At 37.3% G+C, this 288358-nt stretch overlaps 18 protein-coding genes, 2 non-coding genes and 1 pseudogene across 21 annotated transcripts; 10 read left to right on the plus strand and 11 right to left on the minus strand.

Annotated features, from left to right (window-relative positions):
- Positions 1–6785: 6785 nt before the first annotated feature.
- On the plus strand, positions 6786–16527 carry LOC146163752 (chymotrypsin-like elastase family member 2A). The gene is made up of 13 exons (XM_083382932.1): positions 6786–7311; positions 7591–7647; positions 8896–9014; positions 9912–10001; positions 10208–10340; positions 10684–10794; positions 10971–11032; positions 11843–12014; positions 12764–12869; positions 13100–13245; positions 13899–14050; positions 15507–15651; positions 16087–16527. The coding sequence occupies exons 1-13, from the start codon at positions 7263–7265 to the stop codon at positions 16179–16181; spliced, it is 1437 nt and encodes a 478-aa protein (XP_083239058.1). The 5' UTR covers positions 6786–7262; the 3' UTR covers positions 16182–16527.
- A 1083-nt stretch (positions 16528–17610) lies between these two features.
- LOC146163753 (insulin-like growth factor-binding protein-related protein 1) lies at positions 17611–34980 on the minus strand. The gene is made up of 7 exons (XM_083382933.1): positions 34635–34980; positions 32809–32979; positions 31850–32058; positions 19487–19647; positions 18947–19091; positions 18658–18798; positions 17611–18316 (listed from the first exon to the last, which is right to left on the minus strand). The coding sequence occupies exons 1-7, from the start codon at positions 34841–34843 to the stop codon at positions 18087–18089; spliced, it is 1266 nt and encodes a 421-aa protein (XP_083239059.1). The 5' UTR covers positions 34844–34980; the 3' UTR covers positions 17611–18086.
- Positions 27494–28453, minus strand: LOC146163754 (uncharacterized; annotated as a pseudogene).
- Positions 34981–39470: 4490 nt separating the features above from the next.
- Positions 39471–48551, plus strand: LOC146163755 (uncharacterized). The gene is made up of 3 exons (XM_083382004.1): positions 39471–39570; positions 46381–46666; positions 47282–48551. Exons 1-3 carry the CDS (start codon positions 39487–39489, stop codon positions 47773–47775), a joined length of 864 nt encoding a protein of 287 aa, XP_083238130.1. The 5' UTR covers positions 39471–39486; the 3' UTR covers positions 47776–48551.
- Positions 48552–53043: 4492 nt separating this feature from the next.
- On the plus strand, positions 53044–56226 carry LOC146163756 (protein rolling stone-like). Its single transcript, XM_083380585.1, has 4 exons — positions 53044–53094; positions 53825–54077; positions 54910–55250; positions 56128–56226. Exons 1-4 carry the CDS (start codon positions 53044–53046, stop codon positions 56224–56226), a joined length of 744 nt encoding a protein of 247 aa, XP_083236711.1.
- Positions 56227–64597: 8371 nt separating this feature from the next.
- On the plus strand, positions 64598–67437 carry LOC146163757 (uncharacterized). Its single transcript, XM_083382356.1, has 3 exons — positions 64598–64756; positions 65323–65581; positions 65937–67437. Exons 1-3 carry the CDS (start codon positions 64661–64663, stop codon positions 66437–66439), a joined length of 858 nt encoding a protein of 285 aa, XP_083238482.1. The 5' UTR covers positions 64598–64660; the 3' UTR covers positions 66440–67437.
- Positions 67438–72262: 4825 nt separating this feature from the next.
- On the plus strand, positions 72263–74976 carry LOC146163758 (uncharacterized). The gene is made up of 3 exons (XM_083380586.1): positions 72263–72336; positions 73408–73627; positions 74420–74976. Exons 1-3 carry the CDS (start codon positions 72265–72267, stop codon positions 74974–74976), a joined length of 849 nt encoding a protein of 282 aa, XP_083236712.1. The 5' UTR covers positions 72263–72264.
- Positions 74977–75026: 50 nt separating this feature from the next.
- LOC146163759 (uncharacterized) lies at positions 75027–103185 on the minus strand. Its single transcript, XM_083380587.1, has 22 exons — positions 103015–103185; positions 102145–102296; positions 100801–101075; positions 100199–100307; positions 99020–99136; positions 97403–97526; positions 96767–96941; positions 96410–96504; positions 95194–95461; positions 94536–94701; positions 93994–94071; positions 90613–90816; positions 89463–89594; positions 89134–89240; positions 88199–88391; positions 87121–87288; positions 82234–84220; positions 81614–81818; positions 80137–81340; positions 79611–79760; positions 77057–78955; positions 75027–75945 (listed from the first exon to the last, which is right to left on the minus strand). Exons 1-22 carry the CDS (start codon positions 103094–103096, stop codon positions 75640–75642), a joined length of 8196 nt encoding a protein of 2731 aa, XP_083236713.1. The 5' UTR covers positions 103097–103185; the 3' UTR covers positions 75027–75639.
- A 1554-nt stretch (positions 103186–104739) lies between these two features.
- On the plus strand, positions 104740–121543 carry LOC146163760 (anoctamin-7-like). Its single transcript, XM_083381068.1, has 21 exons — positions 104740–104847; positions 104967–105060; positions 105974–106143; positions 106303–106410; positions 106807–106943; positions 107134–107246; positions 107447–107541; positions 107983–108118; positions 108657–108747; positions 109647–109804; positions 110740–110960; positions 111157–111255; positions 111459–111561; positions 111672–111783; positions 112189–112341; positions 113246–113379; positions 114726–114931; positions 115429–115549; positions 116233–116339; positions 117189–117320; positions 119265–121543. Exons 1-21 carry the CDS (start codon positions 104740–104742, stop codon positions 120054–120056), a joined length of 3390 nt encoding a protein of 1129 aa, XP_083237194.1. The 3' UTR covers positions 120057–121543.
- A 197-nt stretch (positions 121544–121740) lies between these two features.
- Positions 121741–138337, minus strand: LOC146163761 (cilia- and flagella-associated protein 337-like). The gene is made up of 23 exons (XM_083381452.1): positions 138325–138337; positions 137995–138139; positions 137097–137191; positions 136679–136799; positions 136059–136243; positions 135551–135680; positions 134973–135112; positions 134604–134749; positions 133910–134077; positions 133347–133495; positions 132584–132696; positions 132084–132204; positions 131485–131626; positions 131196–131290; positions 130443–130617; positions 129732–129905; positions 128616–128849; positions 127778–127904; positions 126579–126786; positions 125796–125967; positions 124518–124742; positions 123949–124070; positions 121741–123169 (listed from the first exon to the last, which is right to left on the minus strand). The coding sequence occupies exons 2-23, from the start codon at positions 138133–138135 to the stop codon at positions 122981–122983; spliced, it is 3372 nt and encodes a 1123-aa protein (XP_083237578.1). The 5' UTR covers positions 138136–138139; positions 138325–138337; the 3' UTR covers positions 121741–122980.
- Positions 138338–140442: 2105 nt separating this feature from the next.
- LOC146163762 (uncharacterized) lies at positions 140443–141652 on the plus strand. Its single transcript, XM_083381202.1, has 3 exons — positions 140443–140617; positions 140841–140912; positions 141393–141652. Exons 1-3 carry the CDS (start codon positions 140482–140484, stop codon positions 141539–141541), a joined length of 357 nt encoding a protein of 118 aa, XP_083237328.1. The 5' UTR covers positions 140443–140481; the 3' UTR covers positions 141542–141652.
- Positions 141653–144682: 3030 nt separating this feature from the next.
- LOC146163763 (DDRGK domain-containing protein 1-like) lies at positions 144683–149045 on the plus strand. Its single transcript, XM_083381201.1, has 6 exons — positions 144683–144789; positions 145201–145315; positions 145952–146186; positions 147046–147207; positions 148104–148209; positions 148314–149045. The coding sequence occupies exons 1-6, from the start codon at positions 144705–144707 to the stop codon at positions 148484–148486; spliced, it is 876 nt and encodes a 291-aa protein (XP_083237327.1). The 5' UTR covers positions 144683–144704; the 3' UTR covers positions 148487–149045.
- On the minus strand, positions 148860–159581 carry LOC146163764 (ubiquitin thioesterase zranb1-B-like). Its single transcript, XM_083381200.1, has 11 exons — positions 158025–159581; positions 157652–157832; positions 157249–157439; positions 156998–157151; positions 156564–156635; positions 156237–156438; positions 154758–154872; positions 152869–152998; positions 152255–152367; positions 151660–151773; positions 148860–150898 (listed from the first exon to the last, which is right to left on the minus strand). The coding sequence occupies exons 1-11, from the start codon at positions 158913–158915 to the stop codon at positions 150692–150694; spliced, it is 2370 nt and encodes a 789-aa protein (XP_083237326.1). The 5' UTR covers positions 158916–159581; the 3' UTR covers positions 148860–150691.
- Positions 159582–162750: 3169 nt separating this feature from the next.
- Positions 162751–162821, minus strand: Trnag-gcc (transfer RNA glycine (anticodon GCC)). Its single transcript has one exon. It is a non-coding gene; the product is annotated as a tRNA-Gly (tRNA).
- Positions 162822–162828: 7 nt separating this feature from the next.
- On the minus strand, positions 162829–162900 carry Trnae-uuc (transfer RNA glutamic acid (anticodon UUC)). The gene has a single exon. It is a non-coding gene; the product is annotated as a tRNA-Glu (tRNA).
- A 607-nt stretch (positions 162901–163507) lies between these two features.
- Positions 163508–167766, plus strand: LOC146163767 (E3 ubiquitin-protein transferase MAEA-like). Of its 2 annotated transcripts, XM_083382941.1 has the most exons (9): positions 163508–163614; positions 163761–163946; positions 164111–164179; positions 164386–164520; positions 164776–164975; positions 165225–165282; positions 165582–165766; positions 166323–166512; positions 167019–167766. In XM_083382941.1, exons 1-9 carry the CDS (start codon positions 163516–163518, stop codon positions 167112–167114), a joined length of 1218 nt encoding a protein of 405 aa, XP_083239067.1. In that variant the 5' UTR covers positions 163508–163515; the 3' UTR covers positions 167115–167766. The 2 variants fall into 2 exon arrangements, with proteins under 2 accessions (XP_083239067.1, XP_083239068.1); XM_083382942.1 differs by lacking the exons at positions 164111–164179; positions 164386–164520.
- Positions 167767–167786: 20 nt separating this feature from the next.
- On the minus strand, positions 167787–181794 carry LOC146163768 (transcription elongation regulator 1-like). Its single transcript, XM_083382943.1, has 20 exons — positions 181531–181794; positions 180303–180548; positions 179651–179804; positions 179509–179583; positions 179360–179434; positions 178268–178453; positions 177567–177634; positions 176808–176935; positions 176248–176396; positions 176101–176167; positions 175671–175791; positions 175498–175587; positions 175287–175405; positions 174445–174595; positions 173267–173431; positions 172051–172224; positions 171482–171582; positions 170728–170890; positions 170421–170521; positions 167787–169025 (listed from the first exon to the last, which is right to left on the minus strand). Exons 1-20 carry the CDS (start codon positions 181723–181725, stop codon positions 168824–168826), a joined length of 2730 nt encoding a protein of 909 aa, XP_083239069.1. The 5' UTR covers positions 181726–181794; the 3' UTR covers positions 167787–168823.
- A 17322-nt stretch (positions 181795–199116) lies between these two features.
- LOC146163769 (beta-1 adrenergic receptor-like) lies at positions 199117–204196 on the minus strand. Its single transcript, XM_083382701.1, has 4 exons — positions 203201–204196; positions 202581–202765; positions 202039–202192; positions 199117–200469 (listed from the first exon to the last, which is right to left on the minus strand). Exons 1-4 carry the CDS (start codon positions 203988–203990, stop codon positions 200120–200122), a joined length of 1479 nt encoding a protein of 492 aa, XP_083238827.1. The 5' UTR covers positions 203991–204196; the 3' UTR covers positions 199117–200119.
- Positions 204197–229810: 25614 nt separating this feature from the next.
- Positions 229811–233828, minus strand: LOC146163770 (actin, muscle-type). The gene is made up of 6 exons (XM_083381274.1): positions 233712–233828; positions 232120–232270; positions 231520–231844; positions 231049–231210; positions 230492–230683; positions 229811–230285 (listed from the first exon to the last, which is right to left on the minus strand). The coding sequence occupies exons 2-6, from the start codon at positions 232249–232251 to the stop codon at positions 229960–229962; spliced, it is 1137 nt and encodes a 378-aa protein (XP_083237400.1). The 5' UTR covers positions 232252–232270; positions 233712–233828; the 3' UTR covers positions 229811–229959.
- A 4571-nt stretch (positions 233829–238399) lies between these two features.
- Positions 238400–266401, minus strand: LOC146163771 (short transient receptor potential channel 4-like). The gene is made up of 18 exons (XM_083381599.1): positions 266264–266401; positions 258225–258384; positions 257456–257638; positions 256395–256941; positions 255852–255978; positions 254331–254406; positions 252822–253006; positions 252325–252431; positions 251509–251604; positions 250791–251008; positions 250006–250195; positions 249446–249610; positions 243878–244004; positions 243167–243288; positions 242580–242789; positions 241940–242197; positions 241086–241216; positions 238400–240652 (listed from the first exon to the last, which is right to left on the minus strand). The coding sequence occupies exons 2-18, from the start codon at positions 258362–258364 to the stop codon at positions 240508–240510; spliced, it is 3027 nt and encodes a 1008-aa protein (XP_083237725.1). The 5' UTR covers positions 258365–258384; positions 266264–266401; the 3' UTR covers positions 238400–240507.
- Positions 266402–281327: 14926 nt separating this feature from the next.
- LOC146163772 (beta-centractin-like) lies at positions 281328–287082 on the plus strand. Its single transcript, XM_083383083.1, has 10 exons — positions 281328–281470; positions 282438–282502; positions 282610–282724; positions 283123–283334; positions 283844–283978; positions 284104–284185; positions 284326–284418; positions 284786–284960; positions 285359–285461; positions 285854–287082. The coding sequence occupies exons 1-10, from the start codon at positions 281423–281425 to the stop codon at positions 285954–285956; spliced, it is 1131 nt and encodes a 376-aa protein (XP_083239209.1). The 5' UTR covers positions 281328–281422; the 3' UTR covers positions 285957–287082.
- The last annotated feature ends 1276 nt before the right edge of the window (positions 287083–288358 follow it).

A 288358-nucleotide genomic window follows, 5' to 3' on the forward strand; every position in this document is an offset into this window, starting at 1 on the left:
GCCAAAAACGTTTGCCGCTGTCTCAACGACTGTTAGAATTGAATGTCTTTGCGATTCATCTAGCTCCGGAACCGGTTTTGAAATACAGTGGAACACTATTGGTAATAATTAAAAATTGGGTGATAATTCTAAAGCTAAAATCGATAAATTATGTCAAATAAGGCTAATAATATTAATCATAATTTATTTAGAGCAGTGTTTTTCAAACTTTAAAAAAAAATTTTTACGCAACGGTCCCCCCAATTTTTTTAAAATTGCTCACGGTCCTTATAAAAAATAAACATATAAAAACAAAATAACACATTGTTTTTAATGGCATCAAAATGGAACGGGTGCACTTGCTTCCTTGCTATCAGCTCGGCTATATTACCCTTAACGCAGGGGTGTTCAAATGATTTCTGCCATGATCCAACACAGCCAAACTGGACAACATGATGATCCACCACATAATAACAGTAAACATATTGGACACGCTTTAATTTTTATGGTGCTTTATTTATGTAAACGCGATAACTAATATTTAATCTCGTGTAGTGTTTGTTAACCTTTCTAAGTCAGGGCGCGATTTTTTTTAGGTATACCTGCATTTCTTTTAAATTTCTTTCAAGTTTTTATTACATTGTCAGAAATACAAAATGTTAAAAAATATATATGTCCAATATTTTTGAATAAGTTTTCCATTAACGGTAACGAAGCGCTGATCTAGTTCAAAAGACCGCATCAAAACGTAAACAAGCCGGGCGTAGAGAGATGATTCGCGCGAAGCTGGAAATTTTTTCGCACTTACGTATTTAAAATAGTCAAAAAGTATTTGAAATTGGCTCGAGTTTGTGGTATCGGATCGGCACAGATACCAACCTAGTATCGGACCAGTACCGATACTATCACTTAGTATCGGTTATCGGCTCCGGTCTGATATTTTAGGATATTCCTAGTCGACATAAGACAAAAACTCTTCTTGTTTAGGATAACCGCATAGTGGGCGGCAACGAGGCTGCTGTGGACTCATGGTCCTGGCAAGTTTCGATCTCCAACACACTTGGTGGAAACCCCAGTTGCGGAGGAACAGTCATCGGCAAAGAGTGGATACTAAGTGCTGCACATTGCCTGCAATCGTTTGTGTAAGTTAAGAAGCGTTTTTTTGTTTGCCTAAAAAGACGGTGTTTTTTTTATCAATATTGTTCTGCATGTTTTTACGAAATAGCTTGCCATATTGCCGTGTATATTTAATTGTTAAGGATTTAAAGTGGAGTAGATCACCATGTAAAAAACGCAACCTATTAACCCGTTCTTAAGATGGTTTATATCAATTGACTTAAGAAAAATCTTCGAGAAACACATGTGGCCCCAACTGTTCAAAATTATTTATTTCATTACAGAGCAAGTGGAACATTTATATCAGCAGGGAGAAATTCGCTCAACGAAGTCGCTCCACAAACTTCAATTGCCCACGAGATTCACATTTACGAGTCCTACACTAGGTAAAATATTTTATTGTTTTGCTTATGTCTTTTATTGAGGTCTTTCGGTTCAATTTTGGTCTTATAATATGTTAACTTTGTTGAATAAAAATACAAAAATTAAGAAGTAAAAAGGTATATTTTATGTTTTATCTAAGATTTAAAGTAGTACTATCACCACGAACTAAAATGATGTCCGGGAATATAAAACACCTTGCGCAAAACAATTGCTATATACGCCGCGAACAAGAGTCCAAAAACGTGCATTTATTAAAGAAGAGGTTAAATAGTAAAAAATATGGGTTATGAGCTCGTGTCCAATTTGTATTAGAGATCGCCAGCTCGATTATTTACATTGGTGGGTCGGATCCGGCATGTGGGCTTTAGGTTGCCGACCCCAGAATAATGCCAAACAATCGTTTCATTTTATGCCTTTGCTTTTTAGCTTTGAACTCGGCTTCGATATTGCATTGGTAAGGCTGGCGACACCACTGGTGTTTAACGAACAAGTTCGCCCCATATGTCTCCCAACATCTGCATCACAAATCGACGGAATTGCATTTGGAGTTGCCACTGGGTGGGGAAGTTTAAGTAAGTGATTCAGAATCCAAAATTTGTCGAACAGCTGCTAACAAGTATGACAGCTATAGAGTAGGACCCGTCTGAAAGGGCTTTGTTATAATGTCTGCCCACTTTGAAGCGCCGAAAAAGAAGGCCACAACATTTTTTAAACATTATAGGGAGAGCAATGTTATATACTGAATAAGGATATTTCCAGGACATCTGAAAATTAAAAACGCGACTAAGGGGAAAATAAAACAAGCACTAAGGGGGGAAAATAAAACAAGCATGTTGATGACAAGGGATGTATCAATTTTTGTTGCAAAATTTTTAAGCATTAAAAACCTTTTAAACAATTTAGAGCAATCCGGACCGACGCCTACCAAACTTTACCAAGTTCGACTCCCGATCCTTACCAATACTGATTGCGCGGCGACGTTGCAAAATGCCACCATTCTTTCGTCACAAGTGTGCGCCGGTGACGTAACAAACGGAGGAATCGATACTTGCCGGGTAGAATTTATTTTTTAATAACTGAAATGGCAGCGTGTCTTTTAGTGCAGACCAGGTAAGAGGTAATGCTTATAAAGCAAAGTGATAAAGATAAAGAAAAAAGATTTGTTAATATTAATCTCGCTTTACAGTACTATAAATTTAGTGATACTTCATACGAGGATCAGTAACCATATCACAAATGTCCGTCGTCCTTGTACAAAAATATCCATGAATTTTAGTTGGCTACCCTTGCTTTTTGACAACGAGTTGTTTATTGTCCTCTCGTAAAGTTGTTTTAAGCCGTACTTAGCGACAAAATGTAGGCAATCACAATTAAGCAACTATAGCATTGAAATTTTAAAAGGTGTACTAAACCTTACAGATATCGCTACTAATTAACAAAGCTTCTGATTTCAAACAGCAAATGACTCAGGATGTCAGGATGATGCTAATAAATTAAAAAAACGTATCAATTCACGAAGCATACCGAAGATAAGGAATCAATATGCTACTTCTAGGCTAGCTTCGAATTAGCAGTTAATCTGAACTAGGAAAGTAGACAGAATATTACAGAATATTTCTGTCCCGTCAACTGATGTGGATATTTTGATTGAAAGCTCATTAACCCCTAAAACGCCTACTGGGGAAATTTACCCCACGTTAAGAAAGGCAGATATAGACCATGGGGCGTAATATATCCCTTTTCTTTGATACATTTTTTAACGAAATTGCTTACAAAGGGCGACTCCGGAGGACCACTCGCTGTTCTTGATGATGAAAGTTCTTGGACACAGGTTGGCATCACATCGTACGGTTACGGGTGCGCCGGTGTCAGAGCTCCCGGAATCTACACAAGGGTTTCTTCCTATACAGGTGGGATCAACGGTAAGTGCAGACTTGGCGAACACAACACCTCGTTTTAGGGTGTTGACAGTTTTTCACAAATCTTTGTTTTTACTAGCAGTGGTAAACGCCAGAACAAACTGTCCAATGACTAGAAAGTTTTAAACAGGTTAATACAAATAAGTTAAGAAATTCGTTTTTGCGCAGCGCAGCTTTTTAAAGTTGATAGCAGTGCTGTAAACAAGTCTTTTCAAGCTGACTAAAGTCCCAGTCAAGTCATTCGTAAAATAACTTAAGTCCAAGTCAAGTCAGTTGTAAAATTACTCTGGTCCTGGTCAAGTCTTTTTTAATAAATCACAAGTCAAGCCCTAGTCATAAAAAGTATACGTTAAACTGCTAAAATTGGTAAACTAGCTCGATTACGGGCAATAAAAAAACTAAACTATAACAAAAAACGCAACATATAGCAAGGAAATTGCTTTATGTAGAAAAATTGGGATATATAGTGAAAACTTTTTATTTTAACCCAAGTCAGTTGTCCGAAAGACTTAAGTCAAGTCAAGTAATTTGCCCAAAAGACTTAAGTCAAGTCATTTGAAAACAGTGACTTAAGTACACTTAAGTCAAGTCAATGACTTTAGTCATTATAACACTGGTTAATAGATAAACCAATGTGTATCAAGTAAACTGAAGTATGTGAAATTGTGTTTCTCAGGAATAATGTCGGAAGCCACCACAACAACCTCAAGCAGTGCTCGGCCTTCCGCATCAGCGACACCCTCTACCAGGGAATGGTCGGCTTCTGGCTGGCGGTGCGCATCGGACGCATCTTTTTTTTAATTTTATCGCGCCCACATATAGGAATATCGTTACATTGTTTTCTGTATTTAAAAGTATAGGATACCTTATTGCGCCTCGTCGGCAAACTTCAAATGATAACCTTTAATGAAAATAAATTAGGCAGACAATTCACAAAAAAAAATTTTTCGTCATGTTTGTTTTTACTTTTATGACGACACTTGACATCAGGAAAGCGACTTATTAAATGTTGCATGATAGATGTCCTCAGGTTAATCATGTTGAAAGTTTTGCCTTATTTATATGTATATACATGATTAACCTTTATATATATATATATTGAATTCGTCAGCTTGTTGCGAATGATTTATGTACTTTTAAACAATATTTAGACACTTAATAAAATGTAAAGTGGCTGTGAGGCTGGAGATGGATATTTTTTGGATTGCAGGATTTTCGATAATTATAAATCGGGACCTTTGGCTGATGCCAAGTGGCTGGATCGGTACACGTTCGATACGAGGGTGGGATCGGTTCCGATAACTAATTAACTTAGGCCACTATTCTTGACCCTGAGCAGTAATTATACCTTTAAAGCTAAATTTATCAAAGAAGTAGTAGGGTTACCAACTGGTGGCAACCCCTAATCCTGATAACCTGAAAAAAGAAATACCTAGAGTTTTTAAAGTTTTATCGACAGTCTTTTATTTAAGCAAAGTAATGACGTGATTTCTTATCGGATCGAACACGATACTGTTTACCCAAAATATCGCGTATTGGTATCGAAATGAAATGTCAAGTATCGAACATCCCTAGTTCTAAGTGCTTGTCTTTCGATTCAATTTGAATAATAACTTTTAAACTTCTGTAACTTTTCATTATAAGAAGCCCAAAATGTCTTCACTGGTTTTCGATTATCGAAAAGGCGCCCCAACAAATTATACTAAGGTCCACTTTAATTTTCGGTCACTTACTAAGAAATAAGATAATATTTTTAAATTAAACTGTGTTGTTGGGTACTTTGAACCCGAAAAAATTATTTCCTAAGTTTGCTCATTTTCCAATAATTTATTAAATAATTTGGAAAATTCCTTCTTTAATGTAGTCATTTACTAATGATTTATTAACTTAGGCTCATGCAATCTTTCGTGGGTTGCTCGCTGCAGGCCTATCACTCGAATTGGCTTAAGTGTGCTTGTTCATCAGTAAGACGTTGTTTAATATTGTTACGATTAATTTTGGATAATTTTTGCTTAACGAAGTAACGAGTTTATAAAACATCAATGTGTTTCCTTGCACTAATACCGATACTGCTGAGCACCAAAACTGTTGCATTTCATCCACATATAATATGTACTGTATAGTTTAAATGCCAACACCAGTTCTCATACAGTTGTTTACTTAAGTCATGTGTGAAGCCATAATACGTACAAGTTTCACATCACGTCATGGCGCTCACCGGGAGCGGTAAAGTCCCAATAGGATCATACGTTACAAATATTATCCAAACAAGCAACAACCTTTATATGCGGATTATCGCATCGTTGGGTTTCATGTGTTTCTCTTCATAACCAAATTTGATTCGTTAAGCAAATAATGTTCCGTTACCTGGGACACGCTCATTGGTTTTCAAAACCAATTTATTTTTTAGGTGCTCTTTTTTAGTATTCTATAAGCACCGACTTACAACAATTTAAGTAATGGGTTGAAATGTCTTATAACAAAACATGAACGTGCTTCAAAATGGTTTATTGTAGTTCTATCTTTTAACATCATCGTTGAAGTTGATTTAAAAGCAGTCAGCCCTTTGTTAATCGTTTGACGTTCGTCTAACAATTATTATTAGCGATTTTGTGAGTGTAGAGCAAACACTGTCACTGTTCCACACCCTTATATTCAATTGTAGCCTGACTTGTTAAGGAAACAATGGCGCGGTGTTTTGTTCAGCCCGGTCAGAGCGTTGAGCGTCAATGTAGGGGGCAAACTTTAATGCCAATGAAAGATGTTGCTGTTAAAGGGTGTACTGGAACTCTTGTTTAATTTAGACTGGTAGCGTTTTAAGTTTTACTGATGTTTGTGGTTCAGTCGAATAAACGGCTTACGCAACACCGGTCAGACATTTCAGTTGTAGTTTTTCACTTTTTATGTCAGACTAAATTAGAAGGACATCGCTTCGAATTAAGGCTGAAATTGTTGTTTTACAAGAACAGCAGTAATAAATGGTTGTTGTCAGGATTTAACAAACGGTTTAGCAAAGATTGGTAACAATACGTCTTTGCCCGGCGACTACTTATTCACGAATATGATGCATGTTAATTTCACCATTTATCCCTGGTTTAAATTTGATCATTACTCTGCAATCATTGTTTTAGAAATTCCCTGTAGTAACGTTTCTTAGCATTTAAAAAAACTGCCAATTTTGTTTAAAAAAGGCGTTTAACTTAACCCAGACTTAGCAGTGTTTACCGCGCAACGCTCGTTCTTATTTTCTTAGCACTAGCAACCGAGACAACGCCTTTTGAAAAATATGTAACCTAACGCTGTCGATCCTTTGAAACCAATGCTGTGGATCTAGCTTACGCATTGTTCGCTGTTGGTACCTGTTAACAGAAATACCAGAGGTTTGGAAAAGACTACTGACTGATGGTCAGCCTACAAAATAAAAATGCTCTTCCTATAATAAGTGTACAGTCAACTATATCTGACTTAATGGTTGAATTGCGTGCACTTTACTAACGGTGTGGTGGTGTGGTGTCATATATAGACTTTTATTTAGGAGTTGCCGAATAAACATAATGTATCATTTAGGAAAAAATGTTAATCTCAAGAGAGGCAAAATTAATTAAAATATGCTTTTTGTCTGAAATTGCTTGTTTTTTATAGGTCCTATGTTCCCATATCTTTAAAGTACTGTATGTTCAATACGTTAAACCAAAAGAAAAGAAGACATATGTGTTTATTATTCATGTTCTTTTACTTTTGTTCGCGCTGACAACCTTTCATGGCGTACGGGTTAAGAAGCGCTGTAATTGATTTATTGTACAATACTGTAGGTGACTCGTGCGGAATTAACTTTTTTTTAACCCAGGAGATTTGAATAGGATAATGCTGAGTTTAATTTTATGCATTGGACTTCAAATTTTGGCCACCTACGGTAAGTAGAATATGCAATAAGGTGAACCTAATTTTATGTCAAAAGAGCTCATTGGACGCCGTATTGACCATCTTGTGGGTCTCAGAACGAACTTCTTATTTATTTGTTGAATTTATGGAAATAATACAACCACTGCCACAAAACGACTACACGCCCAACAAAAAAATAAAATTTAGACTGACGTTGACATTTTAGAATAAAGCTAAATTATTTTTTGTTAAACGATACCTGATGAGTGATGACAATATAATCTTGTCATTCATGTTTTTGACTTTTCAGATATCTTTGCATCCGGTCAAACCACGGAAACAACGAGTAATTCAACATTACTTAACAGTAAGATTGTGTGTTTTCCGACTCTGCGATAAAGTCACTGTTTTAAACAATTTAAGGAGCAAACTCTTCGTTCAGTGGTCTGCCATTTTTTTGTATTTAGACATATCGCAGGAATTGAATTATAATGTTTAGTCAAAGACCGTCTACTTTTAAGAACATGTTTAACCAAAACGAAATTTAGACGTCAAGTTTAGTGGAATTTACAGTTTAACATCAACTTTTTAACAACTCATTTGATAACTTTCCTGGCGAAATATGTGAGCTATTGATGTATTATTGTGAATTTAAAAGATATTTCGTAAATATCTGACAATTTTGTGAAACAAATTTATTTTTTATTGGTATTATTAATAATTTTACGCTGGTAGTGGCTATAACAGAGGCAGGCCTATGGCATTTGAAAGAAGCCAAGCTAGGGAGAATAGAAAATAAGGATACAAAATAAATTTCGGCAGGATAGCAAAACATGCAGTGTAGCATATATGGCCAACCTTTTAAATTCGCCACTTTCTAAATCCAGTTAAATTATTGTTGTTATAATATTAAGCCTCATTTTATGTGAAAACCACCCGTTGTATCGCTTTTAGTAACGTGCCTACATTTGGTAACTGATATCATTCCAGTAACGCAGAAAAAATATACAACCGACAATAGTGTCGGGTAACGCCAACGATTGGCTATTGTCGGACATCGCTAACATTCAACAGGATTTTTTACTACTTATCTGGAATCGAAGTTTAAAGTCAAGCGTTCTAAAATGAAATGTATTTGCCTATGCAGTTTAGAATTTTAAGTATGGTTATTGCACACTTACCTTTAAAAGTGTGAAAATGGCATTATTGCAATTTCCCCACTGTTCCTAAAATTAGGTTTTTACCGATCATAAGTTTTTGCAACAACTGTTTTTACACGCTTTGTTTTAACTACACCAGGGCAACATACGTCAGCGTATAGTTTACTTTTTAAATATGAATGACAACGAAAAAGGTAATACGATAGCAGCACAATGGTGAGAATACAAAACACGAAAAAAAGAAATAAGTCTATAGGCCTATCTCCTTTCTTTTCAATCAAATCGTTGGAGGCAGCAAAACTATTGTTATCTGCAGCTATCATTTTAAACCGCTGAGAAAAACTTGTTTACTGGCTTCTAACCTAACTTGTTTAAACAAAACAATATTCCAGCTCTTATCAAGTTATGTTTTCCACATTCACTTATAAAGTTGAATTAATGCATTTTTGTTTTAGCTTGTGGGGCAAACATTATATCTACTTCTGCGTCAGGAAACGTATCTACACCAGGTTATCCCAGCAGCTATGCATCCAATTTAAATTGCAACTGGACGATACAAACGACATCAGATAAGGTATTTTATTTCGCATACAGATCGAATTTAGAAAAACATCAACGTCGGAATTAAACGCAGTTCCAATAAAACCAAAATAGGACTAGTATATTATTGCGAGAATAAGATTTATTCGGAATAAGACTTATACCCGCGACTAAAGACCCAAAGTGCCAGAAAAGATTTTAAACAGCTTAACTTTATCACTAACTATCCCAATAGTTTTAACCTTAATTCTAATCCCATCCATTATTCACTCTAGAACAGTGGTTCTCAACCCTTTTTCTTTCGTGGCCCATTTACGTTGCAAAAAAATTCTGTGGCCCAATAAATTTGTATGAAAGAAAAACTGTAAAATAGGTTTAGAACAAAACACAGCAGAAAATATTTCTAAACAAATTATTTATTCAACCGTGCATTAGTGAGATACTTGCTAAACAATAAATTTACATTCCTTTTTAATTCCTCCCCAAGCCATTATTCCTGTAAAGTTAAATATAGTGAAACAAATGTAACTGAATCTAGTTTTTTTAATTGGTCTGGCCCACCTCAAATGTTTTTATGGCCCACCAGTGAGCCATGGCCCACTGGTTGAGAACCGCTGTTTTAAAGATATTAGGCCTACTGCTTATTCGGTTTTGTTATGTCGTTGGTCTTAATGCTATGGTATTATAGAGAACTCTGCGTCAGAATTGTTGCCTTAGAAATTTAATCATGAGATCCCGTGCACATTTTTTACGGAGCTTTCAGAAATCCAAATGGGGTTTCCAGCACTTTATCAGTCACTGGATAGGCCTGATGTTATGTTGGTGTTTAATATTGGACCTACAATTAATCATGATAATGATGTGTCTTTAGATTTTGCCTATTTCCCCGAACAAGTATAGCGATGGGTTACATTTTCCTTATTTTATACAGGTGTTTCTAATAACATTCTTGGGATTTAACATCGAAAGCCACACAACATGCGAATATGACTATGTGCAAATCTTTGACGGAACAGAGCAGGTGTGGATTTTTTTACTTTTTTAAACTTTGGTTTATTATTCCGACATACATATATATATATAATATATATAAACAAACAGGCAGCGATCATAAAACTTGTCTTGACTTGGCTGTATACTTGATTTTTGGCAACCGCACCTATAAACTTAGTTGTAATAGTTTGTTACAAATACATAGAATCAAACTGGTTACATTTATGTTTTTAGTACACAGGAAAGAAATTTTGCGGCATCCAGAAACCGCGCAACTTTGCAGCTCTATCAACTTCTGTTTTAATTAACTTTGTTAGCGATACATCTACGGGATATTCTGGGATTCTTATCCAGTGGACCACAGTCGGTAAATTACGTAGGCTAATAGTTAATTCATCGTTTAATAATTATAAGCCGGGCCAGAAGGAAAGCGTCCAAAGCACAATTAAAAAACATATGAGATTATATTTCGTATCCATATTTCTACCGTAACTGTTGTAACTAAATTGGATTTAGTAGAATTTAATGAAAGTTTAAATTACGTGGGTCAGCATGGGCACCGGGTGACTTCAGCATTTTGCCCTGTTTTTCCTTTCTTATTATGGCGGCATCATAATTTCGTGCATGCGTCGTACAATTACAATAGGAGACTTTTCAATGAATATAGCCGCGATGCAGGAAAAATAAAATTAGAAAATGTGTTTTTGTAGATCGCTGCACTAGCAATGAGTACACATGCTGGGATGGAACTTGCATACCGTTAAGTCAAAAATGCGACGGCACCAAACATTGCTCGGACGACAGCGACGAAATTGAATGCGGTAATTAAACGTGTTTCTTGGTTCTGTCAATATTACGATAGTTATAATTTAAATTAGGTCCTTCGTATTAGTGATTTATTCTTGTTTTTCTCAGAGCAGCCAGTGATGTTATTAAAAAAATACATTTTCAATGCCACCTACCAGAAACTACCTAAATGCTTGTTTCTTTTTATTAGTCCAAACATCTACCACAAGCGATCAGTGCGGCAAAGTTCAAGTTGCGCCACAGTTTTCTTGGGTAAGTGAGTAAGCTCATAAGTTTTTATCTTCTTGTTGGTTGCAAAACTCTTGTTGAAAGAGAATACGAACCAAAGCAAAGCGAAAGTAAAATAACGGCAATAAAAAGTAGACAACCTTTTACGCAACGTATAAAGTATGTAGACTATACCATACCTTCGGAACCGCAAAGGTAAGTCACATGCCAAATGGATATATTTTGTCGGGCTTTGTATAGGCCTGACATTAGGAAATAAGGAGTGTGCGGTACAATGTTAAGCAAGGGTGTGTAACCTTGATATTCACTCGTCAAAATGTATTTCTTATCGACCATTTCCTTATGGATTCATCTCAAGTAAAGTACTGGAAACCCAAAGTAAATTTTGTGAACCCGACTTTGGAAAAAAAGCTGCTGTTTAAAACCTTATACTAAAGCGCCAACATATTTAAACAGGTTTAGTTTTTTTCGGCAGTTTTGCAGATAAAATGCTTGACAGATTACCTGTACGACTAACACAGTTTGTTTAATGTTCCATAAAGCTATGCGTTTTAGAGCAGGTCTGAACAACATAAGGCCCACAACCTTTAAATGCGGCCCGCCTGAGTCCCACAATGGAATAACAATTTTTCGAATTTTTCGGATAATCGACTATGTTTTAAATTCGGCCCATGTGTCATTCTGAGTTGTGCACGCCTGCTTTAGCGTATTCGTGTTGCAGGCTTGAAACTTAACCCTGGCCCGTTCGACATATGTTCGCTGCGATTTAAAGCACCAAGTCAAATCAAAGACCCTTGCGTGTTTCTTTAAAAGCTTTTAATTTGGTGCGCGTAGGATCCACGAATCGTCGGCGGTAACCAGGCGATCGCCAACTCTTGGCCCTGGCAGGCGGCCCTTATCAAACCTTCAACCGGGACTTTATTTTGCGGAGGCGCCATCATTAAAGAAAGGTGGATTCTGACCGCTGCTCACTGCATTGACAGCGTATCAACGACCGGCATTTTCAGGTTACTACAAATCTTAAAATTGTAACGTTCTAACCTAACAGTGTTTGTAGCGGTAAGCCGGAAACACACAATAAGAACTAAAAGGAGCTATACCTAAAGCATAAAAATCTACAAAACCATAGTATTAAGACCAACGACATAATAAAGCCAAATACGCAGTAATATCCAGTACAGAATAAGATCGAAATCGTATGAATAAGACATGAATCTGTCAGAATACGTCCTAAATTCGTAGGAATAATACCTAAATGGCCAAAATAACGCCTAAAACTGCAGGTGGAGGGTATGGGACGGTCGGGAGCCGTCGGTCTGACATCGTTCGTTTTGGTGTTGACGTTAGGACGCCTTAGTTTGACTGGCGCCGTTAGGGCGCCACTGTGTCAGCACAGGATTTTTATTGTCGGCCCTGTTTGCATGGGGTCATTGGTTGATTTTATTCCGAACTGCGTTTTATTACGACGTCGATGTGGTTCTTATTTCGGTTTTATGGGTGGAGTTCGGTAAGCCGTTTTTAAATTCATTTGTTCTCTTTTTAAAGCTGCTGATATTATATGAAATCATTATCTTGAATATTACATAGAATAAAGTAAATTCCGTCGAATATTGCCGAGGAAAACAAATAATACTATAGAAATCGAAATAAGTTAATAAAAGATACTTCATAAAGCTCACTAGCTTTTGTTTAGTTTTTCTGGATATCGAGGTTTGCTCACCGATTAAAAATTACGTTTTATCTTTACGTTTCACTGTAGTACATTGGATTTGACTGTTGAAGTTGGAAAGCATTCATCTACAAATCCTGGAGAACAATCCATTGTAGCCGACCAAGTCATAATTCATTCTTCTTACACAACGTAAGTTTTACTCAGCCGGTTATACCTAAAAATCGCATTTGTTTGTTTTATTTTGATTACCTTGTCGGTTGTTAGCTATATGTAAACATTTTAATTTTACACTTATTAAAGTTCATGATTGTGTTTTCAATTGAGAACTTGTTCGATCAAAAAATTATTTGAGTGAGACCGAATGAACAAGAGGGTTCGGTTGTTTTTTGCATCATTTTTTTAATACGTTCTTTTCGCAGAGTTTCCAAGGGTTTTGATATTGGTGTAGTAAAGCTAACGACAAGTATTAGTTACGGCACCAACGTCCGTCCCATTTGCATACCCACGGTCAATGATGGAGCCGATTCCAGTCAACAAGGAATAGCCACAGGATGGGGTTATCTGGGTGAGTTGGAAATCGATATTTTTAAACACTACATCAACTAACCATGCATTAATACACTTCGGTTTCTTCGTTTAATGATTATGGCCGCTATTACAAAGGCCGTCTACCAATAAAAGGTGTATTGAACCACTTGTTTGCCGCGAACATCTTGGATCAAAGGCGTAAAAATTGAAGTTTGATTTATTTACCTTTTTCGGCAATCTTTTTTAAACCACTATAGTTGTTTTTCAAAATCGCCGCGTTTTTGTTTTCTTAAAGTTTTATTTAACATTTAATCTATTACAATTCAATAATTTTCAATGTTATTGATGGCATAACTACAAAACGTATTTTGTAAAAACCAAACCACCTTGGAAGTTACCCAAGCATTGAATACTGTAATGCGCAGACAAAGGAAACACGTAAAATTATTCAACTTTAATAATAATAAATAGATGTAAACTCAACATTTAAGCTTATTGAAATATACTATGTTGGATACCAGGTAATGTAAACCGTGTTCACTGCCTTTTAGTAAACATAATTGCCGAGTCCTTTATAATACAACCAACACGCCATAATAAAGTGTAGGACAGATATCATTTTCTTATGTGCCCCAGTCTAGAGGTTGTGGTTCCGAAAGGTTTCATAACGTTTTGTTCCTTACTGCACAGCTTCGGACGGCGCCCAGCCCGATTACCTAAACCAGGTCCGACTTCCGATCCTGACAAACACGGAATGCGCAGCGGCGATCCCCGCCGTCACCATTTTGTCGTCGCAATTATGCGCCGGCAGCATCGCCTATGGTGGCGTGGACACATGCCAGGTGAAATGTCGATATTGGGTTAATCCGTATAGGCCTAGTTGTTTGTAACTGCCAGTGTTGTAAAAGAGTTTTTTGAAAATGACTTAAGACCCAGTCACGTTACTCGTAAAATAACTTAAGTCCAAGTCAAGTCTTTTTCAATAAATGACAAGTCAACTCCCAGTCTAAGTCATCGGTTGCCAAAGTCAAGTCCCAGTCAGTTAATAGTTAGCAAGACCCCTTCAAGTCGCACCCTTATCACAAAAATAAAACTCTGAATTATGAAAACTGGCAAACTCCTCCGATTATGAGCAATTCCTCAAGTAAAACACATAGACGCAACATATAGCAAGCAAATTGCAGTGTTGTAAACAAGTCATTTTGAAATAACTTAAGTCCCAGTCAAGTCATTCGTAAAATAACTTAAGTCCAAGTTAAGTATTTTTGAATAAATAACAAGTGAAGTCCCATTCCAAGTCATCGGTTGCCCAAGTCAAGTCCCAGTCAAGTCATAATTAGAGCAAGTCAACTTCAAGTCCAGCCCTTGTCAAAAAAAATAAAACTTTAAATTATGAAAACCAGCAAACTCCTCCGATTATTATGAACAACTCAAGTAAAAAATAACATAAAAGCAGCATATTACAAGCAAATTCTTTTATGTTCAAAGATTGGGATAAATAACGCAATTTTATAAATAATTGCTTAATTAAAACAAATTATTTTAACCCAAGTCATTTATCCAAATGACTTAAGTCAAGTCAAGTCATTTGCCCAAAAGACTTAAGTCAAGTCAAGTCATTCTGCTCAAAAGACTTAAGTCAAGTCAAGTCATTTAAAAACAGTGACTTAAGTGCACTTAAGTCAAGTCATTGACTTAAGTCATTACAACACTGGCAAATTGTTTTATTTGCAAAGATTAGGATAAATAACGCAATTTTATAAATAATTGCCTAATGAGAACAATTTATTTTAACCCAAGTCATTTGTCCAAATGACTTAAGTCAAGTAATTTTGCCAAAAGTCATTTGAAAACCGACGCACTTAGTTCAAGTCATTGGAAACCAATTTTTAATTAAATTGTTTCTTTCTTACGCTGGATGGTTTAGCCAGTTTTGACGATGTAGGTTTTACGATATTTTCAGTAGAACCAAAAAGCGACGCCGCATCGTAACCTCACGTCTACAACTCCTCACTTTAAACGTAAATGCATTTAGACAAAAAATGCCTTTCTGGGATAAATAATATGAAAACAAACTCTCAAAGCTTAAAATATTTATAGGGAGGTATTTTATGTTTTTAATTCTTGCGGTAACCCTAATGGGAATATTTTGGCCCATCAAGGCACTTGAAAACTATATTTTTTACCTCGTTACAGAGTTTTAAGGGTATTAGCAAAACGCGCGAACATTGGCTCTGGCTATCTACAACAGGTCTGTTAGCGTAATTTATCTTAAAACCAATATGCAAAAATGTTTAGGGCGATTCCGGCGGACCTTTAGTTGTTCTTGTTGGTGAAACAACGTGGTACATACTTGGAATTACGTCATATGGTTCGGGTTGTGCATCACCGAATAGCCCAGGTGTCTACACACGAGTCTCGTCGTATAACTCTTGGATTGAAAGTAGGTTGACAAAAATTGATTTAAAGCGGCTTCGATATTGCAAGTAAAGTTATTTACAAGACTTCTCTAGTATTACAGATAGTGTACAAAAAGAGTCAAAGGGTTTGACACTTAATTTATTTTTTTAATCTAATTAAGGATTTCCGAACCTTGACATTTTTTTCCAATATCAACTTTTTTAAAAAAAGTATCGTAATCCTAAAAAAAAAAAACGACTTCTCTTTCTATGCTCAAATAAGCGAAATGAAAAATTAAAACCTTCAAAGCTAATTTGTCCGTGTTATCAACACAAAACTGGCTTTTTGATGAATTAACCTTTTAATGTAAATATCTTAGCGTTAGATCGCAAACCATGACTGATATTCTTTCTATCCGATATAACCGGACATCCTCAAATTTAAATGTAATTTTTACTTACCTTTAATTTCTTTTCAGCCGCCACATCGAACGCATCTACCACTCGCAAAGCGGTGTGTTTTTGGTTGGCAGAAGTTTTGCTGTTCCTAGCATTGTTTAGTTTCAGTCTCTAATATATTTGTCCGTTAAAGAAATTTGTGAAATGCGTGACTTGTGCCTATTAAAAAATGTTTTTGAGCAAGCAACGCTTTTTTTTGTATTGTGGTCCACGGGTTTACCTTCAACTCCACTTGTTGTACGACTGTGTTTATTATTCGATACTTTTACAACTATTGTGACTTTTATCGGATGTCTATGCATGTATACATAGTGTTTTGTGAACATCTCTTTCATTTTTATTGATTCTTTTGTAATACGAAAAGTTCAGTTCATGTCTTAAGCATATGCACTGTGATGTTAGTAAATATATATATAACATAATGTAATACCGTGATGCAAATAAATCTAAATTAATCATTACTGTTTTTTTATTACTGTGTCGGGATGGCGAGAGCATAAAACTATTTCTTATTGACTTTAAATTATTGTGAAATCGCGTTAAGTTTTATCTAATTTAAATAGATAAAACGTTGTTTGATATCTTTCTCGGAGAAAATGTATTTATCGTTCCAACTTGAACTGAATTTACATTATATTATATTCCGCTTTACAGAAATATTTTTATTATAGGCCTATACTTGTTAACTGTGTAGCCAAAAGATCATGAGTATCGTAGACTTATCTTATGTATGTCGCCTTTTAAACCAGATAAATACTCTTTTTTTATCAGATACACAATCAAATGGTTTAAAGTTTTATTTTAAATTCATGAGAGAAAGGTCATTAATTGACCAAAAAAAATATTATTTTTACTAAAATAAAGTACTTTTTCGTATTTTTATTATACCCCCTGTTAGTCTTTAAATGATCATAATTATGTTGTACAGTTGTAGTTTATATATATGACAATATTTTACAGAATAATTATTTTTGTTATGAATGGCCGATATATTTGGATTCTTGTATATTAAATTTTAAATCACTAGGCGTAAGTGCACTTAAGTCACTGCTTTAACAGACTTTACTACGTTTTACGCAAAATAACTTGGTTTGACTTTAGTAAATTGGATAAATGGCCTGACACTTTAAGCCATTTACGCAAATACCTTGACTGAAATATAAGTGCTTTAATTGACTACATTTTAGCAGATATTGTCTCTCATTTGCGTTTTAAATGTTTGCCAAGCAATTTTTTTCTCAGAATGGAACGTATCCACCGATTTTCTAAGTATAATTTTATTTTGTAAGATAATAACGTGTGTTGAAATTGACTTGTTTCGTAATGATTAAAGTTTGACTTGCTATTTTTATGAAAATGACTTGACTGGCACATTATTAATTTCAAATCGACTTTACAGAACTGTACATTTGTACCAAGTTTTTAACAAAGAGTGTGTCACCTTGCTAATCAGCCAGTTTCATGGCTGGTTGGCTGCATTTCTGTTCTGTCTTGTAAAAAACGTCAATACATAATTAACCCTTAAACAAATAAACAAGTTTAGCTGCTTGGAATATTTTTATTCTTATAATATTAGGCAGAAACGAACTATGCTGAAGGCAAACTGCAATTGTAAGTGCAACAAAGCCGGCAAAAAAACAATATCAACATCAGTGACATGTAGCTCATTGGTTTTTGGCGCAATGCTCAGTTAAAATAGTTTTTGTATTGCAGTAAATACGCATTAAGCATAAAATAAAGCGAACGTAAAGCCATAAATGCGATATTGCTGATACACTCCTACATTTTTGCTCGACCGGCCGTGTTTGGAAACGTTTAAAGTTAATGAAAAAAAATATTTTAAAAACATTGTCTTGGTGATACAAAAATGGTTTTAGATGACCTTAGAAACTCCATTGATGTCGTGTCAAATTTTTCAAAAAAATTTAATCTTTCCATATTTTAAATAAAATTTATTGTTTGCTTGTTTAAAGGCTATACTGCGGCTACACGTCAATCGTTGTGCGAATTCTGTATATTCTTATAATATTTCCCTGCCCGAACCACCTTCCGTTAAATCATCGTCGTCGAAAAAGATATCTTTGAATCCTTTCGGTTTGATCATGTCTTTGAGTGCACGAACAAACACGTCATCCACGTTTTCGGTCGGTTCAACCTGGTCATGTATGTCCAGGTGAGGGTCGATGGCGTTTTTATCGCTGGAGTGAGAGTTCTGCGACTGGTAAACGACGCTTTCATCACCCTGGCCATCTAAACAACACATCGATAGAGCAAGTTTAAACAAGGTAAAAGCAGCACAACCACCGTTATTTTATGAAACTTTATGAAGGTTTGAAACACAAAACACGTTTTTTTAGTCATTTCAATAAAAATATTAAAAACACTGTTGATGACACGAGGTGATGCCGAAACGTCTGTAAACTGTAAAATGTCGACTGTATCGAATATTATGGCTTTAATATTTTTATTGAAATTTGTGAACGTGCACCATTACAAAAACGAACAAATAAGGCGAATAAAGCAAAATTAGTGAATTAACATTTTTTTTTAATTTTTAATGCCCGAGTTTGTATAAGTTCGAACAAATTTACCGTAGAGGGTGTGCGATCTCAGGTATGCAGCATCTTGCGACTTCGGTTTCGCTGCGTTTTCTTTTCTCAGATTTTCACCAGCAGAGAAATCGTAATTTCTCTTACGATACACGTAATAGCTGTTTCCCAAATCGTTTTCGCCTGGAGGAAGAAAACATTTAATGTCGCACGCTGCTTATTTAGGATAAGTTAAGAAAATATTAAAAAAAAATTCCGAGGACCACATTTGTTATATCACTATGTAAAGTTTTCAGTCTGTTAAGTTAGTTGTAGTTATAAAATATTTTACCTGGTATCACCTCTAGGCTTGCTGAAGCGCTTGCAACACCGTACATGTTTTTCGCTATGCATTGATACGAGCCTGCGTGGACCGGTAAGACTCCCCCAATCTCGAGCCAGCTGGTTACCTGATACTTAAGGGGTCCACTGCGTATCTACAAACAATTTAAACATGTAAAACCTAGAAGATTAAACTCTCTGTCAATCAAATGCAACTTTTCTAAGAAATCACTTTAACAGCAAGATTTTTTGCTGCTCTAAACCCCGACAGACGTTTAAAGGTATTATTTAAATACCGGCACCTTCTCGCTTTGCATTTGAGTAGGATAAATCTCTTAGATCCTAATGTAAAATATATTACGTTAAATAAAATGTACGTCGTCGTTGCAAAGCAACTTTAGCATGGTTGATGAATAAAGCAAAACTCCGATCAACTGTATATTCATCAGAGGTATTACATATTACAAAACAAAAGATACAAATGATTGTATAGAATGAATTTTCGTACCTATATGTAGTTTATGTATATATATATATACAACATCCTCACCTGTATCGTTATGTCGTCGCTGATGCCCGGTTTAAAGACGCTTTCCCCGTTTACGAGCCACTCGAACCAAGCCAGTGGGTAGCCAGACACGGAGCAACTATACACGGCCGTGGTTCCCATTTCTGCTGTTTGATTCATGGGAGGGATCTCCACTGCTGGCGCTGCAGAGCAAAAAAATGACATAAGCTTAAGGTCACTGATGGTTACATTGCTTTCTTGAAACCTAACATTGCGCTTGAACCTAAATTCTTGCTTATTGTGATAGGTCGTTGTTTGGACCTATTCGCTGCCCAACATTAGCTTTAGCAATCGGATCCATAATATTTCCCTAAAATATCACATTTAACAGTATCAGTACAGTATAAGACCGAAGCACGGTCATTTTCTGGCCTGAAATTTTGTCCACTATCTTTAAAGTGCCCTTTTGTAAGTAGTTGGTCGAAAACTCACGAAAAAAAAATTGGCCCAGGGTTGTTCGTAGGGTAAATGCACATTTTTTTATCTGCTGTGCATCGAAGTGTAACCCTGTGGCCTAATTGGTCATCGGCAGCTTCATTCGGGTAGGCCGCGAGTCTAACCCGTGTTTACCAATTTGTAGTGATGCAGGTCGGTCGCACGAAAAGTGATTTTCTTCTAAACCTCGATGTTTATCGATACATTACTGTGTCCTAACGACAAAAAAGTGAAGGGCGTTGTTTGCTCTTATACCTGAAATTGCGTTATTTGTGGCTAAACAATGTTGTTTGTGGCCGAGTCCGAAAATTTAAACTATGCTCAGCGGTTTGCCGTGAAAAGGAAAATGCGCAATATTGTTTACCTCGTAGCAAAGTGTTCTCAACCTATGCACCCGATCCGTCAGAAATAAGTGCAGTTCTAAGTAAAAAGTTCTACGACAATTAGGGCAGCACCCTAACCCAAATAATGTGCGTTGATTTAGTAATTAGGCTACATGAACGCTTTAGGTCCCAATACCTCAATTTGTGACGTAACAATCTTTTCACCTTGGACGAGAAACTATCTTATGCCCATCGATTTTGGGCTTTTTCCCCAGCGTTAAAATAATTATTACGTTAACGTAAATTATTTCAGTTAGGGTTCGGGTTAGCGTTTGGGTTAAGGTGGGTCAAGTGTTATTAATTCCATCTAACACTTTTTGTAATCTTTTGTGAATGTTCAACGAATATTTTCAATTTATCTACACCGGGAGTTTACCCCATGGGCCAAATTAGTGCATTGCCACGACCTCAAAGTCTAAAAGTCGGACTTTTCTGCGCTTGTATGCCCTAATTATCGTAGACCTTTTTGCTTAGAAATGAACTAATTTCTGACGGATCGGGTGACCGACCAAAATATGGCGAACTAAAATTGGGTCGCCGTTTGATCTGGTTGGGTCCCTGTATTCGAACTTGTTTATGCTAATGTATAATGCTATGTTCGCTTACAAGAAGTTCAGCGAAGAGAATTGGGTTATCAAAGCTTTGTTGTTATACTTAGGCTCCGCCGTCGGGGTTGAGAAGCACCATCGTGGAATAAAGGGCACACAAATGTAAAACTGAGTAGATTTTTTTCAAAATGTAATTTTTTAAACATTCCTCAGTACCCTTGTTATCTTAAATCTGAATATCTTATAAAAAATGTTTTAAAGGGGTGTGTAAACCTTCAGCGTGGGATTCGCCGCAGAATCTTCACTCACGCGTTTTAGCGATCGTGGAGGTTCCGCCGCGTTGGGAACGCGTCTCCGCTTTGACACGCGCCCCAAGCTCGGAATGTAAATAATCCGCCGGCTAAACTGTGTAAACTGGGGCGTCTCACGCGTTTGCACGCACCCAAGGATGCCAGTCGACAGCTGTTCAGTACCTCGCCGCACGCCATGTGACGAACGGGATTCAGATTTGCTCTAACCAAAATATCGCATCTGAGCGTATTAATCTAGCATCCTTGCTGCATAACCTGTAAGTGTAAAAGGTAAAGGAATAATCAAAATCGCTGTTGGCAAATGCCGACGGAAAATAAACGGAAAAGCTTGTCAATAAAAAGATATTATCAATACAAGCCACGTGACAAAATCCGCCCGGTACATTATTTTCTGAATTGCAGCAACAGCCAAATTATTTCTTCTAAAATATTTTTGACAAATACATTTTTAGTTCAAAAATTTAGCCTATCGAACGACCACCGTTAATTTCAGAAGTGAAAACTTATTTGTTGCGCTATATGCATCTAATATACCGAAGCATGTTTTTCTGTGATTTTTTATGTCATCGCATCTGACCGTAAGACCGTAACGGCTTCAACCGTGCCACAGATACACAAGGAAATATATAGCGTGTCTGGAATCACATACGGTTCGAGTCATACTGACCAACCAACGATAAGTGGCATGTGATAATGAGTCAGTTAGGACTAGCTCCAACACAAATATTAAACCTGTCCGTTAAGGTTGGTTCACACTATAGACGCGACTGGCGTTAACGTAAACGTTTTTTTAAAGTTAACGTAAACGTTTTTTAAAATTTGCTCTAACTGAAATATCGCACCTGATCGTATTAGACCGTAACGGCCACAGCCGTACCACGGATACACAAGGAAATATAGCGCATCTGGAATGAGATGCATTATGCGCCGTATGATTAAAGTATACAGCGTCGCTAAAACACAAACATCACGTCTGTCCCCAAAAGCTTGAACAATACCACCGATACACAAGCCCCTCTGTATTCCATAACTTTTGGCCGCTAAGTTAAACGCCAATTATTTCGGCCGAAGGTCTTACTCCAAAGTTGTGCAATGTACGCTAGAAGGTGTTGGAATATCACGGGTCGGCAACTTTCCACTCCAGATGACACTGGCGCTTTTGCAAGTTTTCCTGCCAGAGATGGTTAGCTGTAATAAACTGGGAGTCTCATGAATCTGAAATGACAAACCTTAGAAGTAAAATAAATTCGATTTCGGTACACCTGATGATAGGACAGTGTATACACTTTTGGAGGACGAACCGAAATCATTCTCTGTTTGAATACAACCAGAGAACCCTTAAAAGTGCTTGTCCGACGTGGCTTCCTGTCAAATCCAGGTTTAGATAAGTCTTCCCGAGGATATTTATTTAACAAAGTACAAAAAGATCCTTCAAAGATACAAAAGTTAAAATGGTATATGCGCAGTAGGCGGAAGTGGCCAGTGACGCGTATGTTCTTTTGAGTACGGCGTGTTTCTTTCGAAGTTTTTGTTTCCGGCATGTTATGAAAATGCGATTAAGGCACGTTCCTCGATCGCTCGTATGCAAACATCGCAGTTTGCCGAGGCCGGTTGTAAAGCGGCGTTCGCTCTGTGAAGGTTCGTCGAAGTCAATATTGGTGCGCACCTGATGCCACAGCGCGCGCGTTCAAAGCAAAGGGTTTTGCGCCCTCGATCATGTAAACCGCCTTACGTTGTGTAATGTACCCAAGACAAACACTCGTCGGACCCAAACCACAAAACACGAGGTCAAAACCCGGCGATTCACTTTTTGCACGAAAGCAATGTAAGCAGGTTGAAACCATTACAAATGAAAAAGCATTACACGTGGAAAGGATTACAATGTAAGCATTACAAATCGTTTTTTGGCAAAGGTCGCGTGCGCCTTTACGGACAGTCGGACATGCACGAAATGAGTCACGATGGCTTGCAAGATTTTCTCACAATGCCTACCCAGATCGAATGACGGTATAAGTGCTCGACGAGCGAAATGAAGCGCCCGTGAGCGGCGGCAAACTTTTACCCGTTTATGATCAGATTACGCCGCAACCCGTAACCGCCAGACCGTGGCCAGAGTCTGTCCGATGATCGACCGAGCGTAAAAGAAACATGGCGGCTTTGCCCTGAGCCGTTTTACCTGTTTGTCTTTTTATCGCCGCGCCGATTACGATCGGAACAGGGTAAATGTGGCGCGGGTCAAAGTTTGCGATCCAAAATTGGCCGCGCCCATGTGATAAGAGATCGACATGCAGAAAGGCCGCTGGTTCTTGTACGAAAAATCTCTCAGATATGTTTAACGTAATGCTGGGAATCTTTGCCCACCAAACGAAATGGAAGACAAAAACACGAACACTTAAAGCGACTTTGGCGAAAGCGACCGGCGCAGGACAATTGGAAATAGGTCGTAAAAACTGCTTTAACAAATAAAATGTAACGTATATGTTGCTAATGATGCATAATTCAAGTCTTTCAAAACACCTCCTCAGAAGCAAAAGGTTGTAGGCATTGTGTGGTGTAACTTTAGTAATATAATCAAAACAAAGGCCAAAAGCTCGGCTCTTCTATTTCCCACCGACTGAAAACGTTCACACGCAGGGTGATTTCTAGTATTAATTTAGCATCCGTATTGTATAACCTGTATAGGAATAATTGAAAACGCTTTAGGGAAATGACGACGGAATTTAAACGGAAAAGCTTGTTATTGAAAAGATATTAACAAAACACGCCACGTGACAAAATCCGTCCGATAAGTTATCTTCTGAATTGCAGTAAAAGTCGAATTATTCCTTCTATAAAACAACTGTTACAGATATATTTTTGTAGTTCAACAGTTTAGCCTGACGGACGACCAGTCGACCACCATTCATTTGAGAAATGAAAACTTTTTTGTTGCGCTGTACGAATCCAATACTGAAGTATGTACTTCTGGGATTTTTCCGGAAGTGTTCGAAGGTTTTTGAAATAAAACAGACAAACGTGAACACATACGTAAGCCTACAAAGCAACGATATCTTGAGCAGAATAATCTGCAATGCCATAGTATTAAGACCAACAGCATAATATCCACGACAGAAGAAGATCTAAAATCGTCTAAACTAAAGATGTCCGATAATATCACATTTTTACTTCGAAAGGTAAATTTATCAAAAAACGTCACTAACAATGGGATGTAACTTAACTTCTTAAAGCTGAACAAATGTTATCCAATAACACAGGTAAAAATGAATTATCTTTAACTTTTTAATTCCATCTGTTTGCTTATTAACGACGTCCTTTGGTATCCGATCCGATCGCGATACTTTTTGTCAAAAATATCGGGTATCAGTATCGGAATAAAATGTGATTCATCGGGCATCCTTGTCCTAATAAGATCTAAACCTGTCGGAATAAGTCCTATACGTTCATTGGAATAAATAACGCCTGAAACTCTAGGGAGGAGGTATCGGACGATCGGGGGCCATGGGTCCGGCATCGGCCGTTTTGGTGTCATCGTTTTGGCGTCCTAGTTTAAACGCCGCCGTTGTAGGATCGCAGTTTTGGCACCGGATGTTTTGCCTCTATTTGAGATTAGTTTTGGGTAATGGTTGGGTTAGAAGTTGGTTTAGGGTTAAAATTATTGGGGGAGTTAGTAATGAATTAAGGGGTGGGTTTGTGGTTAGGTAAAAGGTTCTATAGACCATATTCTGGCCCTTTAGGGCTTATTCCGGCGTGTTTATGACTTATTCCTTTTTAGACGTTAGACGTTAGTAGGACTATTACTATTAGTCCTGTATTGGTTTTATGAAAAGTGTATGTTTATATATTTTGTTTTTCCAGACAATCAACGAGCTAATTTGTGAATGTTTCACCCTATAAAGAACAAACGCTATTATCGATAAACATAGTTCGGGTCACTCAACCGCTATAGGACATCTCACGAAACAAATCGGAAAAAGGTCCCATCAAAGGTGGAAAATTGTAACAAACATCTATATACAAATAAAATAAATAAATCATTGATCATGTTTTCTGCTTTGGAATATAGTCACAAATTTATCAGGCGGTGTCAACAACGATACTGACTAAACAATACCTCTTTTAGAATCTTAAACTTGTAACCATAAATTCGAATATTTTAAACTTTATTATTCTTACAAGCGTATCTAAAGCAAATCCCCTGCCAATTTCGTTGATATGACAAAAGTGGCCCATTGCAATTTAACATTGTATTTCGGGTTACATGTATTCAATTTACCGTTGCGCAGTAAACCGATACATCTACGATTTGTTGCAGGTGAAAGTGGTCTGTAGGTTTGTTTCGATTCGTTTCGGATAAAGGAAAATAAAAACGTTTCATCTGACCTTTTACATGTTTCTAGATAACTAAGTAAACGTGCTGAAGTTCAGGGTAAAAATGTGAATGTAATGTTGAGCTGGCTTTCTCGGGTATGGATATGGAAACACCAATTTGCGGTAAGTTCATGTCCTCAGCTTAAAACAGATTTCCTGAATTTTACAGCGTGTAATAAAACGTAAAATATCTGCCTGAACGAAAAGCAGTTGGTTCTGCTCGCAAAAGAGTGTGTGAGAATGTTGTTGTGGAACAACCCATGGCAAGCAAATATTGCGCTTCTCTCAATGTAACACCGTAACCGAAGTGTTACATGTAAGACAAATTAAGACGCGTAAATTAACCAAAACTATCCCGGCGACCAGGACAATTCACAAAGTTTCCCAAGTTGGTAATTTATTTTGACCGACGAAAGATTAAGCTTCGTTCGCAAATACGCGATTAGCAGCTATATTAAGAGTTCTGAAGGCCCTACCCGAAACTTAATTTTTTTGAAATCCACTTGACCAAAAACTAACAACTAATCCAGTAAAAAAAATGCCTCTTTTAACTTCTCAACGTAAAACACCTTTATTGTAAAATGATACCCGTCCAGACAGTCTAATTGAATTTGCGGTGTCAGTTTTAAGAGGTAAAGTGGTAATGATGCCTCATGAGGTAAATGCCAAATAAACATTTGTTGAACGAAACGCACCTTTAAATAAATGCTAATAATATCGTTCAGTAATCAAACGGTATTTTCGTAAAAACCTTAAAGCGATGCATAATATCCACAGAAGACCAACTGAGGTGGTTTCACATCATAACCTAGATCAGTGGTTCTCAACCTTTTTGTACCCGTGACCCCTTTTTGATGCTTTCAAATATTCGCGGACCCCTTACATTTTTCTGGTGATCACCGAAGTAAGTCTTAAAACGCGTGATTGTGGTTTTGAAAATGCTAGACCAGGGGTCCGCAACCCAAAATGTTACAACGACTGTGAATCAGGCGGGCGTAAAACGTGTTTAATTACATTTAAGGCGGCAGTAAAGGCACAAAGCGCAAATAAATGCGTTTGTTTGGCTCAAAATTCGAATCCATACGTAGTCATTCATATTACCAATGAATAGTATAATGAAACAACCTTAAGACCCCCCGATAACTTTGAATAGTTAATCTAGTTGTGTGTTTGTTAACCTTTGTAGGTCGTAAGAATTTCTGGGCGAGCGAAGCGAGCGCGATTTTTTTTTGTTATACAGGGCATTTCTTTAAAATTAAAATTTTTTGCAAGTTTTTATTTAGACAAAAAAGGTTAAAAAACATATGTCCAATATTTTTGAATACGTTTTCCGTTTGTCCGCGACGCAATTCACGGCGCAATGGTAAAGAAGCGCTGATATAAAAAAAATTGATTTTTGCTCTTAGTTAAAATCATAGACACCTTAAACAGAAGGACTGGTATCTTCTATGCTCGGTATATGGAACTTGGGTCCCAAGTTGGAACTTGGGTCCCACCATAATTTGTGTCAAATACATGGTAGAACCTTCATTCTGGTGTCTCTTTGGGGGTTTTGAAGGGTGAGGAATTACTTTTTCATACTTTAACCTTCTACCAGGTCATATCAAGGTCATTTAAAGGTCAAATCACATAAAAATAGCGCAAAATCACTCAAAATATTGCATATTTTCTCACTTAAACAACTGAAACACACAGTATTACCCTGTGACTGAATTAAAATCTATACATGGACAGTTTAGCCTGGATAGTTCAACAGAAATATATCTTAGACGAACAACTTAGTTATTCTTGAAATAACATAATTACAAGTTAATATTGCTACAATATATATTTAACATTTTTAGGTAAAAATTGCTAGAACAATGTTATTTCAAGGGACTCATCACAATGAAATTTGAAGAAATGAGTAATCAAACTACTTGTTGGCATTCTAAAGATACTCGTTCAGTTTTTAGTAGAGGGTTTTTCTTTTCTTCTCAAACAGCCGAGTTGTCTTTCTTTGTCACTGTTGTCAAGCACAAATTCTTTCAAAAGAATGTCTGATAAAGTAAGACATGAATTACAACATTGGAATATCGATACGAAGCATAGCATGGCTGAGATGAGCTCGGCAGCAATGCAAGTTGCACTTATCAAACGGTTTATAGGCTGAGTGTACGAAATGTACTGTTGAGAGTAAGAGGACTAGGGGTACAGTTAGTCCACCTCTATTTAAGTTTGCGAGAAACTCCGAATTAATCCGATGGTCGTCGTCATTTTCAGTTTCGATACGCAAGATATTAGCTCGATATTTGTGTTCCTAATATGCTTCTGCAGTTTGATTGGTAAGCTTCTGCGTCCGACATCGACCACCTGACCATACACATCGACCACCTGTCACAAGAGGCTATAATGTCACAAGTATCATTAAGTTTCTTGAAACTAGTGCAGTTCTTGGTCCATGATATTAACGACTCTCATCACGCATGTTAATACCGGAATATCGACCTTTCACATTCATCATGTGAAACCAATCAGTGATAAGTTTGACAAAAATGATGGTGTTAATGCCAAGTTTATCCTTTAGAGTTGAAAGAGCAGCAACTGTCTTGTCATTGAAGATCTGGCATACAAAAGGAACGCTTTGTCTCTGCAAAGGTTTTGGGTACACAGCTGTGTATGTGATCTTGGTAAGACGGATGCTGTTTTTCCGGTCTTCATTGTACAGTGCTTCTATGTCCTTCCATCGTGCAATATATGTGTTTCCATCTTTTGTGAAGGAAAGTTCCTTAACATGCACCGTTATCAAGTTAATTCTTATATTTTTAAAAGAATAAACGTAGTCAAAAACGAGGAAAGCATAAGAATTTATAGCGTCAATAAAGACTGTACCAGGGCCATGTAATTTACCATTACCTGCAACATTTGAATTGCATTTATCACCTACACAAGAAATTATACTACCACCAGCATTGTTTTCCGCTACTAGAGCTTCCAGTAGAATTTTCTTGAGTTGATCTGAATTAAGTTTTTTATCAGGGTCGTACCAAAACATCAAAAAAGGGGGTCCTAAATTTCAACTTAGGGAATTCCCCTATCTTCCATCTGACGTTCATGAATAATGACGTCATAAAACAGTGACAGGATGACGTCATAAAATGGTAGTTGCAAGACGTCATAAACCACTAATCAGAAACAGCCAAAGAACGACCAGCAAAAGCGAACCTTTAGACGCAAAGCGAACACGTGCGTCGTCGACAATCCTGCCAGGCGCCAGCTGCGAAATCACAGTGTGCAATCGTTAACTTCAGGCGAAAAAATAAACCAAAACCGTGAAATATGTTTGATTAATTGTGGTAGAAACATACATAATTCGACTATCAGCAGCGTAGTTTCCTAAGTTCCATGAACGGAACTTACAAGCACGCGTTTCGCCACCTGCAAGGGGCAAGAGCCCCAACCCCCTTGGATATGCCCCTCGGGGCAATAGATAATAATGTATAATATTTTTAACCTTCATAATAAATACATATAACACACTTACAAATATTACTAATAATCGCATTTTGAAATTCCAGGAATTCCAGGGGCAAGTGCCCCCCCCCCCTGCCTCTCTGCCTCCCAATTCACAATATATTTGTGTTAGATCACAATGGAAGTGTTACGTCACACTCAACGCGATTTACAACATATTACAATGTGATTTTATCACTTACCAAGATTGTGATTAAGCATGCTTCCCAGCGTTTAAAACGGTATATTTAGACATTTTTGCGGCCCCCTGAAAACCTTTTGCGGACCCCCGGTTGAGAACCACTGACCTAGATGCTTCAGAGAGTGGCCCTGGAAGCATCTGTCACAGTCGAGGTCGTATTTTGGGGAATCGACCAGTTTAAGCGCACACAACCATCACTTTTCACAAAACTTGCTTCTCATGACTCTGGATATGTCGCTAATTAAATAACCGACGCGCTTCTTGCACTTCTACAGCATTGGCGATTACGGTTGCTGCTACGCTGCCTTTACGCTCATTCTACATGTCACGAATTACAGCTCGTCCATTTATTGGGTGGTCGACCGGCAAAACGACCGGACTATGGCCGGTGTGGAATGCGTCGTATGGATGGCTGGGTCTGTCTTAGTGCATTTCGCAGTCTTTGCTTGTTATCGTTTGCGGCATTTCGTCGCGCAAAAAATACGGCGCGAATTTAAAGCGGGGCTGAAAAGGACTGAAGACAGTCTAATGACATTCGTGAATCTAAACGCTTATTTGCCATAATCTAAGACTGGAAAATTTTAGTTGATTTCGTCGACCGCTCTGGTATTCGATTCACGAACCTGGGTATGAAAATATGAACACTCTGATATCAATATGAAGTTGTTTGTACTATAACGTTTACAACAAGTAATGGTTTTATAGGTGTTTATCGATGGCTTCGCTCTGAACCTGTGTAGCTTAGTTGGTAGAGCGACTGTTCCGGTACGGATAAAATCGTGATCACCCCACCACAGGCTAGTTGTTTTTGTACAATAGCCTCTTGTTTGAATTAAAATGGGTTTAATAATTCAGTCAGCCCTTTGAAGGATCCCGGCTTACTACTATATGTGTTACACAAGGTGCCTTCGGAAAGGATTACCGAAATCAGCCTAATCAGGATTTTCGTGCAAGCAAGGCCAGGCTATAGAATCACAAATTATATACATTATGTGTATGAATATTTCGATTGCCGATAAGTGTTTATTTGTTTTACCATGCCGTCGAGTGTTGTTTTTACATAGTGTTCCTTAACTTTGTTAAGTCGCCATGTTTCATTACATTAAGACTTTCTTTTCTTTCTTCTTTTTTCTTTTTTTTAAAGCGATGTGTGCAACTAATAAAATGCAAAACAACAGCAACCTGAGGTCTCCAACTTTCCAGCAGTCGCTCCTTTGCTTAGCGAAAGTTATCCAATGCAGCATCGGCAGCTCTCTGCAGTTCAGCGTTTGCGCAGCGCCCACACATATGACTTCGGGGGGGTTTCCCGCTCTCTACTGGGCGACATGTGTTTAAGCTGGAGAGCTACAGGCGTTGACCGATGGCTGGGCACGTGACAGTTCTTAAGCAGGTCATCTCTGCAAGCTTAACGCACCGCCGGGCGCCTGCGCACAAACCTAAAGCCTTCGTAGATGACGAGAGATAGCGCGAGAGGCGAACGTCGAGGCCCATAAAGCAACGCACGCAATCGCGAAGTACGGAATGCGGTAGAGGAAAATTCCGTAGATTTTGCAGACTGCGAACGATGCGACTGACATGTGACGAAAATCATCCGAAATGGTCCAGCGCTGATTGATTTTGAATTGATAATCACCTCATTTATATAGTCCAGTAATGATTGACCCGCTTCTATTTTATGGGAAAAGTCAAATTCAGTGTGCGATCTAACTTTTGAGTTAAGTACAGATGTCACCGTTAGGTTGTTGTACACCAATAAACCATGGCAAACAACAACTATACTGCGGCGACGTCGTGTTAATGCCCCCTGCCCGTGAGAAATAAGAAACGCCTTGGAAACAAAAGAGTCGCCTATATGTAAAAACCTATTTTTTTAAGTTTATAACCGAAATGCTGTTTTAATCTACAAAACAAGCACAATATTTTCCTACTTTTCAATGTTTGTTCATGGAAATAAAATATTTATAAGTCCAATTCAAAATGCAGTTCAAAATGCACCTGCGTTCGCATTCCGAAACAGGCGCCAAACCAGCAAAAGAGTGTATATAACAATTTCCAAGGCTTGCCATATAACCACGTTTACAAAACAAATATACGGCGGGAAGTGGTGCTGTTCAGCAGTTTTCTTATCTGAAGTTCAATCTAAAACTATGAGGTTTTTCTGGAATAATTATTATCGTACGCATGATTCTCCTATTTAATTTCGTGTATAATTTTAACAATCTTCGGCGTAACTGATATATCACTTTTTGCCAGTTGGACAACAGTGCCATACCGAATGTGATAAACGCATACACTAAGATATCAAATACTTTGTCGGTTCAATATAATATCCACCCCAATAGACTGATAAAAATATGACGACAAACCTCGACATTGAGTCAATATAAGTAATTGCCATTTCTGAAAAAAACTTATTGTCACCTTACTTCGTTATACCAATATGGCAATTATAGGATGTGGTCGGGAAACAAAACCATATACTTAACGAGATTCGCCCACATCGGGTGTAATTACGCCCCGAAAAGATCCGATTTTGTTGCTGCGATGTCACCTTGCGGTAACACGTCGGATAAAATAAGTTAATTATAAGAGAATGGAGGACTAACCAACTAGACAAGGTCCGTCGTGCTGCTTCTGGAGTCCCCGTTTTCGTCCGCTTGCTCTCCTGAATTGGCACGGATTCGAGTAAGTTCGGTCGTCGCTTCCGCATATCACAGTGTTGTCTGCGCACGCGCAGTACGAGTCGGACTCCCCCGACCCGACTTCGTTAGGGGGGACCGGCACGCACTCGAGACCTCGTCCGCACTCTCCGAACCTGTACGAAAAAGGTATAATTTGTGTTTCCTGCGGGAGTTCAAGAAAAAAAGTTCCAAGGCGGACCCCAAAACGTCATAAGGGCAAAATGTGAGTTGGTTGGATACAAATATTATCTCGTGAAGTGTCCCATACGTGAAAACCGGCGGGTATAAACTTACCGAACGACACTTTTCCGCGGGCGAAAAACAGAAGCAATTTTTTTGTCAAACATTTTTTTTTAACTGGAGAAACGGAGAAGAAATACCACACACGTTTTTTTGCGAAACTGGTGATTTTGAAATATAGGTAAGGTAAGCATACAAGACTGAATGCACATTATCCATAATAAAACTGATAAGTTTATCGTATTTGCCTCCAGCAGTTTATTAGGGACAATTGTCAAGTTATGTTATTAACGAAAAAAGTATGCCGTTTTTTTTAATTTCCTTATACCTATAGTATGCCCCAAGCTAAAAAAAGTTTTCGAACCACTGATATTAGGGGACTATAAGGGAACTGAGGTATGTACTTTCACACAGTTGTATACTGTTTGCCATATACCCAATGTATTTTGCCTTAACCTTCACTCTTCCGAATAGTCTCTTTGTGTTAAGTCAATTTCCCTTATTATAATACGACCTGACCGTGGGCACAATACTTGACCATCCCGCTATTGTGCACCTATAGAGTCAGGAGCGCGCAAAATACTCGCGTTTAAACGCAAAACACAGCATATAGCCCGCCAAAGACCCTTGCTTGCATGGTATACCTGAAGGCCTGCTCGGGCATGTCGCACGGCGTGTCCTCCAGGTTGCCGCACACGTAGCAGCAGTCGCAGGCGTCCCTTATCAGTCCGCTGGGGCAGTTGGCGGGCGGCTCCTCGCATTGCTCCGGTTCGCAGTCGCCGCACGACGTTGTCCAGTCGAAGAGCAGCGGATGCCTGCGCGCGAGATTCGTCGATTATTACAAAACGCGGGATTGGGCAGCCATAGCAGGACGCGAAAACACAGGTGATAATGACAAACGGTCGGCATTGACCGCCTTTTTTTCTTGAACTTACCGTTATAGACCTAATATAAATATCGGTGTGTTACTTAACCGCAGTGGTTCTCAACCGGGGTGCCGCGGCGCCTTGGTGTACCATTTGTAATGCTCAAGGGTATACCGATAGGTACTTGACAATTTTTAAGAATCTGATTTTTGCAATTGGTAAGTTTCTTGATACAACTATTTGTGTACGTTTAGAGACCATTGTATTAAATGACATTTTTCTACATGTTTTAAGTTGAATGTGTTGTTCCTTCAGTAAAACACTCAAGAAAAATTCCAGTGGGGGTGCCGTAAATCTATTTATTATTTTTAAGCGGTGCTGTAAGCCATAAAAGGTCGAGAATCAATGATTTAGCTCGTTTATCGTGGGTTGTATTACTAAATAAAATACCTTAATCGTGTTAAAGTTTATATCTAAATTGGAGTATTCCAGTGAGACGTTACAGGAATATCAAAGCCCATACATAAGCAGGTAGCATTTTGAACGTTTGGAATAACTCTGTTTTTTGTATTCAACATCAATTTAAATGCAAAAGTGTGCTAAAACACAAAAGTTTCGAGTACAATAAAATAAATACAAAAACGCAGTTTTGTGAACCCAAACTGAAACTATTACATAATAAATAATGGTAAATAGTATACGTACTTTGTATCTCTCTCTTGTTACTATTCATTAATTCTCACCTTTTTATTATACTGTTTGTATACAAAAGTTAAAACAAACTTCAAGTTCGTTTAAATACTTGCTTATCTATAATTTTGGTTTTAGTTCAGAACTTCGCTAAACCCTTTTTACTTACAAATCGACAATAATTGTAAAAAGAAAGTAGCCTATTGTTCTGTGTGTTTCTCTTAAGCCTTGTGGAAGTACACATGCTTATCACCTTAAATAAATTGGCACTTGCCAGACAGGTGAAACGCCCTGCAATATAAACTGTGGTTTTTCAAGCCGGTGAACACGACCTTCGAATTGCCCATGGCGATATTTGTATATTGGAACGAAGCAAGCATTATTCCATGATGAAATCATATTGCTGCTGGTATAGAAACCGGTCATTTTATCTACCAAACAAACTGGCTCTATTTTATGTTTGTTTTACTCCGTTTGAGGACATTCCTTATAATTGGTTTTAGGTCAGAATCACCGAGTAATAATACAGTGTTAAATTATCCTGTTAAAATCAATTCACTGTAATTGTCGTTATACAACACACCAAGGGTTAATAAATTTCATTTACCGCGGACTTTTATTTTTTTTTGCTTCGCGTTAACCACGGTAGGCAGAAAATTTCAAAAAGGACGTTATAAATTGACGTCACAATACAAAAGACTACATAAATCTGCTGATTTCGGTCAAAAGAGTGAAAGTGGAATGAAGTCAAAATACTCCGTTATATTTGTAATTAAACTGATTTCTATGACAAATTGATTACATCTTAAATATACACTAATAATAATCAATCAAGCCTTTATGGACCCCCTAAAACTAGTTCACGGACCCCAAAGGCGTTCACGTACCCCAGTTTAAGAACCCCCGTAACACACCTTTTAGCTGATTGCTGTCGAACTTGTTTAGGTTGGCCGTCGCTGCTTGTACCGTTTGGCCACGTGTTTCGAATCCGATGCGTTAAGCCCGCAGCCGTGTCTGTGAGCTTTCTGTTGTGTGGTGGGCTGGAGGACGCCCCGGCAATAAATATCGCCAACATGATCAGGAAAATACTTCCAAGCCAGACGAACTGGGAACGTGCTGACATCGCCAAGTCTCCTTTTCAAGTGGCACAGGTGGAACTCGACTATACGTGGACTGCGCGCTGCCTCTCACGTAACGCTTATTTTGCGTGACCGGCACATTTCATGTTCACCGGTTATGGTTGTTAGAATTACCTACGGCTTTCCTATGGTTGGTAACAATAACGAAGGTAAAAGAACATGTTTAGAATATTCCTGACGTTGCGCAAAACACGCCATAACGTTAAATAACTAAATTATAGGCTTCGGTTTAACAAGAAGGGATGATGGTGTATTTATCTTTTCAACATATCTATTTGTCCTTTAATTCCGCCCTCCTCATCTTAAAGCCAATGCTACAACACTAAAAACAATGGTATAATTGCTGTTTAAACGCGCGTAAGCAATTTTTGGAATTCCTATCCGTACTAATTTGTAATGGTTGTTAAAGCTTACCTTTATACAGTTTGCGAATGTTAAATACTTTGATTGTAAAACACGTTTTATTCACAACATGAATTACAAGCGTTAAACAAGCATTTAACTATTCTGTGTAGTATCACGTTGGTAAATTCAGTAAAAGCTAGGTAAATAACTGTTTTCGATATGCAATAACTAAACGCAACACGCCATAATAAAGCTTAAAACCGGCGCTTTATCGATACTTGGTCTATTCTGCCTTTTACGACATGTAAAGAGCCTGGATTAAGCAAGGGCTAGCACCTTTTTAAACTGGGTTCAATAATTGTGTTTAATTTGACACCGACAAAAAATGAAAACAAACAAAACATCTTATAGCTTTCCTGTATATCCTGCAAATATCAACTATAATCGGTATAAAGCATATTCTGCAGTCAACAAGAGTCGAATTGAGAAGCTTCGTCAGTTTAAGAAAGATTCTGCATCGCTGATATTCCACCGGAACAAATTAAAGCCGTTAACGAAGCATACCATGTTCGATTGTTCGTGCCAATCGCCTCTTCGGTTTTGAGCTTTCCGAAAGCTGTGAATGCTTGTACGCCACGGTTTACTCTTGTCTGTCCACAAACAGAAAAACGCTCTCTCGAAAAAAAATTAGTGAAAAAAGTCTTGCCAATGCCAAAGCGAAGTGAAAAAGAGAATTTGAAACAAATGAAGGTTCGATAGTATGCTAAAATTTGCAGTTTCTTAGACAGGTTTGCTTGGCAATATTAATTTGAAAATCCAAATTTTATCATTAATTTATCCTTGTTTACATACAACACAAATCTTTATATTTTAAACGGCCCAAGGGCGAGCCAAGAACTTTTAAGACTAAGTCATGCGAAATTTCCGATTTCTGACAAGCTCCTTGATTACTCCTGGCGGTATTCTTTGTGCAGGAAGGAAAGCCTTGACCTGCAAATGACGTAGGTTACGCGATCCACAAAGGCTTTCGTCCGCTTGCTAGTGTTAAGTTTCACCCAATGTCCTGCCCATCGCAATGAAACAAAGTGCAACAAAAGTGTTTACAAAGCACTGCTGGGCTAATCATATAGCCTGGTGGTCGCCTCCGCCTGATATGTAAAATCTTGTAGTAGTTACGAATGTAAATCCATCAGTAAGTCCTTTGAATTTGTTTGACTTGTCAAGGCTCGCCAAATACCAGTTTTGCACGCACCCTGATGTCGACCAAAGTTTTGTGTTGTGTTTTTGCATTTTTGTAATGTGTATTTTTAGCGCAGCCTCGGGTTTTTAATGTCAGTCTCGTTGGTCCTAGCTGGCGACTTATTAAATATGCACAAGTAGGCTACAGAACACTTGGAAAGCACATATCTGTAATTCCAATGTTTGCTAAAAAGCATATTTGGAGATCTTTAAAAACGTTACTTTTTTAAGGATTTGCTTTTCTACCTCTAGACAAGTCTCGTTTTTAATATTTGCAATCTAAACTAGTAAACTAAAAGATCTGCTATAATTGTCATATGGTACCCGATACAAACAGTCTTTTGTTCGAAGCCGTGTTAAGTGTAGTAAAACAAATCACACTTAGTCACTTAACTTAGCGAGATCGCGACAAGAAAACCTATACTATGTTTCGTATTTAGATAAATGAAACATTAAACATAAACGATTTACATTGTATTTGAGCATTTCCGTTTTGTGTCTAGAAAAATATCTTTATTACTCCTTTTTTACTGCAGCAATTAGTATACACATGAAACGCTACTAAATAACCCAGTTTTCCACGCAGGTGTTGAATTTAGGGTAGTTCACATGGTTTTAAACCTGAATGTGAGCTGTTTTTTCAAAAAAAAATTGAGTATGAAGCGTCTTTTAGTTTTCTGTCATAGTTAGTATAATTAACAGAACGGACAATCTATAAAAGTCATAAAAGATAAAAGGGGCAACAGAACATGCCTAATGAAGCGGCAATGTGAACCTGAAATTATGTATCCATACTAGACAAACTACTTGCGTTAGACAGGTTTAATAGGGCGTTTACCAAGTTTTAAAACTCATTATATAGAGTAAATTTAGCCTGGTACTTGAAAGTTACGCAGCTCTTTATCTTCGGTATAGGCTTAATCCTCTTATATAGCGATTATATTGGTCGCCGATGCGGCATCAAACGTATATTGCCAAATTAGTGCTATAATGCGTAACAGTAGGGGGAATTTGTCAAGAAATATATATGAAACTTGCTTAAATCTAATGCCAAAGCACTGTAAAGTATACAGGTGATTTATATTATTTAAATTGTTACTATACGAGGGTGGGTAACAACACATTATGCTCTTGTGGTCCGTTAACCGTGTGTATCATTGAATGTCGAAACCGACTATTTTTATCCGAATGGAATTGCCGCCAATTCGATTGAGCTAACACAGGAATGCAATGACCGAATACCCTGTAACATTAATACCAACTAATGCTTAGCATCGTTAAAGTAAAGGCGAAAGCCCATATCGATAAGTTTCGTTTAAACACACAGACACGGCACAGGTCACGGGGGCAACCTTGTGAAATTATGCGTTAGATCTTTGCATAAAGACCATACTATATGCCACAGACGTAGGCTCAATAGTCAAACGTTTATCCTTTAAGGACACCTAGCGGTATTATATACAATTTCATCTTCCCGCCTGGCGATTTACTCAGAGTCACAGTTATTGTATTTAGTCACTGCATACAAAAATGTATACAAAAATAAAAAAAATAAAACAGCGGCGTTATGATAATTTCATCATAACGTAACGCACAATCAATTTTCAAAAACAATCAATTTTCAAAACACTTGGGTTCTGGGGCGAACCCTTCGCGCAAATATTAACATGCATTTATTTGGTTGAAGTTGGCAAAAAGTTAAATTAAAACGATCCATTTATTTCCAGTAAAGGCACATATATGAGATTCATATATTGCTTGAAAGAACGGTATAAATAGTCCAATTTACCATAAACATTTCAAAGAGATATCCTGCCATTGTATTAGGCATGGCACATGTGGACTGAATAGATTTCCAAAATCGACAAATCATAGTATTAAACCATTTAAAGTTTGCGAGAATTTGTTTTTTTCGGTGGCCTTTTATAGTTTACGCACCTGGTCAACATTGGTACTTGTCAGTTTAGCAAAGCAAATCTAAATAAATGCAACTTTTAATTACTTTGACGCAAACAACTCATTTGTGTGCGGACACGATTTTATTGCGTAGCAGTTTAACAAGGCACATACATCTTCTCCTTATAACTACAGTAACAAGTTTTATAACGCCACGTTATGACGAGTTTGTGCCATTTAACCAAAACAAAACCTCCGTTTAACCAAACAAATGTCTTGATCAGGTTCGGTTAGACTACCACAGTTTAACAAATTTGAGAACCAAGTTAAAAACCATAGCGTCCCAAAACAAAAATGACAGTACAAAATTATATTTCGCGCAAATCCGTTAGCTGAGATATACATTTGCTGGAAAACAATAGATCAAAAGGTTTGGGTCTGATAGGCAACCAGCTAAAGTTCCTTTTAAAAACACATATGAAACATTTCCTTACGATTGTGACAATGCCAACGGTGTTACTTTATTTCCCGACAACCATTTGTCACCAAAGCAAACATATGGAAAGCTTTGTGTTTAAATTTTGTGAATCATAAAAACAGGAGATCCCTAATAAAAAGGCTTTTGACCTGATAAAGAGACCGAGGTTGGGCTTTGCGTTGCAATGACTGTGACGGCGCTTAGCGCTAAGGAATTTTAGGGCATTCCGCAAATGAAGGACTAGTTGTAAACTGCAAGGGTGGCCTAAATCGTACAGAATAATTTATTTTAAGCAGCGTATAGTATAAAAAAAAACATTTAAAACTTGTATAAAATTTATTGTCGCTGGGGTTAAATAACGTGCACAGTCAGGACACAATGGACAAGCAGAACCGTAACACAAAAAGCTTCTGTTGGGCTACTCGACAACCGTTGGTGTCAAGTTGCATTGAATGGGATACGAAGCGGTGTGAGTGTTACGGCAGCGTTATGACGACGAGGTAACCTTCCACAAGGATATTTGGAAAAGATAAATTACCTGACTGATCAATTCGTGTGCCGCAGTAAATGTATTACAAAGTTTCAGTACGTTTCTAGTTTTTAAAGTGTGCTGGTGACAAGATCTTATCTAAAGTGTATACCTTTTCAGAAAGTCTAATAAATTTCAAAATGGCTAATTGTTGTTCGTCTGAATTTAAGGCGAAATACTTTCTGTACAAAGACTGCGCGCCGTCTAAGTTTTACACCACGCAGGTAAGGTTGTATTCTAACATGCCTTGAAATCGTTTTTCTATTAAATTAAAAAAAAAAACTCTCTAACTTAGACCGATGACTTATCTCTGTAACAACAACAGGTGTGTCGTGCAGCGCTGTAGATTATTGGTGAAGGTGTTTTGTAAATTAATAAACTTTGTGAAGAAATGTGTTTGTTAAAAGTGAAAACAGTATATCGCTCACCGAAAAACATAAAGTATTGTACCCAGTGTGGGTGCTTTTTACATATGTCCAAAATATAGAATCGATGATCTATTTTTTTGTTTTGTGATGTTACTAGTCATGACGTAATTTTTCGACATTTTTTTGTTAAAACATTTTCCGAAGCCCTTTTATTTTTTTCACAACCACTATGCCAGACCGTGCGGGGCTAACACATTGCTATGTTGACATAATATATTTTCTAGTTGAATTCATCTCCTAAAACGCTTCGCTACCTCTGTAACAATGCACCGTTCCCAAACCAGTTGTAACTATCTAAATAAATGTGCGTGTAAGTTCATATTAAATACAGAAATTGAGCTGGTGAATGTTTCTTATACAAGTAGGATGCACTTTTGCATACTTCGCAGTCAAAAGTGCAGAAATGCTAAACCTTATGTGCTTGAGGCCTGCGTAATCCATAAGTATATCATTCAAGTAAAGTTTCTAAAATATATTATACCTTGTAAAAAAAGAGCAACGTTGTTTTACGACAGGGGTGTGCAATCTTATAGTAACAGGGGGTTGCACCGCGGCCAATATTTGTATGCGGATTGAACCACAAGCAAATCACATTTTTATCGTCGACCGAATACACCAGAGTGCGGCTTCGACAGCATATCAAATGTTCCACTATTTTGTGATTCTGTCTGCAGATCATATCTTGGGAAACTAAATTTGTGGTCATTACACTTTAATAATAAATTAAACATAATTTAGTCTGTATTCTTGTCGTGGGCCTGAAAATAAAACATGTCGCCGGTCACACATTTTTGCTCTGCAGGCCACAGGTTGCACATCGCTGCTTTAGACAAACAAACTTTGTTTCACGCTACAACGACTAAGACATGGGTGAATGTGGAAAAGTTCTCTTACCTAAACGATGAAAAATTTTCAGAAATACCGCCACAAAGTTACATCTTAACAGGGTGTTTGAAACAAGCTTATCGAAAACCTGGTGTTATCGTTCAATGTCGAACGCAAATATGCAACCGTATTCTTCGTTTAAATTTTTTTAATTGAAAAGGGAAAAATAACGGCATATAAGCCTTTAAAAATTGTTTATTGCAAGCCTTTAAATATTGTTTTTTTGAAACGATTAGGGTGTTGGCTTAGCTTAAAACTAAATATTACTATAATCCAATTTTTCCCCCAATTTCATGCCCTGTTGGACACTAAACGCTATGTCAGGGGTTCTTAAATTGGGGCACATGTACCCCTTGGGGGTACGTAGACTACTTTTAAGGGGTAAAGGGCCTAATTAAAAGTGTAGTGGATAAATCAAAACAAAATTAATTATACGAGCGTTTAAAATTTTAAATAAAAACAACATTTTTGTTTTTTTTCTCTTAAACGCATTTAGACTTTAACATTTTTCGGATCGAACATAAGTATTTTTGTTTATTGACATTACTCTATGACAGGGCCGGATTAAGGTTTTCATGGACCTGGGGCTGTATGGTAGTCAGAGGCCTATTGTTCTTTTTTCATTTTGTTTATTGTTTCATTCATAGGCGTAGTCAGGGGGGCGCAGGGGTCATGTCCCCCCCAAAATTAATAAATATTTTATTCCTAATAATTTGTTTTGTAGCATTTATGAGCAGTGCCACAACAGTCGATCACAGGCATGTCACACCTTCAATTGTCATGCACTGTTACGTCATAAACGATCTAGTTATTATTACTTTTGCTATACATTAATGCAGTTTTACTACTTTTAGTCAGTTTTTGCTCTTTGAAGTTTGAATGGTTTGTGAGCATTGCGAACACTAAGTTAGCTGCTGCTCGAAACGGTTTGCTAGCATTGTTATTTGTGTTCGTTACGGCAGTTAATACACGGGTAAAAGCTAAACAAAAAAGTTCAAACTTTTTGGCGCCCCTAAAAAATTTTTTCGGCTGGCCACTACCACAATTACCATAAAATAACATTGCTTTATTCACTTATCAAACTGATCAAATTAACGTGTTTTTCCAGCTGTTTGTAACGTCATCGCTGTATATTTTTTCTCCAAAATCTCGTTTTTTATACAAAAGTAGAGCTAAGGAATGCAACCTACTTAGACAAACGCATTTGATTCTTTAGTCTTTTAAGGACTGAAAATAGGCGTTTGCCTAAACAATTAGTCATCATCAGACACAGATACATTCTTAAAACAACAGATAGCCCATTTTCATTAATAAATCTAAACTAGTGTTTCTTAAAGTTTTTTTCATATTTCTCCCCTTAAAGACTCAAACACTGTTAATTCCTCCAAAAAAAATCGCAGAAAGGAATATTGCCAAAATTCCATAGTATATGGATATGATGTGCAAGGTGCGTTTTTATGATTTATCTCAGAGATAACAGTGAACATTACAAAAGTCGAGTACAATTCAAAAACAATTGCAAAAATGCAAAGAAGAATTTTACGGAACGGAATTTACATAACGTATTTACAAAGTGTTATTCATGGTTAATGTGAACCACGAGCTTCTTGTTTAAATAAAAACAATGAAAATTGAAGAGAAAAGCATCTCAGTTTTGCCCGAAGATCTCTGCGTTTGAAAATGTCAAGTGTTCCTTTTTCTTGGTCAAAATATTTGTAATGGCACTAAAACCTCATTTAAATAAATATGTAGTCGAAAATGAAAGAAGTGTTTGCTTTACAACCGTTAATTTGGCATACTTAGCACAAAATTGTGGATTCAACCATATTAGCTGTTTTTTAAACGAATGGATTCGTAAAAGTCGCTGTCCAGCATTTGCTTTGGTATTTTGCAGAATTTAAAATATATACTGGACCTACATTGAACTATTTATTTAGCACTACTAAGACTAAGTCTACAAAAAATTCAACTAAAAGTTTGCTAAAACAAACAAACAGTGTGAAACAGACATCTGGTGCTAGTTAACTTTACTTACTATGATGAAACAAAAGAGATTGTAAACCAAACAGACTATATTATGACGTAGTTTATCACAGTTAATGCAGCATAACATTGTCTTTCATAGTTTTCAAGTCTTATAGTAAGTGGACGTTCCCATTTCAAGTTGTGCAGTTATAGTTATATGTGTTAAATATCAAATAATGAAAAGGTGATCCTTTTTCACCCACTTTTCCTCCCCAATTCCTCACTGAAATAAATTTCCTCCCCAAAATTTCAAATTCCCCACAAAGCGAGCCAAGTGGCTCCCTTTGAGAACCACTGATCTAAACGTTTTAGATATTTTGCTACTTTTGACATGGAAAGGGTGGTATTTTAGCGCTGCAAAAAATGAATCATCCCTTCAGGCATTGATTTTTCCAGTTCATCTGGGTAATACTATAGCAAGGTTTTAGCACCTTCTCTAATGCAGTGTTTCTTAACCTTTTTTACTTGGGGGCGCACCTAGAGACGTATGCAAAACGTGGCGGCGCACCTTACGAGTGAAGCGAGCGCGAAATTTTTGAGGTGTACCGATATTTCTCTCAAATTGCCTGCATTTTTTATTATATGGGTTTTACAGTTGCATATCTTTAAAGGGACTTAACGCATTTGGGACTAAAAACGCTATGTTGTCCATTAAAGTCTTATTCCGATTAATTTTGGACTTATTTCGACATGCTTTCTCCCTTCGCTCGCGGCGCACCTAGCAGCCTTCCATGGCGCACCAGTGCGCCGCGGCGCACCGGTTGAGAAACGCTGCTCTAATGGTTGAGACGTGGTATCTAAAATCAGTCCAACTTTAATATTACCTCACATTCTTACATGTTTTTTGTAATTTATTTGAACGTATAGGCTACTAATCATTGCTATACCTTTTGCTCACACAGCATCGCAATTATTTTTCGAAGCATTCACGAAATTTAGATATTGTGACAATCTGGCTAAGCAAATGTACTGTCTTTAAACAAATTAATGTAGATCGTTGTGATTTTTTTTAGCATATAGCCTAGTCTTCTCATAGTAGATTCATTTTGTGTAATAACAAACACGCACTGACGTCAAAAGCTAGTCGTCTTATAAAAGCCTCAAAATAAGTATGATGGATATTTCTTTAAACCAGGGGTCGACAACCTAAGGTCCGCGGGCCAGATCTTGCCCGACCATGAAAATCATCCGGTCCGCGACCTGATTTTACAAGCTGGACACAAAGTCATCCCCAGTTTAACTAACTATGTTTAAAATACTTGAAAGCCACACGTTTTATAAACCTGTTTTATTACGGCCCGCCGAGAACTTACTGAGTTTGCTGCCTGGCACCAGTGGCGATAACACTAGATTTTAGCTTTACAGTTATTTTACAAAGATATCGTCGGTTGGTCCTATTAAATTGTTAGTGATGGGCCTATTTTTTGTGGTGGGCCTGGGGCTGCAGCCCCCTCAGACCCGCATCAATTCGCCCCTGCTCTATGACGTCAGCTTTCAAATTTAATGCTGACCTTGTCTATGCGCATAAAAACAATTTTAAGTGTCAGCGTTAAAAAGTTAAGAACCACTGCTCTACGTTATCTTGTAAGACTTTCTAAAGCAGTGGTTCCCAACCTGGGGTCCACGAAACCCTTGGGGGTCCGTGAGAAAGCATTTGGGGGTCAGGGGTGGGCCACACGGACCCACGGTTGGTAACCACACCACAAGTATATAAAGTGAGCAACATCACCAACCACTCATGGTAATTATACAAGCTGTGTTCACTTTTAGTATTCGGATTTTACACATCTCGCAAATTATTTAAGGTATCATTTAAACTAGTAATATTTACGCTATTGCAATAAAATTACAAATACGAAAACATCAATATTCTTTACAGTACTTGTAAGAAAACCTATAATCCGCTATGTGCCTTTTTATGACAAAAACGCGGGTGGTGAAAATATTTAATGAGCTTTATTTTAGGAGCAGTATTTCTGTAGAATCGAAGTGCACTACTTTGGCTTGACGCAAAACAGCGACACATAAATGTTTTCAAACCATCAGGCTGCAATGATCAACCGATAAAACTCGCACATACGTAACTTGTTTTTCTGCTGCAGTACAACTTTTTAACATGGAAATTTAGGCTTATACATTTATAAGATGATTTTGCTATCTTAGGCGAAATTTTATCTCCTAATGAAAAAGGTAAAATCGAGCACGTCAGAATGCCATACGCTTCGAATGCCATAAGAGTGCAGAAATGCCGCAGAATCAAAAAGCTGATAAAATCTAAACGAAACGCTGCTTCAGTTTTTGTTTACATATGTTATATTTAGGGCTGCGGAGTCGGAGTCTGACTCGGGACTAGGACTCGTCGGAGCTTTTGGTAGAATGTCTTATGGTGGAATATTTTTCAATCACGTATTGTGGGTGAATGAGTTGTATTTCCTATAATTAATTTGCTGTATATCCACCTTATTTTAGTTACGTGATGGGTTAAAGAGAGGCTAAAGGGTCAAAGACTCCAGGACATAAAGTTCGACTTTTTTTCTGCTGGAGTCGGACTATAGGATGATATTGACCGACTCCGCAGTTTTATGAGTTTCAAAATAAATCAGTGACCGGCAAAATGTGGGGCGCGGCCCAAATGTCGGCCATCTAGCCATTTTTACTGAGTCGCGAGCTGCTTGTTATTATTTCAGTTTATCACGTAGTTGTGGGCCGCACGATGGCCATACACCTATTGTAATGCAATTAAAACGATTTTATCTGTTTATTTTAGCATATTATTACATCTTAAGGCCGCCAAGCCATTCCCTTTAAGTATACGGTTAGCCAAGTCTAACTAGTTTAATGCAATATTTTTCGCATTTCGAGCAAACTTTAACCCATTTTAAACTCATCTGTATTCAACATAAAGGATGCTGCATACTATGGCATGTCGCGCCGCGTGACTCATAAAAGTTCCTAAGGCTATTTTTTTTTATTAATAAAAGTGGCATTATGTCCAGCAATATTCGAGTCACTTTGAGTGCCTCTTGTGTCACGTAACATTTCAATCGACATTTCTCAAATTAAAACAAATAAACGGAATCGATTAAAATGGTTTTCAGATTTGCACACAAGTTTGCTCTAGAACAAATATTGTTTTGTGTTTTATGACGTCACATCATAACATATATTTTTTTTGGCCGTTCAAAGAGCATTTTGGGCCGTCATAAAAAGATTGACCACCGATATTAATAATAATTCATATACCTGGTATTATCTTGCCTTTGTGCAATTTTTATCGGTATCTGTCTTCAGCAACATATCTTCTGCAATAATGAATTGTCTAAAATGCGTAATACCACTTGTAGGCTACCTCCATTGCAATTTATATTTGTTAAGTTTGGACAAACATACAAATATCTCTCATTGCATTTTTTTCCGAGTAAAGGCACAATTCGGACAATATTAAGCGGTTGTCTTCGAGATAGCTCGCCTTGATTCAACTGGACTGCAAGGAAATGATTTACCGTGAGATGTAGATGCCTAGCGGTTACAGCTAAAAACCTATTGATTTTCTAAAATCGGTATACTTATAGAGCATGAACAACATACCGCACTGCTCAACATTAAACTTTTCGTGGAGCAAAAGTCAATGTTTTGTTTACAGATATGCGCTTGAATACATTCATGTCTAAAAACTTTGTTTTTTTATTCATATAGTGGTCAAATTGCGTATGGCATCTTCTACCAGTCCGTATTTTTCTCTGCTGCTATTGGCTCGGGTGGTGGCTAGCTTCAGCCATTACTGGTGGCACGGAATACTGGACCTTTCTCACGAATTGGTCGGCTACGACGACGACCTTTTACTTCAGCTGGTCGCTTGGTGTTTGCATTTATGGCATAGCGACTCGAGATCAGTGGCAAACGACCGGAAACTTCAAGAAATCGACAGTGAATACTGTCACCGACAGCGCTGAAAATGGAAAACCGGTTACGTCTGTTGCAGGTTAGTCCGTACAACGCTCTACGTCATTAAAACTAAACAAACCAAAATATTTATAAGAACATTTATTTTAAGTGTAAAAGGGTTGGATTTTTATTAAACAAAGTCCTTTTCTTATAACCTATACTTGCACGTCAGTCCGTCACAAAGTTCGCACAAGGCGCGAAAAAATGCGTTTCTTTCGTTCAATTCAGAAAACCTTTAATTTAGAACAAGGCGTCAATCATTTAGTTTAGAGCACAGCAACATTTTTCGAATGGCATTTATTAAGGTGATTTTACAATTTATAAGTGTTATAAGGGCCAATGAGTCATAATCGTATGGCTTCAGCAATGAAAAGTCAACATGTTCTTTTATGCAAATTATTTTAATATCCTATGTTGACCAGTTTTTAAATGGCCCTAAATTTCGCGTCATTAACAAACCACGATACGCATGTGGGTATTTCATTCTATACTATTTGTATGCACATACCAACCTGAGGACTCCCGATGAAAGCCCCTAAACCACAGTTGGCAATCGCTATGGCTTAGTTGGAAAAGCCCTGGCTTAGTTGGAGCAGTATTCCACGATAGGGACTTACTATAAATACGGTAATTATTTTCTTTTCGTATTTAGGAGAAGGAGAGCTGAGGTGGTTTCACATCATCAATTGGATTTTCCAGGCTGTCGCTCTTGATGTTGCCATTACAGTCGTCGTCCTGTTCTGGGCACTTTTTACGCCGATTATTAATCCGATAAGCATTCACACTCACGGTATAATCCTTGTTCTTTTGCTCTTTGACTTGTTTATTATTGCTTTTCCCACCCGCCTCTTGCACGTTTACCACGTGGCACTGTATGCACTTGTATACACCGTGTTTCTGCTTATCCTACACGGTGCCCAATATAACTCAGCAGTTTATTCTTTTGTTAATTGGTCAACTAATCCCGGTATAGCAGCCGGAATTGGTGTGGGTCTCGTATTCGTTGGCTCTGTTATTGTGCATTCCATTGTTTTTGGTCTCTACCAACTGAGATTGTTGATTGCAAAGAAAACTGTGTTCAAAAACTCCGAAGCAACTGGCGTTACTTTGGCTATGGAATCAGACAACCCTGCCTTCACACAATAACGTGCATGGGATATTATTCAAGGGGTGTCTATTTAACTGATTTGTACAGTCACTTGAGTGGTTCTTTATTTTTTAAAACAGTTTGCTTTCTAAAAAATTCACATATTTTCATTTCCTTGTTTAAAACGGAGATGAAAATGTTCTTTAAGTGTACTTATAAGCAAATTCAAAATGTTTTTTTTACATTACATAAATGCTTGCCAAGTGAAGCTTTTCGAACACTTCGGTGTTGGCTAAAAGGCAAATTATCAATTTTTAAAGGATTTTTTTGTGTTTTTACATTTTTGTTCATTTCTATTTAAAGCTGATTGCACACTCATTTTCCCTGTAGCAAATTACAATCGTTACAAACCTTTGTAATTATAAAAATTGACATAATAGCAGATTTTGCATCCCCGAAAATTAAATGTCTTGGTGTCACTTCATTTTATATGAATTACCTTATATTAAAATTAACCACTGCTTTGTAGTATTTGCTTTGTATAGAAAACTATATACCTCTCCATATTTCGTGGAGAAATAAGTATTTTCGCCTAACATACGTTATTTTTTTAAATTCACCAACAATAAAATGTCCTTGAATGTTCTTTTGAACAACCCTGTTTAAACTGTTTACTGTTAAAGAACAGTGATATTAAAAGTTAAGTGAATACTAAAATTGTGTTACAGTGTTTTAAATAACTTAATATTTTTTGTGTTCGACACCTTTCCACGTCGGATTATTAGGCACGCCAGACGCTTGCATAAAATAAATACACGTTAGACAAGCGCATAAACTGTTGTTGCACTTTATAAACCATTTGCGTTGGCCATATGCAGGGACGGCTGCACGATTTTCGTTTGTGGATGGGGTGATAACATTTAAAGAATGTCGTCAAAAAATTACGTCATAATGTTGGAAATTCGTCCGATGATGAACAATATAAAGTTATATTAATCTCAGTAAATCTTGCCTCCTTTATATTCAACAAGTCGGTGTCTATGCTTGATGAACGTGGTGCAAATAAACATATATACGTATAGGCTTGCCCTTTTTTAGAAACGTAAATCCGGGACGCATATTGAAAACTGCAAATAAACTTAATGTAGACCTAATACAAAATAATTTAATGCAAATAATTAAGTCAACGGGGTTGCGCTTATTTTATATTTTGTCAGGGGGTATTTTTCAGGGCCGTATTTTTAAGGGTGGTTTGTGTAATTTAAATTGTAACCGAAAGTAATGTTCCGTATTGTGTGTAAAACGGGTAGAGTAAATACTTTCTCACAGTTAAAGTAGTATGCGGCCCTTGTGCAAGCAGTAACAATATTAGGCTGTACATTGGCAAAGGTGCTGTGCCCATAACAAATTCGTATTTCCCGGGCCAAATCATTCTCAAGCATATGTTAAACAAAATGTAAGATTCAATCAAGCTGGCCTCTTAAAACTATTATGGTACTTATTATGTTGTACTCTGCGTCTTTTGCTTGTTATTGCTGATGATTTAAAAAGGTAAAATTTACCATGTTACTAAATAGTGTCACGGATAGCGTAATATCATTTCTTAAGTGCTAAATAGTGTGTAAAGTCGTAAATATTTAACATTTTCTAAGCAAAACTTATAATTTCTCTAATCGTTAATTATTATACAGAATATATGTTGGTCTTCCTTCCCTTGGCTATTTTTGTCTGATTTGATGAAATGGGTTCACCGTAAATGATTCCCCACAAATGGAGTCACATTTTAGCATTTAATCAGATGGCTTGTTATAAATTATCGCATTTATCTGCGTGACTGTGAAACATCTAATTGTTCGTCTTGGCAAACTAAGATTTTACAATTTGTTGAAACAAAATTGCAAATAATTTGTTCTTATTTGAAATGAAACGACTAAATACCCAACGGATAAGCACGTAAAACATCTGTTATGTAACGAAAACCAGTAACATATATTAAATAGAGAACCACTAACAAATGTAAAACCCTGTAGTTGTAGCAGCCAATGTTCGCATTGCGTGGTATTCAAGAAAATACGTAATCCTGGTACCATACTGCGTCCAACGTAAGTAAAATCTCGTTTGAAACTATAAATTGGTAACTATTAAAACCGCCGCATTAAATGCGAAATTTTGCGAACTCTACCTAATTTTGTGCGGTAACAGACATTAAGAAGTTTTTAAACATATAAGTCTTAAGTTGGAAACATTAAAACTGGGTCAAACGTGAAAAAAATCTTTGAAAATAAAAATAAAAAAAAAACGGTGACCGGTTTTAGACGGCGCTCGCTTACCTTCCTCAAAAAAATATCTCCCAGCACCCGCCGGATAATATGAATTTAAACTTCTTTACCCACCACACACAAAAAAGAAACTATCCCCAGCAACCTCAACCCCAGAAAAATATTTCTTAACACCCGCTGGAAAATAATTAATTTATATTAAAAAATTTTTCTTGACAGCCTTACCAACCAAAAATAAAAAGTATTAGGCTACTTAGTTTTGAGAAAGAATTGCTAAATGGCTTACTTAAGAGTTGTTACATTTTTGTGTTTTTTATTTTTGGTAAATCTTAAACGGAAAAATCCGGGACAAATTGCTTAACCGGCCGGGACACCGGGACAAGGCCTTAAAACCGGGACTGTCCCGGCTGACCCGGGACGTTTGGCAAGCCTATGTATATACGTTTGCAAAAACCTTGGCTCTACTTTCAATAGGTATTCGACCAACATATAGGCAACCAAAAAGAAGTAGAGTTGCAACTACGAACGTTACAAAACAGAATTTCGTCTCTTCGCGCAAAACCAAACCAACCTGGTATTTTGAAATCACAGAAAACAGTCCGATCTCTCTTTTCTGTGCGTCCAGAAAATCACCAAGACGGGAAATCCGATTAAAGGAAACTTATATAGTCTAATCAATTCGAATGTAGAAATACTGACCTGTCATGTTCTTTGCTTCGGCATATAATCTTCACTGTATCTGAAAGATCAATGATCATAAATTTCCAAAAATACTTCACCCAGCAAATGTTCAATTGTTAAAAATGTCGTATTACGTAACAAAGGTTGTTTGGTAATGAAAAAAGTCAGGTAAAAATGGGTTGGAGTTCATATCAGATGAACTGCTAGTGTAGACAATTTTAGTTTTATTTCCTATTTGTTTTTGGGTCGTGTTCGTTTTAGAAAGTTTTGAACTAAACCAGAGTACGGCATGTATTAACTTTGAGCATAATGGCTGGAGGATATAGTTTAGTTTTCCCAAACTTTGCAGTGTGGTGGATCTGTCACGCCAAACTTGGTCCGGCCAAAATCGGTCGTAATCAAGTCCGGTCGGACCGATTTTGGCGTTGGAACATTAAAAAAAAACAGGTCTGTAAACTATGCTTAAAGTAAATATACTAAATATTACCGTACAAACGAAAATAAATTATCGAAACACTAATTATAAAGAAACTCTAATCGGCTTTTGGGATATTCTGTTGTTCAGTTCGTTTAAAACTAATAGCGCCCTCTAGTAATTCTGTCAGATATTATGTACAAACTGAAAACGTCTTGGGCCTATTCAATAATGATTAATAATAAAATATAGAACGTTAATTATTATTAGTATTATTGAGTTAGGTTGTTGTCATTACTGCTATCAGTATCATTTTTTTTGCCTTGTGGCCACCAAGGGCCTCTTATTATAATAGTATAAAACAACAACGATAATAACAATCGATATGGGTAGCAATACTAAAATTAATAAAGATCAAAAATCGACAAACGAAGGCCGGACCAGTTTTGGACTAGCCGGACCTGTTTTAGCGGCTGTTCCAACGCCAAAATTGATCCGACCGGATCAGTTTTGGCCCCGGACCAAATTTCGCGTTACAGATCCTTTTAAAGAAGTTGCCTGTGAACTCCCTAACGAAACAGGTTTAACTGTAGGAGCGGATTTTGCTTGAGTAGGGACATATACATTTTGTCACACAAAATTACATCATGACAAGACTTTAAGCAAAAGCCCTTAGGACAGGGGTGGCTAACACGTGGCTCTCGAGCCGCATGCGGCTCTTTACCCAGTTATATGCGGCTCTTACATTCATGTTACACTTATGATCTGGTTTCGATTTCCTTTGGTTTAATTATGGATTATTGTCGGTATCGACTTAGACTATTTGCCATTGTATTTTTAGTAACACTCTTGAAACAAGGTAAAGGCAAAAAGTATGCCCAAATAATACTGATATACGACATTATATCGAGAAATGTGTATTTTTTTAATCAATGCGATGCGTCTCCTTCTAAATTAAAATCTATTTAACGAAATAAATGCAGTGATTTTAGTAGCAAATGCGGCTCTTGGTATCTGATTGGTTGGCCACCCATGCCTTAGGTTTAAGAGATCTACTCAAACTCGTATTAAACATTCATCTGAAAGGTCTTTTTTCGTTAGATAGTTTCAGGTTTAACAAGATTAGTGGTCGGCAAACTTTTATTCACAAATGCTGTGGGTTATGTATTTTGTATATTTAGGCTATAGTAGCCTACATGTAGCCAATGAAACCTGAGTGGCCAATGGAACTTTGCTGCGCCAATAGAAACGTAAACAAACAACTAACAAAACCAAAACCCAATATCCATGCTAACGTTTTGTTAAAAAAAGTCGTTTATTATTAGCATGTTATGAATTGCATGGATTAGCCTACATATACGTAAACCGGTGTTGCATAGAATTTAAAGTTTTTCTTTGAAGTTGAACGAATATTATATTAAAAAAGAATAAAATAAATGCTGTAATCCGTGTCAGTTCACACGGTTAAGGTTCCGGTAAAATTTGTCAGAGCGGATGCTGTTAACGATAAGTCAACGGCTCAAAAGTTTGTATTTAACCAGTAAGGTGTAAGGTCGGATTTTATACTTCTGTGATTGCTCATGGAGGTCTTAGGTTTGTGCCCAAATTTTCCGAATCCAGTTGTAGCTGTTGGTAGAATTTCAAAAGCAGTTCTGGCATCGATTTTTAAAGAGTTTAACTGGAAATACTTCGGCTTCAAAGATATCAAGGAAGAGAGTTTTTACACGTCGAAAGTAACTTTGTAGCTAAAACAACTTAGTTATTGGCCGACTTCGCTTTGTATTTGTCAAACTAAACTGAAATATTTTAATCCTAATATTTCTTTTATGATAAAGGGTTGCCTGCTAACAAGGCAATATTGAGTTAAGTTTTTGTTGTGTCTGGTTACGGATTTTTTTGCGAGGATTGTTGTGGACCAAATACCAAACCTTAGATTTCATGCTATTTCCAATATGTTACATTTCTTGCTGAACCAGCTGCATCCCTTGGTCATAATTCTACCCGTAAACTAAACGAAATCAAGTAAAATACTACTGTCAAATTCATTGCTTTTTAGTGATTGTCTATTTTTTCAAGAAAAAAAAAATTTCACCAAATTCCGAGAGAAGGATCTTTAGACCAGGTTTTCCATTTCAAATATTGACATGTAGGCCTAATTTATTAAAGCAGTGGTCTTCAACCCTAGGTTAGTGTTTCAGGCTTTACTACGGTACCTTATTTAACTTTGATAGTCCACATGGTCTATTCAACTAAAACGCACAGCATATCACTGTGGGTGTCAAAGAGCGTTACATTTAAATGCCAAACATTTTACGTAAAACCTTTCATCGATGCGGGAATACTCGATCACTTAGAATTACTCAATTCTGAGGGAGAATATCTAAGTATATGACCAAATGGCAATAAAATACAACTTTAACGCAAATAACAACGATTTTGTAAGCTTCATTAAAATGATTGCTGCCTTGCCACTGACTGGGATTATACTAATGACATATCGAAAAGCATTTTGTTAGTTAACGTTGCATCACTGATATCTAATGAAGATACCGAAAAGCTGTTGTCATGATACTTAATTGATAATTAGGGGGCGCGAGCCACAGGCGTCTACAACATGGGGGCTTGATAGAAATAAGGTTAAAAACCGTAGTATTATAAACTGTGCTTAAACTATGGGATAATACCTAATATTTTTTTTAAAAAACGTTTTGTTTTACACCTTTAAACTCCCAGGTCTTCAAAGATGTCTGGTTTTTATGGAAGTTCAAGGCCTTTGCATCCTTATACTGGTTCCTGGTTTACTTACTTCCAATACTAAGGTACAACAAACTGAGGTTGGCTTGGATTTACCTCACAAACTGGGGCGCAATTTTATTGCAAATATACCTTCTGTTATCATTTGCCGTTGTCAATTACGGAATGAAGAGAAGGAAAATAAACAGACGCTTTACCATCGACGAAAAACTGGAATTCGATTTTTCGAGAGGTAATTGTTAATTGGGGCAAATAAAAATTCCGCCTTTAATTACTAGCGGAACAAACAAAATTGAAAATTTCGATCAACAGAATTCAAAAGTTATTTTTACACTGTGGCTATGCCTGTTTGATGTGTATAGGATACAACGAAAATCATGCGATCCGCGTGACCTATTTTACACACTGGGCCATTTATTATATTTTTCGACTATTTTAACTATGCGTAAAAGCAATTTTCTACGCTTTGCGCAAATCTTGGTTGTACATCGACGGTAGTATGTAGACTAGGGTTGCCATACGTCAGAATTTTCCCTACCTGTCCGGGAATTCAGTGTTGAAATCTGCGTCCTTTTTGTAAATTAATTTCAACAATAATTTCTCTATTTTAGTTCTTCTTTATGCTCCGGTTCGCCAATTATATTCTGTTCCACATGCGGGCTCCAGGCAAAACAATTGCTGATCACTGTTATCGCGTAATGTGCGAAACATTCTTGTGCGATAGTCTCCCAAAACATTAATTCTGTTTGTCAGGGATTGTGAGTAAAAAATATGGCAACCCTAAGTTAGATCCGTTTTCAATTCCTAAATACACTTGTTTTATGATTTAACAGTCGTTGCAGTTGAAGTAGATGGGTAAACGGCTATATAGGCCTACACATTTAAAATTTAACGGCCCGCAGAATCTTTCTGGGTTTGGTTTTAGCCCGTGACTAGAAAATGGTTGCTTACCCCTGTCCTATATTATAGGTGAAGGTGACAACATTTCAATTTAGTTAATCTATTGGTAAGATTTAGTTACTATGCACACTATTAACACTGTAATTGTGGTTTTGTTGTTGTAGATCTTAAATGGTTTCATAAACTGACAATGATCGTGCAAACAATAACGCGAGGAAGTGCTATTATCATCACCACAATATATTGGAGCCTGTTGGAAGCCACGATATCATTTCACAGCCTTCAAAAACACGTCTTTAATGTGGTGATCCTCGTAGTGGACCTTTTTGTGATTGACACTCCCGTTAGACTGTTGCATTTCATCTACATTTCTGTGTTCGCGCTTATCTATTCACTGTTTTCCTGGTCCTTGCACTATCGCGGTATAAACTCGGCGGTTTACCCCATTGCCAATTGGTCGCTTCAAACGGCCAGAACAACTTTACTTTGCCTGCTTATGTCCACAGTGGGTAGCCTTATTGTACACGCTGCTGTCTTCTTGGCCTTTAAATCCCGACATAGATATTTCGAAAGTCGCTCCTTGACGCACGTTTAGCTAAATTATAAATAAACGTTTATTGACAACTGCAATATGCACTCTGCAGCCTATATACACAAAAACATATCAAAATTTAAGTCAACTTAATCATATGTGTTTCTTTCCAGCTGATCTCTATATTTGTTAAACTTTTTTGGCTGGGTATTAATTGTTAAACTTCTAAATTCGCACTTCTTTCCATGGCATATTAAAATTACCTTTATGGCCTAATACCTAATTAAATAGAATGACTTGCCGCATAATATGCTATCATCTGCCAGCAGATGCACAGATTTGGTTAAAGGCCAAATAAAAAAGATTTGAACCCGTCTTAAAGCCATCCAAATTTAGGATTACTAACATTGCCTTTTGTGTATCTTATATAAAGCTCAATTTCAATCACAATGCCGTTTGTTTGACGTTAGTAACCAAATACCAAATGCTAACGCTCCACTTTGGAGCAGTTTTACGTACCCTTGTGCAAACACTAAACTTTATCGTTTGAAAGGGATTCCCGTAGTTTGCCGCATTGACAAAGTCCGCTCATTCAGCAGCAGTTTTGTACAGAATTGAAAGTTTACAGTGTTTTAGCCTAGATTTGTATAAACATTTCCTGTTTTGTAAAATAAACGTGGAAGCAGGGCGTGATTCATTTGTGCCATAATATATACGAAAATATTAAAACGGTTATTTAAAGTAAGATTTTGACCAGCCAATGCTATTCACTCAATTATATACTTCGTTTAAGTTGATACTTCGTTTAAGTTGAGCGTACTAAAGCTAAACAACTAAGTTTGTGTATTAGTGCCAAAGCAGTCAAATCGACGAAGTAGAGATCAATCATTACGAAAGCAAACGAGAGTCTGCAAATCAGCCCGACATGAACACCATCGAAGTGAGATAAGGTTGTTTAGAGCTGTTTGATTTCTGCCGGACAGCGCAACATTTTTAAGAATTGTTGATTACCTCACAAACTGTTATGGAGTAAGGGATATTACCTAAATATTACTTGTGATTTGTGAAGCGCATTTTTCGAGGGTATGATAGTTACCAGACCTGGGATGAGTTTAGGTGGGCACCCCGTCTTGCCCCAAAAAACTTTATTATAAGCCAACTTTTACAGGGTAAATATGAAATTAAACCATTCGATAATATGTTTTGCCCGTTTTAAGGAAGTATACTTAGCTCAAATAAAGGCGCTATGCATAATATGTTATAGGTTGCGTCGTGTGACAAACCAACTCTATAAAGTGCGATTTTGTGTCAAATTAGATCATATTTTCCATTATAGCGGGTAATATGCGAATGTCTTTGATGAGCCACACATCCTTTTAAATTAAACGAAACATTTATAGGACGAGGCAGTTAGCAGTACAATTACAGACAAATGCATTGAAGCATACAACGACAGGCGTTTCTCGTTGGATTTTCATATGTACACCAATCACTCATAGCCGATTGCTTCCTCTTTGAGTTTAGTATGGCGAAAAGAGTTCATTAACAAACCGAGCGTCATAATAACATACATTATTGCTGAAATAGTATGCGTATAAATGTGAAGCAATCTAAAAGTCGAAGTTCAGTTTTAAGATTCAGCAAATAATTTTGAATAATTTATTGAGGAAAGAGTTTATTGTTTTTAGATATAATCTGTGTATCGTTGCTAGGATAAAGAATCGGTTACTGCTAACGCAATCAGACTTACAACGTCCGATCAAGGCGAAAAGTTAAGCAGGTAACAAAAATGCCTTACAATGGCTGACGTTACTCCCGGTCAGATTTCACCGAAAAACGCGCGACTTGTGCGCTTCAAATCTAACGAAACTTGGCGACGCGGTTGAGTAGTTTTTAGGGTGGCACGCCTTAGTGTTATGCAACGGAGAGCAGTTGGACAGAGGCTCACTTCGCTGGGGGCACGTAGGTTTGGTTTCAAGATAAGTCCGGTGTATTTGCATTACTGCAGGTAAATAGTGATGATAAATTAAGTTGATTTCAGTACATGTTTGGCGGGCAATGCGATTCACTAGCTAGAACAACAACATGTAGCTGTGCTTTGCGGTACTGTTGTCACCACAACTTTATACCGAAGGCTAGGCAGGCTATTTTGATAAGCCTTTGAGAATAGCAAGCATAATGGCATTTTCATTTGTTTAAAAAGTTTGCCTTGATTATGTTTTACTCTTGTTAGTTACGAAATATCGGGTAAATGATGGTTTTTCTTTCAAATAAAAAAATCTAGAACTTGCTGTTTTAAGTTTTGTGTAAGGCGTCTTTAATAAAAGTGTTCATTGCTTCATCTGTGTAGATTTGTTCTCACTTTCTTTATCTCACATATTAACCGGCATCCAACGAATAAGGGGCCGCAAACAGGACATCCTCTAAAATATTCTAAACAGGTTAGGGCAAGTTAAATTAGAATCAAGAACTTGCTGCTAAACCTAACGTTCGCATTAACTACACCTGGGGACCTGGGGTATATGAGAAACTTTAACCTTTAAGAGTGGCATTACTAATTGTTATGGAACCCTGGTGTTTACACGGTTTTAAGTGTTTACACGGTTTAAATAGCTATAGTCAGGGTTCTTTATCAGGATGCAGCCTTGCGGAAAGATGTCACCTATTCTCCCAACAAGGGATGTGACGTAGTTTTGCACAATGTGAGCAAAACTGTGCACGCGAAAATGTGCGCACATTTTAAAATGCCTTTAAAAATTTGTGCACTTTTTTTCAGAATATGCGCACCTTTCAAATGAAAAACACATTTAGAGATAGTTAATGCGGGCACAACTCTAACCCTAACTTACTCCAACTCTCTAACTAACTCTGTTAGAGTTAGTTGGGGTTAGTTTAGAGTTAGATAGAGTTAGATAGAGTTAGTTAGAGTTAGTTAGAGTTAATTAGAGTTAGTTAGAGTTAGTTAGAGTTAGTTAGAGTTAGTTAGAGTTAGGTTTTACTTGTCCATTTAGTCACTCTCTTGACAGTGAGGAACCATAGCAAGATATACTTATAATGTGTAGATGTGTTAATTTGTGTTATTATTTATTACAAAGACATGACGCAGGTAAGGCCGGGTGTAGGATGACTTCGTTTTATGTTGTGCAACAAAATATGTGATAGAGCGTTAGACCCCTAACCCTTTTGACAAGTGTGTAAAGTACAACTCTCTTTTAGTTGTTTCGAGTGGAAGTTTAAAACGTTGTGCGTTGAAAAAAATGTGATGAGACCAACATGTTACAATAAATAGACTATTAAGTAAATCTTGCTTAACTTTGAGGTCCTGCGTATTAGCTTGTTTAAGGGATTTACCCCAAATTAGGGACCCGTGCGTACCATAGGTTTTTATAATCATTGTATTGTACAAATAATTCTATTGAAACACATTTTTTGTTGTGGTGTTTTTTTCTGTCATTTAAATATAAACAAACTATATACATACTATAACGGATGTAATTAAATTATACGCTGGCCGCGTTGACTCGACTTTTTCCGAAATGCAATTTCTACCAAAATAATATAAAAACATCACTTTGATGAATGCTTTTATATAACGTTTTGTCGGTCAAACAAAATAGATGTTATTGTTTTGCGCTTCGCGCTAACTTAAGGCCCGAATTCGGTTATAGACATTTTCACGAGTTAAATCATCAGCGGGACCTTTCTTACGTTGACATGCTTTTTATCACGTTAATAAGAAACGTGTTCGAAAATTCAATTTTCCCCTAACAGACGAAAATCCTTAATCCGCCCTGCTTTTTATGTGGGCCGTGACCTGTGAATAATATTGCAGCCCCAGAAGCTTGTAAACTTGGACCTCTCTGATTTAGGTTATGCATGTACAACCGACCAATAACACGAGAACGAAATACGTTATAACTGAAAAAGCTTTCCAAACTTTTTAGTCTGTCAACCAGTCCCGCTAATTTTTTACCATGTGCGCAGGTGCCCAAAATTTTGCGCACAAGCCGAAAATAAGTGGGCAATGTGCCCAAAATTTTGGATACGCGGGAGACCTTTTTTTTGGGTCTTCACTACTTACCGAACTTGCAAATCCTTAATTTTGAACTTCCGTTTTTTAGTTCTTGCACAATGGGCAGGCGGCGGAGCAATATGCGCGGGAGAGCACGAGAGGCGTCTCAATAATCTTAATTAATTTCTCCCAGAGATAAAAATGACTCTCTTCATTTGGAGAATTGCGCTCGCTTGAGACGCGATTTCGCTTGTAGTTTGTGTGGCGGACTTAGTCAAGCGTAGCGCTGTGTACCACCTAATGGTCGAGGTAATTATAGCGCGTAGTGCAGCGGTTTTAGCAGTAAGCATTTTCAACTTTTAAACAGTTTACGCATTTTTAGTGTTAACTTGAATTAGAAACAAATTTGGCCTTCACGTCTTTCCTGTTAATATTGACATAAATTTAACCTACTCCTTTGGTTGACACAAAACGCAACTTTGCTTTTTCAGGGTAGATTGTAATTTGCATTATACACTGTTTTACCAACAAATGAAAGCATATCGCAGGTAACTGTAATAATTTTGTTAAAAAAAGTTTAAAGCTATTACGACGCGGGATTTTTTATATAAAGCAAGTACTTTCCTAGAACACAAAACATACAGTGCGAAACACAGATACCTTGAGCTATAAATATCTCCAAATTAGGAATAAATAAAGTTGTAAAACGAAAGATTCGCGCGTATCGCAAAAAATTCCAGTTATGAGAACCATGGCCTTGGGTCTAACTCTAACCTCTATGCAAAACTTAGATTCCAGTCAACTGCTCTACCTTGTTTAGACAAACTAAGCCCGAATCCGTCGTAAAAGATTTAAATATGAGTTAAGTGAGTCCATTAGAGACACCGAAAACTAATCAAAATTAGTAGTTCAAAAACTTGCCAATCACAAAACCACGAACCAAATTTTACAGTTATTAAACTACCACCCGATCCGTCAGGAATTAGTGCAGTTCTAAGCAAAGGTATACGGCAATTAGGGCATCCAAAGGATGGAAAAATCTGACTTTTAGACTTTAAAGTCTTGGGCCAATGTACTAATTTGACTTAACAAATCTGCTTAAGAAGAATAAATTTAATAATACCTGCCAGCCTGACCCAAGCGCTAACGAGCACCCTAACCCAAATAATGTGCATTGATTTAGTAATAATATAAACACTTTCGGTCCGAATACATCAATGTGTGACGTAACAATCCTATGGTACCATAGACGAGAAACTATCTTATGCCCACCCGAGTTTGGGCCTTTTCTCGGCGTTTAAATAATTATTAAATTAACGCACATCATTTGAGTTAGGGATTTGGTTATCGTTTGGGTTCGGGTGGGTCAAGTATTATTTAATCTATCTCATAGTTTTTTGTGAATTTTCAGCCAATATTTTGTATTTATATCTGCCGGAAGTTTACCTAAAGATCCAATTAGTGCAAATTGCCGCTACCTCAAGGTTTAAAAGTCAGACTCTCCTGCCTTTGGATGCCCTAATTGTCGTAGACCTTTTTGCATAAAACTTCACTAATTTCTGACAGATCGGCTGAAACTACACATGAGTGTAAGTTCAAAGTAAAGCATAAGACACCGAATATAGGCAGAAATCACACCAGGCGTAACATGTAACCATAAAAGTTACTGCACAAAATATAAAATATTTATAGCAGAACTTGCGACGCCCTGAGAATTTGACGGCGCTCTATTTAGGGGGGGGGGCGCCTTCCCTAGTTAAGAACCACTTTTTTTGCACGTATATCTCAAAGCAAACTAATTAGAACTCTTTTTTTTGGTCGTGCGTAGCTCAAATAAAACTAATTAAGGCCCTTTTTTGGTCCGTACGTAGCTAGGTTAAAACTAATTTGGACACCTTTTTGTCCGTACGAAGCTCGAATAAAACTAATGTGTGCACTTTTTTATCCGTACGTAGCTTGAACAAAACTAATTTAGGCACTTTTTTTCCGTACGTAGCTCGAATAAAACTAATTTGGGCACTTTTTTGTCCGTACGTAGAGCTTAAATAAAACGAATTTGAGCACTTTTTGTTCCGTACGTATAGCTCGAATAAAACTAATTTGGGCACTTTTTTGTTCTGTACGTAGCTCGAATAAAACTAATTTTGGCACTTTTTTTGTCCGTACGTAGCTCGGATAAAACTAATTTGGACACTTTTTTGTGTCGTACGTAGCTCGAATAAAACTAATTTAGGTACTTTTTTGGTCGTACGTAGAAAATTTGGGCACTTTTTTTCACAAAATATAAAATATTTATAGCAGAACTTGCGACGCCCTGAGAATTTGACGGCGCTCTATTTAGGGGGGGGGGGGAGGGGCGCCTTCCCTAGTTAAGAACCACTTTTTTCGCACGTATATCTCAAAGCAAACTAATTAGAACTCTTTTTTGGTCGTGCGTAGCTCAAATAAAACTAATTAAGGCCCTTTTTTGGTCCGTACGTAGCTAGGTTAAAACTAATATGGACACCTTTTTGTCCGTACGAAGCTCGAATAAAACTAATGTGTGCACTTTTTTATCCGTATGTAGCTTAAACAAAACTAATTTAGGCACTTTTTTTCCGTACGTAGCTCGAATAAAACTAATTTGGGCACTTTTTTGTCCGTACGTAGAGCTTAAATAAAACGAATTTGAGCACTTTTTGTTCCGTACGTATAGCTCGAATAAAACTAATTTGGGCACTTTTTTGTTCTGTACGTAGCTCGAATAAAACTAATTTGGGCACTTTTTTTGTCCGTACGTAGCTCGAATAAAACTAATTTGGACACTTTTTTGTGTCGTACGTAGCTCGAATAAAACTAATTTAGGTCCTTTTTTGGTCGTACGTAGAAAATTTGGGCACTTTTTTGTTGCGTACGTAGAGCTTAAATAAAACGGATTTGAGCACTTTTTGTTCCGTACGTAGCTCGGATAAAACTAATTTGGGCACTTTTTCGAAACTTTCGTGAAGCAAAAATGGGGTACATAAGGTATTATATGTAATAATCTTTGCAAAATAGTGATAATGTGGGCTTCAGGAGACGACTGGCGGTCGAATTTAAGTAAAAAAACAACTTTTAATTTTTTTTTGCTTGCGCACTTCCGTGAAAAAAAGTGCGCAAGTGCCCAAAATTTTGCCCAAATGCGCCAAAAAAAATGCGCTTAGCGGGAACCCTGCTGTCAACACTTTAAATTTAGTAAAATTTCTCGCGATCGTTTAGGTTTGTCCTCCAGGTGGCGAATACCCCATATGCAAACGACCAAATGTGGTATTCCATAGATAAAAATAGTGATTTGTTGTCTTATACGCAAGTCTAATTGTTAAGCATTGTCGATACTTATGTACATATATCCATATACAATAATATTAATGCCAAAAGCCAAATCCATACGTTCACCGTCTACGTATTGTTCTGAGTAGAAGTATTTAAGCCCTACTGAACCTTTAAAGCTATATTAGGTCTTTTCATTTTGTTTTACGCTTGATTTTTATGTAGCCCAATTTTGTAACAGCGTAACAGTTATATGGAGGATGATTTATTGCATTCAGATGCAAAATTAACGTGAGGCAGTTCAGTGCAGGGGTTACCAGCTTTTTGCATTGAATAACTAGGCCTATGTGGGTACTGCCGATCGCGGTCCGCATAAATTTAAGGACAGAATATCGCTGGCCAGATATTAAATTTTGTGTTTGATTTATTGTCTTGGCGAATATTAAATGACAAACTTTTTTTTATTGAACTATAGCAGGGGTGGCCAACCACTCAGATACCAAGAACCGCATTAGTCACTTGGTTAACCGCAAAGAGCCACACCTTGCACACATGGAACGAAAAGAACAGCCTATCACTCCATTTCCTACTCACATCCACAAAGCCATCGAAAAAACGCGAAAAGAGAGCCTTTATTTCGTTAAAAAGACAAAATCGTAATTTAGAAGGAGATGCGACGCATTGAATGAAAAAGTACACATTTCTCGATATAATGTGATTATCAATATTATTTGAGCATATTGTTTGCGTTTGACTTGTTTCAAAAGTGTTACTAAAAATATAATAGCCTTAAGGGAAAAATCTAAGCTCTCTAAAATCATATGTACAACACGAAAAAGCCGCATATAACTCGGTAAAGAGCTGCGTGTTGGCCATCCCTGAACTTTAGTGTCGTTTATGAAAATGTCGTTTAGTTTACAAGCTTCAAAGTGTTGTTTAAATAGTGAATTTAACAAACATTTTAACTAGTAAACAACCAAAACCGTTTTACAGCTGCATTAAAGTAATATACTGCGGGCCAAAAGAACTAACCTCGCAGGCCGTAGTTTGGTGGCCTTTGAAATACAGTAGCCTACCTATTGGGTCTCAAATGAAGCAAACTTTAAATTAGTCGTTACCCCGAATCAAGATTCGCACGAAACAAAATGAATTTAAACAATCTAGACATAAGAGTTGGTCGCCCTACAATCTACATCACCACAATTTATAGAAAACATTGGGTCGCCACCTTCATGGTATGAAAGGGGTAATTTTAAATCATAAGTATACATTTGTTCATAATAATCTTACACTTTTTCGACTTAAAAGCGTCCAAAAACAACAGTTTAAGATTGCCGTGTATTGTTTTAAAATTTTCCCTGGCCGATATTGAAATAGGCTAACTGTTCAAGTCGTCTGAAAAAAAAAAGTCGGGCGATTTTAGCAAGTTTCCCAATACTACAGAAAACTGGTGTGACATGAAAAGTCGTGGTAAAATGTTATGCTAATACTGGCAAAGTGCGCACAACCGCAATTGGAGGCACACTTCCAAATACTCCTACGAAACAGAGTGGACATTGAGTGGCACTTACCTCATTGTCATCATAATACCTTTATGATCCTCTTTTCAAAAAATATATATGTATATACCAAGTGAGGTTTTTGTGGTTGTTTCACATGTTGAAGATATCGCAAGTCCAATAAGGCAATTTAGACTTTTCGCTTTAAAGAGTATGGCTTAAAACCGTGTTTTCGTTTTTTCACTATTAACGTAAAAAATATAAGTTTTTTAATTCCAGGAAAAAACAGATTTATAAGCGCGGTAGGTATCCGTTGAAAGTTGAAACAAAATCCGGAAACGTTACCTAATGATAAAAAGGTCCAATTCATTATTTAAACGTAACTTAGTAGATGGTCATTGTGACGAAATAATGGTTTGCACTGTAGTCTGTTTCTACAAAAAAACATTTTGAAAGTATAGTCCTTTAAAACTAGTTTATTGTTTCTTTACGAGCGTATTCGTAATGCTTTTACAGTTCTTTTCAGACGTAACCTATGACAGGAATTTGTATTTTGCTGCCACTTTAAAAAATACACTGCAAAGATGTTTGCTGCGAAAAGTAGTCCAACTAGTGCTGTGCGTGTCTTTAGACGATCTGAAGCATTGAAAGCAACAAAAGAAAGCTTCTTTTTTTCACAGGTAAACTTTTTTATTGTAGTTACCTTATTTGTAGTACGATAACTTACTTCGCTGTAACAGTTGTTTAAACACAAACAGCTACTGTCAGTTGGGTGAAAAACGTGAATTATAAAAACAGTTGTGTTTACTAAAAAAACCTAAGTGATTTGGGTTAGTTTTGTATACAACATATTCGTTTTCTCACATTTAAAAAAACATTGCTAACCGATCTAAGGACTAAATGATTTGACACGATACAGCGAGTAACTGTCAAGCCAAAAGCTAGCAGCAGCCAGCAATGTTGTAATTGTAAACGAAAATAATGTTTTTCGCCATTAGTGTACACTGTACAACCATAGAATACTAATTAATGTTGCAACACTTGTAATCATAGAAAATGTTAAACACACTTTAATTGTTTTCACGCATTTGTGTGCAAACTGTGTATGTAAACCTGAACTTAAATCTCGGCGGTTTATTTGGAGTTGTAACATCATGGCTCACTACACTAAAATTTAAATATATGAAAGCCTTTGTGCAAATTGTTTATGAGGTGCATATATATTTTACAAAGCATTTTTTAACAGTGGAACATTCACCCAGTGATTTTGGGCTGTTTTCGCCTGGCGACTTTTGTGTACTGGTCGATCGTCTTCGTTTTGAGCTACCTCGATGATAAGGAATTTTTCTTTGTCTACCTCTCTCATTTGCAACAGTTGGTCATTTTGTGTTTCTTCGCTTCAGCTTTGTTTTGCTCAGGCCATGGAATTGTGAAAAAGCGTAGACGTGAAAAAGCGCAGGAAAAAACGGTTTACGTCCACGTCGACGAAAAACGCTTATTGGAAGGCAAGTATTTTCTATTGCGTCCACCAAGCGTAAAATTCAGTTTCGAAAGTGTACTAGAAAGCATTAACGTGGTTTGCTTCATACCAGCCAAAATACAATATCTTATTGGCTATCTGTAAGCTATTTTTACTTTTAGACATTTAACTATGAAAGTATTCCGTAGATTTTCGATTTGTACAGAGAAAAGTTATATTGACATGTTGTATAATAATTTTAGAAAACACGATAACATAAACCCTTTAAATTGGTGCTTGTTATAAAGGCGACACTAAAAATTCTAAAATGTTTACTTTGCTGTTGCTAATAGAAGCCTTTCATTTCTACGCTACAACTATAACAATATTTTTTCTTTCAGCCAATCACAGCCTGCGTTGGTTCCACGGCGTCACCTGGGCATTGTATTGCGTCAGTTTGAACACCGCCTTCATTGTGACTCTCCTTTATCCGTTTTTGAGCGACGGGCGCGAAAACGGCCTTTTCAACAGCTACAACTTCTTTAGCGTTAACATTCACCTAGTAAACGTTGTCATTCTGCTGATCGAACTCTCCTTAAACCGAATCCCAATCAACTATTGGCATTTTCTAGCCACAGCTTGCTTTTCTCTACTCTACGCCGTGCTGCTGGTCGCTCTGCATTTTTCAGGTACCCTATCTGCAGTGTATTCAGTGATAGACTACAATAATAAGCCCGCTCAGGCGTGGATCATCACTGCAGCGATGATTTTTGTGGCTCCCGCATTGTGCAGCCTTGTCATTTGCGGGGTGTACATCTGCAAAATAAAGTTATTCGCTTGCGTGAGCAGTCGCTGCACATCCAGCTATGATGAGTCGGACTGCAGCTGCGAAAGTTCTGTATAAGAGCGAATTCATGTTTTTTCTAGTCTTCGGGGAAAAAGTCGACGTTTGTTTTGCTCACGAAAAGACAGTTCGACAAATACGTGGCGTGGTGATTTCATCTCCTTATAATAACTGTGATCTTTGCAGCTTTACTTCTTCATTTACTGGCCTTGCGGTACAATATTACTATTTTTTTTTCGCTTGACTGGTAAAATTGCCATGAACAGCTCATGTATGGCGTTAGTGTGATTTTCAGGCAAATATGTTTATTGGCCCGTGTACCATGGCAATACAGTGCGTTATGCATTCCTGCGTTTTGTTGGGCATATAAATGAAGATAATGACGTATGGTATTAGCATTCGTATCACGTTGTCTGTCATCAAACCAACATTGTAAGACAAATTTAAGTCAAACCGGATTTTGTCATAATTTCCTTTAATATAAATTCAATAATCCTGCATGACATAACTGATATGTGTTTGTGCCATCATTTTTTTTTAATTTTGGGTGATTTTACCCTGAAAAATCGATGTGAAAAATTTATTATTTTATTTATTTATAAATCGATTTTGTACTAATACCAGAAAGATAGCTATAATTATTATTTTTACAAACGCGTAACGCTGTTTTTTATCATTAATAAGAAAAAGTTTGTTTTTGCACCCGTTTCATCTATACAAAAATTTATTACCGAATACGTGAATTTTACCAGATTTATTATTTGTGCTTTTTAAGTAATGGAAAGCCAGTGCAAAACTTTACCGAACTCACTTCTATTATGGTTTTTAGTATAATTTCCAGTCGTATAGTCCACTATTGCAGCTGCGAAGTCGATCGGTTAACGTTTTCACGCAGGTCACCACTGTTTGTATTTATTGCTAAACATGTTATCTTTGCTGCTTGTTATTTTCGTGTTTGTATACGTTTTTTCGTCAGGTTTTTCAACTGTTTCGATGGAGCTGGGTTGTAGCTATCTATGTCAACTAATACCGTTTCCGAAATAAACATTAAGGTTTTATTCATAACACGTGATTTTTACGCCAATAAAACACAAGACATAACATACGGTGATGCAGTTTATAAAGCACACTTATGTTTGTTTACATTCTAAAAAAACAATAATTTATATACAGGCACCACTTTGTGAAACTTGATTAAGCCCTGTTGTCGTCACAGCTGGTATCAGTGTAAGGAGACGGTGATGCGAACACAGTTTTTTTGCACATAGTGCACAAAAATGTGCGCACTTATTTTCAGAATGTGCGTACATTTTAAAATGCGTTTAAAAATATACGCACATTTTAAGTATGTAATGTAGGCACAACTCTAGGTATAACTCTCAACTCCAACGCTAAACTCTAACCCTAACTAGCTCTAACTTAAAAATGTACATTCTGAAAAAAAAAACGCTCACATTTTGGACGGCATTTTAAAACGTGCGCACATTTTGGCTTGCACATTTTTCCGCACATTGTGCAAAACAAAACAACGCCACGTCCCTTGTTGAGCGCAAGGCAACTGGAAGTAAATGAGTAAACTATTTGAAAGTTTTATTATTCTTTACGATAAGTAGCGTGGACCGACCGAAATCAGTAAGTTAAACTCACGACCCCTTACATACTGGGTATGTTGCTCTACCTATTGAGCTCGCAGCTAAGCTATCAATGTAAAAGAACAAAAAAGCCACCGGGGCCCAACGTGAAACAAAATTGCGTATATTTGGTTAACTCTATGCCTCCTAATTTTAACCTTTTTTTAATGGGCCCAATTTTTGTAATTGTATTGTTCCTTGTGGCCCTCAAGTGTTAGAACAACTTTTCTTTATTGTTACAAAGAGCTGGAATACAGTCGACTTGTGTTGTACAGTAGCACCCTCTGGATCCACCCTGCTACTCACATGTTCAGCATTATTTTTGAGTAGAATCGTCCCTTTCCATACAACAGGGGTGGGTAACTGGCCGCAGCATAACAAAAACATGTCTTCCGAAGCATTCTTTAGGGTTAGGCTCGCGGCACTAAATGTAGGTTCACAATAGACACGTCAGGCGTTAACGTAAAACGTATTTTAAAATGCGCTTTCGGTTGCGGAAATTTAAAATGTTTCAACTTTGACGCTTTCAATTAGAAGCGAGGAAATTTGCCGTCAACGCTGGCAACGCGTTATGTGTGAACTGGATGTCGGTAGCGTTCGCGCCAGACGCTAACGCCAGGAGTGTGAACCAACCTTAATACTGTGACGAGTATCGTTTTATGAGTCACTTTGTTGAACATGTTAGTCGCAACGTCAATTTGGTATGATTTTTTTCTGAAAAACTAAATATAAATAATACCACTAATATTATATAGGTCGTCAATCATTTTGCAACTTTTAAGTATACCGCCTTCCAATTTCTATGTACTCTACTGATTTCTTATTGTTATGCACTTTATTCCGGGAGTCTTTGACAGTCTAACCCAGCGGTTCTAAAACTGTGTGTTGACGCCCGGATACCCATTTTTCGGTGCGTTACAAAACTAAAAACGTCCAAAGGGCTTCGAAAAAGTTACATTCTAAGTGACTAACCAAATCAGTCAATCAATTAATAATTTCCAAGCAAATAAGGCCAGGCAAGAAACACACCGGAACCGTCGTTATAATTCGGGGAACAGCCATTGCACCGTTGCTTGCTGTATCCTGTTAGTACAAACAACTTCATATTGAAAAGATTTTTAAGGTACACATATGTGTACAACAACGGTGATCTTGCTCTTCTGAATTCGTTTATTGATTAACAATAATGACTTACATATCCTAGTAAACCGGGAACGGTTGCTTCTCGACTTGCTCCTCTCTGTGTATGTGACCGAGGTCATGATTTCGAACCTAAAAGCAGGCTAATTGTTTCCAAGCTTGCCTTGCATAAAAACCCTTAATTAATGAGCAGATGGTTAGTTGTTCCATTAAAGGCTCACGGTGTACCATGACACGAAAGGCATTATCGTTGATCTGAAAACGGCTTCAGAACGCTAGATACAGTTACTTGTATTACACACTTTTTGTATTTTCTCACTTTATGACATAGTCTGGAGTAGTTAAATTAAGTTTTCTTCTTTATTTCATCATGCAACGATAAACCATACGCCCTCCTCGATTAATATAACTAATCAATACGAGTAGAATTAATTTCAAATAGTCATCCGTTACGGTGAATTTAAATAGTTGAAAAAACATTACATGAACTTTGTTATAGTGCAATTAAAAACTTAACTTGACATCAAATTGAATTATTTTAATAGCAGACATGAACAGATTATATCAATGGTAAAGTCAAGTTTGGCCCGTGGTATTTTCCGGATACGCATACTTCACATGTAGGAACATCCTCTTTTAAAATGCTTGGTCGACTGGTGATCATTCAATGTGCAAAGTTTAACTGTTAATATCTTACCGCTGGCATGAAAATTTGTTTTTAATTTTTTCTTGTGTGGTCCAGTATTTTACATGATAGGAAAATTTTTTCCTTTCTTTATTTAATTATCATACAGGACTGCCCGTTGTTAAGTCGAGGTCTTATGTAATCCTTTCAAACAACAAAATTAACAGAAAAAATGCACAATTTTCGCATGTAGTGAGATCCTGCAAATTTAATTTAAATTAACTCGCGGCTGAGTCAGTGTACATGAAACTGAGATCAACCTACATGAAATCAACTTACATTGGCGAGGCCATGGACTTTGCCAGGCTACAGCAGTTTTAGTTGAGAAAAGATTTCGTAAATTTGTTTTGACGATTTTTTAGACACAACGTAAAACCGTTGTGGAGATCATTTTAGTCACGAAATTATGCAGGACTGTAGGTAAAGCTATCAAAAAACTAATGCAAACGCTAAACAAACAATCCACAATATGTAGCCTGTAGCGACACGTCATCACATTGTTACCACAGAGATTTTTTTTGTATTATCGCCTTTTAATGTTTCGTCATGGAAATTGCTGTTATAAAACCATTGCAGCAAAAGTATTCCGCGAAAGCTTTTTGACACCAATTTTATGCGTCAGAGCTGTATCTGAAGTAACGCGCATCCGTTTTATAAAAAAAACATATGTTTTTAAAGTGCCGTCCGCGCCGTCGTGTAAGCAAAGTTTATGTTTTCGCAGTAACCTGAGATACAAACAATATTGTTGTTATTTGTGCGAAGCCAAAAATGATGTTGCAATCGTATTTCGACGTAGAAACTATATTTTTCGCGTCAGAAATAAGTGTAGAAGAAGGTTTGAGTTAACGCCCTTTGTCACGTGAATTTTTGTTAAATATTGTAAGAATTTTACAAAGTCGGGTGGTTGTTTTCTGAGCTAAGGTTTTATACGAAGCAGAAAAATGAACAATTCAATTTGAATGCAGTATCTACATTGTAGTTGTGAGGTTGATACACCGGGGCACAAAAGACAATTAATGATTCTCACATTAAATCCACTTCCACAAGCCAATGGTATTTTAGTCATATTTGTTTGGTGTGCTTCAAAACAGTGTGCATATTAAAAGTTGTGGCTACGACTTACCAATTCGTCTGGCGCTCATTTGTTTATTTATATATTTTGTAAACTGCTTAAAAACAATTTTACAACAAAAAAGTTTAACTTTTGTAAAAATAATTTTTTTTTGTAAAAAAATAATTTTTTTCTGTTTTTTACCCATGATCGATTGTGGCCGGACAGTTTAAAATAGTTAACAGATTGAGGTCATTAAACTAAGTTTCTTGGTACAACTAGTGAGATCTGGTCCAGGCTAGTCGAGTATCAGGATAAACCGGGGGCATCTCATTTTGTGTGGGACTACTGCAAAAATGACAGGAAGGAAAAAGTTAATGATGATTTTAGTAATCTAACTAATGTTGCCTATATAAATTCCATAACATTTTATATAACAATTAAGACAGCTAGTTGATATAGAGTTTGGATAAATGCATATTGTTTTATTGATTTTTAAGCTATATGCAAAACAAAACAGTGAGTTATCAAGTTTGCAGTATTAAGATATGTGGATTCACCACCAATCCGTATCGAGACATCCTTCTTCAATTTCCCAATCGCACGTTCCACTTGATCGGCAGCCTGTAGCTACAATGCCTATACCAGTAAGAAAACAAACGATACGCTCAAGTGCAGCACTATAAAAAATAAGAAAGCTGCAGCAGATAGTGAAGATTTCTTTGCAGTTGAATTAGAGCACAAAGCCCCATTTTCTCAGACAAACGATATTAATATTTAAATTAATGCCAAATCTAATGCAAAAGCAGTTCAGACTTAAACGGTGGAACCTGTTGAATAAATATTTTCTAGTTACTAGTTGCGCCAACCTCACCTATAATTTTGTTAGCTATACTGCCACACACAGAAACTCTTAGTCGTCATAATTCAACTATAGGAATATACCAGCCGAGTCGATGTTAAGTTGTAGTATCAGTATGCACGTCCGATACTTGGGAGATATCTGTGCCGATCCTATACCAAATAAATGTGGCTACTTCAGCTATTATTTGTGTTCAAACCAACCGTTTTTCACTTAAAACTTAAAAAAAATATTTTGTGTTCAAACCAAGCAACTTACAGTTTTATTCCAGGGGGCATATACACTGAGTTGGGCCGTACAAAATACAATGATTGTCAAAGCGACTGTCGGCTGTGGCGGCTTCTCACGCCAACGCGAAATATGCTCTTTGTCTGAAATTGTTTTGTCGCCGGGATTGCAATGGCAGGATGAATGGCGGAAAGCGCATATTCATTACACGGCCCTAGTTACACACATACGACAGCATTGTAAAAATTATTATACATCTAGTCTCATTTATAGGCGAATAGTATCGTTATGGACACGTGGGACTGCTTCAGATTGAAAAATGTGGCAAATGGGAAAACAGAAGACTTTTATCAATTTCAGGTTTGTCGTTAGTAACGGATATTGTTTATGTCTTCTATTTTTATAGAATATTTGTAATTTACCGTAACAAATTAATAATTTAGCGGTATTCACTCAGTAAATTTATATGTTGTGCTCTTGCTAGCACTGCCTTGTCATACTGATCTGAACCAAAACAAAACTATGCGATTGCGCATGCCGTATGGTATCATGGACTTTTGTACAATGTTGGCGTTAACTGCACCGCGTAAATTTGTACTGAACACCGACCTCCTTGATTGATCAATATACAATACTGCACCATGATTTCATGGTATGAGGACGACTACAAATGTATCGCCTGAATGACCTAACTAAGTCAAACTCAAATTTTGTCCACAAAAATGATCCTGTCATGTTAACTCATTATGCGCAAAACCTAGGTAAATTAGGCCTTTGAAATCACTGATTTGAGGTACGCACGCCAAGTAATTTACTTCAGACATTATAGCACATTTATTTAAGCCGTGGAAAACAACAAATATGTGAAGCTAAAAAAAGCGAGAATCCACTGCTTCAACTCGCAAATAGGTATTTGTGATTGAAATTATTTGCTTGTGCAGAACAATTTCGCATAAAACAAATTGTGTGACAGACTATGGCAAACGCAATACCACACAGAAAATCCACCGCGTTTTTTTAATTCTGACCTATAGGCATAACTTTTATTCGTGTATTTATTTCAGCTTTAATACCACATTTTACGTTGTACTGATTTTTTGAAGGTCAACGAATGTTGATTAGGACTTTTGGCAGTTTTTTAATGACTTAAGTCATCAACTTGATTTAAGTGCACTTAAGTAACTGATTTCAAATGACTTGCCTTGACTTAGGTCTTCCTTAAAATGTGTTACAAGTTTTGCACATTAAACACTTTTAGTTCTGTATATTGCGTTTGTGTTATTTTTTTAGCTAAAATTGTTTGCTAATAATCGGTCGAGTTCGCCAATTTTAATAGTGTAATATTTTACTTTTATGTCATAATAATCCATTTTAACTTTTGTTTATTGCCATGTTTCGAAACGACATATAAGGCTGCTTTTTCTCTTTCAGTGGACAGCTTCGCGAAACGCAATTCTAACCTACCGGATTTTGACGTTTCTTTACTGGCTTGTAATGTTTATCGTAAGCCTCGTCCGATTCGGTCACTTTGGATTCTTTTTTGTATACTTATCCCACATCGGCCAACTTCTTATTCTCCTATTCTACCTGATGGCAATTATTACAGCTCTAGGTGGCTTAAACGTAAAGTCAAAAAAGGCCACAAGTAAAGGTAAGGCAACCAGACAATTCAATGATGGAACATGTCGTGTTAACCTTATCGGTCCATATGGTCTAGTACAGGGTGGTCCAAACCCAGGCCCGACATCATTGTTCGTGGCCCGCGAAGCCATGTTAAATAACTGTAACGCGTATCGTTGTTTAATGTTTAAATAAATATAAGTGACCAACGAACAGCAAGCATTTTTAATAGTTTAAATAATAACATTTTTCGGGTTACCCTATTAAATAAATCGATTTCCGTCGCTCATCAAGTTCCGGTTTAAGGGAAGCGCGGTGAGTCTTTCTAATATGAATATAGCCCAATAGAGAAAAGAGAAAGAACGACCCAATTTAAATTGTTGTTTTTGCCACTTATAAATGAACGTAAAATATAACGGGTTTAACTACATGTGATGTATTTATTCTTCTAGTATAGGTTTGAGTTTTAACAAATGTTTTGTTTGTAAACAAAGTTAAAATGGGGCTATTAACTTTTTTTTGCCAAGATAAACTTGCAATATTTTTTGTCCAAACATTCACGCTTTTAGTGTGTCAAGTGAGAACTGCTTATGCTCGTTCGGCCTTGGCGTAGAACACCACACGTTTTTCAACCTAAAGACGAATATATTTTTGAAAGAAACACTTTACCAATGATCTTACCATGAAAAAGCGTTTCCCGTTTTTCAGTGAAACACATGAAATCCACGTATAAAAGAGTTTATGGTTGAAGTCTGAAATAAGGTTATCCTCTTTAAATAAAAAACTTTGGCATCCGACTATAGTATTTCATTTTTACTTACAGCTCAAACTAACGGGCACGGCACAGAAACAAAACGCCCAATGCGTGGAAAAGATTGGATTACCTTGGTTCTGTTCACGATGGCCTTCGACTGCGCTCTGATGGTAACCGCCGTCTATCCAATGGAAGAAAATTTCGAAGGCTTCGACTTCATCAGTTTCAACAAACATATAATTAACACAGTTTTAATGATGCTGGAGCTGTCTCTGAACCGTTTTCCTGCAAACTTATGGCATTTTCCGTTTGCTACGGTAATGGCCGCTGCTTATGGAGTTGTACTTGCAAGCTTGCATTTTACTGGTGTGAACTCGGCCCTGTACAAATCGTTCGACTTTGCACGAACTCCAATCAGAGCCTGGTTGTTAAGTGGCGCATCGATCTTTATGGCACCTCAGATCGCGCAGTGCGTCATGTGTCTTTGCAACGTCGCTAAGAAGCTTGTTTGGAAGAAGCTACCCGGTGGTAAAACAAGACAAATGGAAGCACAAATACAATTGAAAGAAATCCGGACTGATTTAGAACTGTCGCTCCCTTTAAGTGATACATGTAAAATAAAATAAACGCTGCATTTAAAGACGTTGAATTTATTTCGATAACAGTTTGACAACGATTGTAGCGGGAACAGCAATGCAGAAAGTAAGTAAACGTGAGTAGGTAAAAATGTTAAGGTTTTAGGTCAACGTACATGATAAAGAAATATATGAATTTGGAAGAGTACATCGGTAGGACAGCAATTAGAGAAAATCAAGACATAGCCAACTTTCGGAAACGTTGAATCTCAAAAATGTTGCGACGCATAATTCCCGAAACATGTACAGAACTGATCGCTCTTTTTAGAATTTCTAATATACAAAACTTCTAGTAATACCACAAAACAAATCATAAAAATATAAAGCGAGAAAACGAAGGTACCAACAAACAAAACAGAAATGCACCGTTGAAAAGAACAATATGATTCGAGCAGCACACAGCGAAATAACATGCAGCTAAACAGCAGTAAAGAGCAATCATTCAGCACCGAAAAGCCGTTAATATATTCTGAAATCGTACAAAATACACTGGTTGAATAGAAAACTTGACAAAGGGGTGCAGAAGTGGTAAAAGTTCGACAGCGTGCAGAAAACATACATTTCATTGTAAAACGACGTCGTAAGGAAAATAAGGCGTAAAAATCGTTAGTCAAAAAGCAGTCTTCGTAATGATTTGCCTTTAAACACAAACTCTCAAACGGCAGTCTGTTTGATCTCAGGGTCTTGCTTGCAGCTGGATCCCTCGCTTCGGTAAACCTCGGCGACCACTGGGTACGTTCGCGCGTCGTCGCTATACATCGGGTAACTTCGCGCGTCTTCGGAAATCACGAGTTGCGGGCGATAGCCTTCCGAGCCCGGGTCGCCGCGAAACTGTTCGTAATAGTTGGGATAGGGGCGGTAGTTGAAGGGCGCCACCTCCTGGACAACACGCTGGACGTGATGATGGGTAGAACGGGAATGGCCCTCAGCCAGATTTGGTCTTGCTACATTTGCGATTTCCTATCGAAAAGTAACAAAGGCGTCAGGTTAAACCACCAATAAAAAAATCAAAACGTTGACATGGTAAATTGAAAGGTGTAAAACATAACCTTTTAACCAGTGTTCTTTTAACCAGTGTTCTTTTAACGTTTTCGCGGCGACCGAAAAGCTAAGGATAAGAGCAAAGCTTAAGCGATTTCTCTAAACTCAACTATTTGCAGGCGAAAACAGTGTGCAACAAATAGCATTATTAAAATAATAATTAAATTGTTGTGCTATGTATGCGTATTTCTCTCCGGCAGGTTTCTCCAATTTTAGAGATATTTTGCCCAAACCAATTCCAATTAATCTAACCATGTACACTACTGCAGTTGGTGGCGATCCAACCAAATTAAAGGGGTCAATTAATTTTGGGTCGCGATTCTTAGGTTGAGAAAGACTGGTTTAAACAACAAAAATAAAGTTTAGTGGCAACAGCCAAACTTTCTTCATAGGCGCGCCTCTTGTCCACAATTTTTCAGGAAACAACTCACACAAACACACAGTTAACATCGTCACTCACATAAACATGCAACTTTGTCATTCACATATAAAGATGGGACACGGACGTTAATAAACTTACCACGGGGACAAAATTCACTGAGGTTGAAACGAATTGCTACTGCACTATTTCTGACCATAGCAATAATTCGTTGCATCGTTCATCTTAAATTTAAATGCTGTTGCAATTTTTAATACACTTGGCGAAAGGCATTTCTGTTCTACTGTCATAAATTAAACCAAAAGCGACAATTAAAATAATGAGGTCTTATTAAAACAGTTTCTTGTAACAATACAAAGGTTAAAATAGGCATTAAGTTTACGTATGTCACTGATTCGTACTATTCGTGTGCGGTAATAATAAAAAAATTTATAAAATTATTGGTTATTCTCAGGTTCAAATTTACCACTGTTCTTAAGTTTGATCTATTAAACTTCTATCGAAAATTTTGTGACATATACTAGGGTTTAGATTACATTTCCGTTCAGGTAGTGCACCAGCTATAATTAAAATCAAAGGGGGCTAACGCTCAGTTAAATAGCGTTTAGCGCAAATACAGTATCACCATGCAACAACAGAAGACAACAATACCTCGACGAGCATCGGTCGCGAGTGCTCTTGGCTCTGACCTGGCGAAGCTTTGGCCCTCGGGCCTGATCGGTCTGTTGCGACGCTGACGGAAGCCTGCGAGCCTAGACGGGACTTGGACGAAAGAGAGGCCGTTTTGCTCGATCTGCGACAATCCAAAGAGGCGGACGTGGCGGCCGATGAGCTCGACTCCATGCTGGTTTTCCGGGCGCCAATTGCTTTTACTTTGTACTCGGGGGTCGGGGTTCGATTCCGGGCGTGGGCGGCCGTTCGCGGTTTGGTTGGCGGGCTCTTGCCCACTATGATGCGGTTGCGCGGCGAAGGCGACTTGGGCACATGTTTGGCCGGGTTCATAGAGCGCTCGGTAAGGTAGATGTTCTTCTTGGGCGTCTGCGCCTTGTATGAGTCAACTGGAGCGCCGCCTGCGCTTGCGTTGCTGCTACTGCTTGACAGCGATAGGCTAGAAGCCGGGCTGCTGCTGCTCAAGCTCAAGTTCGAAGTCTGGCGAATCGCGTCGGCGCTTTTCGACTTGGGCGGTTCACCGCGGCTTACCACAGGCGTTTTGGGGTCGCGACGGTTTCTGCTTTTGGTCCACGTGCTCGAGTCGTAGCTTTGTGTGTCGCTGCCGTCCACGCTGCTCCTAGCCGCGCCGCTTTTCTTGGGCGTCGTCGTTGCCATTTGCGACTTCTTTTTCGATTTGGGCGTGGTGGGCTGGAGCGTTTTGGATTCCTCGCTCGGCGATAGAAGCTTCTTTAGACCCTTCCAAACCGTGCTGCCTTTAGCCCCTTCACCTCCTTTCTTCGCAGACTTGCCTTGGACTTTTCTTTGCCGCCCTTGCTGAATCTGTTGCTGCTGCTGTTGTCTGGCTACGCTTTCGAGCAGCGCCGGGCTGGGCTCGTCCTGTATAAAGGTGCCCTGCTTGATGAACACCGGCCGGGCGCCCTGGACGCCATATGCAGTGCTCACTGGTATGGGCACCATTTGCGCAGTCTGCCCGTCGTACTGGGCCAGGACCAGGTCGCCTCGGGCGGCCATTGACACGACGCCGTGCATCACCGAGTTCATGCCCTTTACTGAAGGGTAAAGCTGCGTGACTCCCGAATGTGCGCTGCGCGAACGACTCGGCTTGCGCAAGTCGTGCACGCAATCACGCGCCATCGGCTTGGAGTAGGCCGAGGCGGCGGTCTTTCGGTGCGTCCTTCCGGGCGGACTGTCCACCAGCTTGCCCATGGACGAGGACTGCGGCAGCTGGCGGGCGCGCGACTGGTGGCACTTGACGCACGGGCTCTTGTTGTTTCGGTTGCGCGTCGAGCCGGCAAACTTGCGCGTTTCCGACGACTCGGACGAGTGCGTGTCTCTGGAGTGCGCGGCGCCACGAAGGTTCTCGCGCGGTTTGCCCGTGATCGGGCTGCGGTAAATCTTGCGCCCGCCCTTCACAACCGGCGTCTTCGCGTCGGACGAGCCCTCGCTCTGAGGCTTCTTCTTCTTAACGATCTTGGGCCGCGGGTTCTTGGACTTCATCAGGCTGGCGGCGTCGCCTCCCAACGCCACCGAGCCCTCCGAGTTAAGCGACTCGCTAATGGAAGGTTGGCGTGAGAGACGGTAGTAGCCGTCGCTGGTCTGCGTGTTGTTGGTGGCCGAAGAAACGGTGAAGCCGGTGCTTGGCATGTCGGGAGAGGAAAGGGACACGAGGGACATGGGACTGATCGCGTTCAGTTGGCTCTCTTTGGGCAACTGGGACGGCCCAGGGTGGGCAGAGTCCCACGGGTTGAGCGGGGTTGGGTACTGCTGCTGCTGATGTTGTTGCTGGTTGAACTGGGTGGCGGGGACGGCGTGTTGGTGACCGGTCGGATGTCTGGCGTAGCTTTGTTGCTGTTGTTGCTGGTAGAGGGCGAGCTGACTCTGTGCGAAACAGCGTTGCGGTATTTCAACGAGAACTAAAAAGGTTTTGATGCTATACTTATTTTTGTTACCTTACCAACACTCCCTTTTTTAAGTGATATTACAACTGAAAGGGGGATGAAAAATCGACATTTAGAAGGGGAGTGAATACATTAAAGTCAAGGGAGTTAAACTAAGTTAAAAAGTTGGTTTAAGTAATAATACGTATAAAATTCAGCATGTGGTGACACATAAATCAGCAAATGAACACTAAACATAAAAATGTGAAGTGACCTTCGTATATTTACGTTTTCTAAGGATCAAAAGATGGCCTAATGCCAATGGTCTTTTTAGAACAACATAATTTTTATGGCGTGACAACTGTGGTGTATCATGCAAAATATAACAAGGGAATTTTATAACCACAAATATATGCGGAAAAGTTTACATATCAAAAAGTGGGCAATTTATCGCAAAAACAATTTACAATACAGAAACTAGAATCCTTGTGAAACAGGTCTTTCTTATTGAAAAATACACACAACTGCGATCTAGATCCTCTGAAGGTGCTTTTCGACCAAAGCACGATTGATGGCAGATTCGATTAGTCTGGCTTCCAGTGTACAGATCTCTGCTATAACGAAGTGATAACTTGCGAAAAAAATGTTAAAATTACCGGAGGCAAAGCAGCAGCAGGGTCCCTCCTTGCCACGGGCATGGCGGAAGAAATGCAATCCTTGAGCAGGTTTGCGTCACTGTCCGACTCAATGTCGATCGAGCTCAACGAACTGTTGTTGCCAGATAAGCACAACGGGGTGTCTTCAATCTGACGAGGAAAATATATACTTTATATTCGACGTCAATTAATGAATGCACCACGAACATGGGCAACAGCCGGTTAACTGATAAGAGCGCTTGACGAGGTGGTAATCATTTAAATCGCAATCAGTTTTTTTAAAGAATTAAAAACCGTATGACACGAAAATACAACAACTTAAATTTTAAAAGAAGTAAAATATGATGACTAAGATGCAAAGCTTTGAATATTTAATAGGACACGTATTTTTGTTAAAGCACTTCTGAGCAAATTTGAAGTAAAATTTGAAAATAGTGAAAACAAAATTAAGTGAGTTAAAAAACTTAAAGAATACAGCGGGCCTGGATTTGCACCTTAATGCTCGAATAAAATATGAAATACAAACCTTATAACTTAGAGGTCTATCCCTTGAAGGTGTCCGATCCTCGCCGTAATGTCTCGCAGGGTCTGGCATTGCCTGGCTGTCGTCCCGATCGCTTTGAAGCTGTGTTGATGTTTGTGGCTCTTTGACGACCACTGGCGGCTGGTCTGCTTCGTGTACTTCGACCACTGGGTGACACCCGACCTGGCCAAGAGGCTTGATTTTCGTGCTGCTGTCAATGGTCAGGGCGCTAAAGTTGGTGTGAGCGCCCACCGAACCTTCGACGTGAAACTTCGTTATTTCGTCGCCGTGCGGCAGGGAAGTGACGTAACCGGTCGGTGACGTCACGGTGCTGATTGTCAAGTTCTGAATTTGCCTGTCAAGGTTGTCGAGTATCGTTCGGCTCTCGTCGGTGTTTTCAGGTTGGCGATTGGCGGGGGGCGAGGCTTCAATTACTTTTACGGTCACTGGATCTTCTTTAATCGAATCCTGGATGACATTGAAAGGCTGGTTTGTGGAACTGGCCGAAGCCTGACTTTTATCGGGGCCTTTCGCCGAACGATCCGTTATCTTACGCTGAAGCGCAGAAAAATCAGAACTATCTGGGCCCGAATCGACGGTGAGGTTGCTAAGCGATGTGCATCGCGACATTTCGATCGGCGTTCCCTCCACAGCGTAAACGTTCGGGGCCGATTGCAGGAAAGCCTGTACCTTGGCCTGGTTAGAGACGGCCTGAACTTGAGGGTGAGACGCAACAGCTTGCGGTTCTTGGGAGTCGGGCGTTTGCCTTTCGCTGGAGCGCAAGTGTTTCTTAACGCTGTAACTCTCGTTTAAGGTTTCAACGGTTTTGATCACTTGTCGACCGGGAAGGCTGCGTTCTCGATCGGCAATCTGGTTACTTGCGCTGTCATCCGAAAATCTGGAATCCGCGGGAGCCGAAGCTCTGTTTTCCAGCAGGGTTTCCCGTTCGTCGCCCATCTTATTGGCGATGTATTCCTTCATGCTCAAACCATTTAGACGCTGGTCGGCGGCTGCCAGCTTTTCCTTGACGTTGAACTTTCGCATGGCCGGCAGTGGGACTGGCGCTGGAGTTAGGACAGGCTCGGGTTTGACCGGTGGCGGCTGCGGTTTGGGTTGCACTTTAGGCGCGCTTGATGACTTCTTGGAACTGTGGTATCGGTCCTTGCTACGACTGGAGCCGCTCTTTCCTGATTTTGAACTCCGCGATCTGAAAAAAATATACTTAAAATAGTTCCCTGCGAAAAACCGTTTGCATAACTTTTTTCGTGATGAAAAAAAAAATGACGCAAGACAGCTGAAAAAAATAGCTTCACGAGGGTTGAACGCAACGGTAATCATATAAAAGTGCAACTTGAGCTTTTACTAACCAAAAGCATTCAGCGTAAATGCAAACTTTAATTTTGGAAAAAAAATCACCAATTAAAAACGCTTAAAAAAACACATCCGAATTATTTGTTGGAGCCTATGTTCGTAAACCTACTTGTTGGAATGTTTCCCCAAGCTGATACACTGCTGCAGCATCATCGCACTGGTCTCGTCATCGCTGGACGAGTCATCCAAAGAGTCGAGGTCGTCGTCAAGATCATCCTGGGCGTCCTTTGCGTCGTTGTGGTCCGAAGACAAATCAGACACCGACTTGGAAGCGGCTGCATCCTTTGCTACAACTCCACTTGTACCTGCACCGACTGAGAAAAATAACAAAAATGAAGTAGCAATGAAAGATGCACACGCATATGTGTGTTAAGTGTTAACGACTGTGATCTAGCCCTTCTGAAGCAGCTTTTAGGCCTCGACTCGCCCCCTTTGTGAGCCTGTGTAGCTCAGTAGGTAGAGCGACGGTCCCGGTATGACCGGAGGTCGTGAGTTCGAACTTCACTGCAGGCTAGTTGTTTTTTTTTAGCCTGCGTTGCTTGCAACATTGTTCGAAAGATTCGGCGAGTCTGCAATGGCTTTTGACGCACAGTAACAAGTTATACGGAACATCATTTTTACATTATGTATTTTACATTCATTTTGAAAATTGATGGAAAACTAATAAAAAAAAACCTTCGAACTTTGTAAATGATTTGATTTAATTTGTTAATCAGCTACAATATTCACCCGATGAAGCTTCAGGCTCCTGTTTCTTGACGCCAGACGAGGACAGAGCCGAAAACGAGGCTCCAGTGGCAGAAGAACGGCTCGCGAAAGAGCTTTTTCCCTTGCGCTGGAAACCGTCGTTGTGTTGCTTGAGGGCGCTTATCTCGCTGAAGGCGGTCATGGGCGACAAGGTGCCGTCCTCGTTTGTGAAGAGCTTGATTTCGTCGTTGGTGGGTAGCGAGGTGTAGTAGCCGGCCTGCATAATGGCGCGAGAACCTGCGTCCGCGAGATCTTGCGGAGTCGAAGAGTCCTTCGGGGCGGCGGCGTCGGATGTGAAGGCAGTGGTGGCGGTGGGCTCTTCCTTTTCATCCTGAATCTTCGGTAGGATCTTTAAATTCCCAACAGGCGCCACTTTGTGATCGTCAATTGTTAGTCCGCTAAAGGCAGTCATCTCCGACATGGCCGACTCTTCTGTGTACTTTGTGATCTCGTCAGTGGCGGGAAGCGTCGTTACGTAGCCTGGAATCGGCTTTGGAAGATCGGATCCGGCCCCAGACGCGTTTTGGGCGTTGCTTTTCGGCAAAGTGGGCGTCGGCCGCACAATCTGCCGCGATTGGCTGTTGGCGTTGGGCTCGAGCGCAGCCTTGGCCGTCGATGCTTCGTGGATGTTGGTCAGCGATCTGTTGCGACTCACCGGCATCGACTGGCCGGGGCTGTCCGGGAGGTCACTCGGCGACGCCCAGCCGCTGACCAGACGTGACCCGGGGTCGCTGGCCACTTCGAAGTGCGGCGAGGGCGGGTCGATGTCGCTGAGCGAGGATGCCGGGCTGTTGCGGCTGAAAATGAGCGGCGTCTCCTGGTAAATCGGCGTGTCGCTGAACACGTACTGACCGGGTGTGTCGATGCCCGAGTTGGGCTCGAACTTGTCTTCCTCCTCGTGCGGGTCGGCGTATCGCTGCTCCTTGAACTCGACCGAGGATTTTTGCTGGTTGAGCGTCGGCTGCTCGTGTTCTGGCTCGTTTCCGTCGCCGTTTAAGTTACTAAGTGGGCTGTGCGACGCGAAGCAGATGGGCGTGTCTTCCACGTTGTAGGTCTTCATCCATTCCTGACCGTCGCGGTCGGGCGCTTCCGAGGCGGCGGCGTACATCTGCTGCTCGTAGGAATCGTTTGGAAGGTGGTGGTAGAGCGGCTCCTCGGTGTAAATCGCGCTAAAGTTGGTCGGCGTCTCCTCGGGCTCGTACATATCGTTGTTGTCGTACAGCATTTGCTGTTGGACTGAGAAACCGACTTTAGTCGCCGCGGATGACGTCGGCTGCTGCTTGTTGCCGGTAGCAACGGGCGAGCGTGACGTAGTGGTCACGGTCAGCTGCGCAATGCCCGACGTGGATGGTGCAGCAGAGGGCGAAGACTTTGATTGCTGCGACGAGGACTTGGCAAAGCGTTGTCTCTCGAAAGCGTCTTCGGCCCGCGGAGCCTGGACGGCGGGAGTGCGAGTCAGTTCGTCTGTGAACTTGCTGTAGTCGACCGGCACCTCGTTGTCCTCTTCCAGGTTGTCCAAGCGGCGTAGCTTCTCCTCAAGGTTAACGGGCATCTTGGACGGGCTCAGTAAGCTAATTTCGCCGGACGGGTGTTGGGCTTCAGTTCCGGTGGGCGGACTCCACGCTGGCTCGGGGAGGCTCCCCTGGCCCCAGGTACGCGAAGGCATCATTGAGGATTGCCCGGCAGTGGCACGGGACAGGCTACCAGAATTTGGGGCAGCGTGAGGGTAAAGGTGCCGCGTTATGGCGGGGTCCGAGGTATGAGGCAGAGTGTTTCTCGTCATGGCGTCAAAGCCCTGGTTTTCGAAGGAGAACTTGGTCGAGGGGTTTGGCTGGTTGGCGCCCCAGGCGTGAATCGGGTAACCGGGGCCAGGGCCGTCCTGGAAGGTCAAGATGGCGCCGCTTCCGGATCGGTGGATTGCAGCCGGAGTGACGTTCGACTGCGGTTTCGGGCTTTGGCTTGTACGTTCCTGTAAAATGAGGTAAAAATACGACTTTGTTACGCAGTGCTTGTTAGAATGTTAAAGCTTTTTTATGCCGCACAATAAAAGTCCAGACAAAAGCAAAGGAACGTATTGCAGTGATCGAAAATGTGATTTATTGACGTTATAACCAAAGGTTCGGCAATCTTTTTAGCAATTTAAATTGACTAAAGTTAAAATGCTTTTATAGTTATAAGTGCAGGGCCGGATTAAGGGTACTGCAGGCCTAAGGCTATTTACCAGGGAAGGGCCAAATTTTGCAAACGAAGCTACAAAAAGTAGTAAAAACATATACATGAAAAATTGAAATTACTTACTGCAAAATAACACAAACATAACATAAAATCATGTAATAAATGTAATTAAGTGTCATATACTCATAGTGTAGGGGAGATGGGGGACCCAGTGGGTCACTTTTGATGTTTTTGCACCTGCAGGTTTTATTTGCGTCGTAAAATAGGATTTAGAGGTCGTAACTTGAAGTTTAATCCACCCTTCAACATACCACCGCATTTAACTCAAAATGTAAGAAGAGAAAAGTTGAATAAATGCACCTACTTTCTAATAATTTAACAAATCAGTCATTTTAAATTAAACTAACTTAGTTAGTCATGGCAAAGCTTGTTTTTGGACTCCACCGAGGTATTTTTTGTATTCGACTCTGTTTTGTCACTTCATTCGCCGAGATGATTCCTAGATTTTTATTTTAATAATGCGTTACTATTATTTTGCCAAATACGCACATCCCTACTTGCGAGTAAATCAAAGAACTTGTCAGAAAAATGAGTTACTATAAGTTACAAGAAAGGTCATAATTAAAATCACAAATTTAATTTATCAGGCAAATTTTATAAAACAAAGACACTTGCGTAGTTCGGTTTTGCAAACTACGACCTAGCTATAGAGAGTTATGCCGGTGGTCCCCCAATGACCTCTCTTTTTATATTTTTTCTAGAACGTTAAACAAAATAGGGGGGCCATTTATTTCTAAAAATTTTCAAAGGGGCCACGGCGTAAAAAAGGTTGGGAACCCCTGATTTACACAATTGCTTGATAAAAGCACCTCGAAACGTTTTTGGGATTAAATCAATACCAACTTATTCCGCCCTCCGACTGTGGTTATCCTCTATTAGGGACCCACATAATTGCCCATGGCTCCAATGGCACCTCATCCATTCAGATTTTTATGCAAAAAATCTAGGCTAGAAAAACTTGCGTGGGTTGAGGTTCGAACTCACGTCTTAATTTTTATTTTTTTTATTTTTAATACATGGTGATTATGTAAAGATTCTTAAATTGTTTGCCGCGACATACCAGTGTCCCGGAGATATGCCCACTGTTTTTCTAGTTTAGAAAATAAACTATTTATAAAATCATGGCATACAGCCAAGCATACGAGACTCCAATGTACACTATCCATTTTAGATTTCTAGAAAAAATATAAATTCTATTAGATGACATAATTTTACTTTTTTGCCTTAGAAATCGTTTTATTGTCTCAAATCTTCAAATATCTATTTTAAATGGAAAGAGGAAAAAAGCTCCCGAGTCACTGGTCCCACATCTCCCGTATTACAAAGTAGCCTATATTTAAAATTACATCTTCCTTGCCTTACAGCTAGCATACGTATTATAGGTTGGTTCAAACTTAAAGGGTTACCAGCGTTAACGCCAAGTTTCCTCGTTTCTAACCGAAAGCGTCAAAGTTGAAGTGTTTCAACTTCCGCAACCGAAATTTTAAAAACGGTTTACGTTGACGCCAGACGCGTCTAGTGTGAACCAACCTTATGAATGATGTCATCAAAATTCAAACCTCTAACAACATCACTATATATATGCTTAAAAGGGACTCCAGGCATAAGACCGAAATAAGAATAACATCAACGTCGTAATCTTCTGAATAAGACCAAAATAGGACCAATACCTAATAATCGTAGTACTGTATACTCTAAATTCAAATAAGTCCAAAACCCGTCAGAAATAGACCTAAATGGCCAGAATGAGGTCTAAACAACCATTTACCTAACATCAAACCTCACCCCTAAGTCGCCTACACCACTAACTACCCTAATAAACCCACCAATAACCCCAAACAGGGCCAAAAATCCAATGCAAAAACAGCGGCGCCCTAATGGCGCCGGTCAAACTAGGGCATCCTAAAGTCGACACTAAATCGACACCAAATGCCAGACAATATCACGATGAATTTGGGGCGTATTTTGGCAGATTTAGGTCTTATTTAGACGATTTTGATCTTATTCCGTACTGGGCAGTAATCTGTGTATTTGGCTTTATAGTGTCATTGGTCTTCTATGGGTTGATAGATTTTTCTGCTTTAGTTGTTATTGCTTTTTTAGTTTTATTGTGTGTTCCCCTTAAAAGTGATAGCACAGAACGTAGATAGATTTTAACTCGTTTGCAGCATAAATGAAACGATTATTTATCTACTCACTCACAAGGCACATATTGACTTGACTCGGTCATTCGTTTATTAAGTAAAAACAGTACTGTACCGGTACTGGGTTTGTATCACTATTAGCCGTAGAAAAAACTAATCTTAAAAAATTGAGGGCCGAATTTTTCCAGGGCCTAAGGCTGCAGCCTTATTAGCCTTTTTTAAAGTTTTGGTAACCCAGCGCATAGCTAATGTAACACAAAGCCCGAATCTAAAAGGTTCAAGTAATGCATAAATATTTTAGCTTGTAAACATCCGAACTCACAATTCTAGCTCGTTGAACGACCGAAGGCAACATCAAGACCCTGTGTGTTAAGGTGGATATAACCTTAAACTAAAATAGAAGCAGCCAGACATGTCTTAAAATAGCAATGGGAATACAACAGAAATCTAAAACGCGCGAGGGTGAGCAAAAGAAAATCATTCAATTTGCCTGCAGGCTGTTCCGCTGCGGAGGGAAGTGGCTGTTCTTCTGCTGTTGCTGCTGTTGGTATCCCGAAACTTGGGAGAGGTGTCGCGGTGAGAAGTTGTCGCCCAGGTCTGGTGAGGCCTTTGGTGCTCCGAGCTTCAGCTCCGACTCGAACTGGCGCAGCTTTCGGGCCTGAAATGTCGGTGTGGTTATGTGGTTGGGACGGATTTTACTACTGTCTAGGTCAGTGCTTCCCAACCAGTGGAACGCGAAGCTATTTCAGGTGTGTCGCGAAGCATTTCTAAATGTTATAGCTATCTATTAGATCGGGAAAGTATTGCATTGCCATTACGAAACATTTATATACAACAATACCGCAAATACGTAACAATTAGATGTGTTGTGTCGCATCAACTTTTTCAGTAGGTACGTCAGCACTCAGCAGTAAAGGTGCAGGTTTTATGTACCTTTATTTGTTTGGTTATATCTCATTGTGAGTCGCATAACGAAACTTGCATTAAAATTGGGCCGCGAATTGAAAAAGGTTGGGAAGCACTGGTCTAGGTCAGGATGCAACAACTCAACTCTAACCAAAATCAAGCAACAGATTATTGTCAGAAAAGGGATAATAAATATATGCTTCATATTTTGCGATAAAGGTCTAAACTTCACATCGGCTAATTTTGCATCCTTTCTAAGTATTGCATCGCTTTTGCACCCCAGCAGGGCAAAACGAAAAAAAAATTAACTCAGAATTTAATTTTTAACAATATAAAACAACAAAATTTATACAGGCCTAAAAATGTTATAAAATGATTATGTAAACAAATTACGCTTCTTTTAACTTTAGTATAGCTATTGATAAAAAATTATCAAGAATGTAATTAAGATTTAAAAAAATGTCGTGATTGAAACCTTCAAAGGTTTCGCTTCTTTTAAATTTAGTACAGTTGTAGTATAAACTAGGATATAATTAAGAATTAAAGAAGTTTCATAGTTTCGTGTAGGGATTTCGACAGACAACTGCCGCCCTTTCACCCTCTCCCCAAACACACAAAACACAACAGTCAATAGACACCAAAAAGCGCGCAGAGGCACACACCTGCAGAATAGGTACGTCGCTCTTGCCGTCACCGAACGCGCAGGCGGCCACCACTTTATCGGGCTGGTTCTGGAGCAGGTTGCGAAGTGCGCCGCCGCTTCCCTGCGCTATCACCTTGTGCTTGGATTGGCGTAGCTTGTTCAGGCGGCTTACCGCGCCCAGCTCGCGAAGCAGCTGCTGGTCGGCGCTATCCCTGCCCAAGGAAAATCGCGCGATTTTTAGCTTTTGGAGAATCGTCGGCAAGCACGCTAAGCGGCCGCGACGCCGGGTTAGCGAGAAAATCCGGCGCGACCTAAATCGGCTTGCGGGCGCCGCCAGAAGCACGGTCGTCTCGAAAATATGGAACACCATTGCGTGTATTTTGCCTGATCACATTTTTGTTTACGAAAAATGTGGAGCGTTCGCGACTTAAGTCTATTTTTAGCGAAGCGTTTTGGTGCGGGTAAAAAAAGCGTTTGAGAAATTCGGCTTTGCAAGTCATACATCTGTGTATGTTCGGTTCGATTATACTTAGCTTAACTTCTTCCTTGCGATGCGTTTTTTCCATTTATTTTCCATAAAAAAACGTCACAAAAACGGGGTAATTTTTAACTCCATATGCGCCATTTTTTATAAAAAACATAAGGGGGCATTCAAGTCGAGAATTGCTCATTAATAAGTAGCATCATAATAGCTTTCGGAATTTGCACTCCTGATAAATTAAATTCTTAAATCGGATAACTTCTTGAATCGTTTAAGGTTCGAAATGAACACTCTCTAAGCCCGCGACCAAAAGCAAACCTTCCTTTTTTATCACCTATAGTCCTAAAAACTTTAGATTTCTAACTTAAAATAAATAGAGTAATAGACACATATATTTAAGGGTTACGTCAGTATACGTCACATTTTCCCTTCACGCTCTGCGAAACACGAGCAGGCACGAAACGACTTGGTACCTGGCCGAGAGGTTCCAGAGTGTCGAACATGCATTGCTGACGATGGTGAGGCTTGGTGAGGACAGCAGCTTGATGAGTAGGTGGAGGCAGTTGTGCTGGCGCAGAATCTAAACAAAGCAGCCGTAAGATACCGATCAAGCGTATAGCTGTACTGTACCTGAGATTCGTTCGATTTTAATTTTCTATGCATTTTGTTAGCCCTGTGCATTTTAGTAGAAGTGCTTTACGACTAATTAAATTGTTTTGTATTCTATTTACGGTCTCAAGGTGCACCTTTCGTTAAGTAAACTAAGTCAAAAATGTACCGCACGAAAATGAAAAAAGATCACCTTTCTGTACTCTTCGTTGACAGCGACGACGCTGGAAACGTTCCTCAGCACCCCGCCCCCGCTCTCGACCACACCGAGGTTGTTGGACGGACTGCGGAAGGATAGAGTCGAAACGAAGAAGGCCAACGAGCCCTGAAACATGGAGAGGTTCGGGTAACTGAAGGAAATGGACACAACAGTGCTTATGATAGAAGACGACGTTAGCGACCAACAATAGTAGGCTATTGCCAACAAAGCACGGTGGGCTGTTATTAGGTTAGAAGAGGGGTGTCCAACATGAGGCACGCGTGCCAAATACAAAATGTAACGTAAGCCCCCCAAAAATACAGCTAATTGTTAATAAAGCTAAATTTGTTATACAGCCAATTGTCATTGTTTATTCACAATAAAAAAATCCCAGCAATTACGACAACAAACAATTACTTCTGATATTATAAGATTATACTGTTTTTTATTGTTTAAGTTGGACACCCCAGGGTTAGAAGTATAGTTGCGCGGTTTTAAGGCGAAGCTTTATAGAAATGTGAATTTAAGTTAATTACTGTTAGCATTGGATCATATTTATTCATAAGGTTCTAATTTTTTTGACAGTGTACTGTATTGTGTTGGAAATATAGAATGCTGAGGATTTCCTTACAGAAACACCGGGCCACTGCTGCCGGGACTAGTGTACAAACAAGGCTTGTTTCCACGCTTATTGACCAGTTTTCCACGCTTTGTAACTGAAGGATACGGGGAAATAATGACACGATAAGGAGGAATACTTTCGACAGCAACCGGACGGAAATTATTAACACAGCTCAGTGGGTAATTTAAGCTGAATTAGCTTATTTTCTAGCAATTTCCGAACGGTTTTTAAACGACGCAAGCAAGCACATGACTTCAAAACCGGTTAAGGAAGATTTGGTCACAAGAGTGAGGTAAAATTATGTCAAAAAATCAATAAAAAAACGAAAGTTTTGGGCGTTTTCTCCTCTTTGCCAGGAAAAAAGTTAACACGCCTTTCAAGCCAAAACATTTACAGCGAGGGACTAAAATTCGCCGGCGGCAGTGTGCGACACAACACCGTGAAAAATGGATGAAATTCAAGCTGAAACGCTCACGTATTCCAGATCAACACGGGGCAAGAAATTAGGGGCGCAAGTTATACCTCTATGGCGCAGATCTCGGATCTGTTTTCCGGGCAGTGGCCGGAGAGGTTCCACAGCGCTCCCAGCATGCTCTTGAGCGTTTCCTCCCTCCTGGCGCTCATCACGCTCAGAGTGAGAGCTCTCACTGCTCCTTTCTCGCGCAACAGGTCACGTGACTCCTCGTCGGCCTGCCAGGAGAGGTTGCGCAGAATGCTGGCCATCGCCTGGACGAAAAGAAATGTTCGTAGCATGCAGCGAATGTATTAATTTGATAGTCGACTGAACTTGAAAAAATGGTCACGATGTTTAACACAATAGGAAATCTCTCGTGAGCATGGTACGCGCAAATCCAAATTAAATATAAAAATTTGGCCTAAATATTTTCGGTCAGTATAAAATGGGTATCTTTTTTCCCCATAGTTTTCGTTAGTGGTGGAAATACATAACAATCTCTGTATTGGTGATATTGCATACGACAAAAAACAAAACTTGAAGATTTATCACCTGCGTAGGCTTTTGTTGATAATTCATTATTATCAAAAAATAAGTTTATGCTACACAATAAATGTTTTGAATTTTACAAAACGGTTGTTGAACATCGTTTCAATTTAGCGCCATGAGCTTAAACTTGTCGAATAACAGAAAAAAATGGCATTTCGCTTGTCGCGTCGAATGTCTCGCCGAAAGTGACGTAAGCCCGTCACTGACTTCACAGTGGCGACATAAAATAAATATATTCGCGTCCAAGACTTCCCCCATGGGAACGCCGAGACAAAATTTCCCGGTCACGATTGCCGAATGGATTTTCGTAGCAATAAACGCGGAATGTTCCGAGACAGCAGTTTCGATTTAACTACCATTGTATACCCAAGTGCACATCGAGAAAGTCGGTTGTTTTATAACTAAGTACACGCCTAGATAGTTGAATTTTCCGTTGAAAAAGTATTCTTATTATGCTCTTACAAATTGGTTTCATGTGGTTCTTTTTTTTAGGCGTTGGAGAACATTGATATATGTATTTTTTTTGTACGTTATTTATTGATTGGGAAAGTTAAAAAATAATATAATTGATTATTGTTCATATTACGATATATTCCTTTTTTAACACTCAAGTTGTAGTTGTTTCTCCGTATCACAAGATCAAAAAAGATTAATTCGAATTAGGCTTTTTAGAACTGTAACGACATTCTTTGTTTTTATATAAAGCGAGGGAATTCATCCCGCAGACACAGGGCAAAATTACCGGGATGCACTCCCTTTAATGAAATATTTGGGCGTTCAGGATGAGGGGGCGTTCGGCTTTCTATGCTGGGGTGAGGAGATGGGACAAAACAGGGCGTCATAAAATTATTGGTTGGTGTCACTAGGGTGAAAACTGGGCGCCGAAGCTTCAATAATTTACCGCGAAAGTTTATTTAGCTAAAAAAGAAGACAACCATAAGTGGAAGAATGTTTCATATAGCGAAGGCCAAACTATAACACAAAAGTGTGATCTAGCGACAGCCTTGCAAAGGATAGTTCGATAACAAGATAAGCCCCTAAGTGAGTAAAACGGCAGAAATGGCATGATATCCACAAAAAGCGCGCATTCAAAATAAACGTAGCCCTTGCAACAAAACTATATTGGCAATATTACCAAAATAATAACAATAGCCAATTTGGTGCTGTAGTAGGAGTCTACCGAACCGGCGATGGTCAGACCCTAATAAGACGTCTAGCAGTCCAGATGAAAGACCGCAGGAAGCAACGGCCTAAGCAATAAGCGCCCTACAGGTGTTTTCGTGGCTGCGGCCGGCAATTTGAAGTGGGCTTGTTTGGCCAATTGAAATTGCCACTTGTCGCTTGTCACAAATTAACACGCTCGGCTCGAAGACCCGTGACATGCGTAAGTGGGGCGAATTTTGCCATCGCACATATAGTGAATATCCTGGCGTAAACAAACGGGTCAGCGGCTTTTTTCCACAAAAGAAATAACACCAGAAGCAACGGTCGATTCTAAAGACAAAAAAACCCGAACCAGTGTTACTTCAACGTGACGACATTAACAGCGAGCAATGCTAGTTATTCGCGGCTTGCGCAGTGTCACGTCCGACTCGTTTTTCGACAGCAAAAAAACACGCATCGACTTGGCTAATGTCAAGTGGCAGTTGACACATTTTATCGCGCGCCGACGGATTGTCAACACGGGTTGTCGCTCTGCCAGGCATCAGCAACAGTAGTCACCATAGCAAGGCGCCTAAAACAATGTAAAGGAATTTGTAATTTCAGAAATAGGCCCGAAAGCAGATCGTCTACACATCGTTTGACTGGAAAAAGGCAAGAATTTTCCGGTGTGTGGTCATCATAAGTCCTTGTATACGAAACCCTTGCGACTTGACAAAAGCGTATAGAGTATACAACAGTTGTAGCCAACTTATGTTTGAGTGCGATCGACTGAAAAATATTTTTTAGATACTCGCGATCGACTGGTTCAGTAAGAAAAAAACGCGTTAATCGCATTCCAAGCCAGCTATGTAGGTTAATTGTTACGTCAAAAAACGCTAGTCCAGACAACAGTTGGTCATTTTAAAGTTCCGTTGGTGTGCGCCTACTGTAATGACGTAACACATATTTGACGCGGTCGACCAGGTGAAATGTGGCGATCGACTGGTCGACCGCCATCGACGTGTTGGCTGCCCCTGGATACAGGGAGAAAGAGGTAAAACTTTCTGAAAGCAGAATAACACTAAACGCACAATGGGCCATTAGGTATTTTTTCAAACAGGGAAGACACTATAAAACGGTAAGAAAACAAGATTCCCTTATTGTTGGCCGAAGGCAACTAAACACGCTCGAACTGTACTGAACACTACCGCGTATGTCAACTCACAAATGATGTAAAACAATAAAAAAATCGTTGTATTTTAGCTTGATGTAAAAAAACAGTACCCTCGTGACAAAACTACTTTAACTTCACGACCTGGCGCGCCACAAGTCGAAAAACTCGCGAAGAGTGATTCGGCGTTCAGAAATCGAAAATCCAATTTCGTTCGGGCGTACTTCGGTGTTGTCGCGTCTGCCCGTGTGCGTGCGAGTCAAGCCTGGATCCAAGTGCCGGCGTAAAACCGTAATGACACGCGCCGGGTGGAGAATGAATAATGCAGCAGTCCCTCGGCGTTGCATTGATTTTTTTAATTACGCCAAGAGAAGGGGAAAGATTTAAAAGCTGCTTTCGACTTGTTCCCAGGAGACTCGGTGCTAGCGTTTGGCAGGTTCGAATCGGAGCGTTTTTCGTGTTCAAAAAGGCGTAAATCGCAGGAAAATCGATCGGAAATGTGTTTTGCGACCAATGACTCGCTATTTTGATTACATTTGCAACGCCCTGTTGTGCGTAAAATATTGGTGGTAAAGCGCGAGTTTACCTTTTGTATTTCCTCCGATTTGTTCTTCAGCTGATCGACAACCGTTTCAAGAAAACCAGATTTCTTGACGAGAAGTGCCTAAAAGAAAAACACAACCACACTTTTTTATGTTTCAAAATGCAAAGGTCAACAAACTACGGCCTGCGGGCCACACCCGGCCCGCTAGATATTTCCTTAATGAATATGAAGTACAGTTGAAAACGTTGTCCGGTGCATTTCCCAACTAAACAATGATGGAAATTTAACTCCACGACAATTTATTAAGGCTCACCATAATTTTTGTTGCATAGTTTTTACACTGCCTTCGTTTAACGATGATTAATTTGGTAAAGTTCAACACAAAATTTTATATTTGGCTGCGATTTATAAAATCCTAGAAGTAATCCGGCATTTTATGAAAGTTTGGTGACCGCTGGTTCCAAGCAAAAAACAACAACAAAATAAAACGTTTTTAATTAGAGCCTTTCTTTTCTAGATATACGAGCCTAAAGAAAGCAAATGCTGTAAATCCAGGTGACAGATAAAACAAACATTTGCCAAACCTTATTGTTTTTGTGTCCAAACGAAAGATTGGTAATGGTGAATCCAGCAGGTTTAACGAGGCAGTCGGTACTGTTCTGCTGATATGCGTTTGTTTCCTGGTTAGCTCGGTGATCCAAAATCAGTAGATCGGCCAACGTCGAAATGCCTCCGAGGTAGTTAATTATCCTAAAAGTGACGACATTCACAGGTAAATCGACGAAATTTAGCCACAAAATGCATATAGTCCAGCTTTGGCGTCATACACAAAATTTAAAACAACAGACATTTTTTTTAAACAAATGGTTGCAGAAAGCAAATTTCCTAAACAAATCCCTTTTTTGGATTTTTTTTATTTTGTGTAGGTAGGCTCCAGATATTACGATAAATATAGATAGAAATTGCTTTGGAACTTTGTTTAAACTTGTTTTTAGTTTGCGCACCGCCGCAAAAAGGTGGTCCATTTGCTATTCTAAAGAAATCCTCGACGGCCACAAAATTGTAAAACGCACCAAACAGCAGTGAGGGGCCCGGTGGCTCAAAACATGGCCAAGCATGTTGCAGTGGCCACGCGTTTGTGTATAAGTCCAGCCGTTAGCTGATCATTGCTGCAATGTAACTCATACAAAAAGTCCCGGGTGTGGCCAGTGTAGTGTGCAATCACTTATTCGATCCACTTACGAGCGATCGGCCTGGTTGAAGGAGAGTTGGTTGACCTGCTCGACACAGCGCTGTAGTAGTACGGACACCTGGACGTTGGCCTGGAGAGACTGGACAGCGGCTAGCTCGTTGGCGCCCGACTTGTCGGCCTTGTCGGGCTTATTGCGGTTCACCAGCTCGGCGTGTCGCCTTAGTAACTGGCCCAGCATCTTGCAGTGGCCGCGCACCAGCTCTAAGCTCCGCGCCAACTGCGACTTGCGCACTTCGGCCAGCTGGACGTCGCCTGCTGCTGCGAAAGGAGGGCGAGTTAAAGCAACGGTAAGGGAAAGAAGTTTTTTATTTGTCTGGCGTTTTGTTTATTTTGCTTGAACCGTATGGTTTAGCAATTGCAAAGTTGTTTTAGTATGCCTTCTATTAGTAATAACCGGTAATCCACGGGTGGCGACACGAAAAAAGGTTTATAGTGTGACAGCGTGTGTAAACTTCTCTCAATGGGTAAGTTTTAATGCTCGCTTTTCTATGAGTCCATTAGTAGTTCAGTTGCCCTCGCACCAAACACGAAATCCCATCAAACATCCAAACTGCTAACTATTTTAAACGCAAAATGAGAAACATTCAATGTAATCAAGGCAAATGTAGAAAACTCTAGAGCGCGATAAATTCATACTCGCGACCTCTGCTATAACTGGAGTTTCGCTCTACCAACAGAACAACGTTGTATCAGTTAGTCAGGAGCCAACCCTACGTCACTATTGCCCTCTGTATTCTGTTTATCCCAAACAGGGTAAAGAATCACTGATAAAATCGATGTGACCAATTTGCACTTGCAGTCCGCAACAAGTCAGGTAAACCACAATCAGTGATTTCAAATAATTTTCTGGTCAACTAAAACTACTACAAAGTGTATTGTTGCCGCACACAGAGCCCCTTATAATTTTGTTTGAATTTTATATTACGATAATTTATAATTTATACCACCTCCTTTGAATATTCGATAATTTATACCACCTCCTTTGAATATTACCAAGATGTTACTTGGATATACACAGTAGTTTAGTCTGTGTTCCAAAACCTAAAATAGCCCTACAGTGTTTTCACCTAATTAATAATTTAATTCAATCCCTCGCTGTACAATCCTAGCATAAAAGAATTGACCCGAACAACGCATACACATACTAGGGGCTGTTTTACTTGTTAGGCCATCCTAATAAAATTCAATAAACATCAATTAACTTACTAAGGTTTTCAGGAAGAGATGTTGCAGATCCTGCTCTGTCACGACTCAAAGGTGAACTTGCAGCAATAACGCAAGTTAGAGTGGTCTGTGTGCATCTAAAGAACAAATGAGTTCATTGCCTGACGCTTGATTTAGTACATACATTTGTATGCATGATATAAACAAATATTATTCTCTTGTATTGCTCTTTTTATTTCCAGATATGCAACCAACCCGTTTTTAAGAATTAAGAACGGGAATACCAAAGTATCAAAATGCATTTCTATTATTAAATCTTATCATTTCACCCAGAAGAATCATCTTTCACTCCAATGAGGGTGGATCTACAAAAAAAAAATATGTAAAAAACAAACAAACCTGTCCAACACTCTTGTCCCGCTGGTGAGGTTTAGTGGCACAGATTGCACCGGGGACAGAAGATCTTCTGACAATATACTAAATTGTTCGGTACATTTGCCAGTCTGTACAGCTGCATCAAAGAAACCTCGTCGCTTGGTGGCAACTGCCTCAGATCGCTCGTATGTACCATAATCTATGGTCGGTAGAACAATAACAAAGCATATAACCATCGGATTAGATCAGGGGTTCTTAGACTAGGGTCTATGGACCCCTAAGGGATTCATGAACTAGTTTTAGAGGGTCAAGGAAGGCATATTTGATATCTCAATACATTATTTAAATTGTAATAAATTAAAAAAAAATTGTTAAATTAAAAAAAGTTTGTGCACTGAACGAACGCATTTAGATTCCATTTCAGTTTCACATTTTTTTGAACGTAACAGCATATTTCTGAAGTCTATTTGCATTATCACATTAATTTATGCCGTCATCTATAAAACATTTATGCCGAGCCATTTAAAAAAAGTAAATAAAAAATTATTGCGAGATATTTAGCATTTTTATTTAACATAACATAGGTTATTCAAAATGAAATTTCAATTTGAATTGGGTGATTAGAAGAAACTATATAAAACATTGTTTTATTTTTTTAACCTTTCTGTTTAGGTTCCGAAGTGATTTGTGCAACTTCTATAGGTAGTCTAATTTGACGATCCACCAAAACTGGGTGTTGTTGAAGCAACTCCTGTTCCACCAATCGCAATTGATACACCAATTCCTATAAATATAACAACATAAGTAGATGAAAACATAGCAACCTTTTTAAATACTAATAAAACTAAAACGATAACAAATATACACTTCCAGGTAAAATAACTATGAAAAATTAACAATAGCTATGGGGCTTTTAATATTTAATTTCGTTTGGTAATTCATTTCAAACATTTTATTTTTAGTTTCTATCATTATGTTGATTGTGATGTGACTAACAAATTATGTATGTAAATAAATTTGGTGGTTCAAAATCATTTAGTTTCACACATCTTAAAACACTGCAGCAAAAAGGATAAAACGATGCCAAGTTTTAAGAAACAATTTCTAGCCATTTACACAAATAGTATAACACAATGCAAATTCTGTTAACAATTACGGATTTAGAACTAAATTGGGGCATAGGTTCTATGAATAATGATAGTAACTCAAGTTCTTATACTTGTTTGGTTGGCATGTACCACCAATCCTATAGGTTTTCGGTGAACCTGACAACTGAGCCTAGATCAGATTGATGAGATACCAAAAAATCATGTTTGTAATCTGAAGCACTACACATTCAACCTCGGTGAAAAACGTGACATGAAAGCAATGCACCAAAGCATTGCCTTTCAAGATTGCAATCTAAGATCATATAGGATCTCATCTATATGCTTCCTGCCATTTCTTGCAGATTTACAGTATGGACGGGGTATATATGCATAGCAAAATACGATTTTTTTTGTTATATATCATATGAAATGATGATAAAAGTATACAACAGAAATGTAATAATACTTTTACTTTTTTGTAATCTAAAAATGAACAAAAACTTGTGTTCATTTCACCAACTAATTTTGTATCACAACCACAAGTCATATAAAAATCAAGCACTCACCACCACTACAAATTCAGTGTTCTATGAAATTTTGCTTTGAATATTTAATAAGTAGTATGTATCTACATGTGTTTGTTTTATAAACCATAAAAGCAGGTTAATAGACTTTTAGTTTGGGTTAAAGCTAGCAGCTTACAGTTTTGGTAGAGTCACAGAACAAGATTTGTTGCTCCAACTAGGCGAAAACAGAAGAATGGCTAGAGGGTAATCGTAAGTGTTTTAGCATAAACAAACAATATTGTAGTGACATAACTTGCGGCGCCAGAGACTGTGTTCATCAAAAACAAATTAATTACCACTGGAAAGTAGCAACAGTCAGCACTGGAATGTTTTTCCTTAACTTATACAAAATATAAAAGGTTATCAAACTAATTGTGATTAGACATTATAAATGTAAAGTAAAAGATCATAAAGTAAGTTAAAATGTGTTTAAAAACATAAGTGAATATTTTTATTTGCATTGCATAGTATTAAAAATAATGTGGGCTTTAACAAAAGTCTGCATTTCCATGAAACCAAGGCGTTTGTTTTTGAGAAAAAAACTGAAATATGTGTAGTCTGGAACTCAGCTTATAATTCAACCATTAAGGAGTGATCTGACCAATAAGTCTGTAAGAACCAACCTTTCCTCTTTGATCCATGATTTCTGGCGTGCCCAGGCTTTTCTCCATAGCTTCCTTAATCTCAAATATTTCTTGCTCCAGCTGTTGTTGGGCATTTTCCCCGGCTGGAGAAAATGACTGTAAAGGAAAGGGTGCAATTCAATAATATTTTTCAATGACTTTTACAACAGTGATACACAATTTTCTAGACCAAATGTGAAAATGGTGAAAATGGTATGACCTGGTAAGTTTTAGACCGCTCAGTCAAAACATGTTGTACTACCAGCTTAATAGGGTTGTTGTTTTACTACAAATCCTAATTTTACCAATTCAGAAAAAAACTAATGATTGTACGTATTGAATTTTAAAAATGATTGTAAAATGATTTTGTTTTAATTATTCATAAAAGCAAAACTGAAACTTGAAAAAGAACCTAAAACTTAGTTTTTAAGTTATATATGCAAGGTAAATCATCAGCACAAGCTGCATAACGAATAGTAAGTTTTTCCAGCTAATTCACATACAGGGCGGCAACAGATGTGATATGCTTGGCACTTAATTCCCATAACTGTGGTAAAATAAGCTGCATTCTTTACTAGGCTACGTATGCTGAACACAAACACTGCTCAGCGAAGTTTAACCCACCCAAATCCAGTGGTCTGGTATAATAAACTTTTGACATATTTAGTCTTTTATCAAAAATTGAGAGATGTTATGCAAAAGAAAGAAAAATGATTACAAAAGATGGAAAAAGTAAGTTTTTTTTATGCAGTACGCATTGTTTAGTCGAAGGTATGTAAATATGTATAAACAAAATAACCATAGAAAAACATAAAATAAAAAACACACAGACATTCCATTTCGAAACAATGCAGGTTTCAGTCCAGGAAAAGATTTTCCCTCTGCGGCTGTGTCAACAAACAGCGCACCCCCTACATTCAGTCATGCAAAGCCGTAAAAGTGCACCTGAATAAGCTTGTTATTGTTTGAGCAGGAATGTTTTCAGAAAACTAGGACTTGCACTTGTGAAATACATGGCTTTGACCACACTCTAGCTGGCATAAGAAATACTAACCACGTTTCTTTTAAATTTCTATTTGCTCAACTCACAAATTACATGTTGCAAGTTTTCAGTGAATAGCTACATAGAAATAGAAAAGAAATTAATGGTATGGAAATGTTTTTATGAAAATTTCATACCTTATCGGATTCCTGAAGCTTTTGAAGTTTGTTGTTTAAATCTTCTAACTTTCGCATGTAACAGTCTTTCGCATATTCTTCTCTATGCAGAGAATGTAGCAGACTGTCCCTAAAAACAAGTGATTTTTTTCTCCAAGTAAAAAGTGGTACAAAAGTCATTAGTTAAAGTAAAGTACCTTTATGAGTGTTCCAAATAAAGTATAAAATGCCTTTTAATAAGATGTAATTATCACACAAAATAAAGTGAAAAGTAATTGATTAGTAAACAGTTATGCTTTATTCATAGATTAGAAAATAAAACACTGATTTTATCATTATTGTAGTTAGGGTGGATGGTATTTTGTTAATATGCTAATGAGTTTAAAAGAAAAAAATGTAAATATACAAATTTCTATGGACTGGCAAAATAAAGCTTCAAGCATCACTCTGCAAGCAAAACAACAACGCAAGACTATTTTTAATTAAACAACCCTATGGGAAATATTACATATTCAGAAATCTGTTTATACAGAAAAAAATAATGTAATAAATGATGCTTGGTGTCACACCAAATAAGGTCTTTATAAGATAAGCATAAAATGTTTTGTTTAAAAGAATCCTACCTTTTATTCAGCAGCATTCTTTTCTGAATTTCGAGTGAGACAAAGTTAACTTGGCTGTACGCAGAATAACCCAAGCTTTGAAACTTGTACGAGTTTTGAATGTTGAAAGCTTGAGGCCCGAAAATGTTGCCATGTGCGGGTGCGACAGGAGCAAAAGTAGATGGCATGTTTGCAGCATCCTTGTACGCAGAGGAGTGATGTCTTACTTTAGAGGGTGTGTCTGTTTCCAAACTGCTCGGTGGATTTATTGAATTACCAAGCTTCATTACCATTTCCTGAAGAATAAATGAATCACTGAAGTAAAACTTATTAAACCAATAATTTTATGACAATATAAAATACCATACTGTGGCTATAAATGTTGGAAGGTAAAATCGTTTATTATTAACATTATATTTGCGATATTAGAGTGGAAACAGGCTTAAATATTATACAGCATATTTGCAAAACTACATAAAATGCAATCTTTACGTTTACAAGACAATAAAAAGCCAAGGCTGCTGCTGTCTGGTGAAAAATCAATAACACCTAAATGTAGGTCAGCCAAATAATCACTTCTGTCAAGTGCACCAGACAACAAATCCTTTGTTCAAGCAAACACCTTTAAAACAACTATTACTTCTTTCAAATGCACAGGACTAACCTTAAGCTTTACCATTTACAACTGAATATAGCACACCTAAAACCTAGGCTGCTTTTTCTCGAAAATGCATATAAAATGCCATATGCCATTAAAACCTTCGCCTAAACTGCATTAATTATTTATAATTTTGCTACCGAAGATGCATTTCTTCCCATTGATTATGATAATATTGTTGTGCAAGAAATTAAATAATTTGGGCAGTCAAAAATGCACCATAAAATTGTATATATGTGCTAAACATATGACAACTATTTAGTACATTTAGCTTGCATTAGGTAGCATTTAGCAAAATAATATTCACGCCAAAATATAGATAACTTGGTGATGTTAAATGGTGGTATTTTGTTTGGAAATGCATGAGGCTATATTTTTATCTCAAAAAATTATTATTATTTCAAAAAAAGATAAATCATTTTGGAACAAAGTTAACCATAGCCAACAGTTTATGCCAATAATTACATAAACACCTAAATCCTGTGTTATGCATACAATTGCTTGAAGTACTGGATAGTATTTTTAAATAAACTAGAACATCCTTTGCAACAAAACGATGAGCCGTAAAAACATGTGGTATTTTCAGATAAAATTATTAACCACAAATTATGATATAAAGTATGTAGAAACACAAACAAAAATGTAAGTCTCTGTCAGATAAGAGTTTGTTTTGTGTCAACCATTTCCAATTTTACACTAAACTATACCTTTAGGTTGGAAGCCTCAGATTCCAATCTGCTGATTTGTGAAGTGTTGTTAGACAGTTCATTTTTTAATGTACTGTTCTCCAGCTTAAGGTTTTTCACCTGCTCCAGAAGTTGATCCAACTGGGACGTTTGACCATCTGACCTTATGGTCCCTACAATTATAATACAAAAAGCTTTATAATAAGTTAAAAATCACTTTGTGTTGATACAAACAGTTTACTTTTATATAATTGATCAAGGATTTAACTTTAATAGTTTCCTTTCTAAGCTTTGGTTGATAAAAAGGTTCTATACATACATTGAAAATATATAACTGCAAACCCATTAGGATGTGGTGCACTTTATTTACAAACCTAAGAAAACATTTGGCTTTAGATCATAAGTTTTTATAAAAAAATAATTATGTTCTGGCTAGTTAAATTTCGAGTGGGACAAAGTTAACTTGGCTGTACGCAGAATAACCCAAGCTTTGAAACTTGTACGAGTTTTTAATTATGTTCTGGCTAGTTAAATTTCAATTTACGAAAACACTTATTTAATTTATTTTAAACAATGCGAAAAATATTTATTATAATATTCAAAACCAGCTATTTTTACACTGGAATTCATTTATCACAATTCACAATGCTGTCTACAGCTTTAAAAATATATCACTTAAAAAGAAGATTTTGAGTATAAAAAACATTAAGAATCTCAGTTTGATATTGTGTAGTAAGTACCTAATACACCAGATTGGGCAGTATCAGGGTATAAAATAGCTTCCACCTAATACATTTATTACTAAAGTTGATAAAAATATATTTTTATAGTTTTAAACCAAATAGCCCAATGAAAAGAACCATAATGAATCCTAATCACATATATTGTTACCAGTTCGAGCTTGTGTTGTCCCATTCATGTCAATTCTGCTTGGCATATTTTCTTGGTTTTCTGGTTGAGGAACAACAACCATGGCTCATAATAGTCAAACCAGTTCACTCATTGCAACACTTTTTCAATACAAAACATAAGCTTATATGATACAAATGAAAAAAATAACTTTTAGCAACAATCTCTCTAAAAATAAAATGTCAATCAATTAAGAAATGTTGTCGGAATTATACATTATTACTTATAATTACATGGATTTTTATGAATTATTATTTGTCTTTATTACACCACCACACTGACTAATACATTTATTGATTCATTTGTTAAGTTATCAGTATCCTAAGCTTTTTAAGCTATAGCCTGTTAACAAATGTAGTAATATTAGAGTATTAACCTATATTAAGCTGAACAGCAAGGACGACAGGTAACAGAAAAGTTATTACCGGAGAATCCTTTCAAGAAATCACAACACAAATATATTGGTATGTTCTTTTAGCTGAAGAGCGCACTCTTGCGACAACAAAATTATTTTACATTTGTAGGTGTTTTAAAAACTTTTAAGGTAATATTTTCGCTACATGGTATAGTTGAATAATAAGCAATTGAGCAACAGCAAAAATGAATATTCGATATTAATAAAATTTACTTGGTAAAAAGAAATCATACTAATGGCACTGCATCGTTCTGCTTTGTTGATTTCCTCACGTTGTTTTTGTTTTCCGCTTGAGTAATTTGTACCTCTAGCTATTTTGTCTTGGTAGTAGGTTGTGAAGTGTGCTGCCCGCGTTATGCGAAGTGTGGTATCTGTTTTGTTATGTTTTTCAAATTACATTTGAAGTGTATCGTGTTTTTATCATGCCTTTCTTTAGGAAATTAAGGTGTACCGATAGTTGAAAAACTTGTCGGAATAGGTTTTATGCACACCTGAGGTTTACAAACAACTTAACTTATTTCAAAATTGGGCGCTGTTCTAGAATCCTATCACAACGCGCATTATTTGGGTTAGGTTGCGGGTTAGCTTTTGGGTTAAGGTGGGTCAAGTATTATTATTATTAAATAAAGAATATAATAATACTTGACCCACCCACACCCAAACGCTAACCCGCAACCTAACTCAATTTTGTGCGTTGATTTCATAACTGTGGTAGGATTCTAAACCAGCTCATCAAATTAGTTTCGGCCCTATTCATTTTATTCCGACCATTCCGTAAATTAGTGAGCGTTCCAATCATTCCGACCATTCATCATTCCGTAAATTAGTGTTACCCGATTATTGCAAGCAATTTGTTTTCATACCTAAATTAGGTAATTGCACTCCTTAAAAAATTTAGCACTGCACACCTGATATCTGAGTTAAAATTGCCTTGTTATGCAGACTGACATTATGTAAAACAGAAGAGCTATGTTTAGTTTAGGTAATGGATTGGTTAGGTGTAAATATATTGGGACTAAGGTTTTTGAGTCCACATCTCACCTAGAGCTGGTGCAACAACGGCCGCTCAACAAAGGATTTGGCCCACAGCCCTGTTATCTCTTATCATGACATGGCATGATTTTTAACAAAATATTAAACCTAAGGAAAACTAAACTATAGTGGAGGTCAGCCCTACTGAAAGAAAAAGGTTACAGACCTCTTTTTAGAGCTTTGTATCAAGTTCTAGAAGTACAAAAAAGGTGTTTTATTTTTGAAAATCAATTGATTTGTATATGCAGATATCAATTTAAATGGATGTATTTCATAATCTGAAATCGCGTGTAAAATCTCTAATTAGTTCTACACCTCCAACTACAGAAGAAACTACCCCAATACTAGCAACACAAGATGTAGAAAAGGTAAATACAATTTTTCCTTGAGTGTAAATTCTGTATGAACTTGAAAAAAAAACTAAAACTAAATTCAAAAAGTTTTTTTGCCATTCAGCTTGTGTTTTAAAGCACTTTTTTCTATTTAGGGAAGCGAAAGAAATAAGAATCAAAATGAAGAGATATTTATTGAGCCAAAGATCACACAAGATAATCGTTTTCAAGATGGTATTACGAAAATTGGTAAGATTATGTTATGGAAAAATACATTAGCTCAACCTTAAGTACTGGTATTGCTTTTATTAAGAAATAAGTCAAGTACTGTACAAAAGACTGTATACGAAGGAGGGTTTTGCGAAGGTGGGATCAAATAAGTTATTGAAAATTCAGATAATTTAGCCAAATGCCAAATAACAAATTCTGTTGGCTAAAAATCATTTTAGGTATAAGGTTTCCCTAGACCAAGGATGTCCAACCTGCGGCCCGCCTGATATTTACGTGCGGCCCACCACTTATTATCACTTTCAGTAGCCTTTATAGAAAACAATTGTTCAGACTATCATAAAAACGTATCGAACACATAGTATTTGATAAGGCCTAATCTTGTATTTTTTCTGAGACTATAATCGAGTCTAATATCACATTTCAACATCCATCAAACACTTTGTGCACCCATCAATGCTAAGCAAGATGGGTGTTTTTTTAAATGTGTGTTTTTGCGGACCGTTTTAAGAAAATATATCAGCCAAAACATGTAAACTCAATTTTTCGCGTGTCAATATAATAAAAAAATAAATAAGGTCGCGATAACTTGCATATTGCGCACGAGTTTACTCTAGAGGAGTGGGTGTTTATAAGTTAAGTTGTTTTATGATGTCACGATATGATGTAAATTATGACGTCACCCCTTCAATTTAAGAGGTTTTGCAGCCTATCGAAATTTTTAAAGTGGCTATGCGGCCCATTCTGCTAAAAGGTTGGACATCCCTGACTTAGACAATAAACAGCTTTTTTTAGATATCGCACCTCCACTTTTTTGAAATATTGTGATAAAATGAGTAACATTTTATTAAAAGCATGTAAAATATACATGTCTTGTTTGGATTTAGATTTGTAAAATGTTCTTAGTTGGCATTTAAACCCTTTATTTTTATAGATTTTATATTGGTTTATGAAGAAATTATAAAGAAAAAGAAACTGCATAGAACATTATCCAAAGATGAGCTAGCAGAACGTAAGCGCAAAAACAACCTGGAAGAAATGAAAAATAAATGGAGAATCAAATATTTAAAAAATCTCAGGCGAAAAGGCGTTGTAATAGAAGAAGTAAGTGAAAACCTTAGTTGTTCTTCATTAAACACCATATTAATATTGTAACATTGTTACATTTTAACAACAGGCAACTCCCCACAAATGTGTATTTAAAGCCAAACTATAATCTGAAAAGTAAAACACTTCAATTAATTGTAAATTGTATGTTTGAAGGAACGAAAGGCACAACCTGATAAAACTATACACTTCTATAAACTGAGCTGTCCCTGGCATCTCCTCACATACTATGCAGAGGAATTGAACATAAGAGCTCCACTACAGGTTTGACAATACTACAAGACCTTGTAATTAAACAAAAATGTTTTTATGTGTTTGTTTTCTTTAATTCGGTACAGTGAATAAAGTAAATGTGATATTTTTATGGTATATCATTTATTTATACTAGCACGTTTTAAAGTACAATTTAAATATTAACAACAAATATTTTTTTTTGCAATCTTCAGTAATTTTTTGACAAAGGATACTTCCTAAAATAGTAGTTCGTGTAAAAAGTTAAACCTATTAAAAAGTACTCCAGTTTCATTTGATATTTACAAAGAAGGTGACATAAATCCCTGTCAAGATGTTATATGGATATAATTTTTTTATTTGTAATGTAAACATAATTTACACTACTTATTTTGGTTGTATTTTGTAGTCTTGCTTTCTTTCTCACAGCTTCGCGAGTACAAAAGTCACCACTGGTCAGGCAAAATTCTCAGCAAATTAAGGATGCCAAACTTTATGAAACTTGATGTTCCAAACCGACCCAAGCTCTATTTCACCTGCACTTTCAGAAAATCAAAGCAATCAAAGTAGGTATTCCTGTAAAATGATTTCATTTTATTCCAGTTTGTGCTTCTGATTAATTTCCACACAGAAAAAACGTATGCAAAAAAGTATCTTGATGTCTTATTATATTAAGCAATATTATATTTATTATATTGAGTCTTATTATATTTATTATATTGAGTCAGGATATAATATGTCTTTTCAAATTTCCAGTTTTCTTGGAATTGATGATCCAGAAAATTATTTCTCAGACACAGACAGAAGTCGCATTGTCTATGAAATATTGCAAGGCAATCTGTTTGGCAAGAAAAAGAGGGCAGAACAAGGTGGGGTAACTAAATAGATTCTGTAGGAAATAGATGCTCTATTTGATTAGCCATTAAAGTTTTATACATGATTGGGTCTGAACATGTTGTCACTTTAACATCACAGTATAATACTGCTTACAGTAAATTTAAATTTTACAAGACCTGCAACTTTTTATTGCATACATATATGATTTATATCAGTTTTTATTTTTTAACAGGAATTGATAGACTTTTAAGTGAAGAAGTATTTTCAGCTGCTTTTCCTCTGCATGATGGACCCTATAAAATCCCTAAATCACAGAATGGAGAATTGGTAAAATTTTGGTGTACCAAGTGCAATTATTTTTCTGTGTACATCACATAAATTATAGTTAAAAGTATACCAATTTTGAATTACGGATGACCAATAATATTGGATAGGAGCCGATACTATCTTGTTTTTATGAGCTGAAAATGGGTAACAGCGTTGACAAATAGTATCTTATTGTAAAAAAGTATTTTTTATACCTAAACTGGTTGTTCATAAGCTTATCCAACTTAAAATAGAATTGCAAATAGTTAAATATATAGTTTTAAATAAATTTTAGCTTTAAAATAATACCAATATGGCTATGAACCAAAATTAGGTTACGTTTTACAATAAATCTCTAAATTGTAGAAAGTAATATTTAATATCTCCACTTTTGAGTGTTTGACAGTTCCTAATTCCCTTTGCCATAAACCAATTTAAAATCTCTTTTTTTAAATAATTCAGGATCCCACAACATTAAACAAACGCCAGGTTCTCTATGAATACTGGGCACGGTGGGGAAGGTGGTACAAATACCAGCCGCTGGATCACATAAAAAGTTACTTCGGCGAAAAGATTGGAATCTACTTTGCATGGCTTGGTAAAACTATATATAAATATGTGACAAAAAAAATAGCTTTTTATATTTCTCTTCCAATAATTTTAAAGTAAAAGTAGAAAAAAAAGTCTTTATGTTTTTTGGGTTTATTTTGCACCTACAAAATATGCTTACTGAACCACCTATAAAAATTATTAGTTGTGATTTGGTGAGGTACAGCCTAATTTAAACTGAAACTAATGCCGCAGTGCAGTTTTTAATTTATTATTCAACCGACAGCCTATAAAGAGTTGTTTTGATTTCAACAGGAAGCCAATTAATAAGTCACTTCTTAACTTACAGACACACACTTAAACACATCTGTGCATACAGGTTTTCCCATAATATTAAACATTAAGCTGATCATGGAACAGTTATCCTACAATGTAGAAATTTAATCAGTTTTCATGAAACGGTATATTTCCTTTTGAACCCATTTATATGTATGTTAAGTGCATAGTTAGTCAACGCAACTGTCAAGGGTAGGTTGGCGCTGCTTTGTCATTTCTGACTAATACGCCCATTTCTTTTTTGATGTCAGGTTTTTACACTGCCTGGCTTCTTCCCGTCGCCACAGTTGGTTTAGTTGTATTTCTCGGAGGCCTCATCGGCATGCACACCAATGAAGAGGCGTAAGTTGGTTTTCCAGGAAATTGATATGTTTTGCCTTAGCAAACACAATATACTGTTAATCTGTTGCCCGATTAAAGTACCACAGCAACAGAAGTCTGAGCTAAAAAGATTTTTTTATTATCACCTTTTAATTTATTAATTAAAAGAACAGTAACTAGTAATCACAACTTTAGTATCGGACCCCCAAGATTGTTTATTAATCGCCTTGGTATACAAATACAGAACATATGGACATGTTCAATCGTTTTACAAATTTTACATTTATGGTTGTTGTTGTATATGGGGACTAACTTACCGTACTTTGATGTAGTATTTTCCATCTTTTGACATTGAGGAGAAACACATAGTCTGTTAATAGTATGAAATTACGCTACAACAACATATGTTTGTATATTATGGTTAGCTTATAAGCTAAAGAATAATATTATTCCATCCTGTAATTTAATGCAGGCCTTGCCAAACACACCATTGCTTGAGTAATCTTAGAAAATATTAATATACCTCGCTAAAAGGTGAATTATGGGTATTGGAAGTTTACCATTAAACATTGTGGTATTTATCTGTTGGCAAGCTGCTGTGCAGTTTCCTGAGGATATCCCTGCTGACAAGCAACCCACAACTGATTAATAGCAGACAAACTTCAGAACTATACTTTATATTTAAAGTGTAAACCAGGATTTTTGGAGCTGATAGTTGCTTTTTAGTGCAAACAACTATGTTCTTATCCCATTTAGCATCATGTTTTTCCCAATCAGTAATAATTGCAATAATTACCTGTGTTGACTTAGTGTTTTATTCTTTAACAAAGGGAAACATTTTGTCTTTTTTTAATTGTTGTGTTTAAACTTATCCATTATAATGGGCTGTCAACATTTTGAATTGAATCAAAATTTTGCAGACAGGACATATGCAACAGTGGCAAGAAATATATGATGTGTCCCCTATGCAGTGCATGTTCAGAATGGGCATTGAGCAAATCATGTATCATGACAAAACTTTCCTTTCTTTTTGACAACACTGGGACAGTGTTCTTTGCTACTCTGATGTCCTTCTGGGGTAAGAAAATTGTAGGCCTATAAACCTTCGAAACATTTTTAACTTTTTTATGAAGTATGCAAACCAAACTACTATTGAATGGTGGAAAGAGAATGTAAAATAAATATAGGCCATGGTTAAAGATATTGTGGTTCTCTTTTTGTAAAATTATCACTGTAAATATGGCAGGTATTTTATAGCGATACATTTTTTTTGTTTGTTTTTATTGATTTAAAACATTATAAAAAATTTTTTCAAACAATTTCATAAAATTATTAAGTGGCAGAAAATTGTCTTGTTCTGCCCATTTTGTTGGAGAAAATCTGCTTAAAAGGATGTTACACTTTAACCATAATTACAGTTTTTTTCTGAGAGCCAAATGTTTAGCTGTGTTGGCTTTACCTTTAACCAGAAGGGATAGGGCATCAAACTTCTATCATTTTAATAAATTATGGATGACGCTAGTTAGTTAGCTGTGGGACTTTCTATCCTAATGTGCTGGCCTTTTGCTTACCGATGGTGAAAAGGGGCTAAGCATAATGAATTATTCATGCTGACCTTTCGCAGGAAATATGGTTTTCCCTAATGTCAACTTTCTTTAATGATATTTTGAATAAATTTATAAAATTTCAAGTCACCTTTTTGCGCATACTTACTGCTGCTCTTTGCGGTCGTTAACTTTAAAAACAAAACATTTTTAAATAATACTGCCAATCTAAATAAGAGAAGGTGTACAAAAAAATTATAAAAATTGTTTTAAGTTTTCATAACACATTTATGGTAAATCTCCATACACCACTTGAATTTAGTTCAATAAAATTCTCCTTTGCCTCAAGGTAAAACTTGTTGCAGCAATATTTATATAATACACACTGGTTTATATCGGGTTGTGTTCAAACATGTGACAATGGTAGACTGATGAACAACTAAACTTACAATATCCCACCTCGTTACAGCCGTGTTTTTTCTCGAGTTCTGGAAGCGCAAGAGCGCCAACCTCGCTCACCACTGGGAGGCGATAGGTTTTGAGGAAGAAGAGGAGAAACCCCGCCCCGATTATTGCGCCCGGGCCCCAATGCTGGAGGTTAACCCTATTACAGGCGTTCTTGAGCCCCATTTTCCACCAAAGCAGAGGATAAGACGCATGCTGACAGGATTTGGCATCTTATTGATAATGGTATGCAGGATAAGCACTGGTTTGTCTAATGTTAACAGTCATTTTAACTGTTTTACTTGAACTAGGTTCCATTTTATTGTTGTTACGATCTGGCTTTATTTGTGTATTACCATTTACTGTTTTGGGAAAATACCTAATCGCAGTTTTAGTTTTCTGTGTATGTCTTATAGTGGTATGTGCTCATTCTGTGTTTCAGCTGTTCGTGGTGGTGATTTTTGTTGTTTCGGTCATTCTGTACAAGTGCATAGTTGGAGTTATTATGTTGCACAGTCGGAGCAAGCTACTTCATGGAGAGGTAGTTATATTTAAAATAAGATTATGTTTGTTATAATTATTTGAACCTGTGAATATTTTCTTTTTTAGGCATATACAAATCAGATATTAAATATTATGTTTCTACCATTTGCATTATAGTAATCACTATTGACTAACTAAGGAAAAATATGTATATTTTATGTTGTTTTCAATAACAATTGTCCACCATCTATATTTCTTTAGTCTTCAGTTTTAACATCAATGACGGGAGCGGTGATTAACCTGATTCTGATTATGCTCATGTCAAATGTGTACACCGCGGTTGCAGAATGGCTGACTAAATGGGGTAAGGCCTTACATCATTTCAATTAACCCTATAAAAGAAACACATCATAAGGGTTCTGTAATTAAAATTATTGAATTCTCGGTTTATGCTAAATGGTGACAATGTTGTAGAGATGCATCGCACCCAAACGGGATATGAGAATGCTCTTACCCTAAAAGTCTTCATCTTTCAATTTGTCAACTACTATTCCTCTATTTTTTACATCGCCTTCTTCAAGGGAAAGTAAGTTGACTTAATGTTACCCTACCGATTACGTGTTGCAGTTTCGAATATTTGTCTGGTTATCAATTTTAAAATGTTTTTTGTTTTAATGAAGTAAGACTAATATTAATTGGGTTCAAGTGTGAGAATTGTTGTTTTGTTTCACTAAACATCGCCTGGATATTATGCTCTATATTTGTCCTAGGTCGTACACTCTGTACTCCCAAGATTACGCATCAAACTAAACACAAAAAAGAAAAAAAAACTTCAATAAGCTTTTTTTTTCAATAAAGCAATATCCACGAGTCGCATCGATTTGTTGCATCGCTGGAAAAGAAGCAAATTATTCTATGTCCGTCAACCAATGCTAAACTGTTTTGCCAGAAAATTGCCAATTTAAAAAAAAAACGGTTCGCTCGATTTCAGATTGGTCGGCTATCCTGGCCATTACGACACAATGTTCGGAATTCGCAACGAGTCTTGCGGCAACGGAGGCTGCCTGATCGAGCTCGCCCAGCAGCTTTTCATCATCATGGTGGGCAAGCAAGCCATCAACAACGTACAGGAGCTTGTCATACCGTGAGTACCGGTCGAGTCGGGCGACGTGCTTTGACTCGCGAGCCGTTTTCGCCGCTCGTGATATTCGTATTGCGGCGTGTTTGCTGCTGTGGCCACTGCAACATGCGATGCCAGCGTTTTTTTAGGTGTTTTGAGATACCGAAACGATCATTTAAAAATACCTCCAACGGATTTAATATACCCTGCTTGATACAATAAAGATTGAAAGTTCGTAGTTAAGATATTATAGTTGCAGCTACTCAAAGTTTATTTTATAGTTGTGATTCCATCAAAAAAAACATTTTTATCTGGTTACAAAGCAAAACCTCAAGAAAACCTTTCAATTCTGTCTTGCGGCCGGCCAACTTTTCTTTATACCGATTTTTTCATTTACAAGTGGTATCGCCAACTAAGTGCAGATTTATTTAATTTCGAAATTAACCCGAAAAAGTTGGGCTTGTGCTTAATTGTTTGGCAATCATACTCGCTTTTCAGAAGTATGCTGTTAACCACTAAACTCGCACATTTGTTATTTTTTTACAAGAATTGTAAAACTTTTGTTTATACTGACTTTTAATTTACAAATTGTAACGCAAACTAAATGCAGATTTATTTCATTTCGAAATTTGTCCGACAAAGTGGAGCTTGTATACGCTTGAAAATTATATCAGCGTTTTAGAAGTACACTGTTAACCACAAAACTTCCCACATTGGTCGAAAGAATCAGTAGCCATTAAAAGTAAACTATATTTCGTTTATAACAGTTTAGCCTGGCAAGGAAACAGTCATGTATATAAATGTGTATAATAATCATAAATTATTGATGTAGCTTGAATAATTGGCCAAACAGATAGACGACTGCGTCAGTTCGGCTGCTTTAGGATTTCATCGGAACTAACGAAACAAATGACTTCGCCGTCCACAGAAAACTCTTCCAGTGGTACCAGCAGCGAAAGTTCAAGAAGAAGGAGGACAGAATCACCAGCAAGACTCCCTGGGAGAAGGATTACAACAAACTTTGCGAGTTTCCCGGATTGTTCGAGGAATATCTGGAAATGGGTGAGCAAAGTGTGACTTGAGGTGATTTTTTATTCTCTCGAAAATTCGAAAATTTAGGTGCTAATTGAACGCACCTGACCTTGCCTATTGGGCCCAAGAGCCAAAAATATATAATTGGAGACTTTGGATGTAAATATGGCTGTTCGTTTGATTTAAAACAATGTAGCTGAGGTGGTTCTCATTTTTTTCTTTCTATTGGTTTCTTACAAACCCAAACAGTGTAAAATCCTCCCAGCGAAAATTACGAAACATTCAACGCTTTTTATATATATTACTTACTTCGATGTACCTTGCTGACAGAAAGCAAACCTAATACGCAACAGCCTACAGGCAACAAATTAAAAACATATATATGAAAAACTTCATTATGGCTTTTAACGAAATGCATTTAGAATATAAAACCCTAAAATTATTTTCTGTTTACTTAATGCCTAAATTGTCCTTTAAGACACCAATCAAGATAACTTGTATAGTGCGCATAGTCGATGAAGAAAATAAAACTTGCATTTAACACATTTTTGCAAGCGTTTCGAGCATATTAATTCATCTCCAGGATCCCGGTTTAGTAGGCATATCCTAATGGGGTTGAATACAATTAGTGCACAGTTGGTGCGCTACTCATCCTGAAGTTGCGTTTGTTCTAAAATTGTTTGAAAACCAAATCTTTGGGCGATTGAATCCAAAAAGAACTATAAATATTGATGCTATAAAATATAATCAATTTACATGCTTTTTTTAAATGTATATGTTTGGGAGAACGCGACATTCTACCCATGTTCTTTAAAGAAAAATATATCACATTATATTTTTGCGGAAGTTATCTTTAATTGTTAAAGGGTAACTTGGTATCGAATCGGCACCAATACCATCCTAGTATCGGACGAGTACCGATGCTACAACGTGGCATCGCATCGGGTCTGATCCAATATTATCAGAGATGCATAGCAGAAATTTTGCGCAGAATTGGTTCGCGTGTGCAAACTCTCCGCCCAATTCGTGGCATCCCTTATACTTTAAACTCTCCCCCCGCTTCACGGCGTCACTTACTTCGAGCTTCACCTTTGCGCAGTGCTCCAGTTCGGTTTTATCACTTAGTGGCCGCCCTTCCGCTGGTGCCCCTCTTTGCGCTGCTTAACAACTGGATCGAAATCCGACTGGGCCTACCAATATTATCGAAAACCTATTGCGTTGAAGGGAAGGCTCAGCACATACCAGCAGTAACAGACTGCTTAAAATCTAAGTCATTAAATAACCCACGTTTATTTGGCCACATTTATTCAGTTACGGTCCCACAATTGCTCAGTGTGTGACATCTATAATACCAAATCCGCTTTACCTTCGCCCAGTGCTTCAGTTCGGTTTTATCACCATCTTCGTGGCCGCCTTTCCGCTGGCGCCCTTCTTCGCCCTGCTTAACAACTGGATCGAAATCCGGCTGGACGCCAGCAAGTTGGTGTGCGAGCTACGGCGGCCCGTGGCCCATCGGGCCGAGAACATCGGCATCTGGTACGACATCCTGGACGCCCTTGTGCAGATCGCCGTCATCACTAACGTAAGTGTGAGGATTGCGGCGAACAATTTCTTTCTAACTTTGTGGTTCCTCGTTTTGTGTATCGTGAGCCCAATTTTGCTGCTGTTCAAAACTAAAATTACCTCTTGGAAACTTGGTTTATAACAGGAACTTCTATATCGATACACTTATATCTTACTTATTTAAAATTGATAAGCTGTTTTGTCCCCTATATAAGTATTAAATGCATATATTAATACCGAACTTTTGGTAATTAAATGGTTTAATTCAATTTTATTATAAGTATCTTCAAAACATAAAAAATAATTACGTAAATACAATTTTCCCATTGTAATTTCAAAGTTACTTGTTATGTTTTATTCCGGGTTCAAAAATCGTTAAAATAATCCCAATACAATTGAATATAAACAATTATGTATGATGATACAGGCACGTGTAATATTAGCCACATCAACTCTTTCTCACCACCGTAAAGTATTTTTTCGAATATAGCGCGATCCGCCTATGTTTTTCTGCAGGCCTTTCTTATCGCCTTTACGTCAGAGTTCATTCCCAGGCTTCTCTACCGCTACGTAGAAGGAAAAGGAACCCTCAAGGGCTACGTCAACTTCACCATGGCTTATGCGCCCCACAACTCAGGTGAGCTAAAAGTTATTATCAAACTATTCCGTCCAAAATATTTTTGGAATGGGAATTTAATTCAACAGTATATTGAGCATTGAATAAGTGTGTTGTGTACCATGTTGCAAATGAATAAAGAGTTAATTTGTCGGCACGTTCAAAATTGGCTACCGACCTCCCCATGGGTTTGGGTATTCGTTCTACGCCTTACTTGAACCTTTAGCCATTATGCTTTAAATTTTTGTTAAATTGTTCAGACTTTTGTTAGAATCCTTCGTTAAAACGATTTGTAGATCGTAAAAACGTGTGACGTAACTCTTTTATTACCATTTTCTCTGTTCGTTTAATTTCTAAATAACTGAAAATTATTAATGTTTCAGCCTACTGTTACTATTTTTTTTTGATATGACACCCCTTTAAGAGTTATATGTCACCCCTTTAAGTGGATTTCTCAATATCCATTATCCACTCTATGTTAGTTACGTAAATGGATGAAATACAGACTGTAAAGTCGGAGCCGGACTAGGACTCGAGAAAATAGTCGGATTCGGGACTCGGGAGTCGGAGTCGGGTTAATTTTTTGGTCGAGTCAGACTCGGGTTATTCTTACCAGCCCTGCTTTCAGAGCCGATCTTTTATAAGAATGTTATTTGTTGGCAAGCAATTTAAAATTAATTAATAACACAACTCGTATTTTCAAGGTTTGGGAGATTGCAGATACAAAGGTTATCGGGACCGTGATGGAATACACACGCTCTACTACTACGAGTTGCTCGCCTGTAAGCTGGCGTTCGTTATCGTTTTTGAGGTAAGTAAACTTTTTATTACCGGTGTAGCTGTCAAACGAAAGGCAAAGTTTGAGTTTAACATCTTATTTCCATTTAGCTTATTGTGTGATTATTTTTCAAAAGGCTCACTTTTATAATAAACCATGCTTTGCGTCTTTTATTGACACTCCCATTTAATTTGTAAAAAAAGGGCTCCATTTAACTTGTAAAAAGGCAACTGCTTTTTTTCAACATTTTTATTAATGCATTGGCCATTTACATTGTTATAAATTATGCACACTGCCGGTGCAAAAACAAATTACAAAAAAGGAAGTTTTCTTCATAAAAGCGGCCTTATATACAGACTTGGGCAACTAGATCATTCTAGTTTCCTAATTTAACGAATTAAATCAAACTGATGCTAATTATAATTCTACTAACTTCTAAATTGCGTGTGCGCTCTAATTTTAGTTCTAATCTAATACGGAATTCAGGATAAATTCTACTTTGTCCAACCGAATTTTATGTCTCTCAGTCGCAACAAAGAATTTTAATTAAAGCTCTTTGGTCGGAACTACATTTAGATGATTTTAGGAGTCTGAAAAGGTTGCGCTAAACTATAAAAAAATTATCACACAAATATTACCATTCAAATTCTTACTAGAATAAAGTGCGATATATTAAATTAACTGTAATTCTAGTTCAGATTCCAATTCCAATTCGTTTTTTTCGAATTTCAGCGCGTTTGTCTGCTTATATAGGGAGACAAGTAGTCTTATATATGAGGCCGTTAGTAAAACGTATTACCTAATTCAGTTCTATTGAACTAGGTAATACGACCATTCCTCAGTGTTCTGTGATTTTTACCCTTTGCCTTGTTGCTTCCCCAGCACGTTGTCTTCTTCATCGGTCGCATGATCGACTGGGGTGTTCCTGACGTTCCCGAGAGCTTGCAAATGAAGATAAAACGCGAGCAGTACCTCGCCAAGCAAGCGCTGGCCGACAACCGGGATACGTCCTTGGTAAGTGTGTTGCCCTTGCGACTTGCGTGCTCTTTTGGTGTGCTGTGGCGGCGTGGTTTCTTTTACGTTCTCGTCGTTTTTGGCGCAATGGCATTTTGTTCAGTATGTGATTTTGTTATTTGAACCGAACCTTTTGAATTTTCTTCAGCGACGTTTTTGAAAAAGAGTTTTTTGTTATATGCGCCAGCACGTCTATCTAAGAACCCTGATTTAGATCTGACACAATCGACAAAAAACACGTTTGTTGCCTTTGCGAAAAATGAGCAACAACAGAGTGTACTGATACTGTGACTACAAATAAGCTGACAAACAAAGCAAAAACTAACCAATTTGCGTTTATCAATCAGATGATATTGCGGTTGGATTTTGTTTATCCGTTTTGTGGTTAATTTTTCTCCTACCAAAAGGTGTTTGTTTACGTGTGTATTCAAGGCGGGTATCCATACTGGCGTTTCCCGACCACCTAAAAGTCGAGTACTAAAAACCGTAAGGTAAATATCGTAACGGGTTTAACAATTTGCTTGATATTTTTCCGACGTTAAAACTGGTAAATCAGAAATAACGTAACGAATACTACTCGTATTCCAATAGGTCAAGTTTAAAATTCGCAGGACCAACAAACCTAATATATAGTACATTTATCACACGCATTTTTATTCTTCAAAAAATACTATTAATTATTTTGTTTTGTATCAGATCGGACTTGTACGTTTGCCAAAAAGTCGGTTATAGGTACCGCAATAAAATTCCAGGTGCGGACCTCTTATATGGAATACCAGCTTAACGCATGTAACTGGCGAAGTTTGGTTTACAGCAAATGTGCCATACTTTGTTATCGACTTAAAAGTTGTCACTTAAGAGGGAGACAGGGTACTTTCTGCAATCAGGCGCCTTCACTTTCTCTTTAATTATTAATGTTGATATTAACTGACAGCAAAGATCGTCAAACTTGCAGTTCAATTATTCAGTAAAGAGTTGTTGTAAATAAACCATCTATGAGTAGATTTTTAAACTTGGAATGACAAAAATTCCCTGCCCACGTCGGAAGCCTAGCTACTTTTACCCAGAAGTATTGGTTTTTATTTTAAAACTTCTAGGCACATATGAATAGGCAGATTTTTTTGTTCGGAATATTTCTGTTTCCTTGTAAAAGCGACCGACTTGGCCTTTTGTTTGGTGTAACCTCCCTAATCGACATTTTGTTATAATTAACCAGTTAAGTTCTTGTGCTATAACTTTGCGTGCGCGTGGTGTGGTGTTATCATGATTCAGCATCTGATTAACAAATTCTTTTACCGTGATTTTGCATGCTTCATCACAGCACAAAAATGAACCAGTATCGGAAGCCGAATCCGCCGCTTGATTGATTTCAACTTGTAAATAGAATTTGTATTAGACAAGGTAAGCCTTTATTTATTTGCCGCGGCTTTCTTTTGTTAACCGAATAAAACCAAATGAAACTTCTTTTTCACAACAAAAAAGTGCCGAAGTAGATTTGTTCGTTTTGCACTTGCTGATAACCTTATAATTTAAAAATAACCTAATTATTTATTGATTGTTTGCTTTAATGTTAATTTTTTTTCGTTTTTTTTTCATTGGTTTCTCCATAAAGTCTAGTTTCGGTGGCAAACAAAACTAGCGAAACAATAAAACCTATATTTGAACATGTCACAGTTATACTTTTTTTTATCAAGCGAAACACGACACTGACAATCCGCCGACATGCCCACATGACACTGGTAACCTGCTAATATGACACTGCGCCACATTTCCGTGTGCAATTTTCTTATCCACCCCAACTGGTCCTTAACGCAAATATTCTCACCGCTGATTTACAATACCTCCCCATATTTGCTGCACTTACAGACTACATCGAAGTTGCCAAGTTGCGTTTTATTACGCCGTGTAACGCAATTTGATTTTCTTCTTTCTGCAAACTTTTAGGAAGTTATGAAACTCTACCACCGCTCGCTCTCACAAGAAGATTTCTTCGACAAGCAAAACGGCGCCTCCGGACAGCTGGGGGCGCCCTTGAGCAAACTAAAGCAGAAACTGAACTTTTTCTCCTCAAACGACTTGCACACAATAGAGGAAGAGGAAGGCGCCGAAACCCCGCCTAATATCGACCAACAGAGCGGGGAACCACCGTTACCCACGCCCGTCCCCCAAAACCCCTTCGTCACCGACTCCCAGCATCTTACCGCCTCTGAAGAGTTAAGCGCTTCGCCGAAAAGCGCGCCTTCAAGTCGCACTTCCTCACCGAAGCGCCGTCAAGCCGCCGCTGCCGTGGAAGGCGCCACGCGTTATCCCTTGGCACCGAAAACTCATAACCTTTCGCCGCAAACCGCGAGCAAAGATATTGCTCCGCGTCGCAGCAGCGATCCCAGCAAGATGCCATCTCACACTCGCGACTCTCCAAAGCACCTTTCCTCCGTCACCAAGGTTGGAAGCCCTGAACGGCCGCGAAGTCGGAGCCCGTCGCCTCGAAGACAAATCGCCAAGGTGCTGCGCAAAGTAGCTCACGTCCGGGCTTCACCCACCTCCTCGCCCCAGCTGTCCGATGCGGGGTCCGGCGAAGAGGGGATTACCCACTCACCCAAGGGCTTCCCATCGTCGCCCATACGCCAGCGTCTGCTTAACTCGCCCGACAACTCTTCGGCCGATGAGGAACCGAGCCCGTCTCGGCGACGCCACCTGGCGGCCAGAAGCAAGCCAAGACAGAAGCCGTCGAAGTAGCGAGGAGTCGTGACGTCATTCGTCGTGAATTTTTTGTTACTTAAACACGTAATTAACTTTATAATGAATTTCAAAGCCAGAATGGTCGAGTAGATCGAAATCATCTTGATTAAGACGTTTCGATTCGAACTTGTATCATCTCCAGTTAATATGATGACGTCGATCTACTCGACCTTTTTGGCTTTGCAATTCATTATCAGGCTACATTACAGATCCGTGCATTGTGTACCCAAGTAATTAACTTTCTCCTTCATAAAAGGATAACTTGGCTGTACCGATAGGTTTGTTTTTGCGATGTCCCACTTTTACCGTACTGTGTCAAGTTTGATACTGTATCAAGTAATTCAATTTCTTCAAAATATCTGTCACGTTAACAGCATGATTTGTTTCTAAAATCATTTCGTCGTTCCAATGTAAGCTTTTTGCAAAATCGTTCAGTTCCAAGTGACTATCGCTTCGAGCCAATAAGATTCTATTGCGTTTTATCGACAGTCTGTAATGTTTACTAAAACTCTAACTTTATTATGTGTAAATAAGCTTGCGGCTATTTTCAGTGCATTGTAGTATAACAATTATGAACCGACTTGAAACAATCATCTAAATAGCTGTAAAGGCGAGTCAACATATGTTGCTTTTTACAATTAATTTTTGTTTTAATAGTGTACAGGTTTTAACTAATCAATAACCACTTTGTATAACTGTTTAACCTGTGCAAGAACACCATCGACCATTAGTAGAAAAGATGAAACCGAAAAAAGTTGACATGTGATATTTGAATTGCTTACCTCACTTAAATTCACTGTGTTTAAGTGCAATAACCATTTCAGGAATAAAACAGCACTATGTGCATGTGCAAGCCTCTAATCGTTACAAGGCTAGATTGAATACGTTGTTATACATCTCTAAGCATTAACCAATGTTAACTGATGTTTCTCGACTTTACGTCCTTAGTTTTAGAGGTACTTGTTTAAACCTAAAAAAATAAGAAACTATATTGTATATTCCACGATGTTACCTTTTCAGAAATTTTTCTTAGTGCGCCATATTTCTTATTGTAGAAGCCACAGTGACGCTTATCATCGAAACCTATCCAGCCGCCAACAAATATATTGCGTTTCTTTTTATTTTTGATGTACACAGACGCAATGTTATCAGTATAGCATAAACAGAGATTACCTTTTGTTGCTTCGTTTTTTACCTTTTGTATTCCATCGTTTTTGCAATTCGAATCCAATTTAATTGTGCATTACAATGTATATTTAAATAGCATGATCAAACTTATTTAAATTTCTTAACATTTCACTAAGATTTATTTTATTTATAATGTTTTATCGATCATGTGTTTATAACGAAATGACGATTCTTAGGCATTTATGGTTCTGTTTTTCAATTTACCTTGGTTAGCTGTTACACATTTGTTCGAAACTATTTTTTGTGAGAATATTAAAGGTTCTATAAATAAAGAGATTACGGAGCTGTGGAATATAACTACCTTCAACTTTTTACCGCAGTTCATTAGTAACTAACAAATCAAGTGAGCTGTTTATTTATTAGACAGTGTTTAACTTGCTGAAACAGCCACATGGATCACGGGTTTTTTCATTCTGTCGTTCCAATAAAATTTGCAAGCTGAACCAATACGATTTTTTATTAAACGAAAATACAACTGGAAATAAAGTAAATAAGTAAAACAAGAAATATTGGGTAAAACTCGAAAATATGGTCGCTTTACCTGGAACATGCAATAAGCAAATGTGCCAATAAAAGTCGGATTTCCGTTTTTTAATGAAGGTTGTCTTGAAGAAGTACAAAATATCTACTATAGATTCATACTAAAGTAATTATAATTGAAAACAGCTGTGACAATTAATCCCGCCGATGTTTTTCAAAGGTGGTAAATAAATTCAATTGAGCCTGTATTAAACGCATTGATTTAGTATGTTGGTAAATTAATACTCTCGCGGTAAACGGTGTGTGCGAAATATGAAAGTAGAATAAGCCTAACGGAACACTGTGGACCAGGCCTACGATGGCCCATTGTATAGCCGAATTCACAGTCTCTGGGCTCGCTGGCTTTCTCAGTCTATGACAGGGTTAACTGGGGTCCGTGGACCCCTTGAGGGTTCGTGAACTAGTTTTAGGCCTTAGGGGATTCCATGAAGGCCTAATTAAAATATTAGTGTATTTTTAAGAAGTAATCAATTTTTCAAAGAAAACAGTTTAGTTAAAAATAAAACGGGTTTGCACTGAATGTAGTTACACTCCATTTCACTTTCGCATTTTTTGGGCCGAAATCAGCAGATTTATAAAGTCTATTTGTATTGTGACGTCAATTTATGACGTCCTTTTTAAAATTTTCTTGCCTTCCGTGGTCCACGCAAAGAAAAAAAACAAAATTTTAGGGGTCCGCGGTAAAAAAATGTTTGAGCACCCCTTAGTCTAGGACAGTTATTCTCAATCTTTCATGGCTTACGACACCCCTAAAAAATAGTAAATAGACTTTCAGAACCCGTCTGGAATTTTTGTTGAACGTTTAACTAAAATGTCATGGAACTGAAATCGACTTAAAATATATAGGAAAGTGTCATCTGATATAATGGTCTCTCATCATACACAAATAGTTGTATCAAGAAGCTTACCATTTGAGCAAAAAACAGATTCTAAAAAAATTTCAAATACCTATCGGCCCTTGGGCATAAAAAATGGCACACAAGGGCGCCGCGGCACCCGGTTGAGAACCCCTTAGTTTAGGACAGTGGTTCCCAAACTATGGGCCATGAGTCTACTTTAAGTGGGCCATAGTGCTGTTTGAAAATATTGCAACTACACATTTTGTTTTACTAAAATATATGTTGGCATAAACTGTGCGTACGAGTTGTTTAACTTCAGCAGACTGACAGCACCTTAGTTTGAGAACCACTGGTCTAGGACGTAGTGACCTCGTTGAGGTTCATGTTGCTCCGGAGCCGTTGCATCCCGGAGCGGTTGAGCTGGGTGGATGAGCCCACTCGGCTGCTCATCTTTGATCCCATCGGCACCGAGCCGGGCACGTTCTGGTTGCCAAGGTTACCGCTGCTGGAAGTGTGTGCCTTGAGGATGCCGATCGGCTTGCCCTGTTGAAAGTCGGGTGTTTGTGAAAATATCCGATACTCGTTATTTTGGGGCAATAGATACAGCCGACCAACCCAATGCCAAATGACCGCATGAATATGTTTAAATAGAAAAAATTAATATATTGAAAGCTGCGTCAGATTTTTTCTTTTCAAATACAAAAACAAATTTTTACTCTATGCGTTGGGACACGTAGTTATTTTGATAATTATTTCCTAGTATATAACAAGATGGAAAATGCATTGTCTGAATCGCAAGCAATTACTAGCGGACCCATATTGTGGGGTATCGTAACGGCACTGATACCATCTTAGAAACAGACGAGTGCTTGTACCGTCATTTGGCACAGGTTTTTTTCTCGATCAAATGTTGTCGGACCCCCCTTCATGAGCAAACATATTACAACACGCTTTCAATGTTGATGAGGCATTAAAGAGATCTTGGGCAACACGCACTATGTAGCTAAGAAGCATATTATATTTCTTTCTAAAACCTTCCGTTACAAAACTTCCGTCTGCTTGGCTGAAGGGCGCCATGGTAAGTAAAGGCAAAATAACTATAATGTTTTTTTTAATTGAGTGTAGATGCGGGAAACATAAAATATCTCCCTTGTCTCAACTTCTAAAGGGCCTTTGCGATTACCCGAGTTTTTAAGCTATACTTTTACCGAACAGCTCATACTAGTTATTTTAAAGCGCTTTTAAAACTAGACATACACTAAAATCTAGGACGCTACCAGCGATGTTGACTCAGTATTACGTGTACTGCACAGAGAGCTTACCTTTTTCCACGCTTGTTGAGCAGCACTCTTTAGTTTCTGCGCATGTTCGGTTCGTATTTGAGCCTCGAAGTCTAGCAGCTCTTTGGGAAACAACGTCTTCTCATCAAACGCTGCTTTCAAGGCTTAAAGTAAAACACAAACTCGCATAAAGGTTGAAGAAAGGGAGATGCTTGGTATAACGTTGATAGAACAACACCATAAGACGAACGGTTGCATAGCCTTTCTTTTTTAAGAAAGGTATAAGCTTCGCTACGAATACCGCTTCGATCTGTAATTTTGTTTGCAGGAAATTTTGTGTTTTTTTAAGTTGACTTGGTCATTTGCCGCCGAGAGCAGCTCATATTAACAGCACAGATAATAAAAAAGGGAAAATCAGAACACTAAACTTGTGCGCGAGTTTGCCAAAAATCATCATGTTAATTGCGCCGCAGTTATGTCGAATTCATTGACGTCGAATGCTCTGCCTTTTTATGCTGCAGCGCCCCAAAGCCTATCCATAAAACGTGGCGCATTTTTTCCAATGACACAAAATATAACGTTAACAAACGCCAACAGCAACTACAACTCACTGTGGCGTGCGTCTCTGAGCGTCATCGGTTCCTCTTGCGCCTGGGCCTCCTGCCCGGGCTTTCGCTTGCCGACCTTGGCCGACTTCTCGCCGAAGTACTTGTGCGGGTGCAGCATGAAGTCGGGCTTCCGCATTACCGGCATCACCTCCAGCTCGGTGTAGCCCAGGATACCGTAAGGACCCACCGCCGACTCCTCGATGTAGTCCTTGTAGCCGGGCACTGTACCTGCGTGAAGACATGCGTAGGTTGCTGGGTAATGCAATCCTTAGTTCAGTGCTTCCAATACGGGGTGTCGCGGCATTTTTAATGCTCAGGCTCAATTGGCGAGCCTCTTATAACACTTTATGTACGATAAGAATACAATTAATTAAATTATATTATTCTACGTTGTGTGGAATTAAAGCGTGATGTTCCAGTTCCGTTTATTGTGATAATGGATTACTTAAAAAATTCTTGCTGGGGCACCGCATTCTATTTATTATTTCCGAGGAATCCGCAAGCCACAAAAGGTTGGAAACCACTGCCTCGGTTGTTCGAGATTAGTCGTTCATGTCTAAAGTTAAAGCCGGGTTTCTTTAAGGTAATAAATATTTTAAACCAAAAAAGCGTCAAACTGGTAAGTTCAAAAAGAAAAGTACCGCTTCGTTTATTTATTTTATTAAATTAATATAGTGCTTTATAGGAAAACTGTTTACAACGAACCATACGCTCAGTTTAACAAAATCGTTTAATAAATAACAACATGAGCCACTTTTTAAGGAAGATACATTCACTTTAATTTAAAATAAAAATGGTACATTATCGTCGATTTTTTATTACACGTTAATGTTGAGCTTTATAGAATGCTTATTCACAGCAACTGGTTCCATGGACAAATTTACTTTAGTTTATTTTTTATAGCATTTTTCGGGGGAAATTTGTTTTTGGTTTCTTCGAACAAGTGGTTCTCCTCATGGAAAAAAATATATTTTTTTTTAAATAAAGCCAATATCTGGCCATAATACCTAGATTTTTCGGGGCCATTAAAATTAGTATCACTGTAGCACTAAGTTTACTAAAACTGCATTCGGTTAAATTAAAAATGCCTTTTAAATTTGAACATTTAAGATGGTGCAAATTATTCAAGTGTTTTGAAAAAAAATACTGTACAAAAATTACAGTATGTTTCGCGAATGTTTAAACACAAATTAGGACTATTAGTGTAGTTAGTTTTCTTTCTTTGCGGCTCTGTGTATTTTGCTAATAAAAAACAAAAAAATTGTCACAAAGTTTCCTCACCGGGTTGTTTGCGCTCCCTCTTGTCGGTCCTGCCTTCTTGGTAGGCCTTTCCCAGCACAGTCTGCCTCCAGGTGTGGGCCCGGAACTCGGGATCGAACCCGGGAACCTCGGAATTTTGCCCAGGCGCCGTGCTTGCGCGCGATTCAAGCTCGATATCGTTTATGTCGAAATCCTGGAGTTAAAAATCGTTCGTACGTGTTTGGTTGGCAAAAAATCCCACTAAATTTAACTACAATTTCCAAACTTGCAAGAAACACTTAGTAAACGTTAAAGTAAATGTAAATCGTAAAACGGTGTTCACATAAGGCGACTACTGGACGCATATTTTTTACATTGTGTTTTGTGCAGTTAAAAAAATATTTTATTCTAAAATAATTTCAGTTTCGCGAAAAAAATATTTATTAGTTTCTCAAGAAATCTGCTCGAAATATAATGATATCTGTGGCCTTTGTAATTTAATGTTATGAAACTTTCTTTTCCACTATCAGGTATGAGATTTTACGACAGCAAGTTCAAGATTTTACGCCACCAGGGTTAATCTCTTACGACACGAGGGTTAATATCTTACGACACGAAGGTTAATATTTTACGACCTTAAGGTTAAGATTTGCGCCTGCTCGCCATTGTGGGTGCTGATTGACACCCACTCGCTCGACTGGCGAGTGCCTTAAGCAGAAAAGGCGCTTGTTTTAGACCCTGCGATTTCAACATTTTAGTCAAGTCACATGTATATAGGTATGTAACACCTATGATGTTAATCGCTTTAAATAATGGTCCGCTTACCTTGAAAGGCGATTCTTCGAAGTTATGAGCTTCCTGGTCTTCCTCTTCCTCTTCTGGATGCTCCTTGACGTCGAGCGAGTCCAACCTCCAGTGTTCCTCCTGCCCGAACTCCCCCACCCTGCTTCCTTTCATGTCCCACAGGGACACGCTACAGTCGGAGGAGCCGGTAATTATGAAGAGGCGGTTGTTGCGCTGGCAGACGCAGACACTGAGCGGAGGAAAGAGAGGGTGATATATTGTAAAGCAGGGCTTTTAAAACTGGGGTCCATGGACCCCTAAGGGGTCCGCGAACGAGTTTTAGGGGGTCCGTGAAGGCGTAATTGAAATATTAGTGTATATTCAAGAAGTAATCAATTTTTCAAAGAAAACAGATTAATTAAAAATGAAACGGTTTTTTGCAAAATTAGGAGTCCGCGGTAAAAAAAAGTTCAAGAACCCCTGTTGTAAAGAGAACAAGCTGTGGATCATAATGGTTAAAAGTTATAGTAAGACGTATAGAGAATATCAAAGCCTAGATAGGACATAGGAGTAGGCATCATTCTGAACGCTTCAAATAATTTATACATTTTTTAAATTGATGTTGCAAACTAATAATGAGTTGTCCGAAACGTTTAGAATAAGCTGTTGCGAGATAAGCCTGCTTGACATAAATTAGCACCAATTAATGGTTTCATTGCTAGCCAGTTTTTTGTAAAACTTTAGCTTTGGTCGCAAAAGTTTGTTCGCTTAAACTAATTTTGTAAAGAGCTAACTGCGCAATAAGAGGAAACAAGCACAGAAATTTGAGGATACAATACAAGTATTTACGGATACAATACAAATTATCAAGTAAGTTGGACTGTCAGCGCTAAATTTGTGCAACAAAAAGTCTTAGTTTATAGTCATTAAGTCTCATAAAACACTCAATAAGGTTTACATTCAAACGAGGAGTAGTAGTACGAAATTAACCTGTGCAATTGCCTTCCAACAGGCCTAACGAAACCTGCTTAAATGTAGACTTTGGTTTCAGTAAGAGCACTAAGTTTATTCAAGATATGCCTTGGTTGTCAATATCTATAAAACAAAAAATGGATAGAAATGATTACCCAACAAATAACATATTTTTTATAAATATTAGTTATCTGCTTTAAAACAACAATATCGGGCTTGGGTTTTAGCAAACTGCAGTGGCCCTTTGGTTCTCCAAACCATAAACAAACCTGTTAATAGAGTCGGAGTGGGCTTGCCAGCTGGCCAGCGTTGGAGGTGGCGAGGTTAGAGTGTCGCTCGGCTCCTGACACAAGTAAGACTCGATCAACCAAACCTTCATCGCCCCGTCGCTGTCAGCTGAACGTAAAACGTAACTTGAGCAAATCTAATTTTTTCGAAGCTATATTAATAAGGGTATAGAATCCCTTGCGTAAGTCTTCTGGGATATTTACAACATATTATATATTAACAGTGAATAATGTTTGTAATATTATATATATATATATATGTGTGTGTGTATAATTGTGTATATGACTAGGCATGATCGATATCACGGATACGAGATATTTTGGGCAACATTGAAACGTTAAACGGTATTTTTTCAGGTTATTTGGTCAAAACTTGCTTCAGCGTTAAAAAGCTTATAGTTAACTCCAGTTGAACTTACATTTTTGATTCAGTTCACTTTTATCGCTAGATTAATTTGTTATCAGTTGAGTGCCGATACAGCCCTAGAACATGACAAGTGCTCTGATAGCGCCACTTGGAATCGGGAATCGACTCCGATCCGATATAAATGGACATCCCTATATAAGTAGGGAGTCTAAAAGCGCGCAATTATATCAACGTGGCATCGAGAATCAACTCCGAACCGATATAAATGGACATCCCTATATAAGTAGGGAGTCTAAAAGCGCGCAATTATATCAACGTGGCATCGAGAATCAACTCCGATCCGATATAAATGGACATCCCTGCATATACCACGCAGAAGAAGCGCACAATTCTATACACGTGGGGCGATTTGGCAAGCGACAAACAAGAATTTATCTCGACTAAAGAACTGACCTGTGATAAGATACTTGTCTTCGGGGTCTGTGGTCGCGATTACGTTGCCCGCATGGGGGTGGGCCACAAACTCGGACATGAGCGACGCCCTGGCCGTACTCCAGAAGCGCACCCAGCCCCCGCCCCCGCAAGACACTAGGTCGGCCCCCGGGAAAGCCCCGGCGGGGGCGCATGAGAGGCGATGCTTGAGGAAGATCAGACGAGAGATGACGAAACTGAACTCGAGTTCGCTGGCTGTAAAGTTATGATTAAGGGTTGTTACTGTTGGGCCACGTCACTATGTATGTCTAAAACAGGTTTAAGTTGATGAATATAAATATGCTACCACGAATAATAATTTACATCGATATGGTTTTGATACCAAACCTTTACATCAATTTTAAAGGTTTTTACGTTAAACTAAAACAGTAAACGTTGTTTTTATCAATATGATTCCTTTGGTTCAAAAACCGGCATGGCTTAAATTAAAATTCCTTAGATGAGTACCCCGAAAAAATCGAATGCACGGTGTGGATGACAAAAAGGAGAACATTACCAATAAGAGACGTGCTGCATTAATCTCGCGATGCTCGTATTTGTAGTTCGGTTCTAAAATACTTTATTTGAAGTAAAACGAATAGCGTAAATATTTGAACTATATATTTTTTTTTAATTAAACGACCGACCGATGAAGCTTGAATGGCAATTTTCAAAAACCCGCACACAGGTTTTTAAAGTGAAAAAGCAGCAAACTGCTTTTGACCGCAATCACGGTCATATACCTTTACTTGCGCAGTAAAATTTGCTGCACCTAGCCCAACGCACTTAGGCCTACAGTTAAATTAAAAGCGATAGCACTGTCGCAAAGAAGTTTCGACCGAAACTTTGACAATATAAACGACCTGTGAACTTGCTAAAATTAAACTTAGCCTACTCCAGGGCTCAGGTTAACAAAATGTTAAAGCGTACCTCTAGCCAAGTCCAAAGAAGCAGAATTTTGCTGCCACCTATCAACATCAAACCAAGCTTTGTATTTTGTAAAAGCTGTGACAGTAGTAGGTATGGTAACCTAACGAACGGTAACCTAGCGGCAATTACGAAATTACTGCTCAACAAGCGCAACTAAGCATTTCGTGCCTTGGCTTTCGGTGGTCATCGGTCGCAGCATGGACTGGTCGTCCTTTGGAAGCGACGCGGTCGAACTCATGGTGGTGGGTCGCCTGACCAGCTGCTGACGCGAGCGCTGCTGTAGCTTCTTGGACACGAACTCCGAGTTGATGTTCCACAGTATGATCTCGCCGTCGTAGCTGCCTTTTTGGGTAAAGTTTTACAAACACGTTCGGTTAGTAAATTCGTCAAAGGTCGGTTACGAGAAACCGGAGCTGTAGCATGGAGAAAGAGTATAGTTGGAATTTTTCGCTAAATGAAAGATTTTGGATATGTGAATATGTGAATATGTGAATATTATATGTGACGGAAAGCAGGGGGAAAATTTATTTTTGATTTGCTTTTAGGTGTTTGCCGATTTTAAAATGTACCCTTTTCTTTCATTTTACCTAAAAACCTTCTATACAAAATAAAAATATTATTAAATTGAAAGGAGGATTGTTTAAAACATAATAACAGGTAAAGCTTTGTTTGCTTCTGGGACGAATATTGGTATTTGCCAAATGCGAAAAATGACACTTTTCTTTCCAACATTTTTTTGGTATCTTTAAAATTTAAATAAGGGTATAGACACAACCACATTCGAATGTTCGTTTTTTATATTGTACTGGTTGCGAAAAACATGAAACAGTTTATCTTTTTAGGCTAACCGATTTGAATAACTAAGTAAGGTAAACCAACCGGTAGCGAGCATGGACGGCGGCAGATAGGCTGCGCTCAGTATGTCGTCCTGATGTTCTTTCCCGCCCTTCCAATCAGCTGGCTCCACGTGATACTGCGTCAGGGCACTTTGACGGAAAACTGTCACGTGCTTGTCCCAGCCAATGGTGACGATCGAACGCTTCAGCATTACAACCTTCGTGTAGAATTAGGAGTGACGTACACCAAAGTAAATGTATTTTCTTTTCGGGTTAACATATCTGTGTTTCCTGATTTGACATATCTGCCCCAGTGTTGTAAACAAGTCATTTTGGTCCCAGCCAAAGTCATTTGTAAAATAACTTAAGTCCAAGTCAAGTATTTTCGAAGAAATAACAAGTCAAGTCCCAGTCAATCTTAGAAAAAGTCAACCTCAAGTCAAGTCCTTATCATAAAACTAAAACTTTAAACTATTCAAGCTTGGACTCTTCCGATCAATTATATATGAGCAATAACTCAAGTAGAAAAAACATGAACGCAACATATAGCGCAACATATAAGGCCCAGGAAAATGGTTTAAATGATTATATAACGCAATTCAAGTCTGATAAACAAGTGTTAAAATATATAACACCATTTTTTCATTCTCTAAACATAAATACAAACGTAGTTCAAAAATTTTGTTAATTAGCCTAAGATTAATACAATTCATAAATAAATTGAATTAATAAGGAATTAGTTTATAACACAACATTATTCTATAATATGCAAGAATATACCTACTAACATGTTTACCTGTGATATGTCAGCAGCTGAACCACCGGATACAGTAAGGGTGTGATGACAGTGGCCGTTAAAATCCCACACCTTGATCGTTCCATCCGAACTTCCTAAAAATAAAATCTTTCTGAAACTGCAAAACTTGATATAAAAACGATAAAATGTCAACAAAATACACTGGTGTGTAATACACACCACGCATGTATAATTATTACCAAAATGCTTTTTTTCGGTATGTAGACTAGTTATTTATCTTTTTAATATCATGACATGAAATGTAATTCGAATTTACTGTACAACCAACCTGTGAATAGCCTCGTTCGACTGTGGTCCATCGCTAAAGTTGTGATGTCGGCGGTTTTGTGACAGTCCGTGAACTGCTTCACCTTCTGACCGTTGTCGATCATCCAGACGGTGACTGTACCCGCCTGACATGCGCTAACAACCTAGTCAAGGCAATGAGCGTTGAAAATTTGTTCAAAATCATGTTTCACTATCGATGTACAACAGTTTATTATCTAAAATGCCGATTTACATAAAAAAAAAGCTTTTTTCGGGCTACTTCTGCTTTTTCTTGTATTTGGCCGTTTTCGAAGCCGTAACAACCGTGATATTAGAAATCTATACTCTCGAGGACAATGTCTATAACTGGAGAATTATATAGTCTTTGATTTCGTAAGTTAATGTAGCTCGTGTGAAGCCGCGTTTGAACTATCGATGTACAACAGTATTTGCTAATGCCGATTTACACAAAAAAGTTTTTTTTTCGACTATACCTATTCTGTCCTTGTTTTTGGTCGTTTTGAAGCCGTAAAAACTAGGAAACTATTCTATACGCCAAAGGACAATGCCTAACTGGAAAATAGTCTTTGATTTAAGTTAATGTAGCTTGTTTGATCGCACCTGGTTGTAAAGGCTGTTGTAAATGACGCTGGTAACCGGTCGTTCGTGACTCATCACCCGATCTCGTGACTCGACCTTCATGTCCAGCATCGTCAGCTGGTAGTTGAAGGTCACAAAGAGCCTGACAGGCAAAATAAGTCGTCAGAAAACGAACCGGTAACGGAAAATCCATTATTTTTCGTTTTGCTTATAGTTCGATTGTTGAAGATAAGTTAAGAAGGTTATAGCTTCCAAAGGCAGCTACATGCATCATAAGTAAGCCGAGGAATCTGCTCAGCGATTATAATTCACTTACAGGGGATTTTATTTTTTTACTGTTAATTATAAAATCAGCCTGGGTATTTTTTTTTGTAAATTTTTAGTCTGGTCAGAAGTGATGGTATAACGCAGCCGATGGCTAAGTACTTCTCAAACGTCTGCTAAACACACAGCCCAGTTTACTAGAACTAATTCGAAATTAACTTCATATTTAAGTTGCTGGTACGTCGCTTGTTTCCTACCTATTCCGCACTTCGTCGAAGTAAAGTGTCGTGTGGACTTCGGGACCCTTCGGAAACATTCCCGCTAATCTTTGCAGGCACATTTGCTGTTGAATGTCCCAGATGCGCAAAACCTATGGACGACATAAGTGAAGGTACAAAAAACGACGTTTCGCTTATGTTAAGGAAAGTTTCTTTTGGACAAAGAAAGTCATTTATACTGTACAAATGAACAACTAATTTACTTAGTTAAGTTAAACTTTTACATTTTATATTTATATCGCGTGACATAATAAATATTTCTCTTGCGTTTTAAGTTGTCTCTATGTATTGTGAACTCTGTTGTATCTGTTTTGTCTAAGTTTACGGAGTGGTAAGTTTATGCCATAACGCTAACCATTTTATAAATACTGTCCAATAAACGTAACAATAAAATATCGATTCGATAGCGTAGCCGTATAGACTATAGAGCAGTGGTTCACAACATGTGGGTCGCGACCCTATAGGAATGGTAACGGTAAATTATTCGACCACCGAAGACACTTTTTGCCACATCCCATAACACTCGATGTAACAACATTTCCCCATTTGAACAATTTAGATATACTAAAATCACTTTTTCTTCATTAACATCATTAGTTTTAAAAACCCCAAAAAAAACAATTCTTACTAGGTTTTTTTTCTTATTGTTACTTTTAAAGTAGATTATTCATTGTTACTAATAATGGCACAATTTTTTTCTTTTTGGGATAAAAAATCTTATGAAGTAAATAGACATTAAAACCTTGTCTCTCGAGAAGCTGAGGAGCTGCGACTTATTGTTGTTGACGAGGACTTGCACCACGGCCGCCATGTGCCCGGTCAGGATGCCAACCGGCTTGGAAATGACGTAAGGGTTCCACAGACACACCTGGTGGTTCACGCCGCCGGTCGCTATGACACACCATTTTGTATCACAGTTTAAAATGTTGTAATGTCCGAAGGGCAGCCTACGTTTTAATGTCCGAATGTATTCAAGCAATGCAACGCTGTTAGATAATCAATTTGTAGGTAAAACTTTTTTTTGCCATTTTTAAAACGTCAATTGATTGGCAATTGCGCTTGTGCTTCTAACTACATCCATGTAATCGCATAAATAAAAAGTTTTTGCACATATTTTAGAAACACTTCACAAACGTTTTCAGCATAGTGCTATTTTTTATAGAAATTGTTTGTAAAAACAAGGTGCAGAAAATAGACGGTGATATCAAAACTAATATATCGTCAAATGCACAACGCAAGAATATTAAAGGTTCGTAACGGTTGAAAATGTCAGCTTCACTCAAGACAAACTTAAACGCTATTCACCTATAAGGTTCATGGGCTGATGGTAGTCGAAAGAGTGCACTCCGCTGTTGTGCTTGAACGAAGTGGTCCTCATGACCGTGCTCGCTTTCTCGATAAAACCGATGATAACCGAGTGACTGCTGCCGGTCGAACAACTGATAAAGCATTCCAGGTGTTCCACGTACTTAACTGAAAATAGATCATTCGTAAAAAATGCTATACAAAAAAATCAAATTACATTTACCTATGAAAACAGGTGATATTAAAATCAGGCCGGATATTTTTGTAAACATTTAACTGTTTTCAGCCTTTTTTGCGTATGTTATTAGTGATATATAGCAATAAAAGCAATGTAGCCTATAAAGCCTTGCTATTTAGTCAAGTATACCCGAAAAAAATCCCAACATGAGGACAACAAGTTCACACCATGCAAGACCCATTGTGTAATAAATAGCAAGGTTTAGTAAAACAAACAAAAATCAATTACCACTTTATATTACGTTTAAAAGCGGTATGATTCATAATTTTTTCATAGGATATCACAAACAATCTGTACTTAATCATTTTGTCTCAAGTTTCCCGATTTACCTTGATAGCTAAAATTCATCTCTAGAACTAAATGTCTAAGCCACCATAATGAAAAAAACTCTGCTACCGATTTTAAACAAAAAAACCTTAACATCTAGTAAAAAAATGAGCAAAAAAGGGAAATCACCTTGTCTAACCCAACCGACGTGGGCGGAATGGTAAACAACGCGGCAGTTCGAGTGCTTGGAGTTTTCCTTGAGGAGCTCGGACATTCGAACGTGGACGGTTGTGTTGTTGTTGTTTCCCTGCTTGCCATCGGACGCTTGCGATGGCCTGCGATTCAGCTAAGTTGGAACCGGGTAGTTTGCATCAACGCAATAGGCAAGGTGCATACACCACCACTTTTTATATGTTATCATTGTCATTAATAAAGTTAGGAATGTTTATTTTAGCTAAGAATAGAAATGCTTATTTTTAGAAGAAGATTTTAACCGCTTTGTTGTCATGACATGGTTTGATTGACCAATAGCCATTTATCTACATTTGCATTCCATACCTGTCGAACAGGGCAATTTGCGCAGACGTGAAACATAACGCGTAGACTTGTCCACTGACGTCGCCGAACACCAATATAGATTCGTTAAGATTGTCGAATTTTGTCCAATAATCCATGCAGAGTGGAGTCGATTTCAGGCCCTAAACGAAAATATTTTTTACTTTTTTTGGAAATATTTTGATATTAAAAGCCAAATCCAATAGAAAAAAAACAGACATTGTAAAATTTATTACACGTTTTATATATTACCGATTTAAAGTTTGAGACCTAGGCAGACTTTTAAATTATCTTGGAACTCTCGAAAAAAGGGGGCGCACACGATTGGGCCTGGCGAATTTAAAATCGGGCATGAATTTTTTGTAGTTAAAAAACAAAAACATAATCTCATGACCTGTTGTATATCTCGTGACATGATTTGAAAAGTAAAGTGGAGCCTTATTATTTCATGAAGAGAACTCTTTAGGAAATTTTATGAAAGAAAATTTATGAAAAAAACTATCGTTGATAAGCTTAAAAATGTTGGAATAATTTAACAAGACGTGACCTGTAATGAACAACATTTTATTTTATGCAATTACCTGCAGTTTGTATTGACAGTTAAAATCGAGTTTTGAGCTCAGATCGTAGAATGCAATTTCTTTGCTGGTAAAAGCCACTGCGATCTTGTTAACGTTCGGCAAAAGAACGAAGTCAGTCACCCACAGATCTCTGTATAAAAAAGTAGGTCGCAATGTAATAACAATAAAGTTACACCATGCAATTTCTTTCACAACATTCAAAGGCAAAATTACTGTGAAACTATAAGATTTTGATTAATTTATATTAAATTGATATTTTAATCAACGTTTATTGAATAGAAAACTGCAAATTCTACGCAACATTTTTATGTTAAGAAACCTTTTTTGTGTAAGTTGGAAAACAACAATTAACTATAAATAGAAAATGTGAAGTTGCTTATATGATGAGTCTCATAAACGGTCTGTAAAGGTACACTTATGTCATTAAAACTAGTAAATATTGCAGATAAGTTATGTAGCATAATATAATGAGATAAATCACTTTACTGTAAAACCATTGAGTTCTCACCTGGGCTTCACAGACTCAGTAGATATTTTAATTGATCGCTGCATTTTCATGAACTGGTCCCAGAAAACAATTGATCCTTCCTTGCTGATGCTAATATACTTATTTGTGGCCTTGATCAGTTCGATTCGCTGGATTGTGTCTTTGTGAGGACTTGCTATCACTTTTAACTCTTTCCACTGGGGTACCTATTTAAAACCATAATAAAATAGCTTGATACTCTACAACAACTTGATAAAGACATTACGATACGCACTTATTATCATAAGTTAAGGCCAAACCATCAATTCAGGATGATACGTTGTATATAAAGATAAAAGAAAAGTTTATTACTTAAACCTAAATATTAGATCACAAAATATAGATTTTGCCTTGTTAAATACACAACCATAAGTTCAAACTATAAAAAAACTATTTTGGAACACAGAAAGTACAATAAAGATTAATTTTGTAGTAACCGATAAAAAATTCTTGCGACCTTAATATAAACAAAATGTTTAACCAATACTTTAAAAAAACAAAGGATGGTATTTACACAACCAAAAAATATGTACTTTACTTATGTTTTAGACCAGTGGGCCATACTGCTGAATGACTTTATTACCGCTACAAATAATATATACCTGTGTGGTTTTAACTTTTTCATCTTTCTCATAAAACTCTAGCAGCATAAATTGGATGAACATGTCCCAGTCAACAATACCTTCATTAGTAATGTCTATTTTGTCGAACAGCTCTGTATACCTAAAAATAAAAAATAAATATAATAAAATATTTTTTTTGTATGATGAATGTTGACCTACTTTATCCAATTTTAGAAATTAAATTGGGTAAAACATTACAAAGACATCTAATATGTCAAGCTACCACCAAACTGCTCTTCTCTCCTGGCATTTCTTTGTTTATTCTAATGGGTTTGGGTTATTTAATAGTTAAATTGTAAATTAAAATTAAAATGTAAAAAAGAAACAATTTTACAGTTTTCTATTGATTTTACAGTTCACCATAATTTTTGTAAATGAAAAGAGATTTTGCACTCACTCTTCTTTTGAGCCCTTTTTCACCAGATCAGAAAGTCTGTCGCCAAACTGATTTCTTGTCAGTCTCCTTTGGTGTTCATGATCATCCAAATCTGGCTAAATTAAAAAAAAGCAATTTTATTTCTAAAGGTACCTATTTGCTTACCCAATGGACCATTACCAATACATGGATCAATTGATATCAATCTCGACAAAATACATTTGAAGTTTTTTTTAATTTTATTTGCTTTCACCATTATTTTTTTGATGAAATTAACGCCAGGGTTCTAATTTGGTTGACATTTTATGAAGTCTCCCCCCCCCCTCTTCCTTAGCTTAAAGTCTTGTTATACAGATGTTCTCACACATACATAACTGCATATAAAAATTAAATCTATTTTTATTTAGGTGAGTCGCTTTTAAGTGTCTGAGAAACCAAAAATTCATCATCTTTTTTTTTATTGTTTACAAACGAAACTAGCTGTAAATGAGAATAACAAATTTCATGATGAAAAGTATTTTGTACCCGAACACAATGAATAACCAAATTCCAGCATGATAGCAGCAAACATCGATTGCAGTTAAGCTTCTGAAAATTTTTGCGAAAACCCTTGGTAAAAACATTTTGTTTTATGGAGTCTCCCTCACTTTAATTTACACCTATAACATGAAATATGTATTCTAATAGGAAGCCCAATGAAGGGTGCTAGTGAATTTATTAATACGTTTTAGGTCATTGTTTTTCAAAACAAGAGAAAGCATAACAACAGAACTGAACTAGTAGCTACACATATTACAGAAAAAGATCTATTAGGGACAAAGGTATGTGACATCATTGTCAACTGGTTTTGATTAATCTTAAGAAGTAACTATGTTAAGTTATTTAACAAGCCGTAGTCTTATCCAAAGTAGTCAATTACCAGGAAAGCAGTCATAAATTCCTCCAAGTCCTTCTGAGTAAGTCGCGATTCAAGGCGGTCACTGCTCACACTGGCCAACTTACTTTGCTGACTTCGTGTGCTTGAAGAATCAATGGAACGCTGCTTCCTAGGATTACTCATTTTCCTATTGACAAAACAGAGATGTTTTTTGCTAGAAATAAATAATTGTAAAAAAACTTTCTACAAACAACTACTGTTGAGAATGTTTCAATGCGATATCACAACTTCTGTCGGTGATACTATAGAGATTTTTTATTAAAGTTTAATCAGTTGTACTTAAAAAGAAGTGGAATAAAAACATTTATCTACCTTTTTGTTTCGTCCCGATGATCGTTTCGCGCGAAACTACTTCTAACAAGTGTTTCCATGGACGCGTAGTTATCAATTTATCCTGAAGTATAGAGCTGCATTTCGAAATTAGTATATTGAAAATTTAATACAAAGTTTAATCCGCTAATATAAATTATAAACAGTTGCCATTTAAAAAAATTCATTCGTCATAAAAGTTTTTTCAAGAAATACTTGAAACCCAAATTTTAAAGGGCACAAAATTTCAGTTATAAATTTCAGTTATAAGCAGCCTTTCTTAACCTGGGGTAACTCGTTTTAGGGGGTAAATCCAAGGATATATATTCAAGCTCTGTGTATTCTAGTTTTCTTCACCTAGCCTATGCGAAGTGGCTTCTCTGCATTGCTTACTATCAAATCTAAAGCATGAAACCAACTAAACATGTTGAATGCTTGAATCTAATATTCGTTGTGCATTATCTACTAATTTACCAGACATTAAAACTCGTTGCCAAAAAGCAAGGGCAGCCGTCGCGCTAACTATAACTAACTATAACTGTAATTTGTTACTTTCGTTTTTTTATATATTGGGGGTAAATTTGATATTCATTTTTTGTTCAGAGGGTAAAATATACAAAAAAGGTTAAGATCCCCTGATTTAAAGTAAACAAACTTCGAACACGGTAAAATGTTGAGACAGTACAGTAGAACGTCTAGCACCACCTCGACTGTTTTTCAATTGTTTTTTTTTGTAATTTAATATTATCATTTAATTAGAACAGTGGTTCTCAAACTGGGGTCCGCGAGACAATTTTCTGGGACCGCGAAGCACCTAACAAAAAATCAAAACGACGCTCCTAAAGAAGAAAACCTCTTGTGCCAAAAAAAATTCAGGAAACTTACTTTTCCAAAGCAAGCTGATTAGTTGTTTATCACGTTATTGTACACTTTGAGTTGAATTGTTCATTGTGACGTCATAGTATTGCATTGTTCTAATGAGAGTTACGTTTTTACAGCTTGCTGCGCTGCCACTGTGGGCTGTACGGTCACGGTTTTAAAACTGTTCGTGATTACTAGACTTAAATAAAATGATTCGTTAATTAGAGGTTAACATAACCGAGCTGATAACAAAGAAGCAAGTGCAACCGTCCCATTGATACCATTAAAAATAAATGTTATTTTGTGTATATTTTTTAGGGACCGTGGGCAATTTAAAAAATAGTTTGAGAACCACTGAATTAAAATAATATAACATGATTAAATATGAGGGTGTGTGCGTGTGCGTGCGACCGTGCGTGCAGCCACTGAGAACCTTTTAAACTTATTGTAACACAGTTTGGGAAGCACTGGTGTGCAGCATATTTTATTTTTTACCGACTTTCTAATTGCGAATTTAGACGTCATACATTTAACATTTTAAATTTACTTTAGGCCTACAATGGATTAAGCGAATAATAAAAAAAAACACAATTACAACATTATTATTAGCGACTATGGTGCCGATATAATGCTTCCAATTTAGATCGTTGCTATTATCACTGCATATCCACGGTCCACCCCTTCCGACCCACATTTAGGTTTGTCATCGAAGCAATGAACAGAAAAAGCAAATATTATTCACTCGTAATGCGAAATAGGCAGTCCTTCTAGAATGGAATTGGCGATATTTAATCAAATCCAAATAACACTAAATTAAATAAATCAAAATAGATTTGAGATATATATTATCGGGAAAATAATAAGACGCATATGTATAAGGCTTAAATAATTTAGACATGCGAACCCTTTATAGTGCGTGCGCCATTGTAATAAATCCATTTAACGCCTATCGATAGAGAGCCTGCGACAATAATCTGGCTAGCAGAGGCCGGCAGTTCACTTCCTTTACAGAAATTTCCAGTTGCCGCGTCATTATGCATTTAGCCGTATGGCAAGCGTGCGCTATTCGACACAAGACGCGTAGATTTATTAAAAGCTCAAGACTAAACGTAAGACGCAAGTTTTCTTGTTTAATGTAGACTTAGAACTGAATTAATTAATGAAAATAATCTTGGAAAAACTTTTTGTATGTAAGAATTCGGTATATACACAAAAAAATTATGTGTACCATTTTATTTTTTTAACGTACTATTTAGAGACTTGTGCTTGTGCTGTAAAGTATTTTGTAAATCAAGGAAAATGGACGACGATTTGGATGATGATATGAGATATGATTTCAGTGCGTTGCCAGATAAAAGTTATCTCCACTATGTACTTGGATTTTACACAGCTTTCTTTTTTGCCCTAATCTTTGGAATCGCATGGAAACTTAGGGGTGAGTAAATTTATAACCGTATTTTGACTTTGTATTACTGTTGTTACTTTTTTATGTTTTGTTATGTTCGCCGCAAATCAACAAAAGAAATACGCATTCTTTGTGATTTGTTGTAAACCAGTGGTTCTTAAAATCGATCTTTTACGAAAATACGTAGAATAAATTTACGCTCAGAAAAAGGTAGATATATCGCGGTGTCCTAACTGTTGTTTTCGGTTTTTAGGTTACAACAAAAGAAGACCTAAACTAAGTGAAGTTTTGGATTGGCAGGAAAAGCGTTCAAAAAGGCGACCAGGTTAGTTTGCTCACCAAACCTATACATACATAAATTTAATGACATTGTGATTATGTTTATGTATAAAAATGAGGCGTTTATGGGGCAAATCGATTCAACCTTTCTGTTACAGTTTTTCCTTAATTGTTTTTTTATGTTTATGCGTCTTAAAACGATTCGAGGGGCGACCAGGTAGAAATTAAGCTCTTTTGCCACTCGTTGAGATGCAATAACGGTTTTGCATTTGAACGATTGTACTTAGACAAGCAAGAATTGAGCCAACAGCCCTACAAGAATCATTAAACCGTAATTGGTTGGATGCTAAAATTTCTCCAGTTTAATAGTCGTGATTTTTTTAAGTGATATAATAATTTTATATTTCAGATAGGCTATAGTCAAACATTGCGTTATACATTGCGTTATAAACTTTTAAAAGCTTCAACTAGTCGTTCCATATACACATGTTCAATTAGGTTTTTCCTAAATGATTGTTTGTTTTAGGCGCGAAAATGTCATCTAACACGGAGCGCAATGGAAAAATTTCTACAAAATCCACTGGAGATCCAAATTACAAGAACGCTGGCACAACAATGCAAAGAAAGCCGACAGAAGAACAGCGCAAATCGGAGGCTGCCTCAAGCGACCGATAAAACTAGTTGTTGCTCAAGGAGTTGTTTAAATTTTGCGACAACATGCTGTATGATTGTTTGTATATAGATGCAGTGATAGTGTGTTTTTCATTACAAATAAAATCTGAAAAGGAATTGTGCAAAAATGTTTACTGGTTGTCCGAGAGTGTAGTATATAGAAATGCGAGTTAAAGTTAAAAGCTGGTTTAGCTATTATAAAGCCAGCAACTTCCTTTATAGACCATATGGAACTTTTAGCACATTCGCTGTTATTCAACGCACGTCCTGGCTTGTGCCTTGCGCTATTCTACAGACCACAGTCGCAGTTCAACAATAAGCATACGTTTGATAAAGACAGTTTATTAAAATATAATTAATAGTTATAATCAGCGAAGTTTGGTAACGGTCAGTTATGTTAGGGATTTGCTTATAAAGTAAACTGAGTTTAGCATTTTCAGTGAAAATTCAGTGAAATAGTGGAAATTGACTATATACGTAGTTACGTAAAACTTTGATACCGGTACAACTTTTTGCTTACAATGGCCGACAACGAAGATATCAGATACGATTTCGGTGGAATGCCTGACAAACAAAACATGCAGTATATTTTGTTTTTTTATGCAAGCCTCTTTATTGCTTTCGTTATTGGCCTTGCTTGCTTGCTAAAAGGTGAGCTATCGCTTGTGTTTGCCGTTTTTCAGAATTATTTTGTTTCTAACAACATTGCGATCTTATTTAGCCTAATATAATTTTAAAGTCAGCTAAATCCTTACCAAACAATTTACCTTGCTTCAAGATTATAACCAAGGAGGACAACAAGCACCCGACCAACGCGTGGAATTGAGAGAACGGCGAACAGGTAGAAATCAAATGTTCTATATAATAAGAGGAATACCTCGTGGCGTACTTTTTGCAAAACAACGATATCATAATTGACATCGTCCTAAATCAGGGGTTCTTAAACTGGGGTCCATGAACCCCTTGGGGGTCCGTGAAATAGATTTAGGGGGTCCATGAAGGCCTAATTGAAATATTCGTGGATATTTTAAAAGTTACCATTTTCTCGAAGAAAACAGTTTATTTAATAATAAAACAGTTTTGCACTGTATGTATTTAGACTCCATTTCACTTTCACATTTTTGGACCGGAATCAGCAGATTTATGAAGTATATTTGTATTGTGACGTCAATTTATGACGTTATTTTTGAATTTTTTTCCCCTACCGTGGTCCACGCAAGGCCCCCAAAAATGTTTAGGGGTTCGCGGTAAAAAAAGTTTAGGAACCCCTGTCCTAAATAGATGGCAAGACAATAGGTAACTAAATGTCTTGGTATTATCACTTTATTTTAATTATTGAATAGTGTGTTCCGCAGCACACAGTTTGAGAGTCACTCCATTGACCATTTTAGTTTTATAAATACGCCAGAACATATTATGTAGAACATATAACGGCATATTATGTAGTTTTTCATGATTATTGAAAAGCAACAATTCAACCTCGCGTTAATTTCTCTTTGAATTCTGAAAAAGGCACATCGCGTAAGGCAAAGTTCTGCATTTGGGTGCATTTTTTCCTAACCGAATCACTTTAAAAAATTTAACGAGTTTCCTTGTCACCCCTTAGCGATTCCTCCTATCGTGGAGTAAACAAAATAAAGTGCAACAAACCGTAGAATACTTTGTTTCTCAACGTAGGCTATGGGTCGCGTCCCAAAATTGGGTTGCAGTTTTATTTGGTTAGGTAGCCGACTGTAGTAGTTTTATTTGGTTGGATTTATTAAGATTGGTTCTCAGAAAGATTTCTCCGAAATTTGAGAATATTGCGGAAGCTATACGGCGGCATGGCTCATGAAAATTTGCACTGATTAATGCTTAAGTTATTATGTCTTTCACTTACAAAAAGTTCAGTAGGAGAATTGGGTCGCCAAAGCTTCGCTGCTGTACTTACGCTTTAGTTTTTATGTCGCTGCAAAAAAATGTTGAGGAACACTGTTACAAGCAAACAAGAAACAACGTAGGTAGGGGGATCCCCGGAAAGATACTAAACTCTTATGTAGTTGCAATATAAGATTTCCAAGCAACGACGTTCATTTTTTGTTTTATATAAAAATGGATTTTTGCTTTAACTGTTTTTAGGACGGTTTGTTAGAGTAAAACGAACTGCGCGCCTCGAGGTTTTGTTGCACTGAAGTGTATAATTAGTGTTCTTAGTTACTTATTTAGCATCCTGTAGCTGTACCAGTGACCAGTCCGGTCTGCATTTTATTACATTTTCACGTTTTCACTTATACCAATGTCACAATGTGCAGGGCCAAATTTCAGGTGTGGGGTGTGCATGATGGCTTTATGCACACCTAAGGTTTGGAATCCTACCACAACATAATATAACTTAGTTTTCGAAATTTAGGTGACATTTAATTTGAGAATTCACATGTTCTCACAAATTGATTTGCAGACTGGCTTACCAAGAGTCTGCAGAAAAAGTCAATTTAAAAGCAACCTTTATAAACCATTACTATGAACCAAAAACAAAGTTAGAAAAATTCCATTATACAAACATGTTGACTATCATTTTATTGCTAAAATTGGGCAAGATATAATGCTTAAAACACAACACAATTTAAAATTAAAAGTCAGTTATTTTACATGCATCTGATATATATGGTATAAACAAAGTTATTATTTAATGATTTAAACTACTTTCTGTCCGGGTAAATAGTTCTTTTTTAAATTAAATGAAAGCATTCAAAATACTTTTTAAACAGAAGTGTATCAAAACTTCTAGGTTGGACTTAAAGTGTGTTATATTACTAAAAATATTTTTATAAAGTTTATTTTTTTATAGTTAATCCTGTTTATTATATTTGCCAAACTCTACATGATTGAACAGTTTGGCCTGTTTTCATGCACAACATGTGGAATTTGAGAGAACGACGAACAATTGCACTGTGAGCCGTGGCCATGCATTTAAAAAAAAATTGTCACAAAATTCATTCAGCCAGAAAAAGTTTTATCAAACACGCAACACTAAATACTTTATTTACAGTCGCACAATTTTTTTACATTACAAACTTTTTTTAGTGGTCTGTTTATTTTATGGACCGTTTACATCAAATTTCACTAGAATTCCTATGTTTACATACTGATTTTATTGGTACTTGCAGCATACTTGTAACAAAACAAAATGAATCCTGTAATTTATGCTGTGGCTGCACTAATTGTTGCAGTTGCCTTATACTTTGTAACTGGACAACAAAAAAAGCCAGAAGGTATATTTATTGATGTGAAATTTATTAGTGTTAAATGATGATATTACTTTTGCTTGCACTGTATTTGTTTTACATAATACAATTTTTTAGTATAAAATAAGCTATTGCTGCCAGGAATGAGTTAGCGATACCAAATCGTGCGACTACAAACTCGCACCAACGAGTGATAAAAGCTTGTTTTTTTATATGTGTGGTTCGTTGCAATTTGTCGCTTTATAAGAAATCTGTCTTGCATGATATGTCATTATCCTGATAAAGGCGTCTTGTATAGAACATCGAAACAGTGATTGTTTTTAATAAAACTGCTGTATGGGCAACACTGGATTATACAATTTTAGTATAGTATGGCAACAATCAAAACTGCTGTGCATCAGACTATTTTTCTTAACTATAAGTTCTGTGTTTTTGCAGCTGCAGCAAGAAGGCCGGTTGCAAGAGATCGTGTGAATGATGCTCCACCCCCCGGGACTGCTGCAAGAAGAAGAAGGATGGATTACCGAGCTAGAGTCCAACAAGATGAAATAGCGTATGTTAATTGACTGTATTTCTAGGTATCTTTATATTAGTTAGGGAAGTCTGAATTTGGACATTTTGTTAGGTTAGCAATACTCAATATTTTAGCTGAAAGTGTCACAATCCGAACTGATAGCAAACGGCATCATTACTATGCTCAAACAAGCAAAAAAACTAAAATTAAAATGATTAAAGGTAATTTTTCAGGTTATTTGATCGAAATTTGCTTTAGCGTGAAGAAGTTTTGTTGCCTCCAATTGTTACCCTAATATTTTTTACTGCTTTGTATTGCAAATCATGGTCAAAATTTTTTAAATTTGGTATCAGATAGACACCAATACTACCCTAGTATCGTACAAGTACAGATACCATAACTTGGCATGAAATATTCACTCCGATCCACACTTACAGACATCCCTAGTATTAGGCTTATGTTGAATTTATAATGTGGCCATGCCATGGTACTGTTGGCACTTGTGCTACAGGTTAGTTATTGCTTTCTCATGTGTTGCCTTCTATTTCATACTTCAATCGACTATTACGAAAAGCAATTATATGATTCAAAATGTCAAATTAATCCCTTCAAGCTAAAGGATGTTCTGGTATCTATCAATTGATGTTTGTTGAAAACGTTTTTTTTTTATCTTAGTGAAGATGAAAACCAAAGTGAAAATGACCAGCCTGATAGAAAATCACCAGAAGAGCTAGATCCATCGGGAAAGATGGGAGCAAAAAAATTGCGCAAGATGCAGGAAAAAGAGGAGCGTAGGATTATGAGGGAGGCCGAGCTGCAAGATCGACTGGAAAGGAAAAAAGAGCAAATGGAAAAAGAACAAAAGGCGAAACAGGAGGAAGAGAAAAGACAAATGGAAGAAGAGAAAAGGGTACTACATTTAAAATAGGGTTGTTTAACGTTGCCCATCAAATTTTTTCGCACATTTATACCAGTTATTTCAATCAATATAACTTTCTTAACCTATTTGCAAATAAAAAGGTTTGGATGAGTGTCAACCACCACCAAGAACTATAAGTTTGCAGGATAATGCTACTGTTGTATAAAACAAATATCCTTGTTAAAATTAAAATATTTCACAGTCAAACTTTAAATTTCATTCGGCACACAGCTAACACGGAATACTAGGTATAGAGATGTCACAGTTTTTTCTATGCCTTATTTAACTGCGTTTGAATGTTTCTACCATAAAATCCTTGGGAAAAACTTGCTATATGTGTTCCTGAAGGTTCTGCCAATATCTTCAATGGTTACACAAAATAGATCTCAACACCTTTTAAAAAATACAATGGCATAGCTTGCAACCTACTATTTTAATATACCAAGTATTCTACTTTGTACGTATTGCAAAATAACATTTGTGGATTTGATAGCAGAAAAAAATACATACATATTTATTTATTTTGTATCTGATTTCACCAAAAATTGTATGTTCTGGTCTTAATCTACCTATAGTTAACCCAAAATTGATTTGATTGTAAGTGGGATAATATTGGTTGCTTTTTATCAGTGTTAAAAACAGTTTGTTATAGAAATTTTGTGACTGTTCGCCACAATACTAAGGTGACTAAAACACTTTAAGTTGCAGGCTATTTGCTCTAGCTTTGTAAACCTGTTTAACCAATAAGTCACCTTTAAAATACAATGCTAACAGATAATAAAACCAGAAAATAACTGCATTTTTAAGTGGTCTATAAAGTTATCTGTTTTAAAATACCTTACTTTTTCAGGCTGAAGAAGAAAAAAGGATCAAAGAGGAAAAGGAGCGTCAGGAACATGAAGAGTATTTAAAGTTGAAAGAAATGTTTTCTGTGGACGACGAGGGTCAAGCGGATGTGACGTCCGATGAGCAATCTCATAACTTGCTTCAGGAGTTTGTCACTTACATTAAGGTTTGTCCAGTATTTTACCTGGTTGATATTTAAGTAGGTTAAACAAAAACACAAAACCCCTTTGCTATAATGGATCAGCTTGAAAAGTGTTGAAATAACTTAAAATGTCATGTTTTGTCATTTTTATAAAATGTTATCTGTCGATTTCTAATGCTCACTATCGTCCAAGTCAAGTCATTATTAAATCAAGTTACTTCCAATCCACTAATAAAATGATAAACCATTTAAATGTGTAAACTTTCTAAATTATAAGAATAAAATTCAACTAAAAATAACATGTAGCAATTTAATGTTTTAAGTGCAAAACTTGCGATAAATAGCTTAATTTTATAAAAAAAATGGTAAATGAAAACTCTTATTTGAACCCAAGTGATTAGACTATATGTCCTAGTCAAGTTATTTGAAAACACTGAAGTCAAGTAATTGACTTAGTTTATTACAACCAGGGCTTTGGAGCCGGAGCCCCGGAGCCATGCATTTTTAACGGAGCCGGAGCTCCACATGAAATTTAAATGGAGCTTGAGCTGGAGCCAGTTGTTTAAAAAATAGCTCCAGGTCCGATGAAGTTCATGAGATGATAGGCTTCTAGCCTTCCACTAATAGCTGACTTCACATAATTTAACAACAACTCTTCACAAAATTAGGAATTGTTGCCTCTTTGGCGCACCTTTTTCAACTAACTATTGTGGTTATTCGTTGCAAATAAAGCGTTCAGCCTTAAACCTCAGTTTTTGTCGTAATGGAGCCGGAGCTGGAGCCAGAGCAGTGGTATCAATAAGCTCCAGAGCTGGAGCTAACCTATGATAAAAGAGAGCTCCGGAGCTGGAGCCGGAGCCGTTTAACATTTACGACTGCTCCAAAGCCCTGATTACAACACTGAATATTTTGTGTTCCAGGAGAACAAAGTTGTATTGCTTGAGGATCTGGCTTCCCACTTTGGATTGAGGACTCAACAAGCAATTGATAGAATTCATGATATGCTAAAGGACGAAATACTTACTGGTAATGATTAATGATGTCAAACACCTTTCTTAAACACATGTGATTCTAACTATTATGTTTTCTTTTAATAAGTTTTAATTTGGTGCTTCTGTTCCTTATTTCAGGCGTTGTTGATGACCGTGGGAAGTTTATCTACATTTCACCAGAGGAACTGAAATCTGTTGCCGAATTTGTGGAGCAGCGTGGAAGGTTTTCCATCGCAGAACTGGCTCAGGCCAGCAATTCGCTTATAAACTTAAAACCAGAAACAGCTATTTCCCTCTCTGGGGCTTCCTAACTGTGTTTTGTCATTTGAACTTGTTTACTGGTACATGGTGGCACTGTAAGAAGTGTGTTATGCAGCAAAGTGGTGTATATAGTTGTGTATTCTGCATTTCAATTCCATTGAAAAGTACACTATTAAGCTGCACAAGAGAAAACCTTTGAAAGAATTACTGATTTAAAAAAATTTGGGACCTTACATTTAAAAAAATGGAAGTAATGCTTTTTAAGCTTCTATTGTTTACCATTGTACATTTAGTCATTTTGTTATGTGCAATAAAAATTCATAAATTGTATGTTATAGCAGCTCATAAAGTAACCCACATGTAGGAAAATTAGGTTGAATGCGCTCATAAACTAAACATGAAATGCTTAACGAATACAAGGGTAAGAGCATAGATTTACTTAATTCTGTTTATTTCAAACAGAAAATGTATGTCGACATGTGTGCTTATAAACAACGGTTTAATGCAGTGCTTCCCAACCAGTGGGTCGCAAAGCTTATAAAAATGTTAGTTTTTATTAGATTGGGGAATTATTGCATTATCATTATGTTACATTACTGCAACAATGTAACAAATATTTCACAATTAGATGTGTATATGTCATTGGTCATATCTCAATTGTGGGTATCACAATAAATCTTGCATTAAAAATGGGTTGCAAACTGAAAATGTTTGGGAGCACTGGTTTAATGAACAGAGTTTTTTGCATGAAGGTTGGTCATCTGATATATTTTTTGGGTTTAAAAGTGAAATAAAGTTAGTCGGTTATCAAAAAACGACTTTGTCCATACAAATAAAATAAAAAACAGTTAAAAATTAGAAACAATTTGTCAAAGAAACAGTTGCCTTGTGAGGAATTTTATAGGAGCCCCAACAAGAATGTGTAATAAGCTAAACATTTCAAATAAGTATTTTACCTTAAATTAAAAGTTTCAAAGCAATGTACATATAAGTTTTAAACGAAACTAAATTCTCTTGGTTAAAAATCTGCAAAGACGGCACAAGCAGGCGCCAAAATTTCCAGCTAAAAGTACATACCTATTGGTAATTGGGATATATGAACAGAAAACTTCAGCATTCAATGTCATTAAGTGGTATCTTATTTATTAATCAGTGATAAAGAGCGAAACTGTACCACAATAATGCGAGGTGGCTCACATGTTCAAGAAATTGAAAAGCATTTTAACTAATAAGCACACAGAGAACAACATGGACCATAGCTGATTTGCAAAAAGAAACCTACACTGTTAGTAGTATTACTCTATCAGTAAGAGTTTTGCAGATAAATCAAGACACAATTAGAATATGAGAGATGACATCAAGTACAGAAGTTAATAACCAAAAAACATGTCATGTAAGCAAAATGATTTTCTGTTTCTTAGTTCTGTACTTAGTTTAGACTTCATCACTAGTTGTGCAACTAGAATCATAATTTTCATTTCTAGAGAAATATTAAATAGGACAAGTTTACCAACAACAACTTTGCCAGGATGTCATTACACACAAACTTTATTAAATTTTTATTTGTCTTTAATTGTGTTAATGTAGTCTATGTAATACTGGCTATTTGTTTTATTATAGGAATCTTTCTCAACACATTGATCTTCCAGAGTGGCTGTGGCTACAAGAATGCATTGTTAGGTTAGTCACAGTGTGGGAAGCTACAGAACATCATGTATAGAAGAAACATGCTTGCAAGAAAAAAGAAATTGAGCAGAAGAAAGAGGAAACAGGTTGCCAGGGTTGCATGACAGTTTGCAGCATCTTGAAAAATGTTTTAGAAACAATCCTTTTCAATTTGTGCAAACTTATATTGTGAATTTCGACAAAAGTAGAAAACGGGAGAAACACTCGCACAGCAAACACAACTAGGAAACTCAAATGAAAATCTCTTTAAAGTTAGAATATTTGGAACAGGTTGTTTTTCCATAAAAAACACACCACAACATAATCAGAAAACGAGGACTATGGTTAAGATATGACAATGGAATAACCAAAATGTTTGCTTGGAACAACCCACATGTTTTGTGTGGAATTACAGGCATTTTTTCGCATTTGTTTACAAGCATTCCTTTGATTTAAAATACCTCACAATACTAAGCTGGCGTACACAGCTATACCATTGTGCCTTGCGACTAAAACAAGCACCTAGGGAAACGTTTCTTTCACTGTTAATACCAAGATTATTCCATTGCCAAATAAATAAACAGTAAGATTTATTCGTCATCATCATCCGAGCAACCTTCCTCTCCCAACCTGCGAAAAGAAAGGTGTCGATAGTGATCCAACCAGCTGTCAACCAGTCTTGTGACGGAAGGCGGTCGCTTTCCTGGTCGTTGCACGGCCATTAGGACGCCGCTTTCTGTGACATGGCAATCAAGCCACTCGTGAAGAATTTCTTTACGCTGCTCCTCACTTACAGCCTGGAAAATAAATTCACATCAACCTTTGTTGTACCTCTCAGTTTACAAAGCTTTAATACAAGTATGGTGCTTTTTATAGTTAGTTGAACATGTAACACTCAATTAATCAATTTAAAGTAGGTAAATTATTTTGAAAAATCTGCAAGCTTTGGATAAAACTGGGTAAAATACACAAATTAGAATATTGAATCTTAAGGGGTGAGTCCACAGATCTGGTACTATTTTACAAGTCAGCAGATTTCTAATTTCAACCAATTGTTAGTTGGCTAACATGAAATGTCATGCGCTTAAAAAAAAGCTTGAGGGTAGCCCAGGTCAAACATAAGCAAAACTATTCAGCAAGGTTATGTACAGCATATTATTTCTCTAGAAATAGTTACTCAGTATATTCTCGGCAGTTTTACTTTTTTGACATGGTTATTGGTTATACAATACAATTTTCGCGAAACAATTTGCAGTTATACAGCTTTGTTCAACTTTTACCTATTTTAATTTTATTTTTTATTCCAATATACATATGTTAACAGCAAAAACAAATTATGTTTTGTTACTATAGATTATAATATACTTAACCACAACAAAATAATAACTAAATAAATGACAACGAATTATATATACTTAAATTCTATATTCTGTATTCGTTATCTGTCGAAACCAACCAAATATTTCCGGTTTAAAAATTTGATCAGTATTGACACAAATCATAAATGTTTTTTAAATGCCTTTGTCACAGTAAGAGATAAATAAGTCACTGTGCATACCTCTGTCCTTGTTGTAAAATGAATTGGCAAAATTTTGCCATCACTGTCGACCAGTGGAAGATACTTGACAGTATTGAACGGTTGATAATGGTGGCGAGATGAAGCACAGATGTCCTGCAATGTACAGCACAAAGTAGTTTACTTTGCCCAACATTATTGATTAAATCTATGCTTTTAGCCCCAGGCTGTTCAGTCACTGGCTTGGCCATGTGCATGTTTCAGTTTGGTAAATAGGCAAATCTACATAACATGTATGAAGAGTGTTGTATAATAAAGCAAAATTGCTTATTTTTATTTCCTGAAATATTAGGGATAAATATTCTTTAGACTTTCCTGTTGTAGTCAAAGTCAGTAAATAAAAAGTCCTAGTTATTTAAAAGAGAAATGTATTTTGCCACAAAATAAGGCATTATCAGTCTCTTATTTCAAATACTATTCTATTGACAGGAAAGAAATATTATTTTGCTTCTACTTGAAATCATTCAGTTTGTCATATTAGGGATAACTTATCAATTACGCATTGAGTGATGCTAAGATCTTGTGGATAACTTATCAATTAGAAAACAATAGGTTTGTATAACAGGACAATGCTTACTTTAACAGAATTCTCCATCGTTACAAGAGCAGTAAAATGTCCTCTTGTATAACCCAGAGATATTGGGCTTGTGTAACAAAAAGACTGATCCCACAAAAATGGAAGGTAAACACCTGCAAGAAACCATAATGTTGAAATAGTATATTACAACATTTTGCTAAGTCTTTACTCGAAACTTTTAGAAATAATACATATGCTGTTAGTAGAAATTCAGTTTTCTAATTTTGGATTTGTAAATGACAAAAATGCAGATCTCTGAATGCCAATTTTGTTAGAAAAAGGGATTATGTCAACTACAAAATTGTGAAACAGTCAAAGCATGTCTGTTAAGCTCATTTTGAAGAGCAATACAGTTAAAATTGTAATGACTTAGTAACATTGATTTGTGTTATAATAAAAGATGTACCCACTACATACCAAAGGATTGTCATTATACTTATCTATAGTGACTTTTCAGATTTTTCATACCAAATTGAATACACATGAAAATACTGAAATGGTATGATAATAAGTTTGACAAGAGCTATAACATATATACAAACTTGTTGTACTTATAAACATGCGACAAGCATAGACAACAAACAAATTTTAAAGTGCAATGGTAACAATCTTACCTTGGAACTTAGCAAAGCCAAGTGTTTCACCACGGAAGCTCTTTAAATACTTGATTCCATAAACAATTATGGGACGACGCAAGATATGAGACAATACAAAAATATGGCAATGCTCCAGAGAGGCACCAGGCTAAAAAAAGTTGCATAGGATATTAAAATTCTAGTTATTTAACATATTTTGATAACTACAAAAATAATAAATGATTTTTCGAGGTAACTGGTTAAACTGGTTCAAAAGTTAATTTTTACTACAATATAAAACTGTGCATTTATGATTTTTAGTTAAAGGAAGGTGAGTTGAAACAAAATGTTGTAGTTTTTTTAGAATCTTTCAAGCAATAGAAATACATCCATATGCCTCGCAGATCAATCAAAGTCATTAATACTTGGCTCAAATATAGGCAACTAAAACCACTTTACTAATGTAAACAAAGAAAATGTGGTCATGCCCTTTGGCCATGTTATAGATTATTCATAAACCTTTGGTGAGTAATTTTACACTTGCAAAAGCCTTTAAGCTATTACAACGTGGTAAAACAAAAACAGTGTTTTACATAAAATTTTGGGTAATACGAAAAAATACCACGTAGAACAAAAGCATCTCTCGCAAAACTAACAAATCCCTTTTATCCGGACAAGTTGAATTTTGTAAATAATGCCTAGATTTGTGTAATACAACAACAAAATTAACAAAGCTTTATACTGAAACTGACATGTTGAGATTCTACAAGTAAAAACAAAAAGGCCTTTTAAACATAGTATTTTAAAGGGACATATATATATGAATAAAAAGCATAAAAAACAATTTTGACTCTGTGTGGTCTAATAGTTTTCCATATTCCTCCTTCAATAACAGAAAACACTACAATTCCTCTATTTTTTTTTGCTTTATATATTTTCTCTTTAACATTTACTTTGGTTGAAGAGAAGGTTTGAAAACAATAAATTTTTGGTTCAACAGCATTTTCAAATGATACAACATTTGAAGTACAATATATCTTCTAACAAGTATAGCAAAAAATTAAATGGGTAACAAACTCATTATGTATGTATACTAAGTATACATATTAGAAAAAGTCAATCACTTTGTGTGAGACAAACATCGTACCATACAGTCAGTTCCAGTATAGGGCCAAAACAACCCCAGGTAATCAACAACTTGAAAAATCCCCCTGGGAACACACTTATAGGACTATTTAAAGATCAGCTGGGAGTTGACTTATTGGATTAAATGCTAGCCATGTTATTGTTTTGACTGTGCAATAAACAGTCAAGAACAGAGTTTTTTCAACAACATTTGTTTAGGTTATATATTACAGGCCAAACTCATTAATAATTGATGCCCACTGTCATTAAATGGAAGACACTTTTTTATGTAGGACCTGGTAAGATATATTGTTTGTAGTAAGTTTAAAACTTATATATAATTAAATATTATTATTAAATGTATTGTTACCCAAACTTGCCAGAAAATATTGTACGAATTATAGGGTCTAAGAAAATGCCTTTATCCCAGGTTACAAACAACAACAAAATTAAGTTAAAAAAATTAAGTAAAGGTGCATATTTTATAATTTCTGATGAGCAGATTTATTCCACTAAAATAAAAAAAATGAATCAGTATTGTAAAAAAAAGTACAATAAAAATATATTTTATACACTTGAGGTAACTTATTATTTTTACTAGCGAAATATTTATAGTCTACAAAACTATTACCAATGCTTCTAATACTTTCTTCATAAGCTCATCAAACATTGTTGTGCATATATTATAATATAGCTTTGCTTTCATAGAGATTAATATATTGAAAAAAATGGCTAAAAAAACAAAACTGGCATTTTATACATTAAATTTACAAATTTGAATCATAACAAGTGAGACAACAAACCTGTTGGGCAAGTGAGTGAATGACCGCCCAATCATGTAAACATTGTCGTTCAGTGAGGGAATAGCCAAGGAGGTCTGCTTGATAATGCTCCCATTCACACCAGCGACGAAAAAAACTAAAAAAGAGCACAACATTCTGTTGGATCTGTGCATGTAGAATTGTACATGCAATTAACTAGTTTCAAGTGTGGATAGCATAACATGTTTATATCGAAATAAATCACTTGAAATGTTGTAAAAAATTTCTAGTTTGACCACCTAGTCTACTATTCTTATAGGGATTAAGTCAAAGTACAACAATATCTCAATTAGGTTTACAACTTGAAGAAGAGAAGTTTGTATGAACTTATGTCATGGAATGTGATTACTTAGTTCTTATGCATTTTAGCATAAGCCAATTGTCAGCAAATTTTTTTCTTCGCGACCCAAAAAACTCTTTCAAGAGCTATTGAAGGGCCATTATGTGAAAACACTACAACAACATAGGCGGATCAAGGATTTTTGTCTGGGGGGTATAAAAATCTTAAAACAAATAATCCTAAAAAATCTGTGCGTAACACAAAAATTATAGTTTTATTTCATAGAAAGTAGACATTGTAGCGTTTAAGTCACACAGGGCAACACGCTATAGTAAGCAAAGCGTCTTTGGCTTGAAAATATTTAGTCAAATCTTAAAAAATTTGCACAACGCTAAAATTGTATTTACATAGTTACTTACTAAAAGTATAGTTTTATTAAGGGTGGCATAGTCTGGTGACCTATGATGCAACAATAAACAAAAATAAACAGCTTAGCCACACCATTTTTAAATACAGTACAGTAAACATATGGTACAACAGTACGGCTATCACACGGACCACAACTACATGAAAAAATATTATATTAAACACTAACCAATGCCCCACTAAAAATGACTCAAAGGGCCACAGTTTGCCAGCCACTGTTATACACCCTAGCCCAACTTATCTGTTGTGTTTTGACTCAAACTATCAGCTGACTATTCTCATATATTAGTTCAGCAAACAGGGTTACATTTTTTGATTTACAAGCAATAAGTACAATGCAATGCTAAAAGCTTAATCTGACACAACTGATGGTTTCTATTTCAGACAATTTTAAATTACAATTAGCTGAATTATCAAAGTATGAGTTAAACACACCAAAGAGAAATTATATTACTACAAATCGATGCAAACTTAACTCTGGTGTTACTGTACTTGTATATTGCTGCCTACGAACAGAAAATATCAAATAATATACACCCTAAACCTACAAGATATAGAGAATAAATGGACCTATGGTATGAATTAATTCAAAACAAACTAAATCTTCTCAGGTAAACAGCTATATATTGTCCTAATGGCCCATAAGTACTAAAGGCAAAAGGGGTGAGTTGTAAAATAAAATTTAGCTATGGAAACAAAATATCTGTGTTTTCTTGGCACTATTACTGCACCAATTTTGCATAAAGTATATTCACCTTGTGGCACAGTCCTCCAAACTTTCAGACAAAGCAGAACGAAGAACATTGTCACGGTCGAACACACCCCAAGTTGCTTGCAAGACAGAATCAAGCAAACAGTCACCAGCTGAGCGGTTCCACAGCGAGTAAAGACGGTTGCTGCACTCGCCATAGCGAAGAAGAACCGACGACCAATTTATGGCACCTTCTTCCTCCAGTTCTAATCAAATTATTTTTATTAGGCAAAATTTAAAAAAAAAGTTTAAACAAAAAGTCAGTTCCGAACTAAATTTATCCAGGTATGTAAATTTTAAAAAAGTATTTAGTTTTGCAATCTAAAATTACCTTTCTGCACATCTTGGTCTAAAAGTTCATTAAACAGGAGCTTTTGTATCGATGCAGGTAAATCACATATTTCTGAAAATATGAAACACAATGACTAAATCATGATTCACAAACTTATGTTCACAAAATAAAAACTGTCAACAGCGCACGAGAAAAACACAATAAAGCTATATATAATATTTACACACCTAAAATAGATTTATTTCATATAGATGAGAAACAACTGTTAAAAACAATGTTTGGTAATATACATATATATATAAATAACATAATTTAAACAATCTAAAAATCCCCTTGTTTAAAGACAGTAACCCAACCAGTCTTTCATCTCAGGTTAAAAATATAAAACAACGAAACACTTAAGAAAAACAAAAAAATCATAGAAAAATTACATTACCATACATTCAAACAAATTCATGCAAAATGTAAATTACCGATTGGTAATTGAAAGGTAGTAAATTCGGATAAAAAACGGCAGTGAAGGTCGCCTTTTTTCGTCCTAAGGCTAGCAGCAATCTCACGGCGGATTAATTCTGCAATATCTGGACTCAAGTGAGCTGGGTTGCGCTTAAAAGCTCGGGGAGCGACCTTCATTTAAAACACATACATTATAATACTATTTAGTATAGTGAGTTGTTTACAGAAAATGTATGAAAATCACAGAAGGTTTAAGAAAAATACTTACCTCTGGTGTTAACAAAAGTCTAAGGATGTTGTGCCTTTGGAATCTTATGGCCAAATGTACCAAGGTATGACCAGTGTCAAATGCAGATGGACGGTTAAGACAGTTGATTTCGTCTGCAGTAAGGGTTCGCGCTATATTTCCGCCGTGCATTAAATAGGCATCAACAGCTTCAATATTACCATCTACCACACCTGAAAGTTAGATTACAAATATTACTTTACTTTAAAATTGGTTCTACTACTGTTACTATTTGTATATTTGTCTATGTTTTTTAACTCCAATGTCTATAAATGAGCACGCAACAAATATTTATAAATCTTAAACTGACATTTTAACATACAAATTATTTGGAGAATATATTATATATATTTGTTCTGCAGCATATTTATTTTTTTGGGCTTACCAATGCATGCTTTCAAGAAAAGCCAGTTCGTATTTCTGCTTCTGTTTTTGTAGGTTCTGTTGTCAACAATGTCAATTCTTCCCAAAGAGTACAAATGACCTGAAGAACCACTCCGTGAAAGATTTAGAGGAGAATTTGATTGTTGTTTGCTGCTGCAAGCCACAGTACGGGATGAACATGCCTAAAGTACACATGGATCAATAAAATACAATAAAACAAACTCATTTTATTGATTTATTGTAATTTCTGCAGTTGCCTGAAGTTGATTTTTTTTTTGGTAACATTTAAATATCTGAAAATTACACTTTTATATGTTGAAAACTGTTATAAAACTGCAGACCAATTTTCATTGAATCTTAAGGTTCAATTATACCTGATTATCTAGGTTATTTCTTCTCCTGCGCTGAGAGCGAGATTGTCCATGATTCTCCGAGTCATCTCTCGGTGAATGTGAGCGAGAAGAACTGTTACTTGATGATCCAGACCTTACTGTTGGATCTAAAAAAGTGTCCAACTTCTGCGATTTACTGCTAGATCCTTTTTGTGATAATCCAGAACTCGACTGTAAAGTAGATGTATCTGGCGTGGCACAAGCAGATGTACTGGTGCGCTTTACAGCTGCCTCATCCAAGGGTTTGACAGAAATGGAAGCACATGGAACAGATGTACCTGACAAGTCAGCATTGCTAGCCTCTTGTGAGGTTTTTGCTTCCAGGCGACACACAACACAGAACTTTGACGCAACCCAGTTCTCGTAAGTGCATGCTGAACAAGTCCACTTTTTATTACGCTTGTTATTGTTCAGTGACAAGGAGTTCTGTGGCTTCTCCCCAAGTGTTGTTGACTCACTTTTTTTCGTTTCACATTGCGTACACAAGGCAGTGTTTGCGGCGTTTAAAAATGTGCAAGCTGAGCAGGCCCACTGAACACTCGAATCGCTTTGTTTTTCTTCAGCCACCGTTTGCACTCGATTACCAGAAAGCGTCCCAGATGAGTTTACATTATCGTTATTAGTTTTTGCATCTGGCCTTTTCTGTTCCACTAAAGTGGCAGGTGGGCATATGATCAAACTATTAGAGTTTGTTTGGCTAGAATCATCAGGTGTATTGTAGTTTGTGATTACTAAGTCTGCATCTGAGGTAGCCGGAGGTGGCTGTATAAGTTCAGAATCTTGAGGGTGTTTGCATAGAACACATTTGTTGGAGGCAAAAAAGTTATCATAGGTACATCTTGGACATGACCATTTGTTTTCCTGTTTACTCATGTTTTAAACACTTTTTTGAAACAAAATTTCAGAATTATGATTGGTTGATTTTTATGAAATTTAAATGAGCATTTATGGCAAAAAACAATATACACAATTCTATATTTTTTTTTAATTAAATTGACATAAAAATTGTTTGACTTTATTAGCGTCCTTGGCTCCTTACTCCTAATTATGCTGATAAAAATTGAAATATTTTTTTTATGCAAAAAGACTAAAATTAATTAATAAAAATTATTGTATTTGTTGGGCGATAAAATGGTCATTTTATTTAACAAACATGCAATACCAGAAATAAAATATCACAATGAAATAAACACTCCTAAAAAAAACGATATTAAATCTATAGTTAACAGAAAAATAGGTTTATGATTTCAGTTGAATGTTATCCATTAGTGTAATTTTTTAAAACACTCTGCATTCTGTGACATGCACACATCAGAGATTTTTTTAAATATTTTTTGTGCACACCTGCAGGCCCGTTAAAATTAAGAGCTCCGACAATGCTATTTGATAAACTGTTACTATGAATATAATTATTTTAAAAATGTATTTTCTTTAAGGTAAATCTATAAATCTGTTAGTTTTCAACGTTCTTTACATGGGGCTGAACATTCTGAACAACATTTACAGCACCACACAAACCTAACGAGAAAATATTTAGATTTAGATTTAGATTTAATCCCAATTTCTCGACAAAGCTTCATAACAATGATCTGCGCTGAACAACCTTTCGCAGCACATCTGTCTCCTTGTGTTTAATGTGGTCAGCTGATTCGTTGTTTTGTGACGTAAAACAACACGCTACAGTGAATTCTGTCAACTTTAGCAACAAGAATAAGACAGGATAGAGATCTTATAAAACTAGTCATTTTACGTACTAGGCTGGTACATTTTAAGTTATCATTAGGAAGACAATACTTGTGTCAAAATTTTGTAAAAACCTTCAGTAAGCTTCAGAAATTGTCGTTCGGTATTTTTTTTATCAACATTTAGTTTTCAATTACAACCAACAGCAGTTTAAAGCTATGTGATTAAAGCAATATAATAATGGCATACGCGGGCCGCTGAATTAATCATGCGCAGGCCTGGTTTATCGCAGTAGGTTCAGCTCGAACTTCGTTTTTGCTTTATCTGTGATAAGGACTTAACTTGTATTAAACAGTATTTGTTGTGTACTTTTCAGGGAGTCGAACCGAACCCGAACTGGAATTCCGGTTTGGGAAATTCTAACTGAACCGTAACCGAACCTAAAACGTTTTTTGTGATATTTTAAAGAGTCGAACCGGAACTGAACCGAATATTTCAAAAGGACCTGAACCAACCCGAACCTGTAATGTTTTCAAAAAGTTTGGTTATCTGTTAACCTACGATTTTGGGGGACAAATATTAGCGTACATCCCTTAATTATTTGCTTTTGTTTATCAGAAATTGCCTACGTTGTATATTTGTGTTTAGACCAGGGGTCGACAACCTTTTTCCAGTCGCGGGCCAAAACCAAACTCAGAAAGGTCTCTGCGAGCCGCACAAAGTGTATACTAAGAATTGTGTTATTAAAATGTTTGAACAACTGTAAATCAGGCGGGTCTAGAGTCTATTTTGCACTTAAAAACGTTTTTAATTATATTTAAGGAGGTACTAAAGTGTTGACGCAAAGCGCACAAAAAAGCGTTTGTTTGGTTTGAAATTCGAGTTCACACGTCGTCATCCATGCTACTAATGAAAAGTGTAATGAAACTACTTTGAGGGAAAGCCATAACATTTAAAGTTAATCTAGCTTAGTGTTTGTTAACGTTTTTAAGAGAGGGCACACTTCGCGAGCGAAGCGAGCGCGTTTTTTTTTGGTGTAGCGGCATTTATTTTGGTGTAGCGGCATTTCTCACAAACCGGATGTAGGTCACAAACCGGATGTAAATTTTTGAACTTAAGTACCGTAGTTAAAATGTATGTGAAATTGATTTGTGTCCAATTTGTCAAAGAGGCGGCGGGCCGGATGAATTACATCGGCGGGCCGGATCCGGCCCGCGGGCCGTATGTTGCCGACCCCTGGTTTAGACTGACATGATTTTTTAACAATTGAAAAAATATGTGTGTTACAATTCCCCAGTTCATTATATATTGGAAATTGCGCCAAAATCCCGATAATTGTTTTTGTATTCAGAAGGTGTCCCTAAAAACTTTTTAGCCTCATTTTTGGGGGTTTTCCTTTAACCAGGAACAATAACATTGCAATATAGTTCGCATAGAAAAAGATTATTTGTTTCATTTTGGGCTAAATTAGTTTAGGCTATCTAATCGACTGACTATGAAAAACCTTAACTTGACTTAATCGTCGAACGCTAATTAGCGCTTTCTAGAAAAGTTCGCTATTCAGGGTGCCGCGATAATTAAAGAGCCCTAAATTTAAAACATCCAATACACTTGCTTTTGTACTCCTTTCTTTCAGGTGTGCTGAAAGATAAAAAATGCAAATACTTGCTATAATCCTATAGCAGAAAGTCGCCGCACACTTTAATAGACGCCAAAGCAGAAGTTGGAATTTTACGTAAATGCGGTCGACACAAATATTCAGAATTTACGTCGCTTTTGTGCGAATCAGTCAAAGCAAACCTATGTTGATTAAATATCTAGATTTGCAAGTTACTTAGCACTAAAATAGCTGAAAAAATTATAGGCTACATAATTTTGTGCATTTTGTATAAAAGGCTAAGCCTCGGGAGACCTGGCTGCATTACGCCGAAGTTCTTTGGTGGAAAAAGTTGCCCGAAGCCGATCTAGTAGCGTACTAGGCCTATATACCGCAGAATTTATCGTACGATTTTAGCGCGAATCTTTGGCGATCAAAATTAAGTTATGGATCGTAGACAGAGGGCCTATTACCCAGGTAGCAATAAATCCCCCATCTTCTCATTACATGTCTACATCTATTGCAAACACATAGGCTTTAAGCATTTTATTTTACAAAAATGCACAGCAGTGAGCTGGTTTGGGTTAAAACAGTGAACATGTGGCCCACGGTTAAAATGTGGGTAGGCCTATTTTAGCAATTGTGAGTGGGCCGCGAGCTGTATCCGCGTGGTTGCCGTGCAAAATTTAAATTGTATTTTAAAAAGTGATTTAACTCAGAGTTTTTGTTTTTAATGTTTGTGTGTTATCACAGAGCAGCATCATAGTCACGCCCCACTCCTCCAAAAAATAAATATATTGGTCTACTTTAAGGCAAGTAAAACCATGTAAATGCATTTTTTAGAAGCGCAAAAATTTTGAGGTTAATTGTTTTATGGCGTAACATAGTGACATAATATAAAAAAAATATTCTTTTAAACAGGATCCTGGATGCGCCCCTGCCGTAGAGCTTTCTGGGCTTTCGACAGCTTCGGAAAAAGTATTTTGGGTTACGACAAAATTGAATTTGAGGTATGCAGGTGAGCAATCACCAATCATATTCAGTACCACAACTGATATTCAGAATTCTACCAGAATTTATTTTTAACCTTTAATTGAAGTTTATGTTTGCAATGTAGACTGCAGGCGCTGATCTAGGAATTTTGTTTGGGGAACCATGACAAGCTCTTTTAGTGTGGCCCAGAATTCGCTGCGTTGGATCGCGAATCACGGCTGAAATTCCTATATGAGTTTGGTAATGTTTTGACACCGATAGCACCCTATAGCATCGATCAGACACGTATATCGAAACCACCACTTCACATCAGGTAATTAACGGTTGTGATCCATTTCCAGCTTAAAATAAATTGCCAAAAAAGCCCTGACTAACAAATTTAAACAATTGTTTTTAAATCGTTGAAAAAAAATTGCTTAATACGTAAAAAGGGGATGCATTGGCCGGGAATCGAACCCGGGCCCCCCGCGTGGCAGGCGAGGATTCTACCACTGAACCACCAATGCAAAGACCTTCCTACACCGGGAATCGAACCCGGGCCGCCTGGGTGAAAGCCAGGAATCCTAACCACTAGACCATGTAGGAGGATGCAAATAAACCATCAAAATGTGCTTCAAATATAAGCCAGAATAAAGGCAACATACTTTTCTTTATTTGCAAATAAGGATCGAAATGCGTTTATTGATTTGTATCTGTCAATGCAAATTAGCAGTCGTTTACCCTTGTGCACTCTCTTTTATGGTATCATAACACAGTTTGTTACGTTACACCGATGCATTATGACGTAAATGGAAGTGAATGGATCAGGTCGCGTGCGAGTCAGCTGTTCGACACTAGTTTTTCTATTGCACACTCCGCCTCTTTGCATTTGTCATTTGGTTGATCGGCTGTAGTGTTAGGTTTAGTGATGTTTGTTGGCTGATGCGGTTCAGTTACACTTTTAGGTTGTGTGGGATTGTTCGTATTAACGTAGGGAAAATATTTACCGACAGCGATTTGGTGATATATCTCAGTTTGGAAGCTTATTAACGAACTTTTTTGATCGCACCGCTTTTAAGACAATATTAACTGCATCGCAGAAAATGATCATATTGTTTGATTAGTCATTGCTATTAGTTTTAAATGAAGCTCTTTGAGGTTTAGAGTTAACCTTTTGATATTCGGTCGTTGTAGTGAACCAGCAGTGATGTTTTTTACAGAATGCGCACGCACTTAACACGACTGAGTAAACTAAACATTGCTGACATGTCAACTTCAAGTGGGATGGATTTAAAAGTGCAAGAATATGGGACATTAAAGGTTATTAAATAACACTAACAAATATGTAAACAAAACTCTTATGCTTGAATAACCCTAAAATTACAGCAAATTAGATACTGTGTATGTTTCATAAAGTAAATATTTAGTGGTACATTCTTAATTTTGTAATCTAAATATTATTTAAGGTTCCATATGAAATTTTGAACAAGAGATTTCGCTCAGCACAAAAAAGCTTCGATAGAGAGTTTCATAGTTTGGCTAATGCTTTAAATGAAATTGAAAAGTGCATGGAATCTGGAAATGCAACTAACGGTTCGGTTTGTTATATGCTTGATGGAGTTGTTGAAAAGCTGAAATCCATGAAAAGAAAGGTGATGTATATATTTCAATTCATTTGTGGGCTTGAATACAATTTTGATTTGTAAATATTTCAATCAACTTGTCATTCGATAGTTTCTTAACTATCAATGTTCTCTAAATCAGTCTATCCATTAAGGGTTTAGTTTCTATCATAAATATTTCATATTTGTTTCAGGCTGCTGATGCCATTGAACTTGAGGAAGCAAGTGCAAAATTGTGCAAACGAAGAATTGATCATTTAAAAGTAAGCCCTCTAATTGGGCCTAAATTTAAGATGGCATTTGAAGTGATGAAGCGATTGCATACAATTAAGAAAGGAAAAAGTATCGTATGCTTAAGAAAATTATTTCAACAGACCTAAATTTGGGATTTCAGAATATTTTTGTCAAAAAACATCCAAACTTATTCACAAGTGGTTATCTAACTTTATTTCATCTTATTTAATTACAGGAGCATGATAGTCCAATACCAAGTGTAGTGGAGCAGTGGAAAAAGACGCGCTTTAACCGAATGGTTGTTGACCACTTACTGAGATGTGGTTTTTACGACAGTGCTATAAAACTGGCAAAGGAGTCAGACATTTCTGTGAGTTAAAGCTGGTTTATGTTGATAAACCTTAGTAGCTGCTTTACAAAAACAGTGTTATAAAACTATATTATTATATTTGGGAACTGGTTTCCCTAGGTCAATAGAGTATTACCTTGACTGGTGTTGTAAATTGCAAAACATTTATATATGGCTAAATTCTGTAGATTGTCCATGGCATTGTAACATCTACGATATAACATTCCACTTGTTTACAACACTGATTTAAGCTACAAAAATGTTTTCTGTTTTAAGGACTTAGTAAACACTGATGTGTTTATAACTGCTTGGGAAGTAGAGCAGTCTTTGGACCAGCAGGATTGTGAAAAATGCCTTGCTTGGTGCCATGACAATCGTTCCAGGTTAAGAAAGCTTAAGAGCAGTCTTGAATTCAACCTTCATATGCAACAATTTATTGAGCTAATAAAGGGCAATGCAAGGATGGAAGCAGTCAAGTATGATATACCATTATAACTTAACATAAAATAAAAATAAATTTAATTGAGCAATGAATTATGGATTTAAAAGTGAGGCCAACTGCTTTTAATTTTATCAAATATTTGTGCATATGTTTCAAGTTTTTTAATATGTGAATTTAGTATTAAGGTTAAAAAAATGTTTCCGTTTCCAAACCTTCATTGTTTATTTATTTTTTATCTATATATATATATATATAATAAACATTATATATATTTTGTTTTTAGTCATTCGCGAAAGTTTTTTGCAAGTGCTGACACGGCTCAGCTCAATGAAGTGAAGCAGGTAACAGCGATTTACAACTCCTTTTTTGTGTATTGTATTTGCTTTGTTAAAATATGCTTATGTATCAACGGAAGTGTGCGTACTGCGTAACCACTATTATATTAATACCGCTTGTCGATGGACAAACATCTCTAACGAGTGTTTAAAAGAGGAAACGCGCCTAGCTTAATACAAAGTGCTGTAGAAGCTCTGGTATGTTTGGGTAAACGCTGACGCGCCACAGCGGCAGGAATGTGCGCGATGTTTTGCCTGAAGCTGCCGCGAGCCCTACTTACAACAGACGAACTGCGCAAATTTAGGTCATGGGCCTGCTGGCGTTCCACCCGGACACCCACGTATCGCCTTACAAGAGCCTTTTCTCCGCGCAACGCTGGCAGAATTTGAAGGAACAGTTCCGGTACGAAAACTACAGGCTTTACCAGCTCGGATACGTTTCGGTTTTCAAAGTGACGCTCCAAGCGGGCTTGGCCGGACTCAAGACGCAGTATCCTTTTGTGCGGTTATATTTGTTTGCACTCTTTCGACGGATGCGAAGGTGCCAATAATCACAAAGTGGATTTCGCAAGGGCCAAGCTAGGTTTTTGTTTTCATTTTTACTTGGTTCATGTTTTTTCACATTAAAAAAATCGATCCTTAACGAAGTAAACTACCGATTGAATCAATTAAACGTTTATTTGGCACATTCCTATGTTTTTTTAGCATTTATACTATTTAACGTCAAAAGTAACTAGGCTTGTTTATACGAAGAGGTCAAAATACTAGAGGGTAGAGGGTTTTATTGTAAACCAGGTGAATCTTTAAACACACTAACTTGGGTTAAAAGCGGCGTGCTCTGACAAGTTTTGCTATTGTTTGAATGATACTAAATTTTCGACGTGCACGAAAACGCCATGAAAGAATTTTAACGCATAGAAATAGTCTATTTGACCTAGTTTAAACTTTTGTCTTGTGCTGCTTATTATTTTACTCGTTTTATATAGTCTTTCTGATCTCGCAACGTCAATCGTAAAAACAGTTTCTTTAACAAAACCTCCGTCAAGTCAATGCTACAACGAAGAAACCAAGTCTACAGATTGTCCGGTGTGTTCTCCCATGTTCAACGAGCTCGCTAAGCCTCTGCCCTACGCCCACTGCGCACAGTCGAGGCTCATATGTTCCATTACAGGCAAGCTAATGAACGAATACAACCACCCGATGATGCTTCCTAACGGTTATGTATATGGCGAAAAGGTGTGTTTGTTGTTTTTCCCAATTTATGTTTTTACTATATATACATTTTTACTTAACGTTGACTATCTTAAAGTTTCTGCGGAAAAAAATAGGAGTTGCGGTGCTGGTCTAGAATCCTATCCGATAATATCGGCTGATATTTGGCTTCTACCGATATATCGGTATCGGTAAATGTAGGCTGATAGTACTGTATGTCGATATCGGGTATCGGTTCACAAAATTGTAAAAACTCTGGTATCGGTATCGAACAAAAGAAGTGATATCGGCCGATCTCTAAATGTCAGTCCCCGGACAAAAATGTGGTTGGATTCTAGGCCAGCGCCGAAGTTCCTGCTGTCGTTTAAAGTGTTCTCACTTTATCTGGCATTTTTATTTGCATATTAGTCAGCCGACGATTTCCCACCAGCTTTAGCTTGGTGTAAACTGCCAACCTCGGCTCCAAATTTAGCAATTTTTACTCCCTCGTTTTGTTATAACATTATTACTCATGGTTTATATTTAAACAGGGACTCGCGCTAATCGCCGTCGACGGAAAAGTAACGTGCCCCAAAACAAAAAAGGTTTTCAATCTCAGCGCCGCCGAAAAGCTCTACGTCATGTGATTTCTCAAAGTCGTGACGTCAATCATCCAGTCTTAACACCATGACGTCACTACCCGGTTTCTTACCATGGCGTCACTACCCGGTTTTCCATAGCTTTTCGTGGCCTTGTCACGAAACTTATGGAAAATACGTGCACAGAGGCTCTTCTAGTAAGCCATGCGCGTCTTGTTGGAAAACTTTTTGCCAGTATAACACAGGCGCCGTCAGGCGGTGTATGTTGGTTAGCGAGTGGACTAATCAGCGGAAATTACACTGAACTCAGCCATGTCATGTCTTATTAAAAGGTCGCAATATTTTACGTCATAATGTTTTTGATATGTTGCTTGTTACAGGTTTGGTCGAGTCTCTAATATCCTTCCTAAAATAAAAAGCTATATAAATTTTCAAGGAAACCGTTTGTATTCTTTATCAACAGCATTGCAGATGTGTTTTACGACGTGATATCAGGTTTGGTGGGCCTTTTATTGTATGACAAATTCTTTTGTTCTCGGTGATTTGTTGTACGCTGCTACACACATAAACGAAAGATACTTAAGTTGTACTGAGCAAGGTGCTCCACGTCTGGTATTTCCTTGTGGCCAAAACAGTCACTTATGAAGCCAGAACCACCTTACAATACTGAATTGAATTGGTGCAGCTGTTTTGTTTAAAAAAAGGTTTTTTTTTTTTTTTTATTCGGTAAAAATACCCAACCGTAAATTTTAGATAATAATTGGTGGAAGCGAAGAAAAATCGAATTACGAAATTGGACATGAAAGACGCAAACTATGGAACTTTCTCGCTTATTGCAGACCAACCTGTTTTTCATGAGACCTAATACATTAAACATTAATTTAAATGGGGTTTTCTCTTTTCCAGAAATCACATGTTATAGGTCTAATTTAAGCGCACACAAATGGTAGAGCCACAACTTTAGTGTGACGTAATACAAAAATAGGTGATTACGACGTTCTTAGCACACCTAATTTAATCGCAGATCGTTCGTTAGATATATATCAACGTAAACTACACAAAATATGCAAAGGCTATGTAATGCTCGAAGGCTTAACCGGATGTTTTACTGTGGGCTTTTTTCTACCATTGTCTGTCAGAAACCAGTGAACATCGTGTTGTTAGGCTTGCAGACATTTTCATGCTATTCAACTGCGTCTTGTCGAGTCATACCTTATTATCATCAAACTGCCACTACAGTTTTTTGTAGCTTCTAAGAATAAAGCAATATGGTGGACCTTGCCTGCATGAAATCATAATGACTATTTCACGATGAATGCCAAATAAAATTAAAAACTTTGGTTTGTAAACGTGTGTTAAGCTATACGCTAAAGTGCAAGTGAAAGCATATTTTTTACATGTATTCACAACGTTGAGGCGAACGATTTTATTTCGCGTGTTTACAGTTATTTTTAAAATCTACATCCGTACGCCGACAACATAAAACCACCGGACACAACGAACAACATAAAATCGTGCCGCCGCGTTTTTTTATTACCTTAAACAAAAACGCTTTTACCGCCATCTAACCGCTTAAAAAAATCGCACGAAAAACAATTTGTTTTAATCGCAATCGCTTTGGAGCTTGGAGATAAAACCAAATGCTTTTACTGGCGACGCACAAGCATTTTGCTAATAAACGCACCAAAAGCGAATTGTTATGGCTAAGAGTAAACCGATCAAAAAATCTTCACGATGACGCCATAACGCGGCAGTTTTCACTTGAGGCCCCTCCGGTTGGGTTCAGACGCAGTTGGCGGCGGGGGCGGACCCTTGCGGTAAAGGTCGTCAATGAATGACTTGAGTAAGGTGTCGCGTTCGTCTGGTACGCAGTCGAGCACCAGAAAGCGTTTGTCGTTCTCCAGGACCGCGTTTATCTCCTTTTTGTGCTGCGAGTTAGACCGAATCGCATCCTTGGTCCTTTTGGAAAAACAGCAATATTGTTGTATTAAAGTTATACATTTTTTAACATATAGGCCCGCCACTTTATTTAAATGAACTGTTTTGAACAGCAACTGATACGTACATATACACAATGTGTATTCTGTGATCAGGTCCTTCTGGAGTCGCACTAGCCAACAATAACGGCACGAATTATTATATACTGTAGCAGTGTTGTAAACAAGTCATTTTGAAATGACTTAAGTCCAAGTCAAGTCATTTGAAAATGAACTAAGTCCAGGTCAAGTCTTTTGCAAAAATAACAAGTCAAGTCCCAGTCCAAGTTATCGGTTGCCCAAGTCAAGTCCCAGTCAAGTCATTATGAGAGCAAGTCAATTTCAAGTCATGACATTGACATAAAAGTAAATTGTTAAAGTATTAAAATGGGTAAACTCGTCCGATTATAAGCAACAATTTAACTTAAAAAAACACAAACGCAGTACACGCAATTAAAGTGTTTAATATGCAAAACTTGAGATAAATTTTAATGAAAAACTTTTAATTTACTCCCAAGTTATTGGCCAAAATAACCTAAGTCCAAGTACTATCATTTTGGTCAAAGGACTTAAGTCAAGTCAAGTCATTTGAAAACAGTGACTTAAGTCAAGTCAATGACTTAAGTCATTACAACACTAGTGCACAAAACCAAAATCAGTCAGCCTGATCAAGGCCAGGCTAAAAAAACTCACGACCTCCGGTCATTCCGGGATCGTAGCTTTACCAAATGGGCTACACAGGCTCAGAGTGGAGCACACCGAGGAACAACCATAGCAGCACTGCCTCCTAAATCCTGTAAAATATGACCGGAGGTCGTAAGTTCGAACCTCGCGCAGGCTACGTGTGTTTTCTAGCCGCCCTTACTTGCACTACGAGGCTGACTAATTTTGGTAACCTTTTCAAAGGCATCTTGTGTACTGTTTCAAGCAGATATACCTTCTGCAATCAAAAGATTTTACTTCTGACGCGAGCAACAATCAGACATATTGTAACAACTATCTGAATGCTCCAAAACTATCACACGGTTCTACCTACAACAGTTTTAGTCGCGCACTAGACATAACTTAATATTTGATGGTGATTGTTGTACATTCTGAGAGAAACAAACATAGGATAAAACTAAAATGTTGAACAATACAAAACAGTATCTAGCAAAAATTCTTAATCTTTGATTTGTATTGTCCTAAAATTACACAAGTTCGTTTATCTATTTTAATCAGGAGGTAAATGAATCATAATGCTGGTCCATGTGCCCAATCATAAAATTGGTCCTAAACACCCAAGTACAAATAAGTGCTACTGGCCTTTTTTAAAAAAACGTACATTCACACAACTAGCATGTCATACACTAGTAAAATAGACTATTGGCATGCTTACTTGTGTGTAAGCAGCTTGCATTCGCGAAGCAGATCGCGGAAATCCCCTTTCGCCTCGACAAACTTGTCCTTTAAGAAGTCGTCGAATTCCCGCTCACGTTTCTACGGGGGAAAACATAACACTTAACATTTCCTAAAGATCAAGGACTAAACGGTACATTACTTTAAAATACCCTTTATTTATAGTGTTCTTCACGCGTTTTCAAGTAGTTTAATGACGTAAGGAAATTATTTTGTGTGTTAACTAAAAATATTCATAGGTTTACAAGTTTTACTTCGGTAGAACGGCTAAGGTATGAATAGCTCACCCTGTCACTAGACGAGAACTTTGTAAATCTTGGATCGTCCCGTATTAGCTTCTTAACGTCCTTCCATCTTGAGGTAAGAGTGATTCCGTTTGTCTCATCAAGAAGATGCTTGAAACCGCTTCGTTTCTTTTTGTTCAACGCCTCCACGTGACTAACAAAGTACCTGTTTTATAAACAAGGGAAAGCAGGTTTTAATGGGTAAAATTAGGTTTCTCAAAACGAATACTGACCGCAGGGTACGAAAACAGGTTGGATTAGAATAAGCTCAATAAGGATGCATATTGAATATGCTTTGCCGCAGCCTTTTCAACAAGTCACAAACGCACAAAATTGGAATTAAAATTATAATTATTGGTTAAAAATAAATGTTTTTTAAGTGGCTATGACAGGGATTTAGCATTTCTTGCTCAACTCGATTAAAGAGTTCTACGCAACCACTTAGATGTTGGTTTACTTCCATGACGTTGTTAAACAACTTCCTGTCATTAACAATGTGGGGCTTTGCTCATCAGCCAATTTTAGAATTCATGCTAAAGTTTTTGATATGTTTGAGAGACTTAATATGTTGACAACTTAGTTATGTCCATGTCGCAAAACATCTCTGTTGTCTGCACTAATCCTAAACCCCAATTTAAATAAAACGCACGTTTCACTTAACCTGTAGTTTAAAGGTTGCCGTTTTTAGTTCCACTAATATTTATCTTGGAATATTTCTGTATTTTCTAATAACATAATCGACCAAGTTATATTTCACCTTTCTTTTTCGTCCCTTGTCAGGAGCGACGCCAGGTCCCAACGTCCATCTTTCTTGAGATTGCGCCTGACTTCGGACCAAGACAAATCCGTGTTGCGCACCTGAAAGAACGACAAGTATGACCGTGAGATAGCAATATCCACAAACATGCAACGATAATTTAACTAAAATATATAAGAATTTTTGTAACCACAAAATATGTGTTGCCTATTTAAATCTGCCGTATGAAGAACTTGGTGGTCCAACGACGCACAGAAGAATCAATTGTAAATGTATGTTTCACTGTTTTATTCTCTGCTCTACAAAGAGTTGCATTGAATTAATTCGGTAGGACAAATAAATTTCCTTGAAAGTTATGCTAAAAATCGTTAATTTCCTCCATTTTGGAACATGTAACAGTTTTTGCTATCAAGTTAGAACTAATTCAAATTTGACTCGGGAAATTACTTTTCAGATGTCAAGAAATAATTAGATTTAAAAATGACTTTGTTTACAACATTGCCGCGTGCTGCATTTCCGAATGCCGCTTCTCTGTAGAAACAAATATAAGAAAAACAGCAATCACCCACCATGTCGGCCAGGAGGGCCTTGAAGTGCTGCACGGCTTCCTCGAGACGGTGCTTCTGTCGCTCCGAGTCGATCTCGCGGCTCGTCTCGGCCTTCTCCCTCTCCACTTGTTCGGCGCGAGCTCTCAGGCTTTCCTCGGCGCGTCGTTTGCGAGCAGCTTCGTCGCTCTCGTCCGTCTGGAAAGGACGACGAGTTGTTTTAGGCATAAAACATAGTAAATTGAGAATCTCGATCTTATAGGCAAGGAGTTCTTGTACTGTAAGCAGGGCTGCGTAGTTATTTTATTTTGCTGGAGTCGAATTTGGGACTCGAGTAACACTATACGAATCCCGAGTCCGACTTGCTCATGCGCAGTACCAGATTTTCGAGACTGATAAAGCCGCAAACTGCAAATAGTAAAGATGGGATATTTTCCAACCAAGTATTGTGGGTGGGCCAATTATTTGACAGATCTCGGGGTGGGTTTCCGAATGTCTACCTTACTTTGAATTGATTACGTAAATGAGTGAAATAAAGGCTGTGGAGTCGACACTGGACTCGGGACGGGACAAAACAACACACTTGGGAAGCCGGACTCTTTTAACGGACTCTGCAGCAATGACTGTGAGTCTGGGAGCAATTTGAATTCACACAAATATCTCGCAAATCGTGGTATTACTCTTAAACAGAACATCTCGTTGTCTGCTTCTACACACATTTGCCGAGGTTTGATGCAGCTCTTGTTGATTGTGTTCTATAAATTTTCCCATTTGCATATCGAAAGCCAGCAAGTACAATAGTTATGCGAAAATTTCAGGGAAACAAATTTAGGCCTGTACTTGTGACACCAAGAACTTGTTGCACGACAGCAGCTCAAGCCTTGGGAAGCCCTGGCGATTTTGTGTTGCGCAACTTACAGCTTATCTACAAAATTATTTTTTACTTTAACACAATTTTCAGCTTCGGAAATTGCGTATTTGCGCTTTTAACTTGATAAAACTAGTATGAAAAATTACAACAACTATTTAAAATTAAAGTTTGACAGTTACCAAGAGTTGGATACTTATTCCAGTTCTTAAAAATTATTAGGGTTCGCACGCTTTCAATTTTGTTTACAAATACATATTCTTAAAAATATAAGCGCATCAACATTTTTTTTTCGTTAAATTAAGTAACGACATCACTGTCTGCAGCTTCCGCGGTAGAATTCAAAGCAGCAGGTTTACTTATTTTCAATACCTTTGACTTGGCAGCCACGTATTCGTTCCACCACTGCTCACGCTGGTACGAGCTAGTCACCGCATTGAATCGCGAATCTGATTCAATTTTTTCTTTGGCCCTGGACCATCTTGAATACTTATGTACACGTTTGTCCTCCATTAGTTCGAAATAGTCGCTTCTGATCTGATAATTAGATAAGAGTAAAACGTTAACGGTAACTGTTTGGGTTAAATCAAGGTCATTTTTGTTCGTGAAAACGTTGTTACATTGACAGGGGAGATTACCTACCTTGAGATTTGGGACTGAAGAGACCACAACAATGCACTATGCAATACATACCAGCAATGTAAACGCCATAATATCGTTGGTCATATTTAAGAGATTTGCAGACTGAGGGAAGACTGATTCAATGTGATACAATGGGCTGTTTAACTTCAGCCATTTCTTAACTTTTTAACTTTCTGTCAAAATTATGAAAACCAACAAAGCATACTGTGCACCGGTGGTTGAAAATACTTTTAAGTTGCTGAAAAGGCAGATTTGGGACTATAAACAACAATTTACTCTTTCTACCTCATAGTTATTCAGGTCTTAAAGTGCAGTCAGAGTGCGAGCTTTGCAGAGCTGATGGATCAGAGTAAAAAGCGGAACGGCCAACCAAAAAGCGGACTGCATTCCGCGTCCAGCTAAAACCTCAGACTGAAGAAAAGAGATCATGAAATTATCACACCTGGTCTATCTACTTAAACCTTACACTATTTCTTTATAAAATTGGTTGTTGCTAAATTTAGAATAAATTTACAGCTATTAAAGTAGCAGTATATAGCAAACAGAGACGTTTCTCAACACAGACAATACATACTAGTGACAGAGTTATTTAAATAGAATAACAAATTGGGGACAATTTTGCAAAGGCTTTGATGCCCTCGATTGCCGAATTTGAATAATTTGGGACCCCAATCACCAAGGCTTGTATACAAATAAAAGCAATAAAAATTTGAAAGTGAGTAAACGTGTATAAGCTACTGTGTTGATTTATAAAAAATGCCACGTACTAAATTACCAGTTTACATAACAAATTAATAGTTTCTAGTTTCCGCATTGCCGGAAATTTTGTGTTTATGTGGCAAGCGTATTTTTTTACTGTATACAAGCCTCAGTTTGACCCAGGACAGTGGAACGACGAACCCCCATACTTTATCTGCCTTGCTTCGGGTGTCTTCTTCGGCCTGCTTCCGCGAGTCTTTAACGTGTTCGTTGAACAGCACTTCCCGATCCTTCATCTTGTCAATAGCCTTGTAGCGTGGATCGCGCGCATACTTGGCAGCAAACTCGCTGAAGCCCATCCTTAACATTCAATTTTATAACTTAAACCAATCTCTTTCTTGATTAGAATTTAAGGTAACATTAATTTCATCCAAGGCTGCTTGTACTAACAAAATGTAGCAAGCATTGGTTTTCTAGACCGTCTGAGCCTCTGTTGCTCAGTTGGTAGAGCGACGGTCCCGGTATGACCGAAAGTCGTGAGTTCGAACCTCACCGCAGACTAGTTGTTTTTCTAGCCTGCGTTGGTTGCATCACTGATCGACAGATTCAGTTAGTCTGCGAAAGCGTCGGGTGTACTATGAGACGTAATGCGTTATCGTTGATCAAACAACAACTTCAGAAGGGCTAGATCACAGTTGTTGTACATTGTACACGTATGTTTGTGTATCTTTCTTTCATAGAACAACTGTGGACATTACTTAGTTGAAAAGTTACACGATAGATTTACATTGCATCTGGCTTAGACATTTAAATACTTGAGGATTAATCTATATTCTATAAACATGGAATAGTCATTAAGTTGTTAACAGGTTTTTATAAAACAAATGAATACGTTACTTAACATAGGTTCAATATTATTAATCAAGTCAAGTTTCTTTTGACAAAAGCTGTAAAAATAAATTTGTCAAAATTGTTTTTCAAAATATATTCAACCAAATAAGGATAATAACATTATGCACATACACTAGCTAAACTTGAAAAAAAAACACACTTTTTATTGCCAAGAGCTTCTGAAACAAGTCCTTTGAAGTTTTCTCGCGCCTTCAGGATCTTTTCTTTTTTCTCTTTGCGTTCCACATCGGCCCTTGTTTTGACAAAGTCATCAAAAACCTAAAAATATGTTACAAAATATACGACTGTAATATTAAAACACAATGGTTTAAATAAAAATCGGTTGAAAATATTGCCGCCATTTGACTAACCTGCTTTCTGTCTTTAGGCGCAATGAGGGTATAGCGTGGGTCAAAGACAATTTTGTGGAGCTCCTTTTCCCAAGTAGAAAAGGCAGACACCTTTAAAGAAAATAAAAAAATAACACGAATACTGTTTTACAAGTAAAAAAAAAATTTTAAAGATTTTTTTATGCCTAAAGTACCTGTCTTTCTAGGAGCATCTCCTTGAACTTTATGAGTCTGGTCTCTGGCGGTAATTGGCTTCGATCTCGTTCACCTTGTTTTTCCGCCTCAATTAACCTCTTTTCCTCGCTATCAACTTCTCTGGTTTAGCAAAGAAACGCAAACATTTTAAAATAGAAAGGCAGACTTATGAATACAGTGCAATAAACGATGAACAGTTGTGTCATTTATTATCATGTTTGCGTTACAATTGTAAAGTTGTTCTTCAGGCAACAATATATTTTTGTATGATAGAAACCACCTCCGGTCCATATTCAATCAACAAGAACTTTTTTACGTAAAGAACAATTAAACAATTGAAACAATGCCTGGTAGGAACAGTATATTTATGTTTGCTTTAGTTGGTAGGTTATTTGATAGTTTAAAATTAAATAAATAAACTGTTAATACTTGAGCTTCTTTTTAATTGGTTCCGCATCTTCAGTTTTGTCATCCAGTGGTTCACCATTGTTGGCTTCTACAATAGTTAATTTCACTTAGTTAGAAAGGCATTATAAAGCCAACGCAACTCTTTTTAAATCTGCAGCTTTAATTCACCCTTTTCTCTTTTCCTCTTATGTGGAGGTACAGCGAGTAAAACGTCCACATCTGCTCTTCCTGTTAATTCTTCTGGTCGCTCCCACATCGACAGATGAGTTGTCGGGTTAAAAAAGAAAACCTTCTCATCACCAGTCCACACAACACACCTACAAAAAGCAAATACATACTGACGTTCAATTACATAAAATATTCATAAAACAAGACAATAAGAGTTTTGTTACAAAAAAGAGGCTGGTCAATGGAGAATAATTTCCGTTAGAGGATTTTTATTTTGAGGCACATGCAAAAACTTGGTAATTAAATAATTCTCATTGTATTATGCAGCACACACAACTACCATAAAATAAAAGGCGGTACAAGATGTTTCTACATCAATAGCATTAATACATGGTAATTTATTGGAACAAAAAAAATTGTTTTTCACCAAAAAAGTTAAGGTGGTACAACATGTTTTTACATCAATAGCATGGCATTTTTTATCGTAAAAAATGACAAAACATATTTTTATATCAAAAGCATTACTGCATGATAATTTTTTATAATAAAAAAATGCTTACCAAGGCGTGCCAGATACTGCCTTGGTTGCTATGGGTTTCTGTTGTTGCCGAGCCTTTTCCTCCTCTGAAAGTTCTGCTTGAATCTCTTCAGCAGCTGCAATTTTTTCGAGAACTTCGCTTTGTGGGGGCTGAAAAGAAAGCAGAGTCAAGGATATAACTGGTTTACATTTTTACAAATCTTGTTGCTTTGGTAAAATTAGAGAGATAATGGACGTAACATAAGTCACATTTCTTGATTAAAACTGAAAAGTAATTTTCTTAGATGTACCCTTAAATAACAAGGACAAATCTTAAAAATAAATTTACTAATTAGAGTTAATTTAGCTATCATTTGTAAACGTTATCTTTGCATTTTAATTGTCCACGGCATAAAATTATTTTAAACTCATATTGGTATAAAACGAAAGGACTTAGAAACAAAAACAATATTAGCAAAAAATGAATTAATAACACTCATCAAAACGATTTTTACTGCTTTATGGTTTAAAAATTTAAAAATGAAAAATTAAATTCATATTTTTCTGGTGAAATGTAGTGCCTTCATTGTTTCTTAGTTTAAACAAGAATTTCACAATTATGCAAGTAGCTTAAAGTACTGTGCATTGGCATGAAAAAAAAATTCCTGATGGTAACGTAATAAATGCTTTTAATGGTACACGAAAAAGTATTATTAATACACAATAAAAAAGTAAATTAAATTAACTCCTTCTGTATTTATCTAGTTTCGATATATTTTTCACTTGTTTTATGCACACTCACAGATTCAATTTTAGTTGGTTCTGCTTTCACTTCAACTTGGGTTTCCACTTGTTTACTGGGATTTGCTTCTGCAAAAATGAAAAAGGATAATACAAGCATATAAATATAATATCAAATAGTATATTAAAATGCTACATTATTAGAGTTTTTCTGGCAACACCTTCGGACTGACTGATGAAAACTATAGATCGATATCACTTTTTTGACCAATACCGATACTCGATTTTTTACAATTTTGTCAACCGATACCCGATACCCGATATCGATTTTTCATATAGCTGGGAAATGTTCAAAAGTTGAATTAATTGAAACTAAAATCCAAATAATGTTTTAGTTAAAAATATATATCTTTTTTAATGGGTAAACTATTATTTTGGATATTAACTGGGCGTGATGCCAAATCCCAAATCTTTTTGATTAAAAAATGGGTAAGTTGTTTGATGTACAGGAAAAATCATATCATATTTTCGTACTAAAAAATTTGCCAAAGTATCAGCCTACATTTACCGATGTCCGCTACCGATATATCAGTGGAAGGTAAATATCGGATGATATTATCGCTAAACCAATATATCGGTCTATCTCTAATTAAAACAGTAGTAACAACCTAAAAAGCATCAGATTTTATCCTACAAAATATTTGTTTATAAGCCAAAAAAATACATTTCAAGCAAAAAAAGAATCGGCCCTTTTCAACCTACTCTCAGCATCTTCCAGTTCCTGTGGTTTAGTCCACCTGGTTTCCATTGTGCGCATGTTGTAGTAGTACGGCCTTCCATCAGGTGCTTTATGCTCCTTCCATTCACCACCAGGAGGCATCATAGGCATCCTGCCAGGCATAAAAGGACGCTGCATTCCACCAGGGAGCGGCATGCCGCCCATCATTCCTTAATATCGAATACATTGCAAAAAACTATTTGATAAACAAATACATGGTGCAAATTAACATTTTGGCATATAAAAAATTTTTTTTTATATTAAATCGGAGCCGATACCCGATGCCAAGTGGTTCTATCGGTACTCTTTCGATACTAGGTTGGTATCGGCTGATCCGATACTAAATTAATATCGGAATTTCAACCATGATTTTTAATCAAACGCAGCGTTTTCTACATTAGGGTAAATTTATCAAAAAATAGTACATTAACATCAAGGCTTAACCTGTATTAGATGTTGCGACTAATGACTTCATCATTTTGAGCCACTTTATACACAACTGTACATAAATTCTCTAAATTCGTCGAAAAACAAAGCCAAGTATATTTTTTCAGTGTAAGCCATGATTTCTTCAAACTTAACTTTTTCATTTGACTAATACTTTTGCTTCAAATGTATGTTTTGTATGCCGTTCCCGGTTTGTATACAATTCATTATCCCTGATGATGCCAACTGGGATAGGTTTTCAGAACGATAGTTAATTATTGCAATATTCAGAAGAGTATACCGAAAGCAATCAAAAAACAGTTCCGAAAGACATCGCAAAACAGTGTTTTTTTTATTTAGAAATATTTTTAAGGTTTGCTTTTTGCATTCTGCATAACATGCACATTGTACATGCCTTGATTCCGTAACTGTTCAATACATAGTTAGATTTGGATGTTAAAAAGGATTTCACTGGTAAAATATATAATTAAATAGTGTTTAAAGACCGTCAAAAGCTGCCTGTGTTTTCTTCAAAACAGACTGAAATAATATTGTATTGTACTATGGGCAAGTTGTATTAGACAAGTAAAAACTGTTTTTACAATATAGAAGATTCAGAAAAAGAAAAACAATTAATAAAGTAATCATACCAGGCATAACTGGTCGCATTGGGACTCCCATCATCATGGGTACCATTGGTCTCTGAATCATTCCTGGAATTGGACCTATTAAAAGCAAAGTTGATTTAGTTTAAACAATTTAGGCAATACAAGCACAAACAGTGGAACCAAGCAACTACCTGGGCCTGGAGTAACCATTGGCTGTTGAAAGGGTGGATTGCTGTTGTCTTGATCATTACTTGGCATTTCCAGATCTTTATTTGTTTAAGAAAAAAAATTAATGTAAACAAAATTTTGCGGTTACAGAAATATATAACTTACTAATGTCCGACTCTTGATTTGAGTTTATGTTGCTTTGATTTTCTTCATTATTTTGTTCATTTTGTTTAAAGTCCAAAGAAGTTTTGTCACCAGGACCCTGGTTGTTTTGGTTTCCCATGTTTTGAAATGGGCCTGCTGTAGCCAATGAATGAGCCTAAAACATGTACAGAACAAAATATGTTATGCTCAAAAAGATGCAAACATAACTGCCGCATATCACAGGCAGGGTAGGTTTGATAACCAATATATCTTTAATACGTCCAAAACAAGGAAAAAAGATTGAAATGGAACATTCTAAGGTAACTTTTGTCATGTTATGAGTCAAAATGTCTTTCAGCATTAATAATTTAGTTACCTTAAGTTGTTCACCTATTGCTTTTAATATGATAAATTCCACTTCAAAGGTAGATTCTTTACTTTAGACCATATATTATTCCTAATATCGCTGAATTTTGTATTAGGTCAGCACCGATGCCACCTTACTATTGGGTGAGTAATAATAACTTTGGCATTTGGTAATTATTATTTTTTTGTGGGGGGAGGGGTAATGATTTTTGGACAGACAGAATCACAGGTCTAACGTATATATCATGTCACAGTCTTGACTATTTTATAAACAAAACCTTTTAGGTAAATAAAAAAATGATCCAACCTCATTCTGTTTTATGATTTGGACATTTGCATCAGTTGGCTTTTTCCACACTGATTGCCGAGTTTTCGCATTGTAGTAGTAAATCTTTCCTTCTGGTGAAAGAGTTTCAACCCAGATTTCTTTGTTGGGGTCAATTGCTGGCATATTTTGAGGTCTTGGAGGCATTTGCATCATTCCGTCTGGCATTGGTGGTCTATGCATGCCTGGCATGGGACCCATGAACCCACCCGGACCTGGTGGGATATTCTATACAAAAATAAAGTTGATGTTAATTGTTTAAAACTGAATTTTTTCAGCAAAGCAAGGAATAAACATGCCTAAATCAACAAGCTGTTGTACACAAATGGAGTATTCAAGCAGCCAGGATATCAAAAAATTTGTGGGAAAAACTTGACAGTATTTCATAATTTAGTGATAGCAAAAGGTATTTGCTAGACCGTTTCGAATACACCAATGTTTATAAATTAATGTGGTGGGCTAACATTGAGTTTAGCGTATATGCTATGGTTGTGGTATTATTAGGTTTACTTCGGCCAGGTTTGCTAATTTTTGACAATTTACTACTGTATATTAAAAACACTTGTTGTTAGCCCACTTAGCCAGACAAATAGCTTTGAAAATGGCTTCTTTGCTTTTTGCCCTGTACATTTCGGTTTGCTTGCACTAGTAGGATTCCTCCCCGGGATTTCCCGCAAATCAATGATCCCGAATCCAAGGAATTTTTTTTATATTTCCGGTTATTCAGTAACATAGCAAAATTAAAAAAAACTAGTCGTTTTTGACTGATATAAAGAAAAAAATATTACAAAACCTATTAAAGTCATTGCCGGATTTGTTTTATTTGCGCTTACCAGCGGAAAAACTTAATTAAATTTATTCTACCAATAAAAATGTGCCCTGAATGCGCTTTTTTTAAATAAAAACAAATAAGGGTGCAGCTTTTAATAAGAGAAGGTCTTGTAAGATTGCAGAAGCAATACTACAGAACATAAATACGACTAATTAAGTGTTTTGAGTTAATATAAAATAATTTTAAACATTACAATGACATAATTAGGTATACTTTTTTGTCAAGATCTCCGGGATTCCTGGGAATTTTTTTTTTCAATCCCGTTTAAATCAGGAACCCTACTGACTAGTGGCTATTATTAACTAAAAAAAATACTTGTTAGTTTGGTAAGTGGCCTATTTCCCTATACTTTGTGAATAGTGGCTGAGGTGGTTTTACCATTGGTCCATCTGGGCGCATTACTCTTGGGCCGAAGTTTTCATCAAAAGGTGGTCCACCAAAAGGAGGTCGGTTCGGGCCTGGGCCCATAGGCATAAAACCACCCGGCCCTGGGCCACGGAAATTTCCACCGAATCTTGGACCTGGCACTCCAGGCCTGGGTGGCCCAAAAGGCCCCCGCATATTGTTATTCATCTTCTTTTAGTGACAAGATATATTTTTCGAACTAATGCTCCTAGACAATTAAACAAATAAGCACTTATGACACACACTGAAAATTATAAAGTAAGTTTAATTATTTTGATTCTGGTCTATAATTATCAGTGTTTCTCAATTTTATGGTACACCTACACATCACCTGTAGCATTTAGCCTACAAAGTAATATAACATCTTTTTTTCGTATTCGGTGAAGCAGTGTTTCCTAATCAGATGAATGCTTCACCCCAAGGTGAATAAAATTTTTGCCGGGATGAACCAACCAAAAGGGGTGAATAAGGGTGAACCGTCAGAAATGGATGAGATGATGAATTTGGTGACTGTGTTGTGTAACTTTATATCTCTGGACTGGAGAAATTGTAGATTTGCAATGGTAAAACTTAGCTTAAGTCGATCTTAACAAAAATATAAACAACCGAAGTCATTTTGTGCTCTTATATATACACGAGATAGTTTTATCAGATCAGACAAAATGGTGAATTAAAACTGAAGATATATGCTAGAGGTGAACAAACTAAAAAAGGTTAAGAAGCACTGTTGTAAAGCATATGTTTTGTGTTTCGCTGTTTGTATTTTATTGATAAATAGTAATTAAATCCGTGGCTGTCAGCAAAGCTTCCTGCAGTTAACTTGCTGCCCTAGTTTGCGAATCGTGCGTCCATTTAGTTTTCTGAACCATTTATTCTAGATACGAAGCTATTGTAAAACATTTATTTATCAAAAAACAGATTATTGATTCTCCATCCCTGCTGCCTGCTCTAGTTTAGTCAGAACGAAGTATTGAAGTAGTGCAGGTAGATTAAAAAAACGCGTGAGCGGTTTACCAACGTATAAAAAATCAATGTATCTTCATATACACTTGTGTGCATTTTTTTCATTTTGTATCATTTGTGTAGAGATGATTCGGCATCTTTATAGTTTTCATTATTGAAAAAATATATAAACAAGTTATTTATAATATAGGAAGTTTATTTAGTGTTTTATCCTAGCAAAAATGTAAAATCACTGTTACATGGCATAATTTCCGCCTTACGGTAAATCAAAAAATCAAAGAGATTATAAACTCTTTGGGTAAATAATACGACATCTTTTTAACACAGCGATTACCAAAATGTAAGTGTTTTAAAATCAATCATAGTTTAGGACGGTAAATCCTTATATGCCATTTAGTTCTTACACTCTTGGGACTCTTACTCTGGCTCCCTTCTATCGTTCTAAAATAGACGTGTAAAATAGCCAGGCCGAATCAAATCTATATAACACCGGTTTTGTTTTGTATACCAGTGCATCGCGTTCCATGCTTGGTGTGTGGGGGTAAAAATAGGAATATTTTCCTACCGTAAACCAGAGGAGAATACGTCACAAAGTATGTCTAATACAAGTAACTTTGGAAACCTGGGGTTGTCGTTAGATGTTATATGCTCAAATATATGTAAGATAAATCTTAGTTTGCATTTATTCAAATAGACATCGGTATTACCTGGTGAAGAAGGGATATGGTCAGGCAGAGGTCTATTTAGCGCCCGGGGACAAACTATAAAATAGGCGCCCTTTCTTCATGTTTAATCATATTTTATATTACCTTAACATAATATACCTTGCTTTATACGGAAAAACTATTCAAATTTTAATAGAACATTGTATTTAAAGAAGAAACAGCCTCCTTTTGGCATTTGTAAGTTTCATTTTGGCGCCCCTGTACCTTGGCGCCCAGGGACATATGTACCTCACCGCCCCCCCCCCCCTAACTGCGCCTCTGTGGCCAGGTAATAAAGAACACGTTTTTACCGGCACGGCGGATCAACACCGTAGGCTACTCTTCCGGCTTACTTTTTTCCACGTAGCCTACCACAGTGAATCAGAACATTAAACGAGGAACAATACTTCTAAAAACTTTTCAAACATTTTTTCTATAAGGTATCAAGGTGGCCGCATAGGCTACAATACCATAATGGCGTTCTATCGCGTGGCAACGTGTTCTTTATAGCAACTTATATTAATTTGTAAAAAAAATGCCTAAATCAGCGGTTTACAAACTTGGCTCCGCGGACCAACTGGGGTCCGTATAGCAATAAACTGGGATACATGGACCCCTTGGGGGTCTTCGCGAACTGATTTTAGAGGGTCCATGAAGGTCTATTGGAAATATTAGTGCATTTAAGAAGTAATCAATTTTTAAATGTGTTTATAAAATGAAATGGTTTTGCACGGAGTGTTGACTCCATTACACTTCACATTTTTTAGATCAAAATCAGCGAATTTCTGAATTTGTATTATTACGGCAATTAATGAGGTCTTCTCTGTAAATTTCGTGCTAACCGTGGTCCACGCCACGAAAATAAATTAGGGGTCCGCTGTTCAAAAAATAAATTAGGGGTCCAAAAGTTTAAGAACCCCTGATTTAACGTATTTTATGATGCACCTCGTGACATAAAAACACATTTATTATGCTGTCCTATACCTGATGTCAGCGAATCGTTCACTCAGGTTAGAAAGTTGTCACATTAGAAAGAATCGTTACTCCACTAGTGTACTGAATATTTTGGGCCGGAAAATTTTAGCATAATTGCTACGGGTCCACCAGGCAATTTTTTGAGAAAAATCGCTGGTCTAAATTTCATTATCCTAATTCGACGTGCCTTGTTATTATAGCTTGTGTATAATTTAAAGCACTGATTACAAAAACACCAATCTATTGTTGTAAAGCGACAGTCTACGGGGGATCATTCAATTTTAGACTCAACTCAAACAACCAATGCTTTTCACCACTGGCAAAGTTTTAGTACTCAATGTATTTAGCCTCCATTTTCCTTAAATCATTAGCATAGTTATGAATATGAAGAAACAAGACTTGTTACAAGACGTAATGGAACACTAAGGAATATTCTTAATGCCAAGAACGTCTCTGTTAAGACCTTGCCTTCAATAGATGTTGGAGTATGACTTGATCGCCACACGAACACGTCTCCTGGTTCGTTGTTGGCTTGCAGAGAATGCACAGCCACAATTCCAAGATTGTCTATATTGCTGATATGCCGGAATTCTCTGATGCTAGGAATAGCAAAATGGTCAAAGGCCGTCCTCTTGATAATGGCCTCAAAAGATCCGTTTTGAAGTCTGATTTGTTGAGTAGTTACTGCACGAGCTTTGAAATAAGAATCGACAAAAGGGCAAGATTCCTGATTTTCAAGTAGCCGATCGGAAGCAATTTGCTCTCTTGATGTGCCTGCACTAAACGGGACGTGGATTCGCCACGAAGGTCTTGGAGCTGGCGGGATATACAGTTCGTAAGAATCTTCGGATTCCGGGGAACGTTCGTGGCTATTTCTTCTGTAATTGTTTCTTCTTTCCGATGGATATCTTCTTATTGGTGGTGATCTTCTGCTTGATTGTGATTTTCTGCTTGATGGTGATCTAGATCTTATGGGCGATCTGGATCCTGAAATTCGTCTAATCAAAGGTGGAGTTCTTGGACCTCGAGATGGCTTGCTCAATTGTATTTTCGCTGTATGATTAGCAGCTGCTGAAGTAGATGCTTGAAGTCTATCAAGATTAACGAAGGGTTTACGTACCTTCTGGACAGGAGAATTTCTGCTTGAATCTGAGCTTGCAGAACTGATTGGCGAGAACTCTGGTTCTCGGCGTACAAACCCTGTTCTGTCCGCTTGCTGCGGTTCGGGTGAGTAGCCTCTATCTGGTTCAGTCACAAAAGCACTCGAGTTTGCTGTCTGAGTAGTAGCTATAAAAGCCATTTTATATTGATTGAACACGCTATTTATAGACGAGAATCAGTTAAGAAAATTTCTGCGATAAAGAAAGATTTACGTCATTAATTCTTATAATACTTAACAAAATATCACGTGATAACAAGGCGTGGTTTAAACCTTTTTCACACTTATTTCTGACGCGAAACATACAAATTTTACGTCAAAATGCGATTGCGAAACAGCCTCTGTCTGCAGTTAAAATGTCAACAGTTTAAAAATCACACAACCGGGGAAACCGACTAATGTTCAGACCGCGGTGTTTTGAAACATATACAAAAAAACGGATGTAAATAACTTGACGCATAAAAATTGGTGTCAACAATTTGAATTTTGCAAATTCGCTGCAAATATTATGTGGTTGCAAGAAATCTACGTAACGGAATTTTACCGAAAACTTTCCGCTTATCGTTTGCACATTGGCTGCAAGGAGTAACGTAAACATTAGAATATGGTTACAAAGAATTTAGGCCATAGATTTTTACTGAAAATTTTCCGTTACGACACATCGATTAAAACAAAAATTCTCTGTGTAAACACAATATGACAAAATGGCTTCTACAAATATTCCCACGCTAGATTTTGGAACAGCTTGCATATTAAAAGCTGGTTATTTGTTTGTGAAATGTGTGTGGACACGTGGACGCGAAAATTGTTCGATCACATAACGCATTTGCGCAATTGTTTTAGTCAGATTCCTGATTCCTCGAGAAAGTTTTCTCTTTGGTGCCTGAATTAGCAACCGAGGACTTTGATGTCAGCGTTCGCTGAGTTGCTCGAAATTGTTGTGTGCTTGACACACCATTGCATTGCTGTGGATTGAGCTTTTCAGGCGATCTGTGCGGCAGCAGGGGAAACTCCCTGTTTGGTGCGTTGTAATTTTGACGTCACCGGAAAGCCATTCATTGTGCGCTGCGCTGTGCTGTGACCTTTCGCTGTCCAACGTGCTTTTGTATTCTGAAAAATGCGAAATATTTTTCGGCAGATGTGTGTTCGTATGTCTGGAACATTTTTATTGCAACACTTCAAACTTAGGTTATTAACATTTTGGTTATAGACACACATATTTTTTATACTTATATATATATAGGCGCGACAGGTTACACTTAAAGTTTGAGACAATTAATTACTGCAATTTGTAATTACTCACGTTACATCTTTTGCGATTCAATACAAAATTAAATTCTATTGATTTTTAACATTGAGCAACATTTCCTTAAAAATTTGCATTTTTTTTAGTTTGCACAATTCGTTCAATGTTAGTTTTAAAATAACGACGCATCACAAGAAAATACGCTTTGAAGTTGCTGCTTATTCACTATTGCTTTCAACAAAAGGCAGGAAATGGGGTGTTCCTGAAGTTGTGATTTGAAAGCTAATGTTTCGCGTGTGGATAAATCATTATGCTTGATACGAGATGTTTAAACTCGTGTGTAAACGCGGCTGCGTGATGAGAGAAAAACAGACAAAAACCCAAAACGTACCAAATGTTTAAAAGAATTCGGAAATTTAACACGAAATTATTTCGTGCACAACAAAATTAAGTCGTGATTCACAAGTTTAACGCGTTGATTTCAAACTGTTGAGCTCCAAGCACAAAAATTAAGCTCTTTTAACATTTATCAAAAGATCGTGCGATCGATGTTTAAGCTTAGACTTCATAGATATAGACTATACATAATTTGCGAAATGCGATACATAATGGTTTAATAAAAAGTCGCACTAAAACAATTTACAGACCTTTCGGTCGGTATTTTAATAATTATACATATATATATTAAAAGTATAAGATTTTCACCTGATAAACTAGGCAGAATCAGTTATTGTGAAATCCATAATTCCGTTTCGTTTTCCATGATTCCAAACGGTGGTGATGTCTTTATCGACAACGCTTGTTTGTATTTCGTGTTTCGAATTCCAAGCAAATGCTTTGCTGACGCTATGGAGCGTCTCTTCACGTATCTTTCGATGAGATTATTTTCTTCTAAAGCTGGCTTCTTGCAAGTTCCAAACATGACAGTTTTTAGGCGGCCGTTTGTAGGTGGTCCATACAGATTAAGGCACATTTTTTTTTTTTTTGAGCTTCGTTTCTTCAGTCTTCTTGGGAAAGTAGTTTGCAGGTGGTTTGTTCCTCACTCGCGGGCATCAATTTGAGGGGGTGAGTCCAGATTAATGGGTTCTTCGATCCTCACTCGGGTCGCGCCAATTGTGGAGGGTGTGGGTCGGTTTAATGAGTCTTCATTTATATAATTGCCAAGATGAATCGACCACACTCCTACAAGATTTGAGATGGCCTGTCTTCGTGAGGCCATTCAGGTCCAATTCTTTCCTTTAGTTCAGATACATGAACAGTCAACTTTTGCTGTCTTCAGTCAAAGCTGTAAAAGCCTCTCTCTGGTTCAGTCACAAAAGCACTCGAGTTTGCTGTCTGAGTAGTAGCTATAAAAGCCATTTTATATTAATTGAACACGCTATTTATAGACGAGAATCAGTTAAGAAAATTTCTGCGATAAAGAAAGATTTACGTCATTAATTCTTATAATACTTAACAAAATATCACGTGATAACAAGGCGTGGTTTAAACCTTTTTCACACTTATTTCTCGCGAAACATACAAATTTTACGCGAAACATACAAATTTTACGTCAAAATGCGATTGCGAAACAGCCTCTGTCTGCAGTTAAAATGTCAACAGTTTAAAAATCACACAACCGGGGAAACCGACTAATGTTCAGACCGCGGTGTTTTGAAACATATACAAAAAAACGGATGTAAATAACTTGACGCATAAAAATTGGTGTCAACAATTTGAATTTTGCAAGTTCGCTGCAAATATTATGTGGTTGCAAGAAATCTACGTAACGGAATTTTACCGAAAACTTTCCGCTTATCGTTTGCACATTGGCTGCAAGGAGTAACGTAAACATTAGAATATGGTTACAAAGAATTTAGGCCATAGATTTTTACTGAAAATTTTCCGTTACGACACATCGATTAAAACAAAAATTCTCTGTGTAAACACAATATGACAAAATGGCTTCTACAAATATCTATTTGCATTGTCGCGTAAATTTATGACGTCATTTTTTTAAATTTCTTGCCTACCGTGGTCCACGCGAAGCAAAAAAACAGGGGTTCGTGGTAAAAAAGTTTAAGATAACCCCTGATCTAACGACTTGAATTACCATGTTACGTTATCGTGTGTAGCCTACTGAGATTTGTAAATATACTCAACAAGCAATATCAACTGATTGAAGTGACTCTGTCTAGAGTTCAAGAAGTTAAGAACAGGTGCGTCTAAAAAGTTCTAATCTAAACTATTAACGTAAACTGTTTTAAACGACATTCACTAAGCTGTATTTTCTCTTGATCTTGAACTCTTTAATAAATTGTCCTATGTTTTTTACAGTGGCCGTACAATATTAAAATGTAGAATATGCGTTTAATAATGATCCCAGTAATTTTTTTGACTAATTGGGCATAGCTATAGGCGTTAACTCATCTACATGTGAACGGATTTCATTCTGCATGGCGCCTGATATATTTTCCACTTTTTCCAAGGGTGCGCTGTGTGTGTTAACTATAACTTTGAAAACCCTTATTTCAGGGAAAACGAACTGCTATTTTATAAAATTGTCGGGAAACAAGCTAATCGACAAGCATATTCAGAGGTTGCTTTCTTCATTTATGTTTTTTAGCTTAAAATACAAATCCAGTAAAAAAGTAAAACAGTCCAACTGTAAAAGCTAGATAGATTATATAGGCCTACACATAAAATGGATTCGCTGTAAAAGTACGGTTGAAATGTTTAAGTAAATAAAATTAAAAAAAACTGTGCTGTTAGTTATAAATGATGACTTTATTGCGCCATTAAACCAACTTTATGTTTTTGCAAACAAAAGTATATTTGTGTTAAGTTGGACAAAACAATATTTATACCACACCGTTTCCCCGAAACCATACCGTTTCAGCGAACCCTGTTTATGTAACTATCTTGTTTTTTTCAAATATAGTGTAATACAATTATAGGTAAACTCCATAACGACGCACCCAAAACCTAGACCTTGTGCTGTTTGCGGACAAGTGACGTAATTAAGACTCGATTAGTTCATAATTCCAAGAGATTTTTTGTTATCCACTGCATACTGCTGATACGGTATACCAGTGGTTCAAACCAGTGAGAAAAATACGATACGAAATAATATTTATGAAATTAAACTTAAACCCTTGTGTTTTGCAAGGCAACTTTCGGGGGTTAACCATGTTAAACATCTAACTTAATGTTTGTGTTGTCTAAAAATATGCATAAATTGTTCTCTGCACAAGCAAAACGACCACCGATGTATCTGTATTTTCCCGAACTTTTTTTTAGGCATGCGAATGGAATTGGCTACCGGTGCATATTTAGTCATGTACTGGAGTGTGTTGCAAAGTTGTTGCCTTTTCCCCGAGAAACAGAATTAGGTGAACCTTCTGCAGTCATTACGAGGATTTTTTTTCTTAGCAATAACAAAAAAGGTTGTTTTTTACTTTGTAACTCTAAGACGCACAATGACTGCTTTTCAACAAAACGATAAACGTAACCAAAACAATACGTATAGGCAAGGAGATGTAACGCGTTGAGAAATAAACCTTTCGGCACCCGTAAAAAACAGTGGCAATTAAACTTACTCGCGAGCAATGTAACAGTTGTTTCTTTTTGTTAATAACGCCAAATTTATGCAGTAGATTTACTTCACATCGTCAGGTAAACGCCAATAGTTCAAGAATGTTTTATCATTCAAAGTTTAAGACGACATAATATTAAACAGGTAAATACCCTATGAAGCCTATTTAAACTGGACAACCGGGTATTTCACCTATAGTTTAACACAGGCCTCCATAAGGTACAGGGATGCAAGCGCTAGGTTTTTCCTTTCGAATAGAGGTAGGTTATTCGTATTTCATCTGGGTTTGTATTTTTTTTTTATTAATGAAAACCTATTTTTTTTTTGATAAATAAATGTTTGCAATAGCCTTATCTAAGAATGTTAAATATTAAAGGACATTTAAAAAATAAATGACATCATTTTAAATATCTTTAAAGTTAAAATTGCATTTTACGGACGTAAAAAGCTCGTAACTGAATGTCAATATAGCTTTGCAACCTACAGTTGAATTTTTAAAGGTTGTAGGGTTGCCAATTCAGGAAGAAAGTCATTTTTTTTTCTCAACGGCTTTTATTTCCTTTAGCGACACTTTTTTTTATAAGCTAGCAGTATTTAGAGATGTTGTCATGAGTTATCAAACAATTTGCTTTAAGTTTATCTGTCGTATTTCTAACTTAAAAAGACTCTTCAAACTGCTGCCTTAAAACTTTTTCTAGCCAAAAAAATTGTTTCGCAAGACAACTAATCTTCAACAAGGGCCGAGAAAGGAGCACTGTGTATAAACACATTAGTTATGTGATGTGTACAGAGCTATAAACAATATGTATAGAAAGGTGTCAAATAAATATATAAGTACCGGTAATTGATAGTTTACATTAGGAAAGTGACAACAATCAGTATTCATTTTAGGTTTTTTGAATTGTAATCTACGTTGATAATAAATGAATTGCAAATCCAAAAAGATCGAGTAGATCGTCACCATCTTGATTAAGACGTTTCGATATGATCTTGTATCATCTCCAGTTTAATGTGACCCGAAAAAGGTTAATAAGATATTAATATTAACAAAGTACAGGATAAGGGCTGTTTTTTACCGGAAGAGAAAAATAAAATAAACAAAATGAGTTTTTAAAACGCATTCAGTGATAAGGATAATATTAAAAACGGTAGTTTAGGAAGTTGTGTTTTTATTGGGGTATAGTGATGATAGGTTTTAGTTGACGGGAGGGGGAGGTTAAACATATAATCTGTTTACCTAAATAATATATATTTCGCGAATGAAGGTGTTTTTAAAAGGGAAGACCGGCAAGATAAACACGCTGTTTGATTTATTTTAGTTTACAGCAGTGCTCTTCAACCGGTGTGCACGGCGCAACCTAGGGTGCACCAAAATATGCATGTGGTGCACCAGTACTAAAAGGTATACAAGGGTGCATCACAAACTTTTATTGAACCATTAATATTGGACATTGAATGCTGTTGTATGACATGCGAAAGTTCTCGCAGGCAGCCTGCAACCATTATCAAACTCTTTTCGGCAGGTCCACTCGGTTTAATTGACATAATGATTTTGAAATGCATAATGTTTTTTTTATATCTCTTTTTACCTCAGTTTACCTTTTAAGTAAATAGGGTGCATGATTTCGTTATAACAACTTTAAGGGTTCACCATAAGAGCACTGGTCCTAAGTAATCTTCCGGTTAAGTCGGCGAATTGAATCTCATAAGCTTGTGCGGAATGTTACCCTGGTAGGTGCGGGCTTACGTTTGTAGGTTTTTTGTTTGGTTGTTTTTTTCGGGTACACACAGTACAGTCGGCAGCGCAAAGAAAATAGGCTACTTCTCAGCACAATAAACTCTTTTAAGTCATAAAAATTAATTAATGCGTGTGCACACGTCTATAAAAATTATAATTCAGCCAAACCTGATATTAGTTGATTAATTAACTGTGTGACACGCAACGCTGCTTCATACCGAAAATGCGAGGAAATAAATGATTGCCGTATTTACCAAGCGCGAGATCACGTAAGCACGAATGCAAAGCTTAAAATAAGTAATATATAAAACTGTAAGTATTGTTTTAAGTTTTTTGAAACTTTTAAGACAGACAGGCAGTAAATTTGTATTAAATTAAAATCGTTTACCCATTTGATCATAACGCGTGAAGTGGTGCTACGCTAGTGAATTAAGCTTAATAATGCAATTTGAACTGCACGAAATGTCAGGGAAAGGCAAGCGTTTAAGTGAATCTCATTTCTATTACTCCATTGAGTTGGTCACCCTATAGTAAGCGAAGTCTTGCAGGAAAGCACGATGTAGATGAAAATACTATTCGAAAGGTTAGGGAAAATAGAGGAGTTATTCGATAACGATCTGCTCTAATGTCATGAGAAAGAAAAATAAAACAATTTCGAGCATAAACTTGAATCCAGATTTTTTTGCTATTTTTTTGGCGGACTTAATTGGGATGCGGACTTAAATCGGTGCGAGCTTAAGCAGGAGATTACTGTATATAGCTGAATGTGTTTATAGCTTATTTTAACCTCACATTTGTGCTGAATTCAACCAAGTTACTTCTTTTTAGACTTAAGTTATGACGTAAATATATTTGTAACGCCTTTAAATCAAAATCCTTGGTTATCTCATCTTACCATTTCTCAGCAGAAAACCTTGCAACAGGGTTAACGTAATACGACCGAAATGATCCCAAAGGAAGGAATGGAAGTTTTGCCTGGTCTGATATGCCGAATTTTGAACGAAACTGATTTACCTCAAATAAATGAATTGTATGCAAATAATTACAGTTACCAGAATCCTTGGCGGGAAATTTTCAATTTGACTAAAGAAGATATCGGAAATCATGACGTCATGGCAGCAAGGAACAACCTGAAATGCAACGCTTCACTTGGGGTTTTCGTAAAAGGAACTGGCGAACTTGTTGGTATAGAAATGAACACAATACATGACGCGACAGAAGGAAATAACCATGATGCCCCTTTTAACGGCGTCAGGGGTGGTATTTTTGTTCGCTTTGTAGAATCTCTACTTGCCGACGTGTTTACTGATTTAAACACCAGTCGATATCTCTACAGCTCAATGGTATGCGTGAAATCAGAATATCGCGCCAAAGGTATCTATACAGCTTTCAATGATTTGGTGATCGAAGTTGCCAAAGAAAATGGTTGTGAATACATTTTAATAATTGCCAGCTCATTGTATGTACAAAGAGTTGTTAAACGCTCGGGTTATACGTTGTTAAGAGAGGGCCCTGCTAAAGATTACATTGATCCTGTAACTGGGATAAAACTGGACTTAGAGCGGTCTCCAATACATACGTCATGTCAGTTGATGTATAAAAAAGTTTAATTAATTGCTTAACCGTAGTTCTCCAGTAAAGGTAATAAAGATTTACTTTAATTTAATCTGAAATAAAATGAAAACTGCGATTGCGTGGCAAACACCTATAGCTGCTTGCTCAAAATCAGTTTCAGTTTGTACTTTTGTGTTTAAATAGAACTATCTTAAATTCAAAGGTAGTATTAAATCGATTGAAATATATCTAAGGGATGTCCGATACTTAACATTTTAACCCATTACCCAATATTTTAAACAACAAGTATCGATACCATCCGATACCAATGGCGTCATATCGGTATGCTTAAAATATGAGTCAAATGACATCATTTCTAGGATTTTAAGTCAAAATTTTCTTTAGCGTTAAGAAATTTAATAACCATATTTTATTAACTTACAATTATTTGTTGAATTTACCTTTCAAGGTAAAAATTGTTGCATTAAATGTCAAATCACATTCAATATACCTAGATTAATTTGGTTATCGATCGGCACCGATACCACTGTAGTATCGGACGAGTACCGATACTGCCACTTGGCATCGGATATAGGCTCCCGATATTATTGCACATCCCTAGTTGTAACTATTTGTTTTGCCTTGTCTAAGTTGTTATTACGACAGGAGAATGTACGTGACTGTTTTATAAATTTTTCAAGTATGTTTCGCTGCAGTTAACGGGACAACATTCACTATAATGCTAACTATAGACTAGAGCAACGTCCCGTAAAAATACAGTTCCATGAACTGTTCTTTAATTACATGTGGACATATGACGTTTATTGTACATTTATGTTATTCTTTTATGGTAGTTTATGTATTGAACTCGTTTTTGACAAGTGTGAAGTTCTTGTAAAAAAATATGTCTTTCATGCACTTTATCAAATGTATTTTCATAGCAATAACAACCTTTATAAAACGGCTACATTACTTTCGATATAGTATGGTTTCGCACATAATCCGGATATATTATGGTTATCCGGATATAGTATGGTGATACGATATTTCCTGTGCCCCTCTTGTAAGTATAAAAATAAAAACATCAATTATTTTTTTGTATATATTTTTTTAGTTTATACAAAATACCGAATCGTTAGGTTAACAAGCTCCCCTTGATATGCAATATACATACTATTCATCGCATATTTCACAGTCGAAAAATAAAAATTCCACTTAGTAAAGTTTTAACACATTAAAACTCAAAATTTGGTTAAGTTTAAACTATTTTGTTTTATGTTTGCTGGGTATTAATTATGTGTTATGTATTAATTATGCAGTAACAGCTTTTTCAGCTACGCAATTGGAATAGTGATGTCGCCGCTTTGTTTTGTTTTTGGAATGATTTTCTATTTCGTCCTTATATTAAGCTTCATTCAATATACGGTACCATACGGAGAACGTATACTTTGTGAAATAAGCTATTGTTGCCAGGCATAATATATAACGGAGTGTTGCTCTTCCAGCAGAATATATAATAGAACGACGTTTCGACTTGCTATACAGAACGTCTTCATCAGGATACTGACGTTACATGTAAAACAGATTCCTTATAAATCAAAAAGTAACAATTCGTGCGATTAAAAACTTGCACCAACGCTCATTGGTGTAAGAGCGCGCGATAGCTAAACGGCATTAGAACGTCAGTTTTTACGTTCATGGTGCTGGCGCGTAAATGTATGTTCCACGACTCAAGAAAACCTCGCTTGTGGTAATCGGTTTCCTTCGTCAACACCTGAGCAGCAGAAAAGGTAATGCTGTGCTTGTGGGAAGTTGCATGGCTTGCCAACGCTGATTTCTTGGCATCCTTCTTGCCCACACCCCTTTCGTGCTCCTTCCGGCGCGTATTTAAACTTCTACCCGTCTCACCAATGTAAATTTCGTCACACTCACCGCACGGTATAGCATACACCACACCCCTTGTCACAGTTGCATCAACCGGGTCTTTTGGGTGCGACAGCATCTGACGTAGGGTGTTAATTGGTTTTACCCCAACCGATACACCGAAATCGGTCAACATATATGCTTTACTGTAATATAACAGATTACAGATTTAATTTTGCCGGCAGATTTAATTTTGCCACCTTATGGTGCACCGTGTACACCGGTTGAAGAGCACTGTTTTACAACATCACAAAGACCTCGCTTGAGCGTGAAGCGGCAGGCAAATCTGATTGGTTAACGCCGTTTCGACCATTTAAAAAATGTTATTTTTATTAAAAAGGGGTTCGATCGAAATACCCGCCTAGGTGTATGTTTCCGATATTTTTTAAGTATACTGTATGCGCAATGAGCTAAGCCAGAAGAGAAAGCAAAAATGATTAATATGTTTTCCAACGTTTTTTCTCGGGACACCGGTTAAGAAGCGCTTGGTTAGGGGTTACTGCATTTGCAGAGACTTGGTTTTACCGGTTCTCCGACTTTTAATGCTTGGATAAAGACAATAATGTAATTGTAGGTAAGATTCCACTAGATAGTGATCAAGGGTCATTGACACAGATAAGTCTTTAGAAAAGCTCTAAACTATAATTATATTTTTTAACCTAAACCGTTTTAAACCCTATTCACTAAGCTGTATGTCTTGACCTTGACCACTTTAATATATACTCCCCTATGTTTTCCACTTACTGGGCGTACAGCATTAAAATGTAGAATGTGCGTTAGATAAAAATCCCAGTAGGCTAGTTGGTATTGACTAATTTGACATCGTTTGGCGTTAGTTGACTTCATGTAAACAGATTTCGTTCTGCATGACGGCTGGTATAATAGCCCCCGTTTTCAAGGGTGCGCTGAGTGTGTTAACGATAACTTCAAAGTCGTTTTTTCGGGGAGAACAAGCTGGTAAAAAGTAAACGAACTGCTATTTTTTTTAAGTTGTCAAAAAAAGGCTAATTAAAAGGCATATTCAGAAGTCTCCTGCTTAATTTATGTTTTTTTTGCAAAATTAAAACAAATCCAGTGCAAAAATTAAAACAGTCCAATTCCAAACGATATTTAAATTGTATACACATCAAATGTTTTCCCCAACACTAAACGCAATAAAACTACAATTGAATGATTTTAAACGTAATAAAATTCAACAAAAAATGTAACGTCAGTTTTTAGAAGTAGTGACTTAATTGCAATAATAAACACAATTTATGTTTTTACAAAAAAGTTGTAATGTTGGTGTTAAGTTTGACAAAACAATATTTATATGATGTTCCACCATACTGGTTCCACGAATCTCGTTTTAAAAATAGTGTAGGCCCTAATACAGTTATTGTAGGTAGAACTCAATAACCCTTATAGGCTATCAAAAACGAAAGGACAAAAATATTAAACCTTTGTGTTTATTTATGGGATTACTAAGGTATGACGCACCCAAAATCTAAACCTGGTACAATTGGCAGACAGGTGACGTATTTGGGACTCGATTAGTTTATAATTTCAAGAGCTTTACTTCCATCCCTTTTGCATAAAAACCGCCTATATTGATTCTCGTGCTTTTGAGACAATAGATTTGAACAAGATTTGGTACGAGAGGCCTTCTTTGTTGTCTTCATAAAATATTGTAATATATGTGTAAAAGGTTATTCAAATATAAATATGTTGAAAACACGTCGCTATGTCTTTTCACAGCAGTGAAACATAGAATAAATAGACGAAAGAATGTTTATGCAACTAAACTAAAACCCTTGTGTTTCCTAAGGCAAGGTTTTACATATAGGTAAATACCTCACTTGATATTTGCTTATGCCTGTGTTGTTATGACTTATGTTAATAGCTGTTTTCAAATGACTTGACTTAAGTTTTTCGGGCAAAATAACTTGACTTGACTTAAGTCCTTTAGCCAAATAACTTGTGTGAAATGAAGTGCATTCATTAATATATTTTTTTTGTAAAATTGGGTTATTTATTTTAATTTTCGCTCATAAAACAATTTACTTGCTGTATGTTTCGTTGTTAGTATTTTTTAGTTAAGGTAATTGCTCATAAACGGACTAGTTTATCCAATTTTAGTATCTTAACGTGTAATTTTTAAAGAGATGGACTTGACTTTTAATTGACTTGCTCTAATTAAGACTTTGACTGGGACTTGTTGTTTTTATAAAAGACTTCTGTTAGACTTAAGTTATTTTAAAAATGACTTTACTGAGACTTGGGTCAATTCAAAATGACTTTTTTACAACACTGGTGTATGCTAACTGCTCTCTGAAGACGCAAAACGACCACCGATTTATCTGCATTTTGCCGAACTTGCTTTTTTAGGCATGAGCAAATGGAACACATGGTTAGTCATGTTCGCCGTGCCGGAGAGTGTTACAAAACATGTTGCCTTGCCCTCGAGAAACAAACTTGTTTCAACCTTTTCTAAAACCATTTCGAGTATCTTGTTTTCTCAACAACAAATAATGTTCTATTATACTCGACATAAAATTCTTACGTCACGAGTTTGTTTTATTTGCTTAAATTGGTATGCGTCCATTGACGATTTACAATGTTGCGTATATCACAAGTCGAACGGCTCTGATTGAACTCATGTATTTCTACCACACACTGCACTGTAGTGTATACACGCTACTTGTGCCGCGTCATTGAGTGGTCTATTTCAAGTGGAATCAAAGCCGCCGACTGAGTTGCCGCAGAACAACACAAGTATGCTAAACTGTGATTGCTTTTATTAGGTGAATTCTCCGTGCGGTCGAGGCGAAATGCTTTTAGAGACCCGAAAACATGAATAATTCAAAGATTTACAATATTGCGTCATGTAAGCGGACTTGGAAGCGCTTTTTAGCTGTTTTTAATCCTTGGAGGCCATGAACCCAATTGAATACTCGAAATGAGCTTCATGGGGGCTACTCATTTTATGAAATTAAATTTGAATTGTGATATACATGAACCCAATCGAATACTCGAAATGAGTTTCAGTGGGGCTACTCATTTTATGAAATTAAATTTGAATTGTAGCATAATATACAAACGTCTTTTAGCTTTCTCAGATGTTGGTGATATCCTAAATTGATCAGTAAATGAAATGAATTAGACCGACAGCTCACATGTTATAACGATACTGGTAAAAAACTTGCATCTACATTCCGCGTCAAAGCGCGTTTAACGACTGGTAATAAAACATGTTTTTTAATTTAGCAATAAAATATATACGAGAGAATGTGCAATGTCAAGAGAAATGCAATAAACGTACGTTGTTCGTAAACTAAAAAATAGATCATTTAATTTGTACAAGATTCGCCTCGTCTGGAAAAAACTCTGGCACGTAACACAGTAAAGTAAAGAGCGACAAAATACGACTGGAAGAAATAGAAATAACGCACAATCGCTGGTCGAACTTCAAAAGGCGGCACCGACGCATTTGTACAGGACGCCGTAGTATTCGAAAACATGTGTTATTTATTAACAGCAGGATACACAGTGAACTGTTGGGTCAGGATAATAAATAACGTTGCCATTTTTACCTGGAAACTCGTAAGAGGAACAAAAGCATTTTCTATAAATGATATTGAAGTCTGAAAAACATAATGAATTTTACTGTCTTCAAAGCGTTTTTACTTAGGAATCTGCGACCAAAAGAAAAAAGAGAGTTTTCAAAGAAACAACAACTTGTGCCCTTCGGCTTAACTGCGTTTTGCTTGCTTACCAAGTTTACCTAAAATATTAGTCGTAGGCAATTCCGGGCCAAGTATAACGTTTCTTGTTAGAAGCCAACCCTTTAACGGAGTCTTACGAGAAAACACAACGTAAATGCCCTGTCGTTGATGGGATGATGGGAGCTTTATTTGCCACACGGACACTGCGCGGTAAGTGGTTTAGGTGAGAGAAAGGATTGGCGTTCGGTCAAAATAGGATCGGTCAAAGTTTGCAGAAGGGCTTAAGCGCCGCGACGGTCATGGGAATGTCTAGTTTCACGTTTGTCGAAAGAAAGATTTGGCAACAGTGCGATTTAAAACTTTTAAAAAATTGGCTTCTAAATCAGGTTTCGTTTAGTTTAGTCCTTTCAATTCAAGTTGATCTAATAACGTTATGTTTAGAGTAACATTGTTCACTTCAAGGGCGAAAAGTTAGACCTATATGATCACTTTATGTGTGCAAAAAAAGGTGGTTAAGGTTTGGACGTTACAAAAACACTCCGGTCCAGGCGATAATGGAATACAATACGCGAGAACCTTGTGTAAAAATCGTCAAATACAAAATAGAAATTGCAAAAAGGCTTACACGCGCAGTGGTAAAAGACAAGGTAGTGACAGTCGTATTCGTACAAAATAAACTACCGCTATACGTCACCAATCTACAACAAGCCAAGGTAAACTTTCGTTTAGTCGTTAAGATAACATGCCCCTTTGCCTCGAATACCGCTCGAAGTTAGCTCGACAACCACTCAGTTCCTCAATGGATGGCGTCAAAAGCTCGCTGGATTAGCGGCACTGGGGTTGCGACGTTCAAAGAGGCCCTTAAAAAACTGAACTTCACGTTGGGATTAAGTTGTCTGTGGATTTGGCGCTCATCAGTGGGTTTGCGGCGTGGTCATATATCTGTCGCCACAACTACAGTAAGCCTCTGTCCCCGTCCCTGGCGTTCCACCTCGGCTTAAGTTTCGCCAGTAGTTTTACAGTCAAGGTACCGCCAGAAGCTGCGCCGTGGCACCAATGGAAGCTTCCGAACCCGAGGTGCCGGAATTGGCCAGGAACTCGACTTCCTGAGGGTACCTGTAGGAGACCACCGACGGGCGATGGCTCCTCCTGCAATACTGGTGATGGTTGTTGTTGTTCTTGTTGTTGTTGGCCGGACTTGGCGCGTTGCTGTTAGGCGAACGCTTGGACACGGCGCTTGACGTGCTCATCCTCTGGCGATTTGAGGAACCGCCCGAAAGGAAGAAGCTCGTTAGCTGGAAGATGCTGGAGCGCGTACTCGCCGTGGGAGTATAGGAAACTGACAGCGAGGCCCTGCTCGTTTGCCTGTAGCCTGGAAAGCAAACAACGTTTAATGGGGTTTAGTTTGACATACCCCCTCTCAAAGCGGGATGTTAAAAGTTAACGCGAGAAAGTAAAGCTATGGTGAAAGCGTTTGACAACCTGAGTTACAGCAACATTTAACCAGTCAATCCATTAAATAATATAATGCATTTTGCTTGTAAGAAAACAAAATAGTTTTCATTTACCGTTGGTATAATAGTAATACAATATACGAATAGATCGAACGGTATCTCGTAGTAAAGGGCCCATTTATGGATAAAATTGTGGTATATTCAGGGGTAACCAACGCCTCGATCGTGATCGACCGGTCGATCGCCACATTTCACTTATTGGTCGATCGTGTCGAATATGTGTTATGTTTTTACAGTAGCTTTTGCACACAAGGGGAACATTAAAATTACCAATCGTTGTCTGGACAAGCTTAATAAATTGTTCTTTGACGTAACAAATTACCCTCCATCGCTGGCTTTGCAATTAACGCTGAAATTGTAGTGTTCGTGACATTTTTACGAGTCTCGAAAAAGATATTTCAGGCGATCGCAATCAAACATAAGTTTGCTACATCTGGATAATCTGGATTTACACAACTTGAAGTCGATGACCCCCAATTGCATTGCTTTAAAAAAAAATTTCGCCAGTTTAGTATGTTGCAGAAGTGCGAGGCGGTATTGTGTGTGCGTTTGTGTCGAATGGCGTTCACCTTGCCTTTAGTGATTGGCGGAATGCTAAAGACAGCAAATGCCTAACTACTCTCTTTAGCTCACCCGCCGTGGTGTAGCGCAATGCGGGTATTGATTTCAAATTAGGGGTTAACAAAATCGTTCTTCGAACCACGGGAGCAGCTCCTCTGTTGTGTGGTTAATGCGGATAAGAGCGGGCGCATTACAACGATAAACATAACCGCAAACAAATTCGACAGCCAAACAGCCTAAAGCGGCTCATCCCGAATCCCCACAGGCCCGCTACTTTAAGCGTCGTTACTTGGAAAAATACCCCCCTGCGTCCTAATCCCACCATGTGCACTAAAACGTTTTTGGCGTCCGCGTAAGTTTGTAGCCATGAACTCGTATCCCATGAGAGAATGGTTTTACAGGCATTACTACAGGATAAATCTCTTGGATTCTGTGCCCGCTTTGCAATCACGTTTAATAGTATCTGACGACACAACCAATATCGGGTATATTATGTTAAGTAACGATTTATGGTTTTTATGTTGCAGTATACGCCATGAAAAAAACGACTTTCTGGCCAGTGCAAGAAGTTTCTCAATAAAATGGCCGACAAAGTTTAGTCACTGGTATATTTTTTTTTATTGCTAGAATTTTAAACGATATAATTGTTTTTCTGTTAATAAACGTATTACCCCCTATAAATCCAACAGTTTTTGCTCTTGTAATTGTCTTTTAAAACAACAGTTAAAGGACGTTAGATCTGATTTTAGAATTTTGTAGATTACTATTAATTATTCCACGCAAGTCTATATCGTGATTGACACACCCGCCAACACGTGATTTGCCTAGGGTCGTGCATTGTTGGTCGACACTTTTCGACTTCTCACCTTCCCTACAAAGCCCACAGAGCAGAATGCGCTTGAAGGCCCTCCGAAACTCCTTGCTGTGGCTGTAGATGATCGGATTGAAAAAGCTGTTGACATACCCGAGAAAGTTGAGCACGAGAAATACCGGCTCGGGAACGCACGTTTTGCAGAACACCTGCGAGTAATTCAATTTATCACGGCGAATCAATCGATTTATTTCGGAAATAAGGCGAACTAGTTCCGCGGGGCCCATTGTGCATTCTGTCGGGATTTTAGCAAATATTTGTCCGCCCCTGCTTTCCATTTTTATGTTCAAAATCAAGAAAGGTGAATTTTAAATTGATGTTGCCCTACAAAATCTAATTAAAGCAATTGAAAAATATTTTAACTGCACTGGATTCTTTTCCAGTGAACCAGTTTACTAAAACTAATTCAGCAGTAAAAGCATAAAGATGCTTTTTGCATGTATTTCCTGTCAGCAATCATTTGAGAACAGTTGGCATATTTTTACGATAATATTTTTTGTCCTTTTTCATTGAGATTTGCCATTGGCCTCAACTTACCGACAAAATGTTAACGATAAAGAAGGGCAGCCAGCAGGCGACAAAAGTGCCCATGATAATCCCCATGGTGAATATGGCGCGGTACTCCCCCCTTCCCCAAAGAAGCTGCTTGCCTTTGCCGGGCATCGAAGCTCTTCTGTACACTCCCTCGCGATTCCGAATCATGTTTCGTTGATTGAATGCGACTGTTAGCAAAATAAGTTGTTATTTTTCTGCAGCAATTGTGTTCTTTTAACCCAATGTTTTGTGCTCCTCTGTTTTCCAAAAAAATCAGCCTTAACGTTGCTGGATAACGTAAGCATTTTAAGGGCGTCCCGTTTTGTAGCTTGATAATAAATTTCAAAGCCAAAAAGGTCGAGTAAATCGACATCATCTTGATTAGGACTTTTTAATAGAAACTTGTACCATCATCAGTTAAAGTGGAGATCTCACACGATGATGTCGCAAATAACTGATGATGATAACAATGCGTATCGAAACGTCTTTTTAGGAAGGTGTCTACTTACTCGACGTTTTTGGCTTTGACGTTTATTATACACAGATCCGTGCATAGTGTACCTAGACACAGTTTTGTTCTTGTATCCTAAAGTACAGCACTGTTCATCGCTGCGCATACTTACTCTTAAACACAATCCCGTAAGCGAAGAGCATGACGACCAGCGGAATGTAGAAGGAGATGAGGGAAGAGACCACGGCGTAGGTCTGGTTGGGCTCAAAGCTGCAGCACTCGGGGTCCTCAGCGCAGCTCGTTTCCCTCTCGACAGCCTCGCTATCATCTTCAACGCGCTTCTTCCACCAGCCGAGGTGCACCGGGATGAAGGCAATGATGGCCGAGATGATCCACACCACGCCGATCACAAGTCGGGCTCGCGGCCGTGTCATCTTAAGCGAGTACTTAAAGGGTTTGGAGATGGCAAGGTAGCGGTCGAGTGAGATCACGCAGAGAGTGCCGATGCTTGCCGTGACGCTCAGTACATCCACCGAGATCCAGATGTCACACATGAAGGAGCCTAGGAGCCACTTGCCGCCTATAGCGGTCTGCGCGCCCAGCGGCATCACGAAGCCGCCCATGATCACATCGGCGACCGCCAGGCTGAGGATGAACATGTTGTTGATGCTGTGCAGCTTGCGGAAGATCATCACGGACATGAACACCAGCATGTTGCCCACCACTGTGACGATCGACACGAGGCCGATCAGAATCAAAAGGGAGACGTTCTTGATGACGTCGCCGCTCCTAGGGGGACCCGTGGCGGTGGAAATGTTTAATCTAGACGTTGGCATTGTTGTCATTTCCAGCTCCGCAGCGCTTTCGTCCCGCTTTAAAGTAACATTTTCGGCCAAGGCCAACGTGAGCGCGCACGACACAACAAGCAGCAAATCAATCACACTCGAAGGCGCCAATGCCATGTTGTTGTAACTAAAAAGGAGGTAGATATCAGAGGAAGGCGCGGAAGAAGAGCTTTTATTCTTTGTAGGGCAAGACAGACGATTTCAATTTGAAGATAGCGGCGATAACCTTCGCTTCCAGTTTATCCTGATTTATATCGGTTTTGTGTCGGATTTCACCTTCCTTGTCAGCAGTGGTTTCACATCCTTATTCAGTTCTGTAACGCTTTCCTATTCACTGTGTAGGAAATTGGAACAGAACTAAATTATCCATTAACCAAAGGGTTACATAAGTGATAAATTCTCCCTCGTTTCACGAAACTGTCATGTATGGCATTTAAAATATAGACAACTGTTATATACAAGACGACACAACATACCACTACAAAATTGACTAACTGCCTCAGTGCTTCTAGACTCTAATATGCTCCCAACAGGAAGGTAAAGCATTTGCGTCAACCTCGTCGACAACGTTTATATACTGAACTTCCAGCCCAAGCATGTATAAGGGCTGGGTCGCCTAAAAACTTTTTTCCACTATAAATCGCATCCAGCCTAGCCACGGTGTCGAAGTTCCTAACTTTGCACAGTTCTAGCCGTTTCAGAAGAAAAGACTCGCTGAGAGAAGTTTCATTTTAAATAAAAACTTCGCGATTGTACGGCTGTTTTGCTTTCCTCAATTTACAAATACAATCATTTATTTTAAAAGTTTTTGAACAAACTACATAACACCTATTACATTACAAGTATATTTAGCTTTGGGTGCAAATCATAGCATTCAACATCCGATAATTTTTTCCTATTTTTTATCCATTTAAAGCGCAGTCAAACCATTTATATAGCGCCGCACAGTTCTGGCCGCTGGCCGTGGCACGTCTAGATTTGTGCGCGTTGAAAAGTCGAATAACCTTATTTGCACAAGGGCATTGTGCAACGCAGATCCATTCCAGTACCAACCCACCAGGCCCTTGTTCTCTCTTTACGCGGAACATAACGAAAAACTTGTTTCCATTGATTGATGAAGTTCTTTAATGGCGGTTACAGTGCGGTTGCTTCTTGCGAATAATATAGATTTACAGAGAATGCGTAATACCGTATATTATAGGGACGCCATACAGTGAATGATTACAATAACCCGTTAGATTTCCTGACCTTTTTGTTTGCTTTCTTCATACTGATTATTATAAATAAAACTTTAACAAAGTCGCATAATGTACACTTTTTAGTTTTGGACACTTTAAGCCCATTTAGTTTTGTACACTTTAAGGATGTATTTTGTATAGTATTGTTTGCGTTTAGCATTGAAGTTTTGCTAAGGTTTGTCGCACCTATAAAAATAAATCTATTGTGTTTCGATGGTCTTGTAAAAACCTATGTAACGAATACAATTAATTATACGACTAAAAAAGCGTATTTGTTTTCGACTGTTTTTGCTTGGGTATTCGATATCTTTTCAAGACTAGTCTAGGCTAATTTTATCTGGTCCAAATCGATAGAATCGTAGAAGCAAACTGAAAAGGCAGGAAACCTATTCTTTTTATTCTTTTTAAAAAAGGTCGAGTATTTTGGCGACAAATTGTACAACAAAAAACGACATACACTCGATTGCAAGTTATTATTTTACAGCTGTTTTTCAGTCTAAAATACGTTCTGCTATACCTAAAATACTAATAAAACTGAAAAAAACACTGTGCCTTCGTCGCATATCAATCACAACGGAAATGTCATCCCCACAATGATTACAATGATTTTATTTGGAGTATACCTCGCCTACATGTGCACACGCAACCTTTGCTGTTTTAACCACATTCGATGATCCACCAACAAAATAATAAAATCTGCCTGTAAAATATTGTTATACAGCGGTTAATTTGTTTGGCGAAACAATGCTGTTTAATTAACAATACGTGCATTTGCGAACGTGCGTCATTTAAGCGAAAATATTAAGCCATTCTTAGTCAAAATTAATTTTTAGCAAATCTTACAAGATAAAGTGCTCTATCGCGCTACATTAAGTCGTAAGTATTTCAACAGTTCTTTAACAGAGAATCACACCTAATCCCCAATCCAGTTACCACTCGTTTTACAAGACATGCAACAACGTGCAATTTGCGGGCAAGAAAATCGGAACTGCGAAATCGGTGTCTTATTCTTGGCAACTATGTTTTTTTATGGTTGTTTATAAACAACGCCATTCAAAAAATATACAAGCGCGATTTTTTGGGTAGAATGAAGTAAACCTTGAATCTGCGCTGCGTTAAAAATCGGCCACGCCACAGTCAATCGCTTGATCTGCGTAGCTTACGTAGAAAAAGCGCCGTTTGGCCACTGCTGATCAATACAATACGGTTTCGTATTAAGACAATTTTGGTTCGACGGTGATAAACGCACAGAGAGGATCTAGGTTATCCACTGTTGCGCAGTTCACAAATAAGTAAACTCAGTCTGCAATTATAAACCCGATGTTTTGCGAATGCTCGAAAACCAAAGCACGCTAATGACGCCCTGACGTCAGAAAACGGTCCATCCAATTAACAATCCGTCACTGTTAAAGGCCCTTGGGACGACTTGGATAACTATACGGAATTGAATGTGGCAGCCACAAGGCCGTGCTGTACAAGGGATCGCTGCTTAACTTGCAGTGATCACAGATTAGTGGATTAATTTGCTGTTCGAGCCAACTGTAATTGCACTCGGTGCGCGTTGACTGAAACCGCCGACCTGTCTCGTCGTTAACCCTTTTTTGATACAAAACATTGGTCTTCGAACCTTTTAAATAACCTTTAAAAGCACTAAATATATTATGTCATTCTTTTGACCGAAAAAAAAGGGTAGGCAAATTATGTTATGATCCGTAAAAAAACATCTCTTTAGCAGCAGGTCTTTTGCCACCTGCGCTGTCTGTCTCTGACGGTTTAACGGACTATAGGCCATAACCTTTAAGCGCTGAATACATTCTGTATCTACATTTTGCGAACAAAATATTCGAAATAGGAAGCAATAAATTGTGAGATGCCAGCGTTTTAATGTCTACCATAGTCTCGCTATATTATGTTGAACAAATACCCATAAACTGTACTATAGCCAGCAAATTATCTGTGATTAACGCAAACTAATACAAATTGGTGGCTTCAAGTTTGCATCTTTATATATGGCGTTTTTGCCCAGTACACCGAAATAAAAGTTTCAAAGAGGCAACTACTATACACGGTACTGATACGCGCAATCCAAGCTAACACTCACATCCATAAAACAGTTCGGAATCTCATGTTCACGTATGAAATTTCTTAATCTTTCAATTTGATTTTATGTGGGGCGAAAATGTAAATGCCACCCACAAGTAACCTTCTACAGAAACTTTATGAAAAAGTTTTCGACTAGTGTACCCAATGCTGCTTGGGGAAAACAGCCTCGGTAATAGAAGCCTTCTCTACACGCCCCGTTACGGCAAATTTACAACGAACGTCATTAACTCGACGATTTTGCGATCATGGATGCGGTGAAAACAAAGATTCGTCCCATTTGAAATGCGTCTGATCGCCAGTTCACCGGATACAGTTAAACGCGGTCCTACGGTGTTTATGAAAAAACGAGTTTTCCAAACACTGCATCTAACCGGACAAGGGACAAAAACTGTTATAAAAATAGGCAACATCATCGTTGAGAAAATATAAAATTTCGTGGAATAGCATTAATTAAGGTGCTCATATTTACGTATGAATGATTTGCCCTGAATGGCCTGGGGGAGTCGCTATCTGTCACACCTCGCGTGCACAATCGTACAATTGCAAACCATCGCGGCCGTACGCCCTCCCACCACCATTGTTGGGGGTTTGGGGTCACTCGTGGTAAATGCGTGGGGACACGTCAGTCTCGAAAAATACGAGCCAATGCTAAGTGGAAGTCGCAAATTATGTATATTAGTCAACAAATTGTGCATTTTTCGCCCAAATTCAAATAAACACGCGAACTTTGACATTGACAGATATAGCGAAGTGAAAATATCTTATGACGTTGGTCCCGCGCGAAATTCACAAGATGCCTTATTATAAGAATTCTGGCGAAGGGCGAATAGGTATTTGCAACAACACTTAAACTGGTTAGTCTACCAAGAATGACATATTAGTGCCCAAATCTGAATTACCAGATAACCTATATATTCGCTTAATTGTTTCCGATAGAGACTTGTGCTTAAATTGTTTACTTTATATATATTGATATATTTTTTTCACTTTTCGTTACTGCACCTTGTGAACAATAATAGATAAATATAGTGCTCAATACACGTAAAACTAAAAAACAAATGTGACCTTAACTTACTGCTACCAAATCTACAGCTCTGATACAACCCATTTTTTGGCGTCAAATAGCTCAAAGCATTGTCTGACAATCGAACATAATGTAACGCGTTTAAAAAGAACAAAGGCGGTTAACCCGTTCCGTAGCCTTCTCTGTATTTTGTGTTTGATTTATAATCCGATTTAATAGTCAACAAATACTACATGTCACCTACCCGCAATGTCCTTTCACTACCAAAATTTATGTAACCGCGGTCCAAATCATTGCGGCAAAAACAGGCTCTTTTCTGGAACTTCCCTCCTACGCTGTCTTAGGGTTGGTTTCGTAACCTCGGGTAGGAAGTAGCAGTAATCCTAACCCGGGGTTTACGCTTCGTTCAAAGCCGATTTAGAGGCTAACTTATACTGCAAAGCGCTGCACTGCACCTCCGAACCCTACAAGGCCGGTACTTGTTTGTCGGACAAAGCGAACGAAAGGCATATGACAAGCGCTCGAGAGTAATGCGATCGCGGGCCCCTGACCAGTACCTCGAAGCTAATTTCATTGTTCACGGTTCACAGGATCCGTACGCCGCCCGTTTCCCGCCTACTTTGGTCCACCAAATCCGGGTGACAGTGGCCCGACGGAATTCCGCCCATTAAAGTCTTAGCGACATCATTATTTCGTGACGCCCTTGTCCAAGGGCCCGACTTATTCCATAATTTGTTACAGCCCAATATGCCCCTCAAATTATTTTGGACACCCTACGCTACAATTTTGCGATTTATACGTTCAAAAAGCTATTGTATATTTTAAGCCAAATGACGTCCCTGGTGTGGGTTTTGGGCAGAATTTTTCGACAGTGGAATGCAATCGGGTCCCAGGGGCGGGAGATAACACACCCAACATCGTGAACAAACTTGCAAAAGACTAACCCTCTCTTAACGTGTTAAGCTGCATATTGCTTTTATACGCTAGGTTTATTTCGGTTACACCTCATTGCAGCGCCCGTTTATCTCCACCGGTTTGCAAGGCTGCCCTCGAAATGGATGCATTTGGTGATTACCCCGTCTCTGGCCCCACTCATGCTTGTCAAGTGCGGCGCATTCTTTCCGATTCAAGCCACACGTCCTCTCTTAAATTTGAAGATGCCCCCTCAAGGCTTGTCGTGTGCGCGAGATCAGAACCGTTTCCACGTCGAGCACCTTGTCGCAGGCGGTCTCGGTTAAGTGCGCGCATTCATCCTAAGTGATTAAACCGCCGACCATTCTTCTCCCGGGCTTGGAATTTTTGGCAACCCTATTTTGTATGTTTGACATAACTGCTATGTAGAAAATCCATTAGGCAGTGTTTTTTAACCTTTTTCGCGGCGTACAAAAAACTTTAAGCAAAAATTTACAGCGAAACTTTGGCGATCCAATTATCTTCACTGAAATTTTGCATTAGCGTTCTGATAAGCTTGGATTTAATTGATACGAGAATGGCCTTCGTATTGCTTCTGCAATACATTTAAATTGTGGTAAAATGGTCGTCCAGCCGATCTTACTGCAGTCGACGACCACATTATCACAAACGGCGACTTTATTTTTGGTCGTCGTAAACCTTGGGTTACGAAACACTCATTTGTGTACTACGGCTTTCTTAATAGTAGTTATGCTGTCTAGTTTAATATTAAAATATTATCTTTACCGTAAACGGATTTTAGCGATGTTCGCTGTCCTTTGAACTATTAAAAATACGACAAACGGCATCTGTCGAGTTAAAATGCATGGTACAATCCTTTAATGAATATACTTTTCATAGACGTTCAGTTACGATAGGTGTTGTTTGTCCTTAAACGTGGCCCTATACTCTATTGCGTCTGAAATCATTCGCAACAGGTTTCAAGTTTAATGAGGCGACGACTACATTATGACGCTTTTCATTTTCAACGTGACTTGTATGTGCGTAACCGCGAGCAACAAAATTAACCTTTCCTTAAACCACTGACCTGCCCAACGGAAATTTGCCAAACGCAACCACACCAATGCCATTACCTGGCCGTCATAACGCTTTGTCAATATTTACTCAAAATATAAAGCACTTACTTATGGTTCAAATAACGGAAAGTCAAAATATTCGACTCGAAATTAGTGAATAAGAATGGAAAGGCCAACTACTTTTCTGTGACATATGACGCATCGCAGGATAATTAATTTTGACCAACTCACACAAGTCGTTAGGATTAAGCAAAGCAACACATTTATTCATGTCAAATTGATGTTTAAATGGAAACAACTATTTGAGTGTAACTGGTTAATAATTAAAATGATGTTTGCTAATTCCCCTTCCCCCCGAAAAATGGTCTGTGGTGCCATTGTTGCTGTGTTATGTATTTACGTAATTGAGACAATTGATATGTGTCTACTCTAACAAACTTAATTTCGCAGTGCGTAACCATAGGTACTTTTTTGTTGTTTTCTATCGGTGTCAAAAATCTAATTACATGTTAAGGCAATACGTCACTCGATCTCAGTTCGCTATTACATCGTTACATCGCTGTGCGTAGAATTTGTAACAAGATATTACTGTAAACATTTTCTTTGCGTTGGGTGGGGTGTGTGTTGGTTTGCGGCGATCTACATTTCCTACAATTACCGGAAGCACCAAGATCCTTGTTAATAAGATGAAGTTTGTTCAGACGTGGAAAATTTCTAAAATTGTTCTTATTTCGTTTACTGTTTCGGTTGTAAAGTTTTACGGGCGTTTTTTTGAGAAGGGGCAAATGCACAAAAACCTTATATTTATAAAGTGCGACCGCGTTCTTTCCACTACAGAGCGGCGCAACTTCGCCTTATTTATACAGTTCGGGTTAGCAGGATTGAAAGACGTACGTTCTGTATAAAGCCGAGCGCATAGAAACCTTCAAAAAAATACCAGGGCAATTCGGCCGGCTGCCGCGTCGGCCGCGCTGTAATCACAAGTTATTGTGCGTTGTGGGGACACTGCAAACAAGTGGACGTAAGCCCCAAGCGAAGCGCAACCAGGAAAGGAGAGCATTGAAATGCGCAACCGTGAGGCGTTATTACACGGGCATTCAAACTCACCCTCTGTTGCATACGATGTGTATTGTACAGCCCGTTGTAAGGCTTGGCTTTTCTATGATTGACATGTCGCAAACGTTACGGAAATAAACGTGAAGGTCACATTGCCAACACTCACAGCCATTCAGAAATAGGGCTCACCTTCTTGGAATAGCGTACCCTTCTGAAAGACTTTTATTCTATTGCTTATAAATATTACTATTTTTTGCAAGTACTCTTCGTAGAATTGTCACCATACTCGACATTGTATAGTTCATTTCTGATTAGCACTGGGTTAGACGCTTAATAAAATAAAATAGACGTTATTTTTCGTTAATAGTTTTTTTAGTTTAATGATATACTGTCCTTTCTGTAGAAGATAAAAAATCTCTTCGGTAAATGACTGCAATCTTCAAATACATCGCCTTTATAAACGATGGCCTATAAGTGGTTACTTAAACAAACACATGGCCTGTTTCCTTAATGTTAAACAACACGATCTACTTGGGCGAACCTTATCAGCGAACTGATGTATACCAAGTATGTGTAAGGTCAAATATTAGGTGGTGTCATTTCCGGGTTCTTAGTATGGGCGCTTGACTTTTATCTGAAACTAGAAGTGAGAAAAGGCAGCTGATAGTAGTATGGAGTATTCATGTTCGCGTATGTAGCTTTTTGTTTAACTCTAACCAACATTTAAAAAACTTTACAGGACCTGAAAGTTTTCTCAAGTTTTTAAGACGCCACAAAAACGCTAAAAATTGTAAAAAAATCCGAATTTAAGGAACCCGTCATTATTAGTCTCCATGACGCTTGACAAAATTATAGCCAAAAGTATAGCTACATGTGTGTTTTCATCTTGCAATGTGCCTTCATGGCAAGATATAGTGTGAAAAAACAAAAGCTTTATACTTTTCGAAGTGAACTTTACTGGTTTCACATAATTCCGGGAAAGTTACAACAAAAAAGCGCAGTTATATTATGAAATAATCGGTTATATTTCTCAGTTCATATAGCTTTAAATATTATACAGGTTAAAAATTTCGCAAAATTTAGGGTTCTGTATTTTGAACGAAAAAGGCCGCAAAATGCGCGTTGCTTTCGCAAACAAACGTTCAATCAAATTAAACCGCGTAAAGCACGAAATTATAGACCCCCAATAGCAAAATACAAACTTGTCGTCGTTTCTCTGAATTTCTCACAACTATAACCTTAGATACCTAATCCTTACCACCTGGTGAAAAGTTATCAGCTATAGCAGAAAAAACGTGACGTACTGGAAAGCGAAACCGCATTGGATTAGCACCTGCCTTTGCCAGACGGTTTTAACATATACGATTACTGCGAAAAGAGCAAATCAACCACGACGCCGCTTCCCCACCAAAGCGTTGCCTAAATCTGAATTTCGAGTTCCCATCTTGAAAAATGGCGCCGTTTCGGCCTTATATTTATCACCCAAACAACCGCAATCGCAATCCTGATGTGACTTGAAGATCGAATGACACGGGTTTTTATACAATAGAAGCGCGATCCTTTTTTTCTAGCGCCTTGATTTCACGGGTCCTTTATAAATGGGTTTCCTTCTGTCGAACGCTTTGGTAAACCCCTTAGCCCGCTTCCAATGCGATAAAGGTGCTTTAGTGGTTTGGCTGGGCCACGGTCGGACCACGAGCTCCAGTAATTAAGCCAACGAGAGCTTGTACCAAGGATTAAGAGTAATCCAAACAAAAACATTTAGCTTAAAATCCCTGCACCCGATTTGGATATATACACGCCCAGCGTAGAAATGTTTCGGCTACGATTATTCACCTTTCCGCAGCACGCCAAGCCCAATGTTGATTCTACCCCGAAATCGCGCTGCTAAATATTTATTTTTCGCTCGCTCGGGTTCCATTTACTAGAAGCACTGCAATTTAAAACAAATGTGGTTCGTCGGACTGCAGAATTTAAGTGGAACAATTTTTTAATGAATACACATTTTCCGTAGATACACCTTTTTACACCTTCAGTTATACGATAGATGTTGTTCGTCCACAATTAAACGTCGCATTGCGTCTGAAAACATTCACAACAGATTTCAAGTTTAATGAGGCGACGACTTCATTATGACGCTTTTTATTTTCAACGTGACTTGTATGTACGTAACCGCGAGCGTCGAAAATTAACCTTTTCGTAACCCATCGACCTATACCCAACGGAAATTTGCTAAACACAGCCACACCAATGCCATTACACTTCAATTTAAAAAAAAACGTGTTTCGTCGGACTGCAAAACGGGGGGAAACAAATTACGTCGTAATGGCATTTTCTAGGGGGGAAACGGCGCCCAAACAAAACACGGATACGTGTCGACGGTTTTAGAAGCGCCAAATTCGTTTTCTCACGTGGCGCAACAGGAAAGGGAAAATCGAAGCAAACGAAAGGCGCCAAATATCGACCGAAATCGCGCATTACAGCGCCTGCAAGCCCGTCGACAGGCGAAACGTCAAATTGATGCAGTGGCAGGACAAGTTGAAAAGCTGCCGCCCGGACGCGGGCCTAATGCGTTGACAGTTTTACTTTATTTCGGTCGCAACCCGGCCTTCCCGCCTGCTGGAGAGTTTGCTTACTTGAGGTGACGCGAAATCGAATCTTTTGACCACTGTCACATCAATTATGCGCGGCCCGCATCTGTCCAGCACTTCGACGCCGAGCTTTTTCGCGTCGGAGTTGCCAGCGAATTTATTATGCAGTTACAACCAATCGAGTGGCAGGAATAAACGTTTATCGACAGGTATACAGTACAATCTATAAGTGGCCTTTCTTTTGTGATTGAACATTTCGACGATTTAACATATTCCTCAATTATACGCTAGCCTGGTTATTTTCCAATTAAAGTAAATTATTCGCATAGCGGGTTCAGTGTGCACAGCTTAATCGCTAATAAATATGCTTTGTTAAAAATAGCGGGCCAGAAAAACGAAGGCTTTTGGGTAAATAAAACAAGCGATTTTCACATCTTTGCAATAATTTTAAATTTTGGTCATTTAAACTGTAGATTTTGCTTTTCGTAATAAAACAAATTTAAAAATATAACTTTAAAAATTACACTTGGAAATCTTCACACAAAACCTTAGAAATGCCGACACAAACCTTAGAATGACTGACGTCCGATACCCTCTCTGCACTAAGATACCTCAGTACTTATCGCAATCACAGACGCCGTTCTGGCCAATTCGCGACGTCTACGCTGCATAGCATGGCAATCTCGTGACAATATGCAATACATTATTCCTTGTTTGAACGCGTGACTGGAACTACATTAGGCAAGGTATGCGTCAAAAAACGTAAAAAAGCAGAAAGTTCTCCTTGAACTTTTAAAGTGGTGAAGTCACGTCTAGCCAAGATCCCATTTCACGATTCACCTTACTCACTCGCAGGGTTGTTTTTAAGGTTTGGTTTGGGTGACCGCTAAGTAGTTTTAAGAGACCGCAAGTGTTTCATTTAAATACCAAAAAGTTGCAAGTCCAAAATTTGGGAAACCGCTGAAGAAATTTGGGGGACCGTTTCGGACACCTTAAAAACACCTTAAAAAACACTGCTCACACAAAACGCGGCAGGCAGGTTCACACAGGACGTTTCGCAACCAAATAAATTAGATTTTCGTTTTTTTTTTCAGTGGTTTATCTGCAATCGCCGACTGCGTGGTTTACCAACCGTTGTGAATCACCCGATAAAACGGAATTTTATCTTTGTAGAAACGCTCAACTTTGCTACGGACACTCTTAAGGTTCCGCCGAGCGTTGTGTTCCAATAGATTTAGCCAAACATCCCTGATTCCAACACATAGTAAGCAGATACCTTAACTGCCTTGATTGACGCGTGTCGACGGCCACGACAACATTTTGTTACGCAGTGTCAGCGGCGATTTAATTCTCGTTAGCACTGTCACTTATCTATATGATATGTGTTAGCTTCCTGACTGCTGCACGCAAAAGCAAAGTTTTGATAAGGCCTTTGGCAACAGCTTGCGGGGGTATATGTGCGAAATAATGTAATGCTGTTGACAAAATAACAGTGCGAAATGCGTTTGCAGATGAAATGTTAATGATTTCACGCAAAATATTGTTTGAATTTTAATTGCAAAGATTAGGCGAAATGTAGCTCTTGTCTTAACATTTGCACATGCAGCGCAATAAAATGCAATTGTCATTTGAAAACGTTTTACGGCAAACCTCCATTAGAAGCAAAACATTTTTACGTTATACATTTATTATGGCTACATTTCTTATCATTTTTTTCCTAAAGCTGGCGATATTGTCTATAAAATTGCGAATAGACACTGCTTGCTTTATTTCAATGCACTTTATAGACTCGACTGCGCCGTGCCTTAATATCTTGTAGCCCTGATGCTTTCCAATATTTATTTCGCTTCGACTTGTTTACCCTTTGTACGAAAGTCGGAATGGTACAGGTGCAACCTCATTATTCATCGCCAATAAAACACCACTTTTGAATTACGGCGACAAAGACTTTATTGTCCGACAATCTTTTTGATAAGTGCATTTCACTATCGTTAAATCAAGACGCCTGTGCCGCCATGGTTTTTGTTAGGTATCGGACCATTTCGGAGTATTTTAGTTGGACAAAAAACTTATGTCACACACATCGCACTGAACACAGAAAAATGTTTTTTGCGATAACCTTTTTCAAGTGCTAACACAACAACCCCTTGGTCTGTTTTCATTGCTTTTCATGGTAAAATTGCAAAATACGTATTTCAGCAGAATCATGTTCTACACATCGTTAAACACCTTACTGCCAACCTACGAAGACCACACACTATATATTCTCATAAGTTGTGCTGAAATCTATTTTCTTTGTTGACTCTTTTTTTCTGGCGATTTCACTTGATAGTGGCCTGGGTGTTGATTGAGCCGCAATGGCTAGCGTGAAATTACCAGGTTTTACTAATTTGGCCGACCAGATGTCACCTTATTAAGCACATGAGTAAAAAAGTCACACCCAGGCATAACGCATTACAAACGTTTCTATCGCGCTCTAATCGTATCGTGGTAAATATTTTAAAGAGCCTACCGATTGTTACGTTCTTTTCTTTATAAAAACACATGTTCTGCTGATCTACATTTCGAGCCCAGCTAACTTTAGGGTCGATTAAGGTACATGCTAAAGGAGCTCATTGCGGATAACTTATCTGCACTTTGCGGCCACTAATGCACGCCAAGCGCGCTCGACGCTCGTGGTACAGGGCAGAGGCTGTAACACGAACGATATACACAACAGTGCCGAAGGGTACTCTCAACTTCACCAGAAACCCGCATAGTATCCTGTCTAAAGTGATATCGGCCCACAGCAGCTCCATAGTGATTGTCAAACTCGCAGTGATCGGCACCTATATGAAGTGCACTTATTTCAGGAGTACGCGAAAAGCTCAGTGCGACGATTGGACTCTCGGCACATTGCGCGAACACAATGCAGCCGAGCCCTGTAGGACATCAACAATAGGCGCTATTTGCCAATGCTGCGCCGTTATTTATCCGTACGCGCAAAGCGAATGGTGCGAAGTTGGTTTCGCATGTCGTCCTAACACGTTTTCCTTCTTTGTGGATTTACCGAACTTTCCTGTTAAGTTAATCAGCAGAGTCAGCATGAAGTGATTCGGACCGTAAAAGCTAAAACCGCACACAAAACTACACATTTGAATTTTTTATTAAACTGTGCTAATTAAGTAAAATATATATAAATATATACAAGAATACTTCATACTGTGTTCATCCGATTCGAAACACTTTTTTCTGATTTTATAGGGAGGTGATTTTAAAACTAAACAATGTTATGGTATGTGGTTTTCATTAATGTTTGAATATAAATTACATGCAATCCCGGAGAAAAACCGAGTGCATAACTAAAGATAGACAAAATACTATCACATTTAATATCGCAAATAACAATTGGGAATCCCATCCCGACGAAAATAGACTAATTAAGCTACTCTTTGTTCTTTACAAGTTTCCAAAATGGCGATACAAAGTCAACCGAAGGACTAATAACACAAGGTGCGCCAAGGTTAATAAAATTGCGTTTGTTTTTTTGTTTCTTTTCTCTCCTGATTCTGGCGATTTGCAGGACACACTTCTATCTATAGACAATAATTATTATCAAACCTCACTGTTTACAATTTTCACCGCAAAGCTCTTAAATAGACCTCACCATCAAACCGCTGTTATCGCCAATTCTATTCATTTCAATGAAGGATTCCCGCCCTTAAAGTCAAGAAAACATAATGACATTAAAGGCACTATTAACACGTTTGCCGTGTAAGGTCAAAACCTTGATCTTTCGCCCTTTCTTTGCCAGCATGTCGCCCATCCGATTTTGTTCGCAGTAAAAATCGATACTTTCAGTACTATAGCTGTTGGCATTGGCCACAATTCGCCGTTGGAGCGTTTTTTTTTGACAGACTGCAAAACATCACACATAATTGTGATACAATTTTAATAGGTATGCCTGATTAGGTGGCAACGAGTTTCTGCGACAAGTGAAAAGAGCATTGTAGGATGCGGTAACATGTTTTCACGTTAAACTTTAAACGTTGTATGTTGGGTGAAATAATAAGCCAAATACCAATTGGTGTTCGCTTCATTTGTGTTGAAAAAACAGGCGAAATATATACTATACTTTAAGAATGATTCAGCCATCTTTGCCCTTGTGTGCAGCATCACAGTTTTACTACTTGAAACTACAAACAAAACAAAGAAAAATAAGCATGCTAAAAAGAGTGACAGCAACTGGTCATGTAATAAAAAATGTTTTTTTCTCAACCGCCTAAAAATACTCTTTGTTTGTACCGGGTTGTTTGTACCGCGATGTTTGTACATGCGTTGCTCATTTAAGACTAAAACTACAGACCTTCAACCTCTTCCATAATTTACCTGTCTCTTGCTGGTCTACACACACGTCGATCTAAAGCCGCAAAGTTGATCGATCTCCAAGCGCTGTCCTATTCCTGTCGCGTGCAAAGGTTTGCTGATGTATGGGTTGACATCGGATCTACGTTTTCAAACGATTTGAAGGGTTGTAACAACTGATTAAATGCGCAGTAATATGTTTTATTCCAAGACTTTCAATTTGGATGCCAATTAAACAGATTGGATTGTGGTTGCCCCTTCTCTTATTTATACACCAATATTAAAACAATATAAAATCATACAAAACCACGCTGTTTTATTGTTTGTTTTAGACGTGGATCACGTGTACATTGAGTAGTGTTGGGAAACAATGCTATGAAGTGTAATAGTGCAGGGATCACATTATGTCTTCTATGCGTCAGTATTTAACGGATCAGACGAAAAACTCGTCAGATTTCTAAAAACGTTCCAAAGTTTTATCTCTGTTAACATCAGCTCATTTAGTTTGCGTACGGCGCGCAAACACAGAGTTGGTATGTAAAAGTTATCTTAAACAAATCGTGTGGAAATAATAGGAATTTAATTTTCGCATCCGTGAGAGACGTGTCAAGGCACCGGAACAAATTAACGGCTAAGACAAGCTCTTACTAGGCAGTTTACTGCATAAGTGTACGCCTCACTGCCTTACTCTCAGGATTCGTAAACAGTTTCCCTGTACGGAGCACTGTTTGTGCCGTGACACACAAAAGCAGTGATTCTGAACCTTTTTTGTCTTACGGCACCCCTAAAAAATAGTAAATAGATTTTCGGCACCCTGGAACTTTTAACTATTTTACTGAAATGTCAACTTGAATATCATTGGAACAACAGAAATCAACATTAAAAGGAAAATGTCATTTGATATAGCGGTATCTAATCGTACATACCAAGAAGCTTACCAATTGAGCAAAATCAAATTCGTAATTTTTTTCAAATATCTATTGGCACCCTTGAGCATTAGAAATGGTTGAGACCCCTTGCACTATAGTGTACTTCCAAAACTTTTCAAGTGTGCCGCGAATATGTTTTGTTTTTTTACTTGTGCCGCAAGCCAACAAAAGTTTGGACATTGCTGTACACGGTCGAATTACGACAAAAAGGATAAAACAAAGTGTTAAAATTACGATTTTTCAGAATTTATAGCTAATTTGCTAGTTCTAATTGAAAAATATATTCAAGAACGTTGGCACTTTCAAACATCACAAAACAGGTGTTATAAAAATAATTTCATGCATTGTCGGGCGAGATATCTAAGGAGTTAAAAATGAGTTTACAAATTTGCGTTCAAAAACGCATGACGAAATATTTACGTAGTGTATAACCACAAACAAGGGTTACAAAAGTTTCGCTTCGGCAATTCGCGACAATTTGCAACACGAATTTCCCACTTGAACGCGCCAACCCTCGCAACACTGGCCGCGATCCTGTGACGTCAGACACTTCAGCGAGTCAACAGTCCACGCCGACCTAGCGAGCGGGCGACCGACCGCCTTTGTCCGCCAACAATCGCCCGCTTATGATGTCACGGAACCCGGATATCGCAATAGCCATCACGTGCTTTGGGCGATGGTCGAGCAGATCAAAGCACGACGGCTCGACGCGTAATCCAGTTTGCCAGCTCTCCAGCACACGATGGCACGCCGACGGACTTTAGCCATAAGACCGAAATAAGCACAACATCAACGTCGGAATAAAACACAGTTCGGACGGAGATCGAATAGAAATATTACCGATTAGTCGCAGGATCGTGTAAATTGGTTTAATTCCTAAACTCGTCACAATAAGACCTAAATGGCCAGAATCAGGCTTAAACAACAATTTACCTAACCCCAAACTCCACCCCTAAGTACATCACTAACTCCCCTAATAATTTCAACCCTAACCCATTTACCCATTACCCACCAATAAACCCAAACATTGACACCAAAACGTTCGATGCCAGATTCATAGCCCCCGATCGTCCCTTACACCCTACCTATATTTTCAGGCGTTATTTTGGCCATTTAGCCTTCTTCCGATGAATCGAGGACTTATTCCGGCGGTTCGCCCCTGTCGGTCCTTGGTCAGCGGGCCAAATGCGTCGAATAAATTTTTCCCAACGTGTATTAGTTTTTTGCCCGCAAACCGGGGTTTAAAATGTTTAACACAAAAAGCTCGAGCCAGGCGGCGGGTGTTTATTCAAGTTGGACGCTGGACTCAATATCTGAATGATATTACAGCCATGAAGAATGCTAAATCATAGCAGTGGTTATTTAAACTTTTCACACTGCGACACACTTGCAAAGTTAAGAAAAATTGCGAAACTTGCCTGCATGCTTTTTTTATTACGAATAGACTCTTTTTTCAAACTTTCGCAGTTGGACATCACTGCTTTGAACATTAGGTTTTGACTAAGCCTAAAATCTAAATAGCTTGCTAATTCAGCAAGTTAATTAAAGTATGACAACATAACACGAGTACCGCTCTCGATAATCAATTGTGTAAACCTTCTAAGCACAACCGCTATAATATTGTAAACTATCGGTCGACCTCTGGAACTATTCTACCCACATTTCTTTTGGACCACCCATTAGTCATGGATAACCATTTAAAACCTAAATCCTAACCCCAAACCAAACAATATTCATCAAACACTTATCCAACCATAAAATCACCACAAGAACACTGAAAGTAGAAGCTGCATTGTATCTTTTATTGATGTCATTTGTTATGTTCGAATGTTAATAAACTGTTCTTTTAACAGCACCCCACATTTTTTGTTTCTAACATAGCTTTTAAACCGTTTTTACATTACATTTAGGAATATTCTATTACTTTTTAGGGACGCTTTATTATGAACCCGTATTGTCCTTGGCACCCCTACGACCTGTAGCTACCCCCTCTAAAAATATATACAATCCCCGTTACGATTTTCTGTTTATTTTTTTATATATTCTTTTGCTATTTCCTTTTGGTCGGTGCGTACATAAACCCAGTTTAAAGCGATTGTTTTTAATAGCACTGACCCTTTTTCGAAACCACAAAGATAAGCTGTACATTATTTAATGTGGGATACTTTTAGCTAAAACGTATTGTAGACAGAACTAGTGTGCATTTTTCCGAAAGAAGTCTGTACAACTAAACTTAATTAATCAATATGACAACATCGTAATGATTTAACTTTAAAAACTATCTTTACTTTGCTGTTTTAGATTAATTGTTATTTTTTCAGAAAAATAACTGTACGCTTAATTGTCAAAACGTCATTATCACTTCCAAAAAGAAAAAACGCAGACCTCTGCCGGCAACATATTTTGGTAAGGCAAAACCATCGTTGGCGGTATTTGGTGATACGGATCAACTGCCCCAAATCCCCATTGCGTGAAGGGATTTAGCGTTTCGCTTTGTAAGTTGCTGTAAATGTTGCTTTGAGTTGGAAAGTGACGTCAAATCGTGGGGTGCCGGGTGACAGGTCAATTTCTCATGCCCTCGTTTGAAAATATGCTGGTGGCAAAGTGCCATGCGTTATATCGTTATAGTAAGCGTTCTAATCTTGGTTGGATCATAGCCACCTATTTATTTTCCCAGGATATTATTATCTGCAAAACGTAGGTCTATTAAAAAGCTTCAATTTCTCTTGTGTTTGCAGAATTGCGTGCAACATGCACATACTGGCGGCTATTTTTGTTATATTCAAACATTAAAAATTTTTTTTGGGTGAACAGCGATTTATCGATATTCCGTTTTATTACTTTAACGCGTAAACCAAAACTTAACCCAAAAGCTCATTTATAGGAGAAATACTTTACAGGGCCAAAATTTTTAGGCGTTAATATTTAGCTTCAGTAATAGATGAGCCAGTATAAATTAGGGAGGTATAGTCTTTGTTCAAATCGTAAACAAAACAAATTAATAAATCTATACCCGCGTTGTTAAACTTAGAAGACAAATATGCCCGAAAAAACTACTGCATTCTTCTTTAATCTTTCGAGAATTTTATTTACCTTTATGAGAAAATGGATCCAGAATGTCATACACATTTTAAGTAATTTGCATCGCAACGCCATTCGCTATGGGGCTTGGTTCAATACCTGCGAAATCCCGATTAGGACTTGGGTACGTTTCGCCCACAAACATTTCCCAGATTTCTGTCTCTTATACAGGAAAACTTGAAAAAACGCTTTTACGCCCATTTTCCTTGTTTTTAGCTTTGAAACATTGGCGAGACGGAATCTTCTTATTCAATCTTCCATAAATTGGCGTTGTTGCTTCAAATTGACACCTGCCCCACGCACCACTCGCGACATTAATAACCCGTGACGCTTTGTGCAAATGGCGATTTGACCCTAAGTGTTACGACCGGGCATCGGTTTGGCGGGTTTGAGGGGCGAAACATTTGGCGCTTTTTAAGTTCGTTCATTACGTAGCCATGCTCCCAAACTGTATTTTTGCAGATTTTGACCAGGTGCCTAAATGCTAATTTTTTTCAATTTATTTTTATTTCAAGCCCAGCGCATCCACAGCAAACACTTTTACGGAGTTTTTCTAAAGTTATCGCCAACATACTTCTGGGTTTTCAGTTGATGAAATAATAATATTATTATTATTTTTAATAAAATAAATAATATATACATAATATTATTTTTATAATATTATTTTCTGGGTTTTCACAGTTGTTTCCTTGGTTTGACAAAATACGTGAGCGCGACACGGCCGCCCGTATTTTCGGCGCAGCAAGCCAACGTGGCAACAGATCGCCCCAAATCCCTTTTGTATATACACTCACTCCAAGTCGTCACCTTAATGGCAAATGTTTTACCGCCGCGGTCGACGGCCCGCATCGAGAGCTTATCGTAAGCCTGGGCGCGAGCTGACACGGGAAAGTCGCGGCCCATAAAAGATGAAAAATGTTGAAAAATTGGGATAAAGCTTTGTTTTTTTGTTTTGTTTGCTCACGCGCCTGCGTGGATTATGCCAGAGAGTTTAATTACGCCAAATAAATACAGCAATACGATAAAAAATTGAAATGCGAATATTTTAAAAACCTTGTGTTCTAGAAAAACAATGAAAGCATTTTCAGGACCAGCATCGAAAATACATTAAGAATCGATCTATCACATTTTCGTTAAAAATTTGCTGTTGACCAGTGTAATAGGACTTATTATCCTACTGGCCATAATAAGTCCACTAGATTTGTACTTTATTTTTTATTTATTGTCTTTTGTTTGTGCATTAAGTATATTTACAAAAAACAAATTTTTCTAAACAGCAGATCCTCTTGTTACGTTTAATGCCGTCAAAAGATTTTGATTAACATAGCGTTAAAAGGTTTTTTTAATAACGACGAAGTCAGCTTTAAAGTCAAAATAACTGTTTTTTGTCGTTGGGTAAAAAGCGACTTCAGAAGGGCTAGATTACGGTTGTTGTCGATGTATGTTTATTAATTTTGTATCTTTCATATATAAGACCTTTGCATATTCTTTTTGTCTAGCCGAGTTCTCCTCAACCTTTTCCGACATGCGCTTCTTTACGAAGACTCGCAACAACATATTTTAAATAAATTTTGTTTATTTGGTATTCATAGGACGACCCATTTTTTTTCATTCCTTCTCAAGGGTGAACGGTGCGCTTATATACACTATATACGGTTGCATGTAGACTGAGTAGTTGGTATATACTGCCTAATGAATCACTGTCTTATCAATTATGGATTGTTGATGGATGAGCAACTAAACTTGTTCGCTCGCTAAAGGATAACCTCATTCTTAATACACTGTCTCGCCAACAACTTAAATCGATTATGAGGCCTTGGCTGTGCTCTTTTGCGTTATGTGAACAAAAAGACTGAATTTGTCGAATGATTTAATTCAAATACGTCGCCCGGTCTTTTAAATGAAGGCGCGTTGAACACTCGTAAGAAGATTTTCAGTATGACATCCAGACATGTTGGACTTGTTGAATGCGAAATGTCAATATTTCCTATATGGGCAAAAATTAAAAAAACAAAGTTCCGTTGGCAAACAAGCGAATCCATTCAACTGTCAACGTAACAGCGTCACGTCTAATTCAAACAGCCTCTTTTTTACAATACTTGTTTTTAAAATACTGTAATGTTCATAGAACAATTTATTGATGTCTTTTAAAGGACTGCAAAAACAACCTGAATGTCAGTCTGAGATCGACTTTATGTTATGTCAAACCAACGATAATATTTTGTTTAATAAACGAGTGGCGTGCCAAAACCTCACAACAGTATTAGTTTCATTTGCGAAACCGTCCCGTGACTTTCTGTGTTGTCGCGCCAGTTTAATTTGGAAAAACACTAGACGAACAGTATTGTACTGTGTAAAGTGTTGTGCATTGTTGGCTGAAGACAATGACAGCGATGACATGTCAAGGTGTTTGTCAAGCCTTTGACCAGTTTGCCATTTTCATTTGAAAGTGAAGCACGAGGTGCTGTGAATACGTTTTTTCGCCTTTGTTATACCCGTGAAACGTTCCACTCTTTGCTTGCTTTTAAACTAGCTCAACGTTACCTTCATATTGACTTTAAATTTACAACTATTCAACTGTCCACGATATCGTCCAATTTAAAATTTACTTATAAAATCGACAATCAAATTTGTAGTTCTGCATTTAGTTGACCTTTTACGCTTATACTTAACTTTATTGTACGTCTGTTTAGTTTAATCTCTATTATCAAAAAAGCAAAATTAGCCGTTCACATTGCACAATTGCCTTTTTTCGTCACATAACTTGAGTGATCAGGTGATTGCTTATGTTATCTGAAAAAATGTCCATGCCTAATTTAATCTGTTTCAACTCATGTTGATTTGAGCTAGCACGCGAATCGCTATTTAGGAACCGCAAAGTAAAGCTTTTAAATGACACCTGTAACTCATGCAAAACAGTCACCCAGCTACCTGCCATCATTCTTGTTGTTGTTTCTTTAGTGGCCCTTGTAGTACACCGTCAATCAGGCGATAAATAGTTAAAAGGGATCTTACGGCAGATGAATGTTTAGTTGTTCCGCTAGTAATAATGGGCGCAATGTTGTGTCATGCCTGAAAGTGCGTTAAAACACAAAAAAATGCAAATAGCATCTTGTTCGTGCAACTTGATATTCCCGATCATCTAACGTGTAGCGATTTTCTTCCCACCAACGTTTTAGTATAATAAAACAAAAATGACAAATGTTTTTAAACACATTTGCTTTTTTATTGTTTGTTTTTTTAAGATTTTCTAGTTCCGAAATGGAAACAAAACCGAAACGGACACCTATGCCTTAAGAAATATTTGCTACTATTGCATAAGTTCCGTTGCAATACCGAGCACATAGAAAACGCTCAAGGAAACAGACTCAAGACAAAAGTGTTGCTGCCTGTCAGCACTTCCAACTCCGTGGAATAAATCACTTGTAATCCTTTTAGGAGCGATTATCGGATTTGGGGAAAAACGTCTCGTCATATAAAAGAGCCCCTTTGGGCAGTCTAAGGCTCTTTCCATATTAACCTTTGTCTTCTGTCTATAAGACATGCTCTTTTACACTGGCGAATCATTAAGCCATTTAAATCGAGACCCAGTATTTTGTATACATTTCGATCTGTCGTTTTGCAATTAATAATTAAAATTTGGTTCATGATAAAAGCAGCTTAGAAGTTGTTATGGGATGTTGCGGGTCTATTAGGCCAAGCAACATTGGGGTAAAACTTTGTGGAATATCATTGATTTTATAAAGCATGCTGGAAGTTGTAACTGCTTTCTATCAAGTGTCTTTAAAGCGACATCATTGGAAGTTACATATTTACGAGTTACACTAGCTAGTCAAAAGATGGCACTCGTATTTTATTTATACGTTCAAGTGTTTGTGCACGTTTCATTACACAAGTAGGTTAGGCAATGAATTACTACGCACTTACGGGAAATCGTGAAAGACACCAACACCGGTAGTTACGGGCAACCGAACTCGAGGCGTTGGAATCATCACCCTCCAGGGCAGGGGGGTTTATCGCAGTGCGCCAAATCGACTGACGACATTCGCCCAGATAAGGGCGACTTTCTCAAAACCGACAGGTGCAGAAAACCCCGCTGTCGATCAGCCCTTTGTGCGATTACCGCGCGAGGACTGGACCAAGTGCACGACTTTGTGCCAAAGGCGTCACTGCGCAAATATTTTTTGATTTGTCCCGGCAGCGCGCCAATTGAATTCCCGAAACGGGCTTACGTCGAATAAGCGACGACAGCAAACAACATTCTTCAGCGGCGCACCGATCATCATCATATAGAAGCGTTCGTTTAGCGCACGTGATTACATAAACTTCCGGCAAATCGCCGTAAAAAGACTAGCAGAAGGTCGTTGTCTTCGGGGCTTACACGAGTGACTTTTTGCTTGCCTTTACGTCACAGGTTATGTCGCGCGCGTTTGTGTGTCCTTCTATTGTGTGGTTAATTGTCGGAGTCGAGGGGTGAACCAATTTCCAAAGGTGTACACTAGTGATATCGATCGACGCTGATCTGAGATGTTTGACATTATATTACTCCTCGATTGTGGTTTGCTTTAATCGGAGAGAAATTGATTTTTTGATCGATTGTCAAATATATTTTTCCGATAAAAATGTCTATACCCTTTAAAATACCTTAACGCAATATTGTTGAGCAAATGCTAAACTAAGCTAAAATAAGAGCTGTTTTTTTGAGATAAGCTCATTGAAAAGCGCAAATTCCAATACGGGAATTTTTATCGACTTTGTTGATTCTTTGTTCGATTTATTTATCAGTACGAATACCGAAAGCAATGGACCACGAGACACGCACTCTTGGGGGCGTTCTATCAACTAGAACTACTATATAGGCTATACTCACATATATACATTATTTTTTTAATTTCATTAGGGACCAGCTGGCTTGAGCACCTTATTCCGCTTTTCAAAAGTACAGTTTTTACATATTTTCTGTGTAAACAAAGGCAAGCGTATAGACATATTGTACAGTTCAGTGAAAATGTTTTCTCAATATGACCTTTTGATTGTTAGTAACGCCTTTTAAAAACAAATCAACGCCAAGCATATAGTTTACAACAAAAAGAGGGGTGGTATAGAAATAACGTTAAGAACTATATACCGATTAAAACAAATAGCATAAAATAAATTGAACAAGGATACACTATTATCTGTGTCTATGGGAATCCCACAAAAAACTTGCACAGCCTTAATATGAGGTTTTACAAAAAATAGAATACTCAAAATATAATGTAAGAACGTACAGTAAAACGCAAACGACAAGTATTTGTGTCTTCACACAAATTAGTTTGGCACCCTTGCAAAGTAACCTACATTTTAGTGATTTACTAATGCTATGCGACGATACACCACCAGGAAACCATCCAACCAGTGACTATTGCAATAATATAGACAATTTGTTACTGTAATTAACAAAAAAACTTCGTAAATGATCCTTTGTGATTTCATAACTACCTTAGCTGAACTAAGGTGTACATTTCATAAAGTTAATCTGTATGCCATAGGCCAGCGGTTCTTAACCTGGTGATCTTTTGAAACAAGATAACGTACTGTATCAATGTGTCGAGCACAAGCAATTTGTTGTGTGGCCAATGCCCAAAGTCCTGAATTTACAGTTTACTGAATTTGCAAAATTCAACCAATTAAACTAAAAAAATTTCGCGCTTCGCGCGACCAACAACACGCTTTACTATTTTCAAATTGTCCAAATGACATTTCATTTAAAATTTCGAATTGCTTTTTGTAGGGGCGAAAGGCATTAGAAAATTACCAAAGGAGGTGCGGCTGAAAAAATGTTAAAAACCACTGCCATAGGCTATTTATAATTTGCCAGCAATAAGCCTAAGGATCGCTATTTAAAAACATTGGCCGGCAAGATAAAACAAAATTTTTTTGGGTCCGCGACGAAAAGAAGTTGGACCACGCTGAATTAGTTAATATGGAAAAGTAATGTTTTGCGACTTGGCGCTGAATATAGTTAAGGTTTATGCACATTTAACTAAATAGGTTGGACATATGCAATGAAATAAGATGGAAATCATAAATGAAACAACAAAGGTTTCTATGTGGGAAACCGAACAAATACGAAATAAGCTTACATTACCACGCTACATAACATACATTAGGCTTGGATTAACATTCGCTTGTTTTTCCTGCAAGTGACTCAACTGGATGACGTCATGTAGGTCCAGATAGGCGAAAAACTGTGCAGTGGCCAATGGCCAAAAAGGTGCGACGGCCGCACCACATTGGAGCATGTCAATCAATCAATCAAGCCCATCGTTGCTGCCAGGAATTTACTATCGCCGATTTAGTCGCATTGCAACCGACCGAAAATTAAACACGCACACATACGCGCGCGTGAATGTTTGGAAAGTCTCGGTATTGTGTCGATAAATAAGGACGAGGAAAAACATCGAACAACAGCATGAGCCTTGTGGGAGGTATAGGAGCGGCTCTTAATTGTAGCGTGACGATACGCAGACTTAAGATTTCACGGACTTAACGCGCCAAAGAAGAACTCACAACCAGGATCAACCTGCATCTGCCGGTCTTCTGAAGACGGGTAGTTTGTTTATTAGTTGTTAAGTCATGTTTTGTTGATTTGAACCGACGAGTGCAGAAAATCAGTGACAGCCCGGACGTTTGTCTCTTTTTTTCTGGCTACCAGCGTTTTTGTTTTAATTGCCTGTTTTGCCAGCCTTGTTCTTATCAGTAACTCTAATGGTAAAGCAATGTTGAACCTTCTGACCGTCTGTTAACAAAATCTGTCATCTATTTTTTACCTTTCAATTATTTTTCTAATTTGAATTGTTTTCAATGTTACGGTTTTAGTGGTCTATTTTAATTATTTCGATGTGGCTTATATCTCGCTAAAAAGTTTGAGCAACAATAGTGATTTGCGAACACTTTTGGTTTAGGTTAAAATTGGTATGTGTACATATAGCACGGGGCAACCATTGTGGAAAACTATTCACCCAAAGGGCTTTCGACAAATATGAATTTTGTTTAAAAGCTTTGTTTGAAATAGGATTTTTTAACGGACCGCATTATACGCAAACTGTCTGTCAAGGGACAATAAACTCGTTGTTAAACGTACTACAGAGGCACCCAAAGGCTTTAGTTGTATATATGAAGGTAATATGTCGACCCTGTACTACTTTGTTTCCAAACCATGCTTTATCCCTGACAAATTTTAGCGAAGTAATATCTAAACTAGCTTATGTCGTGAAGAAGCGTTTTTTACTCCCTTCTAATCTTTTACGCAACCTAGCGGATAATATTTAATAAGTGGTTCAAGCTAAACCTGACTTAAGGAAACATTTTGAAAGGTATCGTTATCACTTGGTTTACCATCAAATTTAAAGCTCCAATTTTGGCAAATTTAGGAATTCGAAACCGGCTTTTTAACCGCCATTTTAGTAGTTGTTTACAATCTGCCAGCACTAATTTCTAAGCTAACAAAAGAACCTCGCCAGTTTTATGTCACATCCTCTTTTTATTGTTACTTCCAACGCATCCTTTTCCATATTCTGATCGTATTATGAAATGTCACAGTTGTTAACGTTTGTAGTTTAGTGCCATGGGCATAACATATCTAAATTATAATACGCTGCGCGAACCGTAAAAGACCAGAACCAAGACTGACGAAATAATAAAGCACGGAAAAGAGACAGTTCGGGAAAATTCGAATTCTCCGGATGCCTTAGAAGCACTTCCTGTGGACGATCGAGGGACCGGCTTCGTCGTACTCCTGCTTGGTGATCCACATCTGCTGGAAGGTGGAGAGAGATGCGAGGATGGAGCCTCCGATCCATACGGAGTACTTGCGCTCGGGGGGAGCGATGATCTTGATCTTCATGGTGCTGGGAGCAAGAGCAGTGATCTCCTTCTGCATCCTGTCGGCGATACCGGGGTACATGGTGGTGCCTCCTGAGAGGACGTTGTTGGCGTACAGATCCTTACGGATGTCGATGTCGCACTTCATGATGGAGTTGTAAGTGGTCTCGTGGACTCCGGAAGATTCCATACCTGTGAAGTTTAAAGTATTGATAAAGAGAATAGCATAAAACACGGACGTACTATAACATGGATATAACAAATGGACAATCAAAGTGGAAAAATAAGAGGACCAAGAGATTTATCTAAATATATAAGAAATATACAATATGAATATAATGAATCGACAATAAAATTCCTCAAGTGGAAAACCAAGAGGACCGAGAGATTGATCTTACCAATGAAGGATGGCTGGAACATGGTCTCCGGGCAACGGAATCGCTCGTTTCCGATGGTGATGACTTGACCGTCGGGAAGCTCGTAGCTCTTCTCGAGTGAGGAGCTGGATGCGGCGGTGGCCATCTCCTGCTCGAAGTCGAGGGCGACGTAGCAAAGCTTCTCCTTGATGTCACGCACGATTTCACGCTCGGCTACAGATATGAGGATTTGTTTAATGATATGTCATTATCCTGATGAAGGGGTCTTGTATAGGACGTCAAAACGTCGCTTGATTATAATAAAACTGCTGGATGAGCAACACTACATTTTGCCTGGCAAAAATAGCTTATTTCAAAGGATTTGTTATTGGGCGCCCACCAATCAAAACTTATCACTGGTTAAGTCCGTTAAGTCATTAAAGTGTACTGTTATAGTATTTACAAAACGAGTTCTTTGTGTTTCGGAGTTCGATGTCATTCAATCATAATTATTGAACGATACACAAAGTTATTTCTTTCAAAATTGCATCGCAAATCGGATTTTACCGTTCAGCACACAAAGCAAAACTTATACATACCGGTGGTGACGAACGAGTAACCCCTCTCAGTGAGGATCTTCATCAGGTAGTCGGTGAGATCGCGACCAGCCAGGTCGAGTCTCATGATGGCGTGGGGAAGGGCGTATCCCTCGTAGATGGGCACGTTGTGAGACACACCGTCGCCAGAGTCGAGGACGATACCTGGAGATGAAAAGAGGTTTGTTCTAAAACCGCTTATGCTAGAAGTACAACGCCTTTTACTCCTAAGTTTACGTATATAAAACTAAGTTTTATTCTCGAATTAAAACAAAAAAAATTTGTTTCATTCTAGAGTTGAAACTGTAGGATCGAAAGTTGATTCATTTTATTTGGTAAAAGCAAGAAGAATAGTTTAGCTGTCAATCTCAACGTAAGCACAGCAAAAACGTGGTTTCATTCTAGAGTTAAAACTGCAGGATAGAAATTTTATTCATTTTATTTGGTAAAAGCAAGAAGAGGCCTCAATCTTACCGGTGGTTCTGCCAGAAGCGTACAGGGAGAGCACGGCTTGGATGGCGACGTACATGGCCGGCACGTTGAAGGTCTCAAACATGATCTGGGTCATCTTCTCGCGGTTGGCCTTGGGGTTGAGTGGTGCTTCTGTCAACAGGACGGGGTGCTCCTCGGGAGCGACACGGAGCTCGTTGTAGAAGGTGTGATGCCAGATCTTCTCCATGTCGTCCCAGTTGGTGATGATTCCGTGCTCGATGGGGTACTTGAGCGTGAGGATACCACGCTTGCTCTGGGCCTCGTCGCCGACGTAGCTGTCCTTCTGACCCATGCCCACCATCACGCCCTACATAAGACAAAAGTACCGAAATTAACACACTGCATCGAATCACAACTTTTGTTTTAAATTCAGATGCGTTATACGTTATAATGTTAGGTGACTTGATAAAATGATAAACTTTATTATCCTATATGATAACCGAATTCTATAAATATTATAAATATTTTATTGCTTTTAAACTAACTCTATTACTTCAATAACCCAAAATTACTTTAATAACCATTTTTATTGTGAAGTATATTTTAGATGAATAAAACAGCCTTTTTTGTGCTGTTATATACCTGATGTCTAGGACGACCGACAATGGATGGGAAGACGGCCCTTGGCGCGTCATCACCAGCGAATCCGGCTTTGACCAATCCGGAGCCGTTGTCGCATACCAGAGCGGTTTGTTCTTCGTCCTCATCAGACATGTTCGAGGTTGTGGTTTATCTGAACAAAAATGTAGAGTTTACGATATTGTTAAAGTAGGGAGACCGGGTAGGGATTTGCTGTTGTATAGAACCTAAATTATAACACTGAATCGTTAGATGAGTCTGCATTTCGGTGTAAACTGCAGTTGTTATTCGCGGCGGACTACTATATTGGTTAGTGTTGCGACCTTAAGCGACAGCAACTAATTTGTCAACAGTTGATGAATCGTTTCGTCATCGATTTGTTGCCGCGTTGAACGCACCGGGTGATAGATGCTACTACAGTCGCGCAATCGGCGAGCCATTGAAGGCTGTCAATCACCCCCGCGACCCAACTGTTTCTTATTATTTCACCCCCTCTGGGACCGGGCGGTCGATTGCGCGCCTGCGTAGCGGCCTGTTGGGAATCACGTCTGGAACCGATCACTGATAAAAACTACTGGAAGCGCGCCTGCTTGTGACGTCAGGATATCGTCCGATGCATGCCTGAGAAAGGGTCACCTTATTTGGCGGTTGGGCGGGTAAGACGCAACGTTGGAACGCCCTGCCGACCACTAGTGGGAAAGCCGACCGCTTAAAGCAAATATTAAAATATTGCAGCAGAGAGCAAAGATTAAGATGTTGCGGCAAATAATCAATATTCGCGGTTAATTCTATTGTTTTTTACGCCTTGTCCAGGCTTCAACCGATGATTTTCGTACGATAATTTAACACAAATTTGTTTATGTTTTTTAGAATTTTTACGAATTCTATTAAAGTGCCCTCAGCCCCAAATCAAGGTTTGCTCATTACCCGGGTTAAATGCGATTGATATGCTTTATGCTTTCGCGAACAGACATATTCTAAATTTTACGCCATATTTTATACGTTAATAATTTATTTTTTGTGATCGAAAGGTAAACCTTAAATATATATGTTTTCAATTTCAGAGCTTAAAGGCACAGCGAACAATTGTATTACCTCCGCTACACCAGACTGTGTAGGGCAAACACATTTGTTCTAAAGTTTGTAAAAGTATTTTCGACCTGGTATATATTAACAACACATGTATATATTTAAACAAACATATCTAAGCATTATCATAATTGAAATCCAACTGAATATAATGAACTAAAATTAACATATTGAGCCCGTCATTTAAATCTTATTAACTACAATAAAAGTTTAATAGACTGATTCGACTTTAAATTATTATACTTTACGGGTCTATAGTAAGTAGAAACACTTTTTCTCAACATAACCCAGTTTCCAAACCCATTTCAAACTATCGTAATAAACAGCAGCATTATTATTTTTTTTTTAATAAAGATTTATAGCGGTGTAAGCATAGATCATTAACAAAGTAGAGATACCTTAATAGTTCCTAATAAAGTTCTGTAACTATCATCTAGATCGCGTAGGCCTAATCTCGACCTATCTAAGTCCACACAAGCATACGATACAATAAAGCTAATTCTCACCACGGATGCAAAGGATGAAAGAAGCTGAAGTATTTGCGTCTGTTGACTGCGGCCGGTTAATGCCTCCCTCCTGCTTATATACAGTGGACGGCACGGTCCTATCGCTTGGGAATTGCCTCACACAGAAGAGGCTGAAGCAGGCCGGTTGCCATATAAGGAGTTGGCTCTTGTGTCGTCACTGCGCAGCCGTCTATTTAGGGTCGTGAAGTTTGCAAGTCGCTAGGGTTCGTCCCTAACCGCTGCAGTTGCTATCTTTATACGCACCGATGGCTCCCTGATTGATATCCCGGCCTCGGAGCCGGCAGGCGGAGCGAGGTGCTGCTCGGTGCTCTCAAGATGCTGCCTGCCCGATGGCCTTATATGGGGTAGGGCTCATGTGTCGATATCCACTGCTGATTCGATGTTTGCCGGGACTTGGGATTTGCAGTGAGCCACTTTTAATAAAACGAAGCTTTAATTTTCGTAACAAATAAATTTAGGATTTCAAGCCTGTTGTTTTTCTAAAATGTGCAGAAAAAAAGCCATGACCCCCAAACAATATTTTTTGCGATCTTTTACCAAAACGTTTTCGAATCTTTTGCGCTTTCACGTTTTGCTCATTTTAAGTTCGAAGGCTCGTGTAATATTTGTTTTTATCTTTACGAAATGCAATTGCTATCAAATTATCGGTTAATGCAATTTGTTGTTGTTGTTTCTGAATCCATAACGTTCTGCAATACGGCCATTTTCATAAGTTACAACTAGATATTCAAAATATTTTTAAATAACAAGACAAAGGTAGTGTATGCGCTTCGTGTGAACTTTTTACAGGCAGTTCGCTTCTGAAATTCAGGAGGGGTGTCAATAGTGGTAATATTTTTATGTGCACAGTGCGATTTTTTGCTAGGTTACAACTTTTGTCAACTGAAACAGAAAGAATACATTTTTTCGCGTTTTGTACGTTTAGATTAACTTTCGAATGCATAAGCAAGCATAGCACATTACTCGTTGTTTTACGATCACTTTTTTAAATAATTTCACGTTACGCTGTGTGACGTCTATAGCCCTAAATGTGAATGCAAATATTATGTTGGATTTTAACCAAGGGCCCGTTGGTGAGTAAGCCTGCCCTTTTTCCTTGAGCGAAATGACGTAACAGTGGCACATGCAAGCAAATGGTGACGTGTGAGCGTGGCAGTCGATAGCTTCTCTTGGGGAATGGCCTGTAATTGAAACTCTCGATTGCTGTGCCGATGCCTCTCTTGGTCAGGCACGAGCAATCTATTAGCAGTGTGGGCGTGGCGGCGATAGGCCGCGTAAGCTACTGTTATACGCCTTTCCTTGTATGGGATGCACTTGGAATACGCCAGATCTGTCTGGTTTTGTGCATGGTTAGAAACGAAGGTATTTTGTGTGTTATTCAGCAACCGATACCGATGACTGGACCAAAATTGGAGATATTATTCCTTGAAGATGTATCGCAATCCGACAAACTACCACTACGTTTAGATAAAAAAATATAACACAAGTCAACAGTAATTTTACCATGAAAAAAAAAACTTCTAAACCTTTTAAATTTTGCAAAACTTCAATGAATTTGTGCGAGTGTCGCACTCACATATAATCATTTCTTAAAGCAAAACAAATTTTCCTTACAAATGGGCCTGTGATTTAGCCTCCTTTTTTATTTTTAAAACAAGCTTGTCAGATTTATAATAGGGTTAACAATAGTGTTCAGTGTTCTTCATTGCTCACATACAACATTTGAACAAAAAACAGGCAGGCTTGCGTACTTTATGTATAACTTCCCCTGCAGAGGGTCGCGACATACTTAGCAGTGCTGGCGACACGTTACTACGTGTCGCGCGACACTTTGGTCGCCAACTATAGTGTTAACAATCGATGTGATGCGAGCCGGTACAAGGTGTGCTATATATGCTGAACATTTTTGTAAAAAAAGAAATTTTCTATTATTCAACCATATACTCACGACGCGGACATTGTAGGCGTTTTAATAGCATATTATTGAAAAGGCAACCGCCGCACTTTTTGCTTTATTTTGTTTATTTTTTGGAACAGCAGTCAAGATTAATTTCTACGTTGCCAACCGAGGAGATAAGATTCAGGACAAAAATATACCAGTGGTTTTACTATTGTATTTCATGGGTTTCGAGCGTATGGATAGTCTTTCTTTACGCTTTTGCATATTTGTTGAAAGCATTATTATGTTTTAGACGCGCAAATCCCCTGGTAGTATAGATTTTACAGAAAATATGAACTTTTTTTCGAAATATGGTTTTGGGCAATTAAACGTATTGTAAAAGTTGCATATAGGAACAAAATGCCTAACATAAGATCAAAATGCTTAAGTCAATTTTACTAAATATTGAAATAAACCTTCGTGGACAACGTGGCGCAACTGACATGCTCTAATGCAGTGGTTCTTAAACTTTTTTTACCGCGGCCCCTAAAATTTGTTTTGCCTCGCGTGGACCAAGGTAGGCCTCAATATTAAAAAAAACGACGTCATAAATTTACGTCACAATACAAATAGACTTCACAAGTCTGCTGATTTCGATCCAAAAATGTGAAAGTGAAATGGAGTCCTAATGCACTCAGTGCTAAACCGTTTTATTTTTAATTAAACTGTTTTCTGACATAAATTGCTACTTGTTACATTATACACTAATATTTCAAGTAGGCCTTCATGGAACCCCTAAAACTAGCTCACGGACCCCTAAGGGGTCCATATACCCCAGTTTAAGAACTCCTGCTCTCATTGGCGCCCGCAAGGGGGGGGGGAAGGGGGGCACTTGTCCCCCTGGAATTTCAAAATGCGATTATTGGTATTTTTTATAAGTGTAATATGTATTACTTATAAAAGTTAAAAAAATTATACATTATTATCCATGCTTCTAAGTAATTGGGTCACGCGTCTTAATCAAATGCGAAACCAAAATCGAGTCTTTTGTTTGGTCGACCGTAAACGCTGGAAGTTTTTCTCTTTCGTTATTTGTTTAGGCTGACCTAGCAAGTGTGTATTCGACAATTGACAACGCTAAGTCAAACCTTCTTAATTTTTTCTCGCTGAAAAACGTCGAGTTATACGCAGTATGTTCCTCGCTGTTCGGTCTCTGCGCTAATATCCGATGTTGGTGTAGCATCGACATTTGTTTTACTGAAGCAGATTTTTAAAACGAGGTATAATGGTGACTGTCGTGCGCGTTTCAAAGTCTCCATTTTTAAATAATGATGGTTAACGCAAAATTATGCTCTTTAAGCATACTCTAAGACCACGTGCTAAGTGTGCAATGGACAACTTATTTCCCTCAACCGCAGCTTGTAATTTAGCTGACTTGGCACACAGCTCGGCGCAGATGTTGCGCTAATCGTGGCATAATAACACCCGGAAAAAACAATTTTCGTTTAGTATTGCAGGTGGTGAAAGAAGTGCTTGTAATTTAGCGCTCGTTCTGTTCATGGGACTTAAAAATTGCGATGCGGATAGTCGAATTTTGTGTGATTCTACCACAATTAATCACACATATTTAACGGTCTTGGTTTTTTTTTTTTGCCTGAAGTTAACGATTGCACACCGTGATTTCGCAGCTGGCGCCTGACAGGATTGTCGACGACGCACGTGGTCGCTTTTGCTGGACGTATTTGGCTTTTTCTGATTAGTTTTTTGTATCACGTCTTGCAATAACCATTCTATGACGTCATACTGTTACTGTTTTATGACGTCATTATTCATTAACTTCAGACGAAAAATAAAGGAATTCCCAAGTTGAAAATTCAGGAACCCCCTTTTTGATTTTCTGGTTACGCCCCTGGTTCCCCCCCTGGAAAATTTTCTGCGGGCGCCCCTGCCTGCTCTAATGGCACGCCGGTTGCGGAGAACTGTTGTAGATTACGGAAAAAATACGGAATTGCTTATGCGATCTGTTTACTCAGGTGTACGATTCATGTTTTTCATTTGGGAAAAAGGATTAATAAAAATGAATTGCAAACCTTGTATCATCTTTAGTCAATGTGATAAGCTCGTATCGAAACGTCTTAATCAAGATGATGCCGATCTACTCGACCTTTTAAGCTGATGTGCAGTTTATTATATCAAGCTACTTTTTACATATCCGTGCCTAGTCTACCCAAAAATGATTAAGCTACAGCAATTTATAGGAATCTTGATGTTTGGAATGTTGACTACCAGGTTATTATGGGTATGTAGCTCATAAATAAATTTGTTTATTTATTATACTCTCTTCATACTCTACTTTTAGGCACGAGCCTCTTCAAAATGAACTTAATACGCAGGGCCGCATTTTCAAAGGGTGTATAACATAACCAGGCAGTGTGCAATTTGTGTTCACCCAATAACAATATATATACACTAGCGTAACACAATGAGCCAACCTGTCGGTTTCAAGAAACACAAAAGTATCTGCAAAAAGTAATAAACAGTATTATTAAGCAAGATTGTTTTTTTTAAAACAACGTCTTTTCGACAAATATAAAACGAGGGGGGAGTTTAATTTATCCGTTAATCTAAAAAAAGCAGAGTTTGATAATTTGTCCAAATGTTAATTTATATTTGACTTTGCTTGGCACAATTTTACTACGCTAAGGAAATACTAGGAATTACCATAAAAATACCAAATCTTTGAACTAAAGCATCGACCACAACATCACATATTCTGTTTTAGTTTTCTTCCAAACTTGAACCAGAAATTTAATGAGCGATTCACACATACTGTATAGGCCTTTCGCGTTGCATTTGACATAATAGTAGAGAAAAAAAGTGTTACAAATTTTGAAAACGCTCGTACAAAGATGAATTTATATAATTAACACATTATAGGCCTAGGTATTTATGTTACTTCGGATGCAAACCAAATTCGAAAAACACAAAAAGTACATACAGTTTCGTACAAATGTTGTTAGCAAGTCCTTAAGATAGGCAAGGAGTAAAATCGATATTCAAAATAGTTTAGAACTGGCGAGAATTTGTATAGAATAATATTTAAGATATAATGTTGTTTAGAAACTAATAGACAAAAAGATTGTCCAAAAAGACGCATTTTGAAATACAATAATGAAATAGGTTGTCTTTTAGCATGTGTTTTTGTAAAAAAGGCACAAAGAAAACATAGAGATAGCGTAAGCTAAATTCGTGTTTAAAAGTAAAAAATCCGTTCAGTTGATTTCACATGTAACAATAGCTGGACCGACTGTAAATCCAAAACTTTTTGATGATCAAACGAGATAGAAAAGCTACTAAAATGACAAGCACGCAAATATGAAAGAAGTTCAGTGGAAGAGAAGGTGTAAAGAGGCACAGTGAAAAAAAAGGTTTCGAGTTTATTACAGGTCAAACCATTATGTGACAACACCTTGCTAAATGAGAATGTCAATACCTTGTTCCTCATGCGATGTTAGAACACTTGATCAACAATCGACCAACTACTGTTGTGTCAACTTAGAAGAATGGGACAGTGGAGAGAGATAAAGTAAAGATAAATTATTGTTTGTCGTAATTTTATCCAATTTTACATAACACGATGACAGCAGAATCTGTCCGGTATCCTTAAGATATCCTAGGTTTTTTATCTGTTTTATGGATCTTTTATACCCTTGTTATTTTATTAAATATGACAAGGTAGTGATTCAGTCTAGTGGAGCTTTTTTCACTTTAAGGCAAAAAATCGAAATTTAGAGTGTTACTGCAGAACGAAAACTTATTACTAAAAAAATGACATAACTTTTTAAAGTAGTAACTATAGGAACACAAAAGCAAGACGATACTGCAAAAAAGAATTGTTGTTTACCACATTTATAAAGAAGTGCAAGACCCACAATTTGACATTTTAACTGGAAAATTTCAAACTAAGGACTTTTCAATATTATTTACCAGCATAAATTAAAAAACTGCAGTTCTTCAAACAGCTTTAAGCGTTGCATTGTGAAGTAACAGGGCATAGTTATTACGTAAAAAGCAAGCGTAACAAAGACTAATGGCGCGTAAATGTAGAGGATTTATTTGCCAGTACAATATGTTGTCCATTGGAGAGTGATGTGATATGGAAAAGAAGTAACATAAAAAAGTGATATAATGAACGAAAACACTATCATATTCAAAATAACAAATAGGGCTGCACATGTCTGTGGTCAATGCTTCACTGTGTTGATTTAGGGCTTAGGCTAAGCCAGGCAAGAAAATCCAAAATAATCTAGGACATATTTTTTTAAGAAGTATGAAACGCGATTGCAAAGTAGGAGTAACCGAAATAGAAGCTATTTGTTATTTTAAATAATTTTCGCAAGTTTCCCTATGATACAATGGCAAAAATTGTAAGTAACAAGGACTATTTGTGCAAGATAAGGCAAAATCAAAACTTAACGTGATTATTGAAACTTAAATAACACAAACAAAGCTGAACGAGAACATGAACAAACATAAGTAGGACGTTATGGTTTGTCGGTACAGTACCCCGCGAATGTGTATTTTTTCTGAAATACCGCCCCCTGATATAGGTTAGAAAAAATACTATATTGCGCAATCTAATGTTTTTCATAACTTATAGTTATTAAGACACAAAAAAACTTTACATTAACAGCATGGAACATCTGATAACATACTGCAATAAATACGGCTATTAAAGATAATATTTTACCATCGGTGAGTTACAGAGTTTCAGATGTCCAGCATCTTTGCTTCTGTTGCGATATGATGGGCTGCATAACAACGTGAAATTCGCTTCATAGCACAAACCCACTATAGGTTTTATAATTACTGGCAAGTTCAGCAGTCGGCTGGCTTTCAGTTGCTACTGATTTCTGAATTGCTGTAGCTAGGCTTTCTTCCCCTACGTGACTGCTGGCTCGTCGATCTGTTATTGTTGTTGCCCGCCAACTGCTCAGAGTCGTCGTGCTTAAAGTCCGGCAGAAGGTACCGTCTTAAGTACCTGTCAAAATTTGCAATACGTCAATTAATCGAAGTCTTAGGGAACCGATATGCTTTAAGATAAACGTTGGTTTTACATGATTGAAGAGTTTTGTAATTGCTTTATATAGCAGTAATACATTTTATAGTAAAGTAATGCAAGTTTATTTGAGTCAAAATGTTAATTAAAGCAACAAAATGGTTGTAAATGCGATAGACTGAAAGACTGCTTGAAACAGACATTTCAGATTTGAAAGTTTAAAGGTTAATCTCACAATTTTGAAAAGACCTTGCAATAGAACAAACTACATAAAAAGCCAACGGTTTATCTAAGCCATCAACTAACTTAAAATCGTTGTAGGCCCAATGGTCAACCTACCTCATGGTTAAATCGGCTAATTATAATTCGAGTGTAAGTAGATTTAGGGTTGCGCAAACATCTTTTGTATTATTACCTGTTAGTTATCCTTGAAATAGCTTGCCTATACTTGTAGTTCTCAGGTGTGTTGTCATTCGAGCTGGGCCTTTGAGCGTTGCTTCTGTTTGGGAGGTCCGATCCTCCGCAGCAGCATTTCGGAAGGTGCCTCTGTAAAATATTTGCATTTTTATGCAGAACTGCAGGCGGGCATTATATACGCCCACGTATTGGTACTTGTACCAAAAAGATAAACTTGCTAGATAAGCTTTATGGCAAGACCTGTATAATGAAAACAAACGTCACCATTATTCTTAGAATGAGCATATAATTACAATTTACCTAAATTTTAGCATTTAATTTTTTTGTCAAACTAAATCGGTAAAAATAAGTGTTAGCTGTGAAATTATGTCACCAATAGTGTTATAAGGTCCAGATACAAAAGTCTACAATATGTTTTTCAGGCTCGGAAAATCTGGTTACCTATTTTAAACCAGGCGACTGCAACTTGTCTCGAAAAGCACAAATTTATTGTTCTGCCTGTGAGGATCTTCCTCTTTTCTATAGTTACTTGAAAATGACACTTTATCGTTCGCAAAGTGGTTAAACATTTTTTTAGGTAACTGCGTATTTGTAGAGATGTAGTTTTAACTTTAAAGGTCCGAATAGGGACCGCCATTTTCCAATTAAGTAGCCCTAGTCTTTATACTTACGTTATTCGGTTATTAGGAATATTTACAGGTATTTCACTTGGAAGCACAAATGTAATTTACATGACCACAAAGTGAAATACCCACAGCAGTCGCAACAGCAACGTCAGTGTTTTAACATTTACTCATGTAGTATTCAGCAAAAAAATAACAAACAAAACGTATTTGTACAAAAAGAGCTCACCTTGACAAAGTTGTAGCCGCTCTTGATGTCGCGCGGCGACGGGATGAGGTTCATGGGTGGCGGGCGCGGGTAGATGCCCTTGCAGATGAACTTCATCCACATGCCGGAGCGGTGATACTTCCACTCGACCTCGGCGTTGTCTCGCACGCGGTCGAAAGAATGCGACATCATGGCAATGAGCATGTTGAGCATGATCACGACCGCCCACAGGTGAAAGATGATTGAGATGCCCGCGCCAACGTACTCGGTCAGGTTGGCCTGGACGAAAAATGGACAAGATTTGGTCAAAAGCGTTGTATGAAGAATGTACAAACCTGTGAGATGTAATAATGTACAAAACCAGTGATTTTAAACTTTGTTTTGGCTAGTTAAGCCCGTTTAAGACCATTGCTCACGACAGTGTCAGCGGGCGTTTTTTCACGCTTTAGTTTAAGCAGCCTTATTTTCTAACACGTTATTTGAATATTTCGTAGTTGCATAGCTATTTGAAAAGTGTATCAAAATGTCATTACCTTTAACATATAAGTATCGTTCATTACAATTACTTTCTCAGGCTACATCCACGTCCCCTTTTCAAAGCTTTATTTTCAATAGCAATGCAAACAAACTTCTAAACCGAACTATACAGTTAGTTAGTTACCCTGCTGTTCTTCTGTGGGGCCAGCTTGACAGCGCTTGGTGGTTCTTGTCCCCAGCCATACCCATACAGGGTCCAGTACTGCTCTAGAATGGATCCCCCGAACGTCGAATAGACGGGGTAACACGTATTGTCCATTTGGCCTTCGCAAACCGACGATTGAAAGGTGGCATTAGTCTTGTTGTAGTGCTGTGCAAGACGGGCCGTCCTGGCCTAGAACAAAGTAAAACGATAAGCGGTTTTCTATTTTTTTATCTTGATAGTTTTTATGTGCAATATTCCATTTTCCTAAATTGCAGCATCATTATCAAATGCCGTAACTTACTATTTTAAACAATTTGTACCAAGTAGGCTACATGAGTTGTAATAGCAAATTTAAACTATAAATGAATGACCGTGCCACATGACCGACTTTTATAACCAAACGTCAATTTATATATTTCATTTAGTTAACAATGGCCAATTTATATATTTCATTTAATTATTATTTTAGAGGTGTTTTCTTTAACTATATTTCGGTATTTCGGTGTGAATTTAGACAAGGTGGGATATAGGCAACCATAATACCCGAGTAGTGTTTTCATACTTACAGTGCCATAGGCCCAATACAGCTGAGTCATCGCCAATGCGAATCCGAAAAACGTAATGACGAAAAGTAGAAGGAATCGAATCGTGTCGAGAATCATCTTGTCAAGTGACAACTGAAGTGGACCTGCGATATTTACAGAAAAATAGGTATAGGCCCAACTTAAACACAGTATATAGCCAAATATAACAATTTAGAAGACATATATATTGCTAACACATTTATACATATTAGTGTACTACTGGGATCTGACAATTCAGGAACTCTGGCCAACGATAAAGGCTCATATATCATAATACCCGATGTGAGCCTTCAAGAGGGGCTAACCGAAATCAGTCAACCATTCAAGAATTTTAGTGCCTTCAAATTTTAGTGCCTTCTGTCGATCATTCAAGAATTATAGTGCCTTTCAATCTATAAAAAGACTCTATTATCCTTTAGTACTCCAAAGTAATCGACTGATTTCGGTTAATCCATCTAAAGATTGGTGGAGTACTTCATTCAGAATTGGTGAGCAAAGGTTTACATGCAATTTGATTAGTGTTCGTATTATACCCAAATTTCGTAAATTGGAACAAAATGAATAACGATTTTTCTGCTCAGTGCGTCAAGTAAACAATCAATAATTGTCGCCCAAACTTCGAAACGCGTTGAAATCATTACTATCACTTCATTCGGTTGTCCAGGATGGTTAGTACGATTTATACGCCATTACCAAATGTACGATCAATGTAAAGCAGCTCCAGGGCCCGGATGTGAATGAGGATTGTGACAAAGGCGAGGCAAGATTCGCTGAGTGAAACCAGGGCGATGTCCCGTTCTTCCCACATACTTCGGTTGCACTGGGAACAAGGCACGAAAGGTGGTCACGTGGTAGTCATTTCATGCTTAAACTTCAAAATTATTCAGCATCATGAAAGTAAACAATATTATACCCGATAAAATCCAAAAAACACATTTTTTAAATATGTTTTTAAGTGTAAAAAAAATGATGTCACCATTATATAGGTTGATGTAAATTCTTAAATATTTTTTGATCCTACTATCGCATGCGGAATGCACTATTTTGTTCGTTGTACTGTATTAATTTATAAAAACATGTAGAATGGCGTATACCGTATACAACATATGTTGTAGTCAGTACAACTGTTTTGATGGAAACGTGTGCTCTGAGCATCCGTTCGTATCTAACGGTTAGCATTGTACCTGTTAACCTTAGTGTTTTATTTTATTTAAACACTGCTCCTAGTGGCGCGCTTTGCCTAGAGCATGTACGTGTCTCGTTTAAACGTGTCTTGTTTGCCCTTCATTTGAGACGCGCCTGTGTTAGTGGTAACATCTACTCTGTTGCGGTGTAAATTAAGTTTTATATTTATTCTGTGTTTATTGCTATTAGTGTTGATAACTTTGTGTGATTCTATTTGAATAAGGAACTAAGGTTTTGTAACCATCGTTGTGTTTATTGTTTGTAAACTGATAAAGACTTCAGTGGACATCAACTTTCAATGGTAGCAGAGGATGGTTGATATCTTTTAAATGATGGCAACAAATCGTTCAATAAAGTCTCCCCCTAAGTTTAGGGAAGATACGCCATATTCATCTTGGAAAAACAAAGTTAAAATGTGGCAACTTGTAACGCCTGTTGTAAAAAAAGAACAGGCAATTGTTGTCCTTTTGGAAAGCCTAGAGGGCTATGCAAAGGCTGAAAAGGCTGTGGCACAACTCACTCATGGAGATCTGCACTCTGAAACCGGAATGGAACAACTAATACATTACCTTGACATCGCATTTCAAACGGAGACAGTTGATGAAGCCTACTCGACATACGCAAATTTTACGAGGTTTGCTAAAACTAAAGATATGAGTATGGCAGACTATATTATAGAATTTGAACATTTGTCGTACAAAATGTCCTTTCATAAGATGCAACTTCCAGACGCTATCTTAACCTTCAAAATATTAGATGGCGCAGATTTAAGTCCTAAAGAACGGCAGTTAGCTCTAACTATGGCAAGTGATCTTAAGTTTGCCACTATGAAATCTGCACTCAAACGAATATTTACAAATCCACTTGATGCTTGTACCTCGCAATCCCACCTAAAAGATATCAAAGAAGAATCCTATGTGACAAGTAATCAGCATAAATTTAACAAATCTAACCGTTTCACAAAAAGTAAAAAATTGAACCCCCAAGACAAATTTGGTAAAATATCCAGATGTGTTATATGCGACTCCAAGATGCATTGGGCAAATCAATGTCCACATAGGAGTGATACTGCTTCGGTAAATTTTACACAAAACACACAGGAAGAGCAAATTAATTTGGTGCTGTTTTCGAGTTATAAAGAAATTTTTTTAGCAGAAACATTTCAATCTGCAATTATTGACACAGCGTGCTCAAAAACAGTTTGTGGCCAACATTGGCTTCAAAATTATGTAGATAACCTAGATGTTGATTTTAGGAAGAGAGTAAAGTTTACCCCATCTCACACTGTTTTTCGTTTTGGTGATGGGAGAAAAGTAGTCTCTGAAAAGAAAGTATTAATTCCAGCATTAATCGCAGGAAAATCTTGCCATATTGATGCTGCGGTTATAAAAGATGATTTACCTTTATTGTTGAGTAAATCCTCATTAAAACGGGCAAGCACTACGCTTGACCTTGCACATGATTGTGCAACAATGTTTAACAAAGATGTTGAACTATTTCTTTCAAGCAGTGGTCACTACTGTGTCAACATTTCACCCAGCAGAGAAGGGGAATCTTCTGAGAATGTTCTGCTTCTACAGAACATGACCGATGCAGATAAACGTAAGAGTATTGTTAAACTACATTTACAGTTTGGGCATGCTTCAATCGAAAATCTGCAGAGGCTGCTGAAAAATGCCAACTGTCAAAGTTCCAAACTTTCCTGTCTGATCAAGGAGGTTGTTCAATCGTGCGATATCTGCAGGCGATATAAGAAGCCTGCTGCGAGACCAATAGTCGGACTTTCGTGGGCTGAGGACGTCAATGATGTGGTAGCCATGGACCTTCACGAACTGCAACCTAATTTATGGTATTTTCATATGATAGATATGTTTTCGAGATTTAGCGTTGCAGTAATTATAAAAAGTAAAACGTCGACTACTATAGTAAAACACTTTCTCAAGTATTGGATTAGTATCTTTGGTGCTCCTAAACGCGTTTTCAGTGACAATGGGCGCGAATTTAATAATAATGAGTTTCATGAGATGTGCAGTCGTTTTAATATTAAGATAACAACTACAGCCGCCTACTCACCTTGGAGCAATGGTCTATGTGAACGCCACAACCTAATTCTGACTGAAACCCTACACAAAGTAAGAGCAGATGGTGCTTGTGATTGGGACACGGCCTTGGCTTGGGCGCTAAGTGCGAAGAACGCACTTATTAACCAAAATGGGTTTAGCCCGTCTCAAATTGTGTTTGGCCGTAACGCAAATTTACCTTCTGTGTTTACAGATAACTTTCCAGCACTCAGTATGTCAGACCCACACAGTCCAACAGTGGGAGACCACATTTCAGCACTTCAAACAGCTCGAAAGGCTTTGATTGCCGCGGAGTGCTCTGAAAAGATTCGCAGAGCTTTGAGAAAACAGACACGACAAACCCGTGACACGTATATTCAAGGTGATCGTGTTTATTATAAACGTCAGGATCAAAAAGAATGGAAGGGGCCCGCAACAGTGCTCGGTCAAGATGGGCCTGTTGTTTTTATACGTCACGGTGGTCAGTTTATCAAAGCACATAATTGTAGAGTACAATTAGTTGAACCTGCGTCTGTCAATAGTCAACCGTTAACCAGTAATTCCGCAGATAGCATTCCTGCAAAGCAAACCTCACGTTTGTCGTCATCAGGGCAGGAAGATGATAGCATTTCTAATTCTGACGACTCTTCTATTGATCAATATGATACTGTTAATGATTTTACTGTAGGGAATAGAGCCTCTTTTTTAGATGATCGCGTTTCTGTTGACACTTCTGCTGATGCCGGCATCCCTGTTGCATCGGGTGATACTTCGGTTGCACACGAAACGGGTCCTGTGGCTGAACCTCGTATGACTATCCAGCCAGTTCTTGGTGGAAAGTCGCTTGTAAATAAGTGTGTAAAGTTTAATAACAGAGATGGCGTTTTATGTTCAGCTACAGTTTTAAGTCGAGCTGGAAAGGCAACCGGTAAGCACAGAAACGCCTACAATATCAAGTACAACCATCCAAAGGAGCTCGATGGCATTAAAGGTTGGATAAATTTTGACGACGTTTCAGATTTATCATACGTAACGCAACAGGAGAATGTGAGTACTGATGAGGTGTTTATTAACAGCCCGGTTTGTTATGATACTGCTAAGCTTGCAGAGTTAAAAAGCTGGAAAGATAATGCTGTGTATGAGGTTGTGCCTCAGCATAATCAGAAAGCTGTTTCGGTTCGCTGGGTTTGTTCCATGAAACAAACAGATAAGGGTTTGTTACCAAAGGCACGTTTGGTTGCTAGAGGTTTTGAAGAGCGCAACCTCACTAGTTTGGAAAAGGAATCCCCGACGGGTTCTAAAGATTCTTTAAGAGTAATGTCTACTATTATACAATGTCAACACTGGGCATTAAATAGTATCGATATAAAAACAGCGTTTCTCCAGGGTAACCTTGTACAGCGGGATATTTTTCTTAAACCACCTTTAGAAGCTAAACAACCTCCAGGTGTACTATGGAAGCTCAAGAAGTGCGTGTACGGCCTTGTTGATGCATCCCGATTGTGGTATGAACGGGTTAAAGGTTTTATGTTATCAGTTGGTTGTAAATTATCTCGTCTTGACCATGCTTTATTTTACAAGAACGATGGAAAAGAATTGCAAGGAATACTGCTGGTGTACGTTGATGACTTTTTATGGGCTGGATCACAATGTTTTGAAGACAGCGTCATCCAACCACTTCGAAGTACCTTTCAAGTAGGAAAGGAAAGTTCAGAAAGTTTCCGCTATATCGGGTTGGATGTTATGCATGATCAAAAAGGTATTGCTTTTAATCAAGATAAGTACATTGACAGCTTACAGCCTCTAAATATCGATGCAAAGCAACGACAAACCCCAAATCAAAAACTAACTTGTGAGGAAGCGGAGGCTTTACGTTCAAAGATTGGTCAGCTCCTGTGGGTTAGTGGCCAGACAAGACCTGATGTTAGCTTTAATGTTTGTATTATTGCAACAAACTTCAAGAGGGCTACTGTGAGGGATTTATTGGACTGCAACAAAATTATTAGAAGACTGAAGACGGAAAAGGTAACACTGTCCTACCAAAGTCTCGGTTGTCCCACCAATTGCAAATTGGTGGTGTACTCTGATGCAGCGTTTGGTAACCTTATGGACGGAGGAAGCCAAGGTGCTTACTTGGTATTTTTGGTTGGGCCTAACAAGCAATGTAACTTGTTAAGTTGGCAATCAAAACGAATTAAGCGTGTTGTTCGCAGCACACTAGCTGCAGAAACTCTTGCCATGTCCGATGGGGTTGAAACGGCGGTATTTTTAAAATCGCTTTTAAATGAATTGTATTTCGATGATTTAAATTTAACAAATATTCCTATCGAAGTTATTACCGACAATCGCTCTTTATGTGATGCTATTTATTCTTCCAAATGTGTTACTGATAAACGATTACGTATCGACATTGCCGTACTTCAAGAATTGGTTGACATTGGCCAAATATCTAATATTTCATGGTCACCTAAAGATAAGCAACTGGCCGATATCTTAACCAAAGATGGTGTTTCGCCTGTGTCCCTCTATTTGGTTTTAGCTAACGGGCATCTTTAAAAAAAAAAAAAAAAATTATAATGAGTTTGTTAACCTTAGTGTTTTATTTTATTTAAACACTGCTCCTAGTGGCGCGCTTTGCCTAGAGCATGTACGTGTCTCGTTTAAACGTGTCTTGTTTGCCCTTCATTTGAGACGCGCCTGTGTTAGTGGTAACATCTACTCTGTTGCGGTGTAAATTAAGTTTTATATTTATTCTGTGTTTATTGCTATTAGTGTTGATAACTTTGTGTGATTCTATTTGAATAAGGAACTAAGGTTTTGTAACCATCGTTGTGTTTATTGTTTGTAAACTGATAAAGACTTCAGTGGACATCAACTTTCAGTACCCCTAAGTAACAAACATAAATCACAAGCAACCAAACTTGTGTATTTTAAGACACATACTTAAATCTTGTTAAAAAAAGCACAGAACAAACCGACTCTAAAAAAGAAATACATAATTATTGGTAAATTGAACCTTACTTACAATTTTCGGGTCAAGCTTATTGGGAGAGCTGTGTATTGCGATCTCCGCTATCCTCAGCACGATAATAACAAGAAATAATCCCAACGTGCCGACATCGTTCAAACGCCATTGATTCGTGAAATTTTCCTTGATCGGCGTTTCACGAAACTTTTTGATCTAGACAGGAAAGATTTTACTTAAATGGCAGACTAAAACACATATAAAAACTGTTTTGTAAAAAGTCCATAAACTACAATCTACGTTCCTGTGTTGCGAAGAACAATTTTAATCATTTTATGATGAGAAATGAAACGTTGTTTACTGGTTCTATATGTTATCTCGAAAATTCATTAGGCTTAGGCCTATTTTAATAATGTTTGCCGACAAAAAGACACAAAGAATGGCATATTAATTATAAATAACAGTTAGTCTAACGACACAGATTGTTACCACATGATGTCGCAAAAGAGCACATTTAGTCTTAAGAGTTTGCAAATGCATTTAACAACAAGTAAAATAATTAGTATGCCTCGACATTTCAGCATTAAATACAACCACGGCAATATGTTTACCTCGTCGACGAAACGAGCAATTATCCAGGTTATTATCAGCCATTCTATCCAACCCGGCTTCACTCCAAGGCAGTCTTCAGTGGCAAATGTCAAGGTGATGATTCGAATGTCGATCAGAAGAAGGAAAAAGACTTCGGAGGCAACGTGACAACTCAAGTTCACCATCGGGTTGCGAAGCAATTTGCCAACTCTGTAGAGCATTGGTGCTTATTACGGACAAGTGTCAAATCGAGGCCGCGTTGGTGACAATTTAAAGTTATATCAAAGGGGAAACTCGAATGTAATAAGAAAGGTTAGGTTTACGAGTAGCATAAAGAGTTGGATTGTCCCGTTTAAAATGATCGCCAATATTTAACAAATAGATGTATTAAAAAGTGTAACTAAATATTCGTTGATGTACCGACTATATTGCAATTACATACCGAGTGTTCTTTTAATAAAGCAGCTTAACAATAACAATTTGTATTTTTGAAAATAAGTATTTTTTGGACGTTGGTGATTTGTTACAAAACTATTGCTTATTTTTCTGTAATCTTTGCAGTTCTAATAACTTTTAATTACAGAGTATACCATACCTTTGACAAAACATTTTATCTTACGTTTATGTCGGACAAATGATTTGGTACAAGCTACTACGTTTTAATTTTTTACGTTTCTCGGCCTAGTGAATTTAAAGGTGAATCGTGCTTAATTTATGCCCACCGCCTTAGATTTGAAATACTCTATGGAATACATCGAGCGTTAATTAAGCATTTCAACTCCGGTATACCTTGTGCAAAACTTACCGTGAATCTGGGGCCACGATAAAGGCAAGGCACAGAACGGGAAACATAAGACCCATGACACCCCTCAGCAGCCCAGTTCGCCAGCCGTTTTCCGACTCGAACAAGGTTCCCTGGCGTATGCAGGACAGGGTCAACTGACAGTTGTCATGGGCAACGAATCGCTTCATGCGCACTTCGAAACCGCGCTGCATCGGTGCGAGATAGTTCTTCTGCAACGTCTGCAACCAAAAATCGTTTGCTTGGGTAACCACTAAGTTGAAGTGCAGTGTCCATGATTTTATACCCTTAGCAATTGAAATACTTTTTCCGCAATTTCTATTTTTGTAATTATTTTGCTGAGGTCACATTAGCAATACATTTTATAAACCTATTTATTTCTCTATAAGTTAATTTACAACATTACTGAGAAGAAAAGGTACGGGCGGATAATTTCTTCTTAATCGGAATTAACGACAAAATTATTTTCACCAACTTTTTTTGTCGAACAAACCACTATTTCATGACAGAAATTAAAACCAATATACGGACAAATACACCGAACACGACCAGAAAAAGTTATCCTTTGCTTTCAATTGTTTACGTTGCCCGTGACAAACATTTACAGAGATGTCTTAGTTTAGTTTTAAAACAGCAAAAGAGGTAATAAATACTTCCAATTTTTTTTAAAGGCTGTCGTGAGCCCACAATACCCGGAATAAAAGCTTTATGGATATCTTACCTTTCGAGGTTGTCCTGGAGGATCAAAACGGAGTAAGTCGGCTAGATCCGACGGCGACCTGACTTCGCTTAACAAGTCGCAAGCAAAATCTTCCACCTGTGAACGTAAAAGATAGTATATTGCTAATACACATTTTTGGGTTTTTTGTACCGTTTCCCACCATGCAGTTGAGCAGTATATTTGCGCAGGAGACCGCTAGAGAACAACAAGGGTTTTAACAATAATTATTTTATGACGTTAGTTTGTGGCGTCATCCCTAAACAGTTTCCAGTCCCACAATTATTAATCCTGCACCAGTCCCTGCTTACTGACAATAAATAGATAAATAACTTATGTGTTGGATCTATACTTAATTCTAAACTTAATTCTAAACGATTCGACTTGTATGTCGTAATTAAATAAAACTTTAAAATTAACTTTAGAAGTTATTCAAGAGATTCTGTGACATATAAAGGTTTTCTAATACTCGCTAAAAAAGACACATAATTTAAATAAAAAATCAACAGTTAGAGTTTTAATTTTGCTAGATTTAGACGTTGAAAATTAATAACAAAATAAGAATATATGTTTACTGTTATATATTTTATTACCAAAAATTAAAAACAACTAAGTTTTTAAATAATTTACAATATTTTGTATATAAAATGAGGCATGCGATTTCAATTAATTATTATCACTGGCGTTTCCACATGAGTATTAATGCACAAAAGGATTGGAATTTTCTGGATAAATTGTCACATTTACGCAAATAGTGTTTGATAACACTATAATTCAACTGGAAAACAGAATACAAAAATAACCTTACAGTTTCAGTACCTGCTCTGCAAGGGGTACGTAAAGGGATCGAGCAGTCGGCTCAGTGTTGGCCTTTTTCTTTAACTTTCGATAGAGCGTGAAAATGTTTTCCAGAAAATCTCTTCCATCTGGTGCTAAGGAAAAAATTCCAGACGTTTAAAATATTGCTAGAGGTGACAATAAAATAAATAGTATAGTAAAATTGCGTCTCTTAATTAAAACTTGTATTAAAGAGGAACAAAATAGCAGAAAATTACTAGTTCAAAATATGGCAGTACTTTTCGGCAGTTTTATTACTTAAACAAATTTACCGTAAGCAAAAAACACATATAGCTTGATATCTGATTTTAGGAATAAAGCAAGCAAACAATTTCTACCATTTTTACTGTTATAGTTCATACCGGTAAGCTACATTAGAAAGGATCACGCTAAAATCAGCATTGCGATGTACGACAAGACGAAGTTAATTAAACCAAATAAAACTCAATAGCTTTACATCTGACCTAGATCTGGATCGCCATCTTTTCCTTCGTTGAGCATCATGATCATGTAAGCCGGGCTTGCTAATGCTCGGTAGTAGAGTATCTTGTTGTTCGAGGCGTCCCAGGTTTTCTCCAGGACCGTGGTGACGCAAGTTTCATGTTCGTTCACCGATTTATCGCGACGCGAAAACATCCGCTTCATAGTACCCTGGCTGGATATCCTGCAGCGATTTCACAATAAACTGAATGGATGCAGAGCCAAATCTTAAGTTTGTATAGCGGGACAAGGAAAAATAAAGTCTGCAATCCAAAGAACTGGATAAAACCTATTTCAAATTAATTTGTTAGTTTCAGCGTTATAACTGATTTGTAGGAGTAGCTTAACCAATTATTCAGGTAAATTACTGTGAAAGCATAACCTTTTTGAAACTGAACTTTTTTTTTTTCAAAAAAAAGGGAGTCATTGGTTATCAAAAAAAATATGTATGCTTTTGTCATTTTTTTACCAAAAGAGGGCAGCACGTCTATTAGAAAAACACAAGGGCCTATAGAAGAAATTAAATATTAAATAAAGTAACGTCTAACCTTAACTAAAGCAGTTTAAAATCTTAAAAAAGAGGGCAGGCTGCCATGTAACTGGGTCAGCCCCAAAACGCGACAGCATCCCACGCTACTTAAACCGCGTAAAAGGTGCGCTACGCCCGACATTAAAGTTATTTTACGGACCATTGGCTAAAATGAAAGGCGGGCTACGGCTGTCAAAAGGCAACTCGATCGGCCACAACTGATGGCCGCGAACTGCGTCAGCTGTGTCGGGCTGTTTGCGAGCCGAGATTTTATTCCTCGGGGAAAATTCGTGGCATCCGTTTCAGACGAGTGGTGTGACCGAAGGATCAAAAAGCGGTTTAAAGCAGTCGCCACGTTATGACAATGTCTCTTAATTCATTTTGCTTGGCATAAAAAGTATGATTTTTTTTACGATTCAAGATTTCGTAATATATTTTGTACTTGTGCTATTTCAAAATGACGCCACGAATATCATACCAAACAGCACAACAAATGCGGATCTAAACTGTTTATAATGAGTACACGTAAAAACAATTTTATTGACACCCTTAATTAAACCTAAATTGAACGGCCTGGCCAACAGAGTCACATAAGCACACAATACACACAAACAACTTCTATTAGCAATTAGAAGAAATGGCAACGGAAATCGCGTTAAAGGGGTCGTAAGGTATTGTTGTTGGAGTTAAAAGGGGGCAGTAATGCATTGTTACAGAAGATAAACCTAAGTAACCAAGATATTTGTGAGGTCATCTTCCACACACTGTTAGTGGAAGAAAAATAAATAACCCTATACATTACCAGACTAATCCTAGTGTTCAACACTGTAGCAAAAATAGATATAGTTTGAGTATGTTGCTAACAAAGGACAACGATGTGCGTCATGTGACTTTAGGTACTGGGATTTTCATAAAAGCTCGTTGGCAGTAAAAACTAATATTTTATAACACAACACAACAAAAATAAACATTTTTTAACCTGAATCCGTGTGTGTATAAGATTTTCAACATGACGTAATCGTTCTTATGGGCTGCAAGTTGAATCGGCGTTAACCCTGAAATAATAGAAAAGGTTAACAGATCAATAGACAGATGCATGTCGCCTCTCTATATGACTTAAAAACATACCATACACATTAGCAATTTTAAAATCAAAACATTACACAACAGCGATTAAAATAATAAAAAAACAGTTTAGTGTCACCCAGCTAAAAATGAAATAGATGGAAGTCATATATGACTGTGTGGTCGTTGTTGATCTAGGCTTTGCAAAAAGACGGCCCATGACACATGATGTGCTAACTATTTCGCAAAATAGTGGTAAAGCGCACAACATTAAAAGGTTAGTTGGAGTGTACGTTATTATCGTGACCTGCTTCATTAGCGGTCTGCAAGCATTGCACAGCTCTCGGAAATAACATAAATTAATTAACTTTATCTTAAAATAAACTCGAGTATATCGTTTTAAACATCTAAATTTGGTTAGAAATGAAGGGTTGTGTGTTCACGTTGTAATTTATTTTTGTTAAGGTAAAATGCTATACCGCGCATGTTTATTAGTAAAGTTGTGAGAAAGTCGTTTGAAGGGACGTGCAACCGATACTAAAAGTGTTGTGGTAACATGTTACGAGAAGGTTGTATTACTGGCCAAATGTGATAAAAAACCTTGTCGTGTTGAAAAAACAATAGACAATATAGATACGGGCCTATTGCAACACTTTGTAGGCCTACTGACATGTTACATACGTTATCAAAATTGACCTTTAATACCCTTCATTACATGACCAGACTATACTAACTCAGAGACTATAAATTGGCCTAACGTGCGAGAAGACATAACATAACGCAACTCGCATTTCCTGTTTAACGCTAAGCGCCAAAAGGTTACATAACGTCACACACGACCGAACATTTGGAAGCAAACTTCGCTCACAGCTTGTCTAATCCCTTGCACACACTTTTTAAAAACGATACACATACAACACCAGATGTCTGCTTTGCCGCATTTTAGAAAGCATGTTAACTTTCGTACATAGTATGGGACTTAATTATTACCTAAATTAACGGCAACAAATTATAAGGCAACAGTTATAATATTCCTTTGGGAAGTTTTGGTTGGCACACAAACCATCACAAATCACTCTTGGTTGTTGTGCAGCAATTGAAAGTGCTAGCAATTGTGATTCAGCCTCAGCCTAAATAGAGCATTTTTTAAATATTACTTGGCACGTTTACGTTTTTGTTAATTAATTTTACGTTTTTGTTAATTCTGGGTCGTTATACTTTGTATTGATTTTTTTAAAGATTGACCTTCAATCGCACAGTTTTTATTGAAGGTTGGCAAAACCAACACCAGGAAACGACATATCCGCGAATAAGCAAAATACTGACTTTAATCGAAAATTGAAGTTATATTGTTGCTAAATATTTTATGTTCAATGGCACATTCGAACTGTATTTTAAACTTAGTGAAACCAACATTTCGAAATTCCACACTTACCCGCCGGATAGAAGGAATCTTCCCCGGTGATGACTTGTTTTCTGTTTAGGTCGTGCTCCATGAACAGTTCAACCACGTCATAAAAGCCAAAATCAACGGCGTGATAGAGGCACTCGTCAATTTCCAACTAATCCAGACATATTATATGCATGATTAGGCCAACATTTGTAAAGGTTAATATGGCCGTTGCTTGTGCAAGAAACTTCGTAGTGGAGAATTGTCGAGGCACATATTGGGATTTTAAGTTGAAGGTATACTATATAACTGGATTGATTAGTTGTAATTAATAGTGTTTAAGTATAAATTGATGGTGTTTTGAACAAAAATCAGTTTCGAAATTACCGATGTCTCAGTAAAGCAAAAAATAGTTATTTTTGTCAAGTCCCAGTCCAAGTCATTAGGGACCCAACTCCACTCCCAATCAAAATCACAGCATCGCTATAGAAAGTCAATTTTAAGTCAAGTCTTTGGTTTTAGAAATATTTGTTATACCATTAGAATTATTAAGTTCATTCGATTTCAAGCATTTATATATAGTCTTACCTTGTACGATAAAAGCAGTCTTATCATGCCCTCGTCGCGCTGCAGCATAGCAATGAACAGGGCCGACCTGCCCCACTCGTCACGACAGTTCTTGTTGAACTTCCTCGTCTCGGCTCCTGCACCGGTGACGCTGCGCAACTTGTGCTGGCGGTGGCCTTTGCCAGAAGGCGTGGCCCTAGTGGTAGTGATCACGGGCAAGTGGACCTTCGAGTGTCGCTTGCGCTTTGCTACGGCCCACTTGGATGCGGCCACCGGCTTGTGATCTGACGCCGGGCTCTCGTTTTGAGTCTTGTCGGTGTCGTCGATTTCAATCACGATCTCGGACTCGGCCTTGTCGCTTTTGGGTCGGATGGCGGTCTTGAAAGGACTGGTTTGCTGCGACGAGTCCTTGCGGATCGGGCGAAGAGCCGGCTTCTTGCCGTTCTGCTGCTTGTCCGTGAGCTTGTCTTCCGGTCGCTCGTCACCCGAGCTGTCGGTCGAGTCCACGTCGCTCTCGTAGTCCTCAAGAATGCTGCGCACCTCGTTGATGTCTTCTCGTTCGACGGCCCTATATGAAAGCAAGACACTTGTCAGACACTGGTGGTTTTAACGCATTGGATGTTGTCGAAAACGTTAAGCCAGTTTTGCGAGGATCTTGCGACCTTAAGGCAACGCACATTTAAAAAATTGAACTGTATAACCAGTGTCGGATCCAGTATAGGCTATTAAGGCTATAGCCTAGGCCTTGGAAAAATTCGTCCCTTAATTTTTTTAAGGTTTAAGAGCTGATGCAACAAATCCAGTACCAGTACAGTACAGTTTTTGCTTAAAAACGAATGACTTAGTCGAGTCAATATGTGCCTTGTGTGTGATTTTTTTAGATGGGTTTGCAAAATTCGGCCCTTCTCTAGTAAACAGCCTTAGGCCTACAGTACCCTTAATCCGGCCCTATGTATAACATATTCCGCTGCATTTAGGAGTAATGATTGTATATATTTGTTTAGATGTTTGGTATTTGTTTTCCATCAAAGAGATCTCTCGTTCGTATCATGTTTTACCGAGATTGCATTAAAGATAAATACCTGAGGAAGTTGAGTTCCTCTTCTGCTGCCTCCTTGTGGGTGAAGTACATATTCGTGAAGGTGGCAACGGTGCGCAGTTTGGCGTAGGTGGACTGCGTGTGACGCGGTAGGGTGCCTCCATATTGGCCAGTGGAGTCCTGTTTTGGCTTGCCATTGCGCCGGTCAAGTGTGCTGCTGGCATGCCTGTATTTTGGGGAATACAATACCTCACGATAAAACTCCAGAAAAATAGGGATTCCTTCAATTTTCCTTAATTTTAGCTTCACTTTGTTTCCGTGGTGGCTACCAATAAACTTTGGAACTCAATACACGGGTTTCTTTACTAATTTCAATAAAAAGATTAAAGCCATTGGATTCGATAAAATTGATCTTTTGCTGTTGTAAATTTTCTGACTTGTATTTTTACACGGATGAAGGCAGGAGGTATTGCCGAAACGTTTGTAACAGCAAAATGTCGATTTTATCGAATACAATGGCGTTTTAGTGAAATTACTAAAGAAATCCCTGTATTTTGTTCCAAAGTTTATTGGCAGTCACCACGGAAAAAAAGTGAAGCTAAAATTAAGGAAAATAGGGCTAAGTTTTTTCACAATCCTGTGTTGGTAAGATCAGTTTTGCGGGAGACGTCCAAAAATACAGCAGTCTAGAAATACGTCTTATACCAATACCGCGAAAAAAAAATCGCACGATAGGCATAGAGAAATACAGAGATGTGTTAAACACATTTTAAAAGTTAAAAAAATATCATTATTTTTTAAACTTGACCCACTCAGGTTTTGGCGACGGGTGGTGATTCATTCTGGCTGAAAGAAGATGAGTTGGGGCAAGAAGGTTTCGGTAGGAACGAAGCTCGATTAGTTTGTCCTCCTCGTCAGAAGCGATCGGAGTCTTCGAGGTCAACCTTGACATGGTTGATCAACTCTGACCACCTGTGACGTTACAAATGAAGAATACGTTCAGTCATTAATAGACAAAATGAAAGTTTTTTAGTAAAGACGTACCTTTGACAAGCCATGATGAAGTGGTATTCCACAACAATCAACTAAAATTACAAAATGCCTGAGCAAACTGCAGCGAAGAGGAAGCACATAGTTAAAATAAAACAAACGTAGCATGAACTTGGAATCCTGAACAACGCAGATATTGATTCCAAAGGTCCGTGCGTGGCTCAATGCTATTCGGTCAAATCAATATTACTTTACTGCCTATAGAGATCCACGTTAAACGCAAACATACTGTGATTTGCCAACTATAGCTGATATATAAAAGCTTTAAAGTTCTGCGCTAATAACATCTCAGCGCAGGAGTTCTTAAACAAGGGGCGCAAAGACTTACTGAAAAAACAAACAAAACTTTTTCATTTTACAGCAGGGGTACTAAAACTATGGTCCTTGGACCCCTTGGGATACGTGGACGTGGAGTAAACAGGGATTATCCATAAAAAACGACTTCCTTCTTGTTTTTAGTTTCACATTTGTGAACTCTAAACTGCAGGTTTCCTAAGTCTACTTGTGTTACACCACAAATGTCTGACGCCATCTCGAATAATTTCACGCCGACTCTGGTCCACGAGAACCAAAAAACTGAAGAGTCACTGATCTAGACCGCTAAGCAGAAACTTGTATCTAAAACATTTGAACTCTGCAACCAGTAAAAAGTCGGACCAGGTCCAGTACAAGTAATACCGTGACAAACAGAAACATAATACAAAGCTCACAATCAGAACAATCTGTAATGTAGGGCCATTTTTAGCTTTAACCTCTTCCCAAATCTGACAGTTTTCAGTAGGATCTTTGCAGGATCTTTATAAGAGTTTTACATCTGTAAATTTTCTGCGTCCTTTCAAATGGCCTCTTTAAACAAACCTCGTAAAAGTCGTGCGACTTATCAAAGTTGTTCTGGCCAAGAAATATCACGTATAATGCGATGGTAATAAATATTTCTCCAATGTGGATTTTGGGTTATCGGCTGTTAATAAAAATTTAATGTCGAATTCCACGAAAAATAGGTTAATATTTGCCACATATCTGCAGTGTTCCTAAAAAACGTAGAAAACTATCCTCTGCCACCACCCATTTCTGTTCAACCATATGGGTTTCAACCCCGTACAAAGCATATGTTGACATTACTGCCCTACTTCGCCTGTCTTACTGGACATTCTTTTAGCATCAAGTCGTGACATGCCAACTGGCCACGTTTATCGCAAACTTTTAGTTAAAAACTTTAAGTAAAGTCACAACTGATCAGTAATTTATTCGCTTATTAGGCATATACTGTATATTAAACTTTTTAAATCAAATAGCGTAGAGTGCGGATTGAGGCGATCGTAATACACAAGACTACCAAATGCACATTGTGGAATTAATCTTCATTGCGACTTGAATTATTTACACGAGATGTAAGGTAAAGGTAACAAAAATGTAAAATCTAGTGAAAGACACTAATTCAGCATGACTACAATAATCTCCAAGATCTAATTGTGTACCCAATGAAACAATAAAGTCTCTTAAAGATCAGGACAGTTTTGCGTTTTGTGTGTTTTATGAGGGGAAATTAGAAACATTGACTTTTTGTAAGGCGCAATAGTATCTTGCTGTGTATGACGTTCGGGTGAATTAGCTGGGGCTAGGAATCTGAGCGCCAATATTATGGTTAACCTATAGTACAGGGTTCCGCTACCTGTATTACGTGCGGCACACACTAAAAGAGCTAAAAAGTGCGGCAGCACACGTAAGGCAGGTTAATAGTCAACACAAAGTTTTATGGTTAAATGGGCCGTAGGCACAACAATTTTACCCATTATATTTGATTATCTTTCTGACTTTGCTGCACAGAACGCCTTAGTAAAAATATTTAAAACCACTGTACAGTTTAAACCAGCTAATCGACTTGACTTCGAATTATGACTTCGGACATGAGCGTTACATAGGTTTAAAAAAGTTTTAAATATCGAGGAAGTTAATAATTGCATACAGTTGGGCACATTTACGTCTTAATTCTTCTAACTTTAGAAAGGTGCCTTTCAGTAAACGTAAGAAAAAACCTCCGGGAACACCGCGGACCTCACCTGGTCTCACGGCACATATGTTGCAAAGTATTACTCTTGGCAAGCAAGTCGTAATATGTTTCACGCAGTCTACTTTCGTGAACACTCAAACAAATTTTCTGGTAAAAACCCTTTACAAATTTGTAGAAGTTTTATGGGAAACCCGGGGAAAAAAAGGTGCGATATCCACATCTTGCTATGGGCAACTTGACTCTACCAACCCTCGTTTGAATTGTTTAACCATCAAGCTTTTATACAGACAAGAATAGTTGGTGTTCTATAACAATTTACTCAAAACAATACGTTGCGGAAACACCAAATTTGTCACGACCAGCAAAAAGCGCTGCACTGCATATTGTTTATCTCTTTTCAAAAAATCATTCACAAATGCAGAATCATTAGTTGATTGCAAACTTTAGTATTAAAAACTTCAGCTAACCACGTATAGTCTTAGTTTTTATATTTACACTATTTATTTTAATTAAACATTTCTTTAGGCCTATCTACAATTCGCGCGAGGGAGTTCTGAATATATTCTCCGTAAATCTGTAATTATTAATAACATAGTTTACTAATAACCGACGATAGAAGGGCGGATGGCAAACATAAATACGTGTAAAAACACAACATTCTCTCCTAGTTTCCAGAGTTTATGCACCCGCTCCGATAGCACACATCTACCAAGGAGGTTATATTTAATAAAATCTTCGCTACGCTTACGCCAACCATAAACGACAAAAAAATAGAAACGATAGGCGAAAAAACCTAACTCACAAGACAACAAAGCTAAGTTGATTCGCTATCAAAGCTGTCCCTGCTTGCAATAGAACAGGAATGATGTGAAAAACAAACTTATACGTGGTTGCTTTAACCGGTAAACATTACAGGCCGCGCGCCTAGCATTAGTCAGTTTCCTTGTTGTTGTATCAATTCGACACCAAGTAGTAAAGACATGATGCCCTTATCACGACGTAAAATGAATAAAATAAGGAAACGTAAACTATTTGCGAACTTCACAATAATCAAATTTAGCTATTGCTTTAAATGTTATTATAAGCCAACAATCACACGCCTTAATGCAACAACTTTCATTTTTTTGGAGCGGCACGGCAATAAAACGACACTTCTGTAATGTGAACTTTTTTATTAACCTCAAGTATGAAGATTAGACTTTGAACTGCTAACATTCATTTATGAACGCCGTGATTAACACAAAAGAACCAAGTATTTTTTAAGCTTTATAAGGTTATGGTCGGCTCAGATAACGCGAAAAAACTTGCCCGTGAAACTTTACAACTATTATTAGCCAGCTACCTTAAATGACGTAATTTAGGAGGCAGAAAAACGAATTTACCAAACCGATACCACAAGCGATGGTTAAGGAAGAGTAGGCCCAACACTGCAGTTTATAACTTGTTACAGGAATTTGAAGTTATATTAGGCCTAAGCTGTGCATTAACAGTACTAAAGAAACACGTAATTGTCAAACAAAAAACAAGGCTGCACTGCCATAAAACTATTTTAACCCAATCGATATTAAACATCAATAAAAAAGCGTTTACTCGACATTACGCCAGTGTGAAAATCATTTGATACTGAAGAGCTACCACTGCCGTCATTCAAACATGTAATTTCAAATGGCAAAATATATTTTATTTTGGAGTTTTTTTAAGTTACGTCGATGAAACCATATAGCCGCTACAGGTATTAATTTAGTTCAGCACGCGGCTAAAGCGTTTTTGCTTGACCTGGTTTTCGTTTTGCTCTAGCCTACAGAGCTGATCAAAAGAAACAATTAACTTTGAATTGGCCATTGTAGTCTCTTCATTGTCTTTAACCACAAATAGCTTTCTTTTGAAGGTGCTCGTATTTCCAGACCTATAAACGCTCAAAGGCAATGCTGCAGCATCGACGTTATTATATATCTAGTACGAACTACAGTATTAAAACCTTTCCATTAAATCTTGCTAAGTTGTGTAAATGTTTCCATAATTAGATTATTAGGTAAGCAAGAAAAGTGTTTGTTTTTATCTACAAAGTGTTTGAACTTTCCACAAAATGCTTGACCTTTGCTCTCAGCGTGGCCAACTCGATTGTGTCGAGGGCCATCAGAAGCAATTCGTACCGAGCGATTTCATCGCTGGCCGAAAATAATGATTGGTGTTATTTAGTCACTGGTCCATGAAAAAGATTTCGGCCTCAATAAAAGTGTCAACTGGCAAAATCCGGCCCACAAGTCTGTAGTTAAACCTCGCGGCTTAAGATGTTACAATTAAACGAGGGGTTCATTTAGCGACCAGTGCGGTTGCTTGACCCTATATCTTAATTGTTGTTTGAATAAATGCAATACTTAATTCTCGCCCACAGGAAGTTAATTTCTAGTGTGTCATTTAGTTGAACTAATATAATCAACGCAATATAAAAGCAATTTGATAAATAGTAATGTAACAGTGTCACAAACTCTTTGTATATAGCGTGACTGGAATAATTCTTTGGGCCGACACAATATATTTTTAGTTAGCCTACCTGATATTAATTTAATCGTATCACCAACCTTAAAGTGGCTACGCAAATATAAATATAATACAAAACATATATTTGAAAATAAATTGTTGAAAAATAAATACAAGCAGTGGTAAAGGTAATAATTACCAACAAGGAAACGTTTTCGTAAATGCAAATTTTACATAGACGAAAAAATACTGAAAATATTCGTTGTTTGAACTTTTAATCATGCGTTCGTGTAGCGGTAGCCTATATAAGCAATCTACCCCTCTGAAGATGTACTTGTAAATACCAATGGCAAATACTGGAAGGGTTATAGGGGGCTCACCAAAGCCAGTTAGTCAATGCGAGGCCAAAAATATAAAATCTTCTGGTAATTTCATCCTTACGGTTTTTAGCCAAACGAACTATTCAAGAACTGTTGTTGGCACCATACTAACATTAACCTTCTTTATCGTTTAATACGATATTCTGGCATATCTTATCCATTGGTAAATACAGCCTTAATCAGTGCAAAGAACTCTTTTATCAGTCGAATAAGCGAAACATTTTAAACCTGTTGTATACTTACTTTTGTGGATAAACGACATAGTATATTCAATACGCGCAAAAATTACATAAAGCATTTCACTAGAAAGGACTATGATATTTTCTATTTAGAATGTCCTATTTTATTATAGATATCCCGGGAGTTTTTTTATTTTAAGAGAAATACTGTGCGGAAAGGGTTTGTAAAACACAACACTTACTAAATGTGTTAGCCTCCGCTTATACACATGTATGCGTATTCCACACAACTTACAGTGTGGAGGTTAAATAATTTTACAAACAAAATATACAGCAAAGTGGTTGCAAATGTGCCTCCTTTAAACGTCAAGTAAACTAAATTAAAACCTCCATAAATTAAACACTGCAGTTCGCCTCCAACAATCATTAATTCCTATATCGAGGGCAAACCTTATAAACGCCTGCAATAAGATTATTTTCCCAACCTAAACTGCCATAAGCTGTGTTCACTGAAGTGGGCACAGCAACGAAGCAAAACATAAGCTTTAGAATTGATCAAAAACATTTCATATCCTACTAAAATAAGCTGCGTCGCGTTGTATGTACGTCACAGAGCTAAAACAACATCATTACGCAATTTCGGGCCCAATATTATTCATACCGCACAACAAAAGACTTTGATTGGTATCTATTGCCTATCGCCATATTCACAAGGACCACAACAGAACATAACAATCACTGCTACAAGCTTCGCGACGACTTGGGAATACTGCGTGATAAGGGGCGCCATAATCAAACAGCGTAACGCTCATAAGCGCCTGGCTAAAAGACCTTTGCGGCAGCCGTTCGTGGTAAATGCAGAAACGCAAGCGCGCCAAGCTGACAGATACTGTATTATGCAATATAAATCATTTTTCACCTACATCACCAGAAATTCTGGCACTCTGTACAGTTTCGTCGTATAACCTACCATCAGCTTTACGCCTATTCTATAACGAATAGTTGAACATACCCAATATACTTGCTGTACAAAGCATGCAAAACTTCAACGTGTATAACGATAAACTGGTCGTCATAGATTAATTGGCCTTGTAGGGCCGCTTTTTTGTATAAAACCCTTAAACTACGTGTAAAACGCTGGCGATCGTGTCTATAAACAGGTCAGCTGCACCGTCTCGCTTAGCAGCGATGCAACTATTGACGGCTGCTGCTTAGTCTCAAAAGTCGTCACAATACCTGTCCACCGATGCGTGACCTTAAAATAAAGAACCACTACCTGAGATAACGGCGCTCCAGTTTCGATACCAATGCCAGAGGCGCCTGTGGTAAACGCAGTGGCAAAAAAATCCATCTTAAGCTCATTTTCGTATGGAGGGAAATAGATACAAGTAGGCTATACTAAACTTGGAACATATTCCATTGTTTTCAAACAGCAAGTACTGTAAGTTAAGAACTCGACGTAGTGAGCTAATGCCAACAAATCTATTGAATAAAAATCTGGCATTGACTTCAACTAGCGCTGTAGTCCTGTTCAACCATCAATTTAAAATTAAGCTGTTGCGTATTATCTTGATACCATTCCGTAGGGACTCCGGTTAGGTAATAAAACTTCCTTTGGCTTGAAACCCGTTTTAATTAAATCTTTATAAGTTGCTGCGTTATACTTCAGACGTCGATTTTGCAGAACAGACATGTCCCTAATTGACAGTGTTTAATAGTAAACCAAACGTGACGAAATGGTTACATAACATCGTTTTAAAAACAGTGGAGCGACGTAATATCCACATTAAGGCACTGTGTATTATTAACATTGGGGATCTTGCTAGCACCTAAAAGTCTGATTTGGAAATCCTCTTTGACTGAAGTGACCCCTCTTCAATTTGCCTGGCAAGCGTTTCAATTTTTTATGATAAAATGAAACGCTATATTTCAGTATTAATGCCGAGCAAAGAATCAAGTAGCGCCAAACAATCTAAAACCAAACACAACGTGTTAAGCAACAACATAAAGTGTCAAATGCGCAATATAGGCAGTTTGTTTAAAAAATATGTTTTGAAAACTGTTCAATTTTTTATGTTTTTCAAAGTCAAATCATTTTCGAGAAGTTTGTCAAAAAGGCGTAGAAAAATTTTAAGTTTTAATATCTACAGACTTTTAGATGCTAGCAAGATGGAGGTCTCTGAAGTCATAATAAAATCACAATGGCAAATAAATTATAGTATTGCAATATCGTGCTTCCACTAGGGTGGCCGACGGACGCGGTTGCAAACCCTTCTATATATTGCCATTTCAAGTAAGCCGCATAACTATATTCCTAACGTATCCAATCCTCAAAAATTTATTTGTGAAATGCTGACATCTTGCGGTTAAATATTTTTGAATTTTATCACTATACGTGCTGCATAAATTTTAATGACTCGAATGGTTTGCTTGAGGTTGTAGGCAAAAGGCATGTTGAATAACGCTCGGCGCACGAAAAAAGGATATATATGCTAGTTCTGCGACTGTTTCGTTCACTTAAAATTCGGCAACAATAAATAAAAATTTACCATAGGCCAACAAATAAAAACATCTTTATGCATATATATTTAATGTCGTAAAACAATATATCTGTTTACATTAACAGAAGGTTATTGAGGTCGAATTATATTCTATCAAACGATTATTTAAGCTATATGCCAATATTAGTTTTAAAATTGTTGTTACAGTAAACCCTTCTAAATATACTTAGACATTAGCATGTCACTAACCTTTTTTCTGAGAGGCCTGTTGATTTCTTTTATTTCGTGCCTCTTGCTTTGCTTTTTTACGATTAACTCATGGTGTTTGTAGAGGTAATTTCATCAGTTGTAAGCGAAAAACATACCATATTTAATTTTACAAACAACCTGAGAGATGAAGACACGTTGGTTATGTGAGGAAAATATTCGCGCAACTTTCTCTCTCCGCATTTAGACAACTAAGACAACTGTAAGGTATTTTATGTCGTGCAATTTATCGTTTAAGTAAAGTGCATCCCGCGATGCATTTTGCTAGGCGTCGTCAATCATATTTGACGATGCAAAGTCTAAGCATTCCATCAAAATGACAAACTGGCACCGCCCATCTAAAAGGCAGAGCTCAGTGTTCTCAGTAAGTAAGTCTGGTGTTTGTTAAACGTTCATGCCATTTCTTTGCGAGATTTCCTCAAAATCTTAGATCACAATACAAAATGTAACGACAAAAGATAATTAGATAAAGAAGTGTCCCCTTCTCTGTTTCCCCGCACCAAAAACACGAACATACCCATCGTAACGTTTTTGTGGGCTGCGAATTCGTTGCTGCAATATGGTTTAGGACCTTCTATAGCAGGGGTTCTTAACCAGGGGTACGTGCACCCCTTGGTCGTACGAAGCACCAAAACTGGCGGTACGACATGCAGTGTGAAGCGCTTTTTAGGCATATTTGTGAAGAATGCGTAATTTACAAAAAGCAACAACAAAAAGCCATTAGTAAATTTACTGATTTGTTTATGTGTTGTAAATATTGTTGAACTTAGAAGACTGTATTTAATGCATGCATTTAACACGTAGAATGTAAATACACTGAGTTCCTATTATTACAATTTTATTTACTTCCGCCGGCCGTTATAGACAGGGGGGTACGAGAAAATTCCATGAAAGATCAAAGGATTCGAGAAGGTTAAGAAACACTGCTCTATAGCCCGTTCTTCCTTTAATGGCATTGGAACTCTTTCTAAGTACATTGAACTGGTTCTTACAAGTAGGCAGAACAGAGACCACCAACGCAAAACGTTGCAACTCCGGAAGTCAGCCACACATAACACCTGCTGAATTATATTAGATGCACTTCATTATCATTATTGCCAACTTGAAACTAGGATAAATTCGAAATAATCCAAATGTTCTATCTTGTAGTTTGGGTGAATGCCACTTCATTCATCAATGCCTATGATGGCATAACAGCGTCTTTCTAATGATGTATTATCAATCCGACCAAACAGCATTGTTGAACCCAGGTCAAAAATACTACCTCTTCACTTGGCTTCCAAGCCAATGACTTATTTCCTTTCCGCTGGGCACTGAACAGTGTTTCTTAAACCTACTGGTACTATATAAAACATTATAGGATTGCAGTCAGACACGGGCGGTCGAAAAGCGATCTGAGATTTCACGCTTGACTTTCCTTCGTTATATGCCTATATTGTTTTTCGACAACATTGCATCCCTTACCGTGCTGTGCAGCCAAACGGTAAAAAGTTACCTGATTTAAAGCCTACTGATAGGTGACAAATGCTCAGTGCGATATATACAGGTATACTCCAACACAAAATTGGAAATAAATTATGGTAGTTTTTATTCAAATGTTGTACATGATTTCAAGAAAGCGTTCTATATATCTATTTAGGCCTACTAAAGTATTTTTTATTTCAAAGTAATGCCAGTTTAGGAAGTTTAAGGTTTTCAGGCGCTAAAAAAACTTCAGGTCTGATCGGCCAATGCCAAGCAATTACCAATTAAATCTACAAGGAAGTGTAGCGCACGGCTATTTACCGACTAAGAGATTTTGTGTTTATTGTGCAATTTACGCTGTAACGGCTTATGCCCCAGATTTATTGTCTACTCGCACCAAAGTGTAAAGGCTAAATGTGCTGTTCCGCGATTATCTCGGCGGTCAGCAGTTCGATTGTCTGTGGCTACTTAGGCCGCTGTCCGCTTGTAAATGAGACCACTTCTCAGTTAACGTGTTGTGCTGTTCACAGCGCTATGCTGTTCACAGCGCTGTGTTGTTAACAGTGTTGATTGTCAGCCTTCTATAGTTTCAACTGGGTGTTTCGCTTATCAGATAATACAATTAATAATCACCAGAAGCATTGTGGTTGGCAAACGAGTTATACGCACGCAACCTTCAAGCAACCTTAAAACGAGAGTCAGAAGCTTCAACTAAACTAAACTCGTGCCCCACAGAAGCATTTGCGACTCAGAAAAAGTCCCCAAGGACCTCGGCCTACTCCAACATTAAAAAAACACCTCCGCGAAATCGTTTTTGAATTGAAATACTTTGATGACCGGATAAATAGCTTCTTCCTTATGCTTAATCAATTGCACTTCATCAAATATGATTTGAAATCCAATTTTTGGCACGGACCATTTATTCACTTTTCCATTGTTATGCCGCCCTCTGTCAAAATGATTTGTCCGCCTCTGTGCTCACATCTAAAGAAGACTATACAAACTGTAGCGCAACAAAACGTAAAAATACTGAGAAACAAATAAAACGTGGAAATGGACAGGCTTATATATTTTTATAATATCGAAAACATGCGTTAATTTTGCCTATGAAATTTAAACACGCAAATGTATATACGGCTACGCACTAAACCTAAAATAATAAACTTGAAAATTCGGTAGAACTAGAAAACAGAAACATCTATTTTATCTTTAGTTGGCGCTGTAGGAATTGTTTTTAAGGGCTTTGGAAGTCAATAAAGGCAAGTTGAACTTTTTGCTTAAGATGCGGGATACGTCATTTGTTTAAAACGTGACAGTTTTCAGTTATAGAGAACACTTTTGCCCTACAAGTAACTGTATGGATAGAAAACAAAACAACTGGAAATAATTCTGACGTTCGTTGCTGTTTAGTTTAAAATGCATGTTTTCGCACATTTTGTACCTCATGCCGCAAAACGGTTGCGCTTACAGCTTCTAGTAAAAACAGGTAGATTTACTTTCCCGGCGTTGTTTACATGCTGTATCTGACTAACTTCAGCCAAAATAAACATTCAAACTACAGAAAACTGTAGTTTTCCCCAGCACTTATTTGACTTAACTAAACATATGTTATGTAAACACGCAATCAACGCTGTGATTCAGAGAATTCATCATTGTCGACCATTACGACAAGCACGACACCAGTGGGATAGAATAAACAATAAGGCTGTTCGGTCGGTTGACTGCACAATCCATATTACTACAAGAAGTCTTGAACTAAAAAGCGCACCAAGGGGAAAAAATAAAAACGTTATATTTTGTCGCATTAGTTTTTTTTTTTAGTTATCTGGCTGATAATACCTTTGCAACCTTATTTTTCACAGCATGCGTTTACTTGAATATCTTGTATCTGCCATCGAATATCTTGCTGATAACTTTTAGGTGCTGCACCACACTGCATTGTTATGTTACAGTTTTGTAAAATAGCAGAACGGCTGTTTTTAAACAAATATCTATTCTGTTTTAACCGGCCAAATAATTACAAACATTCTGTTTAAAAATGCATGGCCTGGCTTAGCTGAAGCCACATCAGTTTGATCTCATTACTAGTTATGACGCGCCTCACTTCAAAGTGTACTAAACTCTAGTAATAACGACTTGGCTATAAACACTTTTGCTGGTTATCACAACTGAACAGGTAGCGGTCGACCTCGGAATCAGCAGCAGGCCTACACATGATGGTCCCTGCCTAAGCAAACAAACGTAATCCAAACTTCGCTTGTTTTACAAACGCCAGAATGCGCAGACTTGTAACTTGCTTATTCAGTGTTCCGCTTTTGGCACAAGCGACCAGTGGACGCAACGCGGGGGTGCATAGACCTCTCGTCCAGTTTCCAGGGGCGTAGAGGCGTTTGCGACTGCGGCTGCATGCTGCTGCTACTGCTGCTGGTTCCGTGTGTAGCTTATTTGTTAAAACGCGTTAAGTATGTGACTAACTTGCTGGTGAACGAATGGTGCCAATTTACACGTAACCTGTAATTGTAGCGTTCCTCGGGCCTTTTTGTTATACATACGATGCTGTGTTGATGTACGAGCGTCTAGCGCGCATTGATCTTAGATTTTCCCAGTTATAAACGGACTATTTTACTTTGACCGAGCTTCCAAATCTTACTTGCACGTCCTATACGTTAGCGTAAACCCTTTTACGACACGCACATCACGTTACAAGTCAAACATCCAGCGCACCAAGGCAGATAATGAAGCGTTAAAGACCCGTAATTAAAGTAAACAAATGAAGTGTTTGAGAAGTTCGTTTCTGAAATTGTAAGTTGCTACACAGCTGCTCATCGTAACCTGGCAATTTTTTGTCAGTAATCTGCGCAAGCTTTTTCTCTGGCGGACATGCCACCCACCCGAACATTGAACTGTTTTGTGCGTGGAACCTGTGATACGTTTCGCGCCAGTACACCTCTTATTTGAGGTCTTACATCGACCACTTGAAGTTAAGCTGCTTCTCCCTAACATCGGGCAAAATGTTTCCCGAACACAAGTTCTAAGCTGTTTTTCATTCGCCGAGTGCTTACAACCCGCTTTCGATATCTGATACGTAAACCTACAAATGGTGTAGTGCCAAAATAAAAATGGACCTTTCTAACGTTGCGCTTCTTGCTAACGGCGTTTGTGCGTAATGAAGCGTTTCTCTTTGGTACTCGAGCCTAAGATTGTCAGTAAGGTTAAATCACGCGGGCAACTAGCTTTTTATGAACTTGAAACGACCATCCGAGTTGAGACTTTCTGTATCACTTATGCGAAGACTTAATAGCTATATTTGGCGAAACGTAATTGCTCTTTTCTTGTTGCTTTCTGTAATCCGCCAACGAACAATTATAACATAGAAAAATGACTGATATGCATATTACCATCGAAAATAACGGCAAACCTGAGTCACATAACGTCAAACGCTATGTCGCACATTCGTCTTTCGATTTACAGTGGTTTCTATTCTTATATGTGCGACTTCATGTTTGTTCGCATCCGCCGCATAAGGCCAACAAACGCATAATTCGAGCGTCTTTGAATAGTAACATGAAACAATTTAATTTATTTCGTAGTGCGCACTAAACACGACAAATATATCGAAGAACTTATAACAGGCACTATAACTTACCCTACAGTAGTGTTTGTCAATGTAAGTAATGCTAAACTCTGAAGTAATCTTATCTTTGTACCTTATGCAATATATTTTTTACCTGGCACAAGCTCCTTCGGTCTTGTCTGTCGAACTCAAATATTGTTCGCGGCGAAACATGCACACAGTGGCATAACGCTCCGTTTTAGTTTCGATAAGTATAAGGTTACCCCGCATTGCTTCCGCAGAGAAACGCTCTCGTCGATTAATGTCGAAAGCACGCGCTGGATCTTTCTCACAACACGAAGCTTAGCCGGGGCCTGCAAGAGGATGTAACACGCCACCAAGAATCCTAACGTATGCACGTTCGCATCGAAAACAGTGGACCCAGTGACTGACAGTTGCCACGCGACTAATGTACAGCTGGTTCGAATGGTTTCCGCCAAAAACACATATGTACATATTACGATAATAACGTTCTCTATACAATGGTCGACAAACTCCGAGCAATTTTTAGTGGCCGCGGAATATTTTTTAATATTTCAGTTTTGTGATGTAGTTCTGAACCGCGTGATAGCAGTAGATTAACCGTACTGTATTTTAAAAAGGGTGTGGCAAGGAGTTTTTTACTTTTGTCCATTGTTGCATGATAGGGCCACCGTGCTATATGCACCCCCTAAAAAACTATACTTCATTCAATCGTTTAATTGAAGCCAAAAAACGCTATGCATACCATATGGCATGTTGTGCCATCTGGCTTATGAATGCTACTTAAGTAAATTTTTATGAAATGATACGATAAACTTTTCGCACTACACGCAAGGTTTTCTAAGATTAAGTGTTTTATGGCGTAATTTTGTGACGTCATTCGTTTTACGTAGTGGGCCATTAGCTCTTGAAAGAGCATTTTGGGCCGCGACAAAAAAAGTTTGCCGACAACTGTCGTAATAGATAACTATCATTCCTTATAAACCAAATCAACCGTAGAGTGTTTTAAAACCAAGCAAAACAAATAAGTTAAACATTTTTTTTAAATGGAAATAGCAAGTTTTGATTCGTATTTCTGTAACATTATGGTTTGGGGTTTTATATTAGGCATTAAAGCGCTAAATTACCGCGTCTTTTAAGACGTCACAGGAAAGGAACACTTCTTTTCCGGAACGTCACTTTTAACCAGTGACTTTGTTGTTATGAAATCACATCAAAAGTGTTTCCGATTGCATGTTTGTTTATGCTTACAGTCATATTAGAACTTTAGAATGTATCAGTTACTTCGACTCACAAGTAAAACAATGGTAACCAATAAATCAATTTAAATTAAAGAATCTGTCATTACATAACAAACAACAAAGTCGAAATCTCATTAGGTGAAACATTTTATAAAGGCCAATGAAGTGTTTTCACAAATGCGGTCAACCCGAAACACCTTGCACAAAATTTATCAATTGACTAATATGTTAAAATGATTTAAATCACCAGATAAATAGCCTTCAAACGCATAAAATTAACCAAAAAAACTAAACATCAAATGTGATTTTTACTGAATTTCCGAAATCTTGTAGCTGGGATTTGTACCCGGAAACTCAATCAAATAACCAAATATATAAAAATCCTAATAGTCAGCGTATAACCAAGGCACTAAAGTACAAAGGCACTTGCCTCACATTTAGAACAAAGGCACTTTAGTCAACGTCTAAACGCGAAGAACAAAAATGATTGATGGTTTCCTACAGTTCTTTCCTCGTATAATTTTTAATTGTTTGCTGATAACCGAGTTTACTTGCAGAATGCAGTCTCAAGGAGATATTATCATAATTTGATATTTTTATGTCGAAAAACTAAATAACAAAAATATATACTAAATAAAATATTACCAAACAAGCAAAAAATATCGAAATTCAAATTGAAAAACTAACTCAAGGCACTACAAAACAACCAAACAATAATGACAACAACAAAACAAAAACGCCAATCTACTAATTGCTACCAAGACGATCGTAGCCTAGTCTTCTGACTTAACAATATTTTTTTGCGCTTGCCTCGATAATGTTCGGTCGCTATACAGAGAACATTTTACCGAATTATTTGAGCATCTCAACCCAAACGAACATAAACGTGTCAGTCTGTTGTATAGTAAACTTTTTAGTAGGCTATGTCCACATAGACATTTTGAGCCAGTTTTTCGATTAAGCTGTAGTAAACTTTCTCGCTGAGTCTCGTAAAAAATTGCTATTGAAAAACGTAAATTTGCATTTTGGTTATCGTTTTGTGACCGAGATCCTACCCTGTAAGGTTGATGATGCGGTCTGCGGGATGGGTTTATTGATCGTAAAACCAGGAAAGTTAACTCTCCATAAAGTGGTGGGGGGTAATGTAACCAAAACCTAATTTTTCAGGCGCAGAATTTCTTCTTTGGTTGTTAGGATAGGATCATGGTTGTATTGTTAACCTACGGCTGCTATAGTTCAGCACCCAAAAAGAGGACATTTTTTGCCGGCAAGTAAAACTAAAGTAGAATTGTTACGTTTGAGTTTAATGATGTTTTATGCTGATTTTCGCGATATTTAATTGTTTTGGGATTCTCGGATTAATTTTCGATAGGAAATTTGGCGTTGCTGGTCGACTCTAGCGCAAATAGGCTACTGGTCTATTTGTTGCGAGCGCAATCGTTTTGCTGGTGGTGGCTAAGAAGAGACTTATAGGCTAAGTGACGATTTAAAATCCTACCTTTTAAAGTGAATAATCACACACCTTTTTTTTTATTAATGAGGCTTTTTACATGTGAGGTTCGGTTGCAATTTTTCTGGCGCAATTGTTGCAATAACAATCAAGAAGTTAGGGCTGGTAGGGCAATTTGTTGAAAAACTTTTTTTTTAACCAGCAATTTGGCAGGTTTCATGGCTACAGTATTTTTTTGGAAGTAAATAAAACGGTCGAAGGTATAAGCAACTAACTCGAAATGCGAAAAAAGAGGACATTTGAGCATTTTTGAGCGTCCTCGAAGGACGATTCACTTTTCTTGAGAAAATAGGACAAATCCTTCTAAAAGAGGACATATGGTAGGCCTAGTTAACCAATATTACTTGTAAAACATAGCCTGTAATAATAGTTTCTCTCCGTAGGTGTCTTTAACTTAATTATATTTTTGTGCAGTTTAAGCTTGTGCAAGTACTATTTCACATTTGTGTAAATATATAGGCTAGTTGTTTTACATTATAAGCAGGGAGTCGAACCGTTTGATTATTCTAGTTCAGGCTCGGTGCGAAGTCAAGGATTTGTTTAAAATCCATTTCAGTTCCGGTTAAGCTCCAGTTCGACTAAATTTATTTTCAAAACCAGTTTAAAAAGTTCCGGTTGGTGTACGATATGAGTCCTTTAAACATAACATTGTTGGTTACTAAATGTGCAGAATAACAAACTTAACTCGAATTTAATCTAAGTTTTATAAACCTTTAAAAACAAGCAGATCTTTATTGAAATATCAAAAAAATAAAAAAGCAAATTTATATGTAATTAATATTAATGTTTTCAGAAGATACGACATGACAAGGCTCTGTGAAGTGCAAGTCTTCATGATTAACTTTTTTAAGAGGTTTTGATTCGGTTAAGGTTAAGAGTTTTTCAAAATATCTGTTCAGTTTGGTTCGGCTCCTTAAAATCTTACGAAAATCAGTTCCGAATCTGGTTCGGTTTACCGATGTCTATGAAATTATAAATTTTAAGTATTCTATCTTATGTGACCAACTAACGCCAAAGTTCATAGAAATAATATGTGATTCTATAGAGACTTTGACTAACGCTAAAAGTTCAAGTAGGCTGTCATGGTTGAAAATTTTTAGTTAACTGTATTTTTTATTTAAGATATCCATATATTACATTATTTAAATCGTTCATAAACAGGGGACTTTATGACGAGATTGCGTACTCTCTGTAAAACGTTGTTTTTAAATGTCATGCAAACCACTTTAAACAAAATAAAAAGATTAAGAAACCTACTTTTAATATTAGGATCTTGACGTAGTTATCGTCGTCTAATTTCAATGCAAACTGACCATTCGTTTTACGTAGTGGGCCATTAGCTCTTGAAAGAGCATTTTGGGCCGCGACAAAAAAAGTTTGCCGACAACTGTCTTAATAGATAACTATCATTCTTTATAAACCAAATCAACCGTAGAGTGTTTTAAAACCAAGCAAAACAAATAAGTTAAACATTTTTCTTAAATGGAAATAGCAAGTTTTGATTCGTATTTCTGTAACATTATGGTTTGGGGTTTTATATTAGGCATTAAAGCGCTAAATTACCGCGTCTTTTAAGACGTCACAGGAAAGGAACACTTCTTTTCCGGAACGTCACTTTCAACCAGTGACTTTGTTGTTATGAAATCACATCAAAAGTGTTTCCGATTGCATGTTTGTTTATGCTTACAGTCATATTAGAACTTTAGAATGTATCAGTTACTTCGACTCACAAGTAAAACAATGGTAACCAATAAATCAATTTAAATTAAAGAATCTGTCATTACATAACAAACAACAAAGTCGAAATCTCATTAGGTGAAACATTTTATAAAGGCCAATGAAGTGTTTTCACAAATGCGGTCAACCCGAAACACCTTGCACAAAATTTATCAATTGACTAATATGTTAAAATGATTTAAATCACCAGATAAATAGCCTTCAAACGCATAAAATTAACCAAAAAAACTAAACATCAAATGTGATTTTTACTGAATTTCCGAAATCTTGTAGCTGGGATTTGTAGCCGGAAACTCAATCAAATAACCAAATATATAAAAATCCTAATAGTCAGCGTATAACCAAGGCACTAAAGTACAAAGGCACTTGCCTCACATTTAGAACAAAGGCACTTTAGTCAACGTCTAAACGCGAAGAACAAAAATGATTGATGGTTTCCTACAGTTCTTTCCTCGTATAATTTTTAATTGTTTGCTCATAACCGAGTTTACTTGCAGAATGCAGTCTCAAGGAGATATTATCATAATTTGATATTTTTATGTCGAAAAACTAAATAACAAAAATATATACTAAATAAAATATTACCAAACAAGCAAAAAATATCGAAATTCAAATTGAAAAACTAACTCAAGGCACTACAAAACAACCAAACAATAATAACAACAACAAAACAAAAACGCCAATCTACTAACTGCTACCAAGACGATCGTAGCCTAGTCTTCTGACTTAACAATATTTTTTTGCGCTTGCCTCGATAATGTTCGGTCGCTATACAGAGAACATTTTACCGAATTATTTGAGCATCTCAACCCAAACGAACATAAACGTGTCAGTCTGTTGTATAGTAAACTTTTTAGTAGGCTATGTCCACATAGACATTTTGAGCCAGTTTTTCGATTAAGCTGTAGTAAACTTTCTCGCTGAGTCTCGTAAAAAATTGCTATTGAAAAACGTAAATTTACATTTTGGTTATCGTTTTGTGACCGAGATCCTACCCTGTAAGGTTGATGATGCGGTCTGCGGGATGGGTTTATTGATCGTAAAACCAGGAAAGTTAACTCTCCATAAAGTGGTGGGGGGTAATGTAACCAAAACCTAATTTTTCAGGCGCAGAATTTCTTCTTTGGTTGTTAGGATAGGATCATGGTTGTATTGTTAACCTACGGCTGCTATAGTTCAGCACCCAAAAAGAGGACATTTTTTGCCGGCAAGTAAAACTAAAGTAGAATTGTTACGTTTGAGTTTAATGATGTTTTATGCTGATTTTCGCGATATTTAATTGTTTTGGGATTCTCGGATTAATTTTCGATAGGAAATTTGGCGTTGCTGGTCGACTCTAGCGCAAATAGGCTACTGGTCTATTTGTTGCGAGCGCAATCGTTTTGCTGGTGGTGGCTAAGAAGAGACTTATAGGCTAAGTGACGATTTAAAATCCTACCTTTCAAAGTGAATAATCACACACCTTTTTTTTTATTAATGAGGCTTTTTACATGTGAGGTTCGGTTGCAATTTTTCTGGCGCAATTGTTGCAATAACAATCAAGAAGTTAGGGCTGGTAGGGCAATTTGTTGAAAAACTTTTTTTTTAACCAGCAATTTGGCAGGTTTCATGGCTACAGTATTTTTTTGGAAGTAAATAAAACGGTCGAAGGTATAAGCAACTAACTCGAAATGCGAAAAAAGAGGACATTTGAGCATTTTTGAGCGTCCTCGAAGGACGATTCACTTTTCTTGAGAAAATAGGACAAATCCTTCTAAAAGAGGACATATGGTAGGCCTAGTTAACCAATATTACTTGTAAAACATAGCCTGTAATAATAGTTTCTCTCCGTAGGTGTCTTTAACTTAATTATATTTTTGTGCAGTTTAAGCTTGTGCAAGTACTATTTCACATTTGTGTAAATATATAGGCTAGTTGTTTTACATTATAAGCAGGGAGTCGAACCGTTTGATTATTCTAGTTCAGGCTCGGTTCGAAGTCAAGGATTTGTTTAAAATCCATTTCAGTTCCGGTTAAGCCAAAAGACGCTATGCATACCATATGGCATGTTGCGCCATCTGGCTTATGAATGCTACATAAGTAAATTTTTATGAAATGATACGATAAACTTTTCGCACTACACGCAAGGTTTTCTAAGATTAAGTGTTTTATGGCGTAATTTCGTGACGTCATTCGTTTTACGTAGTGGGCCATTAGCTCTTGAAAGAGCATTTTGGGCCGCGACAAAAAAAGTTTGCCGACAACTGTCTTAATAGATAACTATCATTCTTTATAAACCAAATCAACCGTAGAGTGTTTTAAAACCAAGCAAAACAAATAAGTTAAACATTTTTCTTAAATGGAAATAGCAAGTTTTGATTCGTATTTCTGTAACATTATGGTTTGGGGTTTTATATTAGGCATTAAAGCGCTAAATTACCGCGTCTTTTAAGACGTCACAGGAAAGGAACACTTCTTTTCCGGAACGTCACTTTCAACCAGTGACTTTGTTGTTATGAAATCACATCAAAAGTGTTTCCGATTGCATGTTTGTTTATGCTTACAGTCATATTAGAACTTTAGAATCAGTTACTTCGACTCACAAGTAAAACAATGGTAACCAATAAATCAATTTAAATTAAAGAATCTGTCATTACATAACAAACAACAAAGTCGAAATCTCATTAGGTGAAACATTTTATAAAGGCCAATGAAGTGTTTTCACAAATGCGGTCAACCCGAAACACCTTGCACAAAATTTATCAATTGACTAATATGTTAAAATGATTTAACTCACCAGATAAATAGCCTTCAAACGCATAAAATTAACCAAAAAAACTAAACATCAAATGTGATTTTTACTGAATTTCCGAAATCTTGTAGCTGGGATTTGTACCCGGAAACTCAATCAAATAACCAAATATATAAAAATCCTAATAGTCAGCGTATAACCAAGGCACTAAAGTACAAAGGCACTTGCCTCACATTTAGAACAAAGGCACTTTAGTCAACGTCTAAACGCGAAGAACAAAAATGATTGATGGTTTCCTACAGTTCTTTCCTCGTATAATTTTTAATTGTTTGCTGATAACCGAGTTTACTTGCAGAATGCAGTCTCAATGAGATATTATCATAATTTGATATTTTTATGTCGAAAAACTAAATAACAAAAATATATACTAAATAAAATATTACCAAACAAGCAAAAAATATCGAAATTCAAATTGAAAAACTAACTCAAGGCACTACAAAACAACCAAACAATAATGACAACAACAAAACAAAAACGCCAATCTACTAACTGCTACCAAGACGATCGTAGCCTAGTCTTCCGACTTAAAAATATTTTTTTGCGCTTGCCTCGATAATGTTCGGTCGCTATACAGAGAACATTTTACCGAATTATTTGAGCATCTCAACCCAAACGAACATAAACGTGTCAGTCTGTTGTATAGTAAACTTTTTAGTAGGCTATGTCCACATAGATATTTTGAGCCAGTTTTTCGATTAAGCTGTAGTAAACTTTCTCGCTGAGTCTCGTAAAAAATTGCTATTGAAAAACGTAAATTTACATTTTGGTTATCGTTTTGTGACCGAGATCCTATCCTGTAAGGTTGATGATGCGGTCTGCGGGATGGGTTTATTGATCGTAAAACCAGGAAAGTTAACTCTCCATAAAGTGGTGGGGGGTAATGTAACCAAAACCAGTCCGAAAGGTAAGCAAAGAATAATCGTCTTAAGGTTTCAATTTGTTTAAGATAAAAAAATTGCTAATTTTTCAGGCGCAGAATTTCTTCTTTGGTTGTTAGGATAGGATCATGGTTGTATTGTTAACCTAGGGCTGCTATATTTTCAGCACCCAAAAAGAGGACATTTTTTGCCGGCAAGTAAAACGAAAGTAGAATTGTTACGTTTGAATTTAATGATGTTTTATGCTGATTTTCGCGATATTTAATTGTTTTGGGATTCTCGGATTAATTTTCGATAGGAAATTTGGCGTTGCTGGTCGACTCTAGCGCAAATAGGCTACTGGTCTATTTGTTGCGAGCGCAATCGTTTTGCTGGTGGTGGCTAAGAAGAGACTTATAGGCTAAGTGACGATTTAAAATCCTACCTTTCAAAGTGAATAATCACACACCTTTTCTTTATTAATGAGGCTTTTTACATGTGAGGTTCGGTTGCAATTTTTCTGGCGCAATTGTTGCAATAACAATCAAGAAGTTAGGGCTGGTAGGGCAATTTCTTAAAAAACTTTTTTTAACCAGCAATTTGGCAGGTTTCATGGCTACAGTATTTTTTTGGAAGTAAATAAAACGGTCGAAGGTATAAGCAACTAACTCGAAATGCGAAAAAAGGGGACATTTGAGCATTTTTGAGCGTCCTCGAAGGACGATTCACTTTTCTTGAGAAAATAGGACAAATCCTTTTAAAAGAGGACATATGGTAGGCCTAGTTAACCAATATTACTTGTAAAACATAGCCTGTAATAGTAGTTTCTCTCCGTAGGTATCTTTAACTTAATTATATTTTTGTGCAGTTTAAGCTTGTGCAAGTACTATTTCACATTTGTGTAAATATATAGGCTAGTTGTTTTACATTATAAGCAGGGAGTCGAACCGTTTGATTATTCTAGTTCAGGCTAGGTTCGGAGTCAAGGATTTGTTTGAAATCCGTTTCAGTTCCGGTTAAGCTCCAGTTCGACTAAATTTATTTTCAAAACCAGTTTAAAAAGTTCCGGTTGGTATACGATATGAGTCCTTTAAACATAACATTGTTGGTTACTAAATGTGCAGAATAACAAACTTAACTCGAATTTAATCTAAGTTTTATAAACCTTTAAAAACAAGCAGATCTTTATTGAAATATCAAAAAAATAAAAAAGCAAATTTATATGTAATTAATATTAATGTTTTCAGAAGATATGACATTATAGTATATTAAAACAGTTTTAATATACTATAATGACATAACAAGGCTCTGTGAAGTGCAAATCGAAGAGGTTTTGATTCGGTTAAGGTTAAGAGTTTTTCAAAATATCTGTTCAGTTTGATTCGGCTCCTTAAAATCTTACGAAAATCAGTTCCGAATCTGGTTCGGTTTACCGATCTCTATGAAATTATAAATTTTAAGTATTCTATCTTATATGACCAACTAACGCTAAAAGTTCAAGTAGGCTGTCATGGTTGAAAATTTTTAGTTAACTGTATTTTTTAGTTAAGATATCCGTATATTACATTATTTAAATCGTTGATAAACGGGGACTTTATGACGAGATTGCGTACTCTCTGTAAAACGTTGTTTTTAAATGTCATGCAAACCACTTTAAACAAAATAAAAAGAATAAGAAACCTACTTTTATTATTAGGATCTTGACGTAGTTATCGTCGTCTAATTTTAATGCAAACTGAGTTCAGGCGATTTTTCTAAAAATGAAAATATTTAAAATACTTTATAAAATCGATTGAATTTTAATAACTACTGTTTTTCAATACCTAATTTTTTGTATTTTATAGACCTAAACAAAGCAATTCATTTATATTCCATACACATTTAGTTACTCTTCTTCATTTTTGTGGCAAATGTTTAGAAAACTTGTGCAAAAGTGACGCGTAAAAATGGATTCATATAACGTCATTGCTAATCAGCCAGTTGTCATTGATAATGTAAGTCATTAGTTGTTTTTTAAAGTAATTTAAAAAAATATGTGTCATGTGGTTTGGGCTTTGTTTACGGTTCAGTCTGCTTTTTATGGCACTTCTACCGAGATCTCGCGTGTACTTTATAGTATGCAGGTGTACAACATAGGTTTTATGCAAACCCAAGGTTTGGACTCTTTCGAAAACCAAAAAACACTTTTCAAAATTTAGGTGTACAATTCACTAATTCAGGTTCAGGACAAATTGCACAACAAATTGCTTAAATAAAATCTTGTCGGTGCCCATGACCCACTGTGGAAAGTATGGCAGGTGGAAGCGAGTTTTTTTCAACCTTTTAAAAGTGAACCCCGAAAAAAATCTGAACTGCACCCCAAATATGTAAAACGCTTGTCCGCCATACATTTACAGTGCAATGTACGCAATGCAGTGTACATCGGAAATCCTAAAGTGCACCCGAGGTGCACTTTTTTTACCTTTGTTGCACCCGGATTTTTTCGGCCGTACACCTGCGAGATCTCGTCCGAATCTGCCATACTTTCCATACAAGCACATGACAGAATATAGAGTGGTTTATGACAAGTATAAATGCTAATTTTTATTATTATTCGCGTACTAAAAATAGAAAGTAAGAGTTTTGATGTCGCTAGTCGGGTTGCATAATTATTGATACATAAAAAGTACTTCAAAAATCAATAAAAAGCATTAAAAAATCTACAGTAGGTGTTACCAAATAGTAGTTACTTACTAATATCCGCTAGTTTTACAAAAATTGAGGCTATTGTTAATAACACTTCTCATGCACAAAAACTCATATTGCTTATCTATACCACATTGTTGTGCCCATCTTTGCCATTTTTTATAATATTGTTAAGTTTCTCTTTTCTTATAAAAATATTTGGCATAATAAATAAATAAAACTCATTAATTTATCGCTAAACACACTAATGTGTTTTATTTTGTGTGTTGTTTCCAGGGTTCTGGAATGATAAAAGCTGGATTTGCGGGTGATCAAGTTCCCAAATGTTACTTTCCCAATTAGTAAGTAAATTCTTCCTAATGTGCTATTTTATGTTAGTTCATTTGCTTATCACCATTGTTCAACTATAGTGTTAACTATATGTTTACTTATTTTTTAATTTAATCAGCATTGGAAGACCTAAGCATGTGCGAGTTATGGCCGGAGCTTTAGAGGGTGACATGTTCATTGGACCGAAGGCTCAAGAACACAGAGGGTTGCTCAATATAAGATATCCTATGGAAGTGAGTCTATTTTTCTCTAATGCACGGGTTCTGAAACCGGGGTCCATGGAACACTTGAGGGTCCGCGAACTACTTTTAGGGGGTCCATGAAGGCCTAATAGAAATATTAGTGAATATTAACGAAGTTCACTTTCACATTTTCGGACCGAATTCAGCAAATTTATAAAGTTAATTTGTATTGTGCATCAATTGATGACGTCATTTTTGAAAATTTCTTGTCACCGTGGTCCACGGGAAGCAGAAAAATTTTTTTAGGGTTGCGCGGTAAAAAAAAGTTTATAAACCCCTGCTCTAATGTAAAGTAGTGTTTCTTTCTGAGTTACTTCTCATTTAATTTGTGTAAATCCCACGATAATTAACCCCTAACCATTGAAAGGTTAAACACTATTTTTGTGTAGCATGGCATTGTAACGGATTGGAATGACATGGAGCGAGTGTGGCAGTATGTGTACTCTAAAAATGAGCTGCAGACTTTCCCAGAAGAACATCCAGTCCTACTTACTGAGGCACCCCTTAATCCCAGAAGAAATAGGGAGAGGGCTGCTGAGATCTTTTTCGAAACTTTTAATGTCCCTGCTTTCTTTGTGTCAATACAAGCAGTGCTGTCCCTGTAAGTATCTTAATTGTGTCCTTTGTTTACCATTTACAGGTGTGAAAATGTGGTTTTGATTTAAATAGCCATTCAAAAATTTATTGCATAAAATGCCCGTTTTAAATTCGCTGGACAACTAGTGAACATTTATCACAAAACACTTCTTCAAAACAATATTATGTTTTCTTTTAAATGTTTTAGATAATATATATTAATAAAAAAGTTTGTCTCTGACTTGTGTTTTTGTTTTAAAATTATAATCAATTTTGTTGTTACTAGTTTTTGGTTCCCTTTTTTAACTTGGCAGCTACATTAGTACCACTGTTAATGATATATTATATACATGAATGAATGTACTTCACAAAGAGGAAAAACTGCCTTTCTTACTTGTGACATGTTTTTAACTAATTTTCGACACATTTTAATGTACCTTTTTGGTGAACTTACTTCTGAAAACCCTGTAAAACTGTAGACATGTTATTTTATTTTTTGTATGTAACAAAAATTTAATGTATATAATTTAATAGGTATGCTGCTGGAAAGACAACAGGAGTTGTTTTGGATGCGGGTGATGGTGTAACACATTCAGTTCCTATCTATGAAGGTTTTTCTTTACCACATTCTATCATAAGAACAGATGTAGCTGGAAGAGATGTTACTAGGTTTGACAAAAAAAGATATTCAAATTAACTAAAATGTTACTTGGGTCTGGCATTACTGAGTGTATTTACATTATCCACAAATAGGTTTTACATTTCATTACATTGCCTTCTGTTCCCTTCTGTAGGTATCTTCAGCTTCTGCTGCGAAAGGAAGGATTTAACTTTAAAACATCTGCTGAAAGGGAAATTGTCAAAACTATAAAAGAGGTACAAACTACTTACAAATATACTCACTATTATCATCATTGTATCCATGTGATTTTTGTTTGTAAATTGAAAGTTGAAGTTTGCTTTCTTTAACAAAAAATCTGTCATAACTAAATTGTAATGTTGTGTGTTAATTACAGAAATCTTGCTATCTTGCCCAAAATGCTGTGAAAGAAGAGGGTGCGGAAAATGAACGAAAACTTTTTCCTTTGCCAGATGGCAGTTCTATTGAGGTAAAATATAAACACATCTATTACCCATACATAGTGCCTAATTTAGCTATACCTAACTTTATCAAGAAGTATAATAAACAACACTATGATTGGGAAGATAAAAAGAAGCTTCATATGTTAAATGCTCTTATTGGAATAGAGTAATTATTTTCTATTTTTACCTTGGGTTGTTTAGTAAATCTAACATATTTTGCAATGTTTGTCATACACAAGCTGCCAAGCACAAAAAAAATCTCATGCGGAATTATTATTTTTATGAAACTTTGTTACACATAATTTTCAATAGTCAACTTTCTATTTTTTTTGTAACTCAAATACTATCTACCATAAAGTTTCAATTAACTAGTACTGTATAATTTAAATACAGATTGGTTCTGCCAAATTCAGAGCGCCAGAAGTTTTGTTCCAACCAGATCTAATCGGTGAGGAATGTCAAGGGCTTCATGAGGTGCTATCTAACAGCATTAAGAAATGCGATATGGATCTTCGAAGAACTCTTTATCAGAACATTGTGCTTGCTGGCGGATCAACTTTATTTAAAGGTACGGTTTTCCAGTATTCCTAGTTGTTTGTAATTGTTTATAAATACTTACGAAAAGCAACAAAAATAAATTGTTAGTCTTTTTAACAATTGGTTCCACAGTTAACTTTTTCAATACAACGAAAACTAAAATTACAGTAAAAACTACAAATTATATGAATATACGGCACAGAATAAATATTTGTCAGAAGAACCCTCTTTAAAATTGATACAAATTATATTTTAACTTAGAGCAAATTGCTTGTTTATGCAAAAGCAATTTAACCATTTTTGTGATATGATTTTAATAACATGGATCAAAGATTCCTTTTAGCGGTTTCTAAATTGTGACAATGGTTTGTAAATATTACTTGAATTCCCTTTTATGAGTTTTTGCTGAACTTAAAGATTGTCTTACAGGATTTGGCGATCGCTTATTAAGTGAAATAAAACGATTAGCACCAAAAGACAACAAAATCAGAATACAGGCAACCCAAGAAAGGCTGTACTCCACCTGGATTGGGTTAGTATTTTCAATTAATATCAATATTACTTGCCTGCATTTTTAATGTACAGATTAAATACAAGCTTACGCCCCCCAAAAATGAACTTGCATGTTGCACTATTGTAAAAACAAGTTTTAAGAAACCCATTTTTTTAACTTTAAAAATGTATATGATATTCTATACTTTCCACTAGACGTCAGTAAAGAGTAGTTAATGTTTTGCATGTATTTTATAAACAGTTTTATCACCAACCAAGCAATCTTTTTTGGTTGTCATTAAAGTGATTTATATATATTTTTAGAAAAAAATAAATGTATGTTTTTCTGCCTACAACTTTGATAATTGTCATGCGTTGCACCCTTTTTTCATTTTTGCACATGAATAATTAAATATATGTGATTTTTTTCAGGGGATCAATCCTTGCCTCGCTTGACACTTTTAAGAAAATGTGGGTCAGTAAAAGGGAGTATGAAGAAGATAGACATCGCGCAGTACATCGAAAGATGTTTTGAGAAAATCAGTTTCACATGCTGGGCTTCTTTGTTCCCAGTTTTACACCCAAGTGTTCCAAGAGATTTTAAGATATATCTAACTGCTGTAATATCAGTGCCTGGACTATTGGAATTGTTAACTTGTTCTGCATATGGACTTCTGGTTAGATCATACATTTCTTATTATAACATGAAAAAAGAAAATGGCTGCAACTTAATAACAAAGTTCGCAGATTAGTTGTGTAGCTTTTTATGTTATAATCAGCAAATTATCTGTATTATGCAATGAAACTGACTAAAACAAATTACCATGGCATTAAACGTATGTTAGTTTTTCTAGCTTTAGTGAATTATATTGCTATGTTGCTCTGTATGTTGGCATGTTTTTTGTACTACATCCAATTCGGTTTGCTGTTGTAATGACTAAAATTTGCTAAACAAGTTTTATGATATATGTCTGTTAAAAAATATATCGATATTAAACATACTTGGTATGCTAATATGTTATTGCTATTAGCTATAACTTGAAAACAAATTAATTGAAAGTCGATGTTAAATGTGATAACATTTCGTTGTTGCTGCTGCACCTTCCTGTTTTATTTTTGTACCAAGTATCATGTAGTTTAAACATGTGTTGCTTTTTTTCTTTTTGTAGGCAATAATGAACACATGATCAACCTTACTACAATGTATGGCTTTTTCTGCAACTAATTTTTCCTAATTAATATATAATGCCACTTATATCAACAATATATATAAACTATCAGTTTTAGTTTGCATGGAAGTGCTTATTACCATAAACCAAATAACCAAAATTATGTTGAGACCCAATATGAAGTAAAAAACAATAGGGCCATTTGTGGTTCAATTGTATTGATGGTTAATCGTTTTGGAGGGTAAATGACTAGTTCAAGGAGCACTTGTTTATGCATAATGAACTACTGTGTTGTGTTTTCCCTTTACCTATTTTTAATAATAAGCTGTTGTGACACTGACATAGTTCACCAGTGCTTGTCAGGAATATACAATAACTTTAAATAATATTAGAGTATGTTGGTGGTTAAATGTTTGTTTTGCATGAAGCTACCCTATAACTATTGTTTAATCTTTGATATTAAGTACTGTTGTTCATTTTTGTGGTATTAAAGTAAGTTTCATATAAATTATACAACTGCTTGTTTAACTTGAAGAAATTTAATAGCTTAATTAATTTACTATTTTTTAGACTGAGCAGCTTTGCTATTAAACTGAAACAACACAATTATTTATAAACAGCTATATTTGAAACATGTAAACTCTCAAAAGAGATCTTCAAGATAATGTGGCATAATCTGCATTTATGTCTGAAATTAAGTTTAATCAGATTAGGAAATAAATGCCCAATAAAGATCTAATTATTGTAAGGGGAACTGTGTTAGTGGTGTACAAGTTAGCAAAGCAGTTAAATATTGTCAAACTTTTTGTTATTTTTTGTGTAACCTTTTAGACTTTAAAATATTCATGAAGTCATAAGAAGTTACAACCTTTCAAATAAATGAGGTGCTCAGTATGAAAGACTTTTTATTATAGAAGGAGCTAAGTAGTAGCAATAATATCTTTGTATTTACAGAAAAACAAAATTTAAAACATGAACATAATGTAAAGTAAAGTAATATCTACCTAAAAAACTTTATTTTCCATAAATATTTCAACGATAGAACAAGTATGACTTCAGAAGGATTGTAGGTTGTATTTGATGTAAAATTGTTTACCAGACAAACAGCATATGATATAAGAAACGCCAACACATCAGTTCCAGGTTGTATGCATCTGCTATTGTGCTGCTAAAATGTGTACATTTCAGTAATAAAGTAAACAACACATGCATAGTTGTACAGGTGTGAACCCCATGCTTCATTTTGTCAGTCAGTTTAGGTGATGCCTTATTGCTGTTAAATTCAGGTAGAAATAGAAAAAATCTAGTAAAAATAATTATTTCAGGTGCACATATTTAGATTTGATTGTTTCTCAACTAAATTATTGTTAAAATGTCAACTATTTTTTATTTTATTATTTTGGTATTAGAGAAGTGTAGTAGATGTGGGAAGAGGCGCCTCATTATTGCTTTAGTGTGGTGCCTAACATGTCCACAAGTGCCATTCTAAACTTGTTGTGACCCTTGATTGCCTGAAAAGCTCTTGTGCTTCAGACAGTCAGTTGTTGATTAGGTGTAGCTTACTTCTAATGCTGATTCTGCAGTCTGAATAATATAATTTGGATTTACTTTTAGTGCTATTTTCTGGTAGTTTTTTTTATAGTAAAACTAGTGTTATATTCAATATTAAAACCCTTTTAATTTGTGGCAGTATTTATTCTATTTTAAGATCCAATTTTTATATATTAAGCATATTTTGTTAGTTATTCAGAAAGTTTGTTGGCAGCAT

The sequence above is a fragment of the Ascidiella aspersa genome, chromosome 2 (assembly GCF_963924565.1).
Source record: "Ascidiella aspersa chromosome 2, kaAscAspe10.2, whole genome shotgun sequence".
Taxonomy (NCBI): Eukaryota; Metazoa; Chordata; class Ascidiacea; order Phlebobranchia; family Ascidiidae; genus Ascidiella; species Ascidiella aspersa.

What these genes read in the sequence shown, in the direction of transcription:
- LOC146163752 (XM_083382932.1), top strand. Translation starts at nt 7,263, where the DNA reads ATGCTGAGTTTAATTTTATGCATTGGACTTCAAATTTTGGCCACCTAC. An exon ending in TCAAATTTTGGCCACCTACG is followed by an intron (nt 7,312 to 7,590) that starts GTAAGTAGAATA and finishes TTGACTTTTCAG; the next exon opens with ATATCTTTGCATCCGGTCAA. An exon ending in TTGCGCCACAGTTTTCTTGG is followed by an intron (nt 11,033 to 11,842) that starts GTAAGTGAGTAA and finishes TGGTGCGCGTAG; the next exon opens with GATCCACGAATCGTCGGCGG.
- LOC146163753 (XM_083382933.1), bottom strand. Translation starts at nt 34,843, where the DNA reads ATGTCAGCACGTTCCCAGTTCGTCTGGCTTGGAAGTATTTTCCTGATC. An exon ending in ATGCCCGAGCAGGCCTTCAG is followed by an intron (nt 32,059 to 32,808) that starts GTATACCATGCA and finishes TTTTTCGTACAG; the next exon opens with GTTCGGAGAGTGCGGACGAG. An exon ending in GAGATCGCACACCCTCTACG is followed by an intron (nt 18,317 to 18,657) that starts GTAAATTTGTTC and finishes TGTGTTGTTTAG; the next exon opens with ATGGCCAGGGTGATGAAAGC.
- LOC146163755 (XM_083382004.1), top strand. Translation starts at nt 39,487, where the DNA reads ATGGCTAATTGTTGTTCGTCTGAATTTAAGGCGAAATACTTTCTGTAC. An exon ending in CTAAGTTTTACACCACGCAG is followed by an intron (nt 39,571 to 46,380) that starts GTAAGGTTGTAT and finishes TTATTCATATAG; the next exon opens with TGGTCAAATTGCGTATGGCA. An exon ending in ACCGGTTACGTCTGTTGCAG is followed by an intron (nt 46,667 to 47,281) that starts GTTAGTCCGTAC and finishes TTTCGTATTTAG; the next exon opens with GAGAAGGAGAGCTGAGGTGG.
- LOC146163756 (XM_083380585.1), top strand. Translation starts at nt 53,044, where the DNA reads ATGTTACATTTCTTGCTGAACCAGCTGCATCCCTTGGTCATAATTCTA. An exon ending in GGAATTCGATTTTTCGAGAG is followed by an intron (nt 54,078 to 54,909) that starts GTAATTGTTAAT and finishes TTGTTGTTGTAG; the next exon opens with ATCTTAAATGGTTTCATAAA. An exon ending in TTTGCCTGCTTATGTCCACA is followed by an intron (nt 55,251 to 56,127) that starts GTGGGTAGCCTT and finishes TTTGTGTATTAG; the next exon opens with TGCCAAAGCAGTCAAATCGA.
- LOC146163757 (XM_083382356.1), top strand. Translation starts at nt 64,661, where the DNA reads ATGTTTGCTGCGAAAAGTAGTCCAACTAGTGCTGTGCGTGTCTTTAGA. An exon ending in AAAGCTTCTTTTTTTCACAG is followed by an intron (nt 64,757 to 65,322) that starts GTAAACTTTTTT and finishes ATTTTTTAACAG; the next exon opens with TGGAACATTCACCCAGTGAT. An exon ending in CGAAAAACGCTTATTGGAAG is followed by an intron (nt 65,582 to 65,936) that starts GCAAGTATTTTC and finishes TTTTTCTTTCAG; the next exon opens with CCAATCACAGCCTGCGTTGG.
- LOC146163758 (XM_083380586.1), top strand. Translation starts at nt 72,265, where the DNA reads ATGGACACGTGGGACTGCTTCAGATTGAAAAATGTGGCAAATGGGAAA. An exon ending in AAGACTTTTATCAATTTCAG is followed by an intron (nt 72,337 to 73,407) that starts GTTTGTCGTTAG and finishes TTTCTCTTTCAG; the next exon opens with TGGACAGCTTCGCGAAACGC. An exon ending in AAAAAAGGCCACAAGTAAAG is followed by an intron (nt 73,628 to 74,419) that starts GTAAGGCAACCA and finishes TTTTACTTACAG; the next exon opens with CTCAAACTAACGGGCACGGC.
- LOC146163759 (XM_083380587.1), bottom strand. Translation starts at nt 103,096, where the DNA reads ATGGTTGTTGTTCCTCAACCAGAAAACCAAGAAAATATGCCAAGCAGA. An exon ending in TTGGACACAAAAACAATAAG is followed by an intron (nt 94,072 to 94,535) that starts GTTTGGCAAATG and finishes TTTTTCTTTTAG; the next exon opens with GCACTTCTCGTCAAGAAATC. An exon ending in GGAGCCTGAAGCTTCATCGG is followed by an intron (nt 81,819 to 82,233) that starts GTGAATATTGTA and finishes TATTTTTCTCAG; the next exon opens with TCGGTGCAGGTACAAGTGGA.
- LOC146163760 (XM_083381068.1), top strand. Translation starts at nt 104,740, where the DNA reads ATGGATGTATTTCATAATCTGAAATCGCGTGTAAAATCTCTAATTAGT. An exon ending in AATCACAGAATGGAGAATTG is followed by an intron (nt 107,542 to 107,982) that starts GTAAAATTTTGG and finishes TAAATAATTCAG; the next exon opens with GATCCCACAACATTAAACAA. An exon ending in CGAGGAATATCTGGAAATGG is followed by an intron (nt 113,380 to 114,725) that starts GTGAGCAAAGTG and finishes ACCTTCGCCCAG; the next exon opens with TGCTTCAGTTCGGTTTTATC.
- LOC146163761 (XM_083381452.1), bottom strand. Translation starts at nt 138,135, where the DNA reads ATGAGTAATCCTAGGAAGCAGCGTTCCATTGATTCTTCAAGCACACGA. An exon ending in AGACAAGTATCTTATCACAG is followed by an intron (nt 127,905 to 128,615) that starts GTCAGTTCTTTA and finishes TTTTACGTTCAG; the next exon opens with CTGACAGCGACGGGGCGATG. An exon ending in GCTCAGAGACGCACGCCACA is followed by an intron (nt 124,071 to 124,517) that starts GTGAGTTGTAGT and finishes TTTTACTTTAAG; the next exon opens with CCTTGAAAGCAGCGTTTGAT.
- LOC146163762 (XM_083381202.1), top strand. Translation starts at nt 140,482, where the DNA reads ATGGACGACGATTTGGATGATGATATGAGATATGATTTCAGTGCGTTG. An exon ending in AATCGCATGGAAACTTAGGG is followed by an intron (nt 140,618 to 140,840) that starts GTGAGTAAATTT and finishes TTCGGTTTTTAG; the next exon opens with GTTACAACAAAAGAAGACCT. An exon ending in GCGTTCAAAAAGGCGACCAG is followed by an intron (nt 140,913 to 141,392) that starts GTTAGTTTGCTC and finishes TGTTTGTTTTAG; the next exon opens with GCGCGAAAATGTCATCTAAC.
- LOC146163763 (XM_083381201.1), top strand. Translation starts at nt 144,705, where the DNA reads ATGAATCCTGTAATTTATGCTGTGGCTGCACTAATTGTTGCAGTTGCC. An exon ending in AAATGGAAGAAGAGAAAAGG is followed by an intron (nt 146,187 to 147,045) that starts GTACTACATTTA and finishes TTACTTTTTCAG; the next exon opens with GCTGAAGAAGAAAAAAGGAT. An exon ending in AGTTTGTCACTTACATTAAG is followed by an intron (nt 147,208 to 148,103) that starts GTTTGTCCAGTA and finishes TTTGTGTTCCAG; the next exon opens with GAGAACAAAGTTGTATTGCT.
- LOC146163764 (XM_083381200.1), bottom strand. Translation starts at nt 158,915, where the DNA reads ATGAGTAAACAGGAAAACAAATGGTCATGTCCAAGATGTACCTATGAT. An exon ending in GAAATAACCTAGATAATCAG is followed by an intron (nt 157,833 to 158,024) that starts GTATAATTGAAC and finishes TGTGTACTTTAG; the next exon opens with GCATGTTCATCCCGTACTGT. An exon ending in TACCTTTCAATTACCAATCG is followed by an intron (nt 156,636 to 156,997) that starts GTAATTTACATT and finishes TCATATTTTCAG; the next exon opens with AAATATGTGATTTACCTGCA.
- LOC146163767 (XM_083382941.1), top strand. Translation starts at nt 163,516, where the DNA reads ATGCGCACGCACTTAACACGACTGAGTAAACTAAACATTGCTGACATG. An exon ending in GCAAGGATGGAAGCAGTCAA is followed by an intron (nt 164,976 to 165,224) that starts GTATGATATACC and finishes TTTTGTTTTTAG; the next exon opens with TCATTCGCGAAAGTTTTTTG. An exon ending in TTGGCCGGACTCAAGACGCA is followed by an intron (nt 165,767 to 166,322) that starts GTATCCTTTTGT and finishes ACCTCCGTCAAG; the next exon opens with TCAATGCTACAACGAAGAAA.
- LOC146163768 (XM_083382943.1), bottom strand. Translation starts at nt 181,725, where the DNA reads ATGAATAACAATATGCGGGGGCCTTTTGGGCCACCCAGGCCTGGAGTG. An exon ending in GAAGCTCTTGGCAATAAAAA is followed by an intron (nt 174,596 to 175,286) that starts GTGTGTTTTTTT and finishes TTGAATGTTAAG; the next exon opens with GATGGGCTTCAGCGAGTTTG. An exon ending in TGCAAGCTGCTTACACACAA is followed by an intron (nt 169,026 to 170,420) that starts GTAAGCATGCCA and finishes TTTTTCCAAAAG; the next exon opens with GACCAAGGATGCGATTCGGT.
- LOC146163769 (XM_083382701.1), bottom strand. Translation starts at nt 203,990, where the DNA reads ATGGCATTGGCGCCTTCGAGTGTGATTGATTTGCTGCTTGTTGTGTCG. An exon ending in TTATCGTTAACATTTTGTCG is followed by an intron (nt 202,193 to 202,580) that starts GTAAGTTGAGGC and finishes AATTACTCGCAG; the next exon opens with GTGTTCTGCAAAACGTGCGT. An exon ending in CTGTGGGCTTTGTAGGGAAG is followed by an intron (nt 200,470 to 202,038) that starts GTGAGAAGTCGA and finishes TTTGCTTTCCAG; the next exon opens with GCTACAGGCAAACGAGCAGG.
- LOC146163770 (XM_083381274.1), bottom strand. Translation starts at nt 232,251, where the DNA reads ATGTCTGATGAGGACGAAGAACAAACCGCTCTGGTATGCGACAACGGC. An exon ending in TTACTCGTTCGTCACCACCG is followed by an intron (nt 230,684 to 231,048) that starts GTATGTATAAGT and finishes TCATATCTGTAG; the next exon opens with CCGAGCGTGAAATCGTGCGT. An exon ending in GTTCCAGCCATCCTTCATTG is followed by an intron (nt 230,286 to 230,491) that starts GTAAGATCAATC and finishes TAAACTTCACAG; the next exon opens with GTATGGAATCTTCCGGAGTC.
- LOC146163771 (XM_083381599.1), bottom strand. Translation starts at nt 258,364, where the DNA reads ATGTCAAGGTTGACCTCGAAGACTCCGATCGCTTCTGACGAGGAGGAC. An exon ending in GAGGAACTCAACTTCCTCAG is followed by an intron (nt 256,942 to 257,455) that starts GTATTTATCTTT and finishes GCTTTCATATAG; the next exon opens with GGCCGTCGAACGAGAAGACA. An exon ending in TTACATTGATCGTACATTTG is followed by an intron (nt 243,289 to 243,877) that starts GTAATGGCGTAT and finishes TAAATATCGCAG; the next exon opens with GTCCACTTCAGTTGTCACTT.
- LOC146163772 (XM_083383083.1), top strand. Translation starts at nt 281,423, where the DNA reads ATGGATTCATATAACGTCATTGCTAATCAGCCAGTTGTCATTGATAAT. An exon ending in AGCCAGTTGTCATTGATAAT is followed by an intron (nt 281,471 to 282,437) that starts GTAAGTCATTAG and finishes TGTTGTTTCCAG; the next exon opens with GGTTCTGGAATGATAAAAGC. An exon ending in CGGATCAACTTTATTTAAAG is followed by an intron (nt 284,961 to 285,358) that starts GTACGGTTTTCC and finishes ATTGTCTTACAG; the next exon opens with GATTTGGCGATCGCTTATTA.